The sequence below is a fragment of the Pecten maximus genome, chromosome 19 (assembly GCF_902652985.1).
Source record: "Pecten maximus chromosome 19, xPecMax1.1, whole genome shotgun sequence".
NCBI lineage: Eukaryota > Metazoa > Mollusca > Bivalvia > Pectinida > Pectinidae > Pecten > Pecten maximus.
Genome location: NC_047033.1, coordinates 18,190,649 through 18,479,006, shown reverse-complemented (window position 1 = coordinate 18,479,006; position 288,358 = coordinate 18,190,649). Strand labels below are relative to the sequence as shown.

The 288,358-nt window shown below is 36.1% G+C and overlaps 8 protein-coding genes and 1 pseudogene across 10 annotated transcripts; 3 read left to right on the top strand and 6 right to left on the bottom strand.

Moving 5' to 3' along the window:
- Window positions 1–21,650: 21,650 nt before the first annotated feature.
- Window positions 21,651–24,694, bottom strand: LOC117317962. Its single transcript, XM_033872931.1, has 3 exons — window positions 24,072–24,694; window positions 23,264–23,354; window positions 21,651–23,096 (listed from the first exon to the last, which is right to left on the bottom strand). Exons 1-3 carry the CDS (start codon window positions 24,369–24,371, stop codon window positions 22,900–22,902), a joined length of 588 nt encoding a protein of 195 aa, XP_033728822.1. The 5' UTR covers window positions 24,372–24,694; the 3' UTR covers window positions 21,651–22,899.
- A 21,721-nt stretch (window positions 24,695–46,415) lies between these two features.
- On the top strand, window positions 46,416–77,635 carry LOC117317865 (thrombospondin-type laminin G domain and EAR repeat-containing protein-like). Its single transcript, XM_033872824.1, has 9 exons — window positions 46,416–48,459; window positions 64,628–65,151; window positions 68,920–69,031; window positions 69,623–69,766; window positions 72,474–72,730; window positions 73,498–73,684; window positions 74,970–75,199; window positions 75,441–75,628; window positions 76,224–77,635. The coding sequence occupies exons 1-9, from the start codon at window positions 48,366–48,368 to the stop codon at window positions 76,483–76,485; spliced, it is 1,998 nt and encodes a 665-aa protein (XP_033728715.1). The 5' UTR covers window positions 46,416–48,365; the 3' UTR covers window positions 76,486–77,635.
- A 584-nt stretch (window positions 77,636–78,219) lies between these two features.
- LOC117317750 lies at window positions 78,220–90,861 on the bottom strand (annotated as a pseudogene).
- Window positions 90,862–92,625: 1,764 nt separating this feature from the next.
- LOC117317751 (sodium- and chloride-dependent glycine transporter 1-like) lies at window positions 92,626–115,284 on the bottom strand. The gene is made up of 15 exons (XM_033872663.1): window positions 115,199–115,284; window positions 104,640–104,760; window positions 104,260–104,391; window positions 103,443–103,652; window positions 102,840–102,888; window positions 102,245–102,377; window positions 101,628–101,762; window positions 101,117–101,220; window positions 100,495–100,619; window positions 99,605–99,717; window positions 98,998–99,135; window positions 98,141–98,240; window positions 97,540–97,655; window positions 95,316–95,477; window positions 92,626–94,896 (listed from the first exon to the last, which is right to left on the bottom strand). The coding sequence occupies exons 1-15, from the start codon at window positions 115,211–115,213 to the stop codon at window positions 94,567–94,569; spliced, it is 1,983 nt and encodes a 660-aa protein (XP_033728554.1). The 5' UTR covers window positions 115,214–115,284; the 3' UTR covers window positions 92,626–94,566.
- A 6,519-nt stretch (window positions 115,285–121,803) lies between these two features.
- LOC117317991 (complement C1q-like protein 4) lies at window positions 121,804–126,736 on the bottom strand. The gene is made up of 5 exons (XM_033872959.1): window positions 126,635–126,736; window positions 125,767–125,821; window positions 124,528–124,727; window positions 122,250–122,367; window positions 121,804–122,009 (listed from the first exon to the last, which is right to left on the bottom strand). Exons 1-5 carry the CDS (start codon window positions 126,719–126,721, stop codon window positions 121,867–121,869), a joined length of 603 nt encoding a protein of 200 aa, XP_033728850.1. The 5' UTR covers window positions 126,722–126,736; the 3' UTR covers window positions 121,804–121,866.
- LOC117317992 (complement C1q-like protein 4) lies at window positions 126,658–132,775 on the top strand. Its single transcript, XM_033872960.1, has 5 exons — window positions 126,658–126,770; window positions 127,697–127,775; window positions 128,968–129,156; window positions 129,926–130,084; window positions 132,608–132,775. Exons 2-5 carry the CDS (start codon window positions 127,712–127,714, stop codon window positions 132,712–132,714), a joined length of 519 nt encoding a protein of 172 aa, XP_033728851.1. The 5' UTR covers window positions 126,658–126,770; window positions 127,697–127,711; the 3' UTR covers window positions 132,715–132,775.
- Window positions 132,776–134,770: 1,995 nt separating this feature from the next.
- On the top strand, window positions 134,771–141,990 carry LOC117317833 (putative methyltransferase DDB_G0268948). Of its 2 annotated transcripts, XM_033872787.1 has the most exons (5): window positions 134,771–134,890; window positions 137,725–138,206; window positions 138,547–138,647; window positions 140,660–140,791; window positions 141,587–141,990. In XM_033872787.1, the coding sequence occupies exons 2-5, from the start codon at window positions 137,736–137,738 to the stop codon at window positions 141,675–141,677; spliced, it is 795 nt and encodes a 264-aa protein (XP_033728678.1). In that variant the 5' UTR covers window positions 134,771–134,890; window positions 137,725–137,735; the 3' UTR covers window positions 141,678–141,990. The 2 variants fall into 2 exon arrangements, with proteins under 2 accessions (XP_033728678.1, XP_033728677.1); XM_033872786.1 differs by lacking the exon at window positions 134,771–134,890 and having other exon boundaries at window positions 137,587–138,206.
- A 1,664-nt stretch (window positions 141,991–143,654) lies between these two features.
- Window positions 143,655–171,185, bottom strand: LOC117317767. 2 transcript variants are annotated; one of them, XM_033872695.1, is made up of 11 exons: window positions 170,922–171,185; window positions 161,213–161,330; window positions 160,129–160,547; window positions 159,262–159,612; window positions 158,738–159,118; window positions 157,094–157,212; window positions 153,329–153,681; window positions 151,041–151,917; window positions 148,785–148,809; window positions 148,308–148,628; window positions 143,655–147,922 (listed from the first exon to the last, which is right to left on the bottom strand). In XM_033872695.1, the coding sequence occupies exons 3-11, from the start codon at window positions 160,313–160,315 to the stop codon at window positions 147,621–147,623; spliced, it is 2,916 nt and encodes a 971-aa protein (XP_033728586.1). In that variant the 5' UTR covers window positions 160,316–160,547; window positions 161,213–161,330; window positions 170,922–171,185; the 3' UTR covers window positions 143,655–147,620. The 2 variants fall into 2 exon arrangements, with proteins under 2 accessions (XP_033728586.1, XP_033728587.1); XM_033872696.1 differs by lacking the exons at window positions 161,213–161,330; window positions 170,922–171,185 and having other exon boundaries at window positions 160,129–160,783.
- Window positions 171,186–172,529: 1,344 nt separating this feature from the next.
- Window positions 172,530–262,578, bottom strand: LOC117318194 (calcitonin gene-related peptide type 1 receptor-like). The gene is made up of 13 exons (XM_033873224.1): window positions 262,473–262,578; window positions 223,223–223,623; window positions 196,250–196,369; window positions 194,573–194,673; window positions 190,808–190,899; window positions 183,026–183,149; window positions 182,447–182,600; window positions 181,751–181,817; window positions 178,023–178,086; window positions 176,272–176,357; window positions 175,920–176,046; window positions 175,109–175,327; window positions 172,530–173,660 (listed from the first exon to the last, which is right to left on the bottom strand). The coding sequence occupies exons 2-13, from the start codon at window positions 223,386–223,388 to the stop codon at window positions 173,586–173,588; spliced, it is 1,395 nt and encodes a 464-aa protein (XP_033729115.1). The 5' UTR covers window positions 223,389–223,623; window positions 262,473–262,578; the 3' UTR covers window positions 172,530–173,585.
- Window positions 262,579–288,358: the final 25,780 nt, after the last annotated feature.

Below are 288,358 nucleotides of genomic sequence, written 5' to 3'. Positions count from 1 at the left end.
CACATGAACTTCACGTGAATTTCACATGAAAAAATGCACGTGAAAACTTTCATGTAAAAAAAATATTATGTGAAATTCACGTGAAAAAAATTCGCCTGAATTTCACGTGAAGGAATATTGCCTGTGCAGTGATACATAGATGTTACTTACTTAAATATATCACTGAAGATACTATTAGATATTCTGTTCATCATTTTGTAAATTTAATATAAATTGACAACACTAATTTTTATTCTCGAATTCGTTGGAGATGTTAGCAGTTTTGATATAAAATGATATTATATTCCGAACCTTTTTCACTGGTGAATTGTGAGATGTGTTTTAGTCCTCATTTACTGAGTTTGACTTTTATAGATGTGTTTTAGTAAGATGTGATCAAAACCAGAAAAAAAAGAAACACACCATTTTCTCAGTACATTACATTAGAACACCTGTACATACTTTTCGAATTATGCCCTTGTTTAATCGATATTGAGTTTTCTCATTTTCTCGTGTGCACTAAGGTAGGCACTCCTGCTGCTGCTGTTTTTGTTGTAGACTTGTTAAGTGTCCACGAAAAACGTGATGACTGCCATTTAAATAATTACATAATATCTAGTAATGGCGGAGAGAACATACACGCCAGGATGTCTAATACATCTCATCTAAATAATCTTGACTCAATGCATTGTTTTATTTCGGTGTTAGAAATATTTGTCATTTTATGCGCAGAATGGAATTACTAACCAATTAACAAGAGTGGCGGGGAAACAAAAAGTGTACACGATTTTCTATATTATTTTTGTATATTTCCGCATAATTGGCACGTGTTCTGCTTTTCTTTATGTAATTGGAAGCACAATGATGTAACGCTTGGCCTTCACAATCTGCAGGGATTCGTACACAGTTTTAATACCAAGTTAAGGGGAACAAAATATAATAAATTAAGGTAACGAATTCTATACAGCTTTATTACAAGTTTAGGTAACAAAATATAATAACTGAAGGTATGAATTCCTACACAGTTTTATTACAAATTTAGGGGAACAAAATAGAATAAATTAAGGTAACGAATTCTATACAGCTTTATTACAAGTTTAGGTACACACAAATTGTAACAAAATAGAATAAATTAAGGTAAGGAATTCTATACAGCTTTATTACAAGTTTAGATAACAAAATATAATAACTAAAGGTATGAATTCCTACACAGTTTTATTACAAGTTTAGGGGAACAAAATAGAATAAATTAAGGTAACGAATTCTATACAGCTTTATTACAAGTTTAGGTACACACAAATTGTAACAAAATATAATAAACTAAGGTAACGAATTCTACACAGTTTTATTACAAGTTTAGGGGAACAAAATATAATAACTAAAGGTATGAATTCCTACACAGTTTTATTACAAGTTTAGGGGAACAAAATAGAATAAATTAAGGTAACGAATTCTATACAGCTTTATTACAAGTTTAGGTACACACAAATTGTAACAAAATATGATAAATTAAGGTAACGAATTCTATACAGTTTTATTACAAATTTAGGTAACAAAATATAATAACTAAAGGTATGAATTCCTACACAGTTTTATTACAAGTTTAGGTAACAAAAAGAATAAATTGAGTTATCGAATTTTATGCAAGTTTATTGCAAGTTTAGGGGATTAAAATATAATAAATTAAGGTAACGAATCCTGTACACCTTTGTTACAAGTTTAGGTACACACAAATTGTAACAAAATATAATAAATTAAGGTAACGAATTCTATACAGTTTTATTACAAATTTAGGTAACAAAATATAATAACTAAAGGTATGAATTCCTACACAGTTTTATTACAAGTTTAGGTAACAAAAAGAATAAATTGAGTTATCGAATTTTATGCAAGTTTATTGCAAGTTTAGGGGATTAAAATATAATAAATTAAGGTAACGAATTCTGTACACCTTTGTTACAAGTTCATGGAAAAAAAAGTAAGAATATACTTTGGCAATATTGAGGCATTGTTAAGACTGGCATAAAGTCGGAATGACGTCGATAAAACAAGTTACTTAAGAGTTAAGGCTGAATATTTTCCAGTTATAACAAATATACAAAGTATTGATTGTAAAACCCTGAAATATACAATAGCAAACAATGTATAAAGATGTGTATTATATACTAACAATACTATACTACCATTTGAAATACTACAATCCAAAAAAAACATTAACATTTTAGGATAAACCTAATTTTGAGTACTAACAAATTAGAAATATATTTCTTGTTGTCCGAAAGTTGATTGGGATTCAAAGACATGCCTTTTCATTAACATTAAACGATGATTAATTAGTTTGTATTAATTGCAATAGTGCATCCCAATAGGAGTTTTATTTACATTCCACCAGTTCAAACGTATATATTCTCACTGAGTTGGAATGACGCGATGTGTGCTCTCTCCTGTAAACATTCCTCCTCAGTGTTAGGTGCAGTGTTTCCACAGACCTCACGGCGACCTGTTAACGTCTGGAACGCCAGCAGGTAACCCACAGTGACTGGCGACGGTCACATTACTGCCACAGTTACCAATGGCACCTATGTACAAACTAAATGGCCAATAACGATTCCATGACTTACCATTTACGATAGTGAGTTGGGAAAAGCGAATTAAAATAAATTATTTCAAAATTATTAAATCAGTTTAATCATTTTACTGCTGATAAAATAGTTTTCTCCACGGAAATGTACCCAGATAGATCCCAGAAATAATGGTTCTTCTGGAGTTACCTAAACAGTATGAATATGTGTTACTGGATGTAATTAGTTAAGCGTGGTGTACTTTATCAGCTTTTTACAAAATACTTTGAAGCATTCTGTTCTATTTTAGATACAGTGTAAGTAACAAACTGACCATTAAAGATGTTTTAAAGAAATAAATAAAGCCAACAAGAAGACAGTACCGACATGAAAACACTATCGCCATTCTAAATAAAGAAGAAAAAACATTTAGTTAATTCAGATAAAAACAGATACAATAAAAATTACAAGAGTCAGGGTGTTCCATAGGGAAGCGTCTCCTGCTTCATTCACGACCCCACCAGACAAGTCTAAGCTACCGTACTTTGGGATATTTTGGCGTCGCAAACATTTGGCGATTTTTGCTCATAATAGGGTGGTTAAATATTGGTGCATCACATTTTGGCGTTTACCATCGTGTGTGTTAAATTTTGGCACTTACATGTAGTTATGTAATTGATATGTTTGTTCATTACGCTACGAAAGTCTACATATTTAAAAACCATGTCGCGTGGACACATACAAAGGGATTAAAAGCTCTGTAGCTAAGTGACAGGATTTGATCGCCTACCTGAGATATAGCCTTTGAATAGGTATTTTCTGAGAACATATCAATATAAGCCTTCTGTATTTCGTCTCACCTGGTTGCACAGGAAAACAGTCTTCGCTTTGTCAGTTACACAAGTTTATCGATCGATCGAGACGTGACTTATCCTTGAACACAACGAATACAATAATCAATATGAAAACAACGTGAATGAATTTTATGACACATTTAGATGAATAGAATAGATACCTTTATTGACACGTTTTTATCAAAAACAATATTCCAACACACATCTACACAGATGGCGGAAGCTAGTAATGGGTATATAGTTAATGAACGGAATTGGGGAATTCCCAATGAGATCGCAACTACTACCATAAAATTTCTTGGTACTTTTCATCGACTTGCATCTCTTGAAACTTCTTGCTCAAAAGTTTTTTACCGTCAGGTGTCGACACCCTGTTTTATGTCAATTAATGTTTGTGATACAGTAAGGCATACATTCCTACAAATCATTATCGCTGCAGATGCGAGACAGAAGGATTGACTAGGGAAATTAGAGTGTGGAAATGTTTAAAGCAGAAAACTAGATATATATCTGCTTAAAACACGAGGAAATGCAATTAATAAGGTGGCTTAAAAGATAACTTCCCCCGCGGGAACAAAAACGCGATGTAAATGTGCACTATCTTCATCTCGCTGGAATGTATCAGTTTTATTGGTGATTAAAAGATCAGCGTATGTGAAAGCTGGTACAGAACGTAATACAGTTATTTGGAAATATATATTATTTACTTACGTTATTTTAGTGGTTGCTATGGATACTGTTATATATAGCATTGCTTAATTTTTGTGGATTGGATTAACCACGAAAGGCTGTGTCCACAAAATAATTTGAAAGCTCCAAAACACGAAAGAAAGCATACACACATCCAGTTAAGGTTATGCAGTATTTGATGAACAATGGTTAACATTCATCATACAGCTTTGTCTTTCTACGACTCGTCGATGATATTTTTCGCTGAAGGCGAAGAGGGAAGGAATGAATTTCAAACATTGAAAGTTTCCAAATTAACAAAAATCGGGAAAAAAACTTTGAAAATAATATGCATACACGATGAGTAATATCAAAATATGAAATAAAGTAATTATGTTTATATTTAATCTCCAATACTTTTTGTGTCAAATTTGTTGGTTTCTTAGACTGTTGATATTAATAACCAATGTCTTTTTCAGTGTTTATTATATCGTAAGCAACCATGGTCATTTTCAGGTTGGATTTGCTGGTGTTACGTAACACTATATACAGAATGTTTATCCCATGCTAACTGTGGAAAAGTGTCTTGCGATGGACAGAAATCACCACAAAACCCGAATTTCGAGGTCAGGTTCCACGAGAAAAAACAAACCGCCAGGGTATTGAATTATGTGTGTAGTGTTATTTTCCACGACAGTATTCAATGGGAGAACGCGGATACAGCATAACCTGATGTAAGGATATCTAGGTCTGATGGGGGTCTTCCCCGAACACCAACTCTGGTTAGGGTGGGGTGTTTACATAGGGATTAAGGTGTGTTGATAGGGAGTTATAGTCTGTTACAGAAATATCCTCAGTGTAAGAACACAGGTAAATCAGAACACAGGTAAATCCTCATTAGCTGTTAATGATTGCCAAACTGTTTCAGAAATAGTGTATAAAACTGAAGCACACTTTGAAAAATCATCATATTTTACTTTGATACTTGAATTATCAACATCTTGGAATACATATGTACTAACTGAATCTTCAATTGTGAAACATTTGTATCGTGGAACACTTTTGAACCATATTTTCTGTAAAGAGCCTGACTGATCAAATTTTAACATTTTGCTAAATTTTGTGTTTTTTTTAATTTGTGATTGTTTTCAGATTTAGTGTAAATACTTAAATACTTTAATATGATTGCTTAATTTACATTCTTTTATATCATTTTGGAAATTTTTTAATTATAGTGTAAATATATATCTGCCTATAAACATTTAAATTGGCATTTAAATCGGAATAATTATGAAATCTTTGGATTTTTATCATATTTTTTATTATATAATACTATATACATGTAGATCAGTTACTGTAGAACTATTGTGGTAGTCTTGTAAAGTAAAGTATCTGTTTCAGGTTTAATTAGTACAGGTTTTTCTTCAAATACTTATACATATATTGTTTTTTCCAGACTTATTTAGATAATCATATAGTTACTTAATAGATCAGTTCTTGTAAAACAATTATAATATTCTTGTGTGTATCTGTTTCAGGTAGTAATAATATTTGCTTATCATACACGGAATGGCAAACGCACAGGTCAACGTTAAGTTCACAGATATTGTCATTATTAATAGTGATATCTACAATTAGTGCTTTGTATTTAGAAAACATTTTCTAGTTTGATCTATTTATTATCTATATATTTTAATCTTGTATTGTCATTATTAATATTAACAGTTAGGAAGAGTGCTTAGAAAATATGATTTTTTATATATATATTTATTGGTATAATATTGTCATTTCATTATCATTAGTAAAATTATCTATATAATAGTACTTTGAATTTAGAAAACTACATGTATATCAGATTCATATACCTGAGTTGACCCTATTTTTTTTGTACCTGAGTTGGTATTCCATATTGAAACAGACTATAACCAAACTTCAAAGACCTTCCTACACAAACACCTTCCTTTGTCTTTACCAGAGTTGGTGTTCGGGGAATGAGCCGTCTGATGTTGATGCGCAAGAACAGCCAATAAACATGAAAAAGTAAAGAAAACAAAGTATATATATATATTGTATACTAGTATATAAATATTACTTATGAGGATATAATATGACGAATACTAGACGCAGGCTGGTAGCCTATATGCCCATATCAATAAAATTACAAAATATATAATTATATTGCTTCGGTGTAACATAGACTTTATGGAATATTGTTCTTTGTATGACAAACAAGTATTTTACAAATATTTGCCTGACATGATTTCAAATTGGAAAACAGTTTCTGCATTGATGACGTGCTGTGGAAGACTGTTCGTCCGGCCGACAGTTCGACAACTGAAGAAGTATATTTCATCAGTTTTTTTTTGTATACATGTATTGTCGTACTCGCCAGAGTAATAAATCTGAGAAGGATCGATAGCTGTAGACACCTCAATGCTGTTATAGACGATCACTGTTAAACTGTTTTACCATTGGTGTCGTTTAGCATGAGCGTGGATTACAAGACTAATATATTCTTTCCCTTCCGTGGTGTGTGACAAAGTAAACTCAACTCAAGGGGGAATTCGTGAATTTCCAACCCGAGGCTTCCCCCTTGGGTTGAGATTTCTTTGTCAATAATTGTATATCCCATTGGTGATCACATTATCGGCGCATGCATATTTCATTTGAAGAAGTATCCGTCACAACCCCCTCCCCCAAATGCAAACCAGTATAATTACACTAGAAAACATAGGTCTAAAATTAATTATCAATATTTATTTAAACAGACACTACCATAAGTAAAATACTATTCTGATGTTAACATATTGTCATATGATAAAAGTGTGTGTCTCTTCGGACATATCAACATGTAACATTAAACAACAACGCGGAAACTATAGTGACGTCACTCAAAAAGTAGTTCCAGAAGTACTTCCGGGTCAGAAGGTTAACGCGTGTAATCGTTCATACCCTAAGGGTTGACAGAGAAATCTCGCACGTCTAAACCGGGAGATTAATCGGTGAACTGTGAGAGAAAGAGAGAAACAGACATAGACGTCATTCTTAATGAGTCAGTATGTTAAAATACAAAATACGATGTTCTCACGAATATACACTTATACTTGCCTTACATATGTATGGTACATGTATGTGTCGCTCATGAAGACGCGTAACATCACGGAACGCCTGGTCCTTTTTCTCATGTGTGTTTCGGGCGATTTCGTATAATTCTATATCATCAATTTTTGTCGGTATTATTCTCTAGTTGTTGTAGAATAGTTCAACGACATGAAAAAAACCCAAACAAACAAACTGAAATGTCATTACCGATGTAAAGAAAGCTAGCTTGCCACATCTAAGAGAGAAAGGAAGGGCAACATGACATATAACACAAACAGGAGGTTACCCATGGTTTATACCAATAGATTATAAACAAAACGTATTTACAACAAATATATATAAGGGACAATATTGAGTCGGACACAATCTGCGATTTACTAGCATATATACTGAAGGTTTCTAAATCAGACATAAACGGCACAGGACACAACGCAAATCTGATATTAAAGATGGCTTACGTAAATCACAGGATTACAATCAAGCTCAGTATTTACAAAATGTTTCTTCGTTAAAAAAAAACACCTGCCCTTAATGACGGCTGATCGAAAACGCGACAGAACGACATTTTATACACAGGTATCAAATCTCAAACCACGTACCTTTTCTTTTTGTTCTGTGTAAAACTAAGAAATTATCAAGTGAATAACACGTTAAATTTGAATTTAGTATCGATCGAAAACGCAACAAGCCGACAGCAACGTCACGGCAAGACCACAATACGAGATGGTTGTATCCAGCCACCGTAGTCATTGCACATTTTTTTCGTGCACAATAAAGCTAGGAAATTACAGTGAATAGTATTTCAGAATTTGAATTTAGTATCTATCTGTATGTACAGAATGTTAGACCTTCTTGGAACGTCAGTATCAGGAGCCAAATGAAAGAACATCCCGAAGATAAAGTTAGGAAAAATATCAATATACAATATAGCCTGAACATTTATTTAAAACATTGATGGAGAGGTGTCTAATGTGTGAATTTGTTACAGCTATTTCTGTAACAAATTAACATGTGATAACAAAGTGAAACGCTCCATATGTGAACAAGTAACCCAATCAATTTTTTTTTCCATTCTGTTTTCATATTCTATAATTTTAAAAGAACATGGAATCGTTATGTTTATTTTGAATCAGTGGATATGTTTACGGCAAACATTGGAGACAAAATTCATAGCATTAATTGTTACACAGTAACTTTAGATATACCTATTAACTTTAATCTATTAATACGAAATGTTGTCAAATATCCCTCTAGTGACTTACATCCATTGATTCCTATATCTCTGATAATCAAGTAACATTTAAAGTCATGATAAACCTGATTTTTTAATTGAAAATTCGCAATAATCACAGTCGCATTGGCAATGACATATGTCTTTTATACAAAAGGTAGGTATCTAGCGAGGCATGTATACAATATTCATGTAAATGAGTTGCAGTAAGGCTTTATTACGGAGAGTGGCTATGACAGATTCCGTAATACCTACAGGAGAGATATTGTGTGTCTACACTACGTGAACCACTGACGATATGGCCATTACCTTGTAGACATGCACATCTATTAGAGAGAACGTGTCTGATGCACGATGTGCCACATGTGATAAGGGAGGCGTCTATCCGGATAAGATTCCTAAATCAAGAGCACCGTAAAATGCTGTGACAGCTACTTCAGAAATAATTTCCGTGCAATTAAAGTGATAAACATAATGTTTCTATCCCACTTCCTCATTTATTATTGCTTTTATTAGCTGGTCAGTTGTCATGGTGATGCTATACGTGTCATTGGCCAGACGCCATTTCTCCGCGACGCTCCTAACCGCTGGCGCAGATCCTGTATGACGACGTTTCTTACAGGCAATGTTTTCCGGAACTTTTCTACTGGTACAATTCCTCTGTGACACTTTCTTATGTGGATAATAGTCTTCCGGACCAATGTCCTCTTGTAACGTTCCTCTGTGATACCATCCCCTACGGATAATGTTTTCCGGAACTTTTCTACTGGTACAATTCCTCTGTGACACTTTCTTACGTGGATAATAGTCTTCCGGACCAATGTCCTCTTGTAACGTTCCTCTGTGATACCATCCCCTACGGATAATGTTTTCCGGAACTTTTCTACGGGTACAATTCCTATATGACACGACCTAAAGTACATAGTAGTCTTATGGACAGGTTTGCCACTAGTACCAATACTCAGTCATACTGTTTTTTCTGTTGATAACCTTCTGATACCAATTCTTGTAGACAATACATACTATGCAATTTCCCCTTTGGTTAAATTCCCCATCATACTTTGCTCCGGTAGAAATATAATTTTATCCCAATAGGAACAATTCTGCAACAAATCAGCCTGGGACAAAATAGTGTATGGGGCTCGTTGTTGACAGAACAGTATCCTAGTAGACAAATACATTACATGCCATTACAGACAGAGTATGTGTTAAATCCACGCCCTTCTCTCTAGCAGGCAGCACAAATAAATTGAAGCTGATTTGCAGAATGTGCTGCCTTAAGCCTGTCTCCAAAAGAATTTTAAATGGGCGGGATGCGCTAATGGCCGACATATTGTGCAAATGCACGATAATGACGTATGTCAGTATGGTGGAGCGCGGTAGTCAGTTACATAATTAGTGGGTGGGTTTCCCTGTTATTGTAAATTACAGCTCCCTACCTGAAGGATTTATCGCGCCGCATGCTGAGCTATCTTAGAGAATATTGTTTTCTTTAGTGCACTAAAAGCACTATCGCAGACAAAACACGATTCTACATCAACACCCTATTAATGATATACCTGTACAGATCTCCATTACAATATGCATGCATCAGCAAGAACATTCATATGATATATCTATCTTTTCGTTTTTTCCTTAACAAACCGTAGACTTTTTCTTACAGTATTGTATATGCATTAAGTTTTCCATCAACATATAATGACTCGCTTGTAGTTAAATATTGTGGAAAATGTTTCGTCACTCTTATACAACAATCACGATTCGTTGCCAAGTCACTCTCAGTCGTTTCATAAAAATGATTGGTTTAAAGGAATATATATCTGTATGTAACCATATCCTCTCGGGAAAACACCAATCTCCCGTAAGGTATTTGAAGACATTTATTATCGATCGATATCGTTTTCCCAAATTTATCGTAAACGGTACTGCACGTGATCCCCGTTATAGATATAAAACGCAGCAATAAGCTACAAAGTGTAACTACAATTATGTTTCAAGTGACATCAGCCTTGATTTCAGCTTTTTGGCTGATTTATTAATTTAGAAGCAGCTTGCAAAGAATTTTATAACGTTTCCAGACTGCTGCTTCTCGTTCATGATTGCTCAGGAAACCATGACAGCTACGTACGTTAACCACTTCATGTTTATGCTGTCTAGTCGATTGTTTCTTCTTTTTTCGGTGTTGTTCTGCTGTCTCTATCACATATGAATATTCCCTTCTATTCCTGTCGTCTTTGCTTTGCCTGTACGTTTCCTTCCAGACACACGACCCTGTTTGTTGGTTTGCAGAATCTTTTCGGTAATGGTTTCTCCGATTTTTTTCTTCTTCTATTTTTGAAATAGCAAAAGAACAAAAACTGTTACTTTCAACGAGAGACTGATCGAAGAAAATGAATAAAAGAGGACCCTCTGTAGAATCGGGGGCTTTTTTTGTGCCTCCTGCTAGAGATTGACCAGAATTAAACTGGTTCCATAGAAACACCCGGGTTCCCATCCTTTATTTTCCCTGCTACCCAAACATATGGTGCTCATATGATCCACTGGATTCGTATCAAGGACTCGTTCCCACTGTCACAATTTCCGTGATTGATGTCGAACACAAGATTTCGAGAGATGCAGGATGATAAAAACCTCAGAAAAGGTTTATGGTGGATGGCAACGGACGCTTTTAAAATTTTCAAATATTTTTATTCCCTCTAGAACAAGCTAAGACGTCACGGACTTTCAATTAAGGATGACCTCAAAAAGAGTTTACCTTACATATAGCTTACTTAGTTAAATACTATAACAACGAAAAGCCCAGTGGAAACATAATCAAAAGATATAGGCTTTGCATATCATACCAGACACCGGGATTAGCAAATCAACTTTATTTAAGGAAGAGAATTAATGTGTTAGATGGTCGCATGCATGGTCACGTGCATATATAACAGACGATATGTTTTTCCTGGGTCCCGACGTCTGAATTAGACAAAAAATGTCTTCATTCACACGCTTTAAGTGATCTTGACCGAATAAATTCTACCAACATGCATACGCGTACCACATTTGTGGTTTTTAGAGTAATTTTACAGATGGGATACATGACGTTCACCAAACACATACATATCGCACAATCTCGTATCCTTATGAATCAGTTTGTGGTTCACGCTTCCGTCCCGAAGTGACTTTATTAGGAGCTATCTTACGTTCCAGACGAAAAGATCGGAAAACCATCCGAAGTACACCTCTTTACCCACAGTGCTAGACAGGCTCTTTTTGTTAATTAACCACGTGACTATTAACCGCATCAGTACTGGTTGACGTTATCAACTCTAGTCTGGTAAAAAAACGTATTTCAACAGTTTTTTATTTTCTGTTTTCAGCAGTATTTCCTATTTGTAATACTGTTTTTTATGAAACTGGTGTATTATACCTAACCACAGTTTCGTACGAACATTATCAATCGTGTAGAACATGAAATATGGTTGATCATTTTAGAAGCATTTGGTGTAAGGATGATTGCGTAAGTGTAGGTTTTTTTTTTAAACATTTAATATAAAAATACTGTTTATGTACGATGGTTGGTGCATTTGAGGTGCCTTATCTCTCTTAAGTATTTCTATACCCCGAATATCACCGACGAGACCTGAAACAGCTGTATGAAGCAGTTCTGTTGTCAGTATTCGGCACCAAATGGTTTAATTATACTGAATTCATAGTTAACAGTTGTATTCAACTTCGACTCTTTCATTATCTAGACGTTTTTGTTTCCGAATTAGTTTCTAGCTATCGTGCTACACGCACGCGATGGGCTATATTCAGTGAATAGATAGTTTGTACAGATGAATAAAACCACTTCTTCATTTAATACACAGGACTAATATAGTTTTTCACGCAATCATGATTTCATTTTTTCTCAATAAATCTTAAAATAAAATATCATTGTAGCCTTTTCAATGATAATGATATTAATTAAGGGTACTGTAGATGGGGCACAATATAAACTGATGTGGATACATTTTACAGTTGTCTGGTAATTCCATTTAATATATTTTCAAATCAATATTCAAATTTAAGTTTCAACGTATGATATTACTAATTTAGGGTAGAGTGTAGAAGCGGTGGGAATCTTTTACAGTTACTGAAACCCTGAATTGATAAAACTGTCTGACAATTTCAAAAATGTCAGTTTATCTTTATCCGACCAGTTTTATTAGCGAATCGACAATCAGTTTATTAATATCTCCCCGATAAAGGATACCAGACACGAGAGCCTACCAGGTATTCCAATCGTCTCCGCACCTTACAATTATGCAGGTTTTATTATGACGGCTGATGTCACTTTCAAGGTCGCATGACCTGTCTCCGATTTCTGATAGCCCTTTCAGTTTAGAAGAACGACACCATTTACAGCTTGTAGAAAAGTGTTTCACAATGTATAATATATTCTGTATTCGCCATTGACTGACTGTTAATGGCGCGTGAACAGCTTACATATCTCACAAGATCTTTAATTTATATATTACAGACATGCTGGTTCAAAGCGCTTTCATGAAACGGCAAATTAAGCGCGCAGACAACCGAGGAATATACCGGAAGTTGACAGGAAACAGTTTTCTAAGTAAGGATAAAGAATGGATACGAGCGACTGGTTTTAATCTACACAGGGTACTTTGTACACAGGGGAGAATTCATCTATGCTATTCTTAAGAGACATTACCGATGGTACAGACACAACAAGTTTAATTGCATTTGCTTATGTAAATCTGTTTAAGTAGCATTCTGAAAATGAATGCACTTTCTAAAAGCTGAGGCTGAGTCATTCCTGATTGTAAAATATCGGTCGAGTGTAATAGCATGATGATTTTACAAATGCTTTCATCGGGCCGAATTTAGACAATTTGTGTGTTAACATTTTTGTTTATTCAAATTTGTATATGAAATATTCAGACTTAAAATCGTGTCTTTGTGTTCAACCTCGACATGCTACATTTAAGTACATGTATTTATTGAAATGTTGACAGTCGTTATTTGTTTGGGATCATGGTATATCTTAAAACAATAAATTACTTACACTTACTGTTTTTAAGATACCTTGTTATGTTTTGGTAATTAAAATATTTCTACATTGGCTAGATACTGCTTGTTTAATGTTGAAATTTCTGATTTGGATCTAAATTGCTTTATTATTCTGGAACTAATAAAATCAATTATTAATTTGAACGTGAAGAAGTCAATGGAGACATTTTATGGTTAATTTAATTGGAAAATCACTGACTTGTTGATATGCCAAGTGGCTCTTTTTGAGAATGTGACTTTAGCCGAATTTGACCGTGATACATATGGCGGGTATTGGCGAGGACGTTAACCATTCCGGAACATCTGGTCCTAACCCCTTGTACTTTTCCAATGGTCCACATGCAAATCTAAGGTTTGCTCGAAAATTACCGCTATTTCGGTAGTATACGTTAGCATTAGCTGTTTTTTTTCGAAGACTAGATCATAAAAAAATTACTTACAAATATAGCCTAGTACTAACACAAAGTATGCACCTACAAACGAAGACAATGGCGGGATGAATAACGATGGTAAAGTGGTGACTGTCCCAGATGTTCCTTAGTTAGACGATTTACCGGAGGTCATATTCAAATAAGTAACTTATGAGACATTCCGCTGTAATTACCACATACTTCAATGGATGACTACGCATTAGGTAAGGACGTAGGGACAATGAACATAATTGGTATGTAAGTGATAAACAAAAAATGAAATATCATCAACAATTTTTATCATCACTTTTATATCACCACAGTGATGATGCATGAATTTCATATAATCGCTATGATGTTATAACTTTTATTTTGACCAATCAAAACGGTGCTTTCTTTTTACCACGTTGAAATCGACCGAATTTTAAGTTTAAATCCAAATGAAGCGAAAGTATCATAGGTGTACGTTAAAGTTTTTGATAACGTACTCATTAGACAGTCAAAACTCACTACGTAAAAGTAGAAAACGCTGGGATGGCGTTAAGCAGATTATTCAAACTGGCGTGATCATGTTGTAAAGCGTACGTCAAAGAAACGACGTCCCCTATTACAAATATGTGTGCTTTACTAACTTTCAAATATGAAATAAATTGAAAATTGAATGGTTTGCCGTTGAACATAACATTTTATACGAGTGCTAAGTACGAGTGAAAACTATCGGTGAATTATGTCATATTCGTGAACTATACAAATGTTTATCATATTCAACGGTGAACCATTCAATATCGTCTATAAATTGTAAAAATAAATTTTCATCAGTGATATATAAGAAATTATCAACCTGATACAATCTTAAATCATCATTTTTACAGATTCAAGTATTATTTTGACTAATCATTTCCTACGCAAAGATTTTTTCTCTCATTAAGATGAAATAAAAAAAAGGTTTCCCATTTAATGTAACACTCGTTAAATATATAATTATGTTATATTCAACGGGGGACCAGTAAAAATCCTAGGGGTCTTATCATCATAAATGTTGTTCATACTGCGGTCGAAGGGGAATAACTCTAACATGTAGTTACTGAATTGCTGAAAGTCCTATCAACACCTACATGTATGGTAATTCAAGGATGGCCTCCCTTGTGTGTTATTCGTGCATTGGCCGGTGTGTATGTGTGCAGATTGACTTTCCGTTTATAAAACAATTGTCATATTCTACCATTTACCAACGGTATTAAAGTTTTACCAGATACAACACATTAATTTTTCAAATGTTGTCAGATGTTCCTCATTATAACATTCACCTTTTAATCAATATGTGTTAGACGAGTGCTGCTAATTGCTATCTGTAATATATTGTTACTAAAATCGCAAACTATCTCGCAAAAGCACGAGTTGACGAAATATTCAATATCCATTTTGTATCAGAGACGATTTATTCTGCAGATATGCACGTAAACGACCGTACATTACCCACCTTTATCTAAAATTTCGTTCGATCAAGAAATGGAGTGACGATGACTGCTTATCCAACGATTCTATCAACATTAAACTCATATTCCTATTAGAGGTAATTACCGTTGTGTTTTAACTATTCACGAAAAAAAAAATCCATCTTAAGTGAATATGAAGTTTTAGCAGAAGACGCCTATCCTCCTGGAACACCTCGTCTTAATATCCTTGTCGATAACACGTCAACATTGTCCTCGATTACACGTCGGTAAAGTGGTCCATTACACGTCGGTATTGTCGTCCATTACACGTCGGTATTGTCGTCCATTACACGTCGGTATTGTCCTCCGTTACACGTCAGTATTGTGGTCCATTACACGTCGGTATTGTCGCCCATTACACGTCGGTATTGTCGTCCATTACACGTCGGTAGTGTCGTCCATTACACGTCGGTATTGTCGTCCATTACAAGTCGGTATTGTCGCCCATTACACGTCGGTATTGTCGTCGATTTCACGTCGGTATTGTCGTTCATTACACGTCGGTATTGTCGTCCATTACATGTCTGTATTGTCGTCCATTACACGTCGGTATCGTCCTCCGTTACACGTCGGGAGTGTCGTCCATTACATGTCGATATTGTCGTCCATTACACGTCGTTATTGTCGTCGATTACACGTCGGTATTGTCGTCCATTACACGTCGGTATTGTCGTCCATTACACGTCGGTATTGTCGTCCATTACACGTCGGTATTGTCGTCCATTACACGTCGGTAGTGTCGTCCTTTACAAGTCGGTATTGTCGTCCATTACACGTCGGTATTGTCGTCCATTACACGTCGGTATTGTCGTCGATTTCACGTCGGTATTGTTGTTCATTACACGTCGGTATTGTCCTCCATTACACGTCGGTATTGTCGTCCATTAAACGTCGGTATTGTGGTCCATTACACGTCGGTATTGTGGTCCATTACACGTCGGTATTGTGGTCCATTACACGTCGGTATTGTCGTCCATTACACGTCGGTATTGTCGTCCATTACACGTCGGTATTGTCGTCCATTACACGTCGGTATTGTCGTCCATTACACGTCGGTATTGTGGTCCATTACACGTCGGTATTGTGGTCCATTACACGTCGGTATTGTGGTCCATTACACGTCGGTATTGTGGTCCATTACACGTCGGTATTGTGGTCCATTACACGTCGGTATTGTGGTCCATTACACGTCGGTATTGTGGTCCATTACACGTCGGTATTGTCGTCCATTACACGTCGGTATTGTCGTCCATTACACGTCGGTATTGTGGTCCATTACACGTCGGTATTGTGGTCCATTACACGTCGGTATTGTCGTCCATTACACGTCGGTATTGTCCTCCGTTACACGTCAGTATTGTGGTCCATTACACGTCGGTAGTGTCGTCCATTACACGTCGGTATTGTCGTCCATTACACGTCAGTATTGTGGTCCATTACACGTCGGTATTGTGGTCCATTACACGTCGGTATTGTGGTCCATTACACGTCGGTATTGTCGTCCATTACACGTCGGTATTGTGGTCCATTACACGTCGGTATTGTCGTCCATTACACGTCGGTATTGTGGTCCATTACACGTCGGTATTGTCGTCCATTACACGTCAGTATTGTCGTCCATTACACGTCGGTATTGTCCTCCATTACACGTAAACTTTGTCCTCGATTACACGTCGGTATTGTGGTCCATTACACGTCGGTATTGTCCTCCATTACACGTCGGTATTGTCGTCCATTACACGTCGGTATTGTCGTCCATTACACGTCGGTATTGTCCTCCGTTACACGTCGGTATTGTCGTCCATTACACGTCGGTATTGTCGTCCATTACACGTCGGTATTGTCGTCCATTACACGTCGGTATTGTCCTCCATTACACGTCGGTATCGTCGTCGATTACACGTCGGTATTGTCGTCCATGACACGTCGGTATTGTCGATTTCACGTCGGTATTGTCGTCCATTACACGTCGGTATTGTCGATTTCATGTCGGTATTGCCGTCCATTACACGTCGGTATTGTGGTCCATTACACGTCAGTATTGTTGTCCGTTACACGTCGGTATTGTCGTCCATTACACGTCGGTATTGTCCTCCATTACACGTCGGTATTGTCGTCCATTACACGTCGGTATTGTCGTTCATTACACGTCGGTATTGTCCTCCATTACACGTAAACTTTGTCCTCGATTACACGTCGGTATTGTGGTCCATTACACGTCGGTATTGTCGTCTATTACACGTCGGTATTGTCGTCCATTACAGGTCGGTATTGTCGTCCATTACACGTCGGTAGTGACGTCCATTACACGTCGGTATTGTGGTCCATTACACGTCGGTATTGTCGTCCATTACACGTCAGTATTGTTGTCCATTACACGTCGGTATTGTCCTCGATTACACGTCGGTATTGTCGTCCATTACACGTCGGTATTGTCGTCCATTACACGCCGGTATTGTGGTCCATTACACGTCGGAATTGTGGTCCATTACACGTCGGTATTGTGGTCCATTACACGTCGGTATTGTCGTCCATTACACGTCGGTATTGTGGTCCATTACACGTCGGTATTGTGGTCCATTACACGTCGGTATTGTTGTCTATTACACGTCGGTATTGTGGTCCATTACACGTCGGTATTGTCGTCCATTACACGTCGGTATTGTCGTCCATTACACGTCGGTATTGTGGTCCATTACACGTCGGTATTGTCGTCCATTACACGTCGGTATTGTCGTCCATTACACGTCGGTATTGTCGTCCATTACACGTAGGTATTGTGGTCCATTACACGTCGGTATTGTGGTCCATTACACGTCGGTATTGTGGTCCATTACACGTCGGTATTGTCGTCCATTACACGTCGGTATTGTCGTCCATTACACGTCGGTATTGTCGTCCATTACACGTCGGTATTGTCGTCCATTACACGTCGGTATTGTGGTCCATTACAGGTCGGTATTGTGGTCCATTACACGTCGGTATTGTGGTCCATTACACGTCGGTATTGTGGTCCATTACACGTCGGTATTGTGGTCCATTACACGTCGGTATTGTGGTCCATTACACGTCGGTATTGTGGTCCATTACACGTCGGTATTGTCGTCCATTACACGTCGGTATTGTCGTCCATTACACGTCGGTATTGTGGTCCATTACACGTCGGTATTGTGGTCCATTACACGTCGGTATTGTCGTCCATTACACGTCGGTATTGTCCTCCGTTACACGTCAGTATTGTGGTCCATTACACGTCGGTAGTGTCGTCCATTACACGTCGGTATTGTCGTCCATTACACGTCAGTATTGTGGTCCATTACACGTCGGTATTGTGGTCCATTACACGTCGGTATTGTGGTCCATTACACGTCGGTATTGTCGTCCATTACACGTCGGTATTGTGGTCCATTACACGTCGGTATTGTCGTCCATTACACGTCGGTATTGTGGTCCATTACACGTCGGTATTGTCGTCCATTACACGTCAGTATTGTCGTTCATTACACGTCGGTATTGTCCTCCATTACACGTAAACTTTGTCCTCGATTACACGTCGGTATTGTGGTCCATTACACGTCGGTATTGTCCTCGATTACACGTCGGTATTGTCGTCCATTACACGTCGGTATTGTCGTCCATTACACGTCGGTATTGTCCTCCGTTACACGTCGGTATTGTCGTCCATTACACGTCGGTATTGTCGTCCATTACACGTCGGTATTGTCGTCCATTACACGTCGGTATTGTCGTCCATTACACGTCGGTATCGTCGTCGATTACACGTCGGTATTGTCGTCCATGACACGTCGGTATTGTCGATTTCACGTCGGTATTGTCGTCCATTACACGTCGGTATTGTCGATTTCATGTCGGTATTGCCGTCCATTACACGTCGGTATTGTGGTCCATTACACGTCAGTATTGTTGTCCGTTACACGTCGGTATTGTCGTCCATTACACGTCGGTATTGTCCTCCATTACACGTCGGTATTGTCGTCCATTACACGTCGGTATTGTCGTCCATTACATGTCGGTATTGTCGTCCATTACACGTCGGTATTGTCGTCCATTACACGTCGGTATTGTCGTCGATTTCACGTCGGTATTGTCGTTCATTACACGTCGGTATTGTCCTCCATTACACGTCAGTATTGTGGTCCATTACACGTCGGGAGTGTCGTCCATTACACGTCGGTATTGTCGTCCATTACACGTCGGTATTGTGGTCCATTACACGTCGGTATTGTGGTCCATTACACGTCGGTATTGTCCCCCATTACACATCAGTATTGTCCCCCATTACACGTCGGTATTGTCCCCCATTACACATCAGTATTGTCGTCCATTACACGTCGGTATTGTCGTCCATTACAGGTCGGTATTGTCGTCCATTACACGTCGGTATTGTCCTCCATTACACGTCGGTATTGTGGTCCATTACACGTCGGTATTGTCGTCCATTACACGTCGGTATTGTCGTCCATTACACGTCGGTAGTGTCGTCCATTACACGTCGGTATTGTGGTCCATTACACGTCGGTATTGTGGTCCATTACACGTCGGTATTGTGGTCCATTACACGTCGGTATTGTGGTCCATTACACGTCGGTATTGTGGTCCATTACAGGTCGGTATTGTCGTCCATTACACGTCGGTATTGTCGTCGATTTCACGTCGGTATTGTTGTTCATTACACGTCGGTATTGTCCTCCATTACACGTCGGTATTGTCGTCCATTACACGTCGGTATTGTCCTCCATTACACGTCGGTATTGTGGTCCATTACACGTCGGTATTGTGGTCCATTACACGTCGGTATTGTCGTCCATTACATGTCGGTATTGTCGTCCATTACACGTCGGTATTGTGGTCCATTACACGTCGGTATTGTCGTCCATTACACGTCGGTATTGTCGTCCATTACACGTCGGTATTGTCGTCCATTACACGTCGGTAGTGTCGTCCATTACACGTCGGTATTGTCCTCCGTTACACGTCGGTATTGTGGTCCATTACACGTCGGTATTGTGGTCCATTACAGGTCGGTATGGTCGTTCATTACACGTCAGTATTGTCGTCCATTACACGTCGGTATTGTCGTCGCTAATTTAAAGCGCTGCATTCGCCGTTGGTGTGAACTAAGCATAAACGACCGTACATTACCCACCTTTATCTAAAATTTCGTTCGATCAAGAAATGGAGTGACGATGACTGCTTATCCAACGATTCTATCAACATTAAACTCATATTCCTATTAGAGGTAATTACCGTTGTATTTTAACTATTTACGAAAAAAATCCATCATAAGTGAATATGAAGTTTTAGCAGAAGACGCCTATCCTAATGGAACACCTCGTCTTAATATCCTTGTCGATAACACGTAAACTTTGTCCTCGATTACACGTCGGTATTGTGGTCCATTACACGTCGGTATTGTCGTCTATCACACGTCGGTATTGTCGTCCATTACAGGTCGGTATTGTCGTCCATTACACGTCGGTAGTGTCGTCCATTACACGTCGGTATTGTCGTCTATTACACGTCGGTATTGTGGTCCATTACACGTCGGTATTGTCCTCCATTACGCGTCGGTATTGTCCTCCATTACACGTCGGTATTGTGGTCCATTACACGTCGGTATTGTCCTCCATTACACGTCGGTATTGTCCTCCATTACACGTCGGTATTGTCCTCCATTACACGTCGGTATTGTCGTCCATTTCACGTCGGTATTGTCGTCCATTACACGTCGGTAATATAACTGGTTCGTCCTTCTATGACTCGTCAGTGATGCTACGAACAAAACAATGGAGAGAACGCAGGGAAGGTACATACATGTAATAGAGTGAGGGGTGTTTTAGGACAGGGGTGTGTCTTGGTACGTGTCGATGTGGATCCTATATAATAAAAGTACCGAAAAAGCATAACATTACTCGACGAATAATTGTTTCCTGGAATAGTCTGCAGCAATATATTATTTAATCTCATACCGATTTGACTTTGAGAGAAACCGTGAAGGATTCTGGAAAGAGTTGAAGAATGATCATAAAGCGATAGATATACAGGCTTAGTTTGTATTTCAAATGATACTGATCTAGATATAAAACCAGCAATACCTGCGTCCACTAATGTCCATTTCAACCATAATACAATCTTCTGTAAGCAGAGTTATAACGTCTTATTATTGCTAATTAAATACAACACTTAATGCAATTTAAAAAAGTCACGAAAACTTTAAAGCAGACGTAAAAAAAAAATCCAAGATAGTACTTCCTGGGAGCCTTCTCGACATCAAAACAAATGTATCTATATCAACATGAAGATGCTACGTACAAAAAGTAATATATAAACTAGAATAAAGTTTTACTTACAAGACTGTAAATGTCATCCACAGCGTGCCGGTGATGACTTCATTATTGAAGTCAAAGAGACGTCGACAGTTTACTTTCAGAATTATTTGTTTCTTAATTATCACGACTTCGGTGACAAATTACTTAATCTTTGTGAAACAGCACAAAATGTCGGAAATGTACGCATGACACATGAAATGTTTCGCTTTAGCGTAATATGATGTTTGCCTGCTAGCCTGTGTCCTTTATAACTGTCTTTATACCATGGTATGGCAGTTAAGTTAATAGTTGTATTCACTAGTAGTTATACCACTTTCCAAAGACGTTAGAATTTTAGTCGTTGAACATTAAACGTGTTCTCATGATAATAAATGAAACAGAATATTGAAAATCCATTTTCTACGTTATCCGCAGATTTAGAAAGCTATAAAAAAAGCTTTTGATACATCCACTGCAACCAACAAGCATTTAGTCAATGACGCAAACATGTATTGTCAACAGTCATCCGACTTTCAGTGTTGATTCAGAATTTATGAATACTAAACATGTTCAACATCAGGGACACACTTTAAATATCAAAACAATTACCAAATAAAAATGAAAGCATTTTAGATGTTTGCACACACAACCCATCTCTAAGTTGCAAAGCAGGAAAAATGTAACAAGTAATACATTTTCATTGCTTTAGAGTTGTTTTTTTTATATAAAATGCTATGCTTGATTGCATCTGTAATATCAGTTTCCATATCTAACATATCATTTTCCCAAAAGGGTCAAATCAATTATGCTTTAAATAAGGAAATGTAACAAGAATATTATTAAATGCTTCGCTTGATTGCATCAGCTATTTCGGTTTCCATATTCAGCAGGTCCTCAAACGACGGTGCTAGCAGTATGTTTTCAGCCAACGGTTCGGATCCGACTCTTTCTAATATACTATGTCCATGGTTTGAGCATGTACCTATACCTATGACGATGATATGAATGCCAGCGTCCTTTGCCCCGATTGCTGTCGCTTCCAGGTTATTATCCCAGACATCGTTAGGGTATAACATAATGAGAAGGACATTCATTACGTTACGCCGGTCCCCCGCTGAGCCGCTGAAAATGTCGTCACGAACCAGCTGTAAACCTTCTTTGAGCTTGTTGCCTATTTTTAGGTCGAAGGTCAGGCCCTGTAGTGCACTTATCTGGTCTTGTTCATCAATGTTTGATCAAAACCGAATTTTACCTCAGGGTTATTGTTACCAAAGTACGTCACAGCTAGTCTGACGTCATGTAGCTGACCTATGACCTCAAGAAGACTGTCGACCATGTTCTGGAACTTGGATGCACTCGTAGTCCCGGAGACATCTAACAGCACACACAGGTCAACTGACTTCACTGTTGATAATGGAAAAGAAAAGAAAATATGATAAACTGTATCATGTATAAGGAAATTCTTAATGAAGGAAAATGGTGTTATGTAATTTGTAATATTTAGTAAAAAAAGAAAAATAATAGATTTTATAGCAGTTAGATGTTTTCCACTATAATTTGAAAATATTTACTTTCGGTGATGCAAGTGTGATTTCCATTCCATAAGGGGACACAACGTTTAGTCAATGTGCACGGACGAGATTTGCACGGTCCTTGGCCCTCCTAGAAAAAAAATAAACGTAAATTTTCATCGACGATTTGCGATTTTTACCGAAACAGAAAACCAATGTTAACGCGGTAACACGGCTAGTATAATCTACAGTCTTAAAGGGGCTTTCCTTCGTTCGGACATCAGAAAAATGCACAATTCCTATTGATGAAATCTAGGTCCGAACGATGATTATATGAGTGTTTGTGCCTACAAGTAATCAAATAAACACCGAAATGTACAGGCGTATACAAATACCGTATGTAATTAGTGATACTTCGGGTCGAATTAAGAATTCCTTCCTCATTATCCTCATGTCTGGATTGATTCTTTATTTCACATACGTCACTTTGTCAGTAATCACAGCTAGTTATCATATTATAATTATATATCATAAGGTGCATGCATGTGTTCAATTACGCTCTCACAGAAAACTCTACAGAATGACAAGTATGTATATGAGATGGTAACAGGTTCTTGTGAAGCTACTCAGATATATTATCAACATTATCATAATTGATGAAGAAAGAAAATATCAGTTACGTGTTATATAAATGTAGTTCTTTCCACGGGTTTTGCGATAGGTAAAAATGCGCATGTGGCTCTTTCCGCGATTAAAAAAAAATTCGTCTATTCCATAGACACCATATACATCACGAAATAAAGGGATTTTTTTATGACCGAATATAATGTCGTGTATTTAGCGTATTTGCAGTGAAATAGGAACTTACCGGGGGATTGCCATTCCAGTCCGGCGTCATAAAGACATCACTTGCATGTCCTGTGTACGTTTTGTTGTCTGCAAACTTTCCTAAAGAACATTTGAGTGTATCGGTGTTGTAACTTACACTCAGACACATTTTCCTGTGAAGACAGGCCTCCCAACATCCTGTCCAACCTGTACCGTACAAAGTCAGGAACGCTCCGTTACTTATTTGGTATCTAGGTAACCATCCGAACTTATCCATAACGACGTCACAAGACGCTGCGATGCATATCAAAACCATAGACAGCAATACTTTGAGGTACATTTGACTCGAGGGTTCGATTAGTATCAAACCCTCTTGAAAATAAACGGAAACTTGGAAATAGTATTTGCAATTTTTTGACAGTGAACAATTAAGATATCGTTAATCATACCCACAAATGAGTTGGGTCTTCCTGATTCATAGAACAAATATCCACTGGACATAAAGAGCACTCGCTGTTAAGATGCAAACATTAAGGTGTAGCGAACATGCCAATGTCTGTCTTGAAAATTTCCGATTTCATCCAGCAGGCCACAACTTTCATTAAGCGTAGAGAACCGGTTATCTTCTGCTAAAGAATGATGTCATTTAAAATTTTACATGGATACCGGACGTGCCGAAATCTATTTGAACAGCGCTTACTGGGTCGATACAGGCGTGGTGCCAGCTGTCAATATCGCAGACCAAATGTATTAAAAAATATCAATAATTGAGATCACATCATCAGTACAAATATATTTTTTCTGTTTATAAACAGATCGATTGTTAAAATGAAAGCTCTATATTGTCCTCAACCCTGGCAGCCTCAATTAAAATTGCTGGGTCAATATTTTTTTGCTTGAAAACGGTTTCGATTAATTATGATTTTCGTAAATAATGGCAGATATATTATTCAAGTCTTGAGTAGTTTGAAAATTATTTTTACAGTTGTTGTCTACCGAACAGGATCGTCTTCTCACACAATATACTGTAAATTACTTCGATTTGGCGAATACTTTATTTTTGCGAACTTACCTCCTCAGACATATTCGGAAATACATGATTTCGCAAATGCTGATCTAGAAATGACTTTAAATTCGCGATTGATGAGCTATAATGGACACCGTAATATATGTTTATCCGTCAATACAATTGCTTTTTACGTCAATACGTGAGTTTGTTCCACATCTGACAGGGCTACTTTCAACTTGACCCTCAACTTTGACCTGAATTCGTAACGTTAACGTAAACAATCACAAACAAATACTATGTCGTAATCGCCAAAACTGAATTTTCTTGTTTTTGATTAGTTTTTAAAGTGCATGATGTAAATAATACCAAGTTCTTACAATAAGAATATCACAGCGCTAGAAAGCATCGTGTTCAAAAACTTCGAGATGTCGATGTTCCACCAACAGAAATCATGCTGATTAACGGACAGTAGTAAACTACAGTTCCATCTCGGAAACACAACAAAGAGCACGTTCAAACATGTTGACAACTAACCTTTAATCTGAATCAGAAAATCCATCTATGCCAAGTGTCCCAACACACATGCTCCAGGCATACAGTTTTAACAATAATTCCTAGCTTAATTCAATTTTTTGGCGCAACACTTCACATAAATAATTTGAACATTCTATATACGCCAAAATAATAATCCATTGCACTGTATTTTCATGTAGATATATTCTTGACTTTCATATGTGGTGGGGTTCCAACACCAAACAAGTTGTCAAAATATCGTTAGGCCTTCGTCACAGTGCTAGAGTTGTTGTTAAAGCCTATTACGTCTTACACACAGTGACACACGTTTGTGTCTGATGTCTGTGATTTCTAAATTGTTTTGTTGATTGTTGTTTTGAACATATTGTAAATTAAATGGGCCTTTGTTGGTAGTTTCGTGGTAGTAAATACACGAACAAGTGGTATCAATGAATTGATATTTTCCTGCGCGATGTAGCCGTTCACGTCACTCATGGTCACTCGTACCCAAGAAAGGTAATCAAAACGGTAATGTAATAGGGGGTTTCAAACACGACGAAAACTCAGTCGGCGGTTCACCATTTATTAAGTAGGTAAAAATACTCTGCAATAGACAAATACAAATATACAGTAAAAACTCTCTCACACTCAAGGGAAACAACTCTCAACCTTGACAAATATAATGTTACCACATGCACTCTTCTTACACACTATCTCGAATTGTAAACTATATTTGTATCTTTAGAATAAAACAAGATTACATATCTTAACAATACAAAGAATTCATTTTCATTATTAATTATTATTATTACGTAATAATAATATACATAGGAAAGAGTACATATTATTCCGTTAACCATATCATGGATTCCAGATACATTTATCTTTTACATTATAACTTTACAATTGTCTACAGAAAGCACTGAGGACAACTAAACAACTTAGAACAACTCATCCTACTTATTATGGAGTGATATCTATCTTTACGGATTCGTAATGGACTTTGCTCGCTCCTACATTTTCAATACAGTTTCCTAAATGGACAAAACACAATATTTCTAAATAATGACATACTGATTAAAATATCTGGCAACTTTGAAGATATACAGAAGTGACATAAATTATAAATATATAAATTCAAACTGGAAAAATACCATTACTCAATCCTAGAAAGAATTCCATAATATTAAACTTATAGTAATTTATTGTGCTTTATAGTATAAATAATTAATTGCATACAATTACCGACAATGATATAAAAATACAGTAATATGAATAACTTACCAATAATCTCATCCCTCTTGAACAGATTGTTATCTACTGCTCTCTTAGCTGGCCTGGGATAAAACTTACTCAATGTTTCCTTACATTCTAAATTGTCTAAAAAGCATGCCTATTTCCCGCTCTAGATGTTATCCAATAAAAACAACCGGTCAAGTTCAAGTCCACAGGTCAGTCTAAGTTCAAAGGTCTAACTTTATACATGTATATACCTACCAAGTAAAACTACACACAGGTAGACACTGTCCACACTGTCCATTAGCCCCAGGTAATATTACCTGGCTGATAACACAGGTAGATTTATAATACATTTGTTAAATACATTACAAATTGAACACATAAATATAACATTACAAAATAATTACAACATATCCTAAAATATTCAATAATAATTTAAAATTCAAATTTTACACTACTTCAGTAATTTGCTTGTTTTGAATGTCGTCAACTCGTTGTTGCAGGATAAATATAATACATGCATGGTTAGTATCTTACAATACAAGGTTTATTTTTGGCGAGGGTTAGGAAAGACGAGCATAAGGCTCGCTATCTCGTCTTTCCAAACCCGAGCAAAATATAAACCTTGTATTGTAAGATACTAACCATTGATTCTATATATATCCGATACCAATAGCATGGCTACCAACCAAGTGTGTTATTTCGTACAAATAATCGCCCAAGTTTTGAATTCGTGATTGAATCTTATCGCGTATTAATGCGAAAATAAATCCCATGTAGTATTCAATTTGCTCTGTATAAATAAGTATTTAGGTGGAGACTGAGTCTTAATTTGTTATGTAGAAAAACTAGTACAATACAATCATAACGCATTATAGATTATCTAAGTCGAGGCCGTGTAAAGGTTTTCAATATATCATGACATTGATATGATATTGGCACATCCAAATAAAAAGAAATGTATTTGAAAAATACCTTAACGATTCACTATATACAGATGTGACCGAGGAAAAGAATGTTTAAATCACTACTTTTAAATATTGTTTATATAAACATCGAAAGGAATCAAGAGGCAAATTAAATAACCCACAACACTTTACTCTGAAAGTGAAAACTCATGGAATTTATGAGCTACATGATGATTTTTGATATTAAAATTCAGCAAGCCGTTCAAAAATATATTAAAAACACAAATTAATTAAAATATTCATTGATCAAATAATCATAAAAGTAATAGATTTGCTGATTTCTAATATTCAAGATTTAATCAATGTATTATTTCATTATTGTATGGACGTATTCACTGATAACCTCTCTCTCTTTAACATACATCAGTTATTATACAATTTCACAGGATTGCTTTGGCAAGAGAGTATGCTAGCAGGCCAACATTCCGTTTGAAAGCTAATAATTAAATCCTAATTAAATTATATGTATATAAACATTTTAGAGTTATCGAATAAAATATTTTTTTTGAACTAATGCTCACCTGCTATATGCTCCATAAAATATATGGTTTGTTTTGCTTAATGTCCTGATAACAGTTAGACTCATTTCAGGACGTGTCAGGTTTTAGAGCTGGAGGGAAGCCGGAGTACCCGGAGAAAAACCACCGGCCTACGGTCAGTACCAGGAAATAAAATATTACAAAACCTGCTAATCATCACGTCATAATTCATAATAATTATATATTAAAGTTCATGTGAATTATGATTTATTACAATTCATGTGAATTATCATACATAACAGTTTATGTTAGTTATCATATATTACAGTTTATGTTAGTTATCATATATTACAGTTTATGTTAGTTATCATACATAACAGTTTATGTTAGTTATCATACATAACAGTTTATGTTAGCTATCATATATTATAGTTTATGTTAGTTATCATATATTACAGTTTATGTTAATTATCATATATTACAGTTTATGTTAGTTTTCATATATTACAGTTTATGTAAATTATCATATATTACAGTTTATGTTAATTATCATATATTACAGTTTATGTTAATTATCATATATTACAGTTTATGTTAGTTTTCATATATTACAGTTTATGTAAATTATCATATATTACAGTTTATGTTAATTATCATATATTACAGTTTATGTTAATTATCATATATTACAGTTTATGTTAATTATCATATATTACAGTTTATGTTGGTTATCATATATTACAGTTTATGTTAATTATCATATATTACAGTTTATGTTAGTTATCATATATTACAGTTTATGTTAGTTTTCATATATTACAGTTTATGTAAATTATCATATATTACAGTTTATGTTAATTATCATATATTACAGTTTATGTTAATTATCATATATTACAGTTTATGTTAGTTTTCATATATTACAGTTTATGTAAATTATCATATATTACAGTTTATGTTAATTATCATATATTACAGTTTATGTTAATTATTATATATTACAGTTTATGTTAATTATCATATATAACAGTTTATGTTAGTTATCATATATTACAGTTTATGTTAATTATCATATATTACAGTTTATGTTAATTATCATATATTACAGTTTATGTTAATTATCATATATTACAGTTTATGTTAATTATCATATATTACAGTTTATGTTGGTTATCATATATTACAGTTTATGTTAATTATCATATATTACAGTTTATGTTAATTATCATATATTACAGTTTATGTTAATTATCATATATTACAGTTTATATTAATTATCATATATTACAGTTTATATTAAATATAATGTATTATTTTAATGTTAATTATCATTTATTGCAATTCATGTTAATTATTATTAATAACAGTTAATGTAAATCATGATAAGTTTACAGTTAATGTTGATTATAATATATTAAAATTCATGTTAAAGTTAATATATTACAGTTAATGTTGATTATAATATATTACAGTTTATGCTGGTTATCATATATTACAGTTTATGTTAGTTATCATTTTGTTTTCTATTGATATTAATAAACATATAGTTTATGCCAGGTTCATTGTAATATAGTACATAGTAACTATATAATATGCTTAATAACATTTACTGCTGTTCATTTCCTGTAGCATATATTGAATTAGAGTTTAGATATATTTTGAAGGTCATGTACATCATCCTGTACATTTTAGTATATGCTTATATAATATGATCCAGATTATGTGTGTTATAGTTTATACCATATAATATAAAATATCATATACAATAGTACATTTTAAGTACAATGTATCATGTATTAGAGGACATTTAAAAAAGAAATATGATATAAAATTTACTGCATTTCATATTAAATTTTATAATATTTATTTTGGATGCTTATAACGATATACACATTATATTATATGAATTGGACCTGTTATGTTTTATAAAGTTATACAGATATTAAGCTGATTATCATTTATTACTTTATACACTTGATATTATTTTATGCAACATTTAATTGTAAATATCGTATATATTTGTTAATCAGTATACAGACTTGTTACCTTTAGCATCCAATTTCTAATGTAAATAAATCCGACTTTAAGAACTAAATTTGATGATAATAGAAGGGAAATAACTCATGCAGCTCTATCAATATAACAAACAAAATCTGTTTGATACAGGTTTTACATGTTTCGATCATACCATCCACAAAGCACTCCATTCACATAAAGATATGTTACTATAAACAGGAGAAAAGCATTGCTGGTCAAGGCCATATAGACTTGATCATCCTAACAAACGAACTTATTCCCTGCACATGTACAAAGAGAATTGAGAGCCCGGTCGCTGTTAAGTCAATATAAGAATTAGGTTACTACTGATAAAATATTTCTATTGTTATAAAGAAGAGCATTAAACATATTTTGGTTGTGAAAGTGTTCATTTTATGTTTTAAATTAAATTGGTTCCTCGATGCATAGGCCGATAAAAGAGATATTTTCATCACTTGAAAAAGGATTGTGATTTGGGGATATTTTGTGAATCCGTCTTTCTATTGCTTCCTAAAAATATTGTCTGACAGCTTACAGTTTTTGCATTCATATGCTATATTTCGAACGGATTTATATTTCTACGTTCATTCTTTTGGCTGAACGGTTATTTCATAATTTTATTTATTTCTTTTGAGACTGATAAATAGGCAGCTTATTGTTCAGGTATACATTTTCATGAATAGTGGCCAGGGTTCACATATTAGGTATAATTGTATTAAAGTTAAAATATTGCTAGGTTGCTGAATCTCCTTATCATATTTTGACACTAGTTGGCGTCCATTTTTATTTGTCTGTCTTACAATCTTGTTTTGTCTGACTTACTATCTTAATTTGTTTGACTTATTATCTTAATTTGTTTGACTTACTATCTTGATTTTTCTGACTTACTATCTTGATTTTCGGTTCGTTCACCAGCGTCACTAACGAGTCCTAGATGGACGAAATAGCATTTGCTAATTTATGTTAAGTTACTATCACGTTTGAAGCTTATCTTATATTCCTTACTGAATTCATGCTTAAATGACTACTCACCTATATGTACTTTAAACAATTCATTACGAAACCTTGGGGAAAAAACGCAAAATGAAATTTTGAACAAAACAAATGTTTCAGTACCATAATTTAGACGATCATTTGATCAGTTAGTATTTCGTTTCCTAACCAGATATATGTATGATATTATTACCGCAGATCATCTCGATGTCACACTTACACAAAACCAGTATTGCTTGTGTTAAAGTATTTAGCCACGTTTCTGTTCATTTTGCTCTTGACGCCGAACTCCTGTTTTCGCATTGTTTTAATGTGTTTCACGTGTTCAACACGTGCTATTCATGTATATATTGTATACATACATTAGTATGTTATACGTCATAGTAACGATATGGTCCAATATACTTATTGATGGTACTATATCCGAGCATACAGCGGTTCGTTCGATTCATTATTTTAACTGTAATACCGACAATACGGACCAGTATATTTACAAATTTCCAACGCGATTCGACCCTTTTTGAAGACATTAATATACTTTGCATTTGTATCCCAAGCACGGAACACGAAACAAAGCTTCATAGTTTTATCTTATTCTGGAACAATATTGTAAAATAAATTATACATTATTTATGTTTATACTTTATAAACAAAATATTGAACTGAAATTGATTACATCATGCAAACTGGTAAGTTAATGTCTGGTTCCTGAAGAGTATATTAATTAATTAATGCAAATATATCCACTTGAAACACAGACAAATAAATGGTAAAACGATGGCCACATTTATACAGTCTGTTCATATTTATTCAATTTGAGTTGAACTTGTCTATCAAATATGCTGAAATTGGAAATTGAAATACGAATTATAATTTCCCGTATTTTACAAATTTGCCGGCTGTACTCTGTCAACTGAGCGCTTTTAACTTTCATTATGGTTCTTAAATGAGCATGTCGTATCAATGACCTTTGTATAGTTAAGAACACTGACCTCTAGCGGTAGAAAAGTGGAACAAAAATCAGAGTAACAATATAAAGATGCATTCAAACAAGCTTCAAACTAAGTGTACAGTAGTAAAATACTGCTTGGTTCAAAACTGTTATGGATTGTAAGCTTAATGAGGAAAAAATAAAAACTTAAAAATTATTATTTTACATAGAATGTTAATTTTAAAGATGATGCCAATGTATTATTTTATTAATGTAATACTAATTACGTCTATAAATGTTTTCGTAGGATCAAAAGATAAGAATGATATCATAACTGATAGACTCTTGAAATTACTTCAACCTTACCGGGAATTTTTACAAAAATGTCTGAATGTCCTTTTTGTTATAATTGAATGTATCGAATTGTTGTTTGTTTTTGTCAGTTCTTTTTATATCGATAAAAAGGCACATGTTACCTTTTAATGATAACCACCCACCGTTCTGTTGACTTTAAATTGCTATATTTCAGTGTAGATGTCTGTTGAGAGGCATGTGCTTGAGCTCTTCACATCAAAGAGTCGATTCGGACAAAGGAACTCCCGTTGTGTCGTCAGTGGATGAGCCTCCGGGGCGAAACGTCTTTGACTCTGGAGTGGATATCAAGTGGTTGAAGATCGATCACAAATTCCTGGCGGAGCTGGCGAGAGGACATCTGATATTAACACAAGTGCTTTGAACTTTTCAGGTATATGGAAGCTCATGTTTGTCTGAAATGATATGGCTACTATGTACATAATATATAGCCCCTACGTGTTAAGTTAGGGCGGTTTAGTCAAAAATTAGATTTTGTGTTTTTAATCCTGTAAACTTATGGATTGTAGTGAGATATTTGATCTGCCTAATCCATCATGTCTGTTTTATTTGATAATCAAAGTGGAATGAACGTTGAAGGCGAATTTTAATAAGAATGTCCTGCAATCCAATTAGCTCAGGGCTATCATTTGTTTACAAAATCTTTGAGAGGTTAACGGACCCATGGAATATAGGGGTATCAAAGAGTTTCAATATTTGGTTACAATAATTATCAGAGAGATGATGAATTATCACACAAATCTCATTGTTGAACAAAAATATACTAAGTTGAATGAACTAGATTTCAAAAGGAAGATTAATTTTAATTAATTGGATATCGCTATTTGATGTCTAAGATTCATTTATAATTAATGCTGCAGTAAATTCTGTAGAGGCGAATACGATACTGTAAATTTGCCTACATAAGGTTTAGATTGAAAAACAAACATTCAAAAAGCCATTAACCTTTAACGACAATACAAATAAAACAACAAGGACAAAAGTTTTCCTGTTAGAGTATTACTGGCAATATTCGAAGGTTTATGAATTGCCAGTTAAATCAACATCCTTTCGCTGGAAGCATCAGTGGTATGTAAACAAGTATTTGCATCACATTGGATTTCCTTGATATATCACAAATATCTTATCTGACAAGATTTTATATGCATATCATAGGGCAGTCGTAATAGAATAATAGCATCATTACATCTTCTCCATTGGTCCTCTAACAATTTAACATGTTATACTGCTAGTAAAGTGGTCAAAATTGATAAACATATTTTTGTAGCACTCTCCTAGCAGGTTCTACTGGTTTAAAAAGTATCCAATGTTTAACAAATACGAATGATTTTTGGTCAATGTCGATATTCTCGTCTTCCCGGGTAGATTTCCACTACAAGGTCGCTCTAATATCACTAAAGAGTCTCTGTTCTTAATAAATGCGCCCAACAGTTTTAGATTCGTGATAATGCCAATACTGTGTATGTTAGGAATATATGATGAATATTATCATTTGAATGCCTATATTAGGACTATGGATATTCTTTCTTCACATATTTTACACTTTCCAAATTGTACTAGTGCTTTTGATGAGAAGAAAACCTCCATCAAGTTCTCAGTGTTAATTGAAAGAGACCAATTAAATCTGTTTTCAATCTTTATACACTTTATTGTACTTGTTGTTTGAAACTTCAACATTAAGACTTAAGATCTTTATTACAATTATGGGTCTTTAGCGTCTTCCTACCTAGTTTTCGATATTTTTTGTGACCTATTTTGATTTGTTGGGCCCTTGTTTTTCGGCTTAATTGCTTGACTCGGCCTTAATTAGCGTCACTACGAGTTCAAGAAGGACGAAGAACGATGTATCCATTCTATTGTATTTACGATTTTTATTGACAGGTGCTTGTAGCTTTTGTAGAATCCTTCTGGTGGAAAAATTATGTTTGATGTGTTTTATGGTCAGACAATATATATAAATGATTCAATAACATAATGCATTCTTAGTCATTACATGCTACTAAATGTTATTGGCAAATGACCTTTGACTCTTATCAGCTTCATTTGGTAAATTCCCAAGCAAATCAGATGTGTAAAATATTTACTTATTGAGGATGATAACCTCTTCTAATTGTTTAAGTGTAACATATTTTACGAGCACATGTGTTAGAGCAATTTAAGAAGGCATTCGAGTATTGAATTTTATCTAAAAAATAGACTTTCTAACCTACACATGTACTATCATGGTCCCCTAACATATATTGGTAATATTTTGATTGCCATACATTCTTTTTTGATTTCTGAGAGATGTAGAAGAATTATGTTGGTTTCAGGTACAGTTTTATGCTTACATAGATCGGTTATACATTACCCAGGTTTCGTAGGTGTTTAAATATTAAAACATCTTTGTATCCTCAATTCACAAACAACTAAAATACGGATGTCTCAATCAACCCAATGTCGAGCACACGAGGCTGAAAAAGAAAAAAATAGATTGACACGGAAACTGTGAAGAACATAAGGAAGAAAGAGTAGGCGTTAGTTGATATGTCGATACCGTTTAAAAAATTAAAGACCACACTAAAGGTAAAAACATAGAATGTTTAGTAAAATATACTTTTATTATCTTCACTTTTTTTAATTTAATTTTTCACTCAAATTCCTCGAAAACCTTTTAGTAATTATGTATAGGAACGGATTTGTGAGTAGAACTACTGACTAGCTAACATCCCTGTATATTGACTCAGACTACACCTGTTAACATAACCTAGTCCGTCCTCTTTCATCCTGGCCGCGTTATCACCTGTATATAGGTATTGTTTATCCCACCTGTCTGATATCTACATACGTATTTAGTGGATACTTACGCGTATGTATATATAGACGGTCGATATACACCTAAACAACCAAACATTTCACATGGTAATATACACTGTAGCTTATAGACGACACAAACTTCTTGATAAATTAAACTCTAGTAGGTTAACATCAGAAACAAATATCGCAATAGAAAAAAAACATCTTCTAGGTCTATATCCAATCAGACATAGGACAAATTTGGTGAATACCAAAGGCGGTACGAGAAAACGCTAATCCATTCGAAAACTTGGTAGATTTTCATGGTTCATGTTATAAATAGTGATTCCTCATCAGTTTTTGTAATGTTTCATACAATACTAATGGTGTTGGTATCACAAAATTTATTTCTGTTTTGCTGAACATTGATGAAGATATGTGCTAAAATAAAAATAGAAATAATGAAATAGAATAAATAAAAAAAATGGAAATATCTTCAGTTCATTGTGCACTATTGACTTTGAGAGACTAAGAGACTCGGAACTGTTTCATCGTAAACGCCAGGTTTATCATCCACCTGATTGTAGGTCTTAATGATACTTCTCTCCTGCCATTTTGCCATCAATGTAATTGTACTTAAGTGGCGGTGATTTTAGCAATTATATCTTTATAAGTACTTTGAAAAGGCTTATTATCACATAATATAGCCAGGTACGCACCATAAGTGTCTGATATGAATTATTACCAATCCTCTCAACATTACAAACTTTATCATCAACAGTTTGTAAATGATTGCTGGTATTTAAATGTGCAATGTATAATATCTAAGTATGCCTCAGTCATACGAATTATATTTCACTGATGAGTTCTAGAACGACACAGCTGTATGATGCTTTGTGATTTGCCGTATCTAACTTTCAATTTATATTGCAAGGTGCTCATCCTAACACAAAATACGGAGGACATGATGCGCTTAATATATTTGCATAAAGAGAGGAAAAAGGAAACCGTAATTCTAATACTTAGTCGATCAAATGAAGACAAAATATGAAAAAAATACACATTTGCAAAGACTATGGAAAAAGTATAAGGATAATAGGACCATGCGTTCCGGAGAGAAAGCGTCTTTTACTTCATCGACGGCACAAGCCTTGCAATTCTAGGTCAAATCGGGTTAGAAAACTAGTATGGACTACAACGGAAACACTAGACGGATCAACAAGTATTAAACACGTCTAGATTCATATCGCATACGGACATAAGATATATATAAAATATAAAGAAACGAGATTATGGTGTCGACCATAGCTGCTGAAGAATTAGAAATGAGTAAATATGATACCCTGGGTTGGTAAAATATAAAACACAGAATCGTTTGATGCTATATGCAATCACCTACAGCGCGTCATACCTTGACCTTAAGCATTAGACATGAAGAAATTGTAGTTTAAAGTGACAATACTACATGATGTATGTTACATGAATATACTTATATTTATACAAAGATCGAAGAAAAATATGAGTATTTTATTGACATGATGTATTAATGGCGGTGTGACGGAGTTGAGAGCAGGGAACACGAACGATACGTACAGGACAGAAAATCCATGGAACATTCTCATCTAATCTATATGTAATCTTTAATGCAGGATGACTTTAAGGGACCCGGGTTTACTTTGGACGTACCTTTGACCAGCACGTGCTCGAACAAATTGTTCAATGGCAACAACATGAATAATAATACCTGGGATAAGATCAAATAACTCGAATAAATACTAAAAGGACAGTTTGGCTAAAAAGATTGTTCCGGATTATAAAATCTAAAACATTTGACGGAACATTCGAACAGGTTTACGCTTCGCTATTATGTATACAGCCTCATATTATACGTGGCATGCTATTAATCATGGAAGACTCAATAAGGTCCAATGCTATCTCGTTGTGGGGTCAAACACAATATGACATTTGTACAAAGGCAAACATATTAACCCGAATTAAATACCATGGTACATTGTAGGTTTATTTGAGACTACCGGCTATAGATCATAACCGTTAATTCTCTACTCAAGAGATTCTATTTGTCAAAGACACACAGTCAATGAGATAAGCCAACAGTCAGAGATAGTTTAGAGTCAAACATTGAGAAGTAGGAGTATCTTGTAGATCATTTATTTCATAGATCTGAGTTCTTTTTAAACATGTGCTCCTAGGATAGTTGGAATTGTTGATTTTATGGTGCACAGAAACTGAGGTGAGATAAAGTATATTTCGCCTTAAAACCCTTTAATATATTGTTGTTGATTTATGACATATTTGCCTTGCACTAAATGTGATATTTAAATTTCGTTTCGTATCTTTATCAACAAGCTAAACAGTAGTAGAATCGGGTATATAATATTTCGATAAATGCATTTTGTTTGAACCTAGTGACCTTTGGTGTAATATATCATTATGAGGTCTTCTGTGTGTGTGTTGATCAAAACTAATATGTTGAAATTGAATACCAGACTTCGTTATATATCAACAACAATGGTCACATTATTTTTATCATTTGTATTCATTTTAGTTTTAAACAAAAGAGGAAATATATGGTACTACAAAACGTTTTGCGTTTAAACAATAAAAAACGGCAGATAATAATGAGAATAGAGTTTGTGTTGTTCATTTATTTGTATTGAGAGTTTCAACGTCCTCGTAACAACCACTTTTACATATTATATAAATTATCTAGATTTTATTGCTATATGGATTGTAAAAATAATATCATGAAAAGGGAAGGATATTCAGTTATGCCCCGATATCTATCATAACACTTCATCATACAGGTAAGTTCTGGTTAGTGTTTTCCCTTTAATTGAAGCAAAAATATTAGTATTCAATATAGTAACATACTTAATATCTCGCAATGCTTTTGTTTAGCAATATCCTGATTAGGAAAACAAACTTTATTTTTATATTTAAGGTCAGAATACCTTCTGAAGGGCACTACTTTTTACTGTGAAGAAGCAATCACAGTACCTACTCATGGGCACTACTTTTTACAGTGAAGAAGCAATAACAATACCTACTCACGGGTACTACTTTTTAATGTGAAGAAACAATCACAACACCTACTTACGGGCACTACTTTTTACAGTGAAGAAGCAATCACAATATCTACCCACGGGCACTACTTTTTACAGTGAGGAAGCAATCACAATACCTTCTGAAGGGCACTACTTTTTCCTGTGAAGAAGCAATCACAATATCTACTCACGGGCACTACTTTTTACAGTGAGGAAGCAATCACAATACCTATTCACGGGCACTACTTTTTACTGTGAAGAAGTAATCACAATACCTACTGACGGGCACTACTTTTTACAGTGAAGAAGTAATCACAATACCTACTCACGATCGCTACTTTTTACAGTGAGGAAGCAATCACAATACTTACTCACGGGCACTACTTTTTACAGTGAGGAAGCAGTCACAATTCTTACTCACGCGCACTACTTTTTACAGTGTCGACAACAGATCATACTGGATTAATAATGTTCACAGACACATCAGAGAATACCATTACTCTAACTCAAAAGTATTTAAACGAGAGTCAAATATCAATTTGAATAGAGACCTCTAAAATTGTACAAAGAGATAAGACCAGGTGTTCCGGAAGGCTGAGCTTTCTTGTTTTATTTAAGATTTCCGCCATACAAATCTATGTCAAATCGTCGACATCCGCCATACTATCTATTTCAAATCGACGACTACGCCATACAAATCTATGTCAAATCGACGACATCCGCCATACAAATCTATGTCTAATCGACGACATCCGCCTTACAAATCTATGTCAAATTGTGGACATCTGCAATACTATCTATGTCAAATCAACGTCATTCGCCATTCAAATCTGGGTCAAATTGACGACATCCGCTTTACAAATCTAAGTCAATCCGGACTAAATCTCAAGTTTTAGCAATTTGCAGAATGGTAACATTACAAGAATTTAGATAACTTAAGGATTTAAAAAGCTTGGCCGCTAATTTGGCGAATTATTTGGTATCAGGCCTACGAGTGTCAGGATTTATTTTAGTGTAAGTAAGGTTGTAGCAAACTATGATACTAGAGAAAAAAATAAAGCAGTTTTTCAACCAAATAAATATAGCTTTGATTACCAAGTATAATACTTCACTTTAAGTTGGTTATAATCCATTTGGGATTCTGTTGACGATTTACGTTACCAACTTTGATATAGACCAAAGGGTTATGTGTTTAAACATGGGTCATGATATTCTTTATTTCTACCTTGTAGTCACCTGTTTCCTGTGACCTCCGACAAACAATTTAGAAAGTAAAAAAGGCATGAAAAGTGAATTTGTCGTGAAGGCGAATACCTTATTGCAAACACTTCAAACGGTTACTTTCAATTAACAATCAATTTGGACAAAAGCCAAACACGAAAATAATTCAGATCAGTTGAGGGAAAGCATTTCGTGAATTGAATACATACAATGAATAAATAAAATTTGGATAATTGAATTCCTGCATGTAAATGGGCTTAGCGGTCGACCCTAAAGGTCAGGATTACAGAAAAGTTATAGAAGAAGATTAGAGACGGATTCCTCATACCTAGTCACACACGTGTATAATTAGTTAAGTGTGTAGATGTCTGGGAGATAACTTAACTGCCAATGACATTTATGGTCACCTTAAGTGTTTACCTTTGAATACAAACATTTCGAACATTTTAGTATAACATTAAAGTAAGGAATTTCAGGAAAAACGATGACCCGTTTTCTTATTTCTTAATGATACGAGAACTACAAATCATTTGGGGAAAACACTTCTTTTTAGAACTTTACAATTTTTTTTGTTTTAATCCTTTATTTCATATCTCAAAATGGATGAAACAAGTGCCAAACACGAAAAAAAAATTGCATCTGAAATACAACAACAAGGAAAATAAAACAAAGTGTTTCGTAAGAATGGGCGTCTTCTGCTCCATCGATGACTCCGCCATGTAAAGTCACATTCTCAAAATGACAAATTATAATTGAAGGGTGCAATTAACTTTTATATGTGACTGTATTTATTGAGTATGACATGGCGATTCACGTTTATGTGTGGTTGTTCTTATTGAGTATGACATGAACATTTGTAATAATTTTATCTGTTATCAGTAACACCAAGGTAACCACGTGCATTTCCAATTGCCATTAAAGTAGAAATTATCTCTGATCAAACTCTTACAATTTCTTTGAGTTCTTTTTTCAATTTTCGTTAATCATATATAACGCCTTCATACATGATGTATTACGGATATTCCATTAGACAAATTTATGAACGAATAATACGAATCATTTAATTCACTTTTAACTCAAAGTTTTTTTTTTTAATTTCATTTCGTTTTGTTAAAGCAATCACAATGCATTTTGTGACCTCAGGAAATGAAATAGCATGGTTTGCTTAAGAGGACTTTTGTGTATTATAAAACAATAACGAAGAAACTAACATTATTCGCTTATTCATATTAAATCTGTGCATTCATACTGACCCAAATTTCTGATTTTATTTTTACAGAAAAAATGAGTATGAGGTCCTCTGTTGAGTTATATCAGGATCTACAAAGACAAGCTGACAAGGCTTTTTGACAGCTTTCTATTGTTCTGAGAGGAAACAATTCCCCACAGGTGCGGGGTGATGCAGTCCCTTCTGTCGGCATATTGAGGTCCTCTTTGATCATCAGACGTATCTAGATCAGTAATTACGGACATTAATATTAAACCTTTTTTGGTCCATTTTGTATTGCAATAAAGTTTTAATCTTTCAATCAAGCCCCTTGGTTTCCTGTCCGTAATTCTGAAGTGACTTAAGTACACAACTCGACGGTACATCTGAACGACAGTTTTAACCAGCCAAGCATGGCTGACCGCACACTTTAACTGCATAATGTTGCTTTCAGAATCTTTCATAAAAAAATACTGTCACTCATTACGACATTGCTAAATCAAACAATCGTTAACTCTAACTTTTAGATTCTTTTCTTTCTCTTATTGCTTGAAATACAATTTCTTTCCAGGAAAAATATACATGAAATTTTTCATTATTTATGATGTTTTGCTTTGCGTTTACTGAAATATCAGTGTCGTGATGGTAATTTTACTATGAATTGATGTTCTAAATCCAATTTGATGAAGATTTTCGCATATATTGTCAAGAATTGTAAACCCGACTATAGGAACGGCCTTGTCAGATGTAGATACTAGATATTCCTATTGACTTACACTTCGAACCACGCTCCTCGAATCTTCAACTGAAGAACGTGGCAGGCGCTCCAACCGCGCTATCGCGGACCAGATGTCGGAAGACTAAAGTATATATATTGTACAGGTGATACCACAGTGGGAATGATACTTACAATCCAAGGTAAACAGTCACAATAAACACTATATCCACCCCTAAAAAGCATTGTTGATTTGTTTAAATATATCTTTAAATGTAAATGATAAGACATCAGTAGTTTTGTTTGGTGTTTGGTTGGTGACTTGTCACATTAGACCGTCCTATCAACACATTCCTGTCATCTAATGAAGGTTATGATGTCTGATTTCTGTTAAATGTAATGATATAAGTGAATATTTGTGATGTGAAGGTATTTATGGGTGTCAGGCTACAGTCCATACAGGTGGAATGTCCATTACAGTCGGGAGCTATTACCAAAATCACGGCAGTTTAACGCCGGAAGATTGCGGCTTACACGGCAATCATTTGGTAGTTAAGGGCCACTTCTATATACCCGGGAATCAGCGGGTAGATTATGTAGTTAGGGATCTGTTTGATTGGTCAATGTTACAGTTTTGTAATCCACGTGATGATACTAAGTACGTGTCAAGAACACGATACAAAGTACAGTTATCCCCAATTATTGTTGTTTGATATTTCGTTTTTTAAATGTCATTTCAGACCTTCGTTACAGCGTATCACTCTTATCAGATTTTAATGCACACACCAAACATAGTTATTGTTTTTTGGGATTTTTATTTGTTTCATAGAGATAAAACGGCTATACATAGTTAACTGAGGTTGTGTATGGGTCGTAAGCCAGATGGCAGAGATGTTATCACGGTAAAAACTTCCTCTTAAATAAATCTACTAGATTGTAACATTAAGGTCACATTTTGTTTCAAGGTAAGATGTCTTTATGACTAAATGATTACACACCTGTCACAGGTAAATGTCCTACTAGATGTGTCCATTTCACAGGTAAATCTAGTATATAGCCTACTCATTTCCATTTTATGGGTCAGGTGGCCGATACATTAAAAAGGTATTGACATATGTGATATGGGGTCTGTTTTTAATCCGTATATTATCGTTTACAAACTCGGAATAACACATATTAATGAATTATTAAAAATATTAATTGTATATATTCACCCCGATTGTTTCCATTAAAACGACTCTATATTAATTATCATTTGTCTGTGTTGTTTCCAATAGAGCAACTCTCCATTAATAATACATATTTGTCATCGTTGTTTAAATTTAAACAACTCTTTATTAATTACCATTTGTCTTCATTGTTTCCAGTTAAACAACTCTACAGTAAGTATTACTTGTCCTCGTTGTTTCCATTATAACAACTCTGCGTTAATAATATACATTGTCCTCGTTGTTTCCATTATAACAACTCTGCGTTAATAATATACATTGTCCTCATTGTTTCAATAAAAACTACGGTACTTTAGTTATATATGTTTTTTGACAATTATTGGACATATCGCAATTCCATCAGGGTACACAATCATTAATTTAGCTCCAGGCCGAACGATAATCGTAACCTTAACTAACATACCTGATGGTTCTGTTATCAAATCTTCTCAACTTATGATAGGACTTGACCCGACTTGACCATCTTTACATGAGGCGTGTCACCATCGAAGCAGTAGGTGCTTTTAGTAAGAGTTTCAGAAATAAGTAGTTCGCGTTTCACAGTAGAAACTGTTACTATTGGTGTACATAAGATCATGTTTAATTTGTAATTTTCGTATTCTCAATAGCAAACTCTTGTGTTCCTAAGTTGAAAATTTCCTTTTAGAACGTGTCATTGTTTGTTTTGGTATCCAATGTAAACTGGAAACGGGTTGATATATTTTTTTTATTTAAATGTAAAATTGTTTCTGTTTCAATCTGAGTTCATATTAATTCGTATATAACACTGTACTGTTTATATAACTAAGAGAATGGATCTTAACGATACAATTTCGCATTTTATCTTATCGCAGATAATGCAGTCTTAGGACAATGGCATACAATTACTGATGCATCAAAGTGGTTGGCGTATAATGCTATTGAAGACACGAATTTTAACTATACAATACCAACCAGCCATACTGGAGTGGTAATTGTTATAAACAAATTAGTGTATAATCAGAACTACTTTTGACAAATCCCTGGACAATGTGTTGTGTGTTTTAAAGGGCAAGTGTGTGTATCTTTAGACCACATTAACCACAATCTTTGCAGTATAACGACAGTGTATCAATTGTCATACATCGACTCGTCATTATTGATATCTCAGTCCAAAAACAATACACAGAGGATACATTGCCTGACGTCATAGCCAACATCCAACACTTCAAAGATTGAATCTCTGTTATTCTATTAATACCACGTGGTTACACTGGCAGGTCGTTTAGAGACAACTTAATGACCTGCGAAGACTAACTCAACCCAACACCCCATGAGATCGAGAAAGCATTCTTCTATGATAATCATTTTTGAAAATGTATTGTATCACTGCTGATTTTTCTCTCTTTTTTTTTTATTCAGTGTTCATATCAAAAATCATATTTCTATAACGTACTATTTCATCGTTAGCGTATACCAACAATTGCCTACTATATCATAACTTTTCAGTACTGTATACATTTTTAACTTGCAATCTACTACTTTTTTTAATACATGTATACCGTACCATTTGGCACTGTTTTGTGTTCTATAATGAAAACTATCATATGTTGCTGTAAATCCATGTATATGTATATGACAAACAGAACATATTAACATATCTCTTACATTATAATTAAAGACCGACTTTTAGATATTAACAGACAGGATTGCATAGAACAAATTAGAACATCTTCAAAGGGATTTTTTTTATACATGTCTTAACAATGAATTTGGTATTCAGGGTTATTTTAGAAAACCATTAGGGAAAGGGTACTTAAAGGAAATTACTATAATTTGACTGTCAGCTCACGATTTCAATGTAGAAAAAGGTCGTTATCAAAATATCCAGCGACACTTAAGAGTGTGTACTCTATGTACTTTAAATGATGTCGAGTATGAATTTCATTTTATTCTAAAATGCCCATGTTATTCTGATAAATATTTGAAAAGTTACTATAAAAAAAACCTAATATTTTTTAAATTGATTCAGTTATTTAACGGACAAAATACCAAAGAATTGGCGAAATATATCAAAGCGGCAAATGTCAAAAGAATTTCATTAACTTACATGTAGTTATGCTCTCCGAGTATATTGTCTCTGGCACGTAGTTATCATTTTTTGATGTTGTCAATATGATGTAAATTTGTGTATTGTGTATGTGTAGGATACTGATGAGTCGGAACACTCAAAGTTAATAAGAACTTGTATCCTACAAATGTACCACCATATACTGTATATGTGCAAAGGATGAATAAAAAATATTTCAAAACTAAAAAAAAAAAAAAAATCATTCCCGATAATTCACTGAAACCTTTTGTTTAAACGTGTTCTCATTTGAACTCGCACAAGGACGCAAAAATCTGTTTTTGAAATGCTTCTTTTGTAGACCCCGATACATATATGAAGATAACTTTTACGTTATGTTTGTTGCATAAAGAAAGCTACCATAGGTGTTACTTCTTAAGTTGTCAACATTTTGTTATAATGCAGTTTTGAAGACAAAGCGATGCCAGGGTAGATTATGTATGATATGAATTTCAATGGTTATTTTAGTCAGACGTATTAATGGGTCATCTTTTTTAGTCAAGTAAAACAAATTGGCATTTTCATCTCATTGTTGTATTTTTATTGGCCTTTTAAGAGGAACGGCACCCATATGCCATACATGTATTGAAACCTTACTCAGAGGTCGGAAGGGAGCAAACACCCTTGGTTCAAATGCTTAAGACACCAGGTCCACGCGAGGTAAATAAGATAATATAAAAATTGATATTTTGGGGGTTCACGCGTAAGCGTGACCATCGAGTTCTCTGCTTTATATTTTTTGCACTCTATAAATTCCTTTTAGCAGGTCAGAATTTAGAAAAAAAGCAAAAAGGTGATAATTATGTTGTCTTGAAGCGCATCCAAACCATCGGTACGAATCACGCTTCGGTGAGATGTAAGACACATTTAGGACTAATGTGGTCCTTGCCTTAGACCCGTCCTGGGCGGCCCAGAACTGTAGCGACCTTATCTCCCACGGCTAAACACCGTCTCTGTGGAATCAAAGCGGATTCCTTACAAATCAACCGCTGATTGGCAAAGGGTTCAGAAGTTAACTGTTGCCGAATTCAACTTGATCATTTAAGCGATTATATTTTCTCTTTTAACCGCAACAAAACAGAAATGTTGATTACAAGCTAAAGTTCATTTGAAACACTTAAAATATCGCGGTGAAAACCTGTAATGAAACGCGATCTCAGAGTTCGCGAGATTCTTTCGGACGCCCCGCCCCCTTTTTCCAGCAGACTTGAGGTTTTGTTCACGCACACGAGACCATTACGGGTCTATCCGTGTCCTATCAAAGACGTGGTCTCTCATGATTTACTTAAAATGTGTTTAACCAACCGGTGGAGCTGAGGTACATTCGCGAGAATGTTTTTACTATAAGCAGTACATCGCCCCAATACATTGCCTAATTGACATTGTTGACTGCAGATTATGGATGGATAGAACGATTGTATGAATATCGATTTCGGACAGACATTGGAGGAAACGATGGCAAAGCATTGTTACAGTGTTCCAAACATTTCTGGACCGGAATCGGACTCTGTGATACTCTAAAGTTTTCTTTAAAATATCAAATAGACTTGAACGTTAGCTTAATATAGTGTGGAGTTTATGAATTTAAACTAGCCCGTTTTGAAGGCGATCGTTTGATGTCGACTCGGCTTAACCCGGATCTTCATTTGTACAATATTGTATATCACATTCGGTCAACATTTCTCTAAAATACAGCTATTTTGAGTGACTTGATATCGTTCGGATGCTTGAAAATAATGTAAGCCTCTCGTCACAGAGGCAGCATATTATCGTTAAGGAATATTAGGTTTGGTGTTGGAGTATATAAACAATATAGAGTACCGTATCATTGGTGTAAAGAGGATCCTGAATGGTATTAGATCACAGAATTAAGAATATTAAGTACAATTATCGAAGGAAATTAGTACTTTTGTATATTTTCAGTACTAGACGATATAGAATACTGGAGGAAATGTTTCATTAAAGGTATCCGATATCGGGTTCTGTATAAACTATATTGAGTACAGTATATTGGATGGTGATAGAGTATTCCTAGTTTCGGTCTACCTGATATTAAGTATTGTGTCGGAAAATCTAGGAGTTACACCTAGGATGTTCAGTATTGGGCGAATTTGTGTATAAATTGTTGACGAAAGCCGTTTTGGATATTGATAAATCATTCTGAGTTTTGTGTTACCTGCACGTGAGCATGACGTAATATTTAATGTAGTATACTGAGTATATAAAACTATAACGAGAATTGTAAATTAACAAAATTAGTAAAATACATCAAAGTTTGAGTAGAGTAGGAGACATTGGATTACTGAAGGCGATTTGGAGTATATGGTATAAAACGAGGATTTTATAATATCAATGTGTACAGTAGGGCAATAGTGGGCACTTGAATTAGCAGGGCACACTATAAAGTACTTAAGATAGGCGACATCGTATTTAGTGAAAAGTATAGAATATTGAAGTGATGACTTTAGTGAGGGAGTAGGGGACACTTGGATTACTTAAAATAGAGTGCGAACATTTTATATGGAGTATAGAATATTGAAATATGGAGTAAAGTAGGGAATATTTGGAGTACAGAATGAGGAGATCTTCAGATAGAGTATGTCGCATCAAATATTATTAGGACATTTGGAGTACTGACTTTAGGATTTGAACAAGTTTCATCAGCACAATAAATATGGAGTATAGCTGGGGATATTTCGAGTACTGATAGTATTTTATTGAGTATTTAGAACTCAACAGGTGTTATATATATCAGATATTGTGTATGGAGGATACCGAGCGGCTATAGAGGATATATTGAGTATCGTATCGAGTGCGCTAGTGCGCTCAATCAGCTGGGAGTATATAGACACCCTGGGTTAGATACCCTCTGGTTTAAAGACCCTACTACCGTGGTAGTACAGACGTGTGTCGGAGATCGTATTTACTCTAGATAGAGGATGGCTCGTCGTGTTAGGGAAATAGTATCGCCGGCTGGATGTACTTAAGTGGCTGTCGGCATAGACTAGATACCTAAATTGGCATCGATAGTTGAAACGATTCATCGAACTTTTAGACAACTCATCGAACGTCCGTGAGAGAAAAAAATTCTTCAACGCTGAGATACCAATTCGTGAAAGATTATTGTACTGTGATGTCTAAAGCGTTTCAGAACAAGGAACTTAATTTCAATTATCAGTGAATATACATCAGTTATCAGATAATTGTTAGACGAATATGGCAATGAAGTAATCATGATGACGATACCAAAGATGATTCTACAGCTACGTGGTCTCTGTCAGCGAAGTATATTCTCTATATAAAGGAGAATTTAGTGATTAATTTTAATCATGTTAATACTTGTGATAAACAGCTTGACGTGACTGTGTGACAAAATATGTAAAGTACAATCGTTTAATGGTTAAACGTCACCTGAAGCATGAAAAGCACGTGTAATGACGTGTAATGAGAAGATAAGACAGAAGATCGACGACGATGCGATGATAAAGTGAGAGGATGGATGCAGTGTGTATCTGGACTCTCCTACAGATGGTCCTCCTGGGGATTGTCCGGACTGCCGCCGGCTCCATCTACAGGAATCCATGTGCAGGTGAGATATACACTATCACTGAAACATTCATAAATTTTATTTTGCTATCATTTAGTTTTCAAAAACGTGTCCTAGCTTCAAAAACGCCCGAAAAAATAGTTTCCGTGGTTTATTAGGAGTTTAGTGTATTTCTATGTCTATACAACGATAGAGCAACTTATTAACAAGTTAAGTATTAATTTGTCAACTTGTGGATTATTGTAAAAAAATAATATATAGGTAACATTTGTATCTAAGATGTAAGGACAGTTTTCTGAAATGTAAAGAAATTGAATTGATAATACGGTTGAGATAGTACATGCTTGACTACCTCACTGGAAAAATCAGAGATATTGATCTATTTGAGGATACAAACTTCTTCGCCCGGAGCGGAATCACTTAAAATACCAACATTTTTCGTAGTAGCCATTCAAAAAGAAAAACGAGCTACATATATGTATGTTTATTGTACCTCTCGGCTTCGTAATATACATGTACCTACAGACTAACTTTCCACGCTTGACTGACGTATCTCAGAAATCTGTGATAGAGATGATTTCTCGCACCTGCCAAAGTTTACTTCTCAATTTACGTACCTGTATTTGTGTCAGATTTCACAAGTAATATATATATATATATATGTTTTTTTTAAATTGCACGAATCATTCCAGTTCTTTTTACATGGCTGTGTTTGGTATCAGTGAAATACATGTTGAAATAATCGTTTATGTTCGATAGTTTGACTAGATATATTGTGCCTACATACAATTTAGTATCCTATCAGAAATAAATACGTGAAGCTACTCAGCTGAATACTTGTTACACATACATATGTATGAAAGTTAGTGACAATAAAACGTTACAGAACACGCAAGTTATTCTCAATGTAACTTGCTACACGTATTTAGCTATGTTTGTAAAAAATAAAATTTCCAAATCACGCCATCTTTTGTCCAGGCATTCAAAATTACGCCATCTTACGTCAGAACAACACGCTACACTATACCATTTATCATTAGTAAAGACAAATGTTTAAACAATACATCACACTCCGTCAAACTTCCAGATATTAATGATATAGAAGACATTCATTTGCGACGGCGGCTGGACACAGTATCGTATCGTGCATTCATGCCAATGGTTTGTACTCGTGGGATATTGGATAGTATAACGAATCTTCCACGTTTTACGGATACGTTGTATAGAGTTGTTTGGATGTCATGGTACTAGCGACAGGGAACATGATTTTCTGTGCTCTATTTAGTATAGAGGAGATAGGAAAATGACTCTCCGTTCTTTTGATAATTATTGGTATTATATAATGTTTCCATACTGAATTGCTTTACTTATCACGTTTATCACGTGAAATTCTTAGTAGTAGTTGGTGACTACCCCACTGAGCAACATAGATTGCATGCCATCCAGAGCAATTAAGGGTAAAGTGTTCTCGCTCAGGGACACTACCACTGACAGCACAGGAATATTTGTGACACTAGCTTCCCGAAAAAACACAAACCGTCCCGAGCAGGAATCGAACCACACACCTCAGATCTTCATGCATTAGATTAGTTCAATAATTTATTGTAGTATCCAAAACGTCTATAACAAATTTGATATTAAAAACTTAATCACTACATCAATGTTGCTATCTCATGAATCCAGTATGTCACAGAATAAAATGTATGTGTGTCACGTCTCATCCTTCCTGTATTTGACAGTTAAATTTCACAGTGTCTAAAGCTACAGCGAGATATACGTCAGTGAGAGGTAGATAACGGATCTATATAATTACTTACTGTAGCTGTATGAGTGTATGTATATAAGATGGCGATGCCTTACTCAACGTGTGTCATTTGACTACGGTGACAGGTAGAAAACCATTAGTGCTCGATTTACATTCTACATGTATATTTAGGACTTTTTGTGAAGCATATGTTTCACATTATCTTGCCGTTTCAGAAACATAAACATCAGAGACATTGTTTATTTTATTCTGCAGAAACACGTCTTACAGACTTCCATTTTAATTCTAATAAATATTTCCTAGCTAAATTAGTGGATATCATATATGACCAGTTGAACACCGACCCGTGGCGTATATTCAGTAAAATCGTGAGATATTCCGGACATGTCTATATCGAGACACCGATGTCTATTGTATTTGTTAGATTAGACACTCAGTGTGGGAAACTGATGTATTATCAAACGTGTCATCGATGAAGCAAAGGACGCTCGCCCCCCTAGAACACCAAATATTATCATCCTTGTTCGTTTCGAAGTGTCTTCATGCAAATCTATATGTTTTGTTCGTATTCTGAGTTATACATTGGACACGTAGTATACAGTTGGTATTTTTGATAGTATTGTGTGTTTAAACTATCCCGATATTCTATCATTCGATTTCTGGAGGAGAAGATCAACATTCGATAAAGTCTATACCCCTTAACCGTCTATTAATTAAATACACGGGTACACACACCAATATAGGAACAATAATGTACTGTCTCTGTGACATTAAAATGTCTTATTTAACGTTTCATTAATTTCACTAATTCTATTTTAATTAATAATTATCATTTAGCTCCGTTTTGAGTAAAAAATGTCAAATTATTAAGTACTGTATAAGATCAACTTAAAACATGTTGAAATTGAGAACTAGAACGCTACGTTATGGAGATAGAAGTCATTCGTCGAGTATTCTAAGTTACGAGGATGTGATAAGGAATCGAAACAAATTAACTTTATAGAAATTGGCCACTCTGTAATATATATCCAATAAATCACCTATCAATAGAATGTCGGGGAGTCTTGACCAGACCTTGGTCACGTCAATTGGTCAATATTGACTTTTCAAAAGAAATTTAGCCGTATAATGCGCGCTCATGGTTGAATAAGTCCGACCTGAGTTTGTTTATAAACATTACAGAAGGGTGATGCCTTGGAGTGCTTTGAGCGGTGTAAACTTAACACACATGCGTTTCGTGATGTCGTTGGTTGATGGCGATTTCGTGAAAGTGATAATTTAGCTAGGTACCGTTGTTCAAATATTGCACGTGCATGACAAGTTCGTGTAAATACACGCATCATTGTTATGTTGTTTATGGCTGTCGTGGGGTCACTGCCATCGCTGGGAACTTCGTGATACAAGAGGGTACATGACGTTGAATGGCTAGCCGAAAAGCGTCAGGAGAACCTTGTGTTTTCCAACTGAATACTAACGCTGAGGAGATAAGCGTCTTACAAACTGTAACTTCATCACTTATTGACAAAAAGTATGGATGATGAATCTGGTTGAATAATTAGAATTTAATGGTACATTTCAGGGAGATAAAAACTAAAAAAAACAAAAAAAACAACAACAAAAACAAAAGCAAAACAAAACGTAAACATCTAGAATTAAGAATAAAATCAATGTACATCAATCTAGAATGAAACGAAAACATGTTTGATATTTCATTTTTTTTATCCCGTCACATTTGTTTGATGTGGGCGCGTCAATAAATCGCAAACTTACACATTCCTATGAAAATAGATATGCAAGGTATTTGGTAGTCACATAGTCGAATAGTTTGTCGTATGTTACATTTAGCAAGACCCCAATGATAGTATACCAACCGTGAAATTGAATAATTATTTCATACGAGCGAACCCCAGTGCCAGAAACGGCTAGTTACTTCAGAAGAGCTACTCTGCATTTTTGAGGCAAAAACTATTTTCATCAAAAAGTGCATTTTGTCTAGTTTTATAAAGCCATGTCTCACAGTTGAAGTAATTCAGTTAAGTATTCATGAAAATGCACTCGAGACGACACGTTCTAATGCCCGTGTAGTGTGATACGACTGGGTCTCGTAAGAGCTTGGTATGCATGCCCCTAGATACCTTATACTGCACACGTCACTCACAATTAATGATAATCAAGGTAGATCAGACGCTTTTTAATTAATGATGGTGGTTCAGGGACGAGTCGTTATCACTAGAATCGGTGATTTTCATTCAGTTTATCCAGATTTTATATCAGACTAAATAAATTCCAACCGCAATTTTAAGTGTTCCTGCTAAGGACATTCAATCGAAAATACATGTCTGCAAGAAGTGAAAAGTTGAGTGACGGAAACTCAGTAATGCATAAAGACGTGTACATAACAACAGCACCACAAGAGTATTGGTTACCGAATATACCGACATCTCGTACAACAGTTATGATTTCGCAAACCGAGAGACTCTGGTCATCGTACATTATATATATTTCGCTTTCTCAATTTTCTCTGGTATCATTTTCATAACTTTAGAACTTGTTATCAACGACTAATGCCATGAATTCACAAGAACACACACTCGTTTTCAATGTCAAACTGAGCAGTTACGTATGGTCATTGTCCAATGGTACAAACGGAACATAGAATACAGCATGATTACAACATGACTACAACATGACTACAACATGCCTACAACACAACTACAACATGACAACAACATGACTACAACACGACTACAACATAACTACAACACAACTACAACATGCCTACAACATAACTACAACATGACTACAACATAACTACAACACAACTACAACATGACTACAACATGACTACAACATGACTACAACATGATACAACATGACTACAATATGACCACAACATGATACAACATGACCACAACATGACCACAACACAACTACAACATGACTACAGCATGACTAAAACACAACTACAACATGCCTACAACACAACTACAACACAACTACAACACAACTACAACACAACTACAACATGACTACAACATGACTACAACATGACTACAGCACAATTACAACATGATACAACATAACTACAACATGATACAACATAACTACAACATGATACAACATAACTACAACATGATACAACATAACTACAACATGACACAACATGACTACAACATGATACAACATGACTACAACATGACTACAACATAACTACAACACAACTACAACATGCCTACAACATAACTGCAACATGATACAACATGATTACAACATGATACAACATGACAACAACATGACTACAACATGACTACAACATAACTACAACACAACTACAACATGACTACAACATGACACAACATGACTACAACATGATACAACATGACACAACATGACTACAACATGACACAACATGACTACAACATGATACAACATAACTACAACATGACTACAACATAACTACAACATAACTACAACATGACTACAACATGACTACAACATGACTACAACATGACTACAACATGACTACAACATGATACAACATGACTACAACATGATACAACATGATACAACATGACTACAACATGACTACAACATGATACAACATGATACAACATGACTACAACATAACAACAACATGACTACAACAACAAACATGACTACAACATGACAACAACATGATACAACATGATACAACATGATACAACATGATACAACATGACTACAACATGACAACAACATGATACAACATGATACAACATGATACAACATGACTACAACATGACAACAACATGATACAACATGATACAACATGACTACAACATGATACAACATGACTACAACATGATACAACATGATACAACATGATAACATGATACACATACACAACATGACTACAAACAGAACTAACAACATACATACACAACATGATACAACATGACTACAACATGACTACATGACTACACATGACTACAACATCACACACTACAACATGACTACAACAACAACTACAACATGACTACAACAGACTACAACATGAACAACACAATACAAACATGACTACATACAATGACTACAACATGATACAACATGACTACAACATGACTACAACATGACTACAACATGCCTACAACATGACTACAACATGATACAACATGATACAACATGACTACAACATGACCTACACAACATGACTAACAAAACATACACTACTACAACATAACTAACAATACACATGATACAACATGCTACACATGTACAACATGACTACACATATACACAACAATGAACAACACTACAACGATCACAAACATAACCTACCAGACACATGACTAAACATACACAATACAAATGACTACAAACATATACAACATACACAACATGCTACAACAACTACAACATACACCAAATACAACAGTACACAACTACAACAACTACAACATGACTACAACATGACTACACATACTACAAATATACAACATGACTCACTAACACATACTACAACATGACTACAACATGACTACAACATGACTACAACATAACTACAACATGATACAACATGACTACAACATGACAACAACATGACTACAACATGATACAACATGACTACAACATGATACAACATGACTACAACATGACACAACATAACACATGACTACAACACAACTACAACATGACTACAACATGACTACAACCATGACTACTAAACATACTACAACAAACTGATACAACATACTACAACATGACTACAACATGACTACAACATGATACAACATGAATACAATGATCAACATGAACTACAACTACAATAACTACAAACATGACTACAACACAACTACAACATGTACAACATGACTACAACATGATACAACATGATACAACATGATACAACATGATACAACATGATACAACATGACTACAACATGACTACAACATGACTACAACATGACTACAACATGATACAACATGATACAACATGATACAACATGATACAACATGATACAACATGACTACAACATGACTACAATATGACAACTACAACATATACATAACACATGATAACATGACTACAACATGATACAACACATACTACAACATAACTACACATGACTACAACATGACTACAAGCTACATATACATCAAATGATACAACATGATACTACATTAACAACATGATACAACATGACTACAACATGATACAATGATTCACATTGATAAACATGTTTTAAACATGTACTACAACATAATAAATGAAAAATGCTCAACATGAACTACAACCTGATACAACATACTAAACTGTAATGATTACAATCATGTAAATGACTTCAATAAGTATACAACACTGATACAGAGATACAACATGATAACAACAACTCACATTACTAGACTACAACTAAAAACCTAAACATGACTACATTGAAACTCTACAACAGAGTCTGTAACTCTCGGTAATGATACTTTATGACACATATATCTCTCGAATCATAACAACCTCCATTAAATTCAGGAAACGTATGAAATGTTACTTTAACTTAGGCTTTGAATTGGATATTTTATAAAAGGTGTCCTTTTTAGATACAATGGTGTCCCTCTCTATAATTTGAATGGACCTGCTAAAATAACATGTGGTCGTTTCCGTTTTCTATGCTTTCCAAGGCTATGAAGACCGCTCGGACACTAAAACTTCTTAATTGTGTTAATTAATTTTGACAATGTAGTTTTGTTATTTTACAATGCAAAGACAGTAATGGAGTACTGATCTTAAATTTGACAAAATATTTGTTTTCAACCTGCTTTTACTACCATGGAAAGTAGGTAAAATCGTATAACAAACTTCCTTGTCCTTTTTACTCTAACAATCATCTTGAGAAATATTGTTATGTATTAAAATAAAAAAAGTCAAACATTTAAAACTTATAATAAAATGTTCTTGTGATACGATTAAGATACTCAAAGTGATTTAAATAAATCATAAAATGTTTTATTAAATGGTTTCGAGAGTGAAGTACATTTTGTAATATAAAATTAACATAAGCGTGAGATTTCCTGATAAAAACCCAATAGAAGATAAAGGACCTCTGCCTTTGATCGACAGTGCAACAACGATAGTTATCTTTACGACTTGTGGAATCTGTAATCAGAACGAGCACGTGGTCCTCAGATTTTGAAGTATAGTATTTTAATTCTACGTTTCAATTTTTAAGGTGAAAACGTACAGATTTGACAAAGAAGCAGAGCGGTTGTGGTGGTATGGCTGACCTACAGCACGGGTGCATACACCTAAAATGATTATTTAAATCTCGTGCTTGGATTTCGTAAATACCGTTTTATTCAATATTGATGTCCTGAAACTACCGTTAATATAGTGACCTTGATATACCTTAGTTACGACACGGCCAGTTACCTAATGTCTAATAAACATGGTCAACTACTAAAGGTTGACAGCATACCTGTCAGTCCAATATCTGTTTCACGAGGTCAATAAAAGCATGAACGTGACCTCACTAACTTGACACACATTTTTAATCTAAAAATTATATGTACATATTTTTTTGTAATTACTACAAGACTTCATTAATTATGACACACCTGTAAAGGACACACACACAGAAAACTGTGATTATATCACACTTTGAAAGGACACACAGACAGAAAACCTTTATTATAAAAATAAATAAATCTGGTGTGACCAGTCAGAGTCATATACATGCAGGTCACTAGATATACTCTGTTAATTATACAATAACCATATTACTGGAGTGTAGAAGTGTCTATGTTGATAGATGATGTCATAATAATTGTTTGAAACAGCATAAACCAAAGGCGAAACCCGCTGTTTACACACGAATTCCGTCGGTGTGTGTAAAAATGTGTGGCGATACCTTCGTGCATTTGTTAGAGTAACAAAAATGGTATTTTTAATTTTGAAATTACACATACATGTTTAAAACACTAGAAAACTGTAACGCTACACCCCGTACACGAACTATCTGTGATTAATGGTTATACCAACAGAGCGTCAATTAGAAACCAAAAAATTCAAAACGGAACTTAAAATTCTCCGCAACAATTTAACTAGGACAAACCAGGAAGGAGTTATCGGCCCTTACAAACTAACGAGGATCAAACGCTTGGATCACAGGGAGAATGTAAGTACGTCAGGACAGGTATGTCTTTGATATGTACACCTGGCTTCTACACGAACATGGCCTGCAGGAGTCTTGGTGACGTTCTTCCGGTCCATAAAAACGGATGTCTAGGGCATATTTCTAATGTCCAAGGGTTCCTTTCTGTCTACGAGACGTCGTTCCGGTTCATAAGAGGATATCTTGGGACCATTTCCAAAGCCTAAGAGATCCGCTCTGTCTAAGTGATTACATCCTTTTGCTGTTGCTGATAAAGCGGGTGTAAACGCCATTCCTGGAACAGCCTAGCGTCATCAAAACGTTTGCTTCTTACGATGGTATCACCTTATGACGTGTATTTGATATAGTTCTATGAATACTGTTTCCCCACAGGACTCTTTTGGCCCTGCCGGTAGGACGTAATTAGTGTATCTCTTGCCCACATTGCACGATCGCAGAGGTGACTAAATTTGACACCTTATCTTTTCTCTACTTTCTGTTCTGAAGAAGACGATTCAGAAAAGATTTTTTTTTTCAAATTAAACAGGATTAAACAACAAACAACAGAAAAGAATAAACGGTGTAACTATGTCATCTAGAAGCTGTTAAGAAAATTAAGATTTGATATTAGAAAGCGTACAGTGTCATGCTATAAGTGTGCCTCTAAGATACCCTCGCCTTAAAACAGGGAACACTTGATCCATGAAGACAGATTCCATCAGTATAATCAAACCTAAAAGAATTCTAAATATGTCCCTTTTAAACTTAAAATAATGCATCTACTTGTGGATTAAAATCAGAAATATTTAATATATTTGCATTGTTTTGTGTGTAGTGTATGGAAGTACTCGGGGGAGTTTACATGTCCTTAGACTGGCATGTCTTTGATTCCCTAGATATCAAACATACTGATGACCAGACAGTAGCTCTAAAGTCACGTGACCTCATTGTCGCTGGAGTAGAAGATATTCGGCTTTTCATGTAGAGTGGTGACATCACAGGCTTTTGACAAGGGTGAACCATATCGAGATGTTTTGAATTATGCTGGCTGTGTTCTTCGCCATCTTGTAAAATGAAATATGTTAATGATATGTATGTATATTATAGTCCTATATGATACTGCATACAGAATAAATAAAATTGTTGTATTGTTATCGGTGGAAGAACATTATCGCAATTTTTACCACAACTTTTACGATTTTTTATTTTTTGAATTACAATCATGTGAAAATAAACTCCAACGATAAATACGTATCCTAGCATTTACGTATTTCATAAAGTAACGTCGGGTTAAAAAATGTTTAGATATGTGTTGGTTCAGCGAAGAAAGTTACGAACATATATAATTCATCAAATAACCCTTTATCATTATATTTATGCATGTCTATGTTTTTGTAAATAGGTTTCCTGTTTTTAACGAAGTTGTTAACTTAAGGTTAAGGAGGCATGCTATAAAGCCATGAATTTCCTTTAAAAATGATTTTATTTTCATCAATTTTCAACCTTTATACTGTGTACATTCTGTCATGAACTGTAGATAAAACCACAGAAGAGGATTACGGTGATTAGAATTACGGGAGCATGGTATGTGCAGCCTATCGTTTTAGTCTCGGATATAGTCTAGTTCAGATAAAAAAAAACAAAAAAACCCCAACAACAACAAACCTTTATCTCTCGGGAAGTCTAAAGTCAGAGGACACACCCAGAGTCTAATTTCACTCCTGCCCTTGTCGAATCCCTGTGATTGTTATACCTTAACGCCACTTTGGGACGGGATAGAGTAATGTCAGTATATATAGTAATAAAATCTGATTTCTGATGAACTGTTCATGTCAATATCTCCAAAAGGTATGTAACACAATCTGATTTCTTATAAACGGTAGATTCAATATATTTAAATTGGATTTGCCTATTAACTTATATATATCCCTATTGAGGATAGACAAAGTCAACAGACTCGGCCCTTAACAGGACAAGCGTTACCCGTGATTGTGGCCTGTGTGTGTCGAGGGTTTAACTATCAAAGGGATGTAATCCTATAGCGAATATATCAAGCTCACCAACTTTAATAAGCCTTGCCAGCTTAAGGAATTTAGCAGATGTTTGATCTTCATCATTTCGGAAAATATGCTAAAGAAAATTGCAAAAATTGTAATGTTTAAAAATATATATTCCGTCACATTAAAGAGTATTACAACTTTGGTTTAAGTAAGTATCTAAACTGATGTTTTGTAAAGCGTTGCCCTATGGCTTATTCTAAATGAAGTGTAAAGCTTGAAAATGAATTTAGAACGTAGAGCCTAATATGGAAGGGTGTTTCCTACCTAGCACTATTTACCTTCGCGGTTCACCTTCATGACGGTCCTCCGTCCGTCCGACAGGTACGTTATACATTATGTTACCTGCCCCGGCGGCTACATCAAAGGCGACAATCACCCTGAAACGACCACTCTACTTTAAATGCAGGTTAGAATCTGCGCTTCATCACGGAATAAAGCAAATCGGCTCCGGTAATTGGAAGAGGGCGTGCCTCTCGACTGAGGCGTACTGGAAAATATCGTTTTAAGTACATTTGTACAATACTTGATTGGTAAGCCGATTTAGACGTGAAATATGCAGCGATTGGCATCAATACAGAACTTATATCAACTCAAAACGACCAAGCGATTCGTTCAATTTCATATAAGTTATGTCCTCTTTGATGTTCAATAGCTTGTGTAGGGCAAACATGTGACACTGGAAAACGAAATTAGCTTGCTCTTTACCCTGCCATAAGTCAACTTCCTTCATCTCTAGACTCTATACATATAATAGGTTAACTTCATCTTTCGGATCTACGTACATAATAGGTTTACTATTCAAGAAACAAACGCGTACTCATTGTATATCTAGCGCATAACCAAATTAATAAACATAAAGTGCCATAATAATTGGCGCTGTCACAAAACTTTTTATCGGGATGTGAAGAGCGGGAAAATCGCTAAGATAAGATCACCGCTAAAATATGAATGTGTACAGTAAAATAAGATCACCGCTAAAATATGTATGTGTACAGTAAAATAATATCACCGCTATATTATATATGTGTACAGTAAAATGATATCACCGCTATAATATGTATGTGTACAGTAAAATAAGATCACCGCTAAAATATGTATGTGCACAGTAAAATAAGGCCACCGCTAAAATATGTATGTGTACAGTAAAATAAAATCACCGCTAAAATATGTATGTGTAGAGTAAAATAAGGCCACCGCTAAAATATGTATTTGTACAGTAAAATAAGGCCACCGCTAAAATATGAATGTGTACATTAAAATAAGGCAACCGCTAAAATATGTATGTGTACAGTAAAATAAGGTCACCGCTTAAATATGTATGTGTACAGTAGAATAAGATCACCGCTAAAAAATGTATATGTATTTGTACAGTAGAATAAGATCACCACTAAAATATGTATGTGTACAGTAAAATAATATCACCACTAAAATATGTATGTGTACAGTATAATAAGATTGCCGCTTAAATATGTATGTGTACAGTAAAATAAGATCACCGCTGAAATATATATGTGTACAGTAAAATAAGATCGCCGCTAAAATATGTATTTGTACAGTAAAATAAGGCCACCGCTTAAATATGTATGTGTACAGTATAATAATGTCGCCGCTTAAATATGTATGTGTACAGTAAAATAAGGCCACCGCTAAAATATGAATGTGTACAGTAAGATAAGGTCATCGCTAAATTATGTGTGTATACAGTAAAATAAGGCCATCGCTGAAATATCTATGTGCACAGTAAAATAAGATCACCGCTAAAATATGTATGTGTACAGTAAAATAAGGCCACCGCTAAAATATGAATGTGTACAGTAAGATAAGGTCATCGCTAAATTATGTGAGTGTGTACAGTAAAATAAGGTCACCGCTGAAATATGTATGTGTACAGTAAAATAAGGCCACCGCTAAAATATTTATGTGTACAGTAAAATAAGGCCACCGCTTAAATATGTATGTGTACAGTAAAATAAGATCGACGCTAGAATATGAATGTGTACAGTAAAATAAGGCCACCCCTAAAATATGAATGTGTACAGTAAAATAAGGCCGATTAAAGTGACGACCCATTGTAAACGCCTTATCCAAACACCCGGACGGTTAAAGTAAGTGACGACCCATTGTAAACGTCTTATCCCAACACCCGGGCCGATTAAAGTTAGTGACGACCCATTTTAAACGCCTTATTCCTACACCCGGACCGATTAAAGTTAGTGACGACCCATTGTAAACGTCTTATCCAACACCCGGGCCGATTAAAGTTGGTGACGACCCATTGTAAACTTCTTATCCCAACACCCGGGCCGATTTCAGTTAGTGACGACCCATTATAAACGTCTTATCCCAACACCCGGGCCGATTAAAGTTAGTGACGACCCATTGTAAACGTCTTATCCCAACACCCGGGCCGATTAAAGTTAGTGACCACCCATTGTAAACGTCTTATCCCAACACCCGGGCCGATTAAAGATAGTGACGACCCATTGTAAACGTCTTATCCCATCACCCGGGCCGATTAAAGATAGTGACGACCCATTGTAAACGTCTTATCCCAACACCCGGGCCGATTAAAGATAGTGACGACCTATTGTAAACGTCTTATCCCATCACCCGGGCCGATTAAAGATAGTGACGACCCATTGTAAACGTCTTATCCCAACACCCGGGCCGATTAAAGATAGTGACGACCTATTGTAAACGTCTTATCCCGACACCCGTAAGGATGACAACATTGGACTGTGTTTCAATTCTGAGGTCAGTGTTGCCGAATAGATAGCTCCCGAAAGCTGGTCGTTGTGGTTTTGAGGTTAACCGCAATGATGATAAATATCAAATACTAGTAGTCCATGTCGGAGTCTCTAGCTATTCTGTGGGCAGAGAGAGGTACTACAGTACGTAAACGTCCTCCCGTGGATGTTCAATATACAACATTATAGTTATGAATATTTAATTCATTTCTTTATTGACTCGTTATTAACAATGGTATGGTGTCTATAGTATGTAGGATACTTATGGGAGATTGAACCCAGCGGTAACGAAACGAATATATTAAGTATTATTAAATCTAGAATACGTGATAATTTTCAACAACATTGTATGGAGTTAATAAACTCATCGTCTAAGTGTTCTTTGTACAAATATATTTGTGGAAATTTCCATCTTAAGCAATACTTAACAAAACCCATTGGCCAACAAACTATAAAGGAAATCGCAAAAATTAGATTATCATCGCATAAGTTGTATATAGAATCTGGAAGATATAGAAATATTGAAAGAAATAATAGAATTTGTACATATTGTGACAGCGGTGATATTGAGGACGAGTATCATTTTATCATCAAATGTAATCATTTTATAGATATTAGAAAGCATTTTATCAAACTATATTACCATAAAAAACCTAGTATGGCCAAATTTATACAACTTTTAACGACGGAAAATAATAAAGATTTATGTAATTTAGGCAAATATATTTCTATCGGTTCAAAAAGACGGTTAAATGCTGTTTAATTGCTTAATGTAATAGAACGCTCTCTACACTTTCGAAGCGATCGTGTATGTGTGATTTGTGTGTGCTTGTGAGTTACAATGTACTTTGTATTTGTATTGTATGTTATTTGTAATGTCTGCACTGTATATATATGCACTACTGATAAACCGTAAGGTTTAAAGTAATAAATGAATTGAATTGAATTGAATTGAACTATAGTCTAAGTGTCGGGATTTATCCGGAGTTTAAAGACTGGAATTAACAAACATATTTCAGATTTCAGACTACAGATTTACAGAAATATCATATAGGATATATCGTAAGATAAATAATATATCTTACAATGTATATAAGCTATCTTATAAAAGACATCTCATGAACTTTTATGCGTCATATTCTGAACTTGTAAGATATATTATCAAAAATAAGATACCTTTTTATAATCTGTTAATTACTGGATTAATATTTGCCCCTGAATAAATGACAACATGGCTTGCCGTAAAATTGCCACCCAGGCGTCCAAACATCTCAAGGTAGAGCATACAACGGTATAGTAACGGTTTCCATCATTCCTCGACTAAACACCAAACTAGGCAAAGCGATCCCTCTGCTGACCCCAGTAGGCTTTCTCGTTAACCCGAGCCCAATATCACACTCCGCAATCGGCCGTGTCTGATCCTATCGCATGATCCCTTAGATCCGGAACTGTCATTACCGTCATTCGGTTCTAAAATTACTGACCCTACAAAAAGACATGGTGGCGCATTCGACCCCACGATTAGACAGTAGATCAATTGGCTGTCAGCGCGATTTATGACTTGTTGTTCCGAAATAATGAGTTGGGCTTGATTATGCCATGTAGGATAATGTCAAGTTTTGTGTTTGATTTAAACCCTTAAAGCTTCTGGAGAAATATTTCGGTGAAAACAAAACCTCGAGAAAATACATAAATAGTTTACGGAGGAAAACAATCTCAAATGATGATTCATGTTAATTTGACGTATTTACACGCGGGGATCAGTTCTATTGATAAACGATGAAATTACGTTTTCTTGTTGAGTCTGTGTAATACCTATTTGTTGTAGATATACAGTTTTATCGCTCGTGATACTGTATATTCTACAGTTTGTGTTCGTTCACATCCCACTTCCTGTAATGTGAGATATCAGTTATTTAATGGTTATGTTTTCTATCTTTTAAAGGTGACCTCCATTATCAGTATATAATTGAGATATCTAAGAAGAAAATAACATAAATTATTGTGTGTATATGTAAAAGATTGATTTTTACCCAGCCCACCGGAATATATCTTTTGTTTAGCAATACATAACTCCTCCGATTTGCTCTAGGATTACTACATGCAGGTCTTTAAATTGTTAAATGCGATAGCTCACTTAAAGAAAAAATTGATATTCATTAATTTTATAAAGGATTGATTTCTTCAAAAGAGTATATATTCTTTAATTAAGGTAGGGTTTATTAGAGTAATTTCAGTAGTTGAGAAATTCGTGATATGTTTTTGACTGCCAAGCAGCTTAAATTGAGTGAACATATATTCCCATGAAGTAAGTACATGTATAACTAAATCTCACTCATCGATCGTATTCAACATCGATAGAAAGCGATTTAAGGCTTATTAGGATGTATGTTGCTACGAACAAATGACAACAAATCTTAGAAATCAGCTGCTTTAATAGATTAAGAACATGATTTAACAATCAATTGTAGCTGATAGCTCTGTTTTTTTTAAACATTCCTTTCTTATATTCCACAGGTCTGATGTCAGCTGATCTAGTCGATGAGGCAATACCGGTGAATAGAAAACTTCCGGCTGGGGTCAAGGTCGTTTATGATACTTCAAGTCACGTGCATGCCTTCGAGTTCAACGAAGAATCAACTGATGTGCAATTAAACTCACAGCCTCTTTTTCACAAATGTTCAAAGTTCCCAGAAGAATTTTCTATATTTTTTGTTATTAAACATGAACGTCGTTATGGTAAAAAGGAGTGTGTTCTTAGAGTTCGGAATCAAATGACGTCAATACTTTCTATAAATTTGACAAATAAATATATAATGCTTGTGTATAATAGTAGGAGAGTAAAATTTAGGAACACAGTTTTATTAGACAATGAATGGCATACAGTTGGAATAAGTGTGACAGGAAGTGATGTCATAATGACGACAGACTGTCGGAATAGAAAACGGAAGCGCTTAAAGAGAAAGTTTCCTGCAAATATTCCGTTTCAAAACGGGACATTCCAGATAGCAAGTTGTCGAGCCGGGAGTGGCGTTGTACGGGTAAGTACAGTACACAATGACGGCCATCCTCTATACTTATAGGTTACGTACACGTTCGTTCTCTGTACCTCTCAAAATGTCACGGCGAAATTGTAGGCTTACGACAATCTTTTTGCAAAATGACCACAATCTTAACTGAAGCACTTCTTTAAAGATAACAGAAGGCTAAAAACCAAGTTTAAAGTCAATCATTTTAGTGGCATGGAGACCCCGAACTCGGTGGATGCTCATTAAGTGATTGGGAGATCTTTTTGCTTTTTCTGCAAGATGGCTGTGACTGCGCATTGCATGGTCCATGCCATATTATAACGGAACAGAGAACAAAAGTGAACGTAACCTCTAGAGTATCGTGGATGGCTTATGATTTAAGTCTTAGATTTTTAAACTATCCAGTTCGGCGTTGTTTCAGCGAATTGTCCAGACTCTTGCAAAACGACTTATACCTTTAGTTTAGGTCTTCCAAATCCCTAAGATCACGCTTACCAGCTGTGTGTTTAACAACATAGTTTTCTTAACTGAGAAAATTATCGTCCCTGTCTGACATTTTTCAGGATAATATACAGGCGCCTGTATTCTTTTGCCATGTGGCGAAGATGGGGAAATGGACCAAAAGCGGTCGTGCTAGCGGACGATACATCGAATTTGAAACGGAAGAAAGTATCTATTTTAGAGTGGGTTTGCAACGGGCAATATGATTGGTCGATAGCTCTGTTTACAATACTAATTATAATTGTCGACCAATCAGACTGTCCGTTTAAACCAGCTCGAAGATGCATAGCCAACTTCCGTTCCATAATTGATGCATCGTCTGATTGTCAAATGTAATACCTTGTTGATAAAATAGGAGTAGGGCTAATTATTTTTTCTCTTTATACTCTTCGGATGCTGACGCCTGTGGTTAATACAACAATATGTCGACCAAAATCAGCAGACTTTTGAATAAACCTGATTAATTGATACAACAATTGTGTGTCGTTGGTTATAGCATAAAGCACAACATCATAAAAATACCACAGGAAAAGTATATATTTCAGATCATTCGATGGTTCAAATGTTGTCATTTATGCCAAGGGGAGATAAGCAATATGTTTTTAATATCCCCTCAGAGATAGCTAGTATATCGTTAATAATCTCCCCTCAGAGATATATTATCAATATATCCCGAAGTATCTCCCCTCAGTGATAGATTATCAAGATCTCATTTATTTGAAGTCGTTTGGAGTCATTTTAGCCAATCAGGAAGTGTGAAAATACCATTACGTAATAAACGATTTGTTACTGATAAGGTTATATAAACTAAAAATAGTCTCTATCCAAAGAGGAGGACAAAACTTACAGAAAAATTCGGTATTTTTGTTATAATCCTAGCTCTCACTGTCCTTGATACCAGTTTACCGTACATAGATACAGACAGCTGACCCGTACTTACTCTGACATCGACCTCATATAGATAGAACACAAAACGGCTTTGTTGTTTGTTTATGATTCTCAAGGTCAAGTTACTGTGTCACAGTCTTGTCTGTGTATCAATCCGCGGATCTTCTTACTGTGGTTTCATACATAGAGCTTTTTGTTCTTGAAATGTAATCCTTCCGCAATAAAAAATATAATTTCCAATCATACTATCAATCAGTAGAACGTGACATAGCTTCCGGCGATTATACTTATACAAGTCACGGGCTTAAATCAGTCTGAAATAATGGATATTTGATTTGTGTAGCTAATTATGTAATGATATCCTGTTAGAATATCTGTCAATCACATTAAACCAAGCCTACTTCTGTTAAACCACGCCTACATCGTAAATCCTTTACTCTAGCCCGATCTTGATCTCTGGTGACTTAAATGACACTTTAGACGCCAATTTGTATCTAATTGAGGAATAATTACAGGCTTTTGTGGCGGCTGATTAAATCTACCCAGGATCCATGTCAAACTTCCGGTGGCGCTTGGGTGTCATGGTGATGACTCAGAGATAGATAACAACGCGAGATTTCTAAACGAGATTACGACATGAGATTGTCTGATGGTGTATCTATTGACTCTTGTAACGGAAAGGCGACCTCAGAGGTCAAAGAGGAAAAACAGTAAAAATAGTTTTGTATATAAAAGAGTTTGATGTTATGCTTCATTAAGAACTTAATTTCTATCAAAGATACGTCTGCTAGTGAGTATGTTAATCAGCTATAGTTTGAGACGGTATGCAGAAATATGTGAGAACTCAATACAGGTACTCTTGAAACATTTAAATTAATTTAAAGATGTATTATGCCTGATTTATACACTTTCAACTTCTAAAGAGTTCAATGCTAAGAAATCTTTATTTTTTCGAATTGTATGTTAGTATTAAACAATCAATTAGCAATTTCACATTACATGTGTTAAATTATACAAAAAGTCGAATAATATTTGGGGAGGAAAACAAACTGAAAGGGTTATACAATAACTTAAGTTTATATATCAAATATTGATGAAATATTGTGTAAGATAGCATATTGCTAAACCAATATTTGCCTGTTTCTTTGCGTGATATTGGCCAAGTTTAAGCATTGTATGATATTATCTTGCGGTCCTATTTTCCTAATAAAGGGACATGACGGACAGGCAGATGCGGCATGCTATAAACATTACCAAGAGTTAAGCTTAACTTTTAGTGAAGGGAGAGGAATGATATTTGGAAATGATCTCCAGATCGTCAAAAGACAAAGGGAATACTAATACTGTCCTCTTGTATCTGGTGGTCTCATCCCATTCCTTCGCGAAAAGATTGAATAGTAAGACAAATATAGATAGAAAGACAATCTCTCAGGTTTCTAAAATATACAGAACTAATTCAACAGAGAAGTATTCACTTTTCAATTTATTGAATTACCTGGCTAAAACTAGAATTGACTCGCCCTATCGAGGTTATTAAGACAATTTGTATTAACATCAATATACCATTAAACATACTCCTGTTCCATGATGAATACTGTAAGGTATATTGAAAAGGATGAAATCGATACATTTCAGCAGGAATTAATTAATTAATTTATGATAAGATATAACAGTTTAGACTTTAATAAAATTTATAACTTATGCCATTTTTATGTCGTCTGCAAAAAGCAGGCGACATATAGAAATCACTATATTGGCGACAGCGCCGTCCGCACAGAGGTTTCTTTGCGAAAACTCAAATTACCTTAGGCCGATCAAACTTAAACTTCATGCAGATCTTCTCCACAAAAAGTGCTTGCTTGGGATTGTTTTTATGTCTGAAGGTCAAATGTCAAAGTCACTGTTACTAAAGATAGAAAATTTGTTTCCTTGTGAGAAATCATCAGACTTAATTTTCTTGCAGATTTTCCCTACTATAAGTGCTTGCAGGGATTTTTTACTGGTCCAAGGGACAAGGTTACTGTTACTATAAATAGAAAAGCTGTTTCTGTGAAATAACTCTTGTAATCACCAAACTTTCTGCGCAGGCGGCACATCCACCTCCGTGGAATTGGTTAAAATGTAGTCAGACAAAGTCTTTTCAGTTAGCGAGTCTTATGTGTGACCCATGACCAAAGAGTACAAATATTGATGAGAACACCAATCTTATCTGAATTAAATAAAAGACTGAAACATTGACTTCCTCCCCACTCTGTCTCTCCACAATATGCAAGATCGTTGACGCAATATGTTATGACGTCAAAGTGAAGGAAACATTTGTTTTACTACAACACAGACATTTTGTTATGTAAGTTTGACCTGTTAATACTGAGTTATATATGGTTCGTTCAGGGCGTCCTCAAGGATCTGGTTTGGGTTCCCGGAGCAGACGCTGTGAGAAGAGCCTGTCCGCCAAGGATACCGAAACACACTCACATGGATAACCGTCTCCCAACTCTACCAGGTAATGTGAACACGTGTCGGACTCTGAACATATTGCGGTGCTGCTATATACAAGTATATGCAACACACGTTTAGATCCTACACATGTACGTGCAAACATACATTTAGCCCCGGTATCAACAAATACAAACAGACGCAAATGCAGGTCGTTGGTATACACATGTACGTGCAGCTGCCCTCATACATTTAGGTCATATGGTAAACTTATAAGCTTGAAAATCTTGGAAAATCTTAAATCATAGTGTATACACATGTGCGTGCAAACCTACGTTTAGATCAAATTTTATTCACAAGTACCATGCTTTATGGTCATTAATCAAACAAATTTCTAAGCAAACCGTTAGGTGGTATACAACAGACCCTAGGATATGATGTAACAAAGTGATTGTTAAACGTACATGTACCATTGTTGTGATTGATATTCAATTCACAGTTTTAATCATTCGACTAAATCCATATCTCAATAATATTCGATTGATGTTTATTTGTTGTCTTAAAAATACGGGTTTACAAATGTTATTAATTGCCTTACGAGTTGTATCAAAAGTTTTCCTTTCTCTGAGAACCTAAAGTCAAATCAAATTTCATTCAGATTTGTATGGCGTTGCCTACCCTGGCCCGCGCTGGGAGGACTGCACGTGGATGGACGTAGGAAACGTAGCCTATGACCTCCACGCCGAGTCTCTGAAGGTCTGTGTCAACGGCATCTGGCAGCACCTCAGTGTCAGCGAACCAGGTAATACTAGCTATAGACAGGTTATATTAGTTATGGGCAGGTTATACTAGTTATGGACCGGTTATTCTAGTTATGGGCAAATTATACTAGTTATATAAAGGTAAAATGAGTAACAGGTACATACATGACTGAGGGTTCATTTTTGAGTCACGTGACTAAATCCCACACTAAGTTAGTCTGCAGCACCTCACTGACCACAGTTAAGTCTGTTGAAGGCTAAAATAACGTTTGAGAGACACTGTCAAAATTTTCAATTGGATAAATTCAAGCATGACTAGTTGGCGCCAAACAAGACTTGTTAGAGCGAGTTAATGAATGTTTTAGCCAGGTAAAGTATTTGATAGTATATGATACATGGGGTATGGACAGAGATGTCGTCATCATCACACCAGGAACATCCAATGCATCCATACGTTATCATGTCAGGGACAAAATGGATTATAATCACTTAATCCAGTTGGTATACCAGGAAGAATACCACTTCTGACCTCTTTATCACTAATACATCCATTATTGACCATCGTATTTACGTCCTGACAGAAATCTGTGACCATGAGATAGTGTTGGGTGAGTTGGATATCCGCCCTATGTTATTAGTTAATACCAATGTCGAATACCACTCAATAGCAAAGCAAACCAGTGCGGCATTATTGGTAACCTTCACTTGAAGTCCTCAGAGTAGGGCGAAAGAAATGTACCAGCTGCACTCATTATATGATTCAGAGGCGACTAACTTCAATACAGTAATCATCATTCTTTCTAAAATCTATTCTTCTTCCTAATATCTACTCCCTTCAAAACACCTCACGTATGGCCTTCAGTTGGGAGTTTTCCTCTGCGAGAAAGACTGTTCTGTTCCATGGCTAACACATATCAGATTCTGGTTTGGCAGTGTTTAACCAAAACAAGTGCAATATCTTGATGGTCACCGATAAAATACCTCCTACACGTCCACTCGTTGAGAGTGGTTCAGCCAATTGTCTAGATTGGCGTCCTCTTAACGCTGTATCAAAGACTTAATACAAACATTGTGCTAGTTTGTGAGTTCTTCAGCATAGAAGGCAGTGTAAGTGTCTTAATGTCTACATTCATCTTTGTATCACTTACACAACGAGTCGTTGTCATTTAAGCATTGAACTGCTTTCACTTGGAAGTTATGGGCTGATGAATGCCAACTGGACAAAGGCAAATTTAATGTAGCGCGCTAGTGCTTCATGTTGAATTTGCCTTTGTCCAGTTGGCATTCATAAGCCCATAACTTTCAACTGAAAGCAGTTCAATACTTATATTTACATTTGACAACGATTGTATGCAGGAATTTGGCTTCTACGATGAATTAACACATTATTATCGTCAAAGACGGAACAGCCTTTTCAACAGCCATCTTTCGTTATCGCCGACGTTACAATTATGACGTCACTATAATAATGACGTCATAATAGAGATTTTTTGAAGTTATGGACTCGTAACCTTCAAGTGGGCTTGGTAAAGTTATATAGTGGGGCTGCAAGTGTAAATGTAAATATAACCGGAAAACACTCACATATACCTTCTGTACCTGGAACCTTTGGTCTGACATGTCAACCTGCAACAGGTCAGCAGTCTACTTAAGCGTCACCGTCTCAAACACGATGAAGTATGATAAAAATATCCAGACAATTGTTTGAAAGGTAAACATGACGCTCTCTATTTCCTGAAAAAGAGGTACAGATTTTATCCGCGAAAATAAAGGCCATGGCATACTTCGCTTTTTAATATATATTCGCCAGTATTCCTGTAATGTCCGGGGCCCCACACCGAAAGATAACAGTCATTGCATCGAGAAAATACAGAGAAAAAAAAAACACAGTATGATACTTGTCACATCAGGAACACTTCCAACATGCTTGACGAACTCAACAGAGTTCTCCAAAATCACACTCGACTGGCCATGCTGTACCGAATTGACCGAGATCAGTTACATTCGGTGAAGACGAAAACTGCTTCCATCTGACTTTGCAGTGCTACCAAAACTGCCTATCAGCTCCTTACAAGAAGGATTGATGCTAGGAAGATAACCATCTTCCCCAGGACGACGACAGACTGGAGCGCCCTCCAGTGAGACATTAAACTTGCCGCCAAACTGGACGCCTTTAAGGCCACTGTGTCCAAACTCTGAAGTCCTTTGTTTTTGTCCTGTTTTCGCTAAATTTTAACCAACTCGTCATTTCTGCACCTTACATACCAGCTGCAGTACTTACATTGAAGAATATTGAAGGAGGCTATCACCAGACAAAGCAAAGTTCATACGGGCTATTGTCATACGTCACTTGAAAGCCAAAAGCACACCATTTTTGATGAATTGGTCGGATTAAAATAGAATAACCTCTCCTTCATCGGAGATACAACGGAGAAAACTGGGACACTCTAATTTACTATTTACTTGTTTTTTTCATTGTGAAATATTACAGATGTCAGTTTTGATTATATTTTGCTCGTTAGATGTGAATATGATTTTTTGCAATACGAAATTATCAAAATATTGACTGTATGATCTTGAAATCAGGATTATACCGATAAAAATGGACATTTATGATGATACTTACTGGTGTAACTGTATTGAAGTATACAATTATTAAAAATTCAAACGTTGAATGAATTTGCTAAATCACCTAGTAATGAAATTAGAAACACAAGATTTAATTAAGACGAATTTCCATATTTCTAGAAAAACCATCACCACCAGTACCAAAACGTCTCGACTACCTGGAGTTTTATCAAGACCTACGTACCCCCGGGCCATCAATAGACGTCGAGGTATTCACAATTCCAGGGGAGGGGATGTTCGCTGTGTTTGCTAATTCCGGCCGAAAGCGTCCTGATGTGTCTGCCCTGTATAAATGGACAGACAAGACCCTAACATTGTACCAGAGACTGAAAACAAACATGGCGCAGGCCTGGGAGTTCTTCACCATAGACGGCAGTGTAAGTGTTTTATCTTCTTGATTCATTTATGTATCCGCTAAGATAACAGTATACGGTCGTCATTCCGGAATTATAAAATCGGGATATAACCACATAATTTATTAAATACGGATATTGTGGTCGTATACAAGATCACGTTGATATCAGTCTCCAGACAAAAGTACATTTGTTAGTAAAAAAGTGATATGTGGACGCTTCTTTGTTGTAACCAAATCCATTAGGCGAAATTTAGTAACGAGCGCAAAACCAGAACAGAAATGGTTATGTGTATGTCGTTGACTAATTGAGCGATTACGTCAATAAAACTTAATATGCTTTATCAGATACTTTATAACGTAACGTACCAAAATATATCAAAGGTATATCTATACTTGATAGTTTGGAGTGACGAACGAATTACACAACCAATTTTCACGTATTTACAATTTTATTTAATAACATTCGAGTTTTCCTGTTATAATATGCCGTCAAATCTTATACAAACGCATTTCAAAAATGATAATTATTAGTTTCAATTAGCAAATAATGATAAAACAAAGGGATTATTAGGAGTATATTATTTACTATCAAGGTCGCCAAAGGGAATCTAAATGTGGGAGGAGTGTGTACAATCGAGATAGTGTTCATCAAAGTTACATTTACTGGTGAAACACCAATCACAATACGATAGTGTTTGTTATTTTTTTGAGTAAGACTATTCTTATATTGATATGCTACATATTCCAGGATAACATACAGCAAAAATACAGCATTTATTATATTTTCAGTTTTTCCTTGCAGTTGCTAACTACGGACATGATGATGGTATCCTGACAAATTCCACAATATTTAAATGGCAACGCCGGAAGCGGAAGTTCAAGGAATATCAACAGCTTCCAACATACACCGCGCGTGACTTTGAATATTTCATGGCGGATGGAACACATTACCTCGCAGTCGCCAACCACGCTCAAGGTTTGTAGAACACCATTTCAAGCAAGATCCATGCCTGGTTAACCAGAATGCGATCAATCACTTTGATGTACGTCAATAACATTTAGATATCAACATATCTAATGTTTCACAAATAACTCATGCTTCATTGTACATTTGACGAGTTACTGTCAGGCTCCTAGCAACGCATTTGTGATGCATAGGCATGCGCAGGCGGGACAAAAAATGGAGGACCATAAGCGAAACCCCGATAAGAGGGCTGGAAAGAATAAAGACAAATAGACTAATAGTTTACGTTAATTTAAATTCTTACGAATTAGAAGACGGAGTCAAGAATTGTTTTCGATTTTGTTAAGGTTTACCAACGAAAATAGGTTGGATACTATGAATAAATCGAATGGCTCATATGAAAACAAAAGAGAATACCCGGAAACACGTTTGCATTGAGACCATAGAAAGACACTAGAATGATAAGGCCATGTGTTCCAAAGTGATAGCGCATTCGTCATCATCAAATTAACCTGCAATGGAAATCTTATTAGAATTTCGGGTAAAAAAAAACACCCCAAAAACAAACAAACAGAAAAAAAACAAAACAAAATCAAACAAACAGACGTGGTATCGTGAACCGCCAAACATTTCAAACTAGCCTGAAAACATGTCTGACGACATATCACACAAGAGAACAGAATGCTATCGAACGAGTTCATGTCTACCACATAACTTTACCATGGTCTTTTTCAATATGAATTTTTTCGTCCGTAGTCTACATTAGTCACGTAAATCGTAAGTCGCAACAAGGGAGATCATTCTTACACATTTTATGAGGTACATTTCATAGTATCAGTAACTACACTAGGTCCTATACAAACCAATAAGTTCCGGACATGGTTATTGTAATTCAATCAAAAATAATTGCTTTAGCAAGAATGCCTTAATAGGTTGAAGTTCGAGTTTTGGTAATGGAACATTCGGACTTTTGTCACTCGTATAGCATACACTTAAACTACACAGAGACACTCATAATTTAGGTTAGTAAACGGACCTTTTTTGTAGGAAACTGTTTTTTTTCAAACAACATTTCTGTTGGCAATGTAAATATCGACAAGAAATCTTTCTCGCATAAATATATATAGTTTTCACTTTATTATTACGACTACTTACGTAAACTACATAATTTATCATTTCCCCAACATCATTTGGGAATATATCGTTTTCCAGCGAACAATATATTTGAATTCTTGATATTCCTACACCTAAGACTTCCGAGGTTATGAAACTAAAATATAATGTGATACATTTTCAGGTAACAGTCAGCACACAGAATCCGTCATTTATGTGTGGAACGTCACAAGTCACGTGTTCCAAGAGAGGCAGCGATTGGACACCGTTGGAGCATATGATTGGACGCATTTCACAGTAGGAGGATACACGTTCCTAGCACTTGCTCAGGCTTTTGACGGTCTAACGACCCAGCTTGACTCCAGAATCTATATACTACAGGACGATCAATTCTTCATTTTTCAAACAATGGAGGTTAGTTTAGTTTAATGCTGTTCAGTTTTAACAACATAAATATGTATTTAGAAAGGTTAAACGTGTGCTTGTTTGATATAATTGAGATATTATTACATCATTTTTTAAGGCTGGAAGCCTGGAAAAAAAATTACAGTACATGAATAATTGAGATTTGACTAGTGTTTTTAGTCGCGTGTGCACCAAATGTGATGACGTAATAGACTTATTTATACTCTAAAATGTACATATGTCGTTGCAGACAAACGGAGCTACTGACTGGGAAATGTTTACCATCAGTGGAACTATATATATGGCTGTGGCCAACGCCTACAACTACGGACCTCAGAACTTCTCTAAAACGAAGACCCACTACACCAACTCTACAATATACAGATTGAACACAAACAAACGGGCATTTGAGAGGTTCCAGAATATCGACACATACAGGTGTGGGTCAGAAATAGAAATTATTGTTGTATTAATTTCGCTATCATTAGTCATGTTCAACTATCATTAGCACTGGTAGTGTGACTTATATGGAGCGATCATAATTATGTTAAAGGTGTTGTTACATAATACAACAAGTTTGATATAATCATTACCCTCTTATAATATAAGATAGATACTACTTGTCTGCTGAAGGAAAATGAGGGAAGTCAACGAAATACATGGATTTATTCCAAATACTAAGTGTAATAAACGAACATATGTTCATACCTTTGGGATAAGTTCCCATTTTGATCGGATTTAGTCATAAAAGTTCAGACTAATCGATAAGCTTAATTGGCCTTTGAAAATATCAAACGTCCAGTGTTACTGTCATGTATCGATTTCCGTTAACCTGGATCAGAATGAACAGTAAGATTTCCAGAACATCATGTCAAAAGCTATTGTCTCGTAACTACCATCTAGTATAATATGTCACGTGCCTTTTATTTTGCAAATGATGATGATGATGATGATGATGATGATGATGATTTTAAACGTTTCTTAAATCGATCGTCAATAATCATTGATAACGTTTCCTTCCCTTCTTTCTTAGTGCCGTTGACTGGGAATTCTTCACTGTCGGGGACGACAACTTTCTTTTGGTGTCGAATGCTCAAAATGGCGGCGAGGAGCGTGAGCTACGGAGTACAATGTACCGATGGCAGGGACTGGACGGATTCGTGCCCGTCCATATCATGGCAACGCTTCCTAACTCAGACTGGGAGGTGTTTACTGACGATGGTGATATCTACTTCATTTACACTAATGCGAAGGGACGTAACTCTCAGATACTTAAGGCAAAACTGGTTTTATAGGTACAAAAGACATATCTTTTTGTCCACAGAGGAATAACGAGCTCTACAGGAAGCAGAGCATTCTCATGAAGGAAGGTCATTCAGAATATTACGGAACATCACCCACCCTACAATATATGGTGTCTTCCAGGACTGACGACAAACAGGGAAGTTGTTATAACAATGATATTGATTAGTGCAATTGACTTTAAATCTATTGTTGCGTTCCCTGTTCACCTGTAGAATGAAAAAAAAATGTATGTCAACAATATTTACCTCGACAACAACAAAACATTCATTTGTATTTTGTGAACTCGGTCATCGAATCGCATTTAAAGGTTTCGATGTTATCTGATTAAGCTATACTGTGCAATCATTAGTATAAAATACTTTGGATCTGATAACCAACAGTGTAGTGCTTAATAGAACTATCAGAGGAAAAGTGACGGACTTTGTCTGTTCGGTAATATCAGGCTGATGTTATTTTGTATTGACAACGAAATATCTTTATTCTGAATAATTTTGTTTCTATCGGAATATATTTCTTTTGACTTAAACGTGTTTTTTTTACCGTTAATTGCTGATTAAATATGTCTGAGGTTTACTATGAAACAATTAACTAGAATATTATTGAATTATGTCGTGTTAGATATAGGGTGAAATGGCGGCAAACAGACACCAACTGATGGATTATTTAGAAATCAAAATACTGAATTGGGTGACAATTCAATTTTGTCTGTAAGTAGGATGAAGAGGAATTTTGGTCGGCAATACCAATATATTTTCGCATTATCTTCATTTTCTCCTTAATGATCTAGTTAACTCCCTTTTTGAAAATTCGATTTACTGCTTTAGAAGCAGGCCAATTATCTATGAATGTCTCCAACTTGGAATTAAATGCAGCATATAAGAACAATTGAGAAATTATAAAATTTCTTTACATTTGAATATGCTGAAATAATTTTACAAATGAGACACATGTCATATTGAGAGACATAGTTGATACCCTTAAATATGTCATAAAGCAGTATGGAAGCTGAAAATGTTGCTTCCTTCGAGCAAGTTCGTTGACGAAACATTAAGTAGTTGTACATTTGGTTAGTTATATGTTATTTATGTCTATATTTTGTGTATTTAATTTATGTTAATAATAAAAGAATACAAAGGACGATTCATATTTGTCGCGTTGTTTTTCGCTGTGTGTAAATCTTCCACTTTTACTTAATCTATTGTGGCGTTATGACGCTCCAGTTGTATTAAGACTTAGCCTAGGGTATAAGACAATTAAAAAATAAGTTATTTTTAAAATTAATTTCTTCAACTAATGAGTCATTTCCCTGCAACTGGAGCTGTATTTCATACCACAGGTATGACATTAATCTCCGCCTGTTGCTTACACACTCAATCAACAAGGCTTGACTTTTTAGTTTGTTAACAACAGCAATGCGTGTCGCCATGATATCGTTTGCTGAAACAATTCTCAAAAATATTTACACTTGCTTGGATAAGGCGTATTTTTCCCTATTTGAAGTAATTGGGAAAGAAATGTCATACCAAGAGCGATGATGTCACTATAAAGAAGTCATGATCAAACGGTATTTGAGGCTTACAACAAACACAACACTCTCTATGCTTTAAGTGTTATAAACAAACGTGTTTTCAGATTCACAACACTCTCTGTGCTTTAAGTGTTATAAACAAACGTGTTTTCAGGTTTACAACACTCTCTGTGCTTTAAGTACCACCATGATCAAACGGTGTTGCAGGCTCACATTACACACGTTATACTCTATGAAAGGACGCAGACGAAATATCATATTCTTTTATTCAATTATGATTAATATGTTTCTTTTTCGTTTTTCGTCAAGGGTTGGATAAGTGTTCACAAGTGTACATGTGTCAAAACGTTATTATTGCCCCATTCAAAATTTTGTTGAATCGTTTGTCTTCACCGGTGCATCTCGATTAGAAAAGGTGATGTTTATATAGGTCGGATTGTCGTACGACTTTTCTGGTTCTCTGTTTTCCTGCTCAGGTGAAGACGGTGCTGAATTGGCGAATGCTCCATTTCCATCCGGTTTGTCAGACTCGTGTGATATGATTTGGTCTCTTGACTTATACAGGCCGCCCTCAACATTCAGATCTACGGGGGTGACTTGGACTGTTTTAGAATATCTCGGACCGGTTCTGTTTTCAAGAAGGGCTGGGCCCCAATCACTCGTGGGCGCATTAACTTTTCGACAGAACTGTGAAACGGAATGATGCTTGTTATCAAATTAATAAAATCATATTGAAAAACTAACTGGTATGCTGATGTATGAATGGTTTTCGGTAGAAGTTTATCAATTTCTTTGATCAGATGATAAGATTCGAGTAATTATGTTTAACAAGCTATAGACTTTCAGTTTTAGCATGAAAATGGCACAAAATTCAAGAATATATTTATCCTCGTATTTTCCACCTCTACAAAATTGAAATAATGGGTTCAAAGCTTTGAAAATGTCAGTTTCTCATTTAAGCATCACTGTAAAATTTAATGAAAATGACAAATGTAATTTTGAAGATAGATTAGGAAAAGCTAACGATCCAACGAAAACGAAACAATAATTCTAACACAGACATATGAATTTGTACGGAAACCCTCGACAAGTTCAAAGATAATCACACTATGTGTTCCGAAAGGGAATGCGTCTTACAATATTGTCACATACATTAATTGTATTTTGTCGAAAGCAGCATATTTTTACTCTACTCACCGCGAACAACCCGTTCCTCCACAAACATACTATATACCATATAGGCATACAGATAAGAGAGGCTGCGACTATCATCCAGCCAATGGCTTGAGCCCAATCAGGGTACAGGTATCCGTCAGACGCAAATGGTGTCGTGTTGATGATCTTAGCAATGATAACTACCTGGAAATAATTGACAGTCATTTTCAAGAAAGTATGCAAGTAAGACGGCCACAATTAGTAACATTTAACTTTCTTTCTGGTGACTAATTGTTGAACTTTAGAATTCAATTACTTAACATTCAGATTCAGGTCAAAGATATTTTTACTGCTATTTTGTCGTTGTCAACTTACTGCTAAACATAAAGGCGAAATAAAGCACCACATCACTCCAAAGAAATAAAGCTAATTGTGACAAAGGTGCTACGTCCAATCATCATTTCAATGTCTTTTTTGAAATTTCCGAAACCTGAAACAATGTATAAATGACTAATATTAAATAAAACAAATTAGGTATGTGGAAGGTTGAACTATCGGAGAAAGATTTATATTGTATTGAATAAGATGTTTGTTTGAAAGTTACTATACGGTGCGTTTTTTAGTAGACAATTTTACAAAACAACTAAAAATTCAACATTTTCATGTGTTAAAGCGACTTCAACTAAACAAATCATGGTTGGAAATAATATCAGGCGCAATATATCTTAAAACTAAGACTTCCCATTTACTACGAAAATTAAAAGTGCCTGCAACCATTTTTGTAAATAACCAAATCAGTGCAAAATATTAACAATTCAGTAGAATGCATTTATATTACCGCTTGTTAGCATAACGCTGCGCGGACTCGATTATCACAACCACGTGACTTCATTCGGCTTTCTCTGTGTAGCATTGTTTTATCATTACAGGTAAACAAGGGTTAAAAATCCGTATACAGATATATATAGTACATTTTTACAGTTATAGACTCGGACATCACTATATCTTAAATCTATTCTAATTAGAAGAAATCACCGTTTATTGTCTATGGAATCTACAGCTATAGTCGGTTTAAACACTGAGCATTCATTGGGAAAGCCTTAAGCTAGATTTTTTCCCTTACCGTAAATGTAGTTAATGGCAATGAGTTCAGTTAGTCCGGTAACTAGCATAGGAAACCCACTGATAAAATGGTCTGTTAACTCAAATATGTAGTAACCACCCTAAAACAATACATACTTATTACACACGTGGGTTTTATTGATGTACGTAAATATTCCTTTCAACATTATCACGTTAACATATAAAAACGTTTTATCATTCGACTGGCAAGTTTTTTTCATCGATTATTTGTTATAATAAATTAGTCAAACACTTAAAAAAACAAACGCTTGCAATACCAACATTTGTGACCATTGGTAGTCCAAGCAAGAATCCTGTGAAGCAAATCAGCAACCGGAAACCAACCTTCCGCCATTTTGTGTTTAAGATTCCACTAAACTGATCCATGAGACTAGTGATAACGGCCTCCACAATAGAAAACTGCGAAGTAATAATAATATATCATCATCATTACAGTGTGATATCAATATTACAGACCAAAAGTTAAAACAATAAGCTCCATACAGAAAAAGGTCATCCATAAACAGGATTACCGAAGAGATTTCTTTTACACACGTTTTCAATATCTGTTCATATTTGTCTCACTGAATTTTCTGAAGGCCCTACAGGGTTTGATTATGGAATTCGATATAATTTCTGAGGGAATGCCCTTTTTTCAAGTACATGTATGTATTTAAATCATCAATGATCAATTATATCACAAGCATGTATCTGTTATTCGTATGATAGACGATAAATGACAACTATTGCTATGTACCTGTGAACTAAACCCAATATTCATCATCATGAAGAAAAATAGTATGGACCATAATGTAGGTACAGGCATCTGTGACAGGCCTTCTGGATACACAACAAACACGAGACCCGGACCTATAGTAACGTAACATTTATATAGAGTATTCATTTATATAGAGTATATATTTATAAAAAGTATTCATTTATATAGAGTATACATTTATATAAAGTAAACGATTATATAGAGAATTCATTCTTATAGAGTATCCATTTATATAAAATTCATTTATATGGAGTATTCATTTATATAGGGTATTCATTTATATAGAGAATTCATTTATATAGAGTATTAATTCACATGGAGTATTTATTTATATAGGGTATACATTTAGATAGGATATACATTTATATATAGTATCTATTTGTATAGAGTATTCATTTATATAGAGTATACATTTATAAAGAGTATGCATTTAGATAGGATATACATTTATATATATTATTCATTTATATGGAGTATACATCTATAAAGAGAATACATTTATATAGGGTGTACATTTATATAAAGTATACATCTACATTGTATATAGAGTATACATTTATAAATGATATTCATTTACATAGAGTATTCATTCATATAGAGTATACATAGAGTATTCATTTATATAGAGTATTCATTCATATAGAGTATACATTTATACAGAGTATTCATTTTTATAGAGTAAACATTTATGTAGGGTGGACAATTTCTATGATTTTTTGACAAGTCCGACATTTACCATCAGTGGCGACATCCTCCACAGATACACCTTTAGAATAAGCCATGAACCCCAATACAGAGAAGATAGCAAAACCAGCTAAAATACTGGTCAAGCAGTTGATAATAGGCACAATAAGAGCGTCTCTGTAATGAAAAAGATGTTGTGACGTAATTTTACCGACCTGTTTTTCAAAATATTTTGTATAACAATAGGCTGTTCTCTATTGTAAAACGTACAAAAATCGAAACAAATATACTATATTTGTGCGTGTGAGTAGATTATAGTTTAACACATTTTATTGACATAAAAGGACAAAGGGATTAGTCAGTAAGTTTTACCAACTTATAAAAGACTTCTCCTGTAACAATGACATAATGATATAAATATACAGTAATCACGTGATGGCAAAATACTCATATTCTAAAGTATGATAAGGAAAAGACAAGAAAAGTTATATATTTTTTTGAATAGAGAGAAAGAGAGAGAGAGAGAGAGAGGGGAGTCACTTATGCAAAATATATATACAATGTAGGTCAAAGAGAAAAGTCAATACTGAGCTCTTAAATGTTGATTTGAACACAGATTTTTGTTCAATAGCATTGATCCCTTTTTACTAAATACTTATAGAAATATAAAATGTTTTTTGCATCCTACGAATGTTTTTTTTTCAGGTGCAATAATTTTCTATTTTCAAAAACAAAAAATCACATTGCCTCTTACTTTGGGCTAGAATTTGCCATATTCCATTCATTCATTTGATCTATCTGTTACATGTATTAATTCATTTCATTCACGCATTTATTCAGTAAATTAGTTCTCGGATATCTTTACCGTTGGTGTCGAAAATTGTAAAATAAAATGTATATAGATATATATTCTTTTCCCTCTCGCTTGAGGACATACACACATCCAATCACACGTTTATATAATAATACACAGTATCTATGATACGCCATATCGATCAACAATGCAGTCCAGTGTACGTGTATATATGGTGTTGTGCAGCCTTGTTAGGTGAGCTTACTCCAAACAAGCACTCCTTGCCGGATGCAGACACGTGTAAAAGTGAATTCAACGTTAGCCTGTCCACAACACGTGTCATCGACTTCGATTGGCCCTTGTTTGGAGACTACACTTTACAGCATGTCTTATTCATAATTGTGTAAACATTTCAGAATTCCATACAGATAACTCAAAGTTTAAATCCAGAAAAAACACGCGTAGGAGCGAGGGATGGTTTTGATAGATGAAGCTCAGTTCATATTCTAAATGTGTGACCTCCCTCTGCTTGTTTTTTTTTTTTATCTTCCGCTATTTCGCCCAGTGCTTATTGATCATAGTTTTCAAGTTTGTGCTTCAAAGTATCTATGACCCATGTTAAGGGACAATGAAAAGAAAAGAAAAAGAAATGTTCCTCTCTGTTGTTTCTTCTGTGCTTAATCAAGGGATGGTGTCTCTCTGTCAACCTACATGTTCAGCTTAACAAACAGACAACGAAAGTAGAAGATCCCATATCTTGTGGTATTTATGAGTGGAAATAGGTGTAAATTGTTTCCACAAAACTCGAAATTTTAAACACAGAAAGGTGATGTCAAGGCAAATACATAAACGTGTGTCTGGCATATTTCATAAAGAAGAACGAAGAAGTCTTCAAATGTTAAGGTTTCTCCAGAATTTCTATCAATAAATTATTTGTTCATGTTTGGTTTACCCTTAATTCTTCAGTGAACGTTTCACAAACCTTAAGATGAAATTTGTAAACTTGTTATAACTGGCCATTACTACGAGTCCTCCTTGGCAAGCACTAAGGGAAAAGAATATTTGTGTAGCTGCGTCACTCCAAACCTTAGAAATAAAAAATGGAAGTGATTAGAATTATAAATTCTAATGACAGGACTGAAATCATATAAAATTGCTTAGGGGATCAGAACAGAATGATTAGATTACTCTCTAAAAGATTAATACAATTTGTGTTCCATCAGAAGCCTTTTGCATCCGGTCTTCTCAAGGTAAATATCATCATAATGTATTATTTAAGTTTGACCAATGAGATAAACGTAATCGAGGTGGACAAGTTTGCTTGATGCAATTTGACAACACATAACTACTCGCATTAATCAGATAAACTGATGGGCAAGACTTATAACTGTGTCTGGTCAAAGTTTTCTATTTTGAAAACTATTTGTTAATTCTTGGAGAAAACTCACATTAGGGTCGGCGACTTTATCCCAGTCTGGTGTGATGTAGAACATAATACCTTCGTAGTAACCATCCAGTGTGAGTCCGCGGACCAACAGGACTATCAACAGTACGTACGGGAATATGGCAGAGAAATACACCACCTTAAATATGAAACAGTAATTAGGTAATACGTCTGTTTCCTGATCGGCTTCCATTTGGTTCAAATAATTTGAGGCCTAACTTTGGATCTATTTGGTGCAACGGAATGGACCATGGTGGGATTTATCGGTAAAAGGGAATGCTGCCGCTCTCAATTTGAAAAACAAAACTGACAGTTGCCAACAAAATCGTCGCCACTTAAGCGATCACTTAAATGGCTATGATATCCCTAAATGGGAATAAAAAGTAAAACGGCGTCCAACAGAGAATAGGGGTGATATATGAAAGGTCAATCAACCAGCAGTTAGCAAACTGCAGAATATGGTAGCGATGATACATACAGAAGTACAAACTCCTTGCGGAAATCATACACTTTTGGACGAACTCTTTTCTCTTTGAAATTTGTACTCTACCATATCAGCCAATCAAAAGCGACGTTACAGACTTAAGTGACTGATGGAAATGCTTATTACAATATTGAATTATTTATGGTTATTATCATTGTCGTAATGCGGGTATAGATGCCAAACCTATTCAATATATGAAGAATATAAAGGATATAATGGGATATTATATCAGATGCATTTATTGTTTATTGTTTAAATCAATAATATATGCTTATGAAGACATGATATCGTGACTTTAATGATATCTAGACATAAACTTACTTTTCCGAGAGACTTGATACCATTTGATAGCACAAGGAAGACGATTAACCATCCCAGTAGGTTACACAACATCACGTCCCATTTTACGTTACCAGCCTCACCGGCCCCTTCTGACACAGCTAACACCTTCTGGCTGAAAACAAGGATATCAAAATTACAGTGCAGTCGGTAATATTCAGGAGAATGTATTTTCGCTATATTCGCGACCATTGGATATAACATGAAAATCAATACTCTGCGAATTTCAATAAACACACTCAAAGGTATGGAGCTATTCATTGCATACGTCTGTGTAAAAAATATGTGTAAACTACATTGTAGTTCCGATTTGAACAATCGCGTTACCCTACTTCACTACATATTTCAGAAACTGGTTTCGATAACCTATCGAGCTCATCTTCCAATCAAGAGGGAAAGATGGCAGAACTTCACCCCTCCCCCGGAAAAAAAAACACAACAAAAACAACAACAAAAAATAATTAGTGAAGAGACAAGTCTCGCATCAAACAAATGGAGAGGCGACTGAAAATTGCTAATGTCAACCGTGTCTAAATTCTGACAACCATAATGATAAACTTATCGTGAAGTCTCGTTACAACATATTTCTAATAAAAATGTAATAAAATCAGTTCTTTAAATTACTCACAAGAAATATTCTTCACTAGGACTGGTCGTCGTAATCATGGTGTAATTTACTGAAATTAAGAAAAATACAAGCTATTGCTGAAGTATATGCTATATATGGTTACTGTCTATATGGTGATTTATCAAGACAACGAAACTTTAGTATTATAACACTACTACCTTTCATAGTTGAAATGGTATATGTATGGAGGTATACACATGTTAATCATTTCACGTATCCATACCATGAATCTTAACCTGATTAAAAAGCTATTTTATTACCAACTTAAATAAAAAATATATTGTACGAGCAAATGTACTATGCCCATGGATTTATTTTTTTAAAGCCGAACACATTTTTTGATACAGTGATATAATTGATCGTTACTGATAACAAACGAACCTTTCCAGAAACTTAATCACAAAATACGCTGGTTTCTATTTGAATATATACAATATATATTGAACATATAACACAGATACTCCACTGCGGCTGATAAAATAAATCTCCAGCTCCCAAGATATGAAAGTATCTTATAGCCGGCTGGCAATACGCACGGAAAATTTCTCAATGCTTTGTTGAACAAATGAAAAAAAAAGAAAATTTATTACTTGTAAGAGTTGTCCCTCTTGAACGCAGATTACTCCGAGCGCGTGAAATGATAAACTTATTCGAACATGGATAAATTTTAGTAAAGGCAATGTCTTAACACATAGATATATAACAGTTTGGTTTGTTTTTGGTTTAAACGTCCTATTAACAGCCAGGGTCATTTAAGGACGTGCCAGGTTTTGGAGGTGGAGGAAAGCCGGAGTACCCGGAGAAAAACACCACCGGCCTACGGTCAGTACCTGGCAACTGCCCCACGTAGGTTTCGAACTCGCAACCCAGAGGTGGAGGGCTAGTGTTAAAGTGTCGGGACACCTTAACCACTCGGCCACCGCGGCCCCTTGATATATAACAGGAAAATGTGTCACTTATTCTTATGTATCACTGGATTTACATTTTTAAACAGTAACTATTTAGTTGGTTCATCAATTGCTTGTTTGATTTCAATTGATTGATTGATTATTTTTACTCACAACAATCCGGTCTCGCCCCTTGCCAGGGATCGGCCAGAGACATATTGAGGGAACCATCATTGCAGTCGCACGTGTTCCACGTATTGTCACATGATACCCACGGAAGTGATGACGTCATCGACGCAAAGAAGAAATAGATGCAATAAGCGATGACGATGTTGTAATAAATGCCGATGATGGCGGGAATGATAACCAGACAAACTCCGAGACCTGCAAAAGTAAAATTTAACACGCTATCTATAATGGGATACAGAGAAATCGACGGTTGGGCACCAGGATTATCTTGATTAGGGTTATTGTTACGGTTTAGCATTACACATATCTCAAGATGTTAACAATTGGGATTTATTGTAAAATATGAAATTCAGCAGCTGAAGGTTTTATTTGGGAATATATTTTAACATACCATGACAGGGGCATTGATTTTTGGTTACTCTACAAAAATGATAATAATAATATTTATCCAGTCAAAGCATACACAGTACAATTGTATCACAAATATGTTAAACAATATTTACATCATTTCCTTATTTTCTTATTTTCATAATAGATACACATTATATATTGCACATTATTGTTATGGAGTAAATTTGCTTTATCTAGGATTGCCCATGAAAGCCGATATACAGCGTATATCCAATGGGGTCCTCGATAACATAAATTAAATGTTCAATCATCCGTAATCAAACCTATCTTATCCAACAATACTTTTCCTACCACACCAAAGAAGACTTGAAATTTCTTATATGCCGTCTTTTCTGAGAAATGTGACCGGTGAGTGTCGGTTAAGATGTACATTATATCTTATATTTATTCTACCATGCCATAGGTCATGTCGTAAATAAATGACACATGAGTGTTAACGATCAGCAATGAGTGACGTCTAACAATTGTTCTTGCAGAGAAGAGACCGAGTTGAAATATGTCAGAATATTTACAAATACATTTTTGAGTTTTTACTTGTATTCTTCTAAAAACATGCGTGATCTTTTAATCGTGGCTATGTAATATGAAATTTATAAAACTTGTTAAATGCCGAATATTGCATAGTCACTCATGAACACTCCTCTACTTGTATTTTGCTGTATTTGAGTAATCAATTTCAGTTTTCTCAAAACTTCTTGTTGACATTTTCAAGAGAAAGTGAACATCAACTTCATGAATTTGAAAACATAAAAATAAAATCCAGCCTTACACATTATGCATACCTTTGAGTGCTGGATTGATGCTCCATATCTTTACGGGTCCAAGACTTGCGAACTGGCCTAAGCTTAGCTCCAGGTAAAAAATCGGGATTCCAACCAAGAAAAGGCAGATGATGTATGGTATCAGAAACGCACCTTTATAAAACAATCGTAATGTGAGCATAAATAAGATACATTCGTTACTACGGAAACATCAAAATAAGATTTTACAATTCAAATATTTGTTCTGCATTATTTCGGTTACAAATTCTTCGTCTTTCAACTACATGGTACTTTATTTCCAATTGGGTTTTACCTTTTTTCATATTTTTCATTTATAAAGAACAGTAATAAAAAACGAATAAGCATATTGTAAAATTCTAAATTGCAGTTTGAAATATAAATTAATATTACCTCCGCCATTTTTGAAACACAGATATGGGAATCGCCAAACGTTACCAAGACCCACAGCATATCCTATACACGTCAGGATAAATTCTAGCTGGTTCGACCACGCCTGTCTCGGTTGATCAGTCTACATATAAAACAAGTGATTTCGTATATGAAATACATCATATGATTAGAAATTCCGTTTAGTGCATGAGAAAGTGAACATCAAGTTCATGAATTTGAAAACATAAAAATTAACTCCAGTCTTAAACATTATACATGCCTTTGAATGCTCTTAATTAATAATTTATATTCAGTATTAGAATAGTGCTAAGATACAGGGATCTGTTGCCCTTAAATGTATCATTGGCAAAGATAGACTGAGACAACCTGGTACACAGACATTAAGACAGAGAGACTGAATGACATATTAAACTGAGGATTTCCTTTTTCTTGATATCATTTACATGTATAAATGCGAACTAAATGCATTATGCACCAATTTGCTATTAATTCATGGAATGAACTTTCATGGTGAAACATCATACAGGAGCATATTTCAGTTATATATATATACCATCGCCTTGAAAATTGGTGAAGTGCAATTTTTGACACACTTTAAAAATAAAAGTCTGGTGATGAATAATTAAAACCTAACTATATATAACTATCTATTACCAATTTTATAAAAAAAATGAAAATATTCATAAAACGACGAGAAAGAATGTATGAATGACGAGCGAAATATTGTAAAAAAAATCATGAGACAAAATGAAAATATGATGATTGTAAGGAAAAAGAATTGTACAGTATATAGATGACATGTGAAAGATTGAAAAAACTAAGTAGAAAAATATGAAGGAATGAGTGAAAACCCTCCTGCGAGAGGACACCTATTGTATTGTATATATTATGTGTAATATGAATAAAATGTGTTTTTATCCAAAACAAAAACAAAAAAAAAACCTAACTATCAGGAGGACTACAAATATGTTCGGCGAGCATAATTTATATTTTAAGTCGGTGAAAAAACAGAATGCATTTTATACCATAACAAAGAAATATTTGTATCTAATAGATGGCGCCAGATATGCATATGTATTCCCTCAGCCTCATCTTTGAGGAAGTAATATGTGTACATTCAGAAATATGTGAATAATGATGAAAATTGTAATCGGGGTTGCCTTTAATCTTATTTGTAAAATTAGCCAGCCAGTTTACATATGGCGAGAGGTATTTAGTCTATAAAACAATCAAATTGCATAATAAAAATCACACCTGGTTGAAGAAATCATAAAACAGATCTATTGAAAACTTTCTCAATCGCCTTTAAGAGTATCATTACATTTTAGAGAGCTGTACGGAGTTACATATATATAGGTTTCCGACAAAAGACCTCGAGTAAATATGTACATATATGAGATTGCATTAATTGAGATAGATAGGCATGCTTGTACATAGGTTGCAGTAACAACTACCAATACAAGTATATGTTTTGGATAAAAATATCTCGAATAAAATGCCTTCGTTAAACGCCGGTTAGCATGTCATTATGTCGAATATTTGTGATCATATTATGGGTGTGCAATATAAGTAACATGTATACATGTATATGGTAATGTATGAGTCACGTGCAACTAAATGTACTAAAATGATTGTATACCAACAATTCGTCAGCTTAATATTTTACCCACAAGACTAAGTACTTAAAAAACAATCGCTAAATCCTAAAGCCGCCGATGCCAGATTCAACAAGGTATTTTGATCAAAAATAAAAAAAATAAATCATTAACGGAACTTGTTTAAGTGCAAATCCCTTCATGAGCTTTGAAGGTGAATAAGTCTCGTAGATTTGTTTATCTGTTTTGGTTTCTCAAACAAAATCAATTAAGAAATATATGATAATAAACACTTTGAACGAACCTGTATTTCCCTCCAACCATGGATGATTTAGTTATATGTAAATCGAAGCTGTTTGATATATAAATGCTAAGGGGATATATCTCACAAACAACACATGTCTAAATGAATATCAAATATACATTTTAAATTAAATGATAGCTCATTAAAAGATGTGAAGTATATAGAATTAAAAAGAGATGTTTATCAAATTATGTCTTAAATGATATATATATCACATAGGAAGAACAATAACCTATTACTCCTTAGATGTCTTATTAATGAATAGAGACATGAAGTACGTTTATTAACACATGCAATTTATTGTATATCCTTAAATGTGTGCGTTATCATTTTATCTAAACTTTAATAAAACTATTGAAACAGAATGTATATTAAGACAATTACACCAAGTAAATACTCGAAAATAATACGAAATCAGTAAAAATCACGGGGGATAATGTTAACAAAAGGGAAGCTATTGCCGCGAGTTTTGACTAAGTGAACGCTGGGATATGACCAGGTCATCTGAGAGGGTAAGCGTCTTTAATCTTTGTGACATGAGAAAGCTGAGAACAGGGGATCTGACAACACAGACAAACATGTTATTTGACGATATTTTTCAGACCGATAGTTAGTCCTATCAGTAGTCTTACCTTTGGAACATCCCTATCTTCACTAATATGTTGATCTCTTGATAGGGATCCAGCCTGTTTTGTACTATTCCTACCTAACGATTGCACGTCTTTAAATGTCCCGAAACCGTTGTTTTGTAAGCCACCCTCAGTGAATGATGTTCCCTCGGACATGACGAAGAGTCACATAACGTGTCCTAAGACAACAAGCAAAATGAAGCATCACTTTTACCGCAGGTGTGCATGTTTATAAAGGTCAAATGACTGAGGATACGTAGATATGGAGTATCACGCATGGCTAAAATTGTGTAATTATAATAGAGAGTATATGAATAAAGTATCCGTGTCTGTGAATATATCAAACCATGGACAACGTTACAAGTCTGCTTAGCTTGATAGAATATGTCTGAAGTGCAAATTATCGGAAACAATAGCTAATAATTTCTTGTTTAAACGTGTCCTCGCTAACTTGACAAAGAATGAATCCTTGACTACCAAAGATAGTTTGTTATTGACCCTATCTATCACTTGACTGAGTATAACTACTTCCAGCTCAGCGTCTCCATCTTAGCTTTGAATAAAGGTAAAACATTAAAGTAAATGTCTTGGCCAGTAACACCCGACATTGTTTCATAGGTCATTAGCATTATGGAGGTGATTCCATAGCCTACTGAAAGTATACATGTATGTAACATTGTCAAGCTTTATTTCATTCTATCACAGCGTAAACCTGAGAGCAATTACAGTACACATCGGATTCGGAAACAAACTTACATAAATCAGTATCCACTATTAGGTATACTCAAATAATTTCATGATATCTGATACATGAAAATGAAACTACTACATATATTTCAAGCTAAAATTCAATACAGTAAATAATGATTCTAAAACCACCACTTTGTCATATTAATCTTTACTGTTGTAGCCTATTCTGATCTGTCGATCGGTTTGAGGCGTGTTTTTGTCATAAATGTTTCTTCCGACCGTATAAACTTAACAATCTTGAAAGGACTAGTTGTTATACAGTTCCAGCATTCAAGTTTTAAACTGCCTCTTCAGAAAAACACCACTTAAACCAATCCCGATTTACGGACTGAAATATTTACAATTAATACAAATATTTCTTACATATAATTTAATATATCATTGGAAGACCAGCTTATTATTTGAAACATATTTACAGCATTCCTTTTTATAGTATGCACAAGAATTATACGACTACATGCGGTATTGCATTGCTTCGTGCAGTGCACTCAGGTATCTCCCCTAATCTTGGACTTATCGCCCTTCGTACAGTATACCCTGTAGACATATTTAGAAAAAGCTAACGCGACAGGTAAATCCTCACCCTCCCTCCCTATTTTAACACTTGTTCCGCTTTGTTTTTTTTCTGTTTTATATTTTCAGGCACGTTCTCAAATTCGTCATGACTTCGACCACGACACGCAAAGGTGCTCGCGGTATTTTTCTGGTAGACAACAGATTGCTCTGCCTTTTTGGAAAGTCTATATCATTTTACATCACATTATCGTTTCAGTTATTGAATCTAGGGAAATATCCTGTTCAAAGTTTCCTACAACTCTGACAGCTGTCACGTGGTTTTTGGCCATCATTCACCATTTACGTGTAAATGAAGGACCAATTAAAAGACATAAGTAGTGAGGAAATGTTATCTTTGTCCTTTGTTTAGAGTGTCTTCTGTCTCCCCAGTGAACTTCCCGTTATGGAATTGTTTAATTAACAATAGCGACGAGATACAAAATATATAATTTTATAGAAACATTGAATTCTCTGTTATTTGCTTACAAAATGAAATAAATCTTATTGTTCTATTTCTATTTTTGTCAATTTGTCAATTGTGTATAATCAATAAACTAATTATATCATGTTTTAGAACATTCCAACAGTTAAGATAATCATCCTAACGCAAATCGCAATTATTTTGCTGATTAAAGTAGCACTGCAGTTCAGACTCATACTCTCACATGAAAAACAAACAAAAATGTACTTTGTAGATTTTATTCAAAGATGTCACAATTGTGTTATGTTTCACTTATGTTACTTCAATAATTTCTGATAAAAAATATATTTCGATGGTAAACAAAACGATAAAATAAAAAAGAAGAAAAAAAATTTGCAAAAATGCTTTATTTTTAGTTCAGTCATGAAATTGTTCTGATAAACAGGAACCACATGAAACTATTGGTCCAGCCTACCCAGCGTTGTCCGTGAGAAAAAAAATCTATCTAGTGTTAGATGATGGCCTCCGATGTCCAATATATGTTAACGAGGTCCAATATATGTTTTACATATTATTTACATACATAGAAAAACATGTATCGTTGATTACAATATAAACTGCAAATGTCACAAAAATATGTTTCCAACAAAAAGAGTCACTCATCTTTACTTGCGAGAAGAAAGCTTGTCCTATTGCTAAGTATTTGTAAAGCATGTCTTAAGTGAAATTCATCAACTAATCACATTTCAATTTTAATTATTATCTTTTTCTAATTCACATATTGACATTTTGGAATTCTATATATAACTTAATATATAAAATGTGCTGAAATATCAAGACTACAATGGAACAATAGTCCGTGTTTGTTTGGTTTCTATTTTGAGCAATGAATCTAAATGCACAACGTAGGAAAGGCGAAAGGTGACGATAGTCATTCCGACTTTCTGATTTTCGTTATTTACAATGTAGTGTATTGATAAAATTGACAAGCTCTCTCTTTTCACTCATAATGCAATAATACACACCAACTACATATGTAAAATAGTGAACAATTTTTTTTTTAAAACTAAAAAAAAAAAAAAAAAACATCCAGGGCATCCAAGGAGACACATCTTCCCACAGGTAGTTAAACGAATTAATCTTAGTTATACTTTATGCCCTTTTGAGGTCCTAGTGGTAACACTGGAGTTTTATTAAATATAAATAGATTTTTGGGAAGTATTTAACATATTGAATATAAGCATAGTACAACTTCAAATGCAGGTTGGTAAAAATGCTTCGTCAAACGTAAATTATAAAATCAGACCGGAATATTAGCAATGTTAAGACGAAGAGACATACATATAGGTTGTTATTAGACATGCGGTTAAGTGTCAATATTAAAAGTATAAGTTTGGAAATTCAGATAGGGACAAATAAAATATATAAAATTAACAGGGGAGAAATGACCTAACCAATAATCCAATCCATTAATTAAATTTTAGCATGAATGATTTGCATGTTATTATGCAAACCGGAACAATATATATATATATAACTTTATATAAATGCAAATCATTACAATTATGACATGAAATTCAAATCTTATACCTTCAGGTCTACAACAAATATTGCATATGATACATTTTGTTTATAACTAATTGCATAGCATAGTAACACAAATGACGAAGGAAGACAATTTTTCGACTCGTGTCCTTACCTCACGATCTACAAGAACTGGTTGCCTACTCTGAAATATATTGTTTTATACATATAACATTTTCTATGTACATGGTGTTCTGTATATCACAATGGTTTTATCCTTGCTTACTTTTTGGTTGCTTAGATTCCGTTCAGTGTATTTAAACATAAGTAGATTTTGGGAAAGGTTCACTTTGACTTCTTTAATTTTATCCAAGTATTAGTCAGTTAAAGAAATCATCAACATTTATTTGACATATGATTTTCTAACAATTACCAAAGCGTCAAAAAACGTCAAAGAAAAATTGATTGGGTATACAAAAATAGAATCGTGATATTTGTCTGTCTTAAATTCAATGACTCATTAATCGATTAATGGTTTACCAAGCAAGAACGATGACCTTATATAAAGGTTTGTGCTAGTACATTGTATAGTACTATATCTAACTTAAAATTTAGATTATCTCGACAGGAGGAGGTAGAAAAACGAAAATCTTGTGCTCAAAACCAATCTTTTTCTGGCTTAGAATTTGGTCGCATCGTCGGTGTTGTCAGCTACGTCTGGATTCGAGAATGCTGTGTTTACGTGGCCATAATTGTTAAGCTCATATGACGTATCAGGACCTCCATTAGACTTTTCGGGTGCCGAAGGTTCCAGATGGGTAAATGAACCATTTCCACGTGGCTCACCAGGCTCGTAGGATATGATTTGACCTTTTGACCTATACAGGCCGCCCTCTACATCCAGATCTACGGGGGTAACTTGGACTGTTTTAGAATATCTCGGACCGGTCCTATTTTCAGGAAGGGCTGGGCCCCAATCACTCGTGGGCGAATTAACTTTTCGACAGAGCTGTAAAAAGAGAATGTTTATAAAATTTAGTTTTTGATCATCGTTATATTGAATATCACGGAATAATTTTTAACAATATTGTGTGAAATCATGCTTGCATGTTGAAAAATAATAAATGCGTGCACATCATACATCCGTATGAATTTTGTAATGAAATATCCCATTTTACTATATTTTTGCGAAAGGAATATGAAATAATGAATATAAAGGATATTACTTTAAATGATATTGAAATAATGCATTACAATTGTTGACGAATATATTTCTATTTTTACATTTACTTTAACAAATGTATTACACACTATGTAATCAATAATGCTATATTAAAAAATAAATCACATGATAATATTTTGTAAATGACTCAATGAAATGGCAAAAAAAGATCAAATGAGATATAATTTTTGCCCTCAAACTCTTACCGTGCCTAAACCGTTCCTCCACATGTATATAATAAACCAGAGGGGGATACAGATGAGGGAGGCTGCGACGATCATCCAGCCGATAGCCTGGGCCCAGTCTGGGTAAAGGTATCCGTCAGACACAAACGGCTCTGTGTTGATGCTCTTGGCAACTATAACCACCTGTTTTGTAAATGTACATCTTATTCATTTATAAACAACTGTGAATCAAGTAATATCAAATTATGTTAATCAGTCTTACTGACCCGGATGGAAGCACGTGAGGGTCTTACTGATGGAGGAAACCGGAGCACCCGGAGACAACCAACGTGGTCGAACAGGGGTACTCCCATGCCTTTCACGTCCGGCAACTTAGGTGAAAGGCAAAACAAGCTATTTTTTCTGGTTCTAGTTTAAATCGTGAGTGAAATCGTGAGTGAGGGCCAAAGAAGCTACTGGGAAACCCAACAATAGGTAGCAAGAAAGTCAAGTATGAATGCTGGGTGCAGTTAGGAAATTAAAAAAAATTGGTAAATTTTGATTCCAAAAATATATAATATAGCGTTAGGAAGAAACCGATTTAACATACAATTTGTACAGGGGTTTAGAATGAAAAAAATGTAGCTGCAATATTATAAGACTCTTTCATATGCATGTATGTAGGATAGGGATATTCCACCCGAGGGGTAACGAAATGTGGTGAATCCCGAGGCTTGTCAAGGGTTTTACCACATTTTGTGATTCCTAGGGTGGAATATCCTTATCCTACATATACACATAATGAAACATTCTTTTTCTTTCATAAATTTGTAGTATTACCAAATTTCTGGCAAAAGTGCCCCTCAGCCATCCATGTTCATTTTTTTCTTTCTTTCTTTTTTTAATTTCTTTATTTGACGTTTTTACTGAAAGATAATACCCGATTTCGGCAAAATAAGTTTGAACACAAATTGTATCCCTTTTATGGTTAAGTGATGAACGAATAAAAATTGACGTGAACGTGATCAAATTGTCAACATCCAAGAAAAAGAATTTCTATCAACAACACTTTAAAAAATCAACGATGAAATGAGTTTTCCAATTTTACGGAAAACACTGTACTTTTTATTGCCCAGTCACATTTTTTTTTTTATAAATTACAACGTCACTGCATGACGTCACGAATGTCACTGGAGTTCCATTCATAGTTCAAGGCTATTGGGAGCGATGTCGATCTATATCGCCATGACGCGGCGATGTTTCGTGGGCGGTGATATTAAATTAACGGTGATTTTGGCAACTTCATATGCGATCCAGCGAACAGTGACTCGATACGAGTAATCGATCTTTTCTGTGACATATGATTATATGTGTTTAACCGGATTTCTTGATGGAATGACGAAGGTAGTTCCGTCGATAACGATGATCATATTGGAGGGCTATGACGACAGTTAGTTTTCCTGGTTACTCTACACGTGTTTGCATATTTTAATTGGCATTTGAAAAAACTTTCAGGGTAGGCCAGTTTGTACCAAAACTGTTACAACAGGCCTGTAGGCCTAGTCTACAGTAAAGTAACGGAGCTATATTTTCGCTCTGATGAAATGTCTAAGCGTTTAACCGAGTAGCCCTATCAGTTTATTGTTGGTATGCTATATATTTATCTACAGAGTGTACGTGTATGTATTTTCTTAAAGACAAGTCTATTTTTTTTAAACCCGACACCAACGATTAGAACTGTTACATGTTAACACAAGCAGACGAGGTTGTAAGAGTTGTCCCCCTTGAACGCGGATTACTCCGCGCGTGTAAAATGCTATGTAAGATAGATTTATCTTACATAGCTATCTTACATGGGCAAACTTTATCCATCATGGCGAGATATGAGAAAAAAATATATATTTGAATGATTATTTCAAAATAATTTTTCCACGATCAAGAATCAAAATGTCATTAAACGTAGCTTATAAGGTTTATTTGAAGATAGGAAAAAGCTGTATTATATGTGATTAATGTATTTTATTGATTTTATACTGCATTATTTTTATTCTTGAGTTTACCACATCTTTGAATACTTATAAGGTGACTGTTATGCGTCTATTGCACACACATCACACCGTAATTAAGTGCAGCTTTAATATGATTTCTTTATTTACTGGAATTTAGGCAAGTTAATCTTATAAAGATAATCTAATATTGAAATATTATGAAGACATATATTAATCGTGTGACACTAGCATTTGGTAAGAGTATTTTTTCAACTTACCGCCAAACATAAAGGCGACACAAAGCACCACATCACTCCGAAGAAGTAAAAACTTATTGTGACGCACATGTTTCGCCCAATCATCATTTCAATGTCTTTTTTGAAATTCATGAATCCTGAAACAAGGAATGAAGAAGTTTTTAGTTTATTATAATGACTAATATATTGACCGACTGTGCAAATATACTGGGTGACTGAGTGCTTCTAAAAATTGATTAATAATGAATTACTTCCCTTTGCTATTGTCCAAAAGTATGGAAAACCCCAATATCTTTGATCGTTAGACTTATTATACGAATTAGTGTTTTGAATGTATTTTAATGTATTAGTTTACCTTTGGTAGTGTGATTATAAAAGTTGTATATAAATATTACATTCATCAGAATTTAATACTACGTGTGCATGTGTTAATAGCATCATTACACGACTATCAAAAATTTAAAAAGTCATACAAATCTCTTATAACCTTTTTATTTCGGTCAATACATGGTTTTAGGGTTAATGAAACTAGGTATCAACCTTACAAAAGGCAATTGCATTTCACATGTGTACGGCATTATTTGGACAATCTGTAGTTACCATAGAGGGTTTCCGTACTTACCGTAAATGTAGTTTATGGCAATGAGCTCAAAAAGTCCGATAAATAGCATAGGAAAACCACTCATAAAATGGTCTGTTAGCTCAAATATGTAGTAACCACCCTACAGGCAAGAAAATAAATCAGAATTAACATTGAAAGCCATTTAAACCCAGAATCTTGTAATGCATGTTTTACATATTCATTCGACATTTTAACTAACGAAAGCAGCGTGACATTAAATCAGAGGTTAAATTATATAGTGTTAATGTAATCCAAACGTTATTATTAAACATGTGCTTGACACATTATTTTTAGTCTTGTTACAGGTGTCAGGTAATGGCTCCCACTCTTCGTGTTAATATATATATTTTGCCAATATTTCTCGAATTTGGGTTAGAATTACGAATCCTGTTGATATCCACAGAATAGACACATTACATAATATATACAGATATATATGTAGATGGGATTAGTAACTAATTAATTATTTACTTATTTTTATGGATAAATATTTATATTCACTACCATCATTATGATTCAACGTACAATGTACATACGTTTCGACAACTCGTCTACATAGTACTGGTTGGTCATTATCATAAACTGATTTGTATGTACATCTAACGCACTTAAGGTCTTAATCTCCTTGTAATTTTCAAGGACCTTCGTGCAGAACGATATTTCATTTATTGTTAATTATTTTATTTGTAGTTAGAAACCAATTAATTTCTGTATTTGTTGTGTTTTAATTAAAACTGCATGTGTAGAAATGGAAATTTAACAAAATCTAAATTGGCATTTAAGATGGTAAAATATAAAAGAAAATGAAAATCAGGGGATGTGAAGTTTGTTGTTACGATCATTATTTGCATACCGACCTCTGTTACCATGGGTAGTCCGAGACAGAATCCAGTGAGGCAGATCAACAACCGGAAACCGATCTTTCGCCATTTTGTGTTTAAGACACTGCTAAACTGATCCATAAGACCAGTGATAACGGCCTCCACAATAGAAAACTACAATGATATTATAAACAAACATATGAACATACTGATATATAACACCAGTTCTAAATAAAAAGGAAAGACGTCAATGAAATAGGAGATAGGTCATGGAAGCATGCATCAGGATGAATAACTAAAAGGACTGCTTTTCTGTTATGTTTTCATTTTCAGAATAAGTTCATTTCTTAAAAGGTCTCGTAAGATTTCATAATGAAAATCTTTTTCATATTTGGATCTATTTATATATCTGTTTTCGGTGTCTCAACAATTTCTAGTGCTGCAATGGTATATCAAACACTATGTTTTAGTTTCCTTGACATCAATCGGAAAACGTTACTATTTAATGGTCCCAATTTTGAAGTCTGCATAAATTTTTAGCGTTGAATTTTGTTATGGTATCAATTTTTGCTATTCTATTCCAAACATTTTACTCTTTGAAAATAACCGCATATTAGATACCCTAAAACGTGAGAAAATTTACCTGCGAACTGAAGCCAAGAGTCATCATCATGAAGAAGAACAGAATGGCCCATAATGTCGGTACAGGCATCTGCGACAGGCCTTCTGGATACACAACAAACACGAGACCCGGACCTGTATCAACGTAAGTATACATTTATACAAATTGGGGCTTTTTATATTTAGATAAAATAACATTCTTAGACACAGCAAGAGTTCTACGGGCTTTGAATGACTGGCAATACTAGCATGTCAAAGGCTTGACTAGACCAAAGATTATAACAAGACTTTATTATATATCTTTCCTTAACATTCCCACCAGTTTTCGGCTCAATGGCACCAGTCAGACAAGAGAAGATTAAAAATAGTTCTTACCGATCCGGAACCTAATTATGTAAAAAATAAATAAATAAAAAAAAAAAAAAAAAACTCTTGTGAAAAGTTAAATTTCAAATAATTTTCGTAAATTTTTTTTTTTATGTAATTGTGTGGATTTTCAGATTTGCGTTTAGTTTTGATATTGATTATGAAAAATGAATTGAGTGTATTACTCGTCTAGAAAGCATATGTTTTTTATAAACGAAATACTAGTCTAGAACATTATTAGTGTGTGATTCGTTGTATATGGATTTTTTATGAATTCATAGGTTTCCATGTAAGTCTATAAAGTTTCATCACTAATAAAATGTCCTTGTTGTGTCAGTATTGAGTTAGAAAAGATAACTGTTATCAGGAAGGCAACATTGTTTCTTCAGTGAACGATTAACCCGCATATAGGAAATTACTTGTTCCTTTACAACTGGTTTCCTTTTTTGTATATAACTATTATATGTGCTTTCAACACTCCTCCAAATTTGTTCTTGAGTATCTTTAGAGCGTCGAGTAGACGTTTGTGACAGGTCTGATACTCACCGCCAGTAGCAACATCCTCCACAGATACGCCTTTAGAGTATGCCATAAATCCAAGGACAGAGAAAATTGCAAAACCAGCGTAAAAGCTTGTGAGACAGTTGATGACAGGTACTATTAGAGAATCTCTGTAATACAAAGTGTGTAACTGACGTAATTCACCAGCCTGATTGATATCTTAAACAATGGGTTTCCTTCGCTTAAAACATATTTCTAAATAGGTTAAAAAGGTTTAAATTGAAGGAGAACAATGCAAGAATAATTCATTAATATATGCATATACTGTATATGCTAAATAATGAATACAAAACTGCAAAATAAAGCTGTGTCTTCCTTGTGCGACCCACCACTAGCCAAACGCGCGGAAGCCCAGAAGGACCGCTGAGAGAATGAATCAAATACAGAATTTGATATGTCTGTAACAAAATTTGAAATCTGCAATGCATATTCATATGTAAATATATATCGAATATAGTATGTATTATTTTTTATTCATATCGATATTCAAAAAGAACCACTTTTCAAACGAATAAACGAATTCAACATTTGTCGATGCTGTGTTGTCCGTAGTCCTTCACAGAATATAAGCTGATGACTAGCCGAAATGACAACTGATAACACCAACCTTAATGTTATGTTTGTAAACTTGTTATAACTAGCCATCGCTATAAGTCCTCCCTGACAGGCACTCAAGGAGAAAAATATCTGTGTGGCTGCGTCACTCCACACCTGAAAAGAAGAAGAATGGCATTGAGTTTTTTTGCTTTAATTTACAAACACGTTCTACAGTTCACGCAGTAGTCTATAAAATATACCCTTCAATCAGGAATTCTTAAAATATAAAAAATAAAAGTCATGCAAAAATATTCAATCATTTTGCGATATGTAATGATTCATTGCAGACATTTGTAAAGAAACACATTGTAGCTGGTAACTTTTACAAACTATTTTATGTTTAGCAATTGGGATACAGGAAGTCAACTCTTTTGCAAAGCCTTTACTAAAAGGATGTCGCGATGTTTGAGAAACCATTATTTTTTCCATTTTTTTTTTATCTTTCATGCCACGTTTCGTTACGACAACTAATTTTAAAATAAATGCCTTTTTAAACTTTTCAATCTTTAGAAGTAACTCACATTAGGGTCGGCGACTTTATCCCAGTCTGGTGTGATGTAGAACATAATACCGTCGTAGTAACCATCCAGTGTGAGTCCGCGGACCAATAGGACTGTCAACAGCACGTACGGGAATATGGCCGAGAAATACACCACCTTTAACAACAGTCATTGAAACCGTAATTGTAACTAAATATCAACTAATTGTGCAAATCGTTCGAACAAAACATATTGAGACCAATACAATCAAACAAGAATATCAGAATAAGATCGGGTGGTCCAGAAGAGATAACGTATTCACCATATAAATCTAGGTCAAAACCTGGAGAAGTCGCATTGTGGAATAACAACTACAGCGGTGATACTGCTGGAACCACTAACCATATCAACAAGCATCAAACAGAAGATTTTCAATAAGTTTATAAATCCGACTATCAACTTTTCCACTGTTTTTTCCTGAAGCTCTCGAAGACGGTGCATGATAGTTATTAGTCAGTCAAAAAAAAAAAAACAACTTTACAATGATAGAAAAAAAATGCTGCTCATCTCCAGAATTCTTATCCTTTTTTTAAAATGCTGACACTTACGTGCAAAAGAAGAACACTAGTGATTTTGACAATACCAAGATGTAGTCTTACCTTTCCGAGAGACTGTATACCCTTGGACAGCACCAGGAAGACGATCAACCATCCCAGTAGGTTACACAACATCACGTCCCACTTTACTTTACCGGCCTCACCGGCCCCTTCTGACACAGCTAACACTTTCTGGCTAAGGGCAATAAGCTCATAATTACTAAAAGATAACTAGGTATATGTTGAAATAATATCTTGGCCATCTTCATGGCCCTCTCTGATACTCTATCAATTCCGTCGTAGTATATAAAACATTATTGTCTTCTTTCATACTTCCATGTATGTTTACGTTTCAAATAACGCATCGGACCTATCCTCAATACACTGTACTGAATTAATTGAATTTAACTTAGCAACGCACTACCGTAAAACTTTACATATACGTAATGTAACGTTACGGCTAAGTTCTATGAAATTGTACAGCAATAAGTCACTTAACCTAGCCACGTTATAGTACACAATTCGTACAGGAATTACCTAACGTAACATAGCAGTAATATCCTATATAAATCATGTTAAAGTATGGAATAAACTTCATGGCGCTGTCATATATCAATTTTACTACAATGAAACACTTGAATTAACTGCAGCTACTTACAAGAAATATTCCTCACTTGCGCTAGTGGTCGTATTAATTGTGTAGTTTACTGAAATATTAAAGTATTTATCACATTAAACACGGTAGCGAACTGCGCTAGTGGTCGTATTAATTGTGTAGTTTACTGAAATATTAAATAATTACCACATTGAACACGGTAGCGAACTGGTCTATTCATTCAGATACTACTAAATGTTTTCATTTCTATGAATTTTCATTGTTTTACAATTTCAAAAAACAACACCTCTTAGGTTGTAAAAGGTTGTGAGTCATCTTTTTAGTAAATTAGTTGTTTACTTGATGTATCTTTCACATATTTATTGTATGATGTTCCCTTAAAACTTGATTCCGAATCGATTTTGACAGATTGTAAAGAAAAAATGGGTAAAATATGTTACATCCAAAGGTTACACTGACAATTATTTAAGAGAGGTTAACTCATAAATATCTTAGATATAATTCTGACTCTGACGAAGTCAACTCGAAGTTCTTTGATATCTAGTATTTCTTTTTTACTCTTTTGAAAATCTACTTTAAATGGATATTTCAAAAAAAAAAGAAGAGAGAAACTGATTGTGTTCTTTCTTTTTTTCTCTTACTTACAACAATCCGGCCTCGCCCCTTGCCAGGGATCGGCCAGAGACATATTGAGGGAACCATCATTGCAGTCGCACGTGTTCCAGGTATTGTCACATGACACCCATGGAAGTGATGACGTCATCGACGCAAAAAAGAAGTAGATGCAATAAGCGATCACGACGTTGTAATAAATGGCGATGATGGCAGGGATGATAACTAGACACATGCCAAGGCCTGCAAAAATTAAATAAAAGAAAACCATGATCAGTATTGAGGAAAACGCTAAGCTGTTCCCCTTTGTTTACTTTTGTTAGGAATAGAGACGTGTATTAGCGTTACCCTTCACATTATATTTACATTAAACCAATTTGGGATTTAAGTAAATGACACCTAAACGTTAAATTGTAGTGAGTATATAAGATACTAGAAATCAGTTGCGCCCCTTTGTTAACCCTTTTCAGGAATATTGTATGAACGTTCACGTAAAATTTATATCAGAAAAGAAAACATATGGATTACAGTATATGGTATCTTAACATTAGGCTAATTCAAGTTACTGTTTTATCGTCTACATGACTAATGCTAGTTACAATTTCCTGGACCTTGTCTCGCCGAATACGGTCATCGTTCTGTCAGCGTTTGATGATTTTTATGACAAGAAAAATGACGGTTATTGACAATAATACTTACAGTTGCTAGAACTCCGATGCTGATTGTCAATAATTGTCAGAAAAAAATGCTTTTCTCAATAGTGAAAACGTAACATTACGAGCAAGAATGTGACAGAATGTTTATGAAATCAAAATCTTGCCAATGTAGTTTGTTTCTCAATTATCCCTACCTTTGAGTGCCGGGTTGATGCTCCATACTTTCAAAGCTCCAAGACTTGCGAATTGTCCTAAGTTAAGTTCGAGATAAAAAATGGGAATTCCAACCGCAAACAGACAGATCACGTATGGGATCAAAAATGCACCTGTATACAGAACGAAAACAGCGTGAATTTATATGAATATAAATGATGTTATAAATATTACAGAAACTAGGGCACATTTATCTGAACGTAGTCTCAGCAGCTTCACATATAGCTCCTCTCTGATTTACCCTCGTGTTTAAATTTTGATAAAAAACTTATATAGCTTAGTATCAAAATGTGTTTATCCATATCATACTCAAATATATAACAACATTTCAAATAATAATGACATTTCAATTTATAATTACCTCCGCCATTTTTGAAACACAGATACGGAAACCGCCAAACGTTACCGAGGCCTACAGCGTATCCTACACACGTCAGGATAAATTCTAGCTGGTTCGACCACGCCTGTCGCGGTTGATCAGCCTATAACAAAACAGCAATTATGTATTTGAAATGTCATATAGTAAAAGAATTATTTCATATCTACATTAGAGGTTCGCTCATTGCGTTAAACTACAACAAAATCCCACACGTTGTAGGGGGATATTTGCTAACATGGTTCCATGGCAAGCAGACAGGCAGAGTGCTTCAAACCTCATACACAAACCCGATATGTCAATGGAATCGTAATTAAAATTCAGAATCGAGAAAGGAGAGGTAACTATCAACAAAGTATCGTTTTATATGGAGGGTAAAAGATTTACAAAGGGAGTAAACTCGGGTGTTGGAATAGCGATAAAAAAATTACTGACGACGATACCCGCAATGCAATTCAAAAATCAAATATAGGTAATATAACGCTCTCAATTCGCAATATAATTAAATCTTGTCTTGTAATTTCCGCTCCTCTACGATACTCTACGATACACAACAGTGCAGTTAATTATATTGTCTTAATTTGCAGCTTAGTCTTAAACTGTAGGGATTTACACGGTTCAATCATGTAATTGTATCTTACTTCCATGATAAGAATAACATGATTTGTATTGTTCAAAAGTATTTCTTGCAAAATAATGCATGTCGACGTGGTCTTACATTTATTAAAACCAGAGTACCTGTATAAGTAAGAGAGGTTGTATGTTTGTGTATTTTTTTTTCTTTTTGTGTGTGTGTGTTCTAGGTCCATTCTGTTGGAGTCCTTGTTGTGTTTTCCAAGGTACATAGTGTAACTTTACAAATATTTTATTCTCCATGCATTTAGGAATATTTCAAAAATGTCTTCTTTTTTTTTAATTATTTGAGTACATTGGAATTCATACCATTTTACCGGAATGCTTCCATTTGTTTGATTACTTGGCAAATTTTCCCAAAATACTGTTCTTTAATCATAATAGAATACATTTTTTGTTCGAAAAGGTTTCTTCCCTAAGAAAACTTTTAGATTTTAGATACATACATATTTATAATATTGTGATACAATCAAAAAAAAACACTGGCACCTTTTAGATACATAAATATTTATAATATTGTGATACAATTAAAAAAACACTGGCAACTCGTACCAATTCAGGATGTGTTTATACAGCCATTGCTTAGCAGCAATTGTATACACACACTTATAGTTTTTCCTGCTTGAGGGATAAAATATGTGTACCATAAAAAGATAAAGACACCTACATTAATCAAATATGTTTAATACCTTCAAGGTAACGGCGAAATCTGGTTGTATAGAAGTCTCTTATTAGCAGGGATCCGCGTTACAAAGTCAAACTCACGGCGACACAATTGCCTTAACGACGTGGATATGTTGGAGACATATATTCTTTTCACGACGGTATAACTTCAAATCTTTTGGGTGAAAGGTCAAGGCCACATCAAAGGTCTCCCAATTTTATTGGCAACAGACATTGGTTGCGGAATTTGAACAGATCCATTTCAGGTTGATAACCCCGGATTAAGGTCGAGAGAAAGCGATCAGGGACAGGACATACGGGGTCACTACTATCAACCTTCAATTCTCGTCGCTTCACAGGGTCACATCGATATGTCGCGTAGTGATCCTGGTAGGCCATGTCCACATTACATTTAAGTTGGAACACAGGAGTGACTGGAGGGGATTTCTGGTATATACGACTGAGTCTAATATATGAAACCTATCTGATGCAATATGGCCTTTTTATTTTTAAAACTCTTTGTCATAATTGGTTATATAATTTACATAGTGCTAGGAATAAAGCTAAAATTACATTATCTTAAGTATCCATGAATAGATATATCATATATAAGACTGTTATAAATTGATATTCCAGTATCTGACTATTCGAATGTGTCTAAACTCATCTGAAATTTGACCTTTAAAATAAACGTTGTCATAAGTAGTCAGATCACTAGATATGTATAGCTGAAATTATATTTTCCAAATTATTCCTCAAGTCAATCTGATATTCTTTATCTGACCAAAACACCATTGCACGTGTATCTGAGTCTCTTTGGTAATTTGTAATGAGTATAATTAAGGACGTCTTATAATTAAAAAAAAAAATTCCTCGAAAGTTCAGGTTCAAAAACATCAGAATATATACAAAATATGCACTTTATTTGTCAAATAGACAACTACATGTCAGTTACGGTAAATTTATTGATTTCTCGAGATAAGGTTTTCAACTCGACATTACATTTAAAGATAGCTGTATTTACACAGGGTGGTAGTCGCTGTCAATGAATGTTGTTATGGAGATAACAACACGAACAGTTTACTCTACTTAATCTCAATGTATATTGACGACACGCATTATTCAGGTTAGATATTGAGGAGTGGAGGAACAATGTTTGGAAACACTATGTGTGCTGCTAAGTGTTTTATAGACTACGTCACGGAAAAATACGGTCGGCCTGGAATATTTTGGTGACTGCGTTGGCTTGTAAACAAATACAAGGTAGGAAAATTACCAAAGTGGAGAACAGACAAGCGTATCAACGAGCAATAGCACATGTAATATTGAGTAGTAAAACGGGGTCAGGTTCACTCGAAATAAAATATAGAAATAAAAAAATTCGATAATGTAATACTAAGTTTTGTTGCCACAAATTTGCCGGGTTCCATTACAAGCAGAAATTGATGTAATTGTTTTTTTTTCAATGAAATTTCAATCAAATAAAGGTTCAATTCCACGAATCTTCCCATAGTAGCACCTGTACATTTAAGGTATCCATACCAATAAATAGAGAGTAGGATCTTGATTTTGTACCAGTCCATTAACAAAATAGTGAAGCCTATTTCTGAGATTTCAATCACATTCATGACTCATTTTGATCCCGTGTAATGTCTTTTTGAAATATCTAACAAACCTAGAGTCAATCTTAATAGAAATATGAAAAGTGTGTCCAAAAATCTACATTTCTGTTTGTGGAACATTTTCCATAGGATATTTGAAAAAAACTAGCAATTTAGCAGCCTTTTTGAAAATATGTTTTCATTGATTTTCATGAAAAGCCGATCATTCAACATTTCGACTATCACACAAAACATCAGTGCTGCCGGTTTTAATTGTAGCAAGTCAATTTCTGATCTACAACTTTGTATTGTGCAATTTAATGAAAAAACTATGTCAGAATAATACATTTTTGGTATTTTTTTTTTTTTTTTTTTCTAAATAATTTTTAGTGTAACTGAAGCACATTGGATTTTTATCCCGAAATCATGGAAACTAAATGATATGCATAATAAAGTGAAAGGAAGAACACGGACCTCCCATTTTGATGGTTGTTTTAGCAGAAAGGTTACTTCCTTATGATCTGATAAATATATTAAAAACTTGAAGGCTTTATATTTAGCGTTAATCGGCAAATATGACAAAGAAATGGGTATGTTGTAATTCAGATATAAAGGATAGACGTTGTTTCAGTCGCTATTCTGAGTGAAACTTCCATGATCTAAAAGAAAGTACTATTTTGCCATTACTGAGACATTCATACATATCTGATAACGCGTTTGAAAGGTATTCTATGGAATGGTTAAAACTGCCACATTATTTTAACATCTTATATATAATGTTTAATTGATAAACATGACCGATCACAGCATAAAAACGAGTACATTTACACTTCTGAATTTTTCTTTGCATTTTCTGCTATGCGATTAATTTAAAGAACTCAGAACTCTTAAATTTTAGCTCAAACGGGGTTCTTTTACATGTTTTTTGTGATGATGAAATGAGCTTTTGGTGGTGATTTATATTTGGATGTATTTTGTCTAATGTCAAACTTATAATTCTTTCAACGGGTGCAGTTAATACAATGATGAAATAAATACATCATTAGTTGTACTAGTATGATGTCGTTTTCTATTCATGGAACGGCAAATATTTAATCTGTTTGTAAATGCCTTGTATTGCAGGCGATATTGTGCGTCTTTTTAGGACCATTATGAATAAGTTATCCAATTATTGACCTGCGTTTGTGAGGCATGTAAATAAATATCATATTAAAATATACTAATGTGTATATGCATATTGACATCCTCGCACCACATACAGGTATATGTGAATAAGTTGTTGTAAGACCTCATAACCGTATTATGAAAACGGGGGCGTCAAAGAGGCACCAATAACCAGGTTCATGTGATAGCAGAGACAAGTGACGCCAAACGCAAGAACAGTATAAGGACGGAGGTCAAGGAGACACCAGTAGCCAGTCATATGACAATGGGGCCAGGAGACACCAACACCCAGGGATTGTATGGAAACAGGGGCAAGGAAAGACCAACACCCAGGGATTCTATGGAAACAGGGGCAAGGAGACACCAACACCCAGGGATTCTATGGAAACAGGGGCAAGGAGACACCAATAGCCAGGGATCATATGGGAACGGGGCAAGGAGACACCAATAGCCAGAGTCATATGCGAACGGGGCAAGGAGACACCAACACCCAGGGATTATATGCGAACGGGGCAAGGCGACACCAACACCCAGGGATTATATGGAAACAGGAGCAAGGAGACACGAACACCCAGGGATCATATGGGAACGGGGCAAGGAGACACCAACACCAAGGGATTATATGCGAACGGGGCAAGGAGACAACAACGCCCAGGAATTATATGGGAACAGGGGCAAGGAGACACCAACACCCAGGGATTATATGCGAACGGGGCAAGGAGACAACAACGCCCAGGCATTATATGGGAACAGGGGACACCAACACCCAGGGATTATATGCGAACGGGGCAAGGATACAACAACGCCCAGGGATTATATGGGAACAGGGGCAAGGAGACACCAACACCCTGGGATTATATGCGAACAGGAGCAAGGAGACACAAACGCCAAGGGATTACATGCGAACGGGGCAAGGAGACACCAACAGCAAAATTTATATGAAAAAAGTGACAAGAAAGAAGTCACAAACTAAACTATAGAACAAAAATAAAGACAAATAAAAAATATAAGAAAAAAAGAAAAAACAATTATGAGCACTTAAATTTCTCTTGATCGGAAAACGACTTGCACTTTTATCATGCGCAGGTTAAACATGGCCACAATGAATAAGTGATCCTTTTCATCTGTTATAACAGCTGTTTATACAAACACTTAACATCAATCCGTCATTCATTTTACTTCTCAAGTATACCAGTCATAACTTCCCATAATCCAAATATTTACTTGTTGGCTTTCTTTTCAAAAGTAAACGATCTATTGAAGCACGCATTTGCATTGGAATAAATGTATTCCTTGGTTAGCTATATAAAATGAAAATGTGATGTAAATCAAATGTAAGATGTTGGTGTGAAAAAAACAATAAAATGATATTGCTATCAGCTAATTTCTAAATAAATTGAAGAAGTAACCAAGATCTTATAATATTTTCTCAAAATCGAAGGTTTTAATCCAAAAACATAGCAAAATAATAATATCTATAGAGTGTGTTGAGATGTCAATAAAACTATACTGTATATTCCAGATTTTATTGGATAAACATTGATGTTCTGGATGATGTTCACTTATTGAAGGGTGTATCCACAAAGTTTGGTTAAATTTGGTTAAGGTTGGACTTCTTGAGCCACGGATATTAACGAACTATTAAAAATGAAATTTTAACGACGTCATTGTTGGAACACGTAACTTCATAGTCTCGTTTTCGACTTTTCGAGACAAAAATGTTCATCACATAATCGGTCACTTATCAAGTGAAATCGCCCACGCACTGTTTTTTTTTCCTTTGGTATATGTCACTAGTGTAATATAATAAGTTTTGACCATAGGATGTGCCGGTTAGAGTTTGTGACATCATAATATGCACATTATAATAACATGAATTGGACATTGCGTAACAAAATGACTGCTTATCACTCTACATTTTGTCTTTAAAAACCTGTCAAATTGTTTATTTACTGAGTGTTGACATAAAGAAATTGTTCATTAGATATTATTGTCGCTAAGACTCACAAAAATGATAATTTCTTAGACTCGTTTGATAAAATCTCTTATGAAATGAAAACTTATTTAAAATCTGACGTATATTATGTAATATCATACCAAATACAATATTTGGTAAATAATTTTGCAGGCGATGAAGACTTTCTCTGAATTTTGTATATTCATCACTGTATATATTCGAAATGTCGTAAGATATCGGACCCTGTTGACTTTGGTGTCTGGATCATCAGAACCCTTAGGCTGTTTTCTGCGTTGTCTCTTTATATCGAACACACATTGTTTTCTGGCATATGGTTGTATAGTATCGATGAATATTTGGTCCTTTATCAAGGCAAAGATCACTTTTAGATTGAACATAAGGAAGTCAGTTTCAATCTGTATGTATAATCAGGAAACCGTTAAATAGACGTTTATCGAATAGATAAACCTTAGAGAGGTTCCTGTTTATATACTAAATATGTTTGATTTAATACCAACTTAAATAAGAAACAGATTATACAGAAAACAACTTGACAAAGGCTTTACATGTCTGGTTGTTTCGTTATCATAACCCTTCTTCTGTGTTTGATAGTATGACTTAACCCGAGTTAGGGTTAGAATGGGTTAGTATGGCGATTAAACAGAGAAACGCTTACTCTGCCGGAACACCTGGTCGTAGTCTTCTGGTATCTATAGTTTTTATTGTATTGAAATGTGACAATATCTTGTCTGTCTGTTGTGTAATTCTATGTCCTCGTTTTATAGATTTTAGTTTAAATCATGCTGATGTTTCCATGAAATAAAGAAACGATAAACAATTTGATAGCAAAGAATTCAAGGTATTAAAGAAAAAAAAACTGCGCGGCAAGTAAACATGTTTTTGTGACGATGAAATTTAAAAAGATATGTTATTTAATATGGGTTGATAAGAGTGACACAAAATAAACACGAGCATTACGATGACTTATACCCTACATCCTGTACCGGATAAACCTACCCACATATCAACCGAGATTTCTAATCCAAAATTGTTGGCACGACTTAAAAAAATTTCACTCTTATGAACTCTGATATATTTAAGGATGCTGTTTGTCGAATTTCATCACGTTTTCATTTCCCTTTTTACACCCATGTCACTTAGAATGCTGTTTCACATACTCCAATCTGTTCCATGTCACCTAGGATCCGGTGTAAATTGGTATGTGACTGACCACATGGTGGTAAATATAAAATAGTTTAGTAAAGATGTGTTTTTGAGGTGTAAATGAATAAAGTAATATAAGTGTCTTTTGTTGTTATCACTTGTTTATTCTATTTATTTTGTTAATTGTTTATCACATTTTGATAGATTATGTACATAACATTTTTATATTTGGCATTTTTTCATTTTATTTTCTCCGTCAATGAACTGCAGAAACATCACCCAGTGAAACAATAATGATTATATACGTATCTTCGGTACAGTCTACAGGTTTTTATCATGGATGTCAGGTAGGAAAGGTAAATTTTGGAAGAGAAAAACAATCGTCATTGTCAGACTACAAACAATTCACCATTGTCTCTGGAGCAGTGTCGGTAAACACTTGACATGTGTATGGGTCGTAAACATGATGTTGTTGTCCTTAGTAACAGTATGTCATAATGTTAGGTTCCTGTCACCAGTCAAGTTAGTTATCCAGCAAATATATTATATGTCGATTTATTATGGTAATAAAGGCGACATATCGTGAAATTAATTTCTACATATCTGAAATGAAGTGAAAATTTCATGGTTTTTAAGACTGTTTTTCATAAAATTTATGTAGACTTGCAATATTTGAAGCAACCCATCGATATACTGTAAGGTCTGTAACTGCGCATGCGTTAGTATAATGGTGTTGAAGTTACGATAATTGTGAGTAATTGTGATAGTTGCTTATTTCATATCATCTTATCCGGATAATTATTTCATATCATCTTATCCAGATAATTGATTATTTCATATAATCTTATCCGGATAATTATTTCATATCGTCTCATCCTGATAATTGATTATTTCATATCGTCGTACCGTGCTAATTATTTATTTCATATCATCTTATCTTGCTAATTGATCACTTTGTACCGTCTAATCGCGATATTCTTACAACAAAGTAACTTAAATACCATATTAAGCGATCTTTGGTAAGTCTGAGCTGTTACGGTAAGTTAAATGATAATTTTCACCGGGTAATTTAGTGGAGAAGACTTAAGTATGCTACAATGGTTCAATAATCAAAAATCACACCTCGTAAGTCTAAATCAGGTTGTTCCATGCTTTCCTTTCTCTTGTTACCACTAATGTTTAATTTGAGATAGAGAGACTTAGCCCGGATTTGACCTAGATTTTTATGAAGGTGACGTCGACAAAGAAGAGGACGCTAACTATTACGGAACACATGGTCTCCATGCAAATCTGTATTTATGCTTTCATTTTGAGTCAGTGAAAAGAATTATTTCTTCATTATGTTGGTATTTTCTGTTTTAAAGTGTTTAATAGTGATACATGGCTAAGGAGTAAGACAAAACTGTGAAAACCTCAATGACCATTCCATTTTTCCAGTTTGTATAAAAAATTTAATATAACAAAGCATCACAGATCTGTTTCATCCTTTCTGGATACAAATATGAAAAATACCCTTACACGATGCTTATTGGAGAGAGTATGCTATTGGTATGTATTATTTTTCCATCAAATGTATTTAACAAAGACGCGATGTCTATAAATATCACACCTGTCTATTGTTTATGTATACTACTACCTGTCTATAATAACCACATATATATCTACCACGTGTATATAACTACTACCTGTCTATAATAACCACACATCTATATATACCACGTGTATATAACTACTACCTGTCTATAATAACCACACATCTATATTTACCACGTGTATATAACTACTACCTGTCTATAATAACCACATCTATATTTACCACGTGTAAATAACTACTACCTGTCTATAATAACCACATCTATATTTACCACGTGTATATAACTACTACCTGTCTATAATAACCACACATCTATATCTACCACGTGTATTTAACTACTACCTGTCTATAATAACCACACATCTATATTTACCACGTGTATATAACTACTACCTGTCTATAATAACCACACATCTATATCTACCACGTGTATTTAACTACTACCTGTCTATAATAACCACACATCTATATATACCACGAGTATATAACTACTACCTGTCTATAATAACCACACATCTATATCTACCACGTGTATATAACTACTACCTGTCTATAATAACCACACATCTATATATACCACGAGTATATAACTACTACCTGTCTATAATAACCACACATCTATATTAACCACGTGTATATAACTACTACCTGTCTATAATAACCACATATCTATATCTACCACGAGTATATAACTACTATCTGTCTATAATAACCACACATCTATATCTACCACGTGTATATAACTACTACCTGTCTATAATAACCACATCTATATTAACCATGTGTATATAACTACTACCTGTCTATAATAACCACATCTATATTTACCACGAGTATATAACTACTACCTGTCTATAATAACCACATCTATATTAACCATGTGTATATAACTACTACCTGTCTATAATAACCACACATCTATATCTACCACGAATATATAACTACTACCTGTCTATAATAACCACACAACTATATTTACCACGTGTATATAACTACTACCTGTCTATAATAACCACATCTATATTTACCACGTGTAAATAACTACTACCTGTCTATAATAACCACATCTATATTTACCACGTGTATATAACTACTACCTGTCTATAATAACTACACATCTATATTTACCACGAGTATATAACTACTACCTGTCTATAATAACCACACATCTATATTAACCATGTGTATATAACAACTACCTGTCTATAATAACCACACATCTATATCAACCACGTGTATAAGTTCTCACTGTGTTGGTCGTTATCTGTACATTTTTGTACACGATTTCAATTTGTTTGAGAATCATAACATAACCGTGTAAAACTGCATAGAAAATCATTATAAAAGCCATGCATTGCATCATACTTTTACCTTTACTTAGAATTGATCTCTTTCAAACTTCGATACGTTGTTTTCTCCAGATATTTGATTTGAGATTTGAAATTGATTTTTTTCATACCGATCGAAGATTGCATTACATGGACAAAATAATATATGTCAGTGTTTCTAAAAAAAATAGGCACATGTAAAAAATGTATAATCCCAGATGAATTTCTTAAAAATAGAATCACACGTTCGTAGAAAGGAATAACAAAGAAAACATTATTTAAAAAGATGTCATCAATCGAAAAGTGGTTTTTGAAGGTTTATCGATTTTAAGATAAATGTATTTGAACAGCTAAAACTGAAGGTAAATTAAACTATGAATATATCAATTATTCTATTTTGATTTCCGTGAAATAATCTAAAAATAATACTAAAAACAAACCTGTTTTCCACCCATTTTCTTCTTGGGCAATATTCCCAGATGACTCCGTGTACTCCACAAATAGTTTCTACCTTCTACGTTAAAATGTAAACAGCAATCTTAGCGCATGCGTGTATGTATATTTTCCGCCATCGCTGTTTTATCTGTGGGTCAACCGGACTATCTGAATAGATGGGAAGACCATTTGAAATATTAGACGATAAGACTGCCTGTCTGTTTGATCATTGCCATTTTAAGGATTATTCTCGTAGTGGACACACCATTGATAAAGAATATTGACTATATTAATCTATATCTTATCAAAATGTCAATTTCCTATTTAACCTGTAAATGAAATGGACAACCTGGCTACAATCTGTTCACAAATAAATTGCTAATTCAGTTTCAACGACAGTTTGATAAAATATCGAGGGGATTACAAATTTCAGTTTCGTGAATCAATGAAAGGTGGTTGTCTTGTGTTGGAAATCCTCACAAACTGAGAATATTAAATAGTTTACTAGTATCGTCTCGGCCATTCCTAATTCCAGAGTGATTTATTGATATTGTAATGTAATTGATCACCAGCGGAATCTTGAGTACAATACCTAAGAAGGCTAGGATTTTCTGGAGACCTCGATAAAATGTGTAATGATTAATATATTGTCAGGTGTTTGATGTATGGTGATATGCCTAGTTGTGATGTCGTCACTGTCCTAGTTCTCATTTCGGGATTTCACTTAACCTAGATTTGTATGGCGGAACAACTTGCCCTATCCCTTTCACGCAAATGCATATTTTGTTTTCATAGTTTCCTCTTGTTTAATAGATTTTTATTTAGAATGAAGGTTTCGATGTTATGTCGATACGGATATATGTATTCGGTGTAACGAAACGCCGGTTCGGATAATGGTTAAAGGAGCGTTCCTTCGCTCGAACGGCAGATATGAGTTATACAGTAATTTATAACATTTATAAATGAAAGAAGCTTACACTCATAGTTTTGTCTATTATATCACAATGATCACGTGACATTGAATGTGCTTAATTGGGAAGATAAACATTATTGAAGTATGTAGGTACAGTATATACCTTAATTCCTGACAATAAGAAGACTGATTTCGAATTATATCAATTAAGCCCTCTAGATGAACAACACTAAAAAGACACTTCTGAAGTATTACCTATCTTTTCCGCTAAAATCTACAGATATTTACCAATGTCCTTATGTTATAAGGATTGATTAGTTTTTACGTCGCATTTTCGGATTGATATGAAGACAATAACATTTCGAAAATTTTTGTATCCCATTGCATGATGATGCAAGTCTCACTGCACTGAATCTCTATGCTTGTACTTCATTTTTTCATTGCTATTATAGCATCATAATAACAATAGACATCGCAGATGATTATATGTGGGTAAATGTGAATATCTATAAATAAGAACTAAGTAATTAACTGACTACTTCTGTGGCATCAAATATAGCGTTCAAATCGTTACATGGAATATATGCATTTACCATTATCCGTACCGGCGTTTCGTTACACCGAATACATTAACCATCATTCGAAGTACGAAAATTAATGCAAACAATGGCTACCAATACGAGCATGCGCAGACAAGATCTCGAACAGAAACGAAAATGGCGTACGCGGCGCCCAGAGTAAGCCATTAGTTAGTTAATGGGCCACTCAAATCGGAATCGGCGTGAAAATGAGGACACGACAAGATAGCGAACGTCATAAAAAGTCGTATAAATATCGGCAACTAGATGGAAAGATGGATGACTGCGAAGGAGGCCGCGTCAGTGGAGTTTTGAACGAGGAATTCGCTTTAAATTTACTTCTTGAAAGTTCTTCGGGAACTACTCGTCTCGGCAGCCTGGCAGGTTCGTAATGAATTTTTTCTCGATGTTACACTTGCTACTGTGCTGACATCAAAACTAAATATTGCTTCATCGAACCACAATAAATGACTTTACAAGTATACTGTGTATGTGTCTTATTATTATTTCCTTCGTTTAGACTGTATGCACACGTTTTGTATGTAAACACGGCACAAGTGTTTGTGCTCTGTAATGCTCATATCTTTGCGACTTTATGCACGAGTAATATCACATTTAATTGTGTATCAAATATGTTTTGATAATCTTAACTCAATTACTAGCTATGCATGTTACCATAACATAAGAAATTGAGATGAAACGGGCTATTATTGGGGTTACTCTTTGCATCTTATCCATACACCTTCATCACTCGCTATGTTGATTACGGTTGTCTGTGATGACCGTGTCACGTGATATCTAAATGAAGCGAAGTAGGCGTGGCTGGTTATTCCAGTGCGGATGCACAGCAGCAGAGTTTTGCGGATTTTTCTTACAAATATGCCATTTATTCCGTCATAGTTATGAATTAACTCCAATTGGAGGGTTTTGTGGGATATCTTCGAAATAGATGAGAGAAGTAATGTAAAGGAATGTAGGCGTATATGTGTGTACTTAATAGTCAAATATTTTAGTCATTTCACGCGAAAAATAACTAATTATCACATAATACTTACATTTAGTACCACAGTCTTTCTTTGACTCATTATTAATATGGGCTGCATCTATGAGCGTATATATGCCGTCAAGACTGTTATGTCATTTTGATAAATATCACGGTAAGGCTTCGCTATGCGCTGTGATTGAATCAAACGCAGCGGGGATAACAATTGCGTTACTATTACGTAATTTTGGATGTTGATCATCGTCACCCAAAGGCTTTGTACTGTGTGTCAGACTGATTGCAAATCAATCACAGAAAGGAAGTTCATTTTATTTTTTTTAAAAGAACATACAAGGAAATGAATGAAAATTAAGAACGTATTGATAGAAGAAAGGCAGAGTTTAACATAATTAAATGTAAATACAATTAAACGCTTGTTAGATGGAATTCATTGACTCAACCTGTTATGCAGTAAATTCGCCTATTCTGTCAGGCCACTCGACCGAAATGTGTTTTTTCCTTTTCATTCACTTATATAAAAAGAGCCAATAGGATTAGAATCATAATTTACCCCTAGACGTTTAGTCAAAGCAACTTTAAATCTCAATGTAAGGCTCTTTAGCTACTACACATTCGATACGCCCCCTGTTTGTCATTTAAAAAAAATCCACTGAAATTCCCCTATCTCACGCTATGCGAGTAGCGGAGAGTAACATACTGTTTAAAAGACCTATATCCTGTTAAAACATCTAAAAAGCCAGGAGAGGAAACCTACTCCCCAGTCTTTAACCCGGATATATCTCCAACGTTGGTCTAGTTTATCACACAGGTGAGAACCCTCCCTGAAGGTGAGGGAGACTTCACGACACCTATCACAGCAGATTTATCAGCATTGAAACAACAATGCAATGCGAGTATACATAATGTTACATATTCACATGCAATATTACAACAGCCATCTCTTATATACCATTCATATATGGTGAGATATTTGCTACGCATTTACCTATTCAGCTGATGACCAAAGATGGGGTAGTATCTAGGGAAATGGTAGAAAGAAACAAGTTGTTCAAAACATATGTGTAGTTACCTCTTCCGAATTATTGAAAGTTGGCAACAGGCACAATTCTAATGTCCTCCTTACAGGACAATTCCTACGATGTAATTGATGTCATCAGGCCAATATAAGATGTAGCAGATAACACCGAACCATTGTCTGTCACCACGGCCACCTGCAATAGGTGCTTGAGATATATTGATGATTTAGTAGGGTACTTCTCGTTCATACGGTACATATCTGTCATACACTTAGGAGGATTTATACTGTACTGTGTTTGTCCAGATCAACATTGCGACGTGGAGTGGGTTAATCAAACCTGATGGAATGAGAAAACAAAGTTAGCGCCACACGAATAGCTTACCATTTCATTTACAGAAGTATCGCAATTTCGTTTTCGTTTTTTTTTTTTTTTTGCTTGTTAGTTTTGTTTTGTTTTTTGTTTGGTTTAATGGCGTTAATCATGTTTCCTGTTTAAAAATACATAAGATAAGTGATTACTCGGAAACAATGACAATGTTCAAATGAATTAAAACGTGACATTGATGACAACGACAACCTTTAGTCCTTCAGTCAATAAACATATAACCAACTCTCACAACTTAAGTATGTCGGATGATTTCTGCACTGTCGCATTGACGCATTAAAATTATGACAGTTGACAATAAGGTTCTAATAACAAAGGAAGGTTGTGAAAAGCTGTTCAGTCTATTACTCCCGTCACATGCTGGCTAACCATTGATTAATATAAACAACTGAAGTTTCCAACATGGAATTTTGATTTGTATTGTGTAAAGATTATTCGATAGCTTAGTCATAAAACATAAACCGCCACAATACTAACTACCACATACAATAACAGAATGTTAATTTTCATTCTGAGGTAAGGATATCGCCATGACCCACTGACCTACATATTTCCAATGAAATACTCCTTGTGTGTTGCCGACATGTAACAAATACGTTTAACTTGCACAGTACCCTTTCATAAAAGCATGGCCAATAAAAACACTTTTTTTTAAAGATCATGTAAATTGTATTTTATATCGGTGTCAATTGTTCCGACCTTTAGATTTATAGTATTGTTTATTCTATAGGATAAATCCTATTCTGGTTTCCTTCTTCTGTCAGTTGACATCGATATCACGATTCAAATATGTTTTTTATTAGCAAACATCATGGCAAGTAATGTTCCTTAGTAATGGAATCATAGAAAATATCTCAAGTTAGCTCTATTTAAATACAGTTTTATTTTCTTCAGTTAAGGAAACATGACATTACCGATCAGCAAACAAAAAACAGTCAAAACTCTGTTATATATTGAGTGTGTCGATCCCTTAAGCGAAGTTAATGTGGACAAAATGAATGATTTGCTCCATTTAGCGGAGTAAATGTGGACAAAATGACTGAGGAGCTCCCTTTAGCGGAGTAAATGTGGACAAAATGAATGATTAGCTACATTTAGCAGAGTAAATGTGGACAAACTGAGTGATTATCTCCCTTTAGCGGAGTAAATGTGGACAAAATGAATGATTATCTCCATTTAGCGTAGTAAATGTTGATTGAATGAGTGATAAACTCCATTTAGCAGAGTAAATGTGGACAAAATGAGTGATTAGCTACATTTAGCGGAATAAATGTGAACAAAATGAATAATTAGCTCCATTTAGCGGAGTAAATGTTGATTGAATGAGTGATAAACTCCATTTAGCAGAGTAAATGTGGACAAAATGAATGATTATCTCCATTTAGCGGAGTAAATGTTGATTGAATGAGTGATAAACTCCATTTAGCAGAGTAAATGTGGACAAAATGAGTGATTAGCTACATTTAGCGGAATAAATGTGAACAAAATGAATAATTAGCTCCATTTAGCGGAATAAATGTGGACAAACTGAGTGATTAGCTCCCTTTAGCGGAGTTAATGTGGACAAAATGAATGATTAGCTACATTTAGCAGAGTAAATGTGGACAAAATGAGTGATTAGCTACATTTAGCAGAGTGAATGTGGACAAAATAAGTGAATAATTCCATTTAGTGGAGGAAATGTGGACAAAATGAGTAATTAGCTACATTTAGAGGAGTAAATGTGGACAAAATAAGTGAATAATTCCATTTAGCAGAGTAAATGTGGACAAAATGAGTGTTTAGCTCCATTTAGCGGAGTAAATGTGGACAAAATAAGTGAATAATTACATTTAGTGGAGTAAATTTGGACAAAACTTTTCTATCCTACTCCCCCATGTTGTCGTTGGTAGGCAAGTCGTTCCCCTTGCTATGTATACAACTTCCATTGACAAAAAGCATTTCCTTTCACAATTACATGAGGTGGCATTTCGGGACATCTATTTTTTTATTCATGAAAACGGTGGTATGCAGATTGTTTAAAAAAACAATTCAAAACAGCTGACGTAGTAGCGTGGAAAACTGCATTACAATTGTTCACACCAGATTACCTGTCCGTGTATGAGTTATATACTACCGACTTTCTTATCTATCAAGATAGGGTACATAGAAATGTCCGTTTTACGAGTGAACATGTCTCTCGGTATCTCGGTACTCGACAGAGGTGAAGCAGTTGTGTCATGCAGAGAGTGATTAAAGAGTTGGTGTTTGTTCCACCTGCTTCGTGATAGAAAAAAATAAAGTTATCGTTCCTGGATTAGGACGCAGTGGACAAAACAGAAAAAAATATTTGAATGAAACATGAAATTAAGTTGATATTACCATCAAAAGCGTTTATAGGTTGAAGAACATCGATCCATAATCAATTTTCCATTGCTTTTACGCCGAATACGGCTTTTTGTTTGGTTGAGATTTTTTCATACCACTATGGAAAATATTCCGAAAATGGCGCGAAAAATGTGAAGTCACAATACGGCCATTTACGTTGCGTATTGATTCGTGAAAAATAATCCCTTATATAATCAGATAAATTGTACACGAAACATGTTTTAATTTGAAAAATCAATTTCAGAGGTATAACTCGAAATCGTTTGTCCAAGATTGATCAAACAATTGTTTCAAAAGGCTAGATTGAGAAAAAGCGAAAATATAAAATCAGAGTCGTAACACATACTGTAGTATAGATTGCACAATTGTTTAATTTTCGGGTAAAGATACACAAAGAAGCATGACGTCATTACTTCCCGTTACCGGGTATTTCCTCGAACACTGGAGAAATCATGTACCCGGAGAATGTGCAGTAGACTTCGTTATTGGCTCCGTACAGACTCGTGGCGTAACCGTAGGCAGGGTCAACAGCTTGGACATAAACCTCGTCACCTTGACAACGTAACATATACATTTATTGAAATAATGCACACTTAATCACATCTAATAAAGGACTCGACAGTAAAGAGAGTGCCGAAAGCTGTATTCATCCAGACCGGAAGTCAGGAATATTAACTAAAAAGGAAATTGATACATATTTGGAATAATAGGTGCATTTGCCTATACTTTAACTGACCTATTTAAAGAAGTCTTTTTTAGATACCGAGATTATTTGATTTTATTAATACGCACCCTTAGACAGGTGTAAGATAACCGAGTTTCCTGTAGAGGCGTAGTCTTTAGAAGTGTGTCCGTAGGTGGAAGCTACATACTCAAAGTTCTTGTAGAGCTGCAGCCAGGCCGCCTTATCCTAAAAACAACACGTCAGTAAATCTGAAATCTTTGTATCGACATATCGCATTGTCACTCCTAAAATATATGAATAAAGTCAAAGAGGTTTGTCTCAAAAGAACGCACGCTACGCTACACCGAGTAATCCTCTACACAATACAGGGCTATGCTGTCTATATATAATCAGGGACGTACATGCATGTCCCTGATAAAATGACGTATTGTTTTGCAAACTGCTATAGCTGATAGTATATAATTACAACTTTATCATTCACACGTAGAGCACATGTAAAATCCAACAATATATGGCTACATAATGTCAATATATTCATTATTAAAAAAAATTCATCCACAACACACTACAAATATCACATACATTTACGTTCCTCGAAGTAAAGAAGAGTTATGCCTCTTAGACAATACTGAAATCTATTTTGTTTTCTTTCCATTAAGCTTTCAACGTATGTATTGTTAGATACCTAGGCAAATGTTTACATATACTATTTCAACTTCTAAAATGAAATAATTAAGCTCCAAAATTATTGTGTATTTATGTTTGAACTTCCCAAACATGAAGATGTTTTACGTCGGTGTAGATTTTTTTTTGAAGTATCGTGTTCGTTTGGCTTGTAATATTCCAAACGCTCTTTAAAAACGTATCGAAAAGACTTGATCGATTAAATAGATATTCATTTGAAGCAATATTATCTTAATTTGTTTTAACCTATAAAATTAGCATTCCTCACCATTCTTTTGCTTAACCTTATAAATTATAATTAGTTTTTAATACATCAAATCATGTATCAAGGTGTCAATCATCCCAGATTTCGCGGGAAGGTCCTAGAAAATCATTAAAATTTTCGCCTAAATCCCGATTTGGTACATTTCCCGAATCAGGGTTAAATTCATCCCGGATTCGAGCAGTCATCCCTCATAACACTCCGGAAATCTCAGACATGAAAAAAAAAAAAAAATAAAAAAAATGACACACGTTCTCCCACATTTTGGATGAGCTATGAGAGAGATATCCCTCATTGGAGGTTCAGATGTTCAATGTATCCAAATCCTTTTCTACACTATTTTTGTTTAAGTTATTTCCCTTTACTTTTGTAGATAAATAGTTCGTTCACAAGTCACCCTTGAGTCATATAGATATGGGTGTTCCTGGCCAGCTAAACTCTAACACGAGAGTTGGGATGTCAGTGTCCACGTTACAGGCCCATATTCATACTTAAAAAATGTAACATATTGTAAGCAAGGTGTTGTAAAACGTTTTCATTGCGGCATTGTTATTGTCCCGTGAAAAATGTGTCGAAATTGACGTTATCAATTAACGACGTGATTATGCTACATAAAATGATGACATTCCGCTATTGTGAGAAGCGTCAGAGCGTGTGCCAACTGGCCTTTTTCTACCTCGTTTGAGACCGATATTTCTCTCACACCTCACAGAGTTATCCCGCATTTGTCAGGGAAAAAATAAATCGATCTCGCATTGGAGGGTAAGGATAGCTGGCACGTGCTATTTAACGCTGCTCACAATAACGTAACGTCATGGTTTTACGTTGAGCTATTATTTCGTAAATGATGACTTCATTAATTTTGACATACACTCAAAGCAACATTGCAGGTGGCCCGATGAAAAACTTTCATGAAAACTTACTTTTGTTTGCAAGTATGTGAGAAAATAATCAAACTGTTCCGCGGAAAAGAATATCTCAACACTCGTGAAAGAGTTTCGCTGGCCAACACTTGGCAAGACTCGTGTTGACTGGTCATACTCTTACACTCGGGTTGAGATATTCCTGTCCACGAAACAGAGTCATGTTAGATTATATCACTCCCATCTCTAACAACTGTGGGATCACCCTGACAGTATGTGAGAAAATAATGTTCCGAATGAGCCTGTCTGAAGTTTAATTAGATAATTTATAACTCTTTCATGCTGCTATCGTATATTATCCTTTATTAGTAATTGTAATGTTGTATATTATAAAACAAACAGGCGATTTCTGTAAACAAACCGGCTGTTTCATAATGCAACTTCGAAAATATATATATTGAAACCAATCATGTTCTTGAAAAAAAAATTGAATTATCGAGTGATACTTTTTGTCAACTTTCAAATAATGAACATTTGTGAATTTTTAAAGCTAATTCCAGCGTCATCCAAGATTACCTGGTGAGCGACCGAATGGAACTGGAACACGTAGATCCCGGCGGTGGGACACACAAATGTTCCCGTGTTAGATTTGTAACCACCCCCGATGTTCGTAAAAAGTCGATCGTATATAACTCGTTCGGTGTGACTCAGCGATAACATATTCGTAAGACCTGCAGAGAAGGCCACCTCAGCAGGTTCCGAAGATGCTCTGTTTTCTATAGAAACACAAATGATTATATGAATTAAGGGAAGCTTTTCAAATAATATAGAACCAAAAGATAGCTGTTGGTGCAAACGAATCAAATATGAAAAACAAATGGAAAATAAGATCATGCTAGAACAATAGCCGGAGACAACTCATTTAAATTAATTAATCAGATGATATGAGGTAGGAAGTTCGATGAATATACATTACATATAATGACGGTCATTTTTAAACAAAAGCCATTGCAACAATAATAAACGATAATGAAAAAACAAAACTGAGAATAAAGTGAGAGCTGAACAAAAAGAAAAGAAAGTCATATAAACAGTTCTAATTGTAATAAGGAGGTCAACTTAACTGATTACAAGACACAAAACAGAAGGAAAAAATCACGAACTACTGGACACAAATACAACAACAGAAGCCAGGGGACAACACAAATACAACAACAGAAGCCAGGGGGACAACACAAATACAACAACAGAAGCCAGGGGACAACAACAAATACATTAACAGAAGTTGGAGGGACAACAACAAATACACCAGCAGAAGTCGGAGGGACAACAACAAATACACCAACAGAAGTCGGAGGGACAACAACAAATACACCAGCAGAAGTCGGAGGGACAACAACAAATACACCAGCAGAAGTTGGAGGGACAACAACAAATACATCAGCAGAAGTCGTAGGGACAACAACAAATACACCAACAGAAGTCGGAGGGACAACAACAAATACACCAGCAGAAGTTGGAAGGACAACAACAAATACACCAACAGAAGTCGGAGGGACAACAACAAATACATCAGCAGAAGTCGTAGGGACAACAACAAATACATCAGCAGAAGTTGGAAGGACAACAACAAATACACCAGCAGAAGTCGGAGGGACAACAACAAATACACCAACAGAAGTCGGAGGGACAACAACAAATACACCAGCAGAAGTCGGAGGGACAACAACAAATACATTAACAGAAGCCGGGGGACAACAACAAATGCACCAGCAGAAGCAACAATAACACTCCCGTCATTACATAGAGTCTTACCACCATTGGTTGACGTTAAAGCCAGAAGGCAAACAAAGATAACTCCTGTCAGCATCTGTTATCGCAAATAAATAATTATATATAATGAATGGCATAGTGTCAAATATCAACATCTTGTCAATTCTATCAATGAGTTTTCTTTGTGAAAAATGTGTATGTACAGTGTATTGTTATTCATTTATCAGTTTCCATCATTGAATAAGATAACTGATTTCGGTCACATACTTTTTGTACCTTTCTGGTACAGCATATCATTATTTTACATTAACTGAAGCTTAAGATGTACAGTACTGGGAGGGTAATTTTGTACTCAAACCCTGCGGGAGCGACGAGTGGCGGACGAGCGGAGGGGATTAAAATCACACCGCGATGTCGCCCGAGCGATCTCGCGGCGACATCGCTCCCGCAGCGACATCGCGGCGAGATAGCTCCGGCAGCAATGACTTGAGCGATGGGTATTAACGATACGTGTATCGATGTGTTTGACCGCTAGCAGTTGAGACGATTGGTAGATTTTGTGACTTACATTTACCTTTATTTGATAAGACAATTTATTTCGGTCACATATTCCACTTTATGCTATAAGAGCGTATAATTATTTTACATAAACAGAAGCTCTTAAGATGTACAATGATTTTGTAGGCATGACTGGTAATCGGCCAAACCTTACAAGATTTGGTACACATAAGTAAGAATTATACAATATGGCTTATGTCACGTGTTTTTTGTATATAGACATTATTTAAAAGACATTTCAATTAAGTATATACGTATATTCTTAATAATGACACTCATTAAAGAAATTATGATTGACATAATTAAAGAAAATGAAAAAAGAGTGACATATATATATACATGTAATATATACCTTCACGTTGAGTCGAGAGAGTTGCACGATTTGACTATCGTCACTATGTCGATACGGCCTAGTATCACCCAGCTGTACCGTTCTCATGACCTCTGACTTACAGACTTTTGTCAGCACATAATACTTTCTACTCAAGGTAAGCTTTCTACTTATATGAAATACAGTTTTTTTTGTGTAATATTGACTCATTTCTCGAAAACGAGACCATGAAATGTTTGCCTGAGATCGTAATTAATTATACTATACTTTACGATCTAAGATTAGTTTATAGGATAAGCATGATGTGCTTGTATAGATGTATAATTTCAAATTATAATAGAGATAAGGAATATTGTGCTTTTAAATCGGAATGAAAAAGACTGAATTCAACACAAATTTTCAAACATTGATACATTGTTTATTTGTTTAATTCATATAAAATCTCAACAACACATCCCAACATATTATGAAGCAACAATGGATACGCACATCGGCCATTAAAGGGGCATTCCTTCTTTCAGACATCATAGATATACACAATTTCTCTTGATGAATTGTGTGTCCTTACGATGATTTTATCAGTGTTTATGCCTCCATATAATGGAATCAATGCTGAAATGTACAAGAAAAAGGCGTGTCGTATACAAATACCATATGACTTTGCAATAATTAGGGATACTTCGGGTCGAATTCAGAATTTTCAGGACTTAATACCCGAAGAACTTTGGTTTATCTTGAGAGTAAAACTGCCTTACTAATGTAAAGATTATAACTCGTACTACTTGGAAAAAATACATATTTGATTATAACGACCTAAACTTTATTCAAACGAAGGAATGCCCCTTTAATGTTTAGAATGAGTCATATTTTTGTTCTTATTGTTTTTAAATGAATACTTTAATGAATAATTCAAGGTTTCCTTTCCTATTCGTTTGACGTCATCAATAATGTATGAATAATATAGTTTAGCTTTAGTTTCACATTTATCAAAGTGATAACTTTCCTTGAATCTGATGTTCAGCAGTTTTTAGCCTGTTGTCGCCATTTTAACATGGACACACAGATGATTTTGTGGTCTTTCAGACATCATAACCCGCAATGTCTGGCAGGACAGCAGTCGTACTTGTGCTCTGTATTGTCTGTGTCGAAAGTGCATTAATAAGTAAGTATTTTATTTTAAAAACATGAACTCAAAATCAATTAAACGAGGGAAAATATAAGCAAAAAGAATAGATTGACATGGAGACCCATGAAAAAGTGCTTCTGATAACTGGATACATTAATATAAATAACACAGACTCAATGTTCGTTTAAAATTACCAATAATTAAATTTGCGAAATCAGTAAAGTTATAAGATTTTTTTTATGTTTACGCGTTGACGGTTGTTCACGCCCATTTTGATTTTCCAGACTTCTTTTTCTGGATTTTCACACTTCCTTCCCTAGCATTATTGACGAGTCCTCGAAGGACCAAACAGTTGTGTGATGTCCAAAGCATTACTGACGAGTTATCGAAGGACCAAACAGTTGTGTGATGTCCATAACATTACTGACGAGTCCTCGAAGGACCAAAAACGGTTGTGTGATGTCTCTGGTATTACTGACGAGTCCTCAAAGGACCAAACAGCTGTGTGATGTCCAAATCATTACTGACGAGTCCTCGAAGGACCAAACAGTTGTGTGATGTCCATAACATTACTGACGAGTCCTCGAAGGACCAAACAGTTGCGTGATGTCCATAGCATTATTGACGAGTTATCGAAGGACCAAACAGCTGTATGATGTCGCTAGCATCACTGACGAATACCTAGAAGGAGCAAACAGCTGTATGATGTCGCTAGCATCACTGACGAATACCTAGAGGGAGCAAACAGCTGCATTATGTCGCTTGCTTCACTGACAAATACCCAGAGGGAGCAAACAGCTGTATTATGTCGCATGAAGTCATGAACTATGAATGTCACACTTAACTCCGTTTGATTAACCTTCCACATTTTAAACTAAAACCTGTCATAATGTACTTTATTTGAGTTATGTGATCAAGCTATCTTACAGGAACTGTATCCAGTAGTGCTAATTGTACATAGGAGCCTGCCTCCTTCCCATTTCTTTTTTCGCTCTACGTTTGATGTTCAAAAATTTATTTCACAGTATTCGCTCATCGAAATTTTAAAATTTTGGTTTAAACATTTTCCGTTATGATTGTAATTTTTAACTCGAAGTTTTAATGTTTGCTCTCCAAGGGCTCGCAATTTTATTTTTTTTAATTCAAAGACTCATTTCGCAAAATACATTTAAAAGCCTTTATATCTTCACGTATGTAACCTTGAATCTTTCCTTCCTTGTTAATCCAGATGTCCCAAATTATTTCCCGTCATCCTTTCGGAGAGCTGGAGGTGGAGGAAATACATTCATCGCATTTTCTGCTGGACTTACCAATGGGACAGAATCACATGTGGCCACTAACGTAACATATGACAAAGTGTTTGTGAACGCTGGGAACGGATACAACAATCAAACCGGAGTATTTACAGCCCCTCTAGGTAAGATTTGATCACTGTCGCTAAATATTGACAATCATTAATGAAGAGTAAGTGTGTCCGCTAATTCTTACTGAAATATAAATGAAATATTCAATCTTGAACGAATTACACCAAATAGAATACACTTTGAATTGAAATATTGACAAATATGAAAAAAAGTATGTCTCCAAATCCAGGTTGTGAAATACCTAATTCACATTTTGAGTTCCTGCAGTCGTCTTCAAGGTATCAACACTTGCTGCCCTTCATCACATCCCGGGAGAGTTGTTCCCTATTTATATCAAAATGTGCTTATACCCTGTGTATCTACAATACAATCCTCTGACGCTGCTCTTTTGACATGATTCGTTCGTTTTATTCATTCATTCATTCACAAATGACCATCGGATAATACTATGAGGTAACAAGAGGACCAACAAGTCTTGTCGGTATTTCTCTCCCTTTTTTATAGTAGAGCTCTTGTGCCGGACAATATTTCTGTCAAATATATTGCAGATGAAATTCTAGGCGAAAATATGGACATTTGAACGAAGATGCCATTATAACTAAAATCAATCAAAAGATGACCATATATATGACACAATATACTATTAGAGAATTACGAAGACAGTGACCATACGTTTCTGAGCGGTAAGCGGCTCCTAGCTGACAATCTCAGGTGATATCACGGTCTTAAAACGGGCCTTTGGTTTAGAGAAGAGCGTCAGAAGTCATATGGACTGGCATCTAATGTTGATAAAAGACTAAAGATATTGTGTATTATTTACAGACGGGACATATGTGTTTATGTTCAACACACTATCCCAGACAGATCGTCAGCTCTGGCTGGATCTCTACCACAACAATAACTACGTAGTTACAGGGCATGCGCACGCCGTCCACGATTACGCTTCCTCCTCCAATGCAGTCGTCCTTACCATTTCTCGAGGTAACTACAGCAATGGGACGGATCAGTCCTGTACTAAGTATTACACTCTGTGATAGATTATGTCCTGTTTATTGTGCGTTAAATGCCGTAAACCAGGTTTGTTTGCTGTCGGGGTAATCGGTAGGTAAGTATTACTATGGTATAAACAGGGTAACATGTGCATGTGTTCATATGTATTCGGTACGAAAACGGCGATACGAACTTGGTAGAGGAATTTTGTGTTTATCAATTTAATAAAAGTCACGAGTCTTCTGAATGGTTGTAAATGTATATAGTTTAGTTATTTAGTTGAGAATAATATTTAATTATAACTGCTAAGAAAATAATCGATATTTGTATGAGGATTTGTTTTGAAAAATATATGCTTCATAGACCAATGTTATTCCATAATGCCATACTAATTCGACCTTTTAATATATCAATACAGTGCAACTTCCGAAAACCGAACCTTCTAAAAACCGAACACCTCTGAATACCGAACGAATTGACATTGTACGGAATTGGTCCTTCTTTGTTATAGCATTGAAAAACTTCCAAATACCGATCCCTCTGAATTCCGAACACCGGACTGATTTTGTGTCTGGTTCCTGTTAAAATATAGCAAAAATTACTTCTGAAAACCGGCCTTACCTGAGCGATTATGACACGAGGTCAGGCCAGTCAACCGTGAAACAACAACTGTAACGGGTATTGTGTGAAGCCTTATTGTCTCGGGACCTAATAAGTAGGTGATTTATCCAATATATATCCCAAGGGGGCATTATGACTGATGGTCTAGTGCATAATCAACACGATAATTATGAAACAATGCCACACTTCATTGAAGCGCGTCGGTTCGTTTATCTTCTCAATGCAAGTAGAGCTAGAAGCCCGAGTTTCGCATTTAATTTAAATGAGGCCCAAAGGGGGTTGTTTTCGTAAATGAAGCCTGTGATGTTTTTTTAGACAACAGCGATGTCGGAAATACGACCAGTATCATCTGATCAATTGTAATTGATATTGAAACAAAACATCTTCACACCCTTTAATATTAGTCGATATGTAAAATATTCCGTACTGGACTATCGGCCCCATCCACATGACGGAAGCTTCACCGGATGTAACAAAATGTAGGTCGATCGTAAAGTGTAGTTGTACATGTGAAAATACTGTTTAAAACTATAGTTATAGTCATTTGCCTTTCTTATATATTCTGCAATAGATACATTGATTAACTTTCATAATATGCATATTATTCAGACAAACCAAATATTGTCTACGTGATACCGGCTCGGTTTGTAATCGGGTGCATTCTAATAAAACATCGTCCGACCAATTATATCCGGAATTCGACCGGTCATTTTCGATCAACTTCTCCAAACCGAACCCTCTGTAAACCAACAAATAGTCATGTCCCATGCATGTTCGGTTTATAGAGGTTCCACTGTACTTTTATTATCATTAATATCATTATTATTGTTATAATTATGGAATGTAATATGCCTTTTTAGTCAACATCTTAGTTTTAAAGTGATATTAAGTTAGTATAAAACTTCATTATGAATATAAATAACTAATTTGGCTCTTCGACATAACATGTTATTTTCGCGTTATTACCCGACCTAATGTTATTTTCTTCTCCAAAGATGATCCTAACTGGCTTTCAGAAATACAAACACGGTAGACACGTTTGCAATCTTTGACACGAAGAGGATTAAACTGTTAAAAAAACCTCATCTTTATGATTTCATTGAAGAATTAACAAAGCTATGTGACTGATAAAATTATAAAAAGAAAACTTTATATTCAAGAACAGTTTACGCAATAAGACAACAATACAAGTTTTTAGATAATGTGGGTATTTTCAGGTGGAATGATCTTGTAAAGAATGGCGAAAAAAATGTAGAATAAAGTTAAGTGAAGAAGAACGGGGGAATATTTTAAAAGGTTGAGAAAAATAGAAACATATCTGTTAAAATATTACGAAAAATGAAATAATACTTTTAAAAGTTAATTAAGCATGGGTTATCTTTAAAAAGGCTACAAATAATGGAGTAATGCTTCAAAACGGTATATAGAAGGGAAGAAACTTTTTAAATGTTACCAAATAACAGAGAGAAAAAAGAATAATCACAACATATTGTGTCTTGTTGGCCAAAACGTGATTTCTAGACCATTAGTCTGACCTGGCAGAGGAACAGATACAATGTACATACGATATTGGGGAATCTAGGCAGGACTATCCTATCAATTGTATAATCTAACCATTTTTCCAACACAATAGTTGGGTGCTATTAAACTCCCAAGGCAAAAAATAATCATTACAACTGTTGAACAACACTTTATGCCACACGTGGAATAAACTTTAAACGCGTTTTGATTTGTTGACATTGAGAACTTTGACCGGGACTATTTCTAAATCACGTGGTTAAGTGTGTTTTGATTGACTAAATCTTAAATATTTATATATATCAACGAGTTTCCGTCAACTATATTTATAACAATAAAAAATTACCATGTTTTCTTTGTTTGTGAATGTTCTAGGTGACGCTGTGTACATCCGAGCGAGGGGAGATAACTTCGTTTACGGCCAGCCAGACGAAATATATTCCACTTTCAATGGATTTATTTTGTTTGCGTCAAATCCATAATTACCATGATCTATTTTCCAATGCTCAAAATATGATTGAATAAACCATGTTTATCTACAGATGGTGTGGACTTATTTCCTTTTTTAATGAATGAAAACAAACAAACCGACCTATTCTGATTAATTTTATTAATTTCTAACCGATGCTTAAGCATAGATTGACGTGATAATTGCTACAAATGTACTTCTTACAATACGATAAATTATCAGCGCATCAAATTGTACCAAGTCAGCGTAATGGCGATATGGCGCATGCCCATTGTACCAGAATGAAGGGAAGTATGTATAATGTGATTTATGTATACATAAAGCTATATTAGAAACTGAAAGATGTAACATTTTTATGTGAATTGCTTAATAATAAATATGCTGTGATTACTGAAAATGTATTTGTACTTATAAACTCACCTATCATCTGTATAGTATCCCCTGAGATTCCTGTGGATGTCAATATCCGAGGTTTACAGTTATCATATGACACTGACTATTGAGAGAAAGTTAAATCCCTTAAACAAAAACAAAAAGCAACACAAAACATCTGTTGACTTATATGGCATATATTTATTACGCATAGTGGTACCAGTTTATTATAGAATCACATAGATTATTTTCTTCTACATTATCAGAAGTACACAATTTATCCAAGTGACTGAATAAGTGGATTAGCATAAAAACACAGTTCGATATAACAAACTAGCATACTTTCCGGTCCTATTTCTTACGAGTTCCAGAAGGACACAACAGCTGTATGTTGCATTTAGAAGTGAATAAAACTTACCTTAAACACAGAGACACCCTTTTTGAAGCAATAACTTGTTGGATGCTCCTTGGCATCCCTGGTGGTGTTAGATGTTCTTTAATATCCCTGGTGGTTGTTGGATGTTCCTTGACATTGCTGGTTGTTGTTGGATGCCCCTTGACATTCCTGGTTGTTGTAAGATGCCCCTTGACATTCTTGGTTGTTGTTTAATGTCCCTTGACATCCCTTGTGATGTATGTTGTTACTTTGATATCCCCGGTAGTTTCAGATGCTCCGTGAAATCCCTGGTAGTTGTCGGATGATTCTCAGCATTGCTTGTGTTTCTTGGATGCTCTTTGACATCTCTGGAGGTTGTTGGATGGTCCTTGACAATAATGGTAATTGTTGGATGCTCCTTGACATTCTTGGTGATTGTTTAATGCCCCTTGGCATCCCTGGTGGTATTTGATGTTCTTTGATATCCCCGGTAGTTTCAGATGCTCCGTGAAATTCCTGGTGGTTGTTGGATGTTCCTTAACATTACTTGTGGTTGTTGGATGCCCCTTGATATTGATGATGGTTGTTGGAGCTCCTTAACATTACTTGTGGTTGTTGGATGTTTTTTGATATCCGCGATGGTTGTTGGATGCTCCTTAGCATGCCTGGTAGCTGTTGGATGTTCTTTGACATCACTGGTCGTTGTGGGATGTTCCTGTGACAATCTTGATGGTTCATTTGTCTTTATCCTGGTTGTCATTTTGAGGGTTTGACTTTATAACTATTTCAGAAATTCATTATTGATATACTCAGAGAGCACACTCTTTCTTCGTTAACAAATTAAAAAGGTAACATTTGATGAGCTTTGTTGAAATAAATCGGTTTAAGGCGTTAGAGATAGGAATGACTATATATGTCACTCCCCATGTTAAGTATTTCAGCGAAACTGAAAACATTCATACTCATTATAGTGTTTGAATATATTTCAGCGAGCAGAAAATATCATTCATACACATTATATTGTTTGAATATCATTTCAGCGAGATTGAATATCATTTATGTATGTCTTAGTGTTTAGATGTAATTTTAGCGAGGTTGAATATCATTGATACACATTATTTTGTTTGAATATATTTTAGCGAGATGTACGGTTTACTGCTTCAGTATAAATAGATTTACATTTAAACACTTTACAGAGGTCAATAAACGTCTATAACTATTTCACAGTCAAATGTATATACACGATTTACGCTACTATGGTATGACCTGTCAGAGGTCGGGAAATCAGGTTAAGATCAACGGCCGGTGAAAAATCATCAGTGAATACATGTTACCTGGTTTGTTCAGTTGGACCGTGAGTTTGGGAATCAGACAGCATCTAGGCGGTTATACTGCTATTGTGATCGTAGTCGTGACGATATTGTCGACGAGGACAAGAAAGGTAACATTTCAACTATTGACGAATATAGCCATCTCACGGTCAAATTGGGGGTTACATGCATAAAACTGAATTAAGTAAATTGCTATCGATAACTTCAATAACAGTACAACTCCTATTAACACAGACATTTGTGTTGTATTAGATTTGTCAGCTTTGCTATGATATCATTATCTATTTTTAGATTGAGTGTAGCATTTTTTTTTTATTTATGTAGGACACTGGTGTATGGGCACTGGTGTATGTATAGGGGTACTGATGTATATATAGGGATACTGGTGTGTATATAGGGGTACTGGTGTATATATAGAGGTACTGGTGTATGTATAGGGGTACTGGTGTATGTATAGTGTACTGGTGTATGTATAGTGTACTGGTGTATGTATAGGGGTACTGATGTATATATAGTGTACTGGTGTATGTATAGGGGTACTGGTGTATATATAGGGGTACTGGTGTATATATAGGGGTACTGGTGTATATATAGGGGTACTGGTATGTATATAGGGGTACTGGTTTATATATAGGGGTACTGGTTTATATATAGGGGTACTGGTGTACATAAAGAGGTACTGATGTATCTAAAGGGTACTGGTGTATATATAGGGGTACTGGTGTATATATAGGGGTGCTGGTGTATATATAGGGGTACTGGTGTATATATAGGGTACTGGTGTACATGTATATATAGGGTACTGGTGTATATATAGGGTACTGGTGTATATATAGGGGTACTGGTGTATATATAGGGTACTGGTGTATATATAGGGTACTGGTGTATATATAGGGGTACTGGTGTATATATAGGGGTACTGGTATGTATATAGGGGTACTGGTTTATATATAGGGGTACTGGTGTGTATATAGGGGTACTGGTTTATATATAGGGGTACTGGTGTGTATATAGGGGTACTGGTTTATATATAGGGGCACTGGTGTACATAAAGAGGTACTGATGTATATATATAGGGTACTGGTGTATGAATTGAATTGAATTGAATTGAATTGAATTGAATATCTTTATTTCCTCCAACGTGTGAAGATCAATTCGACAATATTGAAAATATGAAAATGAGAACGTATGTACATTGATTAAATAGACATTAATTTGATATTATGTATATATTAAATTAATATCGAAACTCAGTACATGGACTGAAATTCGCCGAAGTCATATGAGCTGATTATTGTTTAACACAGTTCGCCAATCTTATGATAGAACACTACAGGCGGGATAGCCAATGTACAAGGGCTGATTTCATTAGACAGAATGTCTTTGCGGACAGTTTCCAATTCTCAGGACTGATATCAAGCGTATTATTATTTTTCATCATCATTCAAAATACTGACATTCTGAATAACCGGAAGTACATTCACTATTGAAGTTTGAAGGATGTCTCTTTCCTCAAAATATACACGGCAGTCTATTAATAAATGTTTAACAATGTCGTCGACATTTTGTTTACACGAGTCACAAATACAGTTTGTTAAAGGTAGACTTCCAAGTTTGACGAGGAATCCAAATTCCCGACACATGTTGCTTATATCAAGGCACAAGAACCACAGTCTGTGTGGAGCGATACGTGGGTGAATATTTCTGAATCGCGCCAGTTCTGATCGTCTTGCTACGCGTTCTTTCCATTTAAGCTCAGACGTCTCTAAAATCGCTTTATTTACTGTATATTTCCAGGCGGTTTTTGTAGGGAAGCATCCGTATCTTATTATACGGGTACATGTGTATGTATAGGGTACTGGCGTCTCTAAAAATATAAATTGCCCATGCTGCTGCTTCTTGTTCGCTATTGTTGGAGCGGAACGTTCAGTATAATGTGCCGGCGATATTTGCCAGTATGCTTGATCGAGGTAGCAATATCAAGTCGGGGTCAGTTCCGCGTGGTTGAAGCTGACACACAATGGAAATTGTCGTTGACTTTAGAGGTATGCTACAAAAATGTGTTTTCCTCAGCAGTTTGTTGATCCGACACTTGTTGTTAATATCTTTTCTCTTTTGTTCATTTCAATTTATTGTCCAGAGATGAAAACTTGTTAACCTATTTAGTTATGATATACAGTAGTGCTTTCCCGAGCAGCATAATTATTCCACTATTTTACAAAGCATTATTTTACTTTGTGGTTTTTATTCAGATGATAAAAGTAACATATTAAGTTGGGTTTTTTTAAACTTAGTTCGTTGAAAATGTGTCTAATATTTCAAGTTTGAAACGTTTTGGACGTTCTGGGACAAAATGTTATTTTTATACAAAAATATCTGTAACGTTTGAAATTTGTTTCAATATTCAGACGGACAGGTGGACCATCAATTTATATGTGTTGCTCTTGTCAAAGTTATTGCAGGGTTGTAAATTTAGGTATAAAAAAACTATATGTTTGTTTCAAGACAAAAATACTTTCAAAGCTTACGTTGATGCATAGACATGAGATGCTCCCACGAAAGTTTGCGACAGAAAGTGAGTTATTATCCTGTAAATTTGAGATCGCAAAAGTACCCGTTTCTGCAATACACTTCCGTGATAACAGTAATAAGCCGTGGAATTGAAAAACAGTCAGCTATTGACTGGCATCATAAATTTACTTATGACCATAGCTAGAGTGTTTGTTTAGTCTTGACTGATTTAATTAATAATGGCGGCGTTATGACGTCAGAGTACCTAAAACTATAGTAGTTACACAAATGTATCCCTAACAGAAACCGCCTGACCCTACAACGGAAGTGAGGAGGAGAAAATTAGTCTCCTCTAAGGACATGGAGTCAGATAGATCAGCTCTCTCCCGATCCCATCTGAATAATCATAATTTCTCAAAAATTACATTTTTAGGTGTTCACAGAATGGCCAGCTACAGATTGTTTGAAGATGAAGAGCATGCAAAAGTATATACTAAATATCGACCACCGTATCCAAAGGCATTATACGACGAAATCGAAAATTATTGCAAGGGATTGAGCGAAAACGACTTGGACCTGGCTATAGACGTAGGGTGCGGAAGTGGCCAGAGTACTCTCCCCTTGACCAAATTTTGTAAACATGTTATTGGAATAGATATAAGCAATGAGCAGATCTTACAAGCAAGGAAATCCGCGACCAATATCGATTTCCGGGTAGGCTCCGCGGAGGACCTGAGTTCACAAGGAGACGGAACTGTAGATCTGGTAACTGTAGGTACAGCCATTCATTGGTTGGACAGATCTATATTTATGAAGGAGGTGGAACGTGTACTGAGACCAGGAGGGGTACTGGCAGTGTATACCTACGGCTTAGACATATTACACAACAAAGAGGCACACGGCCTTGTATGGGAGGTATATAGTTTATAACAAGTAAAATCTATTTTTACTTCTCTTTTATAGTACTGTCACATCGAAATGCCATTATCTCTAATCGGTGATCTGTCCGATAGAATTACATCTTCGAAACTTCAATCGTTGAATTTCAGGCAATATCATCTTAGAATTGTTTTTGTTGGAATTAATAGTGCTTTGTACAAGGGAACTCGAATTTCTGGTCCATTGTTATATGTAATGATAATTCTAGCTTTACATTTAAACTTAGGGCAAACGGACGGCGAATGCCGCCTTATGTAAAACTTCATGTTTAAATATCCGAATAAAGGTATGTCTTCACCCTATTTTTTTCTTACAGGATCTATATAAGAAAACGTTACAAGATTGTAATCCTGGCCCACATATTCATATCATCAATGGCTTAAGTTTGATAGAACTACCATTCAAAGACTCCATAAGGTAGGTGTTTAAAAGGGCATCTGCCCTGAAAGAATTGATCTTACTGTCCCTATCCATTCTCTATCCACATTTGCTGCCAAGCAATCGCTATACTGTTAGTGTAACAAAGGGAGGTAACTCTGATACACCAGAATTCACTTTGTAGCGTATATATGCATACATTTTTGAGGGGACTTCATTCGTGGGGCCTGAACCCGGAAGTACTTAATTGTGGTCTTAGTCCTATTATAGGACACTATTTTTGTCAAAAATTTAAAATAATTATTTTCATAAACTTTGAGCTATTTGAAATCATGCTGTGAAAACAGAATTACTCTATGACACATAAAACAGGAATTACAGAGATCTAAAAACACCCTATTGACACTGAAAATCAAGACACAATTCTACATACAGCTACTATGTATATTTCTGATATCATGTGATAGATAAAATGAAACAGTTTTTTCAATAATTGAGATATTTCAATTCTGTAAACTGGTTTAGAAACTTTGATATTCCCTGCATATAACTATATATAGTTTGCTCCCAATTTCAAATTTTAACTTTAATTTTTAAAGAATTTAAAATTTTGCTTTAAAATATTCTAATTTTGTTATCAGACTGATATCATAACTGTTTCAAAGCATTAATCAGGTCTCATAAGGACATGAAATAATCTAAATGCAACAATAAAGACTTGCAGTGACCAACCACAGTGAGTTACCACCAATAGACACACTAGCCAGCACTTGTTTACAATTACTGTTATGCTGTCCAGCCATAGGTAGAAAAGAGGGGTGGAGGGCAGTGAAGCATAAGCTGGTTCAACTGAGCTCAGAAGAACTATACAGCAAAGTATAAACCTAAAATGAAAAAGAGAACCCTATCGCTACTAGTAGAACAGCACAAAGATCATGCGAGAGGTCCAAGTCTGCTCGGAAGTCTGACTACAGGAGAGGACAGCTAGATCCAGCAAATGCAGGGGAGACAATCAGCTTCAGGATCATCTATGTTGAGAAGCCAAAACAAACTGTTTAAGATACAGTGGGAAACCTGAAAATAAGACATTGAATTCAAAATTCAAAAACAAATGTGTAACAACAACAAAAAAGTTATATATACAAATATATATGACTACCTAAAGAGGGAGCCTCCCCGTGGCGGTGGTCGGGAATGTTGTGTCTCTGGATACAATAGCTAATACCCTCAAAACAATTAAAAAAAATTAAAATAAATATGTTTTAAATTTTCAAATCTAACAATCAGTCCCTATAGAATACATGACCATGTCAAATATTTAAATAAAAAACAATACAAAAATAATTAAAAAATTCTAAAAAAAAATAACAAAAAATCATTTTAAAATTTAATTTGGAGTTAAATTCATGTTAAATTTGAAAAATAGCTTTACTAACTAATCACAAATATAACTGTCAACAAGCATGTCAAATTTTAAGAGAATTGGCGAAAAAATGTGGATTTGTCAAATAAAAACATGGATTTCAGGGCCTATCATATTAGGACCGAGACCACAATTAGCTTCGCTATATGTTTCATTGTAACATTAAAATTCATAATAAATTCCCAACATCTCATATGCAACTTTCCATCTCACCTGGCCAAGACCAACATCTGAGAAGCAAAATATAAAAGTTTCAACCCAGCATGTTAGCTTGGAGGAGTCATGTGACATAGCTTCACAGAGGTACAGTGAAACGAAGGGAAGTAACTCTGATGTATTAGAATTTTCCTACCGTATGATTCGAAAACTGAATTTATGATATCATCCTTCCGCTTTTTTTCTCTAAAATCTTTTTTCTGACTCAACATTTTTGTTTTTAGGAGTCGCATGTGAAAATAATTCTCTCTGAAAATGTTCTTCCTAGAAAGTGATGTTAATTTTGAAATTTGACTACTTACAAAATTATACACACTATTGTAACATAAAAACATATATTGTATAATCCTTAGTGGTGGACAGAGAAGTTGCTACCCCACACTGACATCGAATCCATTTCCTTATTTAATAGGTTAGAGCCCTTATTGGTCGAGAGAGAAGTTGATGTAGATTTCTATATTGGCTTCATTAGATCCTGGTCGCCATGGCAACTTTTCGAGAAGAAGAACCCAAAGACAGATATTTTGACAGTTTTAGCACAACGGTAAGACCTATTATCATACAACTATTGAGAAACAAGTAATATAAACCTTTATCAATTACTCTTGTTGGTCTGAATGGAAGCGCACACGGGGTCTTATTGTGGGAAGAAACCCGATTACCTGGGGGAAACATACGTGGTCGGGCGGGCGACCCCGTCCCGTTTCAACCCGATCGGGGAACAGAACGCCATTCGCCTGGGTGAATGGCGTGTTTGGTACCACTGTGTCACCCAACCATCAATGCGATCTTAAACACTTCGTCCTCAATTTTACCACATTGCTATGATACATATTTCATACCAATGATCATTCACAGTAATTGTGCTAATAATTATTTTAATAATGGTTGATATCGTCAACTTTCTCTTTATCTTTTCAGTGTAATGGAATATTGCGCTCGAACCTTACACCTGGCGTTTGTTTCCTTCGAACGTAGAATGTACCTGCATTACTTACGAACAAATATATTTCGGTTATTGTGCAACAAAAAATATTCCGTTAATCCAAAAGCTACTCTAGCACTAGAACTCTTCATGAATCGGTTCGTGTTTTCTTAAACCAGAATACAGTTAATTGTGCCTTGTTTTTAGTGGGTTAACGTCCACGCAAAACGAAGGGTCATATGGGGACGGGTGTCAATGAGACACCTCGCGTGAGAAGCACTGAAAGAAAAAGTAGCGAGAAAAGAAAGACAGGATCTCAGATGACAAGTGTGGTATTGTAGAACGAATATCTACGTACGAACTCGATAAAGTAAACTTTTAAATATCCTTATTATTTGATCTTCAATTTTTCAGGCTGAAGGCTCTGTACAAGGATAGTGTATCCAATGATGTCCATCAAATCTCGCTTACCTCGACGACATATGCATTACTTGGAAGAAAATGAACTTCTCAATTAGATTGTAAAAAAGAGAAACTCAGATTTTGGATAGTATACTCATTCAGGCGCATTAACCTGGGCTATGCAAATATATACACTAAACTGATGCGAATTTCAAATCAGTTAAACAAGAGGGGTGTCCTCTGAATGCAAAAATAATGAATTTCTTTATTAAAAACATCCAGATGTCGAATTCAGATTATTATTTTGTATGGGATTAAATAGGGGACACCAAGAATCATCATCTGTGGACGAGCAGGGTCATATGAGGAATGGCATCAAGGAGACATCAACAGCCAGAATCATATGATGATGTGCGTCATGGATACACCAACAGCAAGGGTCAAATTAGGACATACGTCAAGGATACACCAACAGCCAGGGTCAAACTAGGACAGATGTCAAAGATACACCAACAGCCAGGGTCAAACTAGGACAGATGTCAAGGATACACCAACAGCCAGGGTCAAACTAGGACAGATGTCAAGGATACACCAACAGCTAGGGTCAAACTAGGGCAGATGTCAAGGATACACCAACAGCCAGGGTCAAACTAGGACAGATGTCAAGGATACACCAACAGCCAGGGTCAAATTAGGACAGATGTCAAGGATACACCAACAGCCAGGGTCAAATTAGGACAGATGTCAAGGATACACCAACAGCTAGGGTCAAATAAGGACAGATGTCAAGGATACACCAACAGCTAGGGTCAAATTAGGACAGATGTCAAGGATACACCAACAGCCAGGGTCAAACTAGGACAGATGTCAAGGATACACCAACAGCCAGGGTCAAACTAGGACAGATGTCAAGGATACACCAACAGCCAGGGTCAAATTAGGACAGATGTCAAGGATACACCAACAGCCAGGGTCAAATTAGGACAGATGTCAAGGATACACCAACAGCTAGGGTCAAATAAGGACAGATGTCAAGGATACACCAACAGCTAGGGTCAAATTAGGACAGATGTCAAGGATACACCAACAGCCAGGGTCAAACTAGGACAGATGTCAAGGATACACCAACAGCCAGGGTCAATCTAGGACAGATGTCAAGGATACACCAACAGCCAGGGTCAAATTAGGACAGATGTCAAGGAAATTCCTACAGCCAGGGTAATATGAGGACGGATGCGTAGGAAACACCAACAGACAAGGTCATGTGAGGACGGATGTCAAGTAAACACCCACAGCCATGGTCATATGAGGATGGGCGTCAAGAAGACATCAACAGCCAGAGTCATATGAGGATGGGCGTCAAGACGACATCAACAGCCAGAGTCATATGAGGAATGGTGTCAAGAAGACATCAACAGCCAGAATCATAATTATGAGGAATGGTGTCAAGGGGGCATAAACAGCCAGAGTCATATGAGGATGGGCGTCAAGGAGACATCAACAGCCAGAGTCATAATTATGAGGAATGGTGTCAAGGAGACATCAACAGCCAGAGTCATATGAGGATGGGCGTCAAGGAGACATCAACAGCCAGAGTCATAATTATGAGGAATGGTGTCAAGGAGACATCAACAGCCAGAGTCATAATTATGAGGAATGGTGTCAAGGAGACATCAACAGCCAGAGTCATATGAGGAATGGTGTCAAGGAGACATCAACAATCAGTACCCCATTCACTATACATGCTATCGAGGTTTAGTTAAGTAGCACAATAAAGTCGGCATCAGTTGATCGCTATCACAAGGAAGCAAACCTATATAAACTCTCACAAGCACCATCCGCAGGAAGCTCACAAACAGTGGAGCCTGTCCCTAAATGACCGTAGCTGTTAATTGGACGTTAAACAATTTAACCAAAATCCAGGTCCAATCCAGATTAAGCCCAAAAGCATGTATAGTAAGTGCTATCGATGAAGCAAACACACACCCTCCAAGAGGATATTGTCTCCAGCGTGTTGATACTTGCAATATGTTGGTATTTTACCTCTATGCCATAGAAAAGAAACAAAACAACAAGGTGGACGTCTACAGAAAGTGTATTTGAACGATGTCAGTGCTCAGTATCGTTGAGTCATTTGACATCTCGTATTTTTATTTGAACAGTAAATCAATTTACCACATAATAACAATGTATTTAACTTCCGACAAACCAATGAACCTAATTCATTTTTGTGTTAAAATTTCTTTTTAAGAATAGAATTAATTTTCAATCAGGTAATGATCGTATCTACTGATTGAAACCCTGTTTGTCATCTGTATACGTGTATAACAAGAATGTGATAATAGAACATTCGTTACTGCTAAATTCATCGAGGTCAAGTTAAGGTCATGCTTAAAATGGGGTTCCAGTGGATTATCAATAAGGGCAGTGTTAGTGTTAGCAAAACACAATGTAGATGCATTTGATAAACCCGTTGTTGCTTTAATACACATCAATTATTGCAAGCATTGATAATACAATATTTGTTTTAAGTAGTCAATACAGTCAATTGATATAATGATACCAAATTTACATCATATTTTTACTAAAGAAGAACATATCATTGTCAACATAAAACTTTCAAAATCACATATTAACATAGCTCCTACATAAAAGAAAAACTTCATATGTTATCATTCACATATACAAATAATGCATTTAGAATGAGGCACGTTAAAAATTCACTACAAAGACTATTGACAAAGCCATGAGGCTGGCTGTAAAAACAGATACAAATATGGCCCATGCCATAGGGAATATTAAGTAGAGGAGAGAACAAAATGCAAGTTACTATAAAGATTTCAAAAAATATTATTGGAAAAAAACATAACACAATAATGTGATGGTCACGTGGTCTAAACTTCGAATTAACATATGGTAGCATTGTTACCCTGACGGTAGATTTTGATTGATAGCATACTCAACCTGGTACCTTAGTACGGAAGACTTACTTGCAACAATCTGACATCTGGATATATATATTACTATGTAACTTATTACTGTAAGAGGTAAGGTACAAAATTAACACTTTTATTGACACACATACGAGATACATAACTTACAAGAAACCATTTCACACTATACAATTATTTACCTTTTTCATGTTAAAACGAGGATTTCCCAACCTGAGAAAGGTGAAATATCAGCTTTTCGAAGGTAGACAAATCCTCGTATTAACCTAAAATATAAATAATTGTTTTGTTATAGGAAAAGTTCATCGACAATGTGTTAGAAATGAAATGCAGCACTTAATAAACACAACCCTTTTCCTGTAGATAATCATTTATAGCTTTAACTGCTGATTCAGTCGATCTCTTTGTGTTCTTTGAATCCTTATCATCCAAAATAGTTTTCAACCCTTCTTCAGAAATGGAAGCAAAGCGTTTTTTCGTTAGCTAAGCTATATCTGCTTCTTTACTGTCAGTCATTTTGTTACACCAGACTAATTGATTTACAGCGTTAATCTATTGCTCTATCTTAATTCTGTCTAGCTATAGATACCGCGTTATAAATTCAGATCTTAGAGTATTCCTGTTATTTCAAACAATTACTTCAGTATAAAGTATAGCTCATCAACATTGTCTGTGGCATTTATCAGAAACAGCACTACGGAGGCTGATTAACAAGACGATTCATTCCATCAAACTTTGGTGAAATGGCTTTTTTTGTCAAACGGATACACTTCCAACTTCCAACATTAAAATGTTCATAAATCGATTATTTAACTACTACAAATTGCAGCATATATCCCTCTTAACACTGAATGAAGCAACAGGCTGTTATGAGAAATGTGCCCATTTGTGTCTTAATACTATTTCAAACGATGACTCTAGAACTCAGTCACCACACTTTTTTTTCAAACGGAAATGTAGGGAATCATGTTGATTTTTAATTTTCAACTTTTCAATATTTATCATTGTTATATGACTTTGGTATTCCCTTGTCTCTGTTTGGTCTAAAGGTCACTCAGATGTTTTGACAAAATCTTATATTAACCTGAAAATAATGTAAATGTATTCACGCGAGGTTGATATAAGAATCCAGTTACCACGGCTAAAAATAGCCAAGGGAGCTTCCCTTGATGCATACTATTTTTGACCAATGAAAATGCAGATAATTCGTCTTCGGGTTTGTTTACCTGTGTAAAGTCCGGACTAACTGTGTTTAAGTTTGTCTTTGTTTTACAGCGTGCCGGCACCTTGCTACTTGAGAGGGTACGGTATGTTCAGAAAATAATGAGCTGATTGTCATGAATATATGTGTCAGCACAGTTTTCTGTAAATGTTTAGTGGTTATACGGAGAATTCTATTTAAGCTGAGGAACTTTATCTACAATTAGATCTAGTAGATAAAATCATAATCATAAAATAAAAACATAACCTGACCACGATAATTAAAATAATACATTATAATGCTATAACCAATATTGGGTGTTTTTTTGGTTTTTTTTTTTTTTTTTTTTAAACAAGTTTATCGCAACAAAGGAGTCATTCAACAAGTCAACGTGTACGTATTGAATACATCTAATTATCTGTACCAACACTCACAGGGGGATAACTCTTACAAGCTGGACTAAAACGTAGATCGGACAGTTCGACTGGAAATCTTTTCCTCGGTTGATTGATTTTTTTATTGTTTCGTATCTTATTATATCGGAAATCCTTGTCGATAATCAGAATTTAGGTGAGCATATAGAAAACGGTTATAAGTCAATATTGGGTAAAGAAATATATCATGTTTCCTTTTCTGCATACACTATGATGTCAAATTTCAAAGGAATATACCTGCAAGCTTTATCATTTCTATCCCCATAACTACTGACGATTGTTACCGGCCAACTAATTGATTCATCATGATCTATGATGTTTAAATAGTCATTAAATTCTTTCAACTTGTATGATCCAGATAATTACAAACACTCTCCAACTTTACGTAATGGTGTCGGAGGTTTTTTAACGGTATTTACATATTGATGTTGACAAAGTATTAACTCATTCGAAACATCGTGATTTCCAACATGAAATTCAGTAACCTGCAGCATTCTGTATGTACAGTCCATTTAATACAGTCCTTATACCACTTTTGACATAAACTGTCAAACCATATGCAACAAATAATATAAGCGATTATACAATAAAATGAAACATAATTCTTTCGATCGCACAAATCAATAAATATTTTTGTAAAATTAGAGCTAGCCTTTTACAATATTGCTCGTGAATGATACAATGATATAAAATGATCATTCCAAGACTCATGTACGCAGGTACAATAGTACCGGATGCAGTTACCTGTCAAACCCCTCATATAATGTTATTTAGCATAGTTCAGTAATCACTCTGTTCGCTCTTTATGTTCATGGTACAATGATTTTACATTCTCCGTTGTCTAGGTAATATCCCAAAAAAAATCAAATAACTAGAATAGTTACAAATACATTGTTTACGATAAGTAAGCGATTTCGTCGTTGACGAAAATATCAGTTTTACCTAAGAACATTCGGTCTTATTTTCCCGTACTGTACTGAAAGAGTTTAATTCGATTTGAAAATATGTTTATCTTGAGCACACAAAGCAATTGAAAATATTGATGAACTTTCGAAAACGCCTGTTTCCAATGTCAAGAAAGGTAGTTTTGATTCATCAATGGGGCAAAAAAGTATAGCCAGTTCTTAAATTGCCATCACGCATTATTGCCTCAATATCACCCTGAATGTCAATCTTGTCTTTTGTAAACGCACTTAATTTGACACACCCTAATTGAAATAGATTAGCGCTATGATAAATTAGGGCACCAGCAATGGTCGCCATAGAAACCAATGATCGCCATAGAAACCAATTATCGTCATAGAATCCAATTCAGATAAAATACGTTAAAATACGGTAACAGCTAAAAACGAACATTTACAGTTTTTTTATGAATAAGTACGTGTACGGCTTATACTGACATACTTAGATATGATAGAAGTTAAAAGAAATAGGTTAAACTGCATTCCTTCATATGGCTTTTAAGAGGTACGTAATACATGATCCTTGAGAGATTTGGTATCCATGTCACACTCCAACATAGCTAAGAGAAGTTTGTTTATTGTAGCTTTTTCGCCATCATCTTGGCTCCATTTGTCAAGCAGAGCTCGTATTCTGTCATTAACCTTATCATGGTCAACATCTGTTCTGTCTATTGCCTTGTTATCCAAGCCAAGCTCAATGAAGAAGTTGAAGCAGGATTTTGCACAAATGTGCTCGGCCACGACATTCAGGTTTAGTGTTGAGATCAGCTTGTTTAAGACTTCATTGGGTACATCCACACCTGCAACAGAAACATAACAAAGTGTAGCTACGGCTGTTATACGCTTACTTTACGTATTTCCCATTATATAACTGAAGTAAATAATATATCCTGTAACCTTAAATTGTTTTGAGGAATATATCAGCTGAAGTTTAATATTTTGAAATTAGCATTCAGACATATATCTAAGAGATCAAAATGGTAAGTATCTGTTTAACTTTGATCAACAAATGACGTCATTTAAATTTCCTCTCTCACAATATGAGATCCCGTGTATGTTTCTGACTTTCATTTGTTCCTTATTACTTCCCATATAAGAATATAATAAATATTTTAAAACCATTTTAAAGACAGATTCCATGAACGCTAATCTATTTGAATAAGTTACATGACTTAGTAATCATACCTCTAAACACATCGACACGGTCTGTGTCCAAAGTCATCGATAGATCATCATATGGCATGCCATGCTTTTGCATTGCACATGCTATTTCAGCAAAACCAATTTCATGCCGTGTATTCAAAACATGAAGCAAGGCCTTTGTGATGCTTGTTCGAAATGAAACGTTTCGCGTTTCCTCCATGATTTGGTCTAGCACGTGCATTCGGAGAAAGAGTTCCGTGAAGAACATTTGATATACTCTTCCACTGATCAGTTTAGCAATTCGCCCAGTCTCCTTCAGCGACGGTCTTCTATCAGGAATTCCCTCGGTAATGAGCCGCTCAGCTATATTGATTAAAAATACAGTTATTTAACCATCATAAAAGGTCACTATGATACCTGTCATCTTAAAACATTCTTTATTTGCTTATTTAATTTATTTTCTAAATCTTCGATAAAAATATATATATCAATGTTTATAGATACAAGGTCTTCTCTTACCAGTGTCGAGATGATGTCTTCTGCGCTATAAAGAAAAAGAAAAGATAATTACTTTTGATAAACTACCGCACATCTTTGATATATAACATATATTATTTTTTAATTCAATCACTCCCCGATTTAATTAATGGAAATTTATTTCTGTTTAAAAAGTAGCTATATTATTAACACGTCGGTGAGGGCACCGCAATCGCGATAAACCTAATTGCTGTATAACATCGATATTGAATTACTACTATGCTTCATATATACAAATCACAATAGATACATTTTTTTTATATTATGGGTCTACAGTGAAGGGAATTCAGCTGAAGGAGTTTATGAGGTACATGTATATGTTTAAATTGGATTGATGTTACTTCAGAAGGTGCAAGGGACCTTTGACCCATAAACCTTTTAGGATACCACATTTGATAGAAAAAAGTCACCTCTAGAATATTTTAAACTCCTAGTGTACAATTGCATGTTACAACGCATTCTCATGATATTTAAGAACATTAGGCCTTCTGTAAGGGCCTTTAATGATGTTTTATCAGTTTATTCCCAGTTATATTTTTAGAAAAGAGTACCTTGATCTTGGACATTTTTTAAACCACTACTATTGCAAATAAGAGTGAAACGTGAAATTGAAAAAAAATGGCATTCTTTACAGATTTAGATTTATTTTTTTCCTTATATTCCTTGTTCAGCGACATTAGAAACTTTCACACCCCTCTTGCACATTTGCAAAACACAGTGTATCACCATGGGATATTTCAAAAAGTCTTTTAAGGGCATACGGGTGACACATAGCTAGGCGCTGGCCGATTTACATACCAGGTGACACAATTAGCAAAAAACAGACGTATTTTCTAAGTTGCATTCACCATGAATCAAATAAATGATAAATAAGAGTGTATTGTATTTGAAAGAGCCTATTTTCTAATATTAATAATGTACTTCCTAAACATTTGATAAGTTTGAAATTACGAAGATAAAGGTATGAAATGTCAAAAAAATACATTGTTCAATCGATAAAACCTCACTTCACTTAAACAAAAACCAGAGTATTTAGGACCGTTTTGGTCATTTTGACCCACCGCGTAAGTGACATATTGATTTGTATCTGCCTCAGCATGTGAATGTGCATAACCTATTAAAAACTAGAACTGTCGCCAGGATGGCTGACTAATACTAATGTATTTTAGGAAAGTTTTATCAGATTAAAATTATGGATCCATGAAATATCAGGGAAAATATATTGTTCAACTGATAGAACTTCACTTTTGTTGTAGTCATACACTACAACATTCTATGTAAGTACGAGTTTTTGTATTTTGTTTACTGATCTTAATTTGAAGACGCTGTTAACTCTCATGACATCAATAGAATAACGCAAAATATACACAAATTTGTTGAATTATAGGCTTTTGATCCCAATGTACATCGAAACGCTACCTGGCGATGCAGCCAATATAGCGGTGTCACCTGGGTTTCAGAACGAGGCACTCGTTTGTTTTTGCCTCGTGTTATCGGTTTTGACTAAGAATTAAGGTATTGTTACTAAGTCGGTATTCTCTGATGTTTTTGTTTAACGGCTTTATAAAATAAATCATTGGTGGGATTGCCAGGAAGCGGTATTTTCGTAAAAAAAATTTTTTTAGAAGACGTCATCTCTGATTTCATAAGCCTTTAACTATTTAATTATTCCGTTTTATTAGATATTAGATTTGTTTAGGGCCCACAATGAAATATTTTACTATATGTTATTACTAGTGACTCCATCCCTGCAATCGTTCATTTGATGTTAAAATGATGTGAAAGTAGATCGAATTAAAATTTGAAGTTTTCCAAACCTGTAAAATAATATTATTGTATCGGTTTGATGGCAAATAAGAGCATACGGGTATTCAAAAGACAGTAACCCTGAAATTTACAGTGCACTGCGGAACACCTAACTCATAAATTTCCGCCTTTATACACCTGGAATACTACGCCATTATATCTTTTTATTTAGTAGGAGTGTATATGTTTTATTTTCTAAATTTCAAGATCCTACTCTTTATTCTCGTAAATAGAAAGTACCAATTTCATATGTACATGTAATTTACTTAGGAAAACAGCTACAAACCTAAGCAACTCATTTTCGGGGACTTGATTCAGGTCAAACACAAGCTGATAGGCTATTTTAGTTGAATCCTTTATGGACCCATGAACATTCTCGCAGTGTTTGGTATAAGATTCCGTAAAACTATATTTAAGAATATTGCTACTAACCATTCCAGTGTTTAAAAACCAGAAATGATAGTCATCGAGGGAAATCCATCCTCTGCCAGATGCTCCATAACATGACAAACTTGAAGATTTGAGATCCTGTATGTTGACCATCTTATCATTTGGAGAGAATCGGTAGTCATTGTGGAGGCAAAAGTGATATTTTAAATGATTTTGCCGATTCAGTTCTAGAACGTTTCGAAGGAGGTACTCGAGAACATTTCTGATTTGTATCCCAGTACCTTGGAGCAGCCCATCATCCCTGTGTCTCTTAAACATTGTGACCTTCATTGCATTTCCGTTACAGTTGAGGATCATATTCCATAGGTAGTCGACAGCTAGACAGACAAACCTCCTGCGTATGAAAATGGATTGATCCTGTCCCGGCTCATCCATGCTATGGAATCTATGTATGCAACTGGCGACTACCTTGTCCCAGATGGCATGTGGAATGAATTCCTTTTCAAATTTGAAGCAGACTGTCGAGGATGTGATTACATCTGGTTCAGATAACAGCGGCTGTAAGGATTCAGGATCCGATTCCAGAAGCATACAAGGGACAATGTAGTAATCAACACTTAATTCGTCCGTTATGGGCTTAGCAAAAAGTCCAAATGTTTCAAACGCTACTTTGATGATATCCTGATTCTTGCTGAAATCCTTGGGTGTCTCGTTGCTCCATAATACATGCAGGTCAGAGAAGGGCAATTTTCCAGATTTCGCAAAAGCATTCCATCTCTGTCGCTCTTTGAATCCACGCGTAAATTTAGGATCTGTGATGATGCATTTCAGTGCGTCTAAGATGAAGTTTGGATTTAGAATAATGACTGGATTGTGATACAAATTGACAACCAGCATCGATCCGGTCATTCGTAACTTCCTGAAGATATAAAGATGCCTTGAAGACACAATTATCACTTAGGTATATTCATCGCTGAAGCTATTGTTAGAATGCAACCGAAAAAATTCAAATCAAACTTATTTCACAACATTAGCGAAGCAAGTTAAACCAATTTATATTAAGTTATTTATTATTTTATGCTGACACGGTGACCATTTACCGGGACTATTTTTAATCACATGATTCAATGCGTTTTTAGACTTACACTAAAACGCCGTTTCACAAGGTCTCGGAAATGATAACACACAAGAAGTAGTTCGCGGTTGTCTGCCTTAGTTTTATAGTGCAATCTATCATCAATGATATGTGATACATTATAATATTTCCATATATTTCCCAAGTTGTCAGTTTTGCATATCAGTTAGCAGTATTTTTGTTTTAGGTCATATTCTTACACCTCAACTGATATCTTGAAATGAACGTACAATAACACAAAACACGCAACTTCATCCTCAAATTAGCTATTCAATTGTGATAGAAAAAGATTACACTAACTCATGGCTGCTGTATAGGATATTTCTTTCACTCACGTTATCTATATATTTCAAGGATTCAAATCACCAACTAAAGCTCGTGGTTGTTTGTAACTTTTAACAAGGAGCCGCAAAGCCTGGTATTATCCCCCGCGCCCCGCAGTTGGTATGAAAACCCAAATACATGTATAAATTAAGCTCAAAGTAAGAGTTATTAAGGAAACAGTAATTTGGTATTTTTGATTAAGTCTCCATGGTGACAGAAAAAATACCGAAAATGGAAGGTCCGCAATAGCAAAAGGCACAACTAGTCTGATATATTCAGAAAGTTTCAAGGAGCTGCGTTGAACAGTTTTGGAGTTATAGCCAAGAAACAAAAGGAAACAGTAATTTGGTATTTTTGATTAAGTTTCCATGGTGACAGAAAAAATACCGAAAATGGAAGGTCCCCAATAGCAAAAGGCACAACTTGGGCACTAGTCTGATATATACAGAAAGTTTCATGGAGCTGCTTCGAACGGTTTTTGAGTTATAGCCCGGAAACAAAAGGAAACAGTAATTTGGTATTTTTGATTAAGTTTCCATGGTGACAGAACAAATGCCGAAAATGGAAGGTCCGCAATAGCAAAAAGGCACAACTAGGGCACTAACCTGATATATTCAGAAAGTTTCAAGGAGCTGCGTTGAACGGTTATGGAGTTATAGCCCGGAAAAGAATCTCGGACGGACACACGGACGCACGGACGGACGGACGGAGGGACGCACGGACGGCACGGACGGACACACGGACGGACGGACGGACGCACGGACGGAGCCCAATTTAATATCCCCCGCAAACGCGTTTCGCGGGGGATAATAAATAACAAAATCGAGTGAAATAAATACCATATACATGTTGAGTAACTAAATAAACATACTTTAAAAAACATCTGATATCATCTTCGTCCGAAAGCGGTACTAAAAGTGTCTTGTTTAATTCTTTAAGATCCTGGTAGGTCATAATGTCCACTCCTCTTCCTTTTCTTTTCAGAAGCTCTTGTTCAATAGCGACCCACCTCGCTGGAACAAGTGTTTTCCATTCAGACTGTAATGGAGCGATCTCAAAAATTTTCTTCCATATCTTCTCGTAGATGTCTTCTTGTTGAGTTGAATCGTTTAAGTTTGATATTGGAAACATGTCATGAACGTGCTTTTCCATTATATGCCGAATTCGACGATTTTCGTATAATTTATCCAAAATGGATCCAAACACTTGTAGTTTTTCGTCTTCCTACAGAGAACATACCATACTGAATGTAAACAGATACATACCGCTATTGACGTATTTACTTATTTTCTTATATTTTTTAATCATTATTTTTACTTTTGTGTGCTTTTCCCAAGGGTTACTTATTTTGCAGTTCATATCAACCTATTTTACCGCAGCAAAAGCAAGATTCGTGTGTTGTGCACGCTGTTTCTAAGGACGATGGAAAGGTATGTTAAACCGGAAGTGGGAAACATAGCGTGTTAAAGGGTTGCAGACAAGAAGAATGTGTCGCTTATGTGCATCTCATTGAGTAACTGACTGATCTTTGTTCATCATGTCGAGTAGTGCTTAGTAATAAAATCAAGCCTTGATACTTCAGGGTTTACGATCATATACGCTATCTTCAAGAGAGTTACGATCAAATACGCTCTCTTCAAGAGAGTTACGATCAAATACGCTCTCTTCAAAAGTGTAACGATCACATACTCTCTCTTCAAGTGGTTTACGATCACATACGATCTCTTCAAGTGGGTTACGATCACATACGCTCTCTTCAAAAGAGTAACGATCAAATACTTTATCTTCGAGTGGTTTAGATCACATACGCTCTCTTCAAAAGAGTAACGATCAAATACTTTATCTTCAAGTGGTTTAGATCACATATGCTCTCTTTAAGAGGGTTTCGATCAAATACGCTCTCTTCAAGTGGGGAATGATCACATACTCTCTCTTCAAAAGAGTAACGATCACGCACGCTCTCTTCAAAAGGGTTACGATCCCATACGCTCTCTTCAAAAGGGTTACGATCCCATACGCTCTCTTCAAGAGGGTTACGATCACATAAGCTCTCTTCAAGTAGGAAACGATCACATACGCTCTCTTCAAGAGGGTAACGATCACATACGCTCTCTTCAAAAGGGTTACGATCCCATACGCTCTCTTCAAGAGGGTTACGATCACATACGTCCTCTTCAAGAGGGTTACGATCCCATATGTTCTCATCAAGAGGGTTACGATCACATAAGCTCTCTTCAAGTAGGAAACGATCACATACGCTCTCTTCAAGAGGGTAACAATCACATACGCTCTCTTCAAGTGGGGAATGATCACATACGCACTCCTCAAGAGGGTAACGATCACATACGCTCTTTTCAAGAGGGTAACGATCACATACACTCTCTTTAAGAGGGTTACGACCACATAGGCTCTCTTTATGAGGGTTAAGATCACAAACGCTCTCTTCAAGTAGGTAACGATCACGCACGCTCTCTTCAAGTAGGTAACGATCACATACGCTCTCGTAAAGAGGATAACGATCACATATGTTCTCATCAAGTGGGGAATGATCACATACACTCTCTTCAAGTGGGTAACGATCATGCACGCTCTCTTCAAGTAGGTAACGATCACATACCCTCTCGTAAAGAGGATAACAATCACATATGTTCTCATCAAGTGGGGAATGATCACATACACTCTCTTCAAGTGGGTAACGATCACATACGCTCTCATCAAGTGGGGAATGATCACATATGTTCTCATCAAGTGGGGAATGATCACATACGCTCTCATCAGGTGGGGGAATGATCACATACGCTCTCTTCAAGTGGGTAACGATCACATACGCTCTCAGCAAGTGGGGAATGATCACATACGCTCTCTTCAAGTAGGTAACAATCACATACGCTCTCGTAAGGAGGATAACAATCACATACGCTCTCGTAAGGAGGATAACGATCACATACACTCTCTAAAGTGGGATACGATCACATACGCTCTCTTCAAAGTAGGTAACGATCACGCACGCTCTCTTCAAAGTAGGTAACGATCACGCACGCTCTCTTCAAAGTAGGTAACGATCACATACGCTCTCGTCAAGAGGATAACGATCACATATGTTCTCATGAAGTGGGTAACGATCACATACGCTCTCATCAAGTTGGGAATGATCACATACGCTCTCTTCAAGAGGGTAACGATCAAATACGCTCTCTTCAGGGGGGTTTCGATCACATACGCTCTCATCAATTGGGTAACGATCACATACCCTCTCTTCAAGAGGATAACGATCACATACGCTCTCTTCAGGTGGGTAACGATCACATACGCTCTCATCAACTGGGTAACGATCACATATGCTCTCACCAACTAGGTAACGATCACATAGGCTCTCTTCAAGTGAGGAATGATCACATACGCTCTCTTCAAGAGGGTAACGATCACTTACGCTCTCTTCAGGTTGGTAACGATCACATACGCTCTCATCAACTGGGTAACGATCACATAGGCTCTCTTCAAATGAGGAATGATCACATACGCTCTACTCAAGAGGGTAACGATCACATATGCTCTCCTCAAGAGGGTAACGATCACATACACTCTCCTCTAGAGGGAACGATCACATACGCTCTCTTCAAGAGGATTACGATCACATACGCTCTCTTCAAGAGGGTAACGATCACATACGCTCTCCTCAAGAGGATTACGATCACATACGCTCTCTTTAAGAGGGTAACGATCACATACACACTCCTCAAGAGGGTAACGATCACATACGCTCTCCCTCAAAATGGGTAACGATCACATAATCTCTTGTCAAGAGGGTAACGATCACATACGCTCTCTTCAAGAGGATAACGATCATATACGCTCTCTTCAAGAGGATAACAATCACATACGCTCTCTTCAAGAGGATAACGATCACATACGCTCTCTTCAGGTGGGTAACGGTCACATAGGCTCTCTTCAAGTGAGGAATGATCACATACGCTCTCGTCAAGAGGATAACGATCACATACGCTCTCTTCAAGAGGATAACGATCACATACGCTCTCTTCTAGAGGGTTACGATCACATATGCTCTCTGCCTGAAATATCGAGGATAAAATTGATCGAATTATTAGTATGTGGAAAAACTAAATTTAACTGCAAATATGTCTATCAAGTAAATGATTAATCGGTCAACACGATTTAATGTAAAATTTATCCAATTCTTTCAACGTGCTAATGAGTTACCTTAACCTTTCATATACATACAACTGACTGCCACTTTCATTGAACCAAGGTTTGTGCTGTGAATATTCAAATATTAAGAAATAAAAAATTGCACGTAATTACTTAAATTAACTCTCTCTTTATTATGTTAGAGTTGGCTTCATTTTGCCATAACAAAAATGCGTTCTAGCTAGGACATATGTATGACTTCTTCCGATTACCATTACAGTTGATTTAAGTTGTATTCCAAACTTTGTTTCATATTATACAACTAAGACAATGTAACAAACCTAACTTTAAAATGCCATAAATATGTCTCAATCAGTAATGTATTAAGTAAATTAAAAACAAAACAAACAAACAAACTATCAACAATCGATAATACAACAATGGTTAGATCCTGCCTTTTCTTTTGTACATAATGAAAAGCATTACTCACTGTTCCAGGAACTTGGTCTAGATGAGATCCTACCAGTAAGATAGGAGGTATTCCTTTCTGAGTATCACTGTCATCTACCGCGTATGTGCCTACAGAGCAAAGCCAGGATTCGATGCTTTCTGTTTGTAAAGGGAAAACAATGGGTGGACAATTGATAATCACCATTTAATCATACGTTCCTCTTGGCTTTATATAATTCTATATATATATTATATAAAACTTCATATAATTACCATGGTCAATCAGGTAAGTAAAAAGTGATCCCAGATTTAACTTGTTGCTCACTATTGGATAATTCTACAGGTTGTACGCAAGTCTGATATTTTCTTTCTCCTGTCTGGGGTTTTCCTCTAAATTCTTCGATGACGGAGGACACGTATGAATCTAAGATATACCTAAGAATTTTCTGAGAGACAGTGCTAAAAACTTTCAGCTGTTAAAATTATAGATGGCTTCGTTTGACAATTGTTTCGGTCTCAAAAACAGTAATATTCAATTTCAAGTGCTAAAATCAAAAATGTTTACCTAACCATCTCTTTGTTGTTCAAACAACATATGAAGCTTCAGAAATATCATTCCCCACGTTTCAGAAATATTAATAAAAAAATTTAATTTCTGTCGCCAAACATTGTTCTGATCACTCTCAAAATTCGACCATTCTGTATTCCGATGTCCCAAAAGTAAACATACATCCCCAAGATACAAACTGAAACCAAATCTCACAACACAATTTAAAGATTATCCATGGGGAACTTGCTGAGAAAAAGCGATGACGAACTTGCATTTTGTTTTCCTATCAGTCTCAAAATTAATCATGTACAACTAGGGAGCAAGGGAAACCTACTTATAAAGCAACTGGCCACAGATAAAAGGCAATTTGAATATATTTGAAGGATATGATATTTGTGCTATAATATTTTGATATAACAGACGACAAGAAATATAGAGCTAAGATAATCTCCAAAACGTATCTAAAAATAAAATTAGAAAGCCTGCGTTCTGCAATTTTCTCAAAATATAAAATGCGAATTAAGAATACTAGAAAGTTTACTTTCATTTATACCATATGAATTAAATAACTTAGAGAGTTCCGGTAAATCATTGTTTGGATTAGGTATAACAAATATGAAATACTAACCGATATCTAACACTATATCAAGACTGGAGGAAAGATGAAATGATGTGCAATACCTCAGTTTCCGTGTGTTCCTTTATTATGCTCGTACCAGTTGTACTGGTCCGAATCTGATGTACTCGCAATGGAACCGCTGTACAAGCAGAACCGAACCGGTTGTTTTGGATCATTTTTATCAAACGTACCACGTGGATCCAAGATGGATGGCGGAACTGTTATTTTTCATTGAAAACGTAATGGAAACTCTTGATTTGCGATGCAACCTTATAAAATACTACATGTAAAACAAATGCCAATGGTTTATGTAACTATCCACGTTGAGTTGCAATAAAAGGAAAATAATTGGATTTCATGTTAAAAACAAGCGATGACCGCAATCTTGGGAACACATTTGAGATTCAATTGCGTTCCATTATACAATACCGTACGTATTTGGTACAACTGGTACGAACCTAATAAAGGAAAGTTCGTTTTGTGTCTAAAATGATGGACTTGAAATTAATACTTACTTATTTCCTTTTCTCCTTTCACGGAGTCGATGCACATCGCCACGTTGAAAACAAGGATGAATACCATATCTCCAGACATGAAACAGTGATGAGTATTGTAGAATATTATCTCCCCACCAAAGTCATAAAGCGTGATAAAACCCTTGATCGTATCACTTTCCTTTTCTTTGGGGTTGTCCAGCTCTTTGTTTTCATACTCGTATTCGTTCTCTTCTGATTCATCATCGTACGGAACGTCATCGTCCATTTCTGTATCGAACCAGTAGGTGTCGTCATCATACTGATGTAAAATATCGCCTACCAATTCCTGCTGTGAGTGGTCTACATCCATATCAGGTATCGGGGAAACATCTCTCCTTTGGTCCTGTAATTGGCTGTCTTCTGAATAAAAAAAATATTAAAGATTAGCGCAATATCGCCACCTGATAACACACACACGTATTCATTGCTCCGACCATCACTTTATCCGGGTAACATGCATATGATATCCATATATTTATCCTAAATACATGTATCTCATATACCTGAACTTTCAGTTGCGCTCTCATTTTGTCCAGTACCCAGTGTGTTGCTAGTTTGCTGTGCATTGTAACGCTTAAATATTCGCCTCAAACGTTCAACTCCGGTTTCCTCCTCGCCTCCCTCGCCTAGTTTCTGGCGGGTGCCTGTGAGCGGATCCCAATCTAAATAGTTTGCCAAAAATTCCACTAGGTTTGTTGATCCTGGACCATCGATTGGAAACTCTTCCCGTGATAATTGTTTCCGCAGGCAAGTTTTCCCAGATCCATTATTTCCGATGAAAGTAATGGTGATATTGCAGGTTTGAATACTCTTCTCGGCAATACCTTTCTTGACCTGATATTGTGCAAGAGTTTCTGAAAATACAAATGCTTCTATATTTAAACATAAGTAAGTCAAATCCCAGGTCATGTAGTTAGTCTTGTGCATTTTTAAGTTGATAGGTAGACACCATAGTTTAGTTTATTTCATTCGGGCTACCTTTGGTTCTATTACCATCAAAGCCCGTGTTTTACAAATATTTTCGATTTAAGATATACTTGCGGTATGTATCGCTATAACAAAATCGTCACAGTATGAGGTTGATGGATATAAAGCAAATTCTCAGTTTCTTCGCTTTGGTCTAGAAAAACCATATATTTGTCATAGTCCTCATCCCATACTAATTGTGACAGTATATTAAAGAAAATATTTTAGAGATTGAATTATAAAATAAGACGCGTGTTTTAACTGACTAATCATATCATTAACTTTGTGTGATCCTCATAGAGAGTATCTGATTTAAAGTTTGATCAGTATAATGACAATGGCCTTTGGATGTATTGTGCATTTTGGACATAAACATTTTTTTTATTAATTTGTTTAGTATTTACCAAGACACTGAATGATCTCTCTGTATTCACTTTGCCGCGGGTCATCATCCAACATTTCCCTCGCCACATCTATTGGTTGGCGCCCCTTGTAGTTCACTTTCTGTATGGCTTCCGGGCACTTTTCACAGACGATTTTCATTAGCTGTAACCAAGGGACGACCATCCCTTGCCAGGTAATGAAGGACATTGTATCCGAAGATATCTTCGACAGCCAGGTCTTTACCGGTCATTTGCTTGACCAGGTAGCTCGCCACGTCTTTGTGGTTGTTATGAATTGAGTGCATTACAGGTGTCAGACCTTCATCACTCTTTGTTTCTAGTACTGCACCTTTACGTACTAGTTCCTGTACCTTAATCAAGTCTCCACGACTCGCTGCAAGGTGTAAAGGAGGGATTGATGACATTATCTATTGTCGTTTCTGAAACACAATTGGATAACTTTGAGAATGTTTTGAGAATTTTATTATCACTCAAGCGAACTATTTTGTATGCAACAAGAGGTCAACATAAAGTATAGTAAAACAATAATATGAATGACCGTAAAGCACCTATCTCACTATGCAACGTTTAGTTATATAGATAGTGGAAACTATTACACTCCCTATCCAGTGATAAATAGAACACTGTAATTGCATTACCCCCTTTTTTTTTTATTAAAATCTTTTTATTCAGGCAAAATATATTCTTTTTTTTTCACAATCATTCTTCTTGCATATTATGTCTTTAAATCTAATTTATAAAGTACTCATTTCGGTAATATACTCATGGACAAGGATATCCCAACCAGAGTGTAAGAGTTTGGCAAGTCAACACTGACCAGCCGAATTCTTAGGGTTGAGATATTCATGTCTTGGAATAGTCCTATGTTTTGTTATTTTTCCTCACATATGTGCAAGTATTTCATTTACGACATGATTGCGCAACATATTATGATGACGTTTCATTATTGTAAGCAGCTGTTTATAGTGCGTGCGTCTCTCTCTCTCTCTCTCTCTCATAATAGATGAATAATTCAACAGCTATTTCAATATTGCATTATCATAATACGGTGTTATAATATCGAATATAACGTATAATACATCACCTGAAAGGTGAGTTGAGTATTATGTAGGCAGCGTCACACCATGCCAGCTCCATTTTGCTGTAGGTGATGGTCAACGGGTTGACATCCCAGTCGGACCTAGCTGGGCTTCACACTCCATCTAAATAGATATTTTTTGTTTTGCAAATTAATTTTATTATTTCTCACAATTATGTTTGCATTACTCGATTGTGTAAGAAGTATAGTTTACGAGAGTGGTTTTATCATTTCAAACAAAGAAGTACTCTTTCAACTCTATAAGTTAAACAATAGTTTGATACATTGTATGTATAAATGTAATATGTCTAGATCATATTTATATCAAGAACTGATTTTCTTATAGTTTATGTTTTGGTTACAATTAAGTTGTAATTTGAGAAGAAAATACAGTGTATCAATATTTCTGCTGAAAATGATGATAGATAGGTGTCGTTAAGGGTTGAGTTCAGCGAGGGTCTCAGAAATCATATTGATATACGTAATTGTGTATAGGTGAGAGAGAGAGACCACAGGAAAGACCAGAGGAGGGACAAGTAGGGGTTGAGAGACTGACAACGTAACTTCCAAAAAGAATTTCTTTTGTATTTTGAGCAGACCAGATTCTTAACTAGAATAAGGGAACATGGATGAACAAGGAATCGCCTTTCTTCAATGTGTTAATGAGGTAAAAGATTAGCTCCCTGTTTTAAGGGTCATCTTTACATCAAAATAATGATGCATTTCATACGCGAATAGATATCTTAAAAAAAATCACAAAAATAGTCATGTAATTTACCAAAATGTTTGTTTGAACATATACTTTCTTCCTGTAGATGCTAACATGTTTTTTCTTTAGAGTTACTTTGTGGTAAAATGCAACAAGGACTAATTCTAAGTCACACAAATGACCAAAGTTGAGAAATAGCCAAGCAATTAGACTTATGTACGTATACACACTTATTTTGATTTGACATTGAAATACAAATGGCGGCAGTAAATAATATTACACAAATAAGATATATAGGGAGGCATTTCAATCAATAAAAGTTGAGAAATAGCCAAGCAATTAGACTTATGTACGTATAAACACTCATTTTGATTTGACATTGAAATACAAATGGCGGCAGTAAATAATATTACACAAATAAGTCATATAGGGAGGCATTTCAATCAACAAAAATGCTTCTATATCATACTTTTTTGACATCTGATCATAATAAGAAGGACCTTTTTAGGTTAAATTGTTAAACTGGTGAGTTTAGGCCTTTTTCAGAAATATGCATATTTTAACCCATACTCAATGTCTGGAGTTCTTTATAGTGTGTAATTAGGGCATTTCTGATGTTCAAAATACTTCCTTATATGCCATATTTGAGTGATATCATTCATAACCGCCATTTGCATTTCAAATCTGGTCAAACCAATTCTCTTATTACTTTGTTAGACTCTTGTGAGCAAATGGACATTGCTATTTTGTTCAATATGTGCGATACAAATGAGTTAATTATGTCCCCCTGAAAATTGTTTTGTTGAAATCTACAGCCTAACAAATTACATTGTATATGTCAATAGCAAGACCCATGGTTTGCCATGATAGATATTAAAAGTTAAACAAATTACTTCTGTCAAACTGCAACATAGTAGGGATTTACAGACCTGTAAAATACCATTGTTTAGACTTGATTTTCTGTTTAGATGCCCCCTAATACGATGTCCACTATATTCAAGTAGTGTATGTTTATAAAGCCACTCTGTGATACCGATAAGTTATATATATATAGAACTCAGAACAGTGATACATGTATATGTAATTATAGAGCCAAAAGGTGTGAACAAATTTTGGTCAGACATAGCGGTTTATCTTTATAAATCTGTTAGTCTGATAAATCATTTTAATTATCTTTGGAAGTATATTCTAACTATGTACAGGCTAGTCTCTATAACTGTAATATATTGATATTGTACATTTGTAAATACGAAATTGGTTTAGGAGAGTGGACTTATTTTGATTTAAAAATTCTAATTTGGGTAAAATTCCTTTGTGAGGGAAAGTATAGGGTACGTCTCTACATAGCTATAATGTTATCTTTAAGGAAGAAAGACTGTGAATTTTGTACGAGGGATTTATTATGACGACGTCATGTAACATTATAAGTAATGTTAGCTGTATATTATTTTTATAAATTTTGTTATTCCCTTACCTCAATCCCTTCCGGAGCTATTTTTTCTTAGTGTATGATACCGGAGACAACGCCATTATATACCTGAACATGATCAATAACCCGTATATCATATAAATACATACACAGTGATGTTGGCAATTATTCACTTAGTTCAGCCATGAAGTATGAAAAAATGCCAAACTACAAAAAAGTTACTTTAAAATAATTGAATCATTTAATTCATGAAATGATACCATATTCGTATTTTAGGAGAGCTTATAGCTTGTATTCCAATTGTGACAAGCATATTTTCACCTATCCAGCTGTTTGTTTATTTGTACAAATGTTATACAGTTTATAATGTTACAATACCTGTTTACTTCCGTGTTTTGATACAACCTCGGTGTCAATAATAAGCTTGTAGCATGGCGTGATTAGAGCGCGTAACATTCAAACATTTTAAAGAAAAAGATATAGTATAGGAAAGTTCCGGCGGGAATATAGACGGCGCTACCTTCGGTTTTGAGAGGGTATATAAAGCCGTCTGCTAGCTTGTCAGTTAGACCAGACTTCGATGACTGACCAGGCAGCAGCACTAAAAAGGTACGGTAATAAACTACGAGTTGAAGTGAGTGAGCAGACTGTAGACGTAGCTGAAATAGTGCTTTCCCCCAGTCTTGCTCTCTTCACAGGCATCCCGTAGGTTAGAGCGGTCGTATAGTAAATAATATACGGGCCCTGCTGTAGTGAGCAGACGCTGTAACGCGTGCTCTGGAGTGTTCTGAGCACTGGTACCTGAGGCTGGCTGTGACTGTGAGCAGCGGTGCATTGTAGCTGTTGTGTGTGTGTGTGCGTGTTGGTCGGTGTTATATGAGTTATGTCCCTTTGAGCGGACAGGCGTACCGGCGTAGTAGTCTGGTGGGAGTACTCGGGGATCGAGTACTGGGGTATAACATAGCCGTAACATTACATGCTCTCTCTTATAATTTACCTTGTATTAATAGTTGATATTTAGTGTTGTTTAAGTAGTGAGCAGATATAGGAAGAGACGTTTTGCCCTTTGCTCTACATATAGTTAATATCTGTAATTATTGTTAGTCAGTTCTGCTCAGTAAGGGTGTGTGTATATATTTTATTATTGCTACCATTCTTGAGCAAGGCATGCTTAGAATATATTTTTGTATATATCGGCACTTTTGAGCACCCGGAAAGAGCACCTATAAGGGATCCCAAGAAGTAACTTGGGTACGGACACCCGACACGTTACAAAAACTGGCGGCAGCGGTAGGATCCCTGTGACTTGATTTTATTTTTATTTTCATCAATGTAGATATCAGTTGATACTGGTAAATATATATTGAGCAGTATTTTGTGAGTAATTAATATTTAAATTACCCAAAAGAATGGCATCTTATGAAGAAGCCATGGAATCAATAAATGAGCGCCTTGAAGGTCTCCGTCAGCAGTCAGCTAGCCGTGATAGAACACCTAGCTTAGAAGCTCGCACCCCCAGAACAACATATTTCTCCTTACCACGGACTCTAAACTTACCTAGAGATTCCGGGTTTGAGTCACGACGAACCACCAGTATTGACCCTGGGTTGGGGTTCGGTAATGATGATGATGGAGATAGGGGCATTTCCAATCAAATTGATGAGTAAATTGAGCAGCTCAAAACACAGCTGAATAAACTTGATGTACAAAACCGGAGCACTAGGGAAACGACTGCTAGTCCATTACCTACTTTTTATAGTGGTACACCCAACCGACGAGGGTCTAGAGTGAGGTTTTCTACCCACGACAGTGACAGAATCGAAGTTATGGGTACGGCTGGTCAAATAGGGAAAAGGGGCTGTACTTAGCAGTGAGTTTACGTGGACAAGCACAAGGCATCCTCGGTGACTTACCACGAGGAAACCAGGAGGATTATGAAGCCTTGGTAAAAGCATTACAGGAAAGGTTTGCTCCTCCTCATCAAAACGAGCTCTACCGTGTGCAACTCCTAGAAAGAAGACAAAAAGCTTCAGAATCCTTGCCAGAGTTGGGTCAAGCAATACGCAGGCTGGTGAACCTGGCATATCCTACTGTGCCAAGTAATGTACGCGACACACTGGCTAAGCAGCAATTTATTGAATCTCTGGCAGACTCTGGAATGAGGATCAGAATTAAACAAGCCAGGCCCCAGGATCTGACTAATGCTATTAGGCTTGCGGTCGAGTTGGAGGCGTACAATAGAGCGGAGAAACACGGAAAAGATGGACGCTCATATTTAAGGACAGCTACATCAGAGGAAAGCAACCCTGCTCCAACAGAAAAGGGAGAGACAGAGAACATGCTGACTGATATGCACCTTAAACTTGACTCTCTCAAGAAAGAAATTGAGAAATTACGTAGTAAGAGGGAAGGACATCAAAACTCAAACCGAGGAAAAGATCAGCCGACCAATACATCACCGGGCTCCAAGGCTTGCTACAAATGTGGAAGCAAAAATCACTTTCGGAGAGACTGTCCTCAGCTCAAGCAGGATAAGAATTCCAAAGGCCCAAAAACCCCTCCCAAACCATCTGCTCATACCAAGAGCACGGCTGGTGTTGGGATATCTTCAGCAGCTCATGAATCTGGGATGTACGTCAAAGCTAAAATCCAGAATATTGATGTTCAACTCCTAGTAGACACTGGAGCAACGATTACCATAATATCTGATGAGGTGTACAATAGTATACCTTTAGCCATGAGACCTGAATTACAGAAAGTTACGCAGGAGATTTTAGCTGCTAATGGAGCGGCACTGGAATCTCTTGGCCGAGGTAGATTTCTAATCAGACCAGAAGGATGCAATACCATGTGCTTTGAGGCGGTGGTAGCCAAGATAAGCACCGATGGCTTATTGGGTTTGGACTTCATGAAATCCAAGAATGTAGTAGTGGATTTGAAGAAAGGTTGTCTTACCAAAGACGAGGAAGAGGTCGATATGAGGTATGAAGGGTCTCTTGGATGTTACAGGGTGTGCTGCTCTGAAAAGATAATAGTTCCTGCACACTCCGAAGTGCTAGTCCCAGGGAAGGTTTGTAAACCTGTGGAGAAAGAAATTCGGACTGACTCCTTGCTCGTTGAAAGGCTGGCAAAATTTATGCAGAGTGATAGAGCATTAATTGCCCGATCATTGGTCAGGAATGAGCCAGTGATACCTATTAGACTGATGAATCTGAAAGAGGAACCCCAAGTGATTTACCCGGGAACCTCTCTTGCTCAGGTGACACCTATTCAGGACACCTTGGAGACTGTAGAGGCGAATACATCAGGGGCTTCCTCGGAACTGAGAGAAGATTTAGAGCAGCTACTCAGTCGGTCAAAAGTACATCTGAATCCTCAGCAAAGCAGCAAGGTTAGGGATATGGTAAAAAGACATGAGCGATTGTTCACTGTGGTGCAACATTCGATTGATACAGGGAACACTCACCCTATCAACAGCCACTTCACAGGGTACCGGCTCACTTCAGTAGTGAAGTGGATAAACAAGTGCAGGATATGTTAACGAATGGAGTAATACAGGAATCTACAAGTCCATGGTCGTCGGGGATAGTATTGGTAAAAAAGAAAGATGGTACTCACCGATTTTGTGTGGACTACAGGAGGTTGAACTCAGTATCTGTGCAAGACGCATATCCCCTGCCTCGTATAGATGAGGCACTGGACCAGATGTCTGGGTGTACATGGTTCTCCACTCTCGACTTAAACGCAGGCTATTGGCAAGTAGGGGTTGAGCCGGAGGACCGACCTAAAACGGCTTTCTCAACCAGGACTGGCCTGTACGAATTTTTGGTAATGCCTTTTGGATTGAAGTCAGCACCCGCTACCTTTGAACGACTCATGGAGACGGTATTAGCTGGCCTTCAGTGGCAAATCTGCCTTATATATCTGGACGACATTATAGTGATGGGGAAATCCTTTGAAAACATGATGAGCAACCTCGAAACTGTTTTTAACCGACTTCTAGCAGCTGGACTGAAGCTTAAAGCAAGAAAGTGTCAACTTTTTGGCAAAAGAGTTTTGTATCTCGGTCACGTCATCTCGGAGGAAGGGGTCGCTACCGACCCAGAGAAAGTGAAGGCTGTAAAGGACTGGCCGAGACCAACCAATGTAAAAGATGTTCGCTCGTTCCTGGGTTTCTGCAGCTACTATAGAAGATTTATACCACAATTCTCCCGAATAGCAAAATGTCTGCATCGGTTAACCGAGAAGGGTAGGACATTCGACTAGAGCTCTGACTGCGAGGAGTCTTTCGAATTCCTGAAGCAGCAGCTCATTAGCGCTCCAGTGCTTGCTCATCCCGATTTTACAAAAACGTTCATTCTGGATGTTGATGCGAGCAACGACGCAATAGGAGGTGTGTTATCAAAGGTCTTTGACGGCATGGAACGGCCTCTTGCCTATACAAGTCGGACACTAACAAAGGCAGAAAGGAGGTATTGCGTAACAAGAAAGGAACTTCTGTCGGTGGTGCATTTTACTAAGTATTTCCGCCATTACCTTTATGGAAGGACATTCACGGTTCGCACTGATCATAGTTCGTTACGTTGGCTGTTGAATTTTAAGCAACCTGAAGGACAAATGGCCAGATGGCTTCAGGTGCTGAGCTCATACGAAATGACGATAGAACACCGACCTGGAATCAAGCATCAGAATGCTGATTCTCTGAGCAGGATTCCTTGCAAAGATTGTGGATTTGATCCTCATTGGGATGATAAAAACGAGGAGGCGATGGTCTGTACCATCAAGGACAGGGAGATAGATCCTCAGACTAAAGTAGAAAGTGTGGAAACATTGGCAGAGAAACAGAAGAACGACCGAGACATTGCAGAGATTCGCAAGTGGGTCAAGAATGGACAGAAACCTCCGTCTAAAGAGGTTGCAAGCTGCAATGTTGGGACAAAAACCCTTTGGTCACAGTTTGAATCCTTGATTCTCCAGGATGACTTGCTCTATCGGGAAAACCCCCACAAGAAGCAATGTCTTCAAGCCATAGTTCCAGCTTCCGAAAAAAGGGTCGTGTTGACTCACTGCCACGACAACAAAACGTCTGGACACTTGGAGGTCACCAAAACTCTTGCCAAAATTAGACAAAGCTACTATTGGCCAAAGCTCCAGGCGGATGTTAAGAACTATGTGCAGGGCTGTGATCAATGCAGTAGACGGAAAAATCCCGTTCAAACAAAACGTGCTCCTATGCAAATAGCACCAGCGGGGTATCCCATGGAAAGGATGGCCGTTGACATGCTGTGCGAGCTTCCACTTACCTCTCGAGGCAACAAGAATATCTTAGTAATTGCAGATTATTATACCAAATGGACAGAATGCTTTGCGTTGCCCAACATGGAAGCCAGGACCGTGGCAAAAGTGTTTGTAGAGGAAGTAGTGGCAAGATTTGGAGTCCCGAGCAGTATGCACTCTGACCAGGGCTCTCAGTTTGAAAGCGAGTTGTTTCAAGAAATGTGCCACTTGTTGAGAATCAACAAAACTCGCACCACTCCATACCATCCACAATCCGACGGGATGGTGGAGAGATTTAACAAGACCCTCGTGAATATGCTGAGCATGTTCGTTAACACGCACCAAACGGACTGGGATGAGCATTTGCCCTACGTCATGATGGCGTACCGATCAACGGAAAATGAAACCACAAAGAACTCCCCAAATTATCTCATGTTGGGAAGGGAGGTGAGCACTCCGTTGTAAGCCAAACACTACCCGAACGAGTTAACACATGTATAGCCGTGAAGTCTATTATATAAATCAATTCATTTTTTGCGATTAAGGGTGAAATAGTGTCATGCTAAAGAAGTAAGTCAGGTGTTAAATCAATATTTGTTTGGTGAGTTAGGGTTTTTTTTAAATAAAAAAGTGGGTTTTTTTTTATTCATTTAGAACATTTCTTTCATTAACATTTAAACTTTTCTTGAAAGGATATCATACAACATAAACGTATAGCTCTTAATGGTAAATTAGTATGAGTGTTTGTGATCTTTATTTCCTTGAGTGTTATACTCAGATTTTGATAGCACATATTTGTTTTCAACAAAGGACTATTCATCAATGAAATGCGTTCAGCTATGTATGTTGTGAAACTATACGTTGCTACCTAGATTTGCATTGACGTCGTGATCGAGATTTGTATGATGGGTGTCACAATGACTTAGATTTGTATGATTGGTGTCACAATGACCTATATTTGTATGATGGGTGTCACAATGACCTAGATTTGTATGATGGTGTCACAATGACCTAGATTTGTATGCTGGGTGTCACAATGACCTAGATTTGTATGTGGTGTCACAATGACCTAGATTTGTATGTTGGGTGTCACAATGACCAAGATTTGTATGGTGGTTGTCGTCGATTAAGCAGAATATATTAACTCACACCATTTTCCATCCTTCAACTCGTATAGTTTTTAAATAAAGAACTAATCTTAAATCATTTCGTTCAGTTATATATGTTATATAACTATGAGATCCTTACAACCTTGGAATGTCATTATAGTTTAACAAAGTTTCTTCATACTTACTGATATGACAAGTAGTTCCGCTGTCGCCACGCTCACTTGCATTTTGAGAATGACGATTTAACCTAGATTTGTATGGCGGTTGTCGGCGTGACCTAGATTTGTATGAAGGATGTCGCCGTTACCTAAATTTGTATGATGGGTGTAGTCCTGACCTTGATTTGTTCGAAGGGTGTCGTCGTGAATTAAGATTTGTCTGATTAGCATTGTTGTGACATAGATTTGTATGGCGGTTGCCGTGACCTAGATTTATATAATGGATGTCGTAGTGACCTAGATTTGTATGGCGAATGTCGGCGTGACCTAGATTTGTATGAAGGGTATCACCGCGACCTTAATTTGTATGATGGATGTCGTAGTGACCTTGATTTGTATGGTAAGTGTCATCGTGACCTAGATTTGTACGGTGAGTATTGTTGTGATCTAGATTTATATGGTTGTTGTCGTCGATTAAGCAGAATATATTAACTCACACTTGTCGTATTCCTGTAGTTTGATGAGTCTTCATGCGAATCTATATTTATCTATGTATTTACAACTTTCCTCCTCCTATCGATTCTGAGTTTGAATAAGGGTTGAATTGTGTTGTATTATGTCGATATTTTGTATTGTGTTTGCTTTCTCCAGGATTGAATCAGGTCCATAGAGCGAGACATAGCTCATAGTATTACATGACTATGACAATGCCATAGCAGCCAGTTGTTATTTATGTATGTATACAGATATGATCCGCTATGGGTTGGTGTCTGGTTTTGGTTTGCATCATTAATAACTATCAGTTTGAAGTAGCAAAACTGAGAGTGATTCCCAAACTTACTATATCAAACAGAGCAAATACAATCCGGTTGATAAAACACCTGATTACATAATACACATATATTGTACACATGTAAACCTAAACAAGAAGTATGCCATTCACATATATTGTACATGTTTAAACCTGAACAAGAAGTATTCCATATGGAAAATCCTTACAGTATTCTGTTTACTAGTTACCTGTTCTACTTACCTGATGAATTCCGGGGTACATTCTGTCATCCAAGCCTCCTCATTTCCTTTAATATGACAGTAACACACCTGTGTCTTTACACATAAACATTTTTACCATCGAATGATTCCCACTTCATATTTGGCATCATTATGGTGTCATCTCTTTCTAAAACTTTTGTAAACATCGTCTTCCATGCACCTATTGGATGATATATCACATACAATATTGTGATATTGAACGATTTCATATCCGCCGTATGTATTATCACATGGTCGTGTTGGAACGCTTCACCAAACCTGTCTCGCTTACGTCACATTTACCCTCACCTATCTTACTCGGAAATCTGTCTATTTATAGGACAATAGCGGTTTGACAATAAGATCATTCGAGGGCTACAGACATACGAGCCAAAATTAAACTAAACTATTTGTGATACAGGTAATTCTGCGTAGGCACGCATAGTCTATTTTATACCCGACAACAAACTATTCGGGACGACAAATAATTCGTTTTTAAAAAGTAATGCGATCGTACTTCTATTCAATATCGTCTGGCTCTACATTTCTAAACTGATCTAGTGCATATGTCGTTTAACAGGACAGTTTTAAACGTCATTTGTGATTTATCAATTTTATTTTAGCAAACCAAACGACCGACATTTGTTCAGGAGGAACATAAGAAAGCCACACTTGAATGATTAGTAATATATATATATGGATTAGTGAATGTAGATGTTAATCATACATATGTGACAGTAATGTATCGAGACTTGCGATAAACGCTTATGCCCAGATATCTGTTAACCAATCAAAGAAAAAAACCAGGTAGGATAATCAATATCTATCCCAAGTTATGAAATAAATAAAGTGACATATGGAAAAGGTGGGGGAAAACGATATCGAGTGCTCGGGACAGGTCATCAATTGCTGTCGGTCATTAAATTAAGTAGTGTTATATTTGTTTTAATGAATAATACATTCAAACTTCTGTAACTGTAATATACCGCCTTATTGATGGTTCATCTCGTCATATTAAATTAACAGTAAAAGGTTAAAGATTTATAACTGATAAGCTAAACTTGCTCCGATGTTCGAAAGTCAAGTCCGACAAAAAGAAAAAGAAAAAAGGAAGAAACCTCATACAAATATCGTTTTAATGTCAGACAATGTACTTATCATTACTTTTAATGTACCATGTATTGACTGCTGTATGTTGGTCTATATGTTACGTTAGGGAGTTAATGATCATGATCGTCATTTATAACGACCGAGCGCCAAATCGATATTTGCAACAAACTTGTTAACATGTAGCAGAACTAGTTAAGGTTGATTCCCAAACAAACTTCCTAGATCGAAAAGATCAACCGAAAACAATTGGGAGATCCACCCTATTATGAGTTATTGTACATTATGTAATACCACATACCAAGTTCGTGTTGATGATGGTAAATTATCTATATAAGCGGTTTTGCTTTCTTAATTGCCTATTATCTTTGATATAGTTTGTTATTACCTTTGATATGATTGGTTATTAACTTTGATATGGTTGGTTATTAACTTTGATATGGTTGGTTATTACTTTTGATATGGTTGGTTATTAACTTTGATATGGTTGGCTATTAATGTTGATATGGTTGGTTATTAACTTTGATATGGTTGGTTATCAACTATGATATGATTGGTTATCAACTTTGATATGGTTGGTTATTAACTTTGGTTTTTGTTTGATGTTGTAATGTAAAGCTGTATTATACTAACATATCAACATGTCTGCATGCAATGCTTAAACAGAAAATAAACAACCTTTTAAACATCAGTCTTAGGTATATTTTATACAAAGCTCATCCATATTCATCCAAAATGATACAAAGCCTCACATACTCGAAAAAAACGTTTACACGTCGACGACATTTTACAGAATAAAAATAGATGGATATGCCCTGTCCTTGAGATCCGTTATCCCGTGAACATATTATAGAAAAGTTGCGTCTTTGCCAGAACACGATATCAAGTGAACACATTGTTGAACAGCCTCACGTGGATTCTCCTGTATGTGACTATGACAGATTGATTAAGATATCTCTTAAACACATTGTTGAACAGTCTGACGTGGATGTCTGTTGTATGTGACTATGACAGCTTGATTAAGATATCTCTTAAACACATTGTTGAACAGTCTGACGTGGATGTCTGTTGTATGTGACTATGACCGCTAGAATACAATATTTCGTGAACACATTGTCGAACAGTCTAACGATGATGTCTCCTCTTTTCAAGGAAGAACAGCCAAAAAAGACGTTTTAATGAGAACATATTAAAGAATCTGTCGCGTATATCCTCTGTACGCTAGATAGAACAACCAGAAGATGTCCTCTTGCCAAGATTTCATAAAACCAACATTTCAAATATCTACGAAAATGATAGAACAGCGGGGCGTTTATATTTAATGAACACATAGTATAAGATCCAGCTGTAGAAGTATTGTGAACAACTGATAGAACATCATAACACCAATTAATTGTTTTTGTTGGTATCGCAAGCACTCGAAAACACACTATAAAGTAGCTTTTAGTCCATTCACGAATTAATTAACATCCCGTATCAATAGTATCATCTTCATCAAGTTTATAGCAATAGTCAACTTGATCTGGCAATCTTGTCTGAATTGTGGAGACGTGAAGGCTCATACTTCCCCATTATCCTGATCATCCCTAACCACTGGAGTGTAAGGTGTGTTTTCTGTGCGATCTCGAGAGTCCTGTAAAAAAATAGGCGGTAACACAGGATAAATATGGCATGTACATTATTTAACCGGAAGAAAAGGACTTACCTAACTCTCTACTGCATCTAAATCTTTACAGTATCTAACTTGCTACTGTATCTAACTTTCTACTGTATCTAACTCTACTATATCTAACTGTCTATTGTATCTAACTCTCTACTGTGTCTAACTCTCTACTGTATCTAACTATTTACTTTATCTAACTCTGCTGTATCTACATATAACCCTCTACTGTATCTAACAATCTATTGTATCTCACTCTCTACTGTATCAAACTCTCTACTGTATCTAACTCTCTACTGTATCTTACTCTCTACTGTATCTTACTCTCTACTGTATCTAACTCTTCACTGTATCTAACTCTGTACTGTAGCTAACTCTCTACAATATCTGTCTACTGTATCTAACTGTCTACTGTGTCTAACTCTCTACTGTATCTAAGTATCTACTGTATCTAACTCTCTACTGTATCTAACCCTCTTCTGTGTCTAACTCTCTACTGAATCTAACTCTCTACTGTATCTAACTCTCTACTTATCTAACTCTCTATTGTATCTAACTCTCTACTGTATCTTACTCTCTACTGTATCTAACTCTCTACTGTATCTAACTCTCTCTACTGTGTATAACTCTCTACTGTATCTTAATTTCTACTGTATCTAAATATCTACTTATCTTACTCTCTACTGTATCTAACTCTTAACTGTATCTAACTCTCTCTACTGTGTATAACTCTCTAATGTATCTTAATTTCTACTTTATCTAACTATCTACTTATCTTACTCTCTACTGTATCTAACTCTCTACTGTATCTAACTCTCTACTGTATCTAACTCTCTACTGTATCTAACTCTCTCTACTGTGTATAACTCTCTACTGTATCTTAATTTCTACTGTATCTAACTATCTACTTATCTTACTCTCTACTGTATCTAACTCTTAACTGTATCTTTCTCCTGTGTCTAGAATGATTTGAAAGAGTCTTGTGTGGTTTTTTTTACAATCATTCTTATGTCAGAACTGAATTGCATAATATGAATATAACTCTTTTAACGATATTTTCTATCATTTTTGATAACATATATTAATAATTGTATAAATAGAGTTTGAGTTTTTTCAGTATATCTATTAGTTAAGAATAGCATGATTTTATTAAAAATTCCGTAGGGAGTTGGAAACTGTGATCTCAATTAAGAGGGTGCTAATTTTCTGTACCTATATGATGTAACGATAAAGGATTAAGATACGTATCTAAGTTCTGTATTTATCAGGTTATCACCATGTTTAACTTCAATCACGAAGTGGAATGAGACGTTAACTAGTTCGATTCTCTATCCTCCTTTTCCTAGGTATATTGATAAGAAGCGATGTCATTTTCCTTCAATGAAAACTTGTTGTAAACGATATGGAGTATTTTCTAATACCTTTCCGGGTGATAATCTATCCTCTGATTTTCTGTGAAACGAACCGGTTGCTGAGGCGTTCCTTGGAACATAGGTCGTTTCTAGTAGACTGACGTTGAATGTATTACTGCGCTTCATATCCACGCTGCCTAATCTCTCCCTCATTACTTTCCACTTCCGCCGAACAACATTGATAACTTCGCCGTTACCGAAACAGAAAAATAGTGCTACAAGCACCCCCTGTAAAACAAGACAAGAAGTTGTTATGTTGACAAAGGATGATACAAAAGAAGTCAAATCGGCTCGAATAGGGGTAATCTCCCTTTAGCTTATTCAGTAGAGCGCCAATTTAGTAGTTTTGGGCCCAGGGAATGATTTCCTAAAATAGGTGTTTGAAAATAATTTATTACAGACCGATGGACATGGTTAATACCGTTATTAAAACAGACTACATTCAGGACACAGTCTCAACATCTCTTGGCTCAGACATGATATAATTGAAATCTAGATCCTCATTCTTACTCCGTTTAATAACATCCCATAAGGGGTCACGTTCGGATAACCTTTGTAATATTTGTGTATTTCACTTTCATGGCGAACTGTCAATTTGTCGATGTCATTGAAGCAAACTATTTCATTTGACGAAATGACTCGAACAAATTGACAGATTATGCAAGCTATGCAATCCAAAGGGTGACCCTGACGTGACCTCTTATGGGATGTTGTTAGATGTTTATGTAACGGAGAGAGAGTGAGGAACTAGATTTTAATTAGATTGGCTCAGATATTGGTGAATTATGTAAGATAGGAACAAGGAACAATATAAACACACCTGGTATGATGTGAGCACAGCGGATATGATATCATAGACTGGGGACGCGGTATTTGGCTTCAGAGGTATGACGAAGTACTGTAGACCAAGCAGAGGTATAAGAATAAGTGTGGCGCGGGCTGCTCGCCTAAAAATAAGAAAAACAAAAAAATACGGAAACTTTAATAATTCACAAATTTGAGTCAAATTCGATAAAACAAGCCAAAACATGAATAAGATACAAGGGTTATAAATAAGGACAGTCGACGATACTCACAATGTCAATATACAGGCCAGATTTATCTGTGATACGTTTATAAACTCGTTCTTACACAATCAGTCCTGTCAAGTTTAACTTTAGAAATGTACCTACCTAGACTGATGCGCTTCATTTGAATTTACTGCCCGTAATTTGGAAAGCAGAATCCTTAAAATGTTCAGTAAAAACAGAAAGTTGACCTGAAAAGAACAAACCAGATTATTTCTTGAAAATTAAATGCAATATGATAGCTATTTTATGTATTTAATAGCCTATTCTGTCAGATCCTTTACCGAAATAGGAATTCCAAAATTGTATACAGAGGATACCAATATGAATATTGAATCGTAATTCTTACCCAAAACCGATTAAATGAAGGAACAATGTAAACAAATATAGATTAGTACAGTGGCAATTGAAGCCATAAAATGATAAGAGGACCAGATACTCCGGAAGAATGAGCATCCCCGGTTGTTTGATCGAATTCAAGTCCTTTGAAAATGGGTGGTGATGATGGAAATACCAGGATTATCAACATTCATCAAGTATACCCATGACGTTAACAGTTATAAATGAAGCAAGTCTCACAAAAAACACTCTACTCGCAGGTTGCCTTCACAGTCCTTACTGTTGTGAGGGAGGGACTGCTTGCTGATGTACAAAGAGTGTCTATATTAGGATAAAGTCCCCAAGATGGACCTCGTGATGTATCAGGAGTGTCTATATTAGGATAAAGTCCCCAAGATGGACCTCGTGATGTATCAGGAGTGTCTATATTAGGATAAAGTCCCCAAGATGGACTTCGTGATGTATAAGGAGTGTCTATATTAAGATAAAGTCCCCAAGATGGACCTCGTGATGTATAAGGAGTGTCTATATTAGGATAAAGTCCCCAAGATGGACCTCGTGATGTATAAGGAGTGTCTATATTAGGATAAAGTCCCTAAGATGGACCTATGATGTATAAGGAGTGTATATATTAGGATAAAGTCCCCAAGATGGACCTCGTGATGTATATGGAGTGTCTATATTAGGATAAAGTCCCCAAGATGGACTTCGTGATGTATAAGGAGTGTCTATATTAGGATAAAGTCCCCAAGATGGACCTCGTGATGTATAAGGAGTGTCTATATTAGGATAAAGTCCCCAAGATGGACCTCGTGATGTATAAGGAGTGTCTATATTAGGATAAAGTCCCCAAGATGAACATCGTGATGTATAAGGAGTGTCTATATTAGGATAAAGTCCCCAAGATGGACCTCGTGATGTATAAGGAGTGTCTATATTAGGATAAAGTCCCCAAGATGGACCTCGTGATGTATAAGGAGTGTCTATATTAGGATAAAGTCCCCAAGATGGACCTCATGATGTATAAGGAGTGTCTATATTAGGATAAAGTCCCCAAGATGGACCTCATGATGTATAAGGAGTGTCTATATTAGGATAAAGTCCCCAAGATGGACCTCGTGATGTATAAGGAGTGTCTATATTAGGATAAAGTCCCCAAGATGGACCTCATGATGTATAAGGTGTGTCTATATTAGGATAAAGTCCCCAAGATGGACCTCGTGATGCATAAGGAGTGTCTATATTAGGATAAAGTCCCCAAGATGGACCTCGTGATGTATAAGGAGTGTCTATATTAGGATAAAGTCCCCAAGATGGACCTCGTGATGTATAAGGAGTGTCTATATTAGGATAAAGTCCCCAAGATGGACCTCATGATGTATAAGGAGTGCCTTTATTAGGATAAATTCCCCAAGATGTATAAGAAGTGTCTGTATTAGAATAGAACCTCGTAATGTAACGACGATCCCTACCCGCCATTAGAGACATCAGGAAGCGGATACAGAGAGTGAACTTACCACTAACGATAAGATTACAGGTCCGGTGAGGATCCAGTTTTCACCTGTTGTACTTGACCAGCACCTGTAATGAAATACATATATGTAAATAAATCGGTTACCACTATAAATTTGTCGATATCTTGTAATCTGAATTTGAAATTATCCAAAAGCTCAATATTATGAACCTTGTTAAATTTTGAGCTTAATATAATTTCTTCTTATTTGAACAGTTTTGAATTTCCTCACTTTTCACACGGCAACAGCTCTATGATAACGTGATAGCAGCTGTATGACACAGTTTTATATACATAAGGCCTATTCCGCATTTACCTTCATTCATATTGTTTAAACCTTATGTTTAAAAACAAATGCCTTGAACATCTATTAGATATATATAATTAGTTTATGCTACAATTATAACTTTTACAATGCCATTTTAAAGATATTGTAATATACCTAGATTTTCCTTTGGTCCATACCTAAGTCGTTTGTCATTTTGACGGATAGATATTTGGTGTTTCGCAGAGCGAACTTTTATGAAAACGTGGAATTCTCCTATACAGTCTGTGAATACAGATGATTATTTCCCATAAATACTTAACTAGTTTTACATGCATTTTGTTCATAAATTCCCTCACTTTGCTTCTGGTTCAAATATCACACTTGATACGCCATATTGTCGCAATGCAGCTAAATTCTTGAATCGTAACACTATAACCCGGAATGATTAAAAAGTTATGGCGTACACTGACTAATTTGACCTAAACACGGGCAATATCAGAATGACAAAATTTATAATTTCTATTTAAGAAAATCTGCATATATATTTTTTTTCAAAACTTATGTATATCACTATATTTATATTCAAGGGAATCACTGAAATGTTTGCTGATATCTTGTAGAAGTCGTTGAAGTTTCTATTTTAACATGCACTATAACGTAGGGGTTTTCCGACTCCAATCGCGATCCTGACGCACAGCGCATTCCAGAATTTTTACTCCCGAACTTATTTTCACATCACCAACTATAACTTTAATCCTATTCTCAAAAACCGTTTTTTCTTTTCTTTTTTCCCTATGGCTCTCTATCATTATCCTTCTGAATCTGAATCAATTTGTTTCTCAATATTGTTTGTTTCAGATTCCTTATCCATATATATATTTTTAGTTTTATTGTTTACAGTTAAATAGAAAAATTTATTCATGAGCTAAAACGAAAAAAAAAATGAACCAAACATATCAAAGCTTTTGTATCCCGCATTGACAACAGAAAATATTAAACTGTGACAAAAAGGAGCCGTAGCTGAGATATATCTAGACTCTTAATTCATCACAGAATTGCTGGTTCCCAACACAGCCGTGGAGTAGTAATATCTGTAGTTGTTATATTTATGTCGTTAAGAACTAATGTTCAGTTAAGATGTCACTGTATCACATTTATATCATTAGTTTATGATCTGGAACGAGTATGTTTAACAGCACCACACGCCTTACAACAATAAAACATGTCATTACTATCAGTAAAACGCCAGGACTTTGTCAATTAGATTACGCCAGGTGTGTTTAGAGCATACTCGGATCATTAAACTTGTATGTAAGTACGAAATAAGTAGTTTTACTGATGTTATCATGCTTAACAGGTGACGTGTAACGGGCTACCAAAGGTAAATAAATAGAGATAAACATAGTTCAAGTATACACTTTGTCACATATCATTGCACGTGTAAATAACGACACTATTAGTGTGTTTTAGATGCCTGCTCCCAAATAATGAATTTTTAAATACGTGATCCCCAATTTAAGTGTATTTGTAGATATGTGATCCCCAATAGTGTAGTCTTATATATGTGATTCCCAAAAGTGTATTTTTAGATAAGTGATCCCCAATAGTGTATTTTTAGACATGTGATCCCCAATAGTGTATTTTTTTTTAGATACATGATCCCCAATAGTGTATTGGTATATATGTGATCCCCAAAAGTGTATTGGTATGTATGTGATCCCCAATAGTGTATTTTTAGATAAGTGATCCCCAATAGTGTATTGGTATGTATGTGATCCCCAATAGTGTATTTGTAGTTATGTGATTCCCAATAGTGTATTGGTATATATGTGATCCCCAATAGTGTATTGGTATGTATGTGATCCCCATTAGTGTATTGGTATGTATGTGATCCCCAATAGTATATTTTTAGATATGTGATTCCCAATAGTGTATTTGTAGATATGTGATCCCCAATAGTGTATTGGTATGTATGTGACCCCCAATAGTGTATTTGTTTTAGATATGCGAGTCCCAATAGTGTATTTCTTAGATATGTGATTCCCAATAGTGTATTTTTAGATATGTGATTCCCAATAGTGTATTGGTATATATGTGATCACCAATAGTGTATTGGTATATATGTGATCCCCAATAGTGTATTTGTATTTATGTGACCCCCCAATAGTGTATTTTTTTTTAGATATGCGAGTCCCAATAGTGTATTGGTATATATGTGATCCCCAATAGTGTATTGGTATATATGTGATCCCCAATAGTGTATTGGTATATATGTGATCCCCAATAGTGTATTGGTATGTATGTGATCCCCAATAGTGTATTTGTATTTATGTGATCCCCAATAGTGTATTTGTATTTATGTGACCCCCAATAGTGTATTTGTATTTATGTGACCCCCAATAGTGTATTTGTATTTATGTGACCCCCAATAGTGTATTTGTATTTATGTGACCCCCCCAATAGTGTATTGGTATTGATGTGACCCCCAATAGTGTATTGGTATATATGTGATCCCCAATAGTGTATTTGTATTTATGTGACCCCCAATAGTGTATTGGTATATATGTGATCCCCAATAGTGTATTTGTATTTATGTGATCCCCAATAGTGTATTTGTATTTATGTGATCCCCAATAGTGTATTTGTATTGATGTGACCCCCAATAGTGTATTTGTATTTATGTGACCCCCAATAGTGTATTTTTTTAGATATGCGAGTCCCAATAGTGTATTTCTTAGATATGTGATTCCCAATAGTGTATTGGTATATATGTGATCCCCAATAGTGTATTTGTAGATATGTGATTCCCAATAGTGTATTTGTAGATATGTGATTCCCAATAGTGTATTTTTTTAGATATGTGATTCCCAATAGTGTATTTTTTTAGATATGTGATTCCCAATAGTGTATTTGTAGATATGTGATTCCCAATAGTGTATTTGTAGATATGTGAGTCCCAATAGTGTATTTGTAGATATGTGAGTCCCAATAGTGTATTTCTTAGATTTGTGATTCCCAATAGTGTATTTCTTAGATATGTGATCCCCAATAGTGTATTTGTAGACGTTACACCCGACTTACCGAAGAAGGTCCTTGTGAGCACACTTGATTCATCTATTTCTGTACGTGTTGTGTATATCACCAGAAATAAACATTTTGTTTACCAATTTTTTTTATATTTAATAAATCCGATACAATTTCACATATTTTACTTAATGTGACCTTGGAAATAAACATTTTGTTGACCAAAATCTTATACATTTAATAAATCCGGTACAATTTAACACATTATACTTAATATGATATGACTGTACCATAAAATCGATCGCTGACAAAATGCATGTTGTTGCTGTTGTTGTAGTTGTTATTGTTGTTGTTGGCGGTGTAACTTATAAATATATACCTCAATTAGCAATGTATGCATGTGAATTAATTTTTGATTCCCAGTTATACATTTTACGAACCCATGACGTAGTTCCGGCTTAGAACCTCGGACTGCCGCATATACCGCAGTAGGTATCAGTGGACCAACTGTCAAACAGAACATACCAAGGTCATAACATTGATAAGGTCAATCAAAATACTCCAAGGTCATAACATTGATAAGGTCAATCAGAACATACCAAGGTCATAACATTGATAAGGTCAATCAAAGCATTCCAAGGTCATAACATTGATAAGGTCAATCAAAACATACCAAGGTCATAACATTGATACATGTAAGGTCAATCAAAATACTCCAAGGTCATAACATTGATAAGGTCAATCAGAACACTCCAAGGTCATAACATTGATAAGGTCAATCAAAGCATTCCAAGGTCATAACATTGATAAGGTCAATTAGAACACTCCAAGGTCATAACATTGACAAAGTCAATCAGAACATTCCAACGTCAAAAACAGGGAAAAGTTAAATTAGGACATGCCAGGGTCTAAACATTGATAAAGTCAATCAGAACACTCAAAGGTCATAAGAAGGAAAACGTCAGTCAGAACACTCCAAGGTCATAACATTGATAAGGTCAATCAGAACTTGCAAACGTCAAAAACAAGGAAAAGGTAAATTAGGACATGCCAGGGTCTAAACATTGATAAATTCAATCAGAACATATTAACTTTATAACAATAGTAAGGTCAATATACCATCCGACGTGCCTTACCCCATCCGATGACGTAACAGATGATGAGTAGACGCTTGTCGTTGGCGAAAGCGAAGACGATTAATGTGTGGAGATAGAACCCTTCGCAGAACATCCAGAAATAGTTACACAGTGTCAGGTACTGAGTCAGTACGTGCAGCGCCTGGCACCATGGCTACAGAAGTAAACAAACCGGTTAAAGCGGATGTTCGAAATGTATGCAATGGAACGTAAGTTCTAGGAAGGTGACATGGGATATCGGATATTTTATACACTTAAAATTAACACCGAATGGAGAGATAAGTGGTTTAAGTTGCACGAAGGTGACTACAACAGAGCGTTTGGTTCAGGTTATAAGGGAAATAGGTCGGTTAAGTTAACCTGTTAATAGTTGTATGACAGGCTTTAACATATGAATAGTTCAGGGGAGGTCACTCAAACTGTTTAAAATTATCTATACAGTTACAGTAATGGTATAAGATATATTAATGTTGAACCACTCAGATTCTGTTGTACTCAGTTTCCTGGGATTATACTGATTTCGTTTAAAGCAGGTCGATTGCTATATCAAAAACTAAATAATATGGCATATGGATATACCTTGTTTTCTTTTACCATAACCGGATTGTCCATGAGAGCGAACATGAGGATCCAGGCCGCCCCAGACAGAACGTATGTGACGAACAGATTCTTGTGTAACGTCACACGGCTACAATGGAGTTGTCTGCAAGAGAACAGTAGCGAATATTACAAGGGGTGTAGGTCTGTGGTTTTATTCAGATATCATTTTACCTGGGTGTGAAAGAACGAATGAGAAGAATGCAAACATAATAAAGAAATCGTAATTCTAAGTAACATCGTCAAAATGGGGACAAACAAAACCTATAAATATGCAGATAAGCACATGAAAGATAAAGATAATAAGCCAAATTGTTCCAAATGGTTGAGCGTCTTTCGCTTCCTTGACGATAACCGCCATACAAATCTAGGTTTGGATTAAGTAACATTCTCAAAATGTGGTGACAGCCCTCAGTAGATCAACAAAGATCAAACACGTCTAACTTCATATCGTACAAGGAAAGGGAGAAAAGCCAAATGAGATTGCTATGTCGACCAAAAAACTATCCTATGGTCCCCTTAACCTGCATTTCTCGATACTTAGTGGTGTTGATATATCAGTCAGTAGCCGACATCTGATTGTTACGTTGTAAGGACGATATAAGGCAAGCAGCTAATGCTGAAGAGCATGTAGTGTCATTAGAAGTTCCACATTTTATATCCGATTGATTGATTTTTATCTGTTTTGATAATCTCTTCCATATAATCAGCCAGTGAAAGCAAAATCAAATCGGTTAACAGAGAGGGAAAGTTTGTTCCTTCAATCCAAGAGTCAAAAGTCAGAACATACTCTCAAGGGTCAACTAGACGTCATGTGGGTCCTAGTCGTGTGTTTAACGAAATACAACCCAGTATAGTTCACAACTATGTAACTATAACGTCATTTGCTTTTCTTAGAATAGAAAGAAGGCGTTTCCTACGACAATTTTTGGGAATGGTGGCCTAAAGAGTGGAAAAATCAAACGTATTGATAAAAAAAAACAATTTGGGAGCGGATATTCATGATTGGTCAAAGACAAGAATGAAGCGAGTACCAATACTACTGAAACTCTTGACTTAATTGTCCTAAGAACGGTAGTTAGTATTTCTACATTTAAGCTCGTGATTTTCCATTGCATATCTTTATCTTATATACTTAAGGTATATAATTCAACTTTTTACAATTTCACAAGTAATAGATAATTAAAAGGGGGAAATGACAGCCCTCTTGTCTAAGGACAATATATTGTTCTTTGTTTGGTTTAATGAGAAATAAATAAAGGATTGTGTGGTACAAAATAAAACTAGTAAACAACAGCTTTTGAGAAAGCAATAAACCGATGTTTATAAGGTTTCCGATAAAGTTTGGAATCCAGTATAAACGCGATAGTTCCACATCCTCTTCATTAACTGGCAAGATTGAACGATTATGATACTGGAGAATGATTGGTCAGTATCTCGTCTTTAGAATTACCGGAAATGTGTAGACTGTAGGGTTTCCTTTGTAATTAAGCAAGCTGATAGTTCTATGTTAATGTTGAACATACCAGGTTAACATTATTAGATGCCTTATCTTCAGGAACAACCACAAACCTGTCATGTAAATCTTTAAGTGTGATTTTGACATCGGAATCAAAAGTTGTGTTTTGTTCTCATTACTGAATTTAAGCTGCTTATTCTTCTAAGAATTTCAGATCTAATGGATTAAATCCATTCTGACAGTGAATCGAATGCACCATGTTCTCGTTTTACCATTCTTTGGCATATTTTACACGGAATACATAACAATATTGAAATTCATATTTCATTTACTGGAAGGAGTCTCTCGAAAATAGGGACCCTCATGAGAATCTTCCCGTAATTATTTTGAATTTTGGACAGGAGGGGTTATTTACAGGTCATCCAAATTGAGCTGTTTTGTCATAAATTGAACTGTTTGGAAGCAAAAAGATTCGACCTGGGGTGTATGAAGTATTGTGGTTATGCAACAGTCTCCCCCTAATAAAATTGGTTTAATACAAAACAATCATGTAGATATAAATAAGAAGATGATTAGTGTTACTTATATCATGACATTCTTAAACAATGAAACTGTTTCCAACGACGGTAACAAATATCTATAAAATCTGAATGAAAAACAAATGGAATATGAAAGCGCTCCTGTGCTTGAGGATATTTACTGTACAGGGGATTGAACCTAGGGGCTCTCGACCCTGGCAATCCTTATATTTGGAAATAATGTACATGCTTTAATACATAAACATATAAATACATTTGACACATCCTATGAAAATAATCTAATTAGTTAGTCATATAACTTTTGGTATTGTAAAAACAAGCTTACAGATAATGTTGCAAGAAACACTCATCCAATAGGTAATTATGTACCTGTATATGGGAGAGGTTATCAAGGGGGAGGTAATTATATATCTATATATGGGAGAGGTTATCAAGGGGGAGGTAATTATATACCTGTATATGGGAGAGGTTATAAAGGGAGGTAATTATATAACTATATATGGGAGAGGTTATCAAGGGGAGGTAATTATATATCTATATATGGGAGAGGTTATCAAGGGGGAGGTAATTATATACCTATATATGGGAGAGGTTATCAAGGGGGAGGTAATTATATACCTGTATATGGGGGAGGTTATCAAGGGGTAAGGTAATCATATACCTCTGTATGGGAGAGGTTATCAAGGGAGGTAATTATATATCTATATATGGGAGAGGTTATCAAGGGGAGGTAATTATATATCTATATATGGGAGAGGTTATCAAGGGGGAGGTAATTATATACCTGTATATGGGGGAGGTTATCAAGGGGGAGGTAATCATATACCTCTGTATGGGAGAGGTTATCAAGGGGAGGTAATTATATATCTATATATGGGGGAGGTTATCAAGGGGAGGTAATTATATATCTATATATGGGGTGGGTTTTCAAGAGGGGGGGGGGGTATTATATATCTATATATGGGGGGTTATCAAGGGGGAGGTAATCATATACCTCTGTATGGGAGAGGTTATCAAGGGAGGTAATTATATACCGCAAAATCAGTAAAATGTATGCCATGCAAAAAAGCAGGATTTCTATGTCTTCCCGAAGTATGTAATTGAAATTTGATATTGTAATGAATCTTAACAAATAAACTATCGCAGGCAATAGTCCATTTAATGATTTATTTTAATAATTCTTTCTTGTGCAAATGTTGACCAGACATTTAACCATCTTTTTTTTGTGATACGGATTTAATGAGCAGCTCAGACAGATTTGACTACAAATGACTCCTTGTTGATGGGAACAATGGCTGGCTTAGAGTGACATCCCAAACCGCAACCTTATCAGACATATACCAAATATAAATTCTAATTCTGAAAATAGGGCCCCCAGTGAAGTGTATATCAATATATTTCTATTTTAATTATTAAGACGTGTTGATAGACATCTCGTTTAGAGATGGTATAGCGTAGTGACCTTGACAGCACGTGTATAAACAAAGCACTGTCATCATACCTATATCTGGGTCGTAACTTAACACTATGTTTACGTACATGTCAAACGCATCGCGGCATGGGTGCATGACATTTAACTACGCTGTCTAAAACGGAATTATATTCATCAACATTTAAATGTCCAGTGCCTCTCTATCTATACAACAAAATATATGTCAACTGTTATAATATCAATCCATAATATTTGTAAATAGTTAAAACTCCAGAAAACTAAAATATGACTTCATTTAATTCGTTTTCTGATCGTCTGTTGGGCTGAAAAGTAAAAAAAAAACAAAAAAACTCTATTACCCATTTATCTAAAACAAATTGGGAGGATGATAGGCCTATAAACTTATGCTTATCCCTTGCCTTACTTGTTTATTTGACTAAATTTTAAAATCTGTCCAAATGTCGGAGCACTCTATAAGGGACTAAATGGTTAGATTTCATTTATTTTCTTCGTGCATTTCATTTCGGGAAAGCTTTGTGATACTTAAAATTGGACTGTTGACAAAATTATGGCTCTTCTTGTGGACAATTGACATGGTTTGTCAACTTCAAAATATCGCTGAACAACACTTGAGGTTGTATCTGCAACCATTCAATGTTTTTTATCGGAGAGAGCCGAGGGCGTCACACAATTTCAGCAACCACGCTTTCCCCCGACGAAAATGGAATCAAAGGAAAGTGTAGACAATTTCCCGCATCGCGCATGCGCAAAGGCATTGTTAACACTTGCCGTAAAATTAAGATAATGATATGAAAAAAGTGACTAGGTAGTTCTATTTTATTTCAATTTTTCAAAAAAATAATGTTGTGGACTGTATACTGTGTATGCTGTTGTGCAACACATTTGTGGCGGGTGCACATTTTAGTGGTGGCCCATTCTGTCTTAGGATAAGAAGGACATTCCTGAAGAACGGGATTAACAGTGTACAGGTGAGATAACTCAATGAGAAGTGGACAAAGGGGAGATAATTTTACAGTATATAAGGATGCATGCTAGAATAATAGGACGCTAGTTATGCACGTCTTATCTAGCATGTTATCAATACAGATGGGGGGGTTATATACACACTGAACTATCACTTAGAACAATCCCGCCTGATATTCTACAGAGCTTGTGTTTGATCTTCAAGATTACGATTATCACGGAATCGGAGACACTACTGATTTTATTGCATGCTAAATGTCTGATTGATTCCATCCCAAAAGTACACAAAAATAAATACCCCATAAACTAAATGTTCTATTAAAATTTCCATATTACAATGCAACTATAAGGGTTTTGTGGAATAGCACAATCATTCTGAATAGTTCCTTCGAAATAACGTCTAGATGATGTTCCACAAATGGTTTGAAGCGTCCACTTAATTGTCTTTACCAAGTTTCGTTGATTTTTTCTTTTTTAGCAACAACTTTAAAAGTGAAACCTGAAGCTGAATTATTATCGAGACCCCGACGTTGTCGTTACAGGGAATATCTAACCATACAAAAGAAGTACAATCAGTGACGAAGCTCACCGGCGACAGTCATCACAAAATGTTTATACTCAATTCTCAGAAACCTATAAGAAATTGAATCTAAATGCTTAAATTGATAAGCATTTTTTTCATTTATGTTGAATTGATTAAAATACAAAAAGCAATATCAACAAATATAGTGGTGTTTCGCTGACACCTTGGCAGCAGCATTAGCTCACAGTAATTTGTAACCGGTGAGCTAAAAGCTAGATTTATTTGATACAGCGGGCGGGAGACGTTAAAAATATTACATGATACAGAGGCTGACAACGGGTCTGATCGACTAAAAGAAAGTCCAAGTTTGGAGTAAATTTCCCTTAACCAATCGGTACGACGTGCGAATAGAACGCGACAGGTCGCTAGCTTGACCCCTGTTGTGTACAAGAGGTATTTCCCATGATACAGACACGTTTTTAGATTCGTTGTATTGTTTCATTAGAAATGCAGAATTATATTAAAATGATTAATTCCGGTGAAGGAAGGATTACGTCTTCTTACATATCGATGGATTGACATTCATTCTAGGTTACCGGTAATTCCCTAGCTTTGCTGAAAATGGCTGAGACCAGGATGTAGAAAGGATGTAGCATATAACTGCGATGTCATTTAACAAAGGAAGCATTTGATTTTATTGACAATGCTATTGTTTCCGTTTACATCATATCCGCTGATTTATCAGTGAAGTCGTTGATAAAGCCGCGGCTATCCAACACATTACTACCGTACAGTGCATGCGACATCCTTAATTCCCCAGGATTTACCGACGACGGAGACGTCGCCGCGATAATGGGCACTAGCCAGGGTAACACGTGTACATCAATATACAAAATTCATATAGATTAACATATTCATCATGACTAGACTGATAATTAGGTGTTGAAGAATGGTCAGCTGGCAGTATGACACATTGACCTATATCACTCCTACTCGGCATTGAATAATTTTGCATGCCATTGACTGTTGACCTGAAAATGAATGTTGCAATGGCCCGATTACAGTACATTGCACATCGCCTGTAGTTAATTATTATGATTAACTACGAATAAGAACTTATTATTTTTTTACAAGTGAAATATCGAGAAACGTTCATTCTATAAAAGTGATATTTTTCACTATCACTTTTTCTGATTGACCAATCAGAACACTGCTTAAAAACGGCAATGGGAAAAATTCAGATTTGCACATAGCTCTCCGTCATGTAATATGACGTCATAATGCTAGATAGAATACATAACGTCACTATTTTGCGTACATTTGTGAGCCGTTGACAGGGAACCGCAATGAATTCTGGGAGAGATTAAGCTGCCTCGGTACATTTGCCATATTTACATCTCTCCCTTCTTCACCTTAGTAAATTTTTACAGGGTTGAAATTAGCATAAAGCAGTGAAAAGGGGCTCAGCGGATTAATAAGCGCGGACATCGGTAACATAATCATGACGTCGTCTCTTTGTGACGTTACCGGAACGTCAACTAGACAGCGCCATTTTCAAAGGACTGGTCTACGCAATTTTAGCGCTTTCCCCTGTTATCCGATGATATCTGTACAAAAAGCTAATGTCAAGTGATTGTTTTGTCAAAACCTAAACTGAAGATTGCGGAAATGAGTGAATATTTACTTCTCCACGAGGTAAGCTACCAACAAATGGCTGAAGAGTACAGTTCCTATAGAACAATCGACCACGGCACTTCTAAATCTGTGTCATTACTCACTGTGCTTGACAACCATACAAATGTAGTTAATGCGAGACGGAAATTGTGGATTGTGAATATATTAATGAATTGAAAACGTTAAATGTATTAAACAAAAATGTTGAGTTGATTCTTTTCATTTTGTAATCAATAGTATACTGGTGCCTTTACAATTGTACGTAGATTCACTGGAACTATATTAGCTTAGCAACCACGACTGCCGTAGTAACCAACGTCGCAAAACATCACGACTTTTATTTTCTTCGTACGGTATTTCAACGAATTGTTTGATATCAATATATGCATTGAATGGTGTTTGTTTTGTGTTTACGATGATATGAACGCAATGGGATACAGACATATTCAATATATAGCTCTAACGGGCTATATAGAATATGTCTGTATCCCATTGCGTTCATACCACCGTAAACGCAATAAAAACACCGTTCAATCCCTTTATAAAATGTAATAAACAGAATATCTAACAGTATCTTCAGTTATGCCGATTACCAAATATATTTCACTCGTGTAACTAATATTTTGATATGTTTTACTCGTGCTACGAACTCGTGAATAGTATCAAAATGTTAGCCACACTCGGGAAATATATTTGGTATTAGTGAAGACACTGTTAGATATCCTCTATATATTAAAACAACATCCACAAGAAAGTAAAATAACCAGAAGAACAGGTACTATCAAAACATATCTCCCTTCATTCGACGCCATCATTACGTTTCATTGACCAAATGGCAGAGGGCTGGGCATCATCTGTGAGAGTTAATGGTATACTACAACTTCCGTTAGGATATCTGAAAAGGTTTGGAAGTTATGCCGCGTACAAAGTTCTCATTTCGTTGAAATTTGATTTTAGACCAATGATCCAATGACAGCACATTGCACTTTGTCGGTGGTTAATAAAGAAATTCTTCACCTTTTTTTTTTTATATATTTCTCTATCTAAACATTTTTGAGGAAAAAAGCTTATTTGACCTTTGACCTCAGGTATAAGGAATAAAAATGCTGCCAGTTTCGTCAAGATGTCTCCAACGGTTGATGAGTGTACTTACCGGAAGAAGGAGAATATGAGGAGGGCGGCGACGGAAAGAATGATGGAGATGGCGTAGCCACTGTAATATATACTGATCACTCTCTGCAGTGTCTGTAACAAAAACAAACGGGGTTACGTGACCAGTAAAATAACTTTTTCACAATTTCGGGATCCATAGTGTTCGTAATCGTGTATTCCAGCTCTTAGGTAAATAAGTCATAATCATTCAATGATTATTCAGACGACACACAATTAGATGATTTATTTAAGCATGAAATTAACAATAGTTACAGTATACGCTGATGTACCATGCAGCTGTATCGCCTCTCTAGTAAACATTCAAAGGGAGATAACTCTGTTGCCAATGTTTGTGGTAATCTTGTATTGAATTTCAATGTCTTCTGTATTGTATTTTATTGAAAATGCTGCTTCTCACATGAAAACTATTTCGTAAAACTAGCAGTAACAAAACAAAAACAAAAACAAAACAAAACACAAAAACAAACAAACAAAATAAAAAACCCAAGGTTGCCTATCTTACAATTTCTGGTTAAAGAATTGCCACAGTTATTCGACCGCTGCGTATAAAAAGTTATGCATTTAATCACTCTGTTTGAATTATGCAAAACCTCATATCTCATAACAGATAATGCAGGGTAAAATATTTGGAAGAATAATGCCAGTTGAAATTGTTTCTCTAATCATCTAAGGGATTGATGTGAGGATTCGACTTTATAGTGTGATCTGGTCATACGTCTTCGTGTATTACGACTGTAGCTCCGTACGACGGCTGTTAGACAACAAACGAATAAATTATTGTCTCTACAAACGATAAAGTCTACTGAGACTTTCAGAGAGGATGCCATCTTCGAGGAACTAATCTATCCTATTACTCCTCATTTATAGAATCAGTGTGTCCCCTAAGGAGTTTTACTCGATACTAGAATCTTTAGTCTGACGACACGTAAAATTACTACTCGATGCTTGAATCGTTAGTCTAACTAGTACGTCCCGTAAGATTTCTACTCGATACTAGAATCTTTAGTCTAGTACGTCCCGTAAGATTTCTACTCGATACTACAATCTTTAGTCTAGTACGTCCCGTAAGATTTCTACTCGATACTACAATCTTTAGTCTAGTACGTCCCGTAAGATTTCTACTCGATACTAGAATCTTTAGTCTAGTACGTCCCGTAAGATTTCTACTCGATACTACAATCTTTAGTCTAGTACGTCTCGTAAGATTTCTACTCGATACTAGAATCTTTAGTCTAGTACGTTCCGTAAGATTTCACTCGATCCTGGAATCTTTAGTCTAGTACGTTCCGTAAGATTTCTACTCGATACTAGAATCTTTTGTCTAGTACGTTCCGTAAGATTTCTACTCGATACTAGAATCATTAGTCTAGTACGTCACGTAAGATTTCTACTCGATACTAGAATCTTTAGTCTAGTACGTCCCGTAAGATTTCTACTTGATACTAGAATCTTTAGTCTAGTTCGTCCCGTAAGATTTCTACTCGATACTAAAATCTTTAGTAAGTCCCGTAAGATTTCTACTCGATACTAGAAACTTTAGTCTAGTATGTCCCGTAAGATTTCTACTCGATACTAGAATCTTTAGTCTAGTAAGTTCCGTAAGATTTCTACTCGATGCTTGAATCGTTAGTCTAGTACGTCCCGTAAGATTTCTACTTGATACTAGAATCTTTAGTCTGACGTCCCGTAAAATTTCTACTCGATGCTTGAATCGTTAGTCTAGTACGTCCCGTAAGATTTCTACTCGATACTAGAATCGTTAGTCTAGTATGTCCCGTAAGATTTCTACTCGATACTAGAATCTTTAGTCTAGTAAGTTCCGTAAGATTTCTACTCGATGCTTGAATCGTTAGTCTAGTACGTCCCGTAAGATTTCTACTTGATACTAGAATCTTTAGTCTGACGTCCCGTAAAATTTCTACTCGATGCTTGAATCGTTAGTCTAGTACGTCCCGTAAGATTTCTACTCGATACTAGAATCGTTAGTCTAGTAAGTTCCGTAAGATTTCTACTCGATGCTTGAATCGTTAGTCTAGTACGTCCCGTAAGATTTCTACTCGATACTAGAATCGTTAGTCTAGTACGTCCCGTAAGATTTCTACTCGATACTAGAATCGTTAGTCTAGTATGTCCCGTAAGATTTCTACTCGATGCTTGAATCGTTAGTCTAGTACGTCCCGTAAGATTTCTACTCGATACTAGAATCGTTAGTCTAGTACGTTCCGTAAGATTTCTACTCGATACTACAATCTTTAGTCTAGTACGTCCCGTAAGATTTCTACTCGATACTAGAATCTTTAGTCCAGTACGTTACGTAAGATTTCTACTCGATCCTAGAATCTTTAGTCCAGTACGTCCCGTAAGATTTCTACTCGATCCTAGAATCGTTAGTCTAGTACGTCCCGTAAGATTTCTACTCGATACTAGAATCTTTAGTCTAGTACGTCCCGTAAGATTTCTACTCGATACTAGAATCTTTAGTCCAGTACGTCCCGTAAGATTTCTACTCGATACTAGAATCTTAAGTCTAGTACGTCCCGTAAGATTTCTACTCGATCCTAGAATCTTTAGTCTAGTACGTCCCGTAAGATTTCTACTCGATACTAGAATCGTTAGTCTAGTATGTCCCGCAAGATTTCTACTCGATACTAGAATCGTTAGTTTAGTACGTCCCGTAAGATTTCTACTCGATACTAGAATCTTTAGTGTAGTACGTCCCGTAAGATTTCTACTCGATACTTGAATCGTTAGTCTAGTACGTCTCGTAAGATTTCTACTCGATACTAGAATCTTTAGTGTAGTACGTCCCGTAAGATTTCTACTCGATACTAGAATCGTTAGTCTAGTACGTCCCGTAAGATTTCACTCGATCCTAGAATCTTTAGTCTAGTACGTTCCGTAAGATTTCTACTCGATACTAGAATCTTTTGTCTAGTACGTTCCGTAAGATTACTACTCGATACTAGAATCTTTAGTCTAGTACGTCTCGTAAGATTTCTACTCGATACTAGAATCTTTAGTCCAGTACGTTCCGTAAGATTTCTACTCGATACTAGAATCGTTAGTCTAGTACGTCCCGTAAGATTTCTACTCGATACTAGAATCTTTAGTCTAGTACGTCACGTAAGATTTCTACTCGATACTAGAATCTTTAGTCTAGTATGTCCCGTAAGATTTCTACTCGATACTAGAATCTTTAGTCTAGTACGTCCCGTAAGATTTCTACTCGATACTAGAATCTTTAGTCTACATATATAGTACGTTCCGTAAGATTTCTACTCGATACTAGAATCTTTAGTCTAGTACGTCCCGTAAGATCTCTACTCGATACTAGAATCTTTAGTCTAGTACGTCCCGTAAGATTTCTACTCGATACTAAAATCTTTAGTCTAGTAAGTCCCGTAAGATTTCTACTTGATACTAGAATCTTTAGTCTAGTAAGTCCCGTAAGATTTCTACTCGATACTAAAATTTTTAGTCTAGTAAGTCCCGTAAGATTTCTACTCGATACTAAAATCTTTAGTCTAGTACGTCCCGTAAGATTTCTATTCGATACTAAAATCTTTAGTCTAGTAAGTCCCGTAAGATTTCTACTCGATACTAAAATCTTTAGTCTAGTAAGTCCCGTAAGATTTCTACTCGATACTAGAATCGTTAGTCTAGTACGTCCCGTAAGATTTCTACTCGATGCTAGAATCGTTAGTCTAGTACGTCCCGTAAGATTTCTACTCGATACTAGAATTACCTCTTTGTTGCTGGCACACAGGGTATAGTTGGTCCATGTCCGCCCAGTGTCTGGGTGTGTCAACCATGTCCCGTCCTCTCGACAATGCTTGAACGCTTGGCCTGAAATTGTACAAAGTGTTTTCAATTACGGGACTTCAAAATCTTCTTAGACTTGTATTGATTTGTATCAGGTCTCAACATCAACATCACTGGAGAGTCCTAGATTGATAAAACCACTGCATGATGTCCATATCTTCACAGGCGAGTCCTAGAAGGACAAAACAACTGTATATTGCAGTTTAGTTATTTGGCTCTTCCTTATCTTACTTTCAATTTGAATGTATTAATAGTTTATCTTGTCTCAGTATGGCCCGTGTGTTTCTAACGCTATCATACGCAAAAACGATGTCTCCTTCGCCCAAACAGTATTAAGTGCCGCTTTGGACGTCCAATACGAAGATGATGTTGCCAAGAAGCGATTCCAAAGGAACTCGGTTCATCGTTCAAGTTACGTGCTTAAATCCAGTTCGAATTTAGCTTACGATTTCAGAATGCGAAATGAGTATCCTGTTTTATAGTTCCAAGTCAACTGAACAGTTCTCACTATTTTCATTGTACAGATGTATTTCACTAATCTCCTTCAGGAGGAAATGGTGATTTGTCCAATTTCCGAGAAATAATTGTTATTAATGAAACAATACCGCTGTGGTTTAATTCGATTAGTCTAAGGATGATCAAATATGCCAGCATTAGAAGGTATAAATAATGTTTAATATGTAGCGTTCCCTTAGAAACATAGCATTAGTGTTGGAGATAGTATTATACTGTTCGTAGTCAATGTTTCGCAATAAAAGTATTACAATTATAGCAGACATCGTGCTAGAGTTATGGGAAAAATTAACTGTGGTAGATATCGTTCAAGAATCATTGAAAATATTGATTTTGGTGGACATCCTACGGGAATCATGGGAAATATTGATTATGGTGGACTTTGTCCGGGGATCATGGGAAATATTGATTATGGCGGACGTCATACTGGGATTATGGGAAATATCAATTATGACGGACATCATACTAGGATTATGGGAAATATTAATTATGGCGGACGTCATACTAGGATCACGGAGAATATTAATTATTGTTGACATCGAACTCTGTTTAATAGGTTTGTAGTGGGTTAATGCCCTCGTTACTAAGCCGTTATTAAGACGATATCCACGAATGATTATGACACTGATGGAAACTTTGTAGCGCTATCTCAGTGAACTGCCACACCTACACTGGGTAGCGACACCCAAAGATTTAGTTTTTTATCGAAAGTTTGAGGCGAAATGGTTCGTAACAAAAATTATTTTTAAACTATATTTATTTTCCATGCTTTCTTCCGATTTGCGAATATTTCGGTAATGCAGTGGAAGCCAGTAGAGTCATGAGAAAGTTCAGCGAATGAAGTGCAGGATGAAACGGTGTCCCGCGTGTGGAGAGACTTAAACCAAATCCAAAGTTATAACCATCACAGAATACAAATGACCAGCGATGAAACATCAGAGTGGTAAGGGTGACATTCGTACGAATGTCTGAGAAAATATTTGACTATAATTCAAGGCGATTGATTTTGTACGGAAAGCAATAAGAAATAAATAACCTGTCGGGCTCCCATGCTTTTGTCGTAGGAAGTATAGGAGGAACTACTTACCGGTAGGACTGCCATACTTGTGTCTGAGGAAGGTTGGGCAATCGTGATGTATTGTTGTCCCCGCTGACGTGTAATTCCAGCAGTCCCAGCCGTCAAAAGTAGCATTACAGTACAGCCCACCTGTTCAAATAACACAAAGTGTAATATCATGTAACTGGGCTATACTTTTTTCATTTATGAGTTGATAAGTAATTATCATCTCAGATGACTGCAGAACTATGATTTAAGTATTATTCTAAATGTGACTGACGAGTCCTTGAAGGACGAAACAGTTGTATGATGTCACTAGCGTCACTGACAAGAAATAAAAAGGACAAAACAGTTGTGTGATGTCCCTAGCATCACTGACAGGTCCTAGAAGGACACAACAGTTGTGTGATGTCCCTAGGATCACTGACAAATCCTACAAGGGCGAAACAGTCGTATGATGTCCCTAGCATCACTTACGAGTCCTAGAAGGACGGAACAGTTATGTGATGTACCTAGGGTCATTGACGAGTCCTAGTGTAACGTGCACCGGGGGTACAACGCAGCGGTCAACCATCCAGGAGCTGACCAAGTTTCCTTACCGCGGTACACAGAAACGACACAATATTGTAATAGTTAAGGAACAATGCTATTAAGGTAAAATGTCTTGTTTAGGACACAACCACAGCACAGACTGACCCGTTTCTCACCTTGCCGGGAAACGCAAACCGACACGGACAGGAAGGGTCGAACCACGCACCTTGGATCTTCACCTGAGGTTACTCGGCTGGTACTCTAACCGACTGATCTATCGCGGCCCCCTCACCTGAGGTTACGTGACCGGCACTATAACCGACTGATCTATCGCGGCCCCCTCACCTGAGGTTACATGGCCGGCACTCTAACCGACTGATCTATCGCGGCCCCCTCACCTTAGGTTACGTTGCTGGCGCTCTAACCAACTGAGCTAAAGCGGCCCCCTCACCTAAGGTTACCTGACAGGCGCTCTAACCCACTGAGCTATCGCGGTCCCCTTAACTGAGGTTACTCGGCCGGCACTGGAACCAATTGAGCTATTGCGGTCCCCTCAACTGAGGTTACCTGGCTGGCGCTCTAACCCACTGAGCTATCGGGGCCCCCTCAATTGAGGTTACGTGGCCGGCGATCCAGCCGACTGACCTATTGCGGCTCCTAGAGAGAAATTGAGCAATATGGGAAGGGAGCATCGAACACGCATCTCGGATCTTCACCTGAGGTTACGTGGCCGACTGAGCTATTGAGCCCCATAGAGAGAAATCAAGCCATCTAATGTATCAAGCAATGAACATTAATCAGTAATTGGACATTTCTATTAACCTTTGCCGAATCGTTAACAGCGAATCCAGTCATTTAATATGATACAAAGAAAGTGTCGTTTTGGGAAAACCATCATCAGCCAATTGGTTAGCTCAACATTTTATTAGACACCGTTTGACTACTGATTAACACGAACAGAGACAGAATATCCATCTTGTATCTCACGGCATGTCATCACAGGAGACTTGCGCGAACGTGGTTTTTTGTCGGTGTCATGGGTTAATATGACTACTTAAAACCAAAGCTGTATCTGATTTTAGAAGATAACTTAATTGAATTGTTCATTCATTGTTTATCACTAACAATTGGATTTGAAGAGAGATGATAATTTGATGCCATCGGTACCTTAGATCCTATCTACTTTCCAAATCGTAGAGGATCAGACTATGCTACACTGTGCTACTGTCAACCAATACACTATCTGTTGACTGGCAGGCTTAAAGGGGTATTCCTTTGTTTGAATATAGTTTAAATCATCAAAAGTAAACTTACTGGAAGATATGGGTTTTTTTCAAATAGTGAAAGTTATAATCTTTACATTAATAAGGCAGTTGTACTCTCAAGATAAAGATAAGTTTTTCGAGTATTAAGTCCTGAAAATTCTAAATTCGACCCGAATTATCACTGATTACCGCAAAGACATACGGTATTTGTATCCGATACGCCCTTTTCCTGTACATTCCGGCGGTAATTCCATTACCTATAGGCTCAACCACTCATATAATTACATTCGGACATAGATTTCATCAAAAGAAATTGTACATGTTCAAACGAAGGAATGCCCCTTTAAACGAGCAAAACCTCACTAGATTTTTTTTTGAAATATTGAACAAAACGTTAACTGATCAACTTTAAACCGTTCTTGTTCTCTGTTTGGACTCATAGACGGTTGTGTCCGCGGTTGAAGACCATAGAATACAGCCGTTATCTATTATTTATTTTCATCATTACGTTTTGTTTGCAAATTTCACTTGCATATCATTAATGGCTATCTGACAGCGAAGGCTTACAACTTTGATATCACCCAACCCTTAAGGGGCATCTCAATAGCGAATCGAGTGATATCAGTGGTATTTTACAAGCCTATATTTACATTTTGGTGGCAAAGCCACGATATAAACTAAGTAAAAATATTTGCAGTCTATGTGACCATAATTGACACCCAAAACGTGACATCAATCCATGCCGCGCATGAATATATTCGCTCACCGGAACTACTTGTAACTAACGTAAATCGTTTTTTATGTTAATAAAAAAAGTATCAAAAAGACATTTTATGCAATATTGTTACACAAATAATAAAAAAAAATTGAACAGACTGTGTTTTTTTCGTATTATTCCAATGCACTTTTTTGTTTGCCAATCTGCACGTGACATATGAATTTTGAAAAAATATGCTGTTCTATTTGTCGAACCCCATTGACGAAATCGCTGAATATTGGCATTTTTTATGCTAACTCAATTCTGATTTTCAAATATAACAAAACGAATATGTCGAGAATGTAAATATAAGCATTAAACTGTTTTTTTTTTTTTTTTGTGTCTATGGTCGATATAGATGCCAGAGCTTTGCAAACAAACGACATAGCGCAAAATATGACGTTTGTTTGCAAAGCTCTGGCATCTATATCGACCATAGACACCAAAAAAAGACAGTTTAATCCTTAAATAAATCCTTTCTATGGTTCAATTTGACAGGAGTAACATGATCAATTTTTGTTATGTATCATGGCTAACTATGGACATTGTAGACATGTAATTTGTGGCTGTTTGTAAATTTCAACAAAATATGCGAAAAATAATGTTTCTTGGAGACACCCTTAGCTCATTTGTATCACATATATTGCACAAAATAACCATGCAGTTTTGCTCACAGGTGGCTATAGCACACGATAGGAGCATTGGTTCGAAAAGATTTGACTTTATGATATGCATAAACAATGAAATGCAAATGGCGGTTGTGAATAACACAATACAAATGTCATTCAATACTATTCTAGATGACACTTAACTTAATATCATTTTAAATCTGATGAATGACAATGCTAGAGCACATTGAGCCAGCCAAGACTAGTTTAGAAAATCAATGATGTCCCTTCCACCAGTAATTCCACCAGTCAGGAACGCCTTTGTTCGTGTGTTGTACTTCATCGGACAAAAATGAATGCTGAGTTACCTTATGTCGCTAGATTAAATCCTACAATTAAGAGTTAAATTTCACTACACCGCCACTATTAGTTAACATTGCATTCTTCCCACAGAACAAGCTACATTGTCTATTTATTCTTTAATATTTCAAGTTTAAAGTGATGTTCCAATAACAGGCGTAGTGATTTCGTAAGGGAAGTGATGTTCCAATAACAGGCGTAGTGATTTCGTAAGGGAAGTGATGTTCCAATAACAGGCGTAGTGATTTCGTAAAGGAAAGGATGTTCCCGGTAAAACCATTTTTAAAACTTGTTAGAGATTGGATGAAAATTAGGATTAATTCAGATTATGTTGAATATATAAAAATGAAAATTTGACATTAAGGTGTACCATTCCTGGTTACTTCTCAGGTCAATTATCCGGATGACATAAAGAAAGTCATCTCTTTATAGGATTCATTAGGTAGAGTATCATCCGGATTTATAATCTGCACGCGACACTAATAGCCACTTTTCTATTGGTTAGTGTACAAACGCTGTTAATGAGCGGCTTTATTAATCACCGTAGATAGGGGGAAAGTAGCTTTGACAGAATGGCCGAGTGGTATACCTAGTTAAGTAACAAACTAATAGGATACAACAGTGATTGATCTAAATAATAGAATATTATCGATTGTTTTAATAATCAATCAGTGTTTACAGCTCAATAACAGCTAGCGGTCATCGGGTCAATTATTGTCATTTTGGGTTTATATATTAATTTCTTTTGTGGCGAATTTTCTTTTACCTTCGCATAAATTGTTTATTAGCATTTTTCTCTTAATAAATATAAGTGACATTTCATAAACAAATGCCCGTATGTAACAGTTGTATGTAGTATTCTTTCGTATAATCACGAAAGTGAATTGGCCAAAAATATGAAAATCAGATATTTTATGCCGAGTCCATAACAAACTAAAGTCATTATACCGGGCTAATTGTATACGATACACTCTACCTGACACCCAGCACTAATAAAATAATGAACAATGGGTACCTTGCGGTAATTAGTATGGACCAGGAGAAACCTTCATCTAACCAGTAAATTGAAATGAATTGAATTGAACCAGTAACGTCATAAAACACAAGGAATAGAATGAGAGCTGTGGTGATGACAACCGAACCACCAGTCCTATCGGCGAGCACGTCTAACGTCATATAAAGCAAGGTAAAATAATGTTTCCTTGTGAGGTTGTGAGGAAGACAATAATAATTGTCCCATTGTCTGTGTCAATCGTCATTTTTGCCGTCAGCAGTAGAAATCTGTCACGAAAACGGCGAAATTGTTAGTAATGAGATAAAATAGACAATACCATACCATTGACACAAATGTCGATTGTTTATTCTGCAACGGTGGCATTCCGCAATACCAAGTTATGAGGCAGAGTAATTCCGGAACATAAGTCTACCTACAGATATATCCCGCTATATTATTTATAGTGAAGTCTATACCGAGTGTAGACAATGTTGAAATATTAACGGGAAAACTTAAATAACATTAACGTTTAAAGGAACGGTATACGAAGTCGAGACCTAGCATCTGTATACATGGCGATGATGCCGATTTCATGCCAGCATACACCGTAAAGTCCAACATAAATGAGTGAATTCAAGACATGACGGAAATGGATCACTCTTTTTAATGAGTTTTTTTTATATAATAACTACCTCTCTACAACGTCTACGGTCGGTATAGACAAGTTTGGAGGGGGGTAGTCTCGACATCCGATTTGAGAGGTCATCTATCTCGATATCAGATTTGAGGGGTCGTCTCGATGCCCGATTGAAGGAATATCTCGACATCAAGTTGTAGAGTTCAGGTAAAATTAGATTGAAATGGTTGCTTCGTCATTATATTGGAGGGACATCTCGACATCAGATTGTAGAATATAGTAAACATCAGATCGCAGAGGTCGTCTCAAAACCAAATTGGATGGGCATCTCGACAACAGATTTGAGAGGTCTAGTCGCTTATTAAAGTCGAGTAGTGCATCTCGACAACAGATTTGAGAGGTCTAGTCGTTTATTAAGGCCGAGGAGTGCATCTCGACAACAGATTGGAGGGGTATCGTCGTTTATAAAGGTCGAGGAGTGCATCTCGACAACAGATTGGAGGGGTTTCGCCGTTTATAAAGGTCGAGAAGTGCATTAATTTAGATCAAAGATACGCTACAAAGTACATTGACGTATCAAACAAAGGTTAGATATCGTACAACCTCACAACAAATGAACTTATAACTTACTACAAAGAAAGATATGTCAAGCTGGATGAAAACTGATCGCATCAATGAAAGGGATAACGATAATGGGATCCCACTTGTCAATTTGTTAGGCTTCTACTCAATCAGTGGGAACACGGCCTGAATAGTATCACTGTATTTTTTTCCACGAGTAAAAACTGGAAATCGTATCAGGAAAAGTCTACATGATCAGACAGAATTATGTCCGTGTGTTGTCTCTGTAACCATGTATATATCAATTAAAACTAACGTTTAATATTCTATGATCAGACAGAATTGTCTTTGGCTGTCTCAGTACTCGTGTATATATCAAATTACTGTCAATATTCTAAAAAGATGAGGGAATATCTTTAAATGTCGTTAAAAATGCATATATACTCATCATGGGAATGTGTTTGTTCAAAATTATTGATTTCTAGCAATCAGTTTTAAAACTGAAACTGGGGAAGTTTATGACGCACTGCCTTTGAAATAGATTGTGTGTTTTATGTAGGTTAAATTTAACTTTTGTCTTATTCTTCTTTCACTTAAACATATCTATTGTTTATGTTTTCTTAGCCGTGTGGTGACTCCATAGAGACATTTACAGCGTCACAGACTCTTTCCTAAAGTGACTTTGTCCAAATAAGTAGGCTCTTTCGTAATTGCTAAATTGATCAAAGTTATTAAGTTGATGTTATAAACATCATTCGTATTGAATTTTTCAAACATAATGAACAGATATTAACTCCTCCAGTTTAATTTCTCAAAAAAGTTAATTACCAAAAGTATTTTTATGCTTGAAATTCTGCAGGGTATAATTATCACATTAGTCTGCTATGATAACAGGGACAAGTGGAGATGATTATAGAAGTTGGGACAGACAGCTGACACCGTGTTATTATCCCGGTGATGAAGTGTAACAATGAAAAACTCTGTCCCGACGACCTATTAAATGTTCGTTATGTTTGTGTAACGTTTTAATTTTATAAATAACAGCATGGAAAACAGAACCGTAAACTCAGCCGGAGATAAAATTACGCTCTGTGCTAACCCGCCTTGTACCCCCTTGATTCACGCCTTTACCCTCTTCGTTCATATATCTTAGCATAGTCTGTTTGTTAATTGAATCCTTTATGAGACGTGCTGTCATATGTGCTCGATGCTTGCTAATATGTCTGGTGGTTCCGTTGTCACAATCATATTTCCCTTTTTGAGTAAGTGACCTAGTCCGATTTGATCTAGATTTGTATGGTTGGTATCGCTGGACCAAGATTTGTATGGTGGGTATCGCCGTGACCTAGATTTGTATGGTTGGTATCGTAGTGACCTAGATTTGTATTGCGGGTGTCGTAGTGACCTAGATTTATATGACGGGTGTCGTCGTGACCTAGATTTGTATGGTTGGTATCGTCGTGACCTAGATTTGTATGTCGGGTATCGCCGTGACCAAGATTTGTATGGTAGGTATCGCCGTGACCTAGATTTGTATGGTTGGTATCGTAGTGACCTAGATTTATATGGCGGGTGTCGTAGTGACCTAGATTTATATGGCGGGTGTCGTCGTGACTTAGATTTGTATGGTTGGTATCGTCGTGACCTAGATTTGTATGGTTGGTATCGTAGTGACCTAGATTTGTATGGTTGGAGTCGTAGTGACCTAGATTTGTATGGCGGGTATCGCCATGACCTAGATTTGTATGGTGGGTATCGCCGTGACCTAGATTTGTATGGTGTGTATCGTAGTGACCTAGATTTGTATTGCGGGTGTCGTAGTGACCTAGATTTATATGGCGGGTGTCGTCGTGACCTAGATTTGTATGGTTGGTATCGTCGTGACCTAGATTTGTATGGTTGGTATCGTAGTGACCTAGATTTGTATGGCGGGTATCGCCATGACCTAGATTTGTATGGTGGGTATCGCCGTGACCTAGATTTGTATGGTGTGTATCGTAGTGACCTAGATTTGTATGGTGGGTGTCGTAGTGACCTAGATTTGTATGGTTGGTATCGTAGTGACCTTGATTTGTATGATGGGTGTCGTAGTGACCTAGATTTGTATGGTGGTTATCGTAGTGACCTAGATTTGTATGGCGGGTGTCGTCGTGACCTAGATTTGTATGGTGGGTTTCGTTAATAAAACAAAAGACGCTTACTTATCCGAAACACCTGGCCTTATTCTCTTTGTAACGTTCCACCGGTTTTCATGCAAATGTGTATTTTTGGGTCTCACTTTTAACGATTTGGTTAGCATGTCGGTATTCTTTGTTGTTTTATCTGCTAATTGTTTTGCAAGGATCTTTTTTACCCTGTATGTGCAAGCCACATTCTGACCGTCCTGTTCTGTTTTGCAATACAAGGCACACACCCTATCGCTCTGGATAGCAGGTAATGGACATCCTGCTTCTTAGTGAGGTAACCGTCATTAAAGGAGGCCCCGCCTCAAAATGACCTTACAGTCATGAGGCGACAACAAACAACGAAACCAACAGTCATGAGGCGACAACAAACAACGAAACCAACAGTCATGAGGCGACAACAAACAACGAAACCAACAGTCATGAGGCGACAACAAACAACGAAACCAACAGTCATGAGGCGACAACAAACAACGACACCAACAGGCATGAGGCGTCAACAAGCAACGAAACCAACAGGCATGAGGTTTTAAACAACGAAACCAACAGGCATGAGGTTTTAAACAACGAAACCACAGGCATGGGGTTTTATGACCGAATGAGTTTTTAGTTAAGGTAATAAGTGAGTGGTGATCCTATTATAGTCGGATAATTAAAACTTATTTCATCATGGCATCGCCATAAGATCTATGATATTATCTATGGTGACAGCTTCACAGACACACAGCCTTGATTGATTCACGACTCTGTGGAAACATCTAAAAATTAACGTTGTTCCTTAATATTCCTGAACGGTTGATATAATGAAAAGGACATACATCTAATTGTCACCACGGTGGCGTGTAGGTGTCACCTTAGCCAGATGAAATAGTATGTTTATATAAACTTTATTACATCAGCAGCAGACTTAAACCGTTTTAATTCGAATTTCAACAATAGATAATAAATAATAATACGACATTGCTTTTTTTTCTGTCTATGAATGAATGGAAAGCTAACTTTGGTTTTATCGAAGGATATCTACCACATACGTTCAACTAATGGTATTTTTCTCCAATATACAGAAACATATCGTATGTATAGAACATACGTAACGAATGATTCACCTGTTACCAGGACGAACACGTGGTGCCAGGTAGATACAGAAGATATGTTTTAGTGAACGTCAGGTATAATAAAGTGACAGGTGTGTATCATCCATATAAATTCAGAATTTCATGAATAATACGAAGGCGTGCGATAGTTTCAACGGTCAATATAAATTAAGAAATGGCGTAATATAGCGAAAATATGCGATATCTTTCAGAGTCAATAGATGTTAATAAGGAATGGAATATATATCAGAACTCAACATTCCTGAGGTTTTTCTCACTTGTTCGTCTTGTCTCGATATGTTTACACTTTGGCGAGTTTGGTTTGATACGTGTATTGTTATAGTGTATTTTGAATTAGAAAAATTGGCCATATACATCAAAGCGGCAAATGTCAAAAGAGCTTCTTTAAAATAGTTATGCTCTCCGAGTATATTGTCTCTGGCACGAATTTATGTTGTTTGTGTGTGTTTTGTCTGATGTTGTCAATGTTATGTACAATTTGTATTTTATGTATGTATATGCTACTGATGAGTCGGAAGACTCAGTCAGTAAAGAGCTTGGACTTGAACTGCCTCTCGACAATGAGAGAGTCATTTAGAGCCAGGTAATACTGGAAAAAGATGTCCACAAAATATTTATACCCCACTTAAACGTAAAAGATTAAAATAGTCTATAAATCATTCAATGCAAGTGAACTAGTAGGAAAATAGATCCTAAATTGCCATAAAGGCCCATTGCCCTCTAATCATGAAAATCCAGGCAAATGCAACATTCAAACATTTTATGAAAAGAAGTGAAATGTCAATTATAGCCGTAACGAAAAGGAGGGTATTCTTCGTTACGGAAAATGTAACAATGGGCCAATAATTTAATCTTGTTTGTAACAAGCATTTCCATTGGCTTAGAAATTTATGTAATTGACACATAACGTAAAAAATGACGTCGCCGCGTTATAACGTCGATTTTGATTGACGGATGTAACAGCGTAAAGATTTGTAAGATTTGTTAAAGTTTATCAATAAAGTGAATTTTTGCCGGGAATAACATCAAAAATCTGGAGTGTGCTCTGAATAAACCCACTTCGCGGTTTGTTCAGAGTACACTCTGTTTTTTTGTTTTTGTTTATTCAAGTTGATCCTAAATGTGATACATTTAAAGCCAATAAGACGAGGTTCACATGTGGTTATATTGTCCGACATTCTACGACTTGGCGTTCATGACTGTATGTTATAGCCACAAAGTAATTAATTAGAGGGATAATAAGCTGTAGTTCGGAATGAAGAGAGGTGTTCACTGCAAAATCTTCTGACACGCAACCAGTATATCATCAACGACAAATTATTTTCAATTCATATCAGGATGGAAGCGCGTGAGGGGTCTTATTGTGTGAGGAAACTGGAGTACCTGGGGGAAACCCACGTGGTCGGGCAGGTAACCCATAACTTTTGGGTACCTGTAAAGTGCGAAACGAAAGCAAAACGAAACGAAACGAAACGAAATCAAACGAAACGAAACAAAATCAAACGAAACGAAACGAAATCAAACGAAACGAAAAATGAAAACATTGAAAAAAAACAACAAAAAAAAGACTTTACAAAGGCCCATTCTCATCGGTGTTAAAACAACACACAGGAAAGAATGAATTTATTGCAATATTCACTCAGTTGTTTAAATATATAAATAACTCTATTTAGATAGTACGATTTATAGGCGTGCAATTCGCGTAGTGTATTGGTGCACGCTCGATCTAAAATCACGTGACAGAGATGATTGTAAGCAACTCCTTTTATGGTAAGAAAGCCAGGTATGCATCTGATCGTGAAAAGTTAGAGTTCCGAGAAAATTGCTGTACTTGAAAGGCGCGATTCGTATAAAAACGCCGGCTTAACGCGCTGTTCCCGTGTTGCTGGTGTCGGGAGTGTAGACCTATTTCTGTAACGTTGATGAACTGTGAATAATTCTGGATATGTTTAGACAATATTTAAGTACTGGATTAGTTAAGTGGATTTCCTATGGTTGAGAAAGGATTATATTTTATTTTATTTCAGCTTTGCTCGGAGATTTTCGTAAAACCAACTTGTTCTTTTGATCTGGATGCTTGAAATAACGCTTATAGCAAGTTGAACTACGTTAACTTGCAAGAGTAATTTCCCTTCATTTTGAAAGTAAATCTAGTTGGCTATCAGTGATGTTTAATTAGCAGGTGGGTAAGAAATAGTGTATAAAGTTTGTGATTATAAATTTATTGATAAGAAGATATTTTACCAGTATTTGTGTTATTTTTGGTAGAATCACATGTTTAATATACATGTACACACAATACACTACGCGATTTGTATGCCTATAAATAATGGACTAATATATTCTGAATCAGACATCGAAGGAATTCTTACAAGTGCGGACACAAAAAAAGCACTAGTACTTAAATTAACCGTTTACGACTGACATCAAATCCGTCTGATAGGACATACATTGGTGTCCCGTGTGAGAATGTCTAACTTGCCCCACTTTCTTTTTTCATTCTATACTATTCCCATTTTACTCAATTTCATATCTATTCTCGTCTGCTGAAAGGTCACAAGGCCGTAATATTTTTCTTTCTTTTCAAAGAGATACAGATACAAACATGTCCTCCTACCTGAGGGCTAGAATTTGCAATGCTTCTTTCTTCCTATTGCGATGAATTTATTACTGTGTGTTGTTTTTACACCGATGAGAATGGGACACTTATACGGTGGCTGATTTGTGCCATTTCGTTATTGCGAAAAGACGAAAATTAGCAAACCTTAATTCTCGTCTTTTCGCCCCGAAAAGACGAAATTTAACAAACCTTAATTCTCGTCTTTTCGCCCCAAAAACACGAAAAGACGAGACTTAAGGTTTGTTAAATTTCGTGTTTTCGGGGCGAAAAGACGAGAATTAAGGTTTGTTAAAGTTCGTGTTTTCGGGGCGAAAAGACGAGAATTAAGGTTTGTTAAATTTCGTGTTTTCGGGGCGAAAAGGCGAGAATTAAGGTTTGTTAAATTGTTAGATTTTTAAACCCGAAAAGACGAGAATTAAGGTCGCTAATTAGCGTGCATTTATTTCGTCTTTTCGCGTATGACTTGTCGTCTTTTCGTCTTTTCGGGGCGTAAAGACGAGAATTAAAGTTTGTTCTTTCGTCTTTTCGAGGCGAAAAGACGAAATAACGAAATGGCACAAATCAGCCACCGTACACTTAGGCCTTTGTCAAGTCTAATATTTTCTATTTATTTATTTAAAAAAAATCAATGTTTTCATTTTTCGTTTCGTTTGATTTCGTTTCGTTTCGTTTGATTTCGTTTCGTTTTGCTTTCGTTTTGCTTTCGTTTCGCACGTTACAGGTACCCATAACTTTTCACGTCCGATCGGGGAACCCGGCCACCTAGGTGAAAGGCAAGTGTGCCACCCGACTTGTGCCACCATACTTACTCCCGACAATGTATATACAGTGTATGTCTTTCGGCTTCACCTCAGGAAAAAGACTTGATATCGCGAAACCAGACTTGCTATTGCTCTTAACCCCATATTTTAATTTAATACTATTCGGGTGGACTCGCAACCCATTCAGAGCTGGTAATGGCGTGACACACTTATAATGACATATTTATCAATTATGGACCGTTGATGAGGTTGATATGGTATTATATCAACCTGGTCGAACAACATTAACTGAGGGCGAATATGTTGTCAATATTATTTTACCAGGTCGATATCATATCTGTATACATTGCATTTTGATGAGGTCGATACATGTTTATATCAACCTAAGAAGAATTATTAACTGAGGACGAAGTCTGAGGTTAATATTTTTCTTGTGTCGATGTAACCATGTATTAACCGAAATTAAAATGCTATAACTGCTTTATTAGTTTTAAATTGGGAAGCGTGTTGTGTTAAAGACGTTGAATTCAGGAAATTAATTTCCAATTGATGACTTAACAGGTCTAATGAAATAAGATATAATGTATTCCGTAATTCCACTAAGTACATACTAATACTTGTATCCCAATTCATTAATTAACGTCCAGGATAATGTGTCGCATTTTCTTTAGTTGGAGATAACATGCTATTTAATCCATATCTAAATGGCATCGAATTGCACTTCTGTGCGCTAAAAAGAATAACATTCTCTTGTAAAAGATTTCAACGGACGAAAGGACCATTAAATCTGTGTTGACCAGTGACCTGGGGCACTCAATGTAGTCAATCGGGAACCGTCGGCACTTTCCGTAAACGAGAAAATACGTTTACGGAAAGTGCCGACGGTTCCCGATTGTCAATGTAGTGTTAGACAGTGATACTAGTCGGCCACTTTGTCAAGTTTTTTTTTTAAATGTTGCCAATATCCTCTTTCATAGACTTGTTTGACAACGTCGTCTGTCATCTAAGTTATTTTCGCCATTTCCAGGCGGCGAAACGTTTGTTTTCAAGGCTCCAGAGACATTGAGCAGGTATTTTCTAATTACATAATGTTTATATATATATATATCATTTCAAAATTGATAGAACAAATCAAATACATTGTGATCAACAAATTATGTTGTCGTCTTAAATCCTAGAAGACTGCAACAGTCATAACCAGATTTATACTCAGTATTCCTCATAAACTGTATCAGCATTTCTATAACTAGATTTATTTCAAATGGTTCTACAAGCGTGTGTATCTTGTGTGCAATTATCTTTGCAATGAATTGTAATTATCTGTCAACATAATTGCATGTGTTTGTATTTCTGACAGGAAACAGCTTGATAAGTTGTTAAAGCTGGTATCTAATCATTTTGTTTCCTGTCTTTAAACTTCAATTCGGTTATTGAACATGTTTAATGTAAAAAGAAAAGATGATTCTCAGATCGTTATTCAAACGGCGTGGTCATTAACGGCTAATTGGTATAGAAAGCTAAGACAAACGCGATATTTTGGCGAGAGGCACTCGAGTTATTGATGACTCTGTTATGTGGAGATCAATTACCCTGAACATATACAGCTGAAGTCTTATGTATGTAAGATGAAACTTCAGAAAAAGTCAATGAAATATCTAAACCATTTGTTAACAAATTTTATCATATTTGCCATGACGTTCATTAAATAGCTATAGGAATATGGATTTGGAGAAAACGTCCGTACATCATATTTATCTTAATGTATACTTTATGATATATTTTTCAAAAAAATGGAAGGAAGGATACAAGCCTATGTTTTGCTGTTTTCCCGTGAAGAATAAAATTTATTTTTATTTCTATGCTTACGATGTGGTACTAGGGGAAAGAACTTCATTGGTAAAAAGTCTTGTTCCTCAATGTTAGGCATGACGTGTTCGGTACTCTTTGATACATGACCGTTATCACCCTGGTTCTAACTTTGAGAACAGGACATCGTATTCCACTTTGTTGGTAATACAGAGTTATCTGCTCTTGTCAGCAGGTATTGATTGTTACTTCAATAGTTTTTCCCCACAAATTTATGACGTTCACCAACAAACAAATTAGGTAACGATCAATATCTGCGTTCAAAAGCAGATAACTCTGCATTACGAACCACGGACTGGATTTGAAGACACTAACCTTTCTCGTGCATGTCGGCTTATTCTCCTTTTAAATCTGTAAATTGTTTACATTTTGTTGTATTATTACCGGTATTGTGTTGTAACTAGTTTTGATAACGCGCGTTATTCAATTTGTCAGCACTCGTTATGAGAATTACAAGACAATGACTTTTCAGAGAAAGCAGTTTAATATTTCATAATATTTCCGTTTCAAAATTAAGTTTCGCTTCAACTTGAAACAGTGTTATTGCATCCCAAAGTCCGCTGTCAATCGGACCTATTTATGTTACGTAATGACTTTAGTCGATGGTTCCCGCCCAAAAAAAGTAGTTCGTGGAAATGAACACAAAATCGTCAATTTAATTTCAACATTTTAACCAATACATTCCACCGTGAGGATATTTAACTTTTATACAACTGAGCTACACGAATTGTTGCTAATTATATATTATATATTCTATTCAACTGAGTGCTTTTGATCCGGTACCAGGAATTTTCCTGACGTCAAAAATACACTGAATATAGTGACGTCAGACAAAACGACGTCATTTAATGATGACGTCACGAACATTGTTCTTCATATCACTACACTAATGAAATTGATGCGAGAATTATTATATTATAGCTTTTTTTTTTTTTTTGGTAAGTTTACATAGTGACAACGCAGAGCCAATGAAAACATAGGACGATACATTTCCAAAGGAGGCAGTTGAATACTTAAATACATACAAGTAAATATGTGGTCAATAAAGTCGACAATACGGTCGAGTTAATCTGATCCTTATCAAGACACAAATAAATTACATTACAATGATAGAACAAGAGGAAATGACCGGTGAACCAAACTATAAATTGAAAAAAATGTTCGTGTCGGGCCTTATATAGTCAGTAAACAACCATATCTAGGTGGTGTCATGATGGATAAAAAACATTCAATTAAAATAGAAATCAGTTTTGAACTCACTAAATGACCTTTTACACGAAGAGGTTATTTTATAACAGTGATGATTTAGAAGGTAAGGCACATTTGAATGGAAGTTAAGGTAGATCTGTAGAAGTAATAGGATATCAAAACAGAAAAAAAATTAAATGAATAAATGAAAGTCGATGTGTCATGAGTTGTTTCTATTATTAACGGACTAAGATGTACGGACCGAGATACAGATCCAGAAGTACGCCCTGGTGTAGCATGTACATATCTCGTTCATGCCGAGCGGGTAGCAGGTTTGGAGCTTGTTGATCTAATGACGTTCCCTACTGGGGCGTTGTCGTTGACCATCCCGACTCCTACAGTGGTCAATGTGGACTGCATGTCCTGACGCCTCTGCTGAAGGGAACAACGGTGATTGTTGACCATCCCGACTCCTACAGTGGTCAATGTGGACTGCATGTCCTGGCGCCTCTGCTGAAGGAAACAACTGTGATTGTTGACCATCCCGACTCCTACAGTGGTCAATGTGGACTGCATGTCCTAGCGCCTCTGCTGAAGGAAACAACTGTGATTGTTGACCATCCCGACTCCTACAGTGGTCAATGTGGACTGCATGTCCTGGCGCCTCTGCTGAAGGAAACAACTGTGATTGTTGACCATCCCGACTCCTACAGTGGTCAATGTGGACTGCATGTCCTGGCGCTTCTGCTGAAGGAAACAACGATGATTGATGATCCTCCGACTAAGTGGTGTTTTGGTCCCCCACAAACTGCATATAACACTTGATACAAGTATACAGTATAGCACGTGCAGAATACTGATTGGCTGAAATCAGTGTTTCTGAAAGATCGTTGACAATGGTGGCATGTATTGGCATGAGTACCACACTTGGTACTCTCTCAGTTTTTCGTCTGAATTTGCATTCCAGTGTACTTGGCCTATCCAATTCTTTCACTTAGTTGATCTCTTCATATCCCATGTTGAGAATATGTCATCTAAGATCTAAACAACTATGTCTAAAGATGGCGTCTTCAGAGCTAATACGTCTGATCCACAAAGCTTGAGGTTATGGTATGTTCCTTGTGGTATTAGCTGTGTGGCAACTGACGGGCGGAGGTACTGGTGAGTGTCGATGGATTTAATGTACAGATCTTTGCTTATTTGTCCTATATTGGTTGCACATGGCTAAACACTAACTTGAAAGTAATGTCTTCTCAAAATGTAAAGTTGTTCAACGTAGGACACTTACATGGAATGTTCTACCAAGCTATCTGTTGAAGGATGCTTATTCCCCCCGAGTGTTCAACGCTGTACGACAAGTGTGGGATGTTGGTGTAGAGGGAGAAAAAATCTATGGCAACCAGTAGCCCATGGTGACAGGTGGTTCATCCATCGTTACCGGTGGTACATCCACGGTGACCAGCGGTACATCCATGGCTACCAGCAGTACACCACGGTAACCATTGGTACATCAATGGTTATAACCAGCAGTACACCACGGTAAACATTGGAACATCAATGGTTATAACCAGCAGTACACCACGGTAACAAGTGGTACATCAATGGTTATAACCAGCCGTACACCACGGTAACAAGTGGTAGATCAATGGTTTTAACCAGCAGTACACCACGGTAACAAGTGGTACATCAATGGTTATAACCAGCCGTACACCACGGTAACCATTGGTACATCAATGGTTATAACCAGCAGTACACCACGGTAAACATTGGAACATCAATGGTTATAACCAGCAGTACAACATGGTAACAAGTGGTACATCAATGGTTATAACCAGCAGTACACCACGGTAACCATTGGTACATCAATGGTTATAACCAGCAGTACACCACGGTAACCATTGGTACATCAATGGTTATAACCAGCAGTACACCACGGTAACCATTGGTACATCAATGGTTATAACCAGCAGTACAACACGGTAAACATTGGTACATCAATGGTTATCAGCAGTACACCACGGTAACCATTGGTACATCAATGGTTATAACCAGCAGTACACCACGGTAACCATTGGTACATCAATGGTTATAACCAGCAGTACAACACGGTAACAAGTGGTACATCCATGATAACCAGCAGTACACCACGGTAACCATTGGTACATCAATGGTTATAACCAGCAGTACAACACGGTAACAAGTGGTACATCCATGATAACCAGCAGTACACCACGGTAAACATTGGTACATCAATGGTTATAACCAGCAGTACAACACGGTAACAAGTGGTACATCCATGATAACCAGCAGTACACCACGGTAACAAGTGGTACATCAATGGTTATAACCAGCAGACACCACGGTAACCATTGGTACATCAATGGTTATAACCAGTAGTACACCACGGTAACAAGTGGTACATCCATGATAACCAGCAGTACACCACGGTAACCATTGGTACATCAATGGTTATAACCAGCAGTACACCACGGTACCCATTGGAACATCAATGGTTATAACCAGCAGTACACCACGGTAACCATTGGTACATCAATGGTTATAACCAGCAGTACACCACGGTAACCATTGGTACATCAATGGTTATAACCAGCAGTACAACACGGTAAACATTGGTACATCAATGGTTATCAGCAGTACACCACGGTAACCATTGGTACATCAATGGTTATAACCAGCAGTACACCACGGTAACCATTGGTACATCAATGGTTATAACCAGCAGTACAACACGGTAACAAGTGGTACATCCATGATAACCAGCAGTACACCACGGTAACCATTGGTACATCAATGGTTATAACCAGCAGTACAACACGGTAACAAGTGGTACATCCATGATAACCAGCAGTACACCACGGTAAACATTGGTACATCAATGGTTATAACCAGCAGTACAACACGGTAACAAGTGGTACATCCATGATAACCAGCAGTACACCACGGTAACAAGTGGTACATCAATGGTTATAACCAGCAGACACCACGGTAACCATTGGTACATCAATGGTTATAACCAGTAGTACACCACGGTAACAAGTGGTACATCCATGATAACCAGCAGTACACCACGGTAACCATTGGTACATCAATGGTTATAACCAGCAGTACACCACGGTACCCATTGGAACATCAATGGTTATAACCAGCAGTACACCACGGTACCCATTGGAACATCAATGGTTATAACCAGCAGTACACCACGATAACAAGTAGTACATCAATGGTTATAACAAGCCGTACACCACGGTAACAAGTGGTAGATCAATGGTTATAACCAGCAGTACACCACGGTAAACCTTGGTACATCAATGGTTATAACCAGCAGTACACCACGGTAACAAGTGGTAGATCAATGGTTATAACCAGCCGTACACCACGGTAACAAGTGGTAGATCAATGGTTATAACCAGCAGTACACCACGGTAACAAGTGGTAGATCAATGGTTATAACCAGCAGTACACCACGGTAACAAGTGGTACATCAATGGTTATAACCAGCCGTACACCACGGTAACAAGTGGTAGATCAATGGTTATAACCAGCAGTACACCACGGTAACAAGTGGTAGATCAATGGTTATAACCAGCAGTACACCACGGTAACCATTGGTACATCAATGGTTATAACCAGCAGTACACCACGGTAACCATTGGTACATCAATGGTTATAACCAGCAGTACACCACGGTAACAAGTGGTACATCAATGGTTATAACCAGCCGTACACCACGGTAACAAGTGGTAGATCAATGGTTATAACCAGCAGTACACCACGGTAACCATTGGTACATCAATGGTTATAACCAGCAGTACACCACGGTAACAAGTGGTAGATCAATGGTTATAACCAGCAGTACATAACGGTAACCATTGGTACATCAATGGTTATAACCAGCAGTACACCACGGTAACAAGTGGTACATCAATGGTTATAACCAGCAGTACACCACGGTAACCATTGGTACATCAATGGTTATAACCAGCAGTACACCACGGTAACCATTGGTACATCAATGGTTATAACCAGCAGTACACCACGGTAACCATTGGTACATCAATGGTTATAACCAGCAGTACACCACGGTAACAAGTGGTAGATCAATGGTTATAACCAGCAGTACACCACGATAACAAGTGGTAGATCAATGGTTATAACCAGCAGTACACCACGGTAACAAGTGGTAGATCAATGGTTATAACCAGCAGTACACCACGGTAACAAGTGGTAGATCAATGGTTATAACCAGCAGTACACCACGGTAACCATTGGTACATCAATGGTTATAACCAGCAGTACACCACGGTAACCATTGGTACATCAATGGTTATAACCAGCAGTACACCACGGTAACCATTGGTACATCAATGGTTATAACCAGCAGTACACCACGGTAACCATTGGTACATCAATGGTTTTAACCAGCAGTATACCACGGTAACAAGTGGTACATCAATGGTTATAACCAGCAGTACACCACGGTAACCATTGGTACATCAATGGTTATAACCAGCAGTACACCACGGTAACCATTGGTACATCAATGGTTATAACCAGCAGTACACCACGGTAACCATTGGTACATCAATGGTTATAACCAGCAGTACACCACGGTAACAAGTGGTAGATCAATGGTTATAACCAGCAGTACACCACGGTAACCATTGGTACATCAATGGTTATAACCAGCAGTACACCACGGTAACAAGTGGTAGATCAATGGTTATAACCAGCAGTACACCACGATAACAAGTGGTAGATCAATGGTTATAACCAGCAGTACACCACGGTAACAAGTGGTAGATCAATGGTTATAACCAGCAGTACACCACGGTAACAAGTGGTAGATCAATGGTTATAACCAGCAGTACACCACGGTAACCATTGGTACATCAATGGTTATAACCAGCAGTACACCACGGTAACCATTGGTACATCAATGGTTATAACCAGCAGTACACCACGGTAACCATTGGTACATCAATGGTTATAACCAGCAGTACACCACGGTAACCATTGGTACATCAATGGTTTTAACCAGCAGTAAACCACGATAACAAGTGGTACATCAATGGTTATAACCAGCAGTACACCACGGTAACCATTGGTACATCAATGGTTATCAGCAGTATACCACGGTAACAAGTGGTACATCAATGGTTATAACCAGCAGTACACCACGGTAACCATTGGTACATCAATGGTTATAACCAGCAGTACACCACGGTAAACATTGGTACATCAATGGTTATCAGCAGTACACCACGGTAACCATTGGTACATCAATGGTTATAACAAGCAGTACACCACGGTAACAAGTGGTACATCAATAGTTATCAGCAGTATACCCATAGTAACCTAAAATACATATATTGTAGCTAGCAGTATAACTACTGGTAAATGACTACAGGGTGTCTATGCAAGATAGCCTGCGGTGTTTTGTATGACACTTGACGTGATGCCATCGACGTGTTTCTGTGCTGATTCATATCATTCATGTCGCCGTCCGCTGTAGGAGCATTATACAATGATAAATCAGTGTTAGAACCAATCTGCTTTTTATCAATGCGTATGATTTGTAAATAGAGAAGGAACCAATTAGCTGTAAGATTTTGTCTCTGTTCAAAGATAAAATATGTGTTAATGGACTAAGCAGACATCTAATGCAGTGTTATATTGGTAAGAATAATACCATTTCTCGTTTATGACTACACCGAAATCAAATGATTGAATGTTATATACATTGTAAGGATTTTTTCAGTATTCTTCAATGTAAGAACACAACGAAACCTCTAATGGAAGATACATACGACAGATAGGATCACTGGCTTATTTATTTTTTATTTTTTTTTGTATAGTGTCGTCATACTGAAAGTCCAAATATAGTAACGAACTTATCATTAGGTGACATTATATTGACAACAGTCGAACCAGTCCTTACCAGTAACTTAATAGCTCGCAAAGAGTGCAAGTTCCACTTTTATAGACTTTGATTTGCCAGGACAGGATTCATCAAACCTGATTGAGATTGAAATGAATGATGCTGACAATGAAGAATTTAGCATACAGAGGCGTTTTATACCATTATAATACAGAGCAGCGCACACAATTAAAAACTTTAAATCGATAACTGTTATCTATGTTTCAAGTTTTACCACATAGAACACGGTTTTCTTCAAAACGATAAGCATACAGCACTAGAACGGGATCAATTATTAGGGTTTATAGACAATGACGGGGTACGGGATCAATGATTAGGGTTTATAGACAATGACGGGTACGGGACAAAGTTTTAGGGTTTATAGACAATGACGGGGTACGGGATCAATAATTAGGGTATATAGACAATGACGGGTACGGGATCAATTATTAGGGTTTATAGACAATGACGGAGTACGGGATCAATAATTAGGGTTTATAGACAATGACGGGTACGGGATCAATTATTAGGGTTTATAGACAATGACAGGGTACGGGATCAATTATTAGGGTTAATAGACAATGACGGGTACGGGGTCAATGATTAGGGTTAATAGACAATGACGGGTACGGGATCAATGATTAGGGTTTATAGACAATGACGGGGTACGGGATCAATTATTAGGGTTTATAGACAATGACGGGGTACGGGATCAATTATTAGGGTTGATAGACAATGACGGGTACGGGACAAAGTTTTAGGGTTTATAGACAATGACGGGTACGGGATCAATTATAGGGTTTATAGACAATGACGGGGTACGGGATCAATTATAGGGTTTATAGACAATGACGGGTACCGGATCAATGATTAGGGTTTATAGACAATGACGGGGTACGAGATCAATGATTAGGGTTTATAGACAATGACGGGTACGGGATCAATGATTAGGGTTTATAGACAATGACGGGGTCATTGATTAGGGTTTATAGACAATGAAGGGGTACGGGATCAATTATTAGAGTTTATAGACAATGACGGGGTACGGGATCAATAATTAGGGTTTATAGACAATGACGGGTACGGGATCAATTATTAGAGTTTATAGACAATGACGGGGTACGGGATCAATTATTAGGGTTTATAGACAATGACGGGTACGGGATCAATGACTAGGGTTTATAGACAATGACGGGTACGGGATCAATAATTAGGGTTTATAGACAATGACGGGTACGGGATCAATGATTAGGGTTTATAGACAATGACGGGTATGGGATCAATGATTAGGGTTTATAGACAATGACGGGTACGAGATCAATAATGAGGGTTTATAGATAATGACGGGTACGGGATCAATGATTAGGGTTTATAGACAATGACGGGGTACGGGATCAATTATTAGGGTTAATAGACAATGACGTGTACGGGATCAATGATTAGGGTTTATAGACAATGACGGGTACGGGATCAATGATTAGGGTTTATAGACAATGACGTGTACGGGATCAATAATTAGGGTTAATAGACCATGACGTGTACGGGATCAATGATTAGGGTGTATAGACAATGACGGGTACGGGATCAATGATTAGGGTTTATAGACAATGACGGGTACGAGATCAATGATTATGGTGTATAGACGATGACGGGGTACGGGATCAATGATTAGGGTTAATAGACAATGACGGGTACGGGATCAATTATTAGGGTTTATAGACAATGACGGGTACGGGATCAATCATTAGGGTTTATAGACAATGACGGGTACGGGATCAATTATTAGGGTTTATAGACAATGACGGGGTACGGGATCAATTATTAGGGTTAATAGACAATGACGTGTACGGGATCAATTATTAGGGTTTATAGACAATGACGGGTACGGGATCAATGATTAGAGTTTATAGACAATGACGGGTACGGGATCAATTATTAGGGCTTATAGACAATGACGGGGTACGGGATCAATTATTAGGGTTAATAGACAATGACGTGTACGGGATCAATTATTAGGATTTATAGACAATGACGGGTACGTGATCAATAATTAGGGTTTATAGACAATGACGGGTACGGGATCAATTATTAGGGTTTATAGACAATGACGGGGTACGGGATCAATTATTAGGGTTAATAGACAATGACGTGTACGGGATCAATTATTAGGGTTTATAGACAATGACGGGTACGGGATCAATGATTAGGGTTTATAGACAATGACGGGGTACGGGATCAATGATTAGGGTTTATAGACAATGACGGGGTACGGGATCAATGATTAGGGTTTATAGACAATGACGGGGTACGGGGTCAATGATTAGGGTTTATAGACAATGACGGGGTACGGGATCAATAATTAGGGTTTATAGACAATGACGGGGTACGGGATCAATGATTAGGGTTTATAGACTATGACGGGGTACGGGATCAATGATTAGGGTTTATAGACAATGACGGGGTACGGGATCAATGATTAGGGTTTATAGACAATGACGGGGTACGGGATCAATGATTAGGGTTGATAGACAATGACGGGGTACGGGATCAATGATTAGGGTTTATAGACAATGACGGGGTACGGAATCAATTATTAGGGTTTATAGACAATGACGGGTACGGGATCAATGATTAGGGTTTATAGACAATGACGGGTACGGGATCAATGATTAGGGTTTATAGACAATGACGGGTACGGGATCAATTATTAGGGTTTATAGACAATGACGGGGTACGGGTCAATGATCAGGGTTTATAGACAATGACGGGTACGGGATCAATTATTAGGGTTTATAGACAATGACGGGTACGGGATCAATGATTAGGGTTTATAGACAATGACGGGGTGCGGGATCACTGATTAGGGTTTATAGACAATGACGGGTACGGGATCAATGATTAGGGTTTATAGACAATGACAGGGTACGGGATCAATAATTAGGGTTTATAAACAATGAAGGGTACGGGATCAATGATTAGGGTTTATAGACAATGAAGGGTACGGGATCAATGATTAGGGTTTATAGACAATGACGGGGTACGGGATCAATTATTAGGGTTTATAGACAATGACGGGTACGGGATCAATAATTAGGGTTTATAGACAATGACGGGGTACGGGATCAATGATTAGGGTTGATAGACAATGACGGGTACGGGATCAATAATTAGGGTTTATAGACAATGAATTGGTAAGGATTCCAAGCGTTTGTATTTGCATGTAAGAATTGTAATCTAAAAATATGTTCGACCTTGAAAGGCTTAATATTTAATATCCCAACCAATAACAAATGTTCTGAACGCAGAATTTGGTATTGTTCCGAATTTATTAATTTCTTACAAACATATAGTTATTGTAGGCAATGGTTATTTACGAGTTCACTGACATTATGTTTATATTGCCGATTACCTACATATTCCACACAACACAACTGTTATTATTAACAGACAAATCAAGCGCCCCCGTGTATACATGAAGTCTATACAGACAATAATATTTGTTGCGGGACTGTTGTCTTTGTGAAAACCATGGTTTGAATGAATTTGATCGACTGTAACAAATCAAGCAAAACATTATGATCAGGTTAATATTAGATAAAAACCGTGCATTGGGTTTAAAATATTATTTATTTCTCAGACAGTGTGTCTTAACGTAAATGACCTCCATTGTAGAGTTTAAGACCGGTATATAGAAATCATTGTTAGTTGGATGTGTCTCTGGACATAATCAGAACATGTTGAGGACAAGATCTTAAATGTGGATTTTAAAATATAGACTACATACTGACCGTTGTTACAAAAGAGAAAATGGTTGTAATACAAATGTGTCATTATATACAGGTAGATATCATCGTTAGGTTTGGACCGTTATAGGAGTGTGTCACTATATACAGGTAGATATCATCGTTAGGTTTGGACCGTTATAGGAGTGTGTCATTATATACAGGTAGATATCATCGTTGGGTTTGGACCGTAATAGGAGTGTGTCATTATATACAGGTAGATATCATCGTTAGGTTTGGACCGTTATAGGAGTGTCATTATATACAGGTAGATATCATCGTTAAGTTTGGACCGTAATAGGAGTGTGTCATTATATATACAGGTAGATATCATCGTTAGGTTTGTACCGTTATAGGAGTGTGTCATTATATACAGGTAGATATCATCGTTAGGTTTGGACCGTAATAGGAGTGTGTCATTATATATACAGGTAGATATCATCGTTAGGTTTGTACCGTTATAGGAGTGTGTCATTATATACAGGTAGATATCATCGTTAGGTTTGGACCGTAATAGGAGCGTGTCATTATATACAGGTAGATATCATCGTTATATTTGGACCGTAATAGAAGTGTGTCATTATATACAGGTAGATATCATCGTTAGGTTTGGACCGTTATAGGAGTGTGTCATTATATACAGGTAGATATCATCGTTGGGTTTGTACCGTAATAGGAGTGTGTCATTATATACAGGTAGATATCATCGTTAGGTTTGTACCGTAATAGGAGTGTGTCATTATATACAGGTAGATATCATCGTTAGCTTTGTACCGTTATAGGAGTGTGACATTATATACAGGTAGATATCATCGTTAGGTTTGTACCGTAATAGGAGTGTGTCATTATATATACAGGTAGATATCATCGTTAGGTTTGTACCGTTATAGGAGTGTGTCATTATATACAGGTAGACAGCATCGTTAGGTTTGGACCGCATAGGAGTGTGTCATTATATACAGGTAGATTGCATCGTTAGGTTTGGACCGCATAGGGGTGTGTCATTATATACAGGTAGATATCATCGTTAGGTTATATCCAACATATGGCATGTAATCATGAATTATATTTGTACGTAAAACGTTCAAAAGAGAGGAAAATATAACCATGTGATTCTTACAGAATTACACACATCACAGCGTCTGTGTCATGCCAACTTTTGCTTTAAAACAAGTAAAATATCATATAATAAAGCAGTTATCAACTTGTTCGAGTGAATACTAGGATTAATCAACCTTTAAAAGAGATATTTCCCTCGACTTCCGGCCTCGGCTTCCGGCCTCGAGAAATATCAATTATCCTCGCATTCACATAAAAAAAATGTCGATTGTTGTATTATATCTAGATATAAGATATGCTTCATCATCATTAGGCATGGACTTTGATACCAGTATGTCATTATATACAGGTAGATGCAACGGGTGGTTTATCATATTTAGGCTTGTGTTATTACGCATAGGTAAAAGTAGTCATTATAGACAGAAAAAAAATATTTAGGACTGGCCGTCGTGTGGGTTGTGATATTAGAGTGTCGCTTTATACAGTAGGTCGTTATAGACAGATAGACATTATTAAGGACTGACCGTTTTGTTGGTTGTGATATTAGAGTGTCGCTTTATACAGTACGTCGTTATAGACAGATAGACATTATTAAGGACTGGCCGTTTTGTGGGTTGTGATATTAGAGTGTCGCTATATACAGTAGGTCATTACAGACAGAGAAACATTATCAAGGATTGACTGTTGTGTGGGTTCAAGTGTCGCTATACAGTAGGTCGTTATAGACAGGTAGAGATTAACTTTTACTATCGTTGGGTAGGACTGTGATAAAACTTACCATCGCTAGGATACGGCTGTGATATAACGGTAGCGTTGCATTCGTACCACGCCATCCAAATTCCCCGTACCATTATCTCCTCGGGACTCAGAGGGAGGGCCGGTAAGGCACCATCTGTGGTGCTTGTAGTTGGAAACAAATCCGGTTCCGTTCTGTTATCGGACATGTTATTCAGTTTGTTGAATATAACACAAAACACTGTTCAGCTTAGCGATCCAATCACAACAAATATCCACATTTAATGTAAGAAATATGTGGTTCAGTTATCCAGCTTCATTTCCCGTCGAACGTGTCCCTCCGATGGCTTAGAAAAATGTTCCTTTTCAGAGTTACAGACCAGTAAATCTGCTGTCCGACCAATGTTTCCGGGTGTGTGTTTAGGTTGCTTTGTAACCACCAACCTGTAAACAGAGACTGATATGTATGTATTCGGACAAGGTGTTCCAGTCTGGGACGAGTTGCTATCGGCAGCAGTATGTGAGGGAGTGACAGTGATTGACTTCCCTAACACTCGCGAGGACAGGCCGCGTGTCGTCTCTGATCGCGCCGTTAAAGGTACGACTGCAGCAATGTGCTACAGAGAGCACGCGCAGTCCACTTGTCATGCATCAGTTAGAGCCAGTAGCGTGACATTGTTGAAAAGTGATATTCAATTATTTTATCGCAAACTGATACAATTCAGAGACACAAAATTTGCATGAATGAAATTACAATAAATATTGCCGTAAATATTTCCAGAGTCATTCATACAGCATTCAACTATCTGCTAATAATGTCCCCGTATGTCCCCTATATAATGGCGTTTGTCGTGATAACGTAAAAATATAGGTACAGCTGTAACACATAGTAAACAGGTAATGTGTGACGTGTTACATTTATATATTTACCATTGTATGGCACTGCCACTATATAACCCTACCAATTCAGTTGCGAGTTCACCAGCCTATGAACTGCCAACAGGAAGTGATCTCTGCTACTGGTAAGCGGGGGAAATTTGAATTTGAAAATTTCAAAACAAAAATCGCATGACAAATAAAAAATCGCAGATGGTAAATATAAGAATTGAACGGCTTTCAGTTGGCATTCATAGTCAATATGAATGCCAACTGGACAGAGGCAAATTCCATGAAGCGCGCTAGCGCTTCATGTTGAATTTGCCTCTGTCCAGTTGGCATTCATATTGACTATGAATGCCAACTGAAAGCCGTTCAATGCTTAAATGACACCCATAGTAACGTATTAAACAGAATACACAATTTACATCTTAAATACCGATAGTAAGTTAGATACTCGCAATGATGACAGTATATAAAAACATTGTCATTCCATGCATGTACATCATATTTACAGATTAAATGTAATGTGTAGTGTATTTACTATCGAGACATTTCATGTATAATATTTACAGATCGAATGTAATCGGTAGTGTATTTACTATTGAGACATTTCATGTATAATATTTACAGATCGAATGTAATGTGTAGTGTATTTACTATCGAGACATTCTATATATCATGTTATTTACAGATCGAATGTAATCGGTAGTGTATTTACTATTGAGATATCCTATTCGGTAGTATATTTATTATTGAGACATTCTCTGTACAGTATTTATATATCTGGTACAATCGTGTTTTTACTATAAAGACAATATATATATCGTAGTTACAGATCATATGATCCAGTCGTATAACTGCTATTCACACGTGCTATTTTGCGAAAATGTTTATCTCTTGTACAGATCCGAAGGTGACCTGATTAGATATTGAAATGTGCTTTATACGCCATTTCTTATTCAAATATAAAAAGCTACTTCGCAATATTACTTTTTAAGATCTAGGAATGTAACAAGAATATCTCTACAGAGGTATGGCACAGATATTCATGCTTCCCTAGTTCAATTTATTACCTAATGCTTTTGATTTTCCTTAACTATACTGTAATGAATTATGTCATTCCGGATAAATTGTGTCCGATCTGGTATTAAGTCTTACTCAAGAAATTCACTCGGAACTCCTCGGATGTAACTGCGCAACATTCCGATTTCTGGGCAGCACAGCCGAGGAGTTCCGATTGCAAGAAATTACTGTGTAACTCTCCGGCTCTGAAGAGTAATAAAAGCTAGTCTATGAGGACTGAGACCACAATTAAGTACTTCCGGGTTCAGGCCCCACGAATGAAGTCCCCTCAAAAATGTATGTATTTCAGGAAAACAAATCAAATGCCTCTTTAAAATTGATTTCTGTTGATGAATTTAATGTGGATTTATAGTAGAGATGTCAATCTAGGTTTTGTGATGTAAAATGATAATATTGATCATTAATTATGTGCTCCGGGACCCTGTGTGATGAGTCCTGATTTGACCTCTACCCCTGACCCGGATGTATATAATCCACGTTGGTGACACATTTTGACAGCTATCTCCAGAAAATGCTGAACATGCTGGGTTGAAACTTTTATATTTTGCTTCTCAGATGTTGGTCTTGGCCAGGTGAGATGGAATTTTAATGTTACAATGAAACATATAGCGAAGCTAATTGTGGTCTCGGTCCATGTAAATCGGAATCATGGCGTGCCTGATCAGAACATGACTTATACACATAATATGTATTTTGAACTATTGCACGACTTAAATGAACATTGCACGGTCACGTGCGAATTTATTGAACACCGTGTGACGTTTCGGAATAAAGTCATTCCCTTTCAAGCGTCTAAGTCACTCAGATGGCAACAATGCCAGACGATAGTCATGGCATTTCTAGGCCTTCAGGAAAGTCGCGATTTCAGTGATTCTAATAGTGTTTTAGTGATTATTTATTAAAACAAGTATATCATGGGTGCCTTCGTCCTCGTGCAATAGAACATCGGTCGATTACCAATACCTCACGTCAAATACTCTGGATTATTGCACAGACACCAATGATATATTTGTATAATAGATATATACTCAATCAAGTATGACAGTCGCCCGCTTGCCAAAACAAAGTGCTTCGGAGAACAGTGTGTTGTGGTCCAAAATGGAACAACCAACCAATTGAAAAAATAGACTTTTGAAACATCCCCGTATATAGAAAGTTGAGCCAGGGATAAAATGTCTGGCAGCCACTGATTGGCAAGTATGTTATGAAGTGAGAAAATAGATGTTAGCCCTGATAGGTAACTATCAATAAGAAATGTTGATATAAATTTCGTAAGTCCGATTGATTTTTTTCCCCAAAGTTCAGGTAATAATAATAAACAGGTAAACATTTCAGATTTTGGGGAATTTTTTCTGCGAAATTCACCCATTTTCAAAATGGCTACCCTGGAGAAAATTTGAGCTGAAGGACCCAACTTTTTTTGTTGATTAGGTGTTATATCAGACCCTAAACTTTTGTTATAAACCATAATTGTCATATTGAATTCAAGAATTGGAATGAAATACTCCAAATCGTTAACACTAAAGCCTATGGGAAAACAATTGGTTGGTTGGTCCCTATAACCGGTATTTTATTCCACGCAGCTCTCCAGGTACTTAAGCATGTTTCTAAATTAATTTGAAGTTACGTTCTTTGGTGAGAGGTGTTTGTGTGTCCTCACTTTTATGTCGCTCGTATTACTAACTTAATATGATTCTACTCCGGGCAATAGCTAGACATTTTAAACTTGCATTAGCGATATTTTCAAAAAAAAAATACACATTTCAATACATTAAACTTTTAAAGTTCCCGATTGAATCCATCAATTTTATACGCCATAAGAATTGTTAAATGATATAAGGAGCATTTTCTCTTCAGGTAGCCCACTATTAAATAGGAATCTCACTCTGATTTTTATGGCGCACTGTCGCTCTTCGCAAGGCGCATTATCGCTATTCACAAGGCGCAGATTATCGCTCTTCGATTGACGCATTGTCGCTATTTGCATGGCGAGGGCACCAATGCGACACGGTCGAAATCTGTCATCATAGATCTTCGATATTCTACGTAAATACCTCCCTTGCCCTTTGCTCCTGCACTCCAATCATGGATAAAAATCCCAATGTCTCTCGAGCTCTACTTCCTGTTTAATGACTCTAAATTTAAAAAATAATTTCCCAATTGATCTGTTTATTATTCAATTTGATGTTTCACCCGCCTCAAAAGACACGCTGTGAAAATGTCACTAATCAATTGAAAATAAATGTCCGCTGTAAACGAGGAATAAATATTTCACTAACGAAATGCTGACAAATGGTTGGAACCTCACACTGCTGGGGTAGTGAACATCATTACGACTGAACGGTTTATTTCATTTGTTTTCTTCTCAACATTAATGGAAATAAATGATTGATTAATTACTTCATTACACGGATTCACATCCGCACTGAAATGCCAAATCAGTTTCCAATAGCGGGATTCGTTATGTTTCCATGGATATACGACAGGTACAAAAGAAACAGGTGTAACGAGAACAATGAGGACTTTACGACATAATTGATCGAAATCATGTCTCCTAGGATATGAGTTTAGCAGGGTACATACATCCATATACAAATTATCACTAATGGCACTGCTTCCGAATACACTAGTATTACCTTTACAAATTATCAAATATCCTAAAGGTCGAGTAAAAACGGCCTAAGAAGCAAATACAATAGGTTTGTATGTGTGTTATTGATAGCCTCTGTAGCCCTCCGTTTACAAATAGGCATTTAAGTCCAAACATGTACATACGCAAAATTATAGCGCATTTCTTACGCCAAAAATAAAAAAAAATAATGTACGGTTTTGGTGGAACACACTTCAATATAATTCTATGGCTTCCTCGTCATCAAGCCAAATTGGCCATTTCTGGTCTATATCGCAGTTCTAATTGACCAAATCGACCATACCTAATACCAAGGAGATGACCGTTGGTGGCGAAATCTTCATTATTTGAGGTTTGTCTTTAAACTTAAGTTTTGACTGCAAAACCTACTGATTTCCGAATACACGTAGTAATCTAAAGAGTATAGGAAACTGGCTACGTGGACACATGTCCCATGGTTCACTATCCAGTATAGGACACTGGCAAAAATAATCCTTTATTGGGATTAATATTGTCGGAGCTGCAATGCAACTCAGATTCAAACATTGTTCTTCACACTGCATGCCTTGAGTGGAGCTGACATCATACAATGTCCCCTGAATGCCGATATATCTAGATCTCGTAGTCACCATCATCACTGAGGAACTCACTGATGTAGATCATAGAGTGTCCAGAATTTAACCATTAGGCAGGACTATGCTCATGGACTTCAAGTAGTTCCGCTTCTTGTGGCCAAAGTAACAGACTCTCTACGTTATGATCAGAGCTGGTAGGGATAAAGATGCATGTACAATCAAGTATGACAGTCGCCCGCTTGCCAAAACAAAGTGCTTCGGAGAACAGTGTGTTGTGGTCCAGAATGGAACAACCAACCAATTGAAAAATAGACTTTTGAAACATCCCCTATATATAGAAAGTTGAGCCAGGGATAAAATGTCTGGCAGCCACTGATTGGCAAGTATGTTATGAAGTTACAAAATATATGTAGCCTGATAGGTAACTATCAATAAGAAATGTTGATATAAATTTCGTTAGTCCGATTTAATTTTTTTTAATTCAGGTAATAATAATTAACATTTCAGATTTTTGAGAATTTTTCCTGCGAAATTCACCCCTTTTCAAAATGGCTACCCAAGAAAAAGTTTGATGGACCCAATTGTTTTTGTTTGATTAAGTGTTATATGAGATCCTAAACTTTTGTTATAAACCATAATTACCATATTGAATTCAAGAATTTTAATGATATACACCAAAACGTTAACACTAAAGTCTATGGAAAAACAATTGTTTGGTCGTCCCCTTGTTACAATTTGTAGATGTTAACGTCCAAGGAACAATAGTTATGTGTAATGATTTTACTATGGAACGAGATGCATTGGAAACTGACATGTTAAAAGGAAACACTCTTTCAACGATATGTTGGCATCCTCGTGGGTTCGAGATTAAATACCAGTATCAATAGAGGACGAAGAATGTGAAAGAATTTCTAGAAATTGTGTTCTTGTCAAACTTGCCAAGGCTTTACAATCGGGAGAGTAAAGGAAGACTCCTGCTTTGGTAGCATAAATGATATCGCCAAAAGATCATGGATGATTTCTTTTGATGTGGAAGACAGCTATGAAGTCAACATGTCTCTTTCATCAGTACGGTCCTTCCCTATCATGATGATGTGAACAAAAACGCGAGGACAAAGAACACCACAGTTTGTGATGAAAGATTGTGCGCTTGGACAAAATGGTCGAATCTTTTATCGAAGCTCTTCGTACATAGTGTCCATTTGGCGTGGGAAGACTGACCATAAAATAGATATAGGTATATAATTGGAGGTTCCGCCACGTGCCATTATCACCAGTACTGTGATCTTAAGGTTGCGACTTTTGTTTCTGATAATTCTTGAAACACGTCGTACACATGCCAATATTTTGATCACCAGTAAAGTTATTGCCATCTGCTTTTGAAACATCAAGCAACATATTTTGCTGATGAAGCAGATTTCTCGGTTTTAATGTCTCTCCTGATAGAGACAATATTGCAACCCGCAGCTACACACCTAACTATCTCTCATTGTGAGAATTATACTGCATTAGGTGTTTAAAGTCTCCGCCAGACGCGATTTTATAGATAGGATAGAACGCTTTAATATAATATTTCAAACCATGAACTTATAAGCTATTTACTTAAAGAAAATCTTTTTAAAAAAAACAATGAGATTTGGGTATACGGAGTATATTATTACAAGATTTGATTAGTCACTATCGGTCATGTAATATATCGTATTTAACGTCCTAATCATAATCATAGTCAACAATGATGGCCATTTGAGGACATGGGCTATGTTGGCATTTATTGTATGCATGCTACGGGCTGTTATATACAGTGGACCCGCGATCATCCGGACGCCGATAGTCCGGAAAAATCTTTGCACAAATTGTATAGCTCTGATTTTTGGGCAGGGTAAAGGCATATAATTGTGAATGGACAGGCTTATATGAGGACAGGTGTTAATGGGACACCAACAGGCAAGCTCATACGAGGACGAGTGTCCAGGGGACGCCAACAGCGTGGCTCATATGAGGACGGATGTCTTAGGGACACCAATGGCCAGGGTTATATAAGGACGGGTATCTAAGGGATACCAATAGCCAGGCTCATATGAGGATTGACGTCTTAGGGGATACCAACAGGCAGGCTCATCTGAGGATTGACGTCTAAGGGGACACCAACAGCCAGGCTCATATGAGGATTGACGTCTAAGGGGACACCAACAGCCAGGCTCATATGAGGACGGGTGTCCATGGGACACCAACAGCCAGGGTGTGCTAGATGTATTTGGCAGAATGCTTCAGTAAGGAATTACAACACAGTCGACATCATATTCGCGGTATAACAGAGGGGCAGACATAAACACGATATGGCCTCCCAAACACACACATTCACTACGAGAATACATCTCTCATATAGTAGAGTACGTACTAAAATCATCATGTATGTTTATAGGACGCCAGATAATTCATAAATAACTATATTAGATCCAACACCAATATTTCCGCTGTGTGTTAATTTATCCTCACAAAGTTAATATTGTCATATCTTTCTAAATATTTAAAGTGTAGTCAGAGCTTTGCAAGTATACCCAACGGCATCAAAACTTTGTCAAATAAGGTAAGCGAACTCCCTGTAAACAATGTCTAATAATACACATGCGAAGTGGTTATTATAGACAATATTTAAGCATTGATGTCATTTTTTTTAGTTTGTTTGCAATCTGTATGAATCCGCGTAGCTAATTCTTACAGAAGTTTGCAGTTTTTCACACCCCTATGAAACTCAAAAGTTTAAGTTCATTCCGAGAATGGCGCAAATTTTGTTAGCAAACTTCTGTAAGAATCCGCTACGCGGATTCATACAGTTTGCAAACAAAATTTGTTTCATACCCCGATGAAACTAAAACAAAAATGACATCAATGCTTAATAGTTAATTTTTGAAAACAATTTTCTAATTTTAAACATGTTTTATGTACAATTTTACTGGTTTTATATGGGATTTCGCAACGTGAATTGTCGTATTGTGACGTCACATTTTTCGCGCCTTTCTCGGAATTTTGTTCATAGTGGTATAATTAATTTTTCTTTGTTTTCATGGTAAATACTCAAATGTGATTGGTCGAAAAATTCTTTTCATTCTTCCATGAAAGAAATTCCGAGCATGGCGCGAAAAAATGTGACGTCACAATACGACAATTGACGTTGCGTATTGTTTCAGAAAAAGAATCCCATTTAAAACCAGTAAAATTGTACATAAAAGATGTTTTAAATTAGAAAATTATTTTCAAAAATTAATTATAAGCGTTGATGTCAGTTTTTTTTTGGTTTCATCGGGGTATGAAACAAATTTTGTTTGCAAACTTCTGTAAGAATCCGCTATGCGGATTCATACAGTTTGCAAACAAAATTTGTTTCATTTAAGCATTGAACAGTTACCAAATGGTAGTATACAGTCGATATGAATACAATTTGGGTGACAGATAAATAGAATGTCGCCCGTTATTCGGATGTTCGGATGTTCAACTTCACAGGGGCTCGATTTTGGAGTAAGGTAGGCCTTTGACATCAGTGAATTCAGTATGCATACACAACCAGAAACCATGTCGATACTGCCGATTTTTCGCAAGATTAAAAAAAAAAAAATGCTGGACTTTAAATGTTGTCGTGTCTAGCATTTCTGACAATTCGACAACGAGCCCCTGTGTGACGACAGTGACAATTTATTACTTCCTATAGATCAGGAATAGAGCGTATAATTTTGTGTCGAGCCGGTCGACTTCATTTTTTCTATTATTAAATTTTACTCTCATAACTTGCGTTGCTTTTTTTGTGGTGGTTTACGTAGATAAATGCTAGCATTCGAAATCTCTCCTGGCCGAATGTAACTGGGGACCATTGTTTTGACCAGCAACACCTGGGGCTGTATCCCTACTCTGACCGTATCACTGTAAATTGTAGTATACAGTCTCATGAATACTATTTGGTTTACTAACGATATATAGGCAAATGCAACACAGAATGTAAATATACCCCGATGAAACTAAAAAAAAAATGACATCAATGCTTAAATGAAAAACAAATCTCAACAAATCAGAAAGCCGCATTCTGCGTACAAACAATGGCAAATTCATGACATTGGTTATGAAGTCCAGTTAGTTCAAAATTATAATTTTAAAAAATGTACAATTTTACGGAATTCCGTGGCAGATTACAGGACACAGTCAGTATAGACGATTGGAGTTAAAGTTCAATTTAAGACACCATCACGGTCACATGTTCTCGTTAAACTAAAAAACAGTTTATCATACTTAGCAAAAATCTTAACACAGCTGATCAAAACAGACCCTGGTTTCATCAATAGTCCTTAACATTGAGGGAACTCCTAAACTGGTTGAGGGAACTACTTAACATTGAGGGAACTCCTGCACTGGCTGAGGGAACTCCGTAACATTGAGGGAACTCCTAAACTGGCTGAGGGAACTCCGTAACATTGAGGGAACTCCTAAACGAGTTAAGTGAGCTCCTTAACTAGTTTAGGAAACTCCTAAACTAGCTGAGGGAACTCCATTAACCAGTAGAGGGAATTCCATAACTAGCTGAGGGAACCCCATTAACCAGTAGAGGGAATTCCATAACTAGCTGAGGGAACCCCATTAACCAGTAGAGGGAATTCCATAACTAGCTGAGGGAACCCCATTAACTAGTTGAGGGAACTCCTTAACCAGTAGAGGGAATTCCTTAACTAGCTGAGGGAACCCCATTAACCAGTAGAGGAATTTCATAACTAGCTGAGGGAACCCCATTAACTAGTTGAGGGAACTCCTTAACCAGTAGAGGGAATTCCTTAACTAGTTGAGGGAACTCCTTAACCAGTAGAGGGAATTCCTTAACTAGTTGAGGGAACCCCATTAACCAGTAGAGGGAATTCCATAACTAGTTGAAGGAACTCCTTAACCAGTAGAGGGAACTCCTTAACCAGTAGAGGGAATTCCTTAACCAGTAGAGGGAACTCCTTAACCAGTAGAGGGAATTCCTTAACTAGTTGAGGGAACCCCATTAACCAGTAGAGGGAATTCCATAACTAGTTGAAGGAACTCCTTAACCAGTAGAGGGAATTCCTTAACCAGTAGAGGGAACTCCTTAACCAGTATAGGGAACTCCTTAACCAGTAGAGGGAACTCCTTAACCAGTAGAGGGAACTCCTTCACTAGTTGAGGGAATTCCTTAACGTGTAGAGGGAATTCCTTAACCAGTAGAGGGAACTCCTTAACCAGTAGAGGAAACTCCTTAACCAGTAGAGGGAACTCCTTAACTAGTAGAGGGAACTCCTTAACCAGTAGAGAGAATTCCTTAACCAGTAGAGGGAATTCCTTAACTAGTAGAGGGAATTCCTTAACTAGTAGAGGGAATTCCTCAACCAGTAGAGGGAATTCCTTAACTAGTTGAGGGAATTCCTTAACCAGTTTAGGAGAACTCCTACCTGGGATGTTGTTAGATGTTCATGTAACGTAGCGAGAATGGCCATATATATTTTAATTAGATTGGCTGAGGGAACGCGTTAACTAGTGGAAGGAACTCCTTAACTTAAAAAAAATCCATATGAAGGCCTTACAGAAGTTCTTTTCTCCTGTAACCAACTATTTTTTGTACCGAAAACTCTGAATTAAAGAAACTATTTAAATTGTAAATAGAACAAGTCCTTCATTTTTTATTTGCTAATACATCGACAATTTCGATGAGATATATACAAGGAACTGACAATCAATGACACTGCAGATTCGTCCACATCGGCCGCTTACCACTTATATGTCTTTTGTACAATTCGTTTGTACAATCTATTTAATTTAGATTTATTTTGTGTGTTTAGATATAAAAAAAATAATTTGTCTTGTCTCGAAATATCAGTAATTCAAACAGTGAATGGCAGTGTTACGCGTTGGCCTAAATAGAATATATTTATACGCATGGTGTCACGGTTTGGATGTCAGGTATGATGTCGTAGACTGCAAAATCTAGTCAGCTTATATTGTGGGTTTGCCATCCAAATGTAAATAGGTTTTGTTTTAGTTAATTAGGTATATTTTACTACCATGGGTACTATCGAGCGTTTCTGTGACATACGCTGTTGGCGCTGTAGCGTCTTTAATGAAAGAAATGTCGGCTGCTGACGGAAAAAACGGACAACAAATGGTTTGCAGTGATGCGAATTGCTAAAGACCTTGGGGAGGATAGCTGTGGAACTGTTTCGTTCTTCGATTTGAAGTCCGATGTTATCAATGTTCGTTAATATACATAGGGATTTCGTTATAGTCAACCTTGTTCTCATTATAGAGACACAACGGTAACTATAATCAAATTATCATATATATATATATATATATATATATAATATACATCAAAAGAAAGGTTTCTGATAAAAAATGAATAGCACTTAAACTACCATTGGAAATCATTGAAACATTACTATTTATAGTTAATACTATTTTAAACGTTTGGCGTGTGACGTTTTTACAAAGTGATTTCTTAGACCTTGCAATTAGCATTTTATGTTATTTAAACTTTTAAGATAAACTCCGTTGTGTCAAGCTTTTATCACTATCTCTGTACATTGTACTTTGGTTAATAATTTATTTAATACTCTTTTCGTTTACGTATTCAATTAATAGTCCATTATATGACATAGGAGGATAATCATCCTGATTTGATATTGTCCTTAGGCTAATTTAAGAACTCAAACTGTATTCATCCACAACAAAGGTGAAACAGGTTTTATCAAATTATATAAATCACGCTAATTGGCCTGGATGGAAATGCGCGTGGGGTTTTTGTGTGAGAGGAAACAATAGTACCCGGGGAAAACCACGTGGTCGGACAGGTGAACCCATTACCTTTTCACATCCGATCGGGGAATCGAACCTCGGCTTCCTGGTGGAAGGCAAATGTGTTACGATTGTGCCACCCAGCCACCCCGATCAAGGCTGTTTTTGACCGCTATAGTCAAGTGACACCTGTCAACAAACTATCTCAGTGTATTTCCTTTTATGCCCCACGCATCGTTCGGATCCTTACTGTGGCACAAAACATCGTATGAACATTTGATATATTATACATGACGATTGCTGCAGATGAAACAGAAGACGCCTATCATTCTTGAGTATCTGGTCTAGTTCTGGTTCAATATTATACAGTTGTTGACTGGGGTTGAGGGCAACATATGATCTGTTGGACCCGAAAGCAAACTGTTGCCGAAGGCCGAAGGCCGAGGGAAACAGTTTGCTTGAGGGTCCAACAGGTCATCTGTTGCCCGAAATCACAGTCGATAACTGTTTTGTTATATCCTTTTCAAACTTCAAAAAACAATTTTTAAAATGTGCTTGTCAAAGCTGTGTCAATTGTCCAGTCCTTACAATTTCAAACACATAAAAACGCTAATAATTTAATCTTGTTTGTAACAAGCATTTTCATTGGCCTAGAAATTTATGTTATCAGTCCATAAATTAGAAAATGACGTCGCAGTTTTTAACGTCACTTTTGATTGGCCGATAGGCAGCGTAATGATTTGTAACAGAAAACAGTCCATCATTGAAGTGAATTGATTCAATTACATTGTAAGAGGATTAACTTGAATATATTTGTTATGTTATGGAGTTATAACGCAAAAAAACGGAGTGTACTCTCCGTTTTTTTGTGTTATACCAACACAACATTAAAATGTATTCAAGTTAATTCTAAATTATCATCTTGTGATTTGTCCAGACAACCTCAAAATAACGTTTATTCGTCGGACAGTGAATACTCTTGTGTCGATTTCTCAAATATGAAAAATATCTGTATTTCCCATCCTTCACTTGGACGTAGTGAACTAGACTAGACGTATTCCCTGAGGCGCAATAACGTCCACGCGTTTTATGAAAAGTAGAAAAACTAATAAACAATAGACGATGGTTTAATCTGAGGATTATTGGTAACACGGTATTCCTCGTGTAAATGATTACAACAGGCAGTTGTGATTACGACGGCTTGGAACTCCAGGGTTCCTGGATATTACCAATAGTGGCCGCTCCAGGGTGCATTGTCTACACGTCTTTTGGTCTCAATTAATTGTATATTATTTCGTCGTTACATCAGTCTGTCGGTTGTTTAATCAAGAACGCTTTGCTTTTAAATATCTCCAGCCCAAGGCCGATTGGACACATGCGGACTCTTACGAACAAGGACGATATCTTATTGCCACTAATAATGTACCAATCTATTCGTCATCGAGCAGTTAAATTGCATCTTACTGCATGCGCAATTCCGGGAATAACATCATGACGTCTGATTATTTACACTGTAACAAAGCCGGACACCATAATGTCAGAAATAACGAGTGGTGTTGTTTTTTCGGGGTTTTTTTCGATTTTTGTTTTTTGCTTTTTTTTAATCTTTTTTTTTTTTTTTTTTGTTGCACTGAACATAAAAAATATTTTGTATTTCCAAATTAATGGATGACCTTTCTCAAAATACAATGTTATGTGTTCCGAATTGGCAGGAGATTTCTGGCATATTCATTTCCAGTATTGGTTAAAAACAAGGCAAATATATATCAATTTTTCATTCACTTTACCTTAATGACTTACAAATATTCTGATGAAAATAATAAACTGGTAAACTTGAGTCAAGAACATATTGGTATTTCAGTAAAATGATCCGTTATGTTTTTTACAGACGGCATTTCTATGCAAATCAACCTCCTGAAGGTTTGCAAAATGCATTATATAATTGGAAACCTACTGCAGCTGTAAGAAATTAGCAGCTGATATTAACACAAACAAAACTAGTGGTATGTTCAAAACGGGAGCCAAGATGATATGAACTAGAAACTCGAGACTTGTTTTCATATCTTGAAGTCATTTTATACTACAATTGAACATTTGCAAATGCTAAGAGAAGACTTTACGAACGGAGTCAAAAAGCTTTATATTCTGTGTTTCGTAAAATAAATTATATATATCTCCATAAATACCTACATATTTAGTTGTTAGTAGTATCAATATTTTAGGCGGATCAGGATTTTGGGTTGAGGAGGGGGGGGGGGGGGGGGGGCGTGCAATTATTTGTCTGTAATGGAATTTTGTGTAAAGGTGTTCTGATGCAATTCTTAATGAACGCTGCCTCTTATGGTGAAACTTGGAGATTTCCTCTTAAATTGATATAAAAGTAAAAGTCAGACTAATTGATTTTAGGTATATGATTAATACTGGTAGAGGAAAAGGGATTATTGTATAACTTGATATACAAGCTAGTCAGTGTTAATGTTGTCGGTATTTTCTTATGTTATTTACATTATACCAAATATATATATTTATTACATTTTTACCAGTGAAACATCAAAAATTATTCATTCTGTAAAAGTGATATTTTTCACTAGTGAAAAATATCACTTTTGCTGATTTGACCAATCAAATTCATGATTAGAAAATACCAAAATAATTGACCAATCAGAAAGCCCGACATATATGTCAGCACCTGGACAGGGGGAACTACTGTTTTTGTTTACAAATTATCGCTGTAGGCCTAGTTAGCATACGGGGTAGGTTTTTCGTTAATAAAAAATGTAATAAACAGAATATCTAACAGTGTCTTCAGTAATACCAAATATATTTCACTCGTGTGGCTAATATTTTGATATTTTTCAGTAATACCAAATATATAGAGGATATCTAACCGTGTCTTCAGTAATACCAAATATATAGAGGATATCTAACCGTGTCTTCAGTAATACCAAATATATAGAGGATTCCTAACAGTGTTTCAGTAATACCAAATATATAGAGGATACCTAACAGTGTCTCAGTTATACAGATACCTTACAGTGTCTTCAGTAATACCAAATATATAGAGGATATGTAACAGTGTCTTCAGTAATACCAAATATATAGAGGATATCTAACAGTGTCTTCAGTAATACCAAATAAATGGAGAATATCTAACAGTGTCTTCAGTAATACCAAATAAACTGATGATACCTAACAGTGTCTTCAGTAATACCAAATATATAGCGGATACCTACCAGTGTCTTCAGTAATACCAGATATATAGAGGATATCTAACAGTGTCTTCAGTAATACCAGATATATAGAGGATATCTAACAGTGTCTTCAGTAATACCAAATATATAGAGGATATCTAACAGTGTCTTCAGTAATACCAAATATATAGAGGATACCTAACAGTGTCTTCAGTAATACCAAATATATAGAGGATATCTAACAGTGTCTTCAGTAATACCAAATATATAGAGGATATCTAACAGTGTCTTCAGTAATACCAAATATATATAGAGGATATCTAACAGTGTCTTCATACCAAATATATTTCACGAGTGGGACTAACATCTTAATATGAGGCACTATACCTAGAAACTGGCTGGGTACCTTTACAATATAGAGACGTTCTACAAGATATAGAATATATCAGTTCATGATTAATGTATCGCCATCATTTGATTTGTCCAAGAAGTGGCCATTAACAGCTCTCATTTTGTAGACTAGCTGCTGTCAACAATACATTTATTTCATCTACAATAAAATTATCGAAAGGGGTTGTTATTTCTATAAAAACATATCACTTCATCCTCTGCATTCACTATGAAAATATCGAACGTCCCTCCATTTTATTTTTAATTAAATTGTCGAATGTAGGTAATCGATATATTTCGGTCCTGTTAGTAAGACTTTGACATAATTGTAGTGGTTTATAGGTGATGTATTTCGGTTAGAGATTTTTTTTGGTAATTACCTATCGTGGTGATATTGATGAAGATGATTATAATTTATTTTGTCAACAAGTCATTTATTCGCAAAAATTGTCAGGCTTAGATCTCAATACCCTAGCATGGGGAGATATAAATCTTCCCTCGGAAAGTAATATTTATATCTAAATAGTCATCATCAATGTAACTGCTTCATTAATACAATAAGAGGACATCTAATGCAGCCTGGTTCACGTTTCATCAATATCCCTTAACTTAAAGTGGCATTCCTTTGTTCGGACATCAGAAAATGCACATTTTCTATTGATGAAATCTATATCCGAACGATGAGTATATGAGTGTTTGTGCCTACAAGTAATGAAATCAACGCAGAAATGTACAGGAAAGGGGCGTATCGGATACAAATACCGTATGTCTATACGGTCATTAGTGATACTTCGGGTTGAATTAAGGATTATAAGGACTTAATACTCTAAGAACTTTGGTTTATCATCAGGGTAAAACTGCTTTATTAATGTGAAGATCATAACTTTTACTACTTGGAAAAAATACATATTATCCAGTGAGTTTAATTTTGACGACCTAAACTTTATTCAAACAAAGGAATGCCCCTTTAAAATTTTCTGTAGCAAAGCATTAAAATTTGAAATTTTCTTATATCGAAAAATGCTTTTGTAAAGATCAAAGTTAAGGGGTTTCCTTCAGTTAAGAGGTATTGATGATACCAGGATCAGAGCACCTCAACCCACCGGTCCCTAATCTATCATTTTACATGCACCACATACACTTTCTATGTCCTTTAACACATATCAATGATTATAATTAATGTTTATTAGTTTAAGCGTTTTATCATAATGTGTAATTTATAGCATTATATATTGTCAGGAGTACGCCTTGTGTTGCCTGACCCTTTATATGGACCTTTATCAGGGACAAAACAGTTTAAGGTACAGTTATAGTCTTTATTGAAGATAAAGTTTTTCTTTAAGTCATTACATATTTGAAGTTTTTCATGAAGTTCTTGTTAAATACGTGTGGCTGTATATGGCAAAGCAGAAACAATTTATGATACCATTCATTATTTCGGATAAAGTAGACCCATTGAAGCTGAGTCTACCGTATGTCTATTTACATGAATAGTTTGGTCAGGTCAATGTCAACTCGACCACCTCAATTACCGCTATTGGGTAACTCATCGGTCCGTAAAGCGATAGAAACACCAGCTGTTTCTGACGCTTCCTACCAAAAGATCTCGTCACGTGACTGAGTGTCTTGGACGTTCCAACCTAACGACATATGATTTCGTCATTACAAATGTAACCTTACTCCTGTCATCAAGTACACTAGTAACAAGAGTATTAGTCTACACGACATCAGGATAGGAATCTTTCTTTAACGAGAGATCCCAAGGGAGCATATTTGTTTGGTTTTTCGGCATAGCCGTATAATATTCTTTCGGTCTCGGATGTGACGCAACAGGTGGCGATACTGGTCAAGATGAAGTATGTGATTGGTCAATGTAGCGGTAAATGCAAAATGCAGATATGCAGTTAAAAACGAAACAAAATTAAGATTGAATGCAAGCTGAATAAGTGGATGTATCTTTTTAAATGACACATTGATAACATTATATTCCTGATTCAAATGCAGTCTTAACATCACAAAAATTGATTCAAACTGATATAATTTTGTTAACCGTGCTGAAACGTATTATTACTTCGTTAATTTATTTCACCAGCAGTTCTTACATTATAACCATCAGCATTAAAACTATGCCGTTTATCTTTTTTTTAAAGATATTTCTTGTTTTATCATTATTATTACTGATCATTTCCCTACCTTCTCATCGTTCCCAAAAATCATTTCGATGTAACGGAACCTACATTTAATCTGAGAAAATTCCATCAAAAACAACAAACCATACCGACATAATAAGGAAGCCATAATTTAAACTCAAAATTGATTAAATGAGGACAGAATACAAATAAAGAAATAGATTTACTGGAGACTCCTGAAAAAGTACACAGAGAATAAGACAAACAACATCTAACTAAGGAATAATAACTAACTTTAATGCAATCAAATATGGCCGCCTTTCGGTCATTTCGTTTTCTGAGCAGTCCTGAACTCGAATGGATAACAACGAAAAAAGCAAATGTTAATATTATAGAGAAACCGTAATTCCAACTCCAACCCGGCTTAGCGCGTATAAAATACAAAAAATAACATGGAGACTTGAAAAGGTTTAAGGAGACTAAGACCAGGTGTTCCGGAAGAAGTACCGTTTTCTTCTTTATCGACAACACCCGCTATGTCCTAGATCAAATCTGGGTTAAGTCACTTTCTCACAATAAGGCGGTGACACCGGAACCTTGACACATAACAACAAGTATCTAACACGTCTGACTTCATATAGCACAAGGAAATATAGGAATGTGAGCTCGTGACGTCACCAATAAAGCTTCTCCGTGGTCTTCATCAACATGTATCTCCCGAAACCTTGAAGGTTGTTAGTTTTGTTGCGTCAGTAGTTAACATCTGTAGCTAGATCGCGATACTGCACGGGCACCAATATACCTACTCATAACCTTTTGTTATGACAGGAAAACATTTCCTGTGTGAGTGGATGTCTCTGAAAAGAAAAGGTGAGTATCTGTGTTCAATTCCATTTAATTGATGTGATGCTTTAATAAAAGATATCTCGTTATTATGGTTTGACGAAGGATTCAGTCAAGGTGTTATTTTGCAACATGCTGGAAATTGTAACAAAGGTCTTTAAGAATGTGCGAAACCTTGCCAAAAGGTACCATTTTTCTGACGCGTTGAATTCAACAACATGAGGAAATGCCATTGAGAGATTTGACATTTTTTTTGTATGATTTATTATAAGTGACTAGAATTAAGGATGTCTGTGCTTAGACATCGTCATTAAGGCATTTAGGTATTTTAAAGCTAAAATATATATAAAAAAAAAAACGAAAACGGTGAGTACCCGTGTTCAAGCCCCTGTGTATATAAAACGTTGCTTTAAACAAAATTATCGGTATAATGTTGTAACGAGGTTTTCGGTGTGGCAGTCATTATTGCAACATACTGGAAATCTTTTACAATTATCTTTAAGAATATTCGTAGCCTCGCCGCAAGGTTCCATTTGTCTGATGCATTGAGTTCAACAGCAGGCTTGAGTAGCATTTGGAATGATCTGAGAGATTTGACATGTAGTAAAATGTATTTTTGTATTTTCAAGCTAAAGGAAATACAAAAAAAAATAATTACGGGATGGCTACGGTTACCAGTAAGTGGCTACGGCTAAACACAGATACACACATATCGCACGTCCTTTTCGGGGACGCCAACTTACACCGGACACGGAGACCCACCGTATTTTTGTCATAACAGCAAGTCTAGGAGCTGGTAAATTACTGCTTGTGTATTGGAACAAGTAATTGAACATAAAATAAATTCGGATATAGTAAGGGAAGAAAGGATGTTACTATCAGGAAATGGTAAATATGTATACCTGAAGGTGAGATTACTCGGACTTCGGAACTTGTACCTGCCCCAATGATGTATCATTTGGCAATCCTTCGTAATTCAGAAAGTTTCCAACAAAATGTCAACTTAATAATTATGCAAATATTTTCCCACTATTTTAGTGAAAGTTACGTATAATGGGGCTTTAACGAAAAGTGCTTATTTTCAGTTTGTTACCTTGGCCCAGTTACTCAAAGGATGATTAGGCTATTGAACAACAATTTTAAAATCCTCATAAAATCATTTCCTGTAAAACTTACTTTTATACACAATTTAACACTCGTCAGTCTCTTCCTACTTGCCTGGTTTACGGAATACGCCCACGCATGTTTTGAAGTAAATGAGAAATCAAATTTGCACTTATCAAGTGAATAAGCTAATAGTCACCTTTTAAACAACTGGGCCCAGGTACTTATAACGCCGTTAGCCTTTTCTCGATAAAAATAGCTCTCATTTCAAGGGAACGAACATTGAAATGGGCAATGTTGGTGTGTAAAGATTGGAAAAATAAAATGTTCTGATAGAACATTTTTAGGAATGGATGCTCAAGATTGATCAAAAGATCTTTTGTAGTATTCTAAATACAAAGTGTTTCTTTGGGCGGCCTCATTGTTTCAGCAAACAATAGAGAAGAGAAACCGCAAATAAAATAGATATAGATAAAAATAAATATATAAGTTAAATTCTGAAGAGTATCACAACGTCGCGCTCATTGGCACTGTTTGCTTTCACATCATTCCATCCTTACTTGGTGGAGGATTGGCCTGCTTACCAAAAGTAAAATGTTTCATCTCAATACGAAGATGAATTTATGTCGACTGTTGATTAGGAAACGACTCGATAGGAGGTGATCGATCTGACCCATCTTTACACAGAGACACATTGCCTTAATCAAGGGTTAATGTACATCAAACATGGTGTCCTTATATCCATTTATAGTAGCGACTGATAAATAGGTGTGAAACGTTACTACTGAACGGTGATGACGGAAATAGATTGTCCTGTTTGGGCGGTAATGAGGACATTCGGGCGGAAATGTTTCCTAAGGAGCCGAGACATTGATGTTTATGTCAGAGTGACCGTAATGGGGAGCGTTGTCACTGTAATCACAGTACAGCCATTGTGTGTTTTACCAAGCGTCTCCACGAAATAGATGACCTGTTAAACAATGGTTTACCAAGCGTCTCCACGAAATAGATGACATGTTAAAGAGTGGTTTACCAAGAATCTCCGTAATACATACCCACCATCAAACAATTGTTATATCGAGCGTCTCTGAAACACGGTCAAATCATCATACAACTATTATAGCAATCGTATCTCTGTAAGACAGACACAACATCATACATTAATACCAAACGTCTCCGCAACATAGACAACCTGTTAAACAATGGTTTACCAAGTTTTTTTCCCCGCAAAATAGATGACCTGTTCAACACTGGTTTACCAAGTGTCTCCGTAATACAGTCACAAAATCGTACAATTTTTCTACCAAGCTTGTCCGTAATACAGTCACAACATCGTACAATTGTTATACCAAGCGTCTCTGTAACACAGTCAAAAAATAATACCATTGTTTTACCGGAACTTAGTCCCGACGTTTTTTATTTACTACTATTGATTAAGGACAAGCGTTCTTTTCCGCATTTCTTGACTTTTCAAATAAGTAAGTTTCATTTATTAGAGTTGATATCTAAGATTATGATGGACAGTCAAATGTGTATTTAAGTCGTAAAGTTATAAAGTTACCACGCCAACGTCTTCAAAGAAACGCTATAGTTATATAAAAGGTAGCAAGTTTCGTTCGTGTATGAAATTATCTTCCACAGGAAATATGATTGTGTTGTTTGATATCTTTGTGGAAGTTACAAAAATCGAAGTTGTGTCTATTGTTCGCATAATCAGTTGTGGAGCTCAGACGTCCATTACTGGCGTCTGTATCACGATAATACACCGCCCCAGGAGACACGTGTTAATCAGGTGATGTCTACAGGCTACGTAACAAGCGATAGACCCTGAACCGCTTACTGGGTACGGACATTCCATTAGGACTTTCTCCGCCAGGAAATACCGGACTTGGTTAGGGAAATGATGTATAGGAGTTCCGTTTCAGGTATCGAAGAGAGGAGCGAAACGACTGGAACTGTTTTTAATAGGTTATGATGGATTAACCAAAGAATGGACGAGGTAAATTACGGACTGGATAACCACTACGACGGTTTTGGACTATCCTGAAGAGGGACGAGGTAAATCCTGGACTATTTGTCAGTATAATGTATGACTTATTACGGACTTGATAACAACTATTTGTATGTACATGTTTATAAGCATGGTAACCATCTGCCTAGGTACGATTTTTCTTCGTTGGGCTGTGGTAATTAATACGAAGACAGATCTGGACTACAACCTTAATCTGATTGACCAATTTAATCAACAAATCTCCTGTTTGATTTCATGATATGTATTCCCTCTTGCATAAAGTGGAAACATATGGGAGACGATATGTCGGAATTGTTTATGAAGCAATCGTCGTGGTAAAGCACCAGAAAAAAGTTTTTAAAAAGCGTTTTAAATGTAAAATCTACTTATACGTACCATGTCCTGAAATATAACGCTGATTTATGTTGAAAGTAACGGAAGCCTGGAGCGTCTCCTAGGAACAACACCATAGTTTGATTACAAAATTCAATACCATTGGTATGTGGAATTGTTTTCAATAGACATCAATATATAGAGGATATCTAACAGTGTCTTCAGTAATACCAAATATATTTCACTCGTGGGGCTAATATTTTGATATTTTTCACGAGTGCGCAGCACGAGTGAAAAATATCAAAATATTAACACCACGAGTGAAGTATATTTGGTTTTACTGAAGACACTGTTAGATACTTCTGTTTATTACATTTTTTATCAACAAAAACCCTACCCCGTATGCTAACTAGGACTACAGCGATAATTTGTAAACAAAAAAAGTAGTTTCCCCTGTCCAGGTGCTGACATATATGTCGGGATTTCTGATTGGTCAATTATTTTGGTATTTTCTAATCATTAATTTGATTGGTCAAATCAGCAAAAGTGATATTCTTCACTAGTGAAAAATATCACTTTTATAGAATGAATAATTTTTGATATTTCACTGGTAAAAATGTAATAAAATGGTATTGGCTATTGACCATCCCATGCTTAAACTAAATTGGAAACTTTTTCGTCAAAATTGCCAGACGCCATTTTGAAGACGAATATCCTCGTGACATATACACATGAAGGCCAATCCATATGACGGAATCAGTAGTCCTGATCTGTCGTGGTATTATAAAAACAACGCCAAAGGAGAGGTATAAAAAGTACGACAGTAGGTCCAGACTAACATGATGTATAATGAATCACGGACAAAGAGACGAGGTAATCTTGGACATGAAAACAAGAACACAAGTATGGTATGGATTGTTTATACAGATAATATGTGGATAAGTATTGTACGTCCAGTGGATTAACACAAGTCATGTGTATAATGACCAGTACCAGTCTTATAGATTTTTGTTTCGGACAGGAAAGGACCAGCACTCAAAAGCGAAAAGACGTAATGCCAGGAATGGCATCTAGACGAAACAAAAATGTTTAGTAATCAAACAGACATTCAGATTTAGTCGTCTCAAACAGCCACTCAGATTAAGTCGTCTCAAACACACTCGGATTTAGTCGTCTCTTACGATCACGAAAATAACTATGGTTTGGGTTGCAAAGAGAATGGTCTTCTAGAGCTACCTACCAGTCCAGTTAACATTTCGTGTAGGTTTACGTGCAAGTGATACTCTAAACGTGTTAATTATTTACACGCGAGGAGGAAATTTACGCTAAACACGTGAAGGCCACTCAGCTACGAAAACTCCCTCACGCGTATCATTTTGTGATGTACGAGGTATTTACGAAACAAATTCAAACCTGAAATTCGCTAAAATAACCACCACGCGTATATTGACTTCTTCGGAATCGCGAAATTAAAATCCCGCGAAAATCACCACGTTTACAGTATCAGATTCTAAAAACGAGATTTTCTAAGACAGAAAATTGATGGAAATTTTGACTTTGCCTAACTTGAATATTATCGTCTCAAAACAGCTGATTGTTTTCAACCTAATTCAAGAAATCAAAGTGTTCCATTATTTTTCTATGTTATTATACCTTTTTTTAATTGTTGGACACGATCGAGTTAATGTCAAAAACAAAGATGTTTATGTATACATTGTATATATATTAATTTTCGCTGGTTAAGAATTTTTTATCTTGGTTCAATTGTTGATATACGCCAAAAACGTAAACAAAATATATAATACAGTAGTCTTCCATATATACTCACATTGGACATGGAAATAGAGTTGGTCGGTCGCCTCCAGAATACTAAAGCTATAGTCACACCAGATCGTACGATTTCTGAATCGTGCGGTTGGGGGCGATTTGGCCGAGTTACGACCGATCGGCAATGTTTGTTGCGATGTCTATTCGCGATCGCATACTGCGATTGGTCCTACGACTGGTGGTAGGTCATCGTACGATTGGTGGTGCGCTTGGTCGCGCAATGACTTACGATTGGAGAAGATTGATCGCAAGATCAATCGTAGGCAATCGAAGGCAATCGTAGGCAAGCGTGCGATGAGTGGTGCGATCAGTGACCAATCGCACGATCAGTCGTGGCAACCTGCGACTGCTCGCACGATCAGTCGTGGCAACCTGCGACTGCTCGCACGATCAGTCGTGGCAACCTGCGATTGCTCGCACGATCAGTCGTGGCAACCTGCGACTGCTTACACGATCAGACAGACAGTCGATCGATCCAGGGGCGCACTCAGTATTGTCGCCTTCTCGCTCGTCATTGGTTTCGACGCCGTATAAGTGCTGCGGCAGCCACTGCACCCAGTTGTTGTTGCTGATGCTGCAGTAACAACATTGCTTTTATATCCGTCATTTTGTTACCTGTAACCAGGAAAGTGGTTTGCGAGGTAAAGACTGGTGGTGCGACCGATCGTAAGGTCGTGCAAACAATCGGGACAGGTCGTGACTGATCGTACGACCAATTGTGAGGTCGTACGATCGGTGGTACCACCAATCGTAGAGTGGCACGACCAGTAGCACGACCAATTTGCGACTACTTGGCCCGCGATCATGCACGACTGGTCCTGCGTTCATGTGCGACTGGTGGTACGACCGTTCTGCGACCACTTGCGATTTAGAATCGCAGGTCAGAAGTTTTGAACATGACCATCGACCTTGCTGCGACTGATTTTGCGCGTGCGATCACCCACGACCACTGCGACTAGTCGTGCGCTCATGCTACGATTTCTCTGCGATTCCGATTTTCTTCGGTCGCAACTAGGTCGTAACCTGGTCGTAGGTCCGGTGTGACTGGGGCTTAACCGAGACAAACTCTATAACATGACCCAAACACATGTACATGAGGGCGAGACGGAAACGTGTCATCACTGCCGTCTGGTAACATATGTACATGAGGGCGAGACGGAAACGTGTCATCACTGCCGTCTGGTAACATATGTACATGAGGGCGAGACGGAAACGTGTCATCACTGCCGTCTGGTAACATATGTACATGAGGGCGAGACGGAAACGTGTCATCACTGCCGTCTGGTAACACATGTACATGAGGGCGAGACGGAAACGTGTCATCACTGCCGTCTGGTAACACATGTACATGAGGGCGAGACGGAAACGTGTCATCACTGCCGTCTGGTAACATATGTACATGAGGGCGAGACGGAAACGTGTCATCACTGCCGTCTGGTACCATATGTACATGAGGGCGAGACGGAAACGTAGTCATCACTGCCGTCTGGTAACACATGTACATGAGGGGCGAGACGGAAACGTGTCATCACTGCCGTCTGGTAACACATGTACATGAGGGCGAGACGGAAACGTGTCATCACTGCCGTCTGGTAACATATGTATGTTACGGGACATTCGTGGTGGACAACGAGAAGTTGACTTGTCAACACTGTCTTCTGATTATGTGTATTAAATTCATCAAGGATATTAACATGTTATTAATAACCCTCATCTTCTGAATAACGACTTTGTATATGTAGATGTATACATTAATTGAGTTCTTGTTTTACACACGTGTATCTGATCATTCCACGTGTATTAAGACTTTTTCCGGATCTTTGTTGTACACAATATTGTTAATGATTTGTAAACAGATCAATTTGTTGTACATTGTTTTTTATTCGTTCGTACATGATGCTATTAATAATCTTAAGTCCAACTTGTTGATAATCATGTTGATAATCTTGTGTAGAGTGGAAATAAATTTCACGCTGATATTATTTTCTTTAATTGATTAGAAATGTTAAGAGTTTATATGTGTTATTGTTTATTATAGAAGCAGACTTAGTATTATTCCATATAAGGAGTTGTTTACAGATTTAGTAGTTTTTAGTGTATTCGAGTGATGTGTGACTGACAGCTTGTGTAAGGCTCGTGTTAGTATTGTAACAGATTCTAAATATAACTAGTGTGTAGCCAATCAGAGTGAATGAGGAGCCAGCTGAAAGTAGGTCAGAGTAGCGAGAGGAGCCGATATTGACCAATCAGAGTAAGTGAGGAGCCAGTGTGGAGCCAAATGTAGGTCGGAGGAGCGGATGCTAGCCAATGAGAGTGCAGTATGATATATAAGGGGTGAAAATGAGGAGAGCGAGAGAGATTACTTTAACTTTGAGATTTACTCCACGCATCTTTTTAACTTTGATTTCTATTGGATTTACTTTGTGCATTTTCTCCCAATGGGATTTACACCTAACCATTACAGATATACCTGTGGAATTACGGGAGACCTAATCGTGGATGTTGTGAGTGTGTTTCGTAGTAGGATTTATGTGTTTCTAATTGTCATGGATGTGTCAGGGAAATGATGTGATCTTTAAAGTTTTGTGATTGGGGTTTTCTCTGTCGTAGTCGGCTTCCATCCCGGACTTATATTGACAGCGGCTTGTGTTTCTGAGTAGCACGCTACACTTATATTGTTACAACAAGCCAATGGCATGCTGAATCGGTGTATGTATATTATTGTAAATACCAAAGTGATAACAAAAAAATATCGGTGTAAGTATAGTATTGTAATTACCAAAGTGATAACATACACAAATATCGGTGTAACTATTGTCTTTGAATATTGATTGATACTGATAAACTGTCATACCAAAATTATACATTGAAACACAGACCGACTACGGAACATGTTTTCCCCTTGCATGGTCCAAATTTAATCAATATTCCTTAATTTTAATTACTTCTCTTTAAAAATTTCAATAAGAGTTTATTGGAAGTGTAATGAATGAAATTATTTCTCTTACACTCTAGCCTTCCTATATAAGTAAACGAATATTGATAATGACAAGAAACGAGGCATTACCGTTCATGAATGACCACAGGAATCAGATAGGACATTAAACGATACAAAGTCAAAACCTAACCACAAAAAAAAACAACTTGATTTGGTGTCCAAGTCTATTATTGATCTCCGAAGCCAAACCAGGTCACGCGAATATCAGCTACACATTAGTCTCTCAGCGGGATTTTAGCTCGGACCCTCTCCAGCTCTGCGTGTGACATCTGGCGGAATTAATCATTTGGAAGAGACTGATCTGGGGATCACTCACCCCTATATATACAACAAGGTGAGCGATCCCCCGACTTAACTTGTCCCTGGGTACACGTTGTCTGACATAAGCAATCAGCCTCTTTACAATATCACGTCGCCATAGAATGTAAGGCTTTCTGTTGCAGGGACGTGCAACGACATCAATTCCAAAGCTGGTATGTGACAGTATGATATTTCGAATACTGGCGAGTGAGTGTTGAGAAAAGGTATCAAAATAAACCTCGTGAACAAAAATGTTTATTTAAGGATTGAATAAAGTTATGTTGAGGTGTATGGGGGTATAAACCTCAATAGGTCTTGAGACAAATTCAAAGCAGTTCATAATAAATTTGTCTCAAGACCTATTGAGGTTTATACCCCCATACACCTCAACATCACTTTATTCAATCCTTATATTTATATGTTTTGATATTTTTGTATAATATTTTGTCCTTGACAAATAGGGACTTGTGCAAGTCTACCACGGAACTTACCGGAACTAATAAATGGGGTTTTGTTTACCTATCTATAGAGTTTTTAAATTGTCAAATATCCAAAAGTTCGAAATTACTTCAATTGTGAAGCCAATGCACCTCAGCTTCGAAAATTGTGAAAGTTAATTATTTTGATTTTCTCGATTCCCAGACTTTTGACTCCAAACATCACTGGCGAATCATATCTTATAGCCATTGTTTGGGTGTATACTGTTTTAATTTGATAATTTATAACCCCGTGCCTGAGTGACGTCTCATTAATGGGAAGGACAAGCCTGTCATGGTAACAGTATGATCTGTATATTAACGACATACCAACAGACAGAGGCATTATGACCTACCAATAAAGCATTGAAATGATGTGATAAAGCAATACTAATTACAAGTATAATTTGGGTTATTACCAACATAACATAATAAACAACAGCTTGTTTAATATTCAAATATAACTTATCTCTAATACCATATCAGTTTTAACCAACATAACATCATAAACAACAGCTTGTTTAATATTCAAATATAACTTATCTCTAATACCATATCAGTTTTAACCAACATAACATCATAAACAACAGCTTGTTTAATATTCAAATATAACCTATCCCTAATGTAATATTAGTTTTAACCATCCAAATGTAATATTAGTTTTAACCAACATAACATCATAAACAACAGCTTGTGTAGTATTCAAACGTAGTCTACAACACCATGTGTTAATAGATTACAGATATTGTTTCGTAAAGAACACCTCGGGTATAACGTTGTTTCCCAAATAAAGAATATTATAACTTATTAATAATGACCAAAGATACACTTTATTTATATTGTATAAAGTTCGTTCATCTTTATTTAACACTACTTTCCCTTAAAATGTATTCCATGCATGACTCCAGCGCAACCTTATTGAAAATTAGTTAAACATGAAACAAAAGTTGTATATAAACGTTCGTTGTGTATAAACTTTCGTTGTATATAAACTTTCGTTGTTTATAAACTTTCGTTGTATATGAACTTTCCTTGTGTATAAACTTTCGCTGTATATAAACTTTCGTTGTGTATTAACTTTCGTTGTATATAAACTTTCGTTGTGTATAAACTTTCGTTGTATATGAACTTTCGTTGTATATAAACTTTCGTTGTATATAAACTTTCGCTGTATATATACTTTCGTTGTGTATAAACTTTCGCTGTATATATACTTTCGTTGTGTATAAACTTTCGTTGTATATAAACTTTCGCTGTATATAAACTTTCGTTGTGTATAAACTTTCGTTGTATATAAACTTTCGTTGTATATAAACTTTCGCTGTATATAAACTTTCGTTGTGTATAAACTTTCGCTGTATATAAACTTTCGTTGTGTATAAACTTTCGTTGTATATAAACTTTCGTTGTATATAAACTTTCGCTGTATATAAACTTTCGTTGTGTATAAACTTTCGTTGTATATAAACTTTCGTTGTATATAAACTTTCGCTGTATATAAACTTTCGTTGTGTATAAACTTTCGCTGTATATAAACTTTCGTTGTGTATAAACTTTCGTTGTATATAAACTTTCGTTGTATATAAACTTTCGCTGTATATAAACTTTCGTTGTGTATAAACTTTCGCTGTATATAAACTTTCGTTGTGTATAAACTTTCGTTGTATATAAACTTTCGTTGTATATAAACTTTCGTTGTATATAAACTTTCGCTGCTTTCGTGGTTGCTATTGAACTACGAATGTTGCTATGGAACATCTAATATAAAAACAAGGAATATTGTTGTATGTGTTATTGTTTTATCTGTGTTGCATTGCCTGACCATGAAAGGTTGTACCTAAGAAATAATTTGAAAACTCCACACCACGAAACAAAGCACACGCGAACATTTTATGTTCTACAGTGTTGTGAACTCCTTTGTAAAATCTTTTGAGATCATCATGTTCTTTTAAAAATACTCTCCAGCTCGTGATCTTTGCAGTGCAAATAAAGATTAAGTAAACTGAATTATGAAGGAGATATTAAGAAGGACGGGACGGACGGACGGACGAAAGTCATCAGACGTATGACCAGCGACTAGCCGTGCGACAGACAGACAGGACACGTGAGGAGTGGTAATAAGGAGCTTGGATCCGATGTTATTTGGACACTGATGGACGACCAGAAATAATTATCGGTAAATACTCTTACTACAATAGATATTCCGTAGATGATGAAGATGTTATTTAACCTGACAGCTGAGTTGTATATAGACTAACCAAGCAGTAAGGTGAATTTCGATAAACTATAGAATTTTCAGTACATTACTTCCGGGTATGTCTGGAAGTCAAAACGTCAAAAACAGCAGCCTTTGTTATTATAGAAACATTCTTTAGGTCGGTAAGGATCGCCATATAAAAGGTTATCTAACAGCCAGTAATGTTATTGGTATTGGCATTACTGAGCTGTGTTATCTTCCTCAGACTTAAATGACCAGTATAGCGTGTGTACACCTAGGTGGTAAGTGTGAACCAGCAGTCTGTGTTTTATAGTATTGACCTACAGAACTCTCCATATATATCTTACGATTTAATTATATACAATGTCGTCAGGAGATGTATATGGGACAAGACAACTTGGTGTTCAAGAGAGGGACACCGACTTAAGTGATAAAAAAGGAAATCCGACAGTGATATATAGTTAGTTGAGTATTGTTTTACATCCTATCAACCAAATAACGTCATTCTAAGTACAATTATCACTGGTGATGCGGCCACTGACGGCTGTTTTATAGTGTTATCACACTGAAATGCCACCCATGGAGACCCTAGAATGACATATCACCCACATAATACTGATAACAGGCGGACCAGTTCTTGACGCTAAAGTTAAAAGTTAAACATCAAACAGAGAGAAGCAGTACCAAGTTATAGACTTTGATCTGGCATGACCAAGAAATTAAACCAATAGCCTTCCTCACAGTGACGAATACTCAACTACAGGACAGGTAACAGAGCTAAAAGTCTTCCTCACGGGGGCGAAGCTCAACTAAAGCCCAGGGAACAGAACCAAGTTATAAACTCTGATCTGCCGTGACCAAGGAATTAAACCCAGAGCCTTCCTCACAGGGACGAACGCTCAACTAAAGGCCAGGGAACAGAACCAAAAGACTTCCTCACAGGGACGAACACTCAGCTACAGGACAGGGAACAGAACCAAATGACTTCCTCACGGGGGCGAACGCTCAGCTACAGGACAGGGAACAGAGCCAAATGACTTCCTCACGGGGGCGAACGCTCAGCTACAGGACAGGGAACAGAACCAAATGACTTCCTCACAGTGACGAACTCTCAACTAAAGGCCAGGGAACAGAACCAAAAGACTTCCTCACAGGGACGAACGCTCAACTAAAGGCCAGGGAACAGAACCAAAAGACTTCCTCACAGGGACGAACCCTCAACTAAAGGCCAGGGAACAGAACCAAAAGACTTCCTCACAGGGACGAACGCTCAGCTACAGAACAGGGAACAGAACCAAATGACTTCCTCACAGGGGCGAACGCTCAACTAACGGCCAGGGAACAGAACCAAATGACTTCCTCACGGGGGTGAACGCTCAGATACAGGACAGGGAACCGAACAAAAAGACTTCCTCACAGGGGCGAACGCTCAACTAAAGGCCAGGGAACAGAACCAAAAGACTTCCTCACGGGGGCCAACGCTCAACTACAGGACAGGGAACAGAACCAAAAGACTTCCTCACGGGGGCGAACGCTCAACTACAGGACAGGGAACAGAACCAAATGACTTCATCACGGGGGCGAACGCTTAACTAAAGGATAGGGAACAGAACCAAAAGACTTCCTCACGGAGGTGAACGCTCAACTAAAGGCCAGGGAACAGAACCAAAAGACTTCCTCACGGGGGCGAACGCTCAACTACAGGACAGGGAGGAGAACCAAATGACTTCCTCACGGGGGCGAACGCTCAGCTACAGGACAGGGAACAGAACCAAATGACTTCCTCACGGGGGCGAACGCTCAACTAACGGCCAGGGAACAGAACCAAAAGACTTCCTCACGGGGGCGAAGAACCAAAAGACTTCGTCACGGGGGCGAACGCTCAACTACAGGACAGGGGACAGAACCCAAAGCCTCCCTCACGGGGGCGAACGCTCAACTTAAAGGCCAGGGAACAGAACCAAGGACTTCCTCACGAGGGCGAACGCTCAGCTACAGGACAGGGAACAGAACCAAAAGACTTCCTCACGGGGGCGAACGCTCAACTACAGGACAGGGAACAGAACCAAAAGACTTCCTCACGGGGGCGAACGCTCAACTACAGGACAGGGAACAGAACACTTACCATTCCTCATAGGGCAAAGGCTCAGCTTCAGGCCAGGAGAAAGAGAACCCAAAAGCCTTCCTCACTCGGGTGACACCTCAACTAAAGGCCAGAGGACAGAACCCGAACCCTTCCTCAAAAGAGCGAACGCAAAACTGTATAGCGCTATCAGCAACTCAAAATTGAAACATTTATATATGCCTTACATTCACCATTCCGTCTTAATTTAGTTTTACCGAAAGATGATAATTAGATGATGCCAATTCAATCGGATGAAAGATGAAAGCCGACGGATATTGCCTACGTTTTATGATATAATGATGCACAGGCCAGATTCTTAAATAGACCAACTTGGGTCAAGACTCATTTGGGATTTTATATACCTTTAGAGTAATGTATTGTTAGAGACGACGTTATCAAACTCATGAGGGAGCGAGGAAAGGATGAGTGTTCTGCATGTCATTACATGTCTTAAGAGGCGACTAATTGGATGCCCATCTGTAGGGTCGAAGTCTTGTCCTTCTTTGTCTGCTGTTCAGGGGACGTTGAAGAGCCCTTGAATACGGCTCATTGTATCCAATTGCATGCTTTTCATAGAAGGCGCCTATATAAGTTTGTCCCCTGAAGAATCGAGGATTTTCTTCGGTGTCTTAATCTATTTAGGGGACATTGAAGAGACCACTACTAGATATACTGCTCCCTATTGCAACACTTGGGATCATATTATTTTATTTATTTCTTTCCTCACTGCTCTGTCTTTATATACTTTTATGTCTTACCCTAGGCGTCTTCTTGACATCCGTCGTCATATGAAGACGTTAAACGCTTAAAAAGACATAACCAATAGATTACGTCAGAGACAACTAATCAAGGAATGAAATTATCTGTACATCATGCTGCATAATTATCAGACGTGACGATGTTATTGTGATTACATTCGTCAGCAGTCTAGCTGTTAACGAGACTGACCAGACTTGTGAGTGTGTGACTCGGCCACCAGGTGGATAGTTGTTTAGGACCAGGAACAGTATACATATAACTCGCTGACCAATTTTAGGAATTGAGACTGAGCAATCAAGTTGGTGCTGGGTATGTAATAGGGAAACTATACAAAACAAATCAAAAGATATTGGCACATTTCAATAAAATGGAGATCTCGAATAAAGCAACAAAGCTAAAGTCAATGTCCAAGTCTGAACGGGAAAATGTAATACCCAAATAATCTAATAAATTTCATTATTTTCAAATGTATTTCAAAAGGTATCCAAGAACATAACTATAACCAGCCATTTTTCAAAAGAGTTCAAACGTGACCTTCAGATTCCGAAGTGAGACTCAGACCGAAAATGGCCTTGACCTTGAAGTGAGGCCGGTATGATTTAGGATATGAAGCTGATCGTGCCATGGACGATAGGAAGAATGATAGAAGGGAAGGCCAAGGAATGTAGACAATGTGACGGCTAATGTCAAAGGTCTTACCTCATCAATAGACAATGAATGTCATTGTCATTTTATTCATAGACCAGTCGAATCTATACCGGGAAGACAGGCACATACAGTCCAGCCCTGGACCTGCCGTATATAATCTATTGCTGCAACTTCGATCCTTAAATATGTACGTGGAAAATAAACCGTAGCCTGGTACAATCACATAACAACTGCAAACCTGGTACATTCACATTACAGCCATGGACCAGGGGTATTCACATTACAGCCATGGACCAGGGGTATTCACATTACAGCCATGGACCGGGGGTATTCACATTACAGCCATGGACCAGGGGTATTCACAATACAGCCATGGACCAGGGGTATTCACAATACAGCCATGGACCAGGGGCATTCACAATACAGCCATGGACCAGGGGCATTCACAATACAGCCATGGGCCAGGGGTATTCACAATACAGCCATGGACCAGGGGTATTCACATTACAGCCATGGACCAGGGGTATTCACATTACAGCCATGGACCAGGGGTATTCACATTACAGCCATGGACCAGGGGTATTCACAATACAGCCATGGACCAGGGGTATTCACATTACAGCCATGGACCAGGGGTATTCACATTATAGCCATGGACCAGGGGTATTCACAATACAGCCATGGGCCAGGAGCATTCACAATAGAGCTCCGGACCCGGTACATTCACAATACAGCCCTGAACTTGATACATTCACAAAACAGCCCTGAACTTGGTACATTCACAATACTGTAATACATCTGGTACATTTTAGAATATGTATGTGTGTAAGCTTATATCCGTCTATTGTAGTGTTCGTTTGTCTGAGGTTTCCCTTGTAAACCGTTTTTCTCCAATATTTATCAGTTCTAGTGACCTTTTTTTCGGCATAGCCGTATAATATTCTTTTGGCCCCGGATATGACGCGACAGGTGGCGTTACTGGTCAAGATGAAATATGTGATTGGTGAATGTAGCGGTAAATGCAAAATGCATATATGCAGTTAAAAACGAAACAAAGTTAAGATTGAATGCAAGCTGAATTAGTGGATGTATCTTTTCAAATGACCCATTAATAAAATTATAATCCTGATTCAAATGCAGTTTTATTAACACCAAAATGATTCAAACTGATATAATTTTGTTTTCAGTGCTGAAACGTATTAGTTCGTCCTCTATGCATGTGTAATCATGAAGACGAGACCAACGAACATTTCTTATTACGTTGTCCACTTGTTTCCGAATCCTATTCACATTATGAGTGTATGATTGTGTATTGTATATGTATGAATTGAAAGAATAAAATAAAGTTTATATTATTAGTTCGTTAATTTATTTCACCAGCAGCTTCACATTAAAACCACTAGCATTAAAACAATGCCGTTAATCTGTTTTAAAGATAGTTCTTGTTGCTCATGTTTATCATCTATATATCAATATAACATTTGCTGTCAGTTAGGTTAAGATATGAAGGTTTGTCTACCTGAAGTAGTCATATCCCCTCGAGGGCGGAGGGAATATGACTGCTGAAGTTAGACAAACCTTCATATCACCCTTGCAAATGGGCCAATAATTGTTTATTATACCGGAACAAGCAACAAGTATATTTACAAGTTCAGTAAAGTTCATCTTTTGACAGTTTTCCATGTTTGTTAAAACGAAACTGACAAGAACGACAACTTTTGCGAGAGAGAGTGTCGCCGTGGTGGCACAAGCTCCAGGGAGGTATGATGTTGTTTTCCCTGGTTCACGCGGCTCGGGGAAACATGATGTTTTATATCACTAACACGTGATGTGTTTTAACTTATCATGAACACTGTTTCAAACAGGAGGCATAATAATATCTTTTGATTTTCTTTTAATCTTATAGAAAGTGCGGTCCAAATTCGGTATCGACTATTTTTACTTACGCAACCTTTACCTAATCAATATTCGTATAATTTCATATCAATTGCAGATGGCATCAGATTGTTCTAAAATCTCGCCTAATTCCACTCCAACAATGGATATCTAATGAGGTCCGACAGCTAATTGACATTTCTCGCTGACCGTACTCGCTGATTTAGCTAGTTAACGCTGTGAGCTGATAAGCTAATAATTGACCTGGTACACCGTACATATCACTGACCATAGGAACTTGGCACGAGTTGCTTAATCAGCGGTCCATACAATATATGTATATAATGCAGTTGGTTAGGAATTTTCGTATCAAGTCCCTATGTCTCTGGTAACTTATCGGTCAAGGAAATCTCAAATCAAATTACGGAAATTGACAAAATTAGATTTTCATTGTACTTCTGGCCAGAGTTATGATGTGCTATTTCTGCGCACGGAGCATATAAAGTCGTCTCTGATGGGTACGTAGAGGAAATAGTAATTATCATTTTGTCCAGGAAGCTATAGATGTGGTTTGAGTGTAGACAAGAGGGTTTCAGTGGCTATCGGAAAACAAGGTGGGCGGTCATTATGGCGGTCAACAACATGAAACAACTGAGTGCACAGAATAGTCATTTCGTACAGAAAAATAAAAATGAGAAGGAGTAATCATTATGATTAGGGGTGTGTGCAAGGTCCCCAGTGGAATTTCTGCTTTCGAAGTTTGTTAAATGACGAACTGATAGCCCAATTAATATCTATGCATTATTCATAACCAGTTATTTTTGTTTTGTTGTGTTTCTAACCAAATGATAAATAAAGATACCGGAGCGTCCAATACAAACTGAATAAACAGCAGACATTCACCCAATGGGTACTGTTCAAAACAGAAATATTACACTTTCTATGCTGAAAGATTACACAATGGACACAAAAATATACGGAAATAAATTGTGTGTGCTCATTTTAAATGACACTGACTGTCCTTTTGGCAGGGCCAAAGGATAATACATCTCCGGACAAGACCAACACAGTGAAGCAGACAAGGGGCAATGATTTTCACTATCAATTGTCTTATGCATTTGGGGCTTAGGAACTCACAACAATGTAGCATTACTGTAAAGCCCACCAAATTTGAAAGAGATTTGCGTCACTTCCGGTTTATAAATTAAGGATGTCTGCCAATCGTTCTATAAAATGCTATCAAGGAGGGCGACTCTTTATTACAATTTACATCTTTACATATCAAACGATGCAATTATAATTAATTGTTCTAAGTATTCGATTTGCAGAACGATATTCAGAAAACTGTGACTGTCCTCTTTGAATCGAGTCTACGACGCCATGACAAATGATGTTAGTATTCATTACTTCTGAAAAATAGCCAAAATGTCGTTAGATATGTCTACATTATCCATCGCCCAAGTGACGAAATAAAAAAGAACGGATGTTACAATACATCACGCATTCAGCAATTCTCATTTGAATTATCCTACAACATTGCTTCAACATATTTAGGAAACCAGGTCCCTATGGCAAAGAACCTCCATCACATTGGATATAGGGATAGTATAGTTATACAGTATCAAGGACTGCGGTGAGTGGCATGGCCTGATCTGTTAATATGTGAGTAGTTTATGGACAATTATCCACCTACCGAGAAGACTGTTAAGATTTTATGAGTTATATTAAAATCTTAATGGATCAATAATGAAAATGAGTACGGTAAAATAATTTTCACTCACGAGATCCATAATGAAAATAGAACAAAAACAAAACAAGTAAAAATTCTTATTGTCTTTTTAGAGGTCCATAAACTTTTTCAACCCACACCCTTACATATATGTTAAAACTTAATTATACACTGATCTATTTGTAGCTGACAGTAATTGGAATATAATTTCCGGTTAGGAGGGAACATCTTCTGTCACGAATGAATATTGATTTTGCGGTGTAGAGGATATAGCATATAAACTTGTCAACCCGATATTCACTTGTATACGACTATGTAGGCGTGAAAGCCACAGTCTTCACTATTCCATATTAAAGTATAATTAACGGTAGCGATACACAGCAGGTTGTTCCTTGTATAAACCTTCCTCTAAAATAGACAACACCCACCAACTCCATACTGCTGTAGTAAAAGGGTGCAGCTTATCACCGAAATTAAACAATTCGTCTTTAACTCCAGCGTTTGTACGTAAACAAAAAGTTTATAAGTAATTAATTTCTATGAAGCAAATTACACGTCGACGAAATGTCATCTTCCAATCAAAACAGCAGATGGCGACACACACGTCATCGGCGATCTTAATCAATCTTTCACATAAGGTGTTGTAATTTTGAAAATTAGTCCTATGTTAAGGATACCGATACTTACCAGACAGCAATCGGCGGAGTTCATTTAACATCTCTACCACCGAGTACAAGCCAAATAAACCAGATATTATATTTTCGGACGTCGTCTTTGGTATCCTGATATGATTATTACATAGGGGAGGAACACATACATATGCTAGTGTATCCGATATGCCTACTGTTGAGTTTCACATATGCAATGAAATCAATATAAAATGATTTATAATTATCTACACGTAGTTGACTTGACCTTTTACTATATCCTGTACATACCACCTGGAGAGGCCGGCGTCCCGTTGTCGCAGTAAAAGAGATTTCATTTTGATATATTATTCTACATAGCTAATACAACGCGAATGGGAAGGAGGAAAATGAATTAAAACTCTGCTTCTTTAAACAATAAACATCTTGTATACTACAAGTTATATGTCATGATCTTAAAGCTGCTAAATCTCACAGAAAGAATAACAACTACGATCGACTGAAAGCAAGAAAAAGACAATTGTATATACTCCATCAAAATTACATACTTACACTATGACCACCCTTCAAATCAATTAAAAGCAGAAAATAATTAATTGCATTCTGAATGAATCGTAACGAGCCCCACCTCTGTATTTGGTGTGTAACTTTTTGTATGTACGCGTTAGTAGGACGCTGTTTACCTTTCATTTCTTCTGTTGGAATTAATTAGATTATTTTCTATATTTTCGTGACATTTCATGCATTTCTGCTAGAAGCAGTATAAGCGCTGTCTGGGAGTACCGTGAAAATGATTAATAATATTTATATATATATATATAACTTATGTAAATTGTTGTTTTGCTTACCAAGCCGTACTAGAACGTTGGGGGATGTTTTACTAAATGTCGTAGGAGGTGTTTTGTCGACACGACATATCAGTCGGTTAAAGCGTCGACAACGTAACCTTAGGTAAAGGTTTGTGTTTCTCGGGAAGGTGAAAAACGGATCGGATTGCTGTTATGGCATGTGGCCAGCCTCCCTTATATTGTTAAGTGAGGTAGTCACCAACTACTACAATGATACGCCGCCTCAAAATGACCCTGTCCTTTCAAAGGGCGATAAACCCAGCCAACAAACAAACAATTATTATCGGAGTAAAAAGGCCCCTTCGATGTGTCCTGTTTATAGGATACAATTCACAACACAGCCATGAAACAGGATGAGGCTGTTCAATAAAGTGGCGACTTTCAACGGGTCCCTGCAGTATCTATGTTCCCCGTTTGTTGACAGTAAAACACTACGTTCCATTTTGCTTGTATTAAGATAAAAGAGACCTAACTGTCCACAAAAAACACAAAAAAAAAAAAACATAGAAAAAAAGGAAATTAAATCCAAACAATAAAATAATTTTAAATCATACAATAGTATGCGCATCAAATACCCAAATACGAATAGCATAGCATGAACATACAAATGAGAAGCAAACCTTCACGATTCAACCCCGTTACACAGTCACCTTTTCCCACCGTGTATGACGTCACTGAACCGGCCATGTAAATCGACCTAAATTTAAATATTACATATTTGCATAAATACCGTACATATTTTCCCTACAGGAATATCGACTCATCTGTAACCAAAGAGTTCAACACAACGAGTCAATCTGGTCTAGCTAATCATCAGCAAGGCCTGAATTGTTGAACTGTTAATATCTTTTTTTACCTGAAAGTCTGACATAAGTCACTTTACTTACGTACTAAAGCGGCGTCCCGTTGTCTCATTAAAGGTGATTTGATTAAACTGTTTATCCTAAGGTCCTGGACATGGTCAGGCTCTGAAACACATTTCCTAAACATCGCTACACGTAAAGGGGCCTGCTGATATACTTAGGAGGCTGACCAGTGATATCGTGGTCAGTGTATAAATAGGAAATATGGCGATCTAATTTCAGAGTTGATAGACATAAGCCAAATTACCTTTCAAGTTTCACCGTGTTACGGCGGACATGCTACATGTACCAGTCTCTATCTCGATACGTGCCAGCGGGCCACTCGGGTATGGCCTCCAGCATCTTACAACTCCATCAGACACATCGCATAAACGCTGAGTAGTAATTATGTTCTGACTTTGTAAATAATTGTACATCGGTTTTGTATTATGGTATGTGTATGTGTGACATATAAATAAACCAATACCTGCCTATTTGCAATTGGTCTTTACTTATATCGGGAATGAGGTCAATATGCAATCATCTTTGATCCATCGTCTCTGAGCGTTATGTTTCAAAATTCATATATATCATTTTCCATAACCTTTCCCTGGCAATGAATCATCGTCGACCTTTCTCGGGGAAGATCTCTAACATAGCAGTCCTTGACCTTTCTCGGGGAAAATGCCACATATAACTGTCCTTGACCTTTCTCGGGGAAGATGTCACACATACCAGTCCTTGACCTTTCTCGGGGAAGATGTCATTCATAACTGTCCTTGACCTTTCTCGGGGAAGATGTCATTCATAACTGTCCTTGACCTTCTCGAGGAAGATGTCACATATATATCATTCTCCATAACCTTTCCCTGGCAATGAATTATCGTTGAACCTTTCTCGGGGAAGATATCTAACATAGCAGTCATTGACCTTTCTCGGGGAAGATATCACACACAACAGTCCTTGACCTTTCTCGAGGAAGATGTCATCTATAACAGTCCCTGACCTTTCTCGGGGAAGATGTCACATATATATCATTCTCCATAACCTTTCCCTGGCAATGAATCATCGTTGACCTTTCTCGGGGAAGATATCTAACATAGCAGTCCTTGACCTTTCTCGGGGAAAATGTCATTCATAACTGTCTTTGACCTTTCTCGGGGAAGATGTCATTCATAACTGTCCTTGACCTTCTCGAGGAAGATGTCACATATATATCATTCTCCATAACCTTTCCCTGGCAATGAATCATCGTTGACCTTTCTCGGGGAAGATATCTAACATAGCAGTCCTTGACCTTTCGCGGGGAAGATATCACACACAACAGTCCTTGACCTTTCTCGGGGAAGATGTTATTCATAAAAGTACTTGCTGTTTCTCGGAGAAGATCTCAATACAGTAGTAGTAAAATAGTTTATAAAGGTGTCGAAATTCATGAGATACATAACAAATGCATCAAATACCGAATACCATAATATAGAATTTCGGTGCTCTGCCACTGGGGCATATGAACATTTGCTTCCGTAACACATTAAACAACCACCCAAGCAACCATCACACACATACGTGACTTCTTTTTCTGTTAGTACAACGCTCAAAGTCATCATCGTTCATATATACAAGTATCATGTAAGAATTTTCCTGAGTATCTATTCAGATAATAAACTGAAGAAATTTTGATGCTTGTCAGATTCTAACTTCAGGAGATCACTATACTGAATTATACCATGTTTGCTATGCAATGCCAGTTTTGATTGGTTTAAAAAAATGTATTATTTTCCAATAACCCACGCTCGTGCCAATAATACACGCTCGTCCCAATAATACATGGTCGGGAGTCACGGCTGTAACAATTTTATATATCTAATATTCACCCGTTTTATTAAAGGTTACTATAGCCGAGTGGGCTAATCTTTCAATTTTAAATTTTATCACGACGCGAGTTCGAATCCTACGGAGGCCCACCTTTTTTTTTTTTTTTTTTTATCCTTTTTTTTTATTTTCAAAATCAATGCCATATGAAAGATGCTCTTGATCGTAGTACTGTATTGCCTGTATATTTCATCAACAAATAGCAATACTCAAGAAATAAATTCCAAGGTTTTCTCAGGGTTTCTTTGCTGTTTTTCTATTAGAAAGAGGTCGATCTAAGAACCAAACAGTACATGGTAGAATAGAAATAATCAAATTTGACTCGTGTATTGTTGCAGGATATACAACTCGGACTCGGATATTTTGCAATTTTAATTAATAACTCAGGCCTGCGGCCTTCGTTATTAATTCAATTGCAAAATATACTCGTCCTCGTTGTACATCCTGCAATAATACACGAATCATCACTAATTATTTCTTAAGTATGCATAGTTAGACATAGCATTTCCTTCTTTTGTAACCGGCTTTAAGAGTTTTTGCTAGTAATGTTTGTGAATCATCATCGTTCATGATGTGTGAGAATTGTTCATGATAATATAAACTAAAGAAATGTTGATTTTTATCAGATTCTACTTTCATGAGATCACTTCTTAAGTAAGCCTAAAAACACAATCTATAAAAAAAATCGATCATTTGCAATTTGATGACTATCACATAGTTTACATATTCCTCCATTTACAGGCACTTCCGGCTTGGCATACCTTTATTTCTATTTCAAGTACTTGACCTTTCTCACAAATGGCATAACGTTGATGCTCCTGACTTTAGTACAGCTAACTTAAGCGGTGATGACTACCTGTTGTCGGGATCACGTGATCGCATTAGGTTATAGACTGCCCATGAGTGACATTTCAGTATTGCGCACTATAAAAAAAACATCTGTAGCCCCGTCATTCATAGAAACATAAATGACCTTCTATTGTTAATAAGACGTAAAACAATGTTAACCAACATTCATCGTATCCTTTGTGTGTCCTTCACACCCGTCCTAAAATAGCCCTGGCCGGTGCGATAAGGCCATCCAAACAATCGCTCGGCGCTAGTGGGTAAATTAGAACACCGTGTCAAAAACACGAGAATGTGGAAAATATCTTCATGATTAAAAAGCTTGAGGAAATCATTTCGCAAGATGTCATGTCTCTCGTAATTAACATACTTAATTACGATACATTTGGAGTTATTCCGCATAGCTTTGGGTTATTTTACATGTCTTTACAATGGAAAAACAAAATATGCAAACCAAGAACAATGATCATTTATAAGAAATTCCGTCGACAGATACCGGAGAAAGCCTTTATCAACAAAGCTTTGCATACTTATAGGTAGGTCCTGGCTGTTCACCATGGTAACGAATTAATTGAATATAATGAGACAAGAATCTATATTCCGCTGCAGGGTAGCATGAACCCCACGACAACAGACCGACACCTCAACCTCACTTTGTTCTACGTACAAACCTTGTAAGCATGCAAAAATGCTGGAATGGGATATTTTCGCACACTTCCGTCTAAGGGCACGTTGACACGACATTCAGCATACTGCATTCCGAATATGCAGAATGTAACCTGTATATGCTCCATTTTATCATCAACCATCGCCCGTGTTCCGTGTCTAAGGAACTCTGTGATGGAATAAAGACGGTGAATCTCTCGTGTAAATGTTTTCTTTATGATTCACTGGAGTGAAATAAAGTACATCAGATTCGTGTGCAGTTCTAAATGTACTTTGAATCACATTAGCTACAATTTAACTTTTTAAAGAATACCTTAGCACCTTTAATACAAATTGAAACAGAAAGAACAAAGTCAAAAACTTCATCATACAGCTGTTGGTCCTTTTGAAACACTTCAGTGATGCATAGAGCGTAAAGTAATACAAACTAGGAGACGAGGGGGAACTTAAATAAGATTAAACGAAATTTCAAAATAAGATGAGAAGATGCAATATGCCCATAATTCAATAAATTTCATAATTTTCAATATCAAAACACCATAAGAATGTCAAGCACATGTGCGCATCCTGAACGGCGCCATTATTGAAATGAAGACCAAATCATTATTGTAACATGAGAGATCTACCCCACCAAATTATAATGACACCAAACGACTAGCGTATCTAACTATACCTGTGTTAAATAGTTTGCCATTTAGTGATAAATTATGTTTAATCGAAACATAAAACGAACTTCTTTATTAGACGTAATTCAATCACCATTCGGTAAAACTGACACACTTTCTTCAATATTTAAATGTATACATAAGGATCTGTCTTATCGAGTCTCCCACTAAACGAGACCTAGGGAGTTTTTCTCGTGTAGATTTACCTGCATTGTTACAGCTCATCAGTACTCTAAATGATTTAATTATCGATAGTTTAAGGCATTTGATCAATTAATTCCCATATTGTTTGTTACTGAAGTAGTGTAGGCATACGGGAGCGAAAATATTCGATTCGAGATTGACAACGATTGTAATTCAGTAGAGGATATTTTAAAATGGACTGACATTTTGTATGTCAGCATACTGCAGCTTTTTGTTTTATCGATATGTGACTTTATTGAAACAAGTTATAGCCCCGGATGGGGTCTTACTGTGGAGGAAAAACCGGAGTACCAGGGGAAAACCGACGTGGTCCGGCAGCTGTTCCCATTCCTTTTCACGTCCGATCGAGGAATCGAACCCCGGTCGCTTAGGTGAAAGGCAAGTGTGTCACCAATTTACCACATGCAGTACAGCAGATAAGAGAAAAATACTGCATTTTGTGGTAAAAGCATGAAACTTGGTGTGAACAAAATTAATAACCAAACAAAACATTTCAGATATGGACCCATCGCCAAAAAGCCCTACTTCCGGTAAAATCCAAGATGGCCGCCGCGGTATCACAAAACAAGATTTTAGGCAAAAACAATGGTTGGATATGTTGTACATCATGTATATGTAATAAAATACTGTTTTTTTTTATATATTTGTTTTATTTTTCCAAGGCATATTATACATAGGTACATATATATATTTTACTTCGGAAACATTTACATACTTACTTACTCACTCTACATTCTATCTTTTGACATTCAAATTTATGTATATTGCATCTATTCACTCAATTGTTCAGCTTTCACACTATATATTCTTCCAAAACCTTTCGTATTTAACGTCATTTGTTTTCACCCTCTCACCCTAACAAACATACACACCTAACATCAATGGTATAAGATAAAAACAAACACAGATACACGTGGACAGGATACAAATCATAACATTTATATTATTTAATCTTGAACAAAACGACAAAAATCCATATAGACATATACAGATATCAATAAAGAAGAAGAAGAAAGGAAGGAGAAGGAAGAGAAGATGTATGAAAGGTGGAAGAAAGAAAGGAAGGAGAAGAAGAAAAGGAAGGGAGTACTTTGTAATATTTTAAAGTATTTTTATTCAAAGAGAGTACAAAAGAAAAAAAAAATAAATATCATACTTTAAACAATTTATGCCAAAAGAGGAAAGGACTGGATGGTAGACTTGTTACTAAAAAATGTAGATTAACTCAATTATATATATTTACTGCAATTGTCAGACACTGGGATTCCAGCAAAAGAAGAAGGTACCACATGTATACGATTATTAATATTTAATACAAATAAATGTGTAATGTATAAGTCAATAAAACAGATTAAAAAAAGTATTATTCCATAATCTGCAAAAGTTTATCCCATTTTCTCCATTCAGCCAAACATTTGTTTTTTTCTTTTTCCCCCTTTTGAGAGCTACAAAATTTTCTGACTTTATAATGATCATAGATACAATAGAGTAAAGAGTTGATATTTAAAGATTTATGCAGACATCTGTTTCTGCATGTGTATTGTTTTATAATCAAAATAATTTGATTATCTACTTTAAAGGATGGATTTTTATAATCACCATCATATTTACCAAAAAGCATTGTTTTTTTATTTAGTCTAAAGGGAATAAATAATGCATCTAATAATATATCTAGACCTTCAAGAAGATTCTGAACTTGGTCACACTCCCAAAAAAGGTGAACAATTGATTCAATTTCTGAGTTACAAAAGTTACAGAATGGATGGTTTGTTAGTTTGGCTTTGAAAAGAAATGAATTAGTTGTTAAGATATGATGTGATATTCTAAATTGCAACCAGTGTAATCGTGAGTTTTTACTTACTGTAAAAGGAAGTGTATATATACAATGTACTACACCAATCATTTAAATTGAAATCAAGTACGTTAGACCATTTCTCTTTCCCTTTAGCAGTAATATCATTCTTTGAATTTAGAATATCATAAAATATCTTCGAGCCTTTATTAATATTAAGAAATATTGCAATATTGCTAGGTAAAACTGGATAAACAAAGTTATAATTAGTGGAATCAAATTCAAAGTGTTGTAAACATTTTTTTATTGCAGATATTACTCCATTATATTTCAAAAAGTTAGTGTTAATGTGCAAACGAATCAACTTATACTTCATTACTTTTTTTTTCTTTAAAAACCAGAACTTCCGGTTTTCCTTTAAAATTGTCGCAATTTTCCCTTTTATTGGAACAAAAATATAATTAATTTTAAAAGGACATTGTTTGTACGAATATCGTGGAATTTATTGCTATGAAGCAATATTAAATCTTATAAACAAGCCACATTTTGTGAAACTAAATGCATTTCTACTTCCGGGTTTCAGGGCGAATACATTTGCAAAAAAAAAACACTTCACAGTTTGCTTTCATACTACTATAACATGATTTGTACCATACATCAATAGTTACCTACCAAATCAATGTTGTTTTTGTGGCAAGGTGATGCACATGACTTGTTTTCATTTGGATTTCCAGTTCCTATAAGCTAATATGGAAAATTGTCATTCAACTTCCGGTTTTATTTTATTATTATTATTTTTGTAGTTAAAACCCAGGGTAAAAGATAACTTCGACATTATCAATTTGACGTTCATCCTGTTCTGCTTAATTTCCGTTCCATTTTACAATCTCTTTCAACATTAGTTATATTACAGGTACAAAGAGCTGTGCACGGAAGTGAGGATTTTGCACATTTACATGCTCGTCTGCAGCCTTTCTTGCAGCCACAGTGTACAAGTTCTTTAGTAAACGATGATTATTCTGGTAATGAAATCCAGAATGGCTGTTACATGTGTTCTGTATCCTTCCAAGGATTTCCGGCTTAGGAACTATCTGTGTAGGATGTAGGGAATTCGCCCACACGACCCCCAACACCCAACTGGAGTTGAGGGTTGCATATTTAGCGTGTTGTATCAATTTTTCTAGGAGGGATCGATTCAATACTTCGATCTTTGGTCGAAAACATTAAGTTTTCTGCACTTATGGTCACGCGCGAAGAACCAGGGGATTGACTATTGTCAACATATTTATGTTTAATTCAAAATTACCTTTTCGGATGGCTTTGACAAGAAGCAAGATGGTAATTTCAAGTTTAAACGTTGATAGCCAGTACTAAATTGTGGTCTTTCGTTTGTCATTCTTTGACAACATTCATCTAAACAAGATTGGTTGTTCTTCGAAAGATTCTGAATAGTTGTCATAGGCTGAGGTCATCAGTTTACACAAAGCAATTACAGTTAGCTGGTGTGCTCTTCTCGTCCTCGTTACATGGGAAGCTTTACGAAAGGAATATGCTGTACCAGAAGAGGCTACGTTTGCCTGTGCTAATGCGAATGTCCAACCAGTCACCTACTTATTTGAACAGGCCAATCTCAAAATGCAGGCCGCCAAACATTACAACGAACTGGTTGACGCCATATGAATCGGGCCAAATCCACTGTATCTGTTTCGCAAGCTCATAGAGCGGTTGACCAAGTGCGATAACCGGAATTTGTCCTGGATTTAAGGACTGCACACATTTCCGGATGATCGTCATTGAGTGTTTAATCATGGCTACAAACTTCGATTATTCCTCAAATAACGACAGAAGTACTGACACATCCGGTTTACTACTGGATGAAGTTTCATGTGTTGCATGGAAAGCTCTCCATGACACAGCTGGTGATTCTCTCAAATCTCTAGTTGCTTCTCGTATTTCTGAAGCCACCTGTATTCGTCTTGCAATGGAGTAGAAACGTCGGCGATATCCGCCCTGAGGTCGTCTATTGGAGGTACAGCCGGGAATTCGTCTCTAAGAATACGGGTGGAACATTTGAATAAGACTGAAGAAGATGTGATGCGAGCAGATATGCCAGCATCGGGAACAGATAATCTGTCGTGCCCTGGTCTGGCCTCAGATGTGTGCTGGAAAAGTGATATCCCTGTCCCAAGAAAAGAATCATCAGCTGTTATTCCACTCGGATTGTGGTCGATGTTTTCAACCGCGGCTGTAGTAAAAACGTCAGTTTTCAATCTAGGAGGGCAAATCATGTCATCCTCCTGATATTTCTGGTATAGGAAGTTTGTTTTCTTTGTTGGCAAAGATAGTACTCTGTCGTATGAAATGCATATTCTAAGATGAAGCAATCTGTCAATAAATGAACGACTACGATATTGGCAATAGATAAGAATACCTACATATACAGGTAGAGGTGTTTCTTGTAATACCAGAAAAACAGATATTATCATGCATTGTAGTTCGGCAGGATAAGCTTTGTCTCGTGTGTTTTCGACATCCTCTGAGAGATTTGTTTTCGTTGTCAGCTTGATGATGGCGCTTCTCAGCTCTGTCTACTTCTTAATTGTTATATTGTAAACTGCAATGCTTCTGTCACTTCGTATGTAGTGTGTTTGCAAGTCCACTTTCATCATCCAGAACACTGATGTCAATGTCAATTTTCAGGTAACCAAGTTCCTCTATCTTCATGAAATTGTAACCTGCACCCACAAACTTTCATTTTGAAGTGGCTGGACACTGTAGAACTTCTTCAGTTTCTTGCTGACAGATAATGCATCGCTTCAGATCCAATTCAATTCGAGAATTGCCATAAAGAAGGTCAAACTAATGTTCTCAATTTCAGGAATTTTGTTGAGTGGGATTGGTACCTTTATTCATATAGGATTTATAGAAGTGTTCCTTAACTCCAAAGACTTTATTTCTATCATTAGAAAATACCAACAAGTCTTAATTGTTTTCGAACAAATTATAGAAAAAATGTTATATTACTACATAGTTTACATTTAGGCGCCTCTTCTGCAGGTAATACAGAATTGCATTTGCTGCCCCAATTACAGGATAGTAAAAGGCGACTGCGATAGGTGGCCGCCATATTATATTTGAACCGGAAGTAGTGTCTGGAACATGTTCTAATAAAATGGAAAATGATGCTTGTATATTTTACGTTAAAAAATATGATAGAATTGAAATATATGATCCAAGCAAAATATGTTGTTTTGATTTCAATGGTTTTAGGTATATGTATCCGCCATCTTGGATTTTTACCGGAAGTAGGGCATTTTGGCGATGGGTCCATATCTGAAATGTTTTGTTAGGTCATAAACTATGTTCAGGCAAAGTTTCATGCTTTTACCATAAAATGCAGTATTCCTCAGAAAATCGCTAGTTAGCTGCTGTACTAATGACCACCCTAAGCGTTATAGATATCAAAGGATGAAGTTACCATGGATCTTTTGATTTAGCATATTTCTGTCATTTCTGTCAAATCTTTTTATTTCTTTGCATTTTTACTTTTCATTTCTCTCCATGTATTCGATGTGTTTGGGATCTAAGATATATCAATCCTACTGTTTATAAGAACCTACAAACAGTTCATTTAAAAAGAATGTGTTGATACATTTATAGATAGTTTGTATTCACGAAACAGTAGAGCCCCTGGATAAACTTTTTTGGTGTGTTATAAGAGAGATTAGGCACTCGGAATACACACGATGATGGTCGTCAAATTGATCATTAAATGATGCGGCATGTTTCAATAATCTAATTACTAGGCCATCCACAGTTTAACCCCGTGGGAAGATAACTTAGTTTTTATTCTCTGAGAGGCCTAGTGTAAAGATAACAGAGTTTGTGTATCTAAATGAGGTGATAACTGCCGGGGGTGACTCTATCAGATGTCGACCTATAATGTGATAGGGGGTAACATACTTACAATCTCGAAACGACAGTGTAGAGACGCATGATAAACAAGGACAGTGTAGAGACGCATGATAAACAAGGACAGTGTAGAGACACATGATAAACAAGGACAGTGTAGAGACACATGATAAACAAGGACGGTGTAGAGACACATGATAAACAAGGACAGTGTAGAGACACATGATAAACAAGGACAGTGTAGAGACACATGATAAACAAGGACAGTGTAGAGACACATGATAAACAAGGACAGTGTAGAGACACATGATAAACAAGGACGGTGTAGAGACACATGATAAACAAGGACAGTGTAGAGACACATGATAAACAAGGACAGTGTAGAGACACATGATAAACAAGGACGGTGTAGAGACACATGATAAACAAGGACAGTGTAGAGACACATGATAAACAAGGACGGTGTAGAGACACATGATAAACAAGGACAGTGTAGAGACACATGATAAACAAGGACAGTGTAGAGACACATGATAAACAAGGACAGTGTAGAGACACATGATAAACAAGGACAGTGTAGAGACACATGATAAACAAGGACAGTGTAGAGACACATGATAAACAAGGACAGTGTAGAGACACATGATAAACAAGGACAGTGTAGAGACACATGATAAACAAGGACGGTGTAGAGACACATGATAAACAAGGACAGTGTAGAGACACGTGATAAACAAGGACATTGTAGAGACACATGATAAACAAGGACGGTGTAGAGACACATGATAAACAAGGACAGTGTAGAGACACATGATAAACAAGGACAGTGTTACTGTTTTATTATTAGATTCACATGTAATTCAGACAGTTCTTATCCCTAATTGTATTGTTAATAACGGAACAACAACGTGGGTTCACCTGATTAAAGTTGTTTGCCCTTTTTCAATTCATCGGTTTGTATTGATTCCTTTTCGCTATGTTTAGTTACTAGTTGCAGAAGTATTTGTACTTACATCACATATTTGCATTAAAAATTATTGAAGACATATTTTGAGGGGGAAATCTTAATTTTCTGAGAGAGTTTGCCGTCTTTTTGGGGGGGAGGGGGGATTATCATATATGATGATGAACGGATAACACATGAATTCCATTGTTTGCATCAACACACATGAACTCGAAAATAGTATCAATTTCATTAACAAGGAAGCAATCATCGGTACTAACTGTATGTCTTGCCTTGTACAGAACGCCACCAGATGATTGGAAGTTAGTTGTCTCCCAAACGGGAACACAACTCGACTGCGTGTATTCGTTTAGGGGTTTACTTCCACGCTCTAGATAAGGTCAAGTAGGGACTTCATGTCGCAACGTCCTTGTCCATCAATACATATACTATCCCAAGAGATGCTCTGAAGAGCGTAGACCACGCAAAGTTATAAAAAACAAAAGGAAAATGTCACAGAAAGTATACAAAAATACCTTCGAAAAAGTCGGTTTGGAGCTGCTGAATATCGACAAGAAATAGAAATTAACGAGATCGGAAAGGAAACAGTCCGAGGTCGGAATCAATACAACCGCAATCGTACAATAAACCTATATTATGGAACGGGTAATTACAAAGTTCTGGAAAAAGAGAGATCAACACATTTAGGACTGGTGTTACTCTTTCGTACCTAATTAACCACTGCTCATTTATTAATTTATATGAAACAAGAGCACTGCAAAAAGCCACGGAAGAATAGTCATGTTCTTTACAACGCCGGGCAAGTGAGTTCGACTTCAGGAAAATGTCGGAGAAGGTTGATTTCATAATTCAGCAGAGAGCAAATATACAACTTGAAACTAGTTAGGGCTATATATGTAGAGATAAGATCTCTCTCACCCGAACATGTCATCTTAGAGACAGTTGTTGAAGCACGGACGGGAACATACTGCTGCCGATCCTATTAGGATTAATTCCCTGTCATCAATATCACCAATGTCTCATACAGTCCTTGATTTCCAGAGCCGTGCTTCAAACAGGCATAGGAGATTTGAAGTTTTCAAAAAAAAGCCTTGAAAAAGTGCTTGACATTTGAAATGTATTCCCTGAAATCCACTTCTTTCTAAACAACATTTTCTTCCTAATGGCTGTTTTGACACTGCCTCACCTTTTTCATTCATTTGGGGCATGGATTTTTTTTCCCTGGGTCGAGAGACACCGAAGTCTATAACATTATTGGTGTTGCTGTCTGCTTGATGTTTTAAGCCATGCGATTTTGAATGTTTTGCAATTGTCCGCACGTCATACACCGCTGTCGTTATAACGTAGCCGAAGGGGACTTCACATCGGGTCAAGTAAGAAATAATTGTTATTTTTTGTTGTTCACTGGTGTATGAACGGCATTTTTTGACAGATATTTTAAATGACGCGCGACAGCGCGTCATGTTGAAATATCTGTCAAAAAATGCCGTTCATACACCAGTGAACAACAAAAAATAACAATTATTTCTTATATTTACATTTCAAAACTATTTTTCAACGTTATCTTTGAAAAAAATCATAAGAAACAGTATTCTACGTTCGTTATACGTAGTGACGAAACAGCCGAATGATCGATGTAACAGCGTAACAGATAGTTCCAATTTGACGGGAAAGGTAATCAAGTACACAAGTACACAAAATATAGTTCCACACAAATTCATTATTTTAATCATCATGAAAGAAAAATATTGTAATGTTGTCTTCAATTTTACAATTATTAACAAGTTTTAAAGTTGATAAAACATTATTTCATGTGTAATCAAACGCGATTTTATATTCACACTTCTGCATTCTACGTGGCACCGTCAACAATGTACTGTATGTATTCATACGTGGCAGGTTAATTGTTCACCTAGGAATTAACGCTAATTTTGTTAGTACCTTCATATAGAGAACACACAGTGGAAATGTAAATATGTAGGCGTGGCTTTCATTTTAGTGAGATGGCACTTTAAAAGCTCAGTTATTCCATCAGTGGTGGACACTCGTCCTGTAACTCCAGAACCAATCTATCCCACAAAACTGTTATTGTTTTCTTCTCATTTCTCTCATCAGTGTTTTACTGTGGAACAAATTGACTTCCTACATGGCAATCACCTCCCTGCAGTATCAATAGACTATAGTTTGTTGGTTTTCAGATACGTCTATAATCAGTATGCAATGATATACGCTTATGGTTAAACGATGTATGGTGTGTAAAAAGGGAGGAAGATATACTCTTAATTCACTGTAACAATCGACAAATTGATCATTTAATGGCGCGACATGCTCACACAATCTAATATCAGGGCCATAATCAGTTAACTTCTATACATAGAAAACGTGTTTTATACTGTGAAAGTCTCAATGTGTGTCGATCGATGCAAGTTGCTTTCGTAATTTCTGTTTCGAACTTTAGAAACTGGAAAATGCGATGTAATGTATTGTCGAGACGATTGCTTTAAAAGTAAGAGTAAGCTTCTTCAGGGTTTTTTATTAGATTTTTTTGTAAATGCACATCAGATAGAAATATTAACCCTTTAACTTGAGGTCGATAGAATCATTATGGATAAGGTTATTTGGTTTAACATCCGGAACAGTAGACAGATGTATGACAACATTACTGAAAGTCTTTATTGTGACACTGTGTGTGTGTCGTATCGAGGTGTGACTTCGCAGTGGTACTCACAGTAAAATAATCCGACAGTGGCCCCATCATTTATGATTATTGTCACCTGGTTGTGTTTAACAGACAGCAATCCCAAACCAAATACAAGGATACAAGGTTGTCAATGTCATCGTCTTTATTGTTGAAGACATCTAGATGATTTAACAATTGTCGGCACCAGTATGCATGTGAGACCTGGCATGTTGATAGCATTACGTAGGTATTGATAAAAATAATTACAAACCTGATGTTTATAATAAGATGAAATCAAACAAAAGAGCCAAAACATTTAAAGGGGTTTTTAGAAACTATGTCGCCCGTTTTTTTATCGATATTTTAGTGTTTGACTAAGGTATCAAGGGACACAATAAAACTTATTTTCAAAGTCAGATTGTTTTTAGCTTTCTGGTTGATGTGAAATATATCAGAAAGATGTTATAACAAAAAGAGAAAGCTTAAGTGATCTCCGAACAAGAAAACACGAAAGATGCTAAACTATAAAAACAAAATAACAACATTTAGTCCCGGTGGTAATGGTTTATGGCGCTGTAGATGTTTTCTTGTACAAATGTGACATTTGAAATCGATTTGTGTAATTTTAATGAACTTATGTCTCCGTTTTTGAACACGGAGTGTTACTAAATTGAGACTTCTGCAATAAAGGAGAATTTTATTCACATGTCTATTGCCTGCCTTGGTGCATGAAGCTCTGACGAAATAATGAGAGAACTCATTCTCATTGTAGCAGACGTTGGATAAGTGTATATATAAATATCGGATTACTTGTCACTGTTTATCGTCAACATACGGTTGTGAGACTTTGTGGGACTTACGTTATAAATATATCTTTCCTATTATAAACTACTCAGTTATCAGAGGTGAAACAGCTGGAAATGTAAAGGAAGTTGATGGTGTGTCGAAGAGAAAATTTTGTCTACATTGATGGTGGTATAAATTGCTTAATGGGAAACTATCCTGTATGATTGGGGCACCTACAGAGAAATGTATGCCTACTTATATTCCTGGTAAATGACATATCAATGTTCGACGACAATAGGGTTATAATTGAATCGTCAATCACGGATATATTCAACACGCATACTAACTGAAGTGCATTATAAAACTGTGTGTGACCCTTTAAGATATATTTCCAATGTTAGGATTGGTTAACGATGATATAGTATTTCATACTGATCTGATATTTATAACTAAATTTAAACATACCGTTCCCGTAGAGCTTCGCTGATATCAAGCAAAATGAACAATCCTTAAATCCATTGTTGGGTCATTAACGATTTGTTAATTTCAAACTTTAAGAACACGTTGCAACCTTATAACATTTGAGAAAAGAAATGTTTGGTCAACGCTTTCCAGTCTAAATGTGTGTGACAATAAAACACTCGTCCAAAGCTATCTATTCTAAATATGTCCCAACAGATGGTCACGTGCCAGACAATCATTTATCATATTGTTGCATGTTTAGGTGAAGATCATTGTGGTGGCATTTTCTTTTGGCGCGGAACTATTGTTTTACTTATGAGGTGTGACCATTCCTTTCAACTTCATCGACTTCCTGTAGAAAACATAAGAATTTCGTCTTTGTCATCTAGATCCCTATATTTGTCAAAGTGTAGATAGCGTGTGGCTTTGTCCTTGACCAGGTAGAAAGTGCCCGTAGGACTGTGTATGTTGCCTCCTTTCTTTTCATTTTTATTAATGTGACTTAACCCATTTTCGACCTAGATGTGTATGGCGGGTGTCGTCGATGAAGCGAAGGACGCTTCCTTCCCGGATCTCCGGCTAATATACTCTTTTACATTTCCAAGGGTCTGCAGATCTATATTTATTTGCATGGTTTGTTCTCGTTTTATCGATTTCTAGTTGAAATTATAAATTCGTTATTATGTCGGTATTCTTTGTTATTTTGTAACCGTTGGTCTAAATGGTAAATGGTAATGAACAAATGATCTGTTTAAAATTTTCATCGACATTTTTCAACGTCAATAGTCACGACAACCCGTTCACATTAAACTGTTCTGGAGTAAAGATTTCCTGTATTACCCATTGACTAAAAGTACACGTTTTCCTAATATTATAAGCAGAAGAAGCTTACCATTACTGTTTCAATGGCCTCCATACAAATCTGTGTGTTTGTTCGATTCTTCTCTCGGTTTATGTATGTTCAGTTTTCATGCCGCTTTTCTCATGCTTTAACAGATTAATATCAAACTTGTAGAGCAATGAAAAAGTATTAATTTCATGCGCATCTATTGGACATAAAAGTACTATACAAATCTGGTGGCTACATGCACTGTCGGTTTTTACAACACGCGAGGTAAATATTCCTATAACCTCTCACAACAACCACGAAATTTTACAAAAATCTGCACAAAATTTGTCCGTCCTCGTGTTTAAAAGGACCAGAGGTTGCGTACAATTTCCAATGGTGTCTCCACTGTATCTCAGCACTGGTATGTGATGTGGCGTGATAAAAACAACAGAGAATACCGATATGATAACAAAATCGTAATTCTAACTCAAAATGAACAGAGAATACCGACATAATAACGAAACCGTAATTCTAACTCAAAATCAACAGAAAATACCGACATAATAACGTAACCGTAATTCTAAATCAAAATCAACAGAGAATACAGACATAATAACGAAACCGTAATTCTAACTCAAAATCGACAGAGAATACCGACATAATAACGAAACCGTAATTCTAACTCAAAATCAACAGAGAATACCGACATAATAACGAAACTGTAATTCTAACTCAAAAGCAACAGAGAATACCGGCATAATAACGAAACCGTAATTCTAACTCAAAATCAACAGAGAATACCGACATAATAACGAAACCGTAAATCTAACTCAAAATCGACAGAGAATACCGACATAATAACGAAACTGTAATTCTAACTCAAAATCGACAGAGAATACCGACATAATAACGAAACCGTAATTCTAACTCAAAATCGACAGAGAATACCGACATAATAACGAAACCGTAATTCTAACTCAAAATCAACAGAGAATACCGACATAATAACAAAACCGTAATTCTAACTCAAAATCAACAGAGAATACCGACATAATAACGAAACCGTAATTCTAACTCAAAATCAACAGAGAATGCCAACATAATAACGAAACTGTAATTCTAACTCAAAATCGACAGAGAATACCGACATAATAACGAAACCGTAATTCTAACTCAAAATCGACAGAGAATACCGACATAATAACGAAACCGTAATTCTAACTCAAAATCGACAGAGAATACCGACATAATAACAAAACCGTAATTCTAACTCAAAATCAACAGAGAATACCGACATAATAACGAAACCGTAATTCTAACTCAAAAACAACAGAGAATACCGACATAATGACAAAACCGTAATTCTAACTCAAAAACAAGAGAATACCGACATAATAACGAAACCGTAATTCTAACTCAAAATCAACAGAGAATGCCGACATAATAACGAAACTGTAATTCTAACTCAAAAGCAACAGAGAATACCGACATAATAACGAAACCGTAATTCTAACTCAAAATCAACAGAGAATACCGATATAATAACGAAACCGTAATTCTAACTCAAAATCGACAGAGAAAACCGACATAATAACGAAACCGTAATTCTAACTCAAAATCAACAGAGAATACCAACATAATAACAAAACCGTAATTCTAACTGAAAACCGTTAAAATGAGGGGAAATATATTAACATATAGATTTTCATGGCGACCCTTGAAACAATACAAGGATAATAAGACCATGTGTTCCGGGGAAATAAGTGTCTTCCACTTCATCGACGATACCCGCCATACCATTTTATGTCAAATTCCCGTTAAATGACATTCTTAAAAGTAGCAAACACGTCTATCTTCATAATGTACATATAAACAGAATATTCATAAATGCGATTATAATCTCGACCATAAAACTTCTCTATGTACTTCATCAACCTGCAGCTCTCGAAAAGGAGGATCAATATAACGGAATAGAAATAAAAGCGGAAGTGTTTTAACAGAACATAATCGCTCTCTCATTAGAGGGCTTGTCACTGTTTTGACAAATTAAAAAAAACAAGCCGCAGGATTCGGTGTGACATCTAAAATTACCACATAGCGTCAATTAAGGTCCCTTCAGCCACGATGTTTGTAAATGTTTACTATAAAATGATAACATTAAATATTTACATGTAGTATAGTATTCCTGTCAAAACAGAAATTATATAACAGGAAAGTGCATTTATTTAATATATCAATGATGCTATATGATAAGGTTAGGGGCGTTTTATATCTGTTTCGTCATTTTACTCCTCATTGATGCAAGGGACATCACCCAGACTCGTCGGTGATGCTTGGAATATCACATACTAGATACTCGCAGGTTATGTTAGGGACATCACACAGCTGTTTCGTCTTGTTTTTCTCATCAATTATGCTGGGGACACCACCCATTTGTAAGGTCATTCAAGGACTCGTCCATGTTGCTAGAGACATATCTAGGACTTGGCCGTTATGCTAGGGACACCACACAGCTGTCGTCCATAAATGACTCAGTGATGCAAGGGGCATCTTATGGATGGATGTTTTGTCCTTCTAGGACGCAAAAGGGATACTAGAGTCCAAACGTGTGGAACTCAAACCGGACCTCAATGTTCAAAATAGATCAAATCAATAATATATTTGTGTTGTTTTTTTTTGGGGGGGGGTTGTGTTTTTTTATATTGAATCATCATTCTTAATGAACACAAAAACATATTTTCGGAAACTTTGTCAATATTAATAAAAATTTAAACAGACCATTCTGGGTAAAGACAAACCTTGAAGATATTAAGAACTCCGTCTGTGTAGTTAACCTTCTATGATCGAACAAAGACACAAATCGAATACAACGTTTAAATATGCGTATAGTAATAAATGAGTACGTGTTATTATATAGTTTTTGTAAATCAAGACATCAAACGTCAAATAGCGAGCTGCGCACAAAACCGTTACTCTATCTGTGAATCGATAAACGAGGGCAAACTATGAGGATGTCAATTCGTATTGAAAGTATTAGGCGGAAGAGCCGTGTGTCCCGGTAGGGTAAGCGTCTTCTGCTACACGACGGCACCAAAAGACATACAGAGATTGTAACAATGGAAGACAGAAAATTTATGTCGCAGCAGTAAATGTGTCCTATGTGGTAATGTGACAGTCATGATTGTCCATAATGACTCAACTCCACCAGACACTCTGGTTCACAAACTCTCCCAAAACTACGATGAGAACAAGATCGATATGTTACGTAGAACAATAATATTTTCAAGTGTTTATTATTCGACTGATCTATTAATACAATCTTTCAAAGTGTTCTTTAACTATGTATCTTTAACACAATCCTATAACAAGTCTACTTCAATCTCTTATCCATGTACAGTAGTAAGTCTACGTTTTCTGCACAACATACGTACGTCACAGCTGACTTACAGATAACATGATGAAACACATATTGATAATAAACAAACCTTTTTCTACCAAGATGAATATCTTACATTCGTAAGCATGGTCGGGAACGTCAATATCAATCTAACATTGATAAACAGTCAGCTGCTTTTACAAACACTTAATGATCTGCTGAAACATTTGACCGGCGATGCTGGTGTATTGCCACGCTATTGAGACTAAGTACGCCCGCGGGCTATTGAACACCTACAGTGGGTATTTGTTCACGATTATAGGCGCTGATACAATCGATGATAGCGCTTTTAGCAAAAGGCCTAAAATTTACCCCGACAGATTGGTATACTGACAGATTATTCCGCTAGTATTTGAGCAAGAGATTGTGACGGATTTTACAGACATTACATGTCTCCTCTGGAAACGTTCAAACGGCAATGGCGGAGAAATTGATAACAGTTCGTGGACTTCTATTTACATGCATGTTCGATCAGTGTCTGACACAATATTATCTTTTTTATGGCCATGTAAACGCATCGGTGATTAAGATTTCTATGTATGCGAAGCAGCTCATACATCACTGCTTATAGCAGCACTGGTATGAAAGGAGACGGCGAGGCTAATGATTGGTAAAACATGGGATTATTGTTAAACTAGCGGTTATCCTTCCTATAATGGCGAGATTTGGATAGTCTATTTTTAAAACAACAAAATAGGTCCCAGACTCCGAAAGTACTTGTACGTGTAGATTTGGTTAAGGCTAACTAATTTCATCAAAAGGTAGGTAGAGGGTTTGTAAATAGTATCAAATAATTTGTAAAATATGGCTGCTGTCTATTAAAAGCAAATATTGTAATGTCCCGAAAAGTAACCATTTCAGATTGTTCATACATGTTTGAGGAAAATGAAATAGAAATCATACGACAGTACAAATGATGACGTCTAAAATAGAATGTAATAACGGACCGAATCCGGACAATATAATACTATAAAAATGATGTCTGAAATAGAACGTCATAACGAACCAAATTCGGACAATATAATACTATAAAAATGGCACCTAAAATAGAATGTCATAATAAACCGAATTCGGACAATATAATACTATAAAAATGATGTCTAAAATAGAACGTCATAACGAACCAAAATCGGACAATATAATACTATGAGAATTATGCCTAAATTAGAACGGCATAAATACCCCAAATCGAACAATATGATATTGTAAAATGACGCCTAAAAATCGGAAGATATAACAAATCTAAATCAGACAAAATAATACTGTGAAAATTGCGCTTTAGATAGAATGTCACCATGAACAGAACTCGGACAATATGATACTGTAAAATTTAACTGAAAAAAAATGGTAAAACACATCAATATAGGACAATGTAAGGCACTATAGGACCGATTCAGACTTCTTTATAATCATGATAGATATCACATATATGTAGTTAAGTGTTCCTGGCACCATTTCATTTCGCAATTGTTCGAAAAGTTATTGCTCTTTGGCATGAAATCATGTCCGGAATCAAAATCTTTAAAATTAAGAGTGATCGTTCTTTAATGATATTGATACTATTTTATGTACTTCTGTCTCTAAAGAAACATTTTGATGGAACATCTGGTTACATTCCAATAATTTATATTTTAATACAAATATACAGAGGATATATTGAATAGTTTCCTATTGAATATAACATATATGTCACGATTATGCCAGTGAATTCGATCATTTCGCGAGTGCGAAGCACTTTAAGCACTTTCTGCTGTTCTCGGAGAATCGGTGTATGAAAAGCTAACGTCAAGTGAGTATTTTGTTAAAAACTAGTCAGAAATACACCAAAATATTCCAGTTATCTATCTTCGCTTCGACTGAAAAAATCGGCAAGCTTCAATGAGGTGAAAACAAAGGTTCGCTCTGATTTGTCATAACCGAAAAAACTTATATTCACATTGCAAAACTTATACTTTCATTGCTCATAACTGCAGTGAAAATATGTTCTATCAGTTTGCTAAATAAATTCCTATATTTTACTGACAAATGCAGCTAATCTTCATTTATAAAGTCACGTATAAATTGTTTGTAGATAGCAAACAGATTTTGATTCCCCACCAAAACGGGAATATGCCTTTGAAGTGTGAGATGAATTTTACGATAACGGGTTAATGAATCATTATAGGGAAGAAAAAATATCCCATAAAAACCATATACTCCTTTTGTTTCTTTTAAAAAACGAAATATTTTACTTACCCCTGGCGTATTTTCCAAGTATACTTAAAAACGCGTGATAGACGGCATCTTAGATCCTTAAAACCCTTACTAAAACCTTGAGTCGAGTGTGATCGTTATTGAAGATAAATATCTTTTCACAGAAAAACGATGCCTTGTCTGTTTTTTAGTCTGTAACGGCTGTAATGAATATTGGACACAAAAAGTATATACACTTGGTGTCCTCGAATGTTTTTTTTCTTCAGTAAATATCACTTCCTCGTTATATAGTCTGGCGAATTCCAGTCAATGCTGATACTTTCAGATTGATTTAATCCATCAGGCCCTTCACTCTGTAGCGCATTAGCAGCATTCAAAATGAAATCCAGGATGGTATTTGTTGAACACTATGTCAAAATCTCACTTACATATTAATATGATAGATAAATGGATGAGTCTACAGGTTAAACATGTAATAATTTGATCCTTGACTAGAAACATAATAACATGCCTTCCTCTTGTATAAAGTGAATGGTAACCACGAGGATCAGATTAAATACATCGTGTTAGTCATGTTTCAGCATTACAATATTTCAAATCATCGTTACAGATAACAATGCAGAGTAACTTCCTCGGTTAAGACATTTATTGGATTCTTAATTTTTAAAGGCTCCTTAAACAACTCTTTATTGCTGGCCCGACCGAATACAAAACGGAAACCTCTTTCTACCATTCAAAATTAGGCGTCGTACAATATTCTTGAACCTATTTCAAGGAAAGCAGGAAAGACTAGGATAAAATACATCATTAGAACGTTTAATTTGTTTTTGATGAGCTCCATTGCTCCATTGCTTATTTTGAATTTAATTGTAATTAATATCACTTTCCTGATATCAGGATCAAACGGTGCTCCTTCATATGAGGTTACGGAAGGGCAGCATATCAGTCTAATATACACCCCTGCGATAAAAATCAAGGCTATGCTCCCTTCTTCACCAGCTGCTTATTTGAAGCAAATAATGAAGTGTTAAAAGGTATATACTTTCCAAATCCATCTGCATTTTCGCGAAAAATTGAAATGTTTGCAACAAATTTAGATACAAATGCTTTCAGCTTTCAGTCAGTTGATATAAAAGGGATTTGGGGGATTAGGGGTTTAAATTCAATTGGGTTAAATTTTACTATATTTTCAGTCTTGTCTATTTCCTTCTCATCCGGTTTTTTCCCTTTCCGTGTTTCCTCTATATTAAACCGAATATTTTTGAGAGACCGCTTTGTCCCTTAAAACATGCACTTATAATTCATGCCCAAACACACTGCTGTGTCCTCACGCTATGTAAGTGTTAAAACATACGTCACCCTCTTTCGATGTGATTTCGATGTTATCTGTCTAACGACGTGCGAGAAAAACGCGCTACAATTATAATAACAATGACACAGTTTCTGATCAATCTTGACAAACCCATAAATAAACAAGTTAACACTTCCCTGAAAAGCTATCTTATCCAACTGATGATGTAAATTCTAATCTAAAAAACGAACTGATGAAAATGATGTAATTCCATCTAAAGCAATACAATTTGCTAAAAGCATTTTACAAAACTGTTTATATCCATTCCATAGAGGTAAGCCGTCAGATTCTGACTGACGGAGGCGTGGTATTCCTCACGCCACGAGAACAGTCGATGAGTTACGACAATTCATATTATGAGGCCCGCTGATAAGGCTGGTCATACTGAGGGTATCTGCCGGGATTTACAACAAATGTAAGTTTATTTAATGACGGCTTTATCAGGAACAATAAACATGTCATATTATAATATGACCATTAAGTGGCGTGTTGAATAATGCCTTCTCTGTGTATATTCTTATAAATCAGGTGTTTCAGTGTTATTGACAAGAATCGTCATTATGACTGGTTAATGTATATGTTTATAAATTGGGTGTTATAGTATTATAGACAAGAATGGTTATTTTGACCGGCCCATGTAGAGTTTAATAAATCGAATTTCTAAATACTACAGACAGGGATTGCTATTTTGACTTATGAATATGTATTAAAGAGACAAATCATTGTCACGTGGTTAGTAGGATGAGTTGATTTCAACTTAAACACATTAAACATGTATCTTTAACTATGTTTAGTCCAAATAAGAACGCCTTTTAATGTTGACGTTTCGAGTGATTCTAGTCTAATTATGTTGTTGATGTGTTATATATTTTAGACGGAAGAATCAAAAGAACAAAATTAATAGCAGGGCACGAAACCTCTTCTTCGCTTTAAAACTATATTGACGAGACACTGTCTGTCCACATTACAGGTTGATGGTAAGCCCATTAACCCTTTAAATAGTTGGGAAGTGATAGGGAGAGGTAAAATGGCGACTGGACGGAGTTAACCGTTCTCAGTAGCACATTGTTTTCTCGGTAAATTTATCTGTCTAGACGATTTATAGACAAGATACCTACACAGACCGATAAGGCACACATCATACGGACGGTTCTCACGAGCAAAATAATAGTACAACAGTTGACAAGAATAATGGCAAACGCTACTATACATAATGTACTACTCCTACAGAGTGGTCAGAGTGTCTACCATACTAGTAATGATCGTCTAGTATCAAAGCTGTCTCTGTCTGATAGAGTACTTCAGTGTCCGGAATGATGTCAGACAGATACGGCTTGCTTTGTTGTAATGGGTTGGAAAGTTCTGTTTCCTTAGATTAATTGTTTGTCCACTAAATATTCGGCCGACGGCGTGTTTACCTTGTATTTGAGCTAAAACAACAAACACAATACGGGCATTCCTTCGTTCGAACGGCAGATATGAGATTTACAGTAATTTATCAGATTAATAAATGAAAGAAGCTTAAACTCATATTTATGATTAAATGTGATGAAATATATATCCGCTAAACTCTGTCGCTGTGCATCCTCGCCGGAATACTCAGCCACGCCTTTCCGATTCATTTTGATATCACGTGACACCACAGACAACCGTAAACAGATCACAGCAAATAGCGAATGATGTAAGTGTGTCGTTTTGTTGTGATGATAAACCCCAATTATAGATCGTTTAACCATGTATGCATACATGCATAGCTAGTTAATGAATTAGGAATATCAAAAACGAACAAAGTATGAGAAAGACAGGGCACAAGCAAGGCAAATACACAGTATACTTACAAAATCATTTATTATGGTTCGGTGAGGTAATATTTAGTTAAAATGTTTGTAATTTTGTCCGCAAGGTAGCAAGTGTATCTTCGAGCATGGCTTCATTACAAACCTGTCAGGCTGTCGAGTCGAGTATCCAACAGAACTTTCAAGAATGTGAATTCTTCATTCGACTCGACCGGAGCGGCCTCCTTCGCTCTCTTCCACCTAGTTGCCGATATCTATACGACTTATTATGACACTCGCTATCTTATCGTGTCCTCATTTTCTCGCCGATTCCGATTTGAGTGACCCATTAATTAGTCGTTTTATCGGGAAGTCGCATACGCCATTTTTGTTTCTGATCATGAACTTGACTGCGCATACCCGTATTGATAGTGGTTGACGGCGATTGATTTTCACACTTCGGGTGTAAGTTACATTTTCAAGAACTTTTATTTTTGATAACTATGGGTTATCTTTGGAGTTTGAGAGTTGTATTTTATTTGTATGTTATAAGACCTGTTTACTTTACCCTGCACGCACCGAGTAACATCTCCGGATGATAAATAGAAAAGCATATGGATTTGTTAATCAAATACCGAGAAGTTTCAGTGCCAATTCTCTCGGATTGCAATGTATAATCTATCTTTAATATTTGTCTTTCAGACTCACGTTGACTGAAAGTCGCAGGTGAGGTTGTGATTTTACCCAATTCCCTTTCTCTGCCTTCGCGCCAACAACCAGTATGTTTGATCGACTAAGAGCTTCTGATGCGTGGCTTTGATTGACAGTCCGCCATTCTTAAAAAACAATTTACGATGCGTGCATGACATATTTTTCGCGGCTCATTTTGAAATACCGCATTAGAGATTCCCGAAGTCGGTAAGAAGTTTCCTGGTGTTCTTTGCAATTATAAAAAACTTAGTTATTGATTCTCACATTTAAGCATCATTAGGGTAAATATTCTAACATTCAACATATTTTTATGACTTTGCCATAATCTAAATGTTATAAAAACATAGAGACGCTTTAAAACTACCGCGACGTATGGATAGGATTGTACAATGTTATCAGAAAGTCCATGTTTAAATTAAAACGACCACTGTTACACCATTGTTGGTTTTTTTTTATCTATTTACAATCCCGGGCTTTAAAAAGGTAATTTATCACACCAAATATATAAGTGATCTAAAGACGGAAATATCGAAAAACATTTGAAGTTGTTTCTCGTATGACTACAGTGATATTAGTGTTATAACATCCGTTATTAAAGAAGAAACATTAAAAACCTGAAAATAGGCCTTTTATTTCCAAGGACAAAAATGTCTCGAAAGTTTACCATAGTATTTGTAAAATGACCTAAAGTCGCGGCGCTGATTGGTTGATTCGGTGTCAAAGATGATTACTCGCATGTAAAAATGGCGGTTGTGAAATATGAAAAAAAAAAAAGAAAAAAAAAAGT

Bases quoted from the DNA above. Each gene is read 5' to 3' on its own strand.
- LOC117317962 (XM_033872931.1), bottom strand. From the start codon at position 24,371: ATGTACCTCAAAGTATTGCTGTCTATGGTTTTGATATGCATCGCAGCG. The intron at 23,355-24,071 runs GTAAGTTCCTAT...TTTTTTTTCTAG, and splicing joins ACTGGAATGGCAATCCCCCG to GAGGGCCAAGGACCGTGCAA. The intron at 23,097-23,263 runs GTAAATATTTTC...CATTATCAACAG, and splicing joins TCACACTTGCATCACCGAAA to TGAAGTCAGTTGACCTGTGT.
- LOC117317865 (XM_033872824.1), top strand. From the start codon at position 48,366: ATGGATGCAGTGTGTATCTGGACTCTCCTACAGATGGTCCTCCTGGGG. The intron at 69,032-69,622 runs GTAATGTGAACA...AATTTCATTCAG, and splicing joins CCGTCTCCCAACTCTACCAG to ATTTGTATGGCGTTGCCTAC. The intron at 75,200-75,440 runs GTTAGTTTAGTT...ATGTCGTTGCAG, and splicing joins TCATTTTTCAAACAATGGAG to ACAAACGGAGCTACTGACTG.
- LOC117317751 (XM_033872663.1), bottom strand. The intron at 99,136-99,604 runs GTAAATTTTCTC...ATATCATTGTAG, and splicing joins CTCTTGGCTTCAGTTCGCAG to TTTTCTATTGTGGAGGCCGT. The intron at 98,241-98,997 runs GTCGGTATGCAA...TCTTGCCTGTAG, and splicing joins GACTACCCATGGTAACAGAG to GGTGGTTACTACATATTTGA.
- LOC117317991 (XM_033872959.1), bottom strand. From the start codon at position 126,721: ATGAGAACGGTACAGCTGGGTGATACTAGGCCGTATCGACATAGTGAC. The intron at 125,822-126,634 runs GTATATATTACA...TTGCGATAACAG, and splicing joins TCTCTCGACTCAACGTGAAG to ATGCTGACAGGAGTTATCTT. The intron at 122,010-122,249 runs GTGCGTATTAAT...TACGTTGTCAAG, and splicing joins TATCTTACACCTGTCTAAGG to GTGACGAGGTTTATGTCCAA.
- LOC117317992 (XM_033872960.1), top strand. From the start codon at position 127,712: ATGTCTGGCAGGACAGCAGTCGTACTTGTGCTCTGTATTGTCTGTGTC. The intron at 127,776-128,967 runs GTAAGTATTTTA...TTGTTAATCCAG, and splicing joins TGTCGAAAGTGCATTAATAA to ATGTCCCAAATTATTTCCCG. The intron at 129,157-129,925 runs GTAAGATTTGAT...TATTATTTACAG, and splicing joins AGTATTTACAGCCCCTCTAG to ACGGGACATATGTGTTTATG.
- LOC117317833 (XM_033872786.1), top strand. From the start codon at position 137,652: ATGGAGTCAGATAGATCAGCTCTCTCCCGATCCCATCTGAATAATCAT. The intron at 138,207-138,546 runs GTATATAGTTTA...TTTTTCTTACAG, and splicing joins CACACGGCCTTGTATGGGAG to GATCTATATAAGAAAACGTT. The intron at 140,792-141,586 runs GTAAGACCTATT...TCAATTTTTCAG, and splicing joins TTGACAGTTTTAGCACAACG to GCTGAAGGCTCTGTACAAGG.
- LOC117317767 (XM_033872695.1), bottom strand. From the start codon at position 160,315: ATGTCCTTCATTACCTGGCAAGGGATGGTCGTCCCTTGGTTACAGCTA. The intron at 157,213-158,737 runs GTAAGTATTAAT...CTTTACAAACAG, and splicing joins GAAAGGAGAAAAGGAAATAA to AAAGCATCGAATCCTGGCTT. The intron at 151,918-153,328 runs GTATGTTTATTT...TTATATCTTCAG, and splicing joins GATATCAGATGTTTTTTAAA to GAAGTTACGAATGACCGGAT.
- LOC117318194 (XM_033873224.1), bottom strand. From the start codon at position 223,388: ATGTCCGATAACAGAACGGAACCGGATTTGTTTCCAACTACAAGCACC. The intron at 196,370-223,222 runs GTAAGTTTTATC...TTATTTGAACAG, and splicing joins ACAGCCGTATCCTAGCGATG to GTGGGCTGTACTGTAATGCT. The intron at 190,900-194,572 runs GTAATTCTAGTA...TTTTTGTTACAG, and splicing joins TGTGTGCCAGCAACAAAGAG to ACACTGCAGAGAGTGATCAG.